General features: G+C 42.8%; 1 protein-coding gene across 1 annotated transcript; it reads left to right on the top strand.

The window, feature by feature from the left end:
* The first annotated feature begins 131,070 nt into the window (after positions 1-131,070).
* ITGA5 (integrin subunit alpha 5) lies at positions 131,071-271,926 on the top strand. The gene is made up of 30 exons (XM_073613636.1): positions 131,071-131,311; positions 191,367-191,497; positions 196,487-196,602; positions 198,195-198,318; positions 198,405-198,475; positions 201,931-201,976; positions 204,741-204,866; positions 205,445-205,489; positions 206,272-206,315; positions 208,257-208,313; positions 210,090-210,142; positions 210,635-210,840; positions 212,669-212,860; positions 213,338-213,383; positions 214,041-214,148; positions 224,816-224,871; positions 225,002-225,156; positions 235,252-235,389; positions 237,106-237,170; positions 242,955-243,105; positions 245,826-245,918; positions 252,553-252,632; positions 254,064-254,144; positions 260,026-260,131; positions 260,282-260,443; positions 260,532-260,621; positions 263,088-263,204; positions 263,981-264,082; positions 265,935-266,057; positions 268,620-271,926. Exons 1-30 carry the CDS (start codon positions 131,139-131,141, stop codon positions 268,701-268,703), a joined length of 3,141 nt encoding a protein of 1,046 aa, XP_073469737.1. The 5' UTR covers positions 131,071-131,138; the 3' UTR covers positions 268,704-271,926.
* Positions 271,927-288,358: the final 16,432 nt, after the last annotated feature.

Raw genomic sequence — 288,358 nt, 5'->3', positions numbered from 1 at the left:
ATGCTCTGCATCCCACCCTCCGATCAGTGCTGTGCTGCCTCCTGATGTCAGCTCTGTGAAGATGACAGCATTACCGATGGCTGAGAGGAAGAACCAGCTCCTAAATTATGCCACTGCGGTGGATCCGGATGGGACAATGGCTTGGTTTGGATCCGGACCATGGCCCGCCTTTTAGTGATGCCTGCTCTAGGCAACCACCTTTGTTGGCTATGACCCTACTAGCAGTGCTAGGTCCTGAGCCATTGCTTTAGGGCTATATTAATAGTCAGCCTTTTATTATACAGAAATTTAGGGGATGGAGTTCGACACCTACCGCAATGAAGCCACAATCCGCAACAGCCCAGGTATCTGCATTTTAATTAGTCAGCAATGGCAGCTTTCATATATTCTTTGTCATTTTAGGTTAACTTTAATTTTATTAATGTTACAAAAAAATAGTGTCTAACTTCACCCCTTGAGGCCAGATACTGGTCAGGATTTGGGAAAGATAAAAATTTGACTTCCTAAACGAAACCTTGATACAATTGCTGCTGTCTGTTAATTAGAGAAATTCTAAGAATGCATGAAGATCACAGCCCTAGAGGACTGGAGCTGACCCCCTGCTATAAAATTACATCTTTGTATTGGATTCAATAGCAAAAGCTAGTCAAAATAATAAAAAGAAAGACAACTTTCATCAGTATTTGTCCTTAAAATTGAGGTAAGCTGGCTAAATTAGTATCCATAGAAATAGCGATGTGGAACAACACAACTGTAGAAGAGGTGTGCTTGTATATTGAGATTTTATAGTAATATTTTAAAAAGTTACAATACTAGAATTTTGTATCACTTTCTGCAATAACATGGCACCAGAAGGGCTCATGCAGCCTTTACAATACCTAGGGTAATTGAATGGAAAGCAACAACCTTTTAGCCCTCAAATGCCTGGGCATTGTATGCATAAACATTAATTCCTGGCTCTGCCCAGCATTCATTTTTATTCTCTTGGTAGAAGAGACTGGCAAAAACAATAGTGTTTAAAGGGGTTGTAAAGTTGTTTTTTTTTTTTTGTTAAAATAACAAACATGTTATACTTACCTTCACTGTGCAGCTCGTTCTGCACAGAGTGGCCCCGAACCTGGTCTTCTGGGGTCCCTCGGCAACTGTTTCAGCTCCTCCCCGCAAGCATTTACCACCTTCATGCGAGCTCCCTCGCACGGTGGTGAGTGCTTGCGGGCGCGCTCCCGTGATACAGCTGGCGGCTATAGCCGCTCGCTGTATCACTCGGCCCCGCCCCCCGGCGCGCCGCGTCATCGGATGTGATTGACAGCAGCGCGAGCCAATGGCTGCGCTGCTTTCAATCCATCCACTGCAGCCAATCAGCGACCAGGCTGAGCTGCAATGAAGCTGACGAGGACGAGGAGCGAAGATTCGAAGCGTCAGGTAAGTAAAACGGGGGGGCTGGGGGCGGCGGTACTGTCAAAAGTTTTTTCACCTTAATGCATAGAATGCATTAAGGTGAAAAAATTTTTACCTTTACAACCCCTTTAAATAAGGTTTTCTAAGGCACGCCATAGATGATGCGATTTTCTTTCCTGCAACCACAGTCAGTGTTGGTGGGGGAATCCCTCCCGTGGAGCAATTGTGAAAATCCGACATTCCGTTGTACCCAAGTCAACTGATGGATCGACTTGAGTACAATCAGCCTGCCCATAGATGGTTGTAATCTCAGCCAGTCCCTGCTGAATCAGCTGAGATTTGAACCATCTATGGACAGATTAAATAGTCTCCTTGTTTTTCTCCAGCTCAGGCAACATTCACTTCACAACTATGGGCATCTTAAAAACCTATCAATATCGATGCTGCCATTATTGATTTGTTTGCCATTACTGTATATATATATATATATATACATACATACATATATATATATATGATTATCAACCATCCTTGCTACTTGGTGACTCACTGAGTTGGGACAAGCATGGGTATGTCAAGTTTTAGAACTTCTGGGTGCATATGCTTGTCCCCAATAAGTCCCCAGTGGGAGTTTCCATTTTTTATCCTTGAAAGGCTCATTTTAGGTCTTAGCTAATCATGGTCACTATATAACAGCTGTTCAAAGTATTTGGCTAGAAATCACTCACCTCAGTTTAACCACTTTAGCCTCAGAAGGTTTAACCCACTTCTCGACCAGGTCATTTTTTTCAATACGGCACTATGTCACTTTAACTGACAATTGTGCGGTCGTGCCACGCTGTACACAAATACAGCCCCTAAACCGAGTGAATGAAATCATGTACAGGTATGTGATTTTGCGCACCCGGGCTGCCCTGCCGCAGTAAATGTACGTGGGGCAGTCCGGAAAGCGGTTAATCACCCACCTAGCACCTACAATGTTTTCTTGGCATCTGACCATAAGCACATTCATATAAGATTAGGGATTCTCAGGTTTTCCAAGATCCCCTCTGAAACACCCAGTGATGTCACCCTTGCTTAGACGAAGTAGCCAAATGTCAGGGTCTAAGGTAAGTTTTTATTCCTTTTACTGGTAATAAATTTTAATTTTCATCAAGTGATTTTGCTTTGGGGGCTGTAAAATAGCAGTCATTGTGTAACCACTTTCCAAATGGTCACTGTCCACTAACCGTGTGTTAACTGTTCTCCTTATTTTCAATGCAAACATCTGGACTGGTGGACATGGAGCACCGCTAAATGTTTTCCAATGGTTGTCAGAACTGTGCCCTCTTTAGATGGGACTTGTGCAGCTAGCAGGCTATTGAGCTACTCTGCCAGTGTGTCCATACCAGCCAGAGAAGTTATTTAGAGATTATCATCAAATCTCAACCACTTTATTTGGGAGGAGACGATAGGCTCTGTCTACCATGAATATATAAATTATCATTCATTATTTCTGCACTGTGATCAAAGACATTTATGTCTCAGCCCCAGTGCATCTGGATGCAGTGTAATATAAAATAATGATTTGTCTGGCTCCACACTCCCCTAAAATGAGGAATAAAGACACGGTTTCTGGATTTGTAATGACATAAATATCTTCTGTTTATGAAGGCATTCACATATCTCATGGCAGAGAGTTTTTCATTTGCTTTAGCCCACCTTCTCATAAAATGACTGATTATACAATTTTAGGCAGCCCCTGGCTAAAAACAAATTTTACATTGTAGCTTTTTAGTCCTTAGATGTGATGACTGCTTAGTTTTCTTTTTTCATTCTAAGAATATTTTCAGGAAGTACAGAAATATCTTTAGATCTTCCTGGAAATGCAGTGTGCTTGCCATTTCCTGTAAACTGAAAACACAAGCATCCTTATCTTTTTTGTTTAAACTAGTAGTCCCATCAATCCACCATGTAATGGAGATGAAAAAAGGCAGATATATTTGATTTGTATCTATTTTAATATTTACTGTTAATCAAAAAAATGTGTTAATTAAGAATGTTTTGTAACTAGTAAGGAGGCTGTCGTAAGCAAAAAACATTAGTTAAGAATTTCACAAAATATGGTACCCTGTGCACTCTATCAAATGTTCACTGGTGTTAATAGTGTCCCAAGAGGGCTTTCATAGAGGAATATGTCATTCTCTGATTTCGGGGAATTCCAGTGCAGGCTCAACACTCAACTCAACACATAGAGAAGCTTCAGATGCCAAAATGCAGAATGTATCTGTAGCCAATGGTCCTATGTACTTGTGAAAGTACTAGTCACTGCACTTTTTTTGTAACAGGACCTCTTTCAATATTTTAATTAAATTACTTAGGGCTCATCACACCACAATACACATAAAAAACACACCAAAATTTCTTGTGCAATAAAGCGCTTTGACATTTTTCCGTTATTGCATTGCATTGAATTTTACTATGTATTGAAATACAATTTTTGTACAGGCCACATCAAACTTTTTTTTTATATGCAGAAACGTAAAAAGATATACAGCCTCTTTTTTTCAATCATTATTTGACAATTAGCAAAACTGTTTGAGTGTCATAGCGTGCTTTCTGTTATATGACAGCTATACTTTAAAGCTCAACTCCAGGTGTAACTTTCTATTAGCTTTAGAATAAGAGGGCCTTAGAAACCACTGTCATCTTTTTTTATGGCTGCCCTTGTTTTTCATTACCCCCTGTCTATTGGACATATGTCTGAGATATGAGAAATGGAGGTGTAAGGGGAAATAGTCAGAAGTACAAATTTAACAGAGGTTCTGATGCTTCCCTGCCTCTCTACCTCTTCTCTATCCAAACCTAAACCAAATCAAAACTTGACATCTTTCCTAAGGAGTGTGTGGTTGAATCTCATAGCAAAATCATTAGGGCCCCCTGCATCTATTATTTCTATCTTAACAGCAATTCCCCTAGTGGTACAGAAAATGATTTATAGGTTCCCAAAAAATATTGTATCCAAGTATAATTATCATGTTTTCTACCTGCATGAATCACAGACGGACAGTTTTCAGTCCCCGTGTGTCTGGGCCCCATAGCAGTTGTAAGCTCTGCTATGGCCATAGTCATGTCACTGCTTTGGAGGCAACTGACATCCTTATCTGACATCTGAAATGCTGTTCATGTACCACTAATTTAAAATCACATTGTAATAGAGATAGAAGTATCCAGGCCTGAATTTCCATCACTGGAGACTGTAGGCGGACAACCTTTGGCATTCAGAGCAACATTCCTCTGCTGGGATCACCACTTTTACAAAGAACATATTCTTTTTTTTACAGCTCCTAACTTGGCTTAGTATATTGTGATGGTGTGTAAATAAGGCTTTGTGAGATTACTTCAGATTTACTGATGATAGGAAAAAATGCGTAGCTAATAACTATACAGGGAAAATTCCCTCATTGTTTCTGCTGGTCTATAGGCATATAATGATTAATCTGGCCTTTGGCCCCTTAAACTTACCCTAGCTACTTCAGAGCAGTAAAGGGCATACTTTTAACCAGGTGGTATAGATGCCCTTTTAAGATACATAGAATAAGATCCAACTTAGGTGTCTGCTGGAAGTGTGGAGGAGTGAAGGTCACTATGAGTAAGATTTGGTGGGATTGTCCACTCATCAATACCTTTTGGACTGTTGTCTTTCATATGTTTTGTCATGCATAATGTCTCAAATCCCTCAAACTGCCTTTTCGATATTCTCACAGGACTCACCTCCTGCTGCAAGAGGGGGCTTCTTTGTTTCTTTCTTTTAGCAGCCTGAGTAGTTATTCTCCACCACTGAAAATGCATTGTCTGCCCATCCATAACAGAGTGGGTTAGAGAGATGTGAAAAGTTAACTACACAACTACATGATAGTTACAAGCTTTATTTTTAGACATGGAGTCCGTGGATTTTGCATAGGGAATCAGCAAATATTAAAACTTTCTAAAAAATAAACGCCTATCCTAACCATTCCATGTCCTAATCCAGGACATATGGTAGCTTTTATTCCCTCAGGGTGACTCCTCTTTCACCCCATATCACCCCACTGCAAGCCCAGCTCACCTGCCTCTCCACGCTCCTCATCCCACTTCCCTCCTATTCTTTTTGATAATCTTCTGTTTCCAATGATTTTTATGAAATAAATTTTACAGACAAAGAGGTTCTCCATAACATAAATACAGTGTCAACAATAGTGGGTGTCAGGTCAGTGTAGTTGGATCATTGTACAACCATACCAGATCAAACTTATCAACCATGATCGTCCCTTTCCTGAGAGCAAGCTGATGATTCCAGAGATGTCTAGAACTCACAGATCATAGAAAACCACTGTATGTCAAACAATATTATTATTAACATTTATAACAAGTTCAGGCTATTATGCTTATATAATTCTGAGAAGCATTGCATAGGAGAAGACAGAAAATAGAGAAAATTCCCCCGCAGGGGGACTCTCGTGTAATGGAACCAAACTTCTTAGCATAAGTCCGTAATATGTGTCTAGTATAGGCTAGGCTTAACATAACATTAGAGCCCACTATCAGTCATGTGGGAACCCAAAGTAGGGCAAAGTGAGAATTGAATGGATGAGTAAAGAAGAGAGAAAGAGAAAAAGGGGGGGGGGGGCAGAAAAAAGAAGAGAAGGGAAAAAGAAGAGATTTACGGTCAATCACCACGTTCCAGACTACTGACCCTTTGCCCCGTCCCACCCCTCATAGATCAGAAAATAAGGCCGTATTAAAATTTTTGGGTATATTCACTCCAGTCACTGTGTAAACCAGGTTAAAAATTCTTATCCAAAACCGTTTGACTTTCGGGCATGTCCACCAGATGTGGACCATGGTGCCCTCCTGGCCACACCCCCTAAAACAGAGAGGCGATGCATCTGGGTAGATTTTAGTTAGCCTCGGAACAAGGTACCATCATGACAATACTTTGTAGTTCGCCTCCACCAGAGAAGTGTTCAAAATTTCCTTGTGCACCATGGTCGACCACTTGAAGAAGGCTTCCTAACGCCCTTATGATCTATAAAATGTGCTATCCTGTATAAACCTTTATAATTCCACCATGCAAACTGTTGCAGATGTTGTCTTGGGGGAAAGTGTGGATTTCCAAATACAGGGGCTACTGGGGTATGAGGCGACTTTAGGGAGTATATTTTGGACACCCTATCCCAGAGACCCAGAGAGTGAGAGAGAGAGGGGCTCAGAATGGCTCTACACTCCCCAGGGGGCAACCACAGTAGAAGGTCCATAGGGAGTGAAGGGCTTGCCTGTGCCTCCAGTTTTACCAAATCAGGCTAATAAATTGTAGAAAAAAATTGATAGAGTTGTACCAACTAGGCCGCTCTATAGTAACGCAAAAAGTGTGGAACCCCCAGTCCACCTTGCCCTTTTGAAACATATAGGGAAGATCGAGCCACTCTGCAACCTCCCTGGCACCAGATAAATTTGAAAATTAATGATTGAAGTTGTCTAAAAAATGGTGTTGGAACTAGTATCGGCAGGGATCTAAAATAGTAAAGAATTCTGGGAAAAGTCATCATTTTAATGGCGCCTATTCTGCCCATCCAAGAAAGCCCATGATTCTGCCAGTTCTTTAAATCTTCTGTCATAGAAGAAAAAGAGGGACATAATTAGCCTTATATAGTGTAGAGACATCCAGGGTGAGTTTTACTCCTAAGTAGGGGAGGGCCTGTTTGTACCACAGAAATGGAAAGGAAGCACGTATATCGGTCAGAGTCGAGGCCGAGAGATTAATGTCCATTGCCTCCGATTTAGATTGATTGACCAGCAGGCCTGATACCTTTCCAAATTTAGATAGAAGTGAAACCAGATTAGGTAGGGTCCTGACAGGGTCCATGATTAATAATAAAAGATCATCAGCAAATAATGCGCATTTATGATCTCTGCCTCCATCCAAGACACCGTGTATATTAGGATTGGTCCTAATGACAACAGCCAATGTCTCCATAGCAACTATAAATAGGAGTGGTGAGAGGGGACAGCCCTGTCTGTTTCCTGTCCTAATTTGCAATAAGTCCGACTTGTGGCCAAAAGCTACAATGTTAGCTGAGGGAGTGGAGTACAGTACATTTAGTAATGAAAGGAATTTGGGCCCAAAATTCCAGTGTTTTAAGATATGGATCAGGAAAGGCCAAGAGAGGGAATCAAAGGCCTAACAAAGGTCCAATGATAACAACATTCCCTGTCTGGGTCCTAAACCATTCCAATTAGAGCAAAGTAAAGATATGATGTCAGCCCTAGGGATCTGATCTGCTGCTTGTCGCCCTGGGACAAAGCCCACTCGGTCCACATGGATGTACTTTGCCACAAATGTGAACTTTTCCAGGCTTAGGTATTAGACAGATGTTATCTCTATTTAGGTCTCCACCCAAATGGGACCCGTCCCTTAGGGCCTTGAAAAATTCTCACAGATGGGGTGCTAATACCTGGGCAAATTTCTTATAATAAGAGGCGGAGATCCCATCCGGACAAGGGTTCTTAGAAGCATGAGCTTGTTTAATTGCAGACATTACCTTTTCTATAGTAATAGCCCCATCCATTATCTCCCTATGGGATGGGAGAAAAAAAGGGATGGGAGAGACAGATATTTTATGAAGTCATCTATAGCTCCTGGTTTTAGGGCCTCCAGCTCTTTATATAAGGAGGTAAAGTAAGAATGGAAAAGATCCAATATCTTTTGTGGGTTTTGTGTGAAGGATCTATCAGGCTGTCTAATCTTAGGGATGGAACTGCAGCGGGTGCCAATTTGCGAGCTAACAATGTTCCCGGTTTATCCGCCTGGGTATAAAATTTTGCCTGTGTCCATCTAAGGTTTTTTTCCACTCTGGTCTTTAAACAAAGATTCAGTTCCAAACTAACCGAGTCAATCTGAGCTCTCGGGCCGAATTCAGGATTGACCTTGTGTTGGGTCAGCAAGTTGGACAGCTTGCGTTCTTTTTGGATGATCAGTGAGTCACAGGTTTTTTCAGCCGTGACGCAATCTGAATGAAATGTCCCCTAATAGTTGCTTTGTGGGCCGTCCAGGTATTTACTACAGAAGTGTCCAAAGGATCATTCTGAGCAAAGTACTCCTTGAGGTTTTGTTCAATATCGAAACATATCGAGGGATTGCTAAGCAAGGAATCATTCAATCTCCAGGGGGGCCAGGCCAGAAAAACATTGTAGTGAATCGCATACTGTCCAAACCGCTGAATGATCTGACCATGTCATGTCTACTATTTTGCTAGTATGAAACAAGGAGACCACTGACGGAACTGTAAAGAAGTGATCTATTCTAGAATAGGTGTCATGGACATGCAAGTAAAAAGTATAGTCTTTCCTGGATGGGTTAAGTTCCCGGCATAGATCAATTAAATTATGGTATTGTAACATTTTAGCCAACTTAGAGCCAATTTTCGAGAAATGCCTCTGGGAGGATGAGGGTCGTCTTGTCTTATCAAGTATGGAGTCTAGGGCAACATTGGAGTCCCCCCCAAACAGGACAGTGCCCTGAAATTCTGGGGTCACCTCATGCAAAAGCTTCCTAAAGAAGGGCAATTGACCTGTGTTTGGGGCGTAGTAAGAAATTAAAGTTACCTGTGTGTTCTCTAGATGACCCACCACCAAAAGGTAGCAACCATCTGGCTCACCCACAAGCTTCTCCAGTGAAAAGGACACCCGCTTAGAGAAGCAAATGGCCACCCCTCCAATCTTTCCGGGTCCATTCGCAAGGTAGAATTGGGGTAGTAATGGTGTAAAAATGTAGGGTTGTAAGTTGGGGAGAAGTGTGTTTCCTGGAGAAAAAGCACATCAGCCTTCAAAGATTTCTAGTATTTGAAGGCCACCCTGCGTTTCACTGGTGAGTTAAGGCCCTGTACGTTTTGGGAAACAAACTTGAAAGGGTGGCCATGATTAGTGGTCGTCATGGTGCACAAGTAAAAAGTAGCTATCAATTACCACTTTCCTGTTGGTTACAGGATACAGTACCTCGAGAGTCGGAACCAGCGGGATGGACACAGTCCAGAACCGTGGGACCACAGCAAAATAGAAATAAAGCAGTTGAGAGTTAGTAAAAAAAGCAGTGAAGAAAAGAAAAAAGAAAAAGCAACCCAAGAGAGAGGCGCCCAATGAGAGTTGGAGGTTAATATACAGTCACGTTATTATCATTTTATTTTAAGCACAGTATCCATTGGGGACAAATCTCCTACTCCTTTCGGAACTGGCACAGAGTCGGGAGGACCCTGTGCCCAGTTTGGTTTCAGTCCCATCACGCAGCAAACAAGGTGAATGGCCACCACTACCAGCCTCCGCCAATATATGTTATATAAAGGATCATTAAGAAGTTCCAACTTAGATCCCGCCCACGGATCAGCATAGGCAAAAAGGGGTGATCACATCACAAAAGGTGGGTGTGTGAAACCGAAAGTACATGTCCATCTCAAGGAGGTCTAGTTTTCAGCTTGGCCTTGCTTCTGGTTGAGCGCCAAATCTGTGAGAGAGGGCTTTGGGGTGATCTGTCTGGAGGAGTATGAGATTGCGAGGGATGCGGTGAGCTCCTAGAATCCACAGAAATTATGCCTAATTTCTTCAACACTACTTCACCCTCTTGGAAAGTGGAAAAAGAATGCTTTCTGCATTGGTAAGTGAAGGCCAGGCGAAAAGGAAAGGCCCAGTGATACTTGATTCCATTTGTTATAAGAGTCTGAAGTAATGGTTTGAGCGTCCTGTGTTTTTGTACAGTAGTGGGGGAAATATCCGCAAAGATTTGGATAGGGTGCTCTCGTAGGTGTAAATCCATGATTTCTCGGGCATTGGACATCACCCGTTCTTTAACTGAATAATAATGCGGTTTGACGATGATGTCTTGGGGCAGACCATCAGCACAGGGTTCAGTCAAGGCCCTGTGAGCTCTATCCAAATCTAATCTATGTGAAGGAAGATCCGGAAGATCCCCTGACTAAGGCTTTATCCATATCAGAGTTTATATGATCAAAAAAAATCCTCTGCTGGTGGTGATGCTGTGTCATGTGTGGAATAATCCACCAGCTCACCTGTCCCAGCCATTGGCGAAGCCTCCTTTGTGCTGATTTTGAGAGGAAAGTTGAAGCCGTGGCAGCTACTGTGTGTGCTTCGGCAGCGCTGGCATCGGCACCATCCTGTCAGCCTGGGAGCTCTGAAGGGCTTTGTTCTGCGGCAGCCATGAGCCAGGTTTCAGCCTATCTACTGCTATAGGTCGGGTCCCAGTGCTGTGGGGAGCTGATTCGGGTCTGTGGTGAGTGCGGGTGGGATCACTATGAGCCAGGGTCAGCGGAGATGTGCCAGCGTGGAGCGGAGCTAAAGAGTCAATCGTCCGCCATCCTCAGCCTCACGCATGCCCCTGTTTTGATAATCTCTTCGTTCCTGTTCTTCGTTCTTGAATATGCTTGTCCATACTATCAGCACATCATACTCTTCATGGACTAGAATGTTTTTCATTTTGGTTAATACATCTCCTTTTCTTAAATACTTCCATGGACTTGATACAAAAATGTGCAATACTTTGGTACCACAATATACATTACAATGTTTTCCTGGTTTTCATGTGAGAAACCTGAAAGTTTTGTTGACTTACGCTCTACTTTACATGTTTTATACTATTATTATTATGAAACAGTAATGCCCCGTACACGCGGTCGGATTTTCCGATGGAAAATGTGTGATAGGACCTTGTTGTTGGAAATTCCGACCGTGTGTAGGGTCCATCACACATTTTCCATCGGATTTTCCAACACACAAAGTTTGAGAGCAGGCTATAAAGTTTTCCGACAACAAAATCCGTTGTCGGAATTTCCGATCGTGTGTACACAAATCCGACGCACAAAGTGCCACGCATGCTCAGAATAAATAAAGAGATGAAAGCTATTGGCTACTGCCCCGTTTAGAGTCCCGACATACGTGTGTTACTTCACCGTGTTCAGAACGATCGGATTTTCCGACAACTTTGTGTGATCATGTGTATGCAAGACAAGTTTGAGCCAACATCCGTCGGAAAAAATCCATGGATTTTGTTGTCGGAATGTCCGATCAATGTCCGACCGTGTGTACGGGGCATAACAGTGTTAAGTCTGACTTTTTTTTTACCTTAATGCATTCTCTGCATTAAGATAAAAAAAAAAAACTACTGTACCAGAGAATCCCCCGAGCCCCCACCCCCCTTATACTAACCTGAGCCCGATCTCGATCCAGCGGCTCTCCCGTCTCTGTCCCTTCTCACTGGGAAGATTGATAGCAGTGGGAGACATTGGTTCCCGCTGCTGTCAATCAAATTCTGTGATGAGGGAGTGGGGGTTAGGCTGAGTGTCCCTGTCTGTAAATAGACGCAGACGGGGGAGTGAGCCCGCACGAGTGCCTCCGTAGAGAGACGCTTTTTAAGGGGGCACTTGTTAAATAGGAGGAGCCAGGAACACCAGTGGGGGACCCAAAAAGTGGAGAATCAGGGCTGCTCTGTTCAAAACCATTGTACAGAGCAGACAAGTATAACATGTTTATTTTTTTAATTAAAAAAAAAAAAGCTTTAGTGTCACTTTAAAATATTAGTCAGGGTAAGAAAAAAAAAAACAAGAACATGTGTAGTACATGATCCTTTCCTATTCTCCACAACTATTTAAGTGACTAATTATTCTGTAGTGCCAAGATCACAATGAGGAGGGAGATTTAGACTGAATGAGATACAGGACATCTTTAGATTTTTGTTGCATGATTAACAGATATTTTCTTTTCACTTAGCGGAGAGATATAGCAACATGGTTCCAATGTTATACTTAACAGACTAAAATGACGCAAATAAATAATGTTTATTGTTACATACACTTCAAATAGAAAACCCTAACTGGGGGACATTTCATTTCTTCTGTTCTCTGTGCATCATAATTACAGTTTTTTTTCCCCGTAAATTAGCACTTCAACTGTTTTTCAACCTTTCTTGTATTTCAGTGTTGTAAACCTGCTCCCACCCTTTTCAACCAACCCCAGTTTACATGACCATGTTCCAGTGTTGGCTGGAATAGGACAGGGCTTTCTCAGTGTGTGCTGGCATGAAGGCTTGTGGTCTCAATCAGCAATGGACTTGACAAGGAGAGCAAATGGGAGACAGTTGTCATACTTTAACAGGACATACCTGAATTAGGATCTTTATGGCAATATCATAAAGGCATTATTTTAATGAAAGTTACATATTTAAAAAGATTGAACACAACATTTGGCATTTTTTTTCCATGTTAGTTATGGCTAGGGTGTGGTTTTAATATCCTTTAGAAGCAAATTAAATAAGACAGTTAGAAGGTTCCAAACTAAAAGGAGGATGAAGTTATATTGCACAATTCTTGTTACAGAGATGCTCAACAGTGATGCTGAGAGTTTGGTTTCCACAACAAGTAATATTTTCATTAGTAGCTATGTGTGTCGGAGATTCATGCTAAGTGACAGGTCTTAGGCTGTCATAAGGCAGCTAAATACAGCCCAGAATGAAGTATATGAGGACTGCTGTACTTCACACATTGCATCATAAGTAAAACAAAATGAACAGTGTGAATCACTTCTCCAGAGGATAAAGCCAGGACACAGAAGTATAGAATAATTTGCCAAGTTACACAGAGTCTGCAATGATTATCAAAATTTTTCCAAATTAGGAACTTAAAGCTGACTGCAGAACAATGGGCAGCGGTGGGCAAAAGCACACAAAGTGCAGGGGTGCACAGAGACTGCTTGTGGCCTAAAGAAGGGCCTAGTTCACATCTGTAATCACACTGCTGGAGCACACTCATCAGGCAACAGGATAATCAACTTTTACAACTGATAAGGCTCTACTTCATCAGTCTCCTTTTATCTTCAATCATTTCAAATGCTGACAAACAAACAAAAAGCCTTATCAGGCTTAGGAACTCTCTTTCACTTGATTTCTTGATTTTAGCAATGAACAAACTTAATATGGCAGTTATAGCAGCAAAAATTGAGATACTTAGATAGCAAAATGAAGAGATGAGGAAATATGCTGTTACTGGAAAATAATGTCTCTGCAGCCACACATCAAGGATTTCCTTCCAGACAAGGGTAAAAAGGTCACTGAAATTGAGAACTAGTTTACCATTTGAAGATTAATGATAATTTTATTCATTGTACGGCAATATAGCTGAATAAGCAGAACCCAACTTTAAGGGCTTGTACACACAATGTGCAGTGACCTGTGTTTTTCTGCAGAGGATAAATGCAGGTCAATGCTAGAGCTCATAGAAAACATTTTCTGTGTGCCCTGTTTACACCACAATGCTGGTGTGGTATGATGTGCCCTGTGGGAAAATGCTGCATTTTTCTGCACTGCACTAGATGGCACTACATGTCACTGCACAGCAGCTGCTGAATGAAGTAGCACTATGTGACAATTCAAATAAAATTAAAAAACAAAAACCACACAAACAAGCAGTGCGATGAACTGAATCATGCATCATGCTGCCCCCTGCTGGAACTGACTCTGGCACAGCGTACCTCAACATATCTCACCACAACTTTTGATGTAAACGGGGTACACAGAAAACAATTAATTTCCATGTGCCCTAGCTTTGGGCCTGCAATTATCTGGGCAGATTAATGCAAGTTATGCTACGTCATCCTTGGCTGGCAAATCAAGATAGTCAAAGATGCCAAACCTAGAAGAAGGCCAGAAAAAAGATGTTGGTGATGGTAAGGGAGGTCAAGGACATTGCATTGCTGGAGTGGAGGTTTGGCTTTTTAAACAATAGTTTATGAATACCCTAAACCATGATTTATTTAGCAGTCCCATGACTGCTATATCTTACTCTTCTGATGTGCACACAAGGGTTTTGGGTGGAGTGTTCAAACACTGCACGTGACATCGCTGATGGCTTCAGAATCAGAACCAGAACCAGCATATACAATACATTACAATACAATAGTTACATAGTTACATAGTTACATAGTAGGTGAGGTTGAAAAAAGACACAAGTCCATCCTATGTGTGTGAGTATATGTCAGTATTATGTCAGTATTACACTGTATATCCCTGTATGTTGCGGTCGTTCAGGTGCTTATCTAATAGTTTTTTTGAAACTATCGATGCTCCCCACTGAGACCACCGCCTGTGGAAGGGAATTCCACATCCTTGCCACTCTTACTGTAAAGAACCCTCTACGTAGTTTAAAGAGGGAGTCCCGCGAAAAAAAAAAATTAAAAGTCAGCAGCTCAAAATACTGCAGCTGCTGACTTTTATAATAAGGACAGTCACCTGTCCCAGGGTCCAGCGATGTCGGCACCCGAGACCGAATCGTCCCTCGGTCCTCGGGTGCTGCCGCCGCCATTCTCTGTAAGGGAAGCAGGAAGTGAAGCGCTGCGGCTTCACTTCCCGGTTCCCTACTGCGCATGAGCGAGTCGCGCTGCGCTTCCTAACTGGTCTCCGCTGTCTCTGGGACCCGTGTGTGTCCCAGCAGACAGCGCGGTGGGGACGGGAAGAGGCATAGACTCCCATGGGAGTCTATGCCAGAAGTGGGTGCAAATACCTGTCTTAGACAGGTATCTGCACCCCCCTCCTCCCTGAAAGGTGCCAAATGTGACACCGGAGGGGGGGAGGGTTCCGAAAAGCGGAGGTTCAATTTTTGTGTCAACTTCCGCTTTAAGGTTAAACCTCTTTTCTTCTAATTTTAATGAGTGGCCACATGTCTTGTAAAATTCCCTTCAGTGAAAAAGTTTTATCCCTATTGTGGGGTCACCAGTTCCTCATAACTAATATCCTCCAGACCCTTTTTTAGCTTAGTTGGCCTTCTTTGTACTCGCTCCGTTTCCAGTACATCCTTCCTGAGGACTGGTGCGCAGAACTGGACAGCATACTCTAGGTGCGGCCGGACCAGAGTCTTGTAGAGCGGGAGAATTATTGTTTTATCTCTGGAGTTGATCCCCTTTTTAATGCATGCCAATATTCTGTTTGCTTTGTTAGCAGCAGCTTGGCATTGCTAGCCATTGCTGAGCCTATCTTCTACTAGGACCCCCAGGTCCTTTTCAATCCTAGGTTCCCCCCCAGTGTATAGATTGCATTCATATTTTTGCCACCCAAATGCATTATTTTAAAATTTTCTACATTAAACCTCATTTGCCATGTAGTTGCCCAAATAAATTGGTTCAGATCTTTTTGCAAGGTTTCCACATCCTGCGGAGAAGTTATTGCCCTGCTTAGCTTAGTATCGTCTGGAAATACAGAGATTGAACTGCTTACTCCATCCTCCAGGTCACTTATGAACAAAATATATAGGATTGGTCCCAGCACAGAACCCTGGGGGACCCCACTACCCACCTCTGACCATTCCAAGTACTCCCCATTTATCACCACCCGCTGAACTCGCCCTTGTAGCCAGTTTTCATTCCATGTACTCACCCTATGGTCAATGCCAACGAACTTTATTTTGTACAGTAAGGCTCGGTTCACACATGGGCGGCACGACTTGCAGGTCGCCTCAGCGAGGCGACCTGCAAACGACTGCCGGGGCGACTTGCGAGACGACTTCTGCATAGAAGTCTATGCAAGTCGCCCCAAGTCGCCCCCAAAGTAATACAGGAACCTTTTTCTAAGTCGGAGCGACTTGCGTCGCTCCGATTAGAACGGTTCCATAGCACAGAACGGGAGGCGACTTGTCAGGCGACTAGGTCGCCTGACAAGTCGCCCCAGTGTGAACCGAGCCTAAACGTTTATGGGGAACTGTGTCAAATGTTTTTGCAAAATCCAGATACACCATGTCTACGGGCCTTCCTTTATCTAGATGGCAACTCCCCTCCTCATAGAAGGTTAATAGATTGGTTTGGCAAGAATGATTCTTCATGAATCAATGCTAATTACTGCTAATGATATCATTGTCATTACTAAAATCTTGTATATAGTCCCTTATCATCCCCTCCAAGAGCTTGCATACTATTGATGTAAGGCTAACTGGTCTGTAATTTCCAGGGATGTGTTTTGGGCACTTTTTAAATATTGGTGCTACATTGGCTTTTCTCCAATCACCTAGTACCATTCCAGTCAGTAGACTGTCAGTAAAAATTAGGAACAATGGTCTGGCTATTACTTGACTGAGTTCCCTAAGTACCCGGTGATTCATTAATATTAATGCAGCACTTACTCCCGAAGGAGCGGCTTAATAATTGTTATATCCGTAATTCACGTTTACCACCTAGCCCATCGCAGCCCATAAAATCCAAACACAGTCCATAATGCTTTTTCTCTTGCTTTATTAATTAACATGAACTGGGATAGGAGAAGGACTTCTTTTGAGATGCTCTTTTGTTACATTATCATCTTTTCACTGTTTCTTATGGAAGAACTAGAATCATTTGCGGATAATAGGAAATCACTTTGTGTGATTTCTTCAATCAGGAAAGATGGAAGTAGATTTGATAGAGAATAATTGATAAAGAGTCACTCTGAATAACTTCTTCATCTGCATGACTTTTCAAGAACAGTCCATATCTCTATATGTGTGCTTGCAGCTTCACCGCTACCTTTTTACCACTACTTCCCATCTACATGGTACTTCCAAGTTGAGCCGAGAAAGAGTCACTCTGAATAACTTCTCCCGCCTGACTGATTGGAATCCCTGGGGCATTGCTGAACCCAAAGTCACAGGCCATCACCGCCTGTCTCACTGACTTGCGTACCAACATCCCTCAGCCTCTGGCAGTACCCTTCCCTTGGGCTTTCACTCACGTGATCAATAGTCCATGTGCCACTCATAAACGATAGATCGCCCAGTTTCCTTCCGCTTTGTTGCTACTTCTCCCGCAATGATTCTTAGTTCCTTTTTCTCCTTTATGGCCCGCTCCCTTCCCCGCAGGGGCAGCCAACGACACCAGCGACTACATGCTGTAAAGTGTCGGGTCTTCCTCTATGGAGACCGGTTCCCCACCCTTCTCGCAAGGGGGGAGCTCCGTTGGCTCCCCGGAGGGGGAAACCTCTCCCCTCAGGGAACCAGGATGGCATCTCCACGCTCTAACTGGAAGACCTCTACTAAGCCATGTGACCCAGCTTTTATATGAGAGTCAAGGGCATTACCAAGCAAATTAATGATTGGCTGAGACTAGCATACAAACTACCTGCCACTCAAATGAGAAATGAACAAAACAGGCCTGCTGTAATAGCACAAGCCTGTCTAAATTTACCTGACATTGTAAACTAACAAAAAGGTCACCTACCTAAAAGTAGGTGCCCGCTACATTAAGTTTCCCAAGTCTAATTTTAATTCTGTCCTCTGTTAACCATGGAGGTGCTTCCTGTGATGTGTCATAAGGATAAACACTGCAATTTTGGTTACTGAAGCCCCCTCGTGAAGACTGAGGAGAAGAATACAATCAATACCTTCGCCATCTCCCCATCCTTTGTAACCAGATGTCCTTCCTCATTCTTTATGGGGCCAATATGGTCTGTCCTCCCTTTTTTACTGTTTACATACTTAAAGAATTTCTTGGGATTATTTTTGCTCTCTTCTACTATGTGTCTTTCGTGTTCTATCTTAGCCGCCCTAATTGCACCCTTACATTTCTTGTTGCATTCTTTATAAAGTCTGAATGCTGATGATGATCCCTTAACCTTGTATTTTTTGAAGGCCTTCTCCTTTGATTTTATATGCATTTTTACATTGGAGTTAAGCCATCCAGGACCTTTGTTCGCTCTTTTAAATTTATTACCCAATGGGATGCATTGGCTAATATATAATAATATATTTAATATGCTCTTAAAGCAACCCTATCTCTCCTTTGTGTTCTTTGTCCCTAAGATTTTATCCCAATTCATGCCTTCTAACAAGGTTGGTAGTTTAGGGAAGATGGCTCTTTCAAAATTCAGTGTCTTTGTATTCCCCTTATGTTTCCTATTTGTGTGATTTATACTGAAGCCAAATGACCTGTCATCGCTGTTTCCTAAATTACCCCGTATTAGGTCTGTACTGTTGGTAATCAGTAGATCCATTAACGCTTTATTTCTGGTTGGTGCACCATCTGAACCATGAAATTGTCCTGCAAGACATTTAGGAACTGGCGAGCCTTAGACTAACGCGTGGTTCCCTCTGCCCAGTCTATGTCTGGATAATTAAAATCCCTCATTATGATAAAACTTCCCATCCTTGCTGTTAATCCAACTTGTGATAGGAGATCCATCTCCCCTTCCTCCCTCAGGTTAGGGGGCCTATAGTATACTTCCAGTAATATTTTTCCCTTAGCTTCATCCCTTTGGAGCTCTACCCATAAGGATTCCACCTCCTCCCTAGCTTCCTTAGTGATATCATCTCTCACATTCACTTGTACATTATTCTTGATATATAGGCATACCCCTCCCCCTTTCTTACCCTTTCTATCCCTGCGATAAAGAGTATAGCCTTGAATGGTTGCCAGCCCATCATGAGAGCTGTTGAACCATGTCTCTGAAATTCCCACAAAATCCAAATCCTCCTTGTACAACAGTATCTCTAGTTCACCCATCTTGTCCACCAGGCTCCTGGCATTGGTGAACATGCCACGTAGTTTAGACTGGTCGCATACTATCCTCTTATTGGGTGTTCCGAGATTGCAACTAGGACTTGTTACTATACTTACCTAGGGTTTATGTGCTTTAGTCAACCTACCACTAATGTCCCAAATACTACCCTCTGGAATATGTTTCGCACTATCTCTACCTCTGGGCCCTCCCCGTCGCATAGTTTAAAAACCCCTCTAACTTTTTAGGCATCTTTACTCCCAGCTGATCTGCACCCTCCTCATTTAGGTGCAGTCCGTCCCTTCTATAGTGCTGGTGATCAACTGGGAAGTAACCCCAGTCCTCCAGGAACCCAAACCCCTTCTTACTACACCAGCTCTTCAGCCACTTGTTTACTTCCCTAATCTCCCTCTGCCTTTCTGGTGTGGCTCGATGTATTGGTAGTATTCCTGAGAATACTACCTTGGAGGTCCTTTTCCTCAATTTAGCTCCAAAGTCCCTAAAATCGTTCTTTAGGACACTCCATCTGCCTCTGACTTTGTCATTGGTGTCAACGTGCACCATGACAGCCGGGTCTTCCCCAGCTCCTCCCCGTAAACTGTCCACCAAATCCGTGATGTGCCGAACCCGAGCGCCCGGTAGACAACATACAGTTCAGCACTTCAGGTCTTTGTTACAGATTGCCCTCTCTTTCCTAAGAATTGAGTCCCCTACCATCAGAATCTGTCTTTCCTTTCCCTTCATTTTCCCCCCACTCACTGAAGGAGTTCTTCCCCCGGCAGCTAGGAGAGTCCCTCAGCTCCAGCAGTGCTGGTCCCTGACTGGTTTCATCAATGTCACTCAATGGAGCATACTTATTGGGATGCTCCAGCCCTGGATCGGCCTCCCTGGCACTTCCCCCCCTACCCTTTCTGACTGTCACCCATCTACTCTTTCCTAGTGCCTGTGCCTCTTTGTCTCCACCCACCTCTCTGCTGGCTCCTGCCGGCACCTGCCGTGTACGTTCCTGGCTCTCCTTTAGTATGGAGGGACTTCTCAGTGCTGACAGTTGCTTCCCCAGATTGAGAAATAATATGCTTACATTTTGTACAGCAGTATTCGCCCTCGATCGGATGATCAAGGAACACATACATGCCGCAAGGTGTACATTACATCATCGCGGGGCGTTGTATTCTGTCTTACAAGAATTTTCGTACTTAAGTGCCATTCAACCTTGAAGACAGAGGGCATACTGTTAATGCAGTGAATCATGGGCCATACCACCAAGTGGCATCACTATGGTGCGCTTCATTCACACTCTATTGATGCAAGGAATGGGAGAAAAGGCACATTATATGAAGGGTCTGAAGACTTCTGAAAAAGTGAAGTTAGGCAATTAATACACACCGGTGGCACTTTAAGGAGAAAGTGAGGGGTTTGAGCTCAGAGTGTGAATAGACATCAAGTATAATCTATTACACGGTACCACACTTATGACACATTTTTCACTTCAGTTCTGAACACTACTGGTTAAACATGTAAACCAAAAAAAATATATAAACTTTATTTAAGTAAACCTGGGGTTTATATTCTTTGGAAATAACTAGGATATGTTAAGGTGGAAGAAAACCTGATTCATGAAATTTGAGCTGAGCACATATATCTGCAGTGTTTTCTTATCTCTCTTCAAAGCACTATGTCCCGTAGCTGTCTCCTGCTCCGTTCTTCTGTTATCAGCCTGGTAACTCCTGACAAATTCTCTGACACATATGATAAAAGCAGCCTGAGTTTTGTGTTGGGGAGGATGCTATAAATAGATTAGCAGAGACCTGAACGATTCAACAAACAGAGCTGAAAGTCTCTACCTATGAGGAGAGGGGGTGTGTGCCTTTCCTCCAATCAGCTGTCTTGGCTGTATGCCCAGGCTTCACTGCAGTGTTAACCAGGAAAAGAAAATCTCCTAACATGATGTCCACTCTCTAAACAGTATATAACGCTGAAGACAGCAGATATACATGTAAAACTTATGTAGGGAGATTTGTTCCATTCCTGTGTATCATCTGAGGCTGTTCACTTCACTGGGTATATGTGAGGGTTTACATCCACTTTAAAGACTGCACATTTTTTAAAGACTGCACAGCTAAACTATAATTGTGAACTGGACAGAAGAAAGAGGCACTTTGGTATATGTAAGAGGAAAACACTGTTTATCTTAGAAAGTTGAGATTGCTAGGAGAAATGGAGAGTCTGTGTTTAGGTATCACTTAACAGATATCGAAAACATTGTTTTGTCTTAGAAGGTTTAGCAGAAATCAATGGTGAAGACACATGTGGAATTAATGAGCAAGTAGCTTTCATTTGACATCCACGTGTTTGTTCCAGATGTTATATAAGTTCTGTAACCATCAACACGTGAAATGTTCTCATAAAACTTTTTTTTCTATTCCTTTATAAAGAAAGCCTGGGAAAATATCTCAGACATGTATGCCATCTCACCACTGGCATTTTATTTTAATAAAAGTGTCAGGCTGTTCTATGTTTAATATGTGTTTCCAACGTGGTTGCTGATTTCCTTTGATGCATACGGCTTACAACAAGGAGGTGCAGTTTTCATTAAGGTCCAAAAACCTTCCTAAGTGGCTGGTAATATGGAGGAAAATGTCACAGGTGATATTTGTTTCTGCATATTAAGCACTAGAGTGGAACTCCAGACACAATAAAATATGGGGAGGGTTAGAATCCTTCTTAGGCTTAAGGCCTCATTCATGCTTGCAAATGGCGCTGTTAGCATCTACATGCAAACGACTCAGTGGGGGTTCCTGGCGATTACCTGTGGGCAGAAGCCACATTGAAAGCAATGGGAGGCTGACAGCTCCTGCAGCTAATCACCAATGGAGCAGTTAGTTAGCAGGTAATCGCTCAAGCAGAGATTACCTGCGAATAATCTTCCCTGGAAGCAGACTGTCTGCATCCAGGGCCAATCATTCACAGGTAATCGCTCAATTAGCGATTAGATGCAAGCAGCTGCAATTAGTTGTGGGAGCTGTCAGCCTCCTATTGCTTTCAATGGGGATTCTGTCTGCAGCTAATTGCCAGGAACCCCCACAGGGTCTCCCACATGCAATCAATAACAGCCCCATTTGCAAGTATGAATGGGGCCTGAAATGTATGAAAAACATTAAATACTGTATATTGTTTAGTATGTTTAGCATCATACTTCAATGTATTCAATTTCCTTGAGCAAATAGTTTTTTGTAAATATTGTTTCTTACCTGAAGATCCTATTTGCAAATTGACCATGCTAAAGCATTCCAAAAAAATTGGTTCAATTTTCTAATAGTTAATAAGGTCAAATTGATGATCAGAAAAAGGAGTAGAATGGAAACTTTTCTCAAACTAACGATACTCTAATGCCGCATACACATTTTTGGAATTTCCGACGACAAATGTTTGATGGGAGCTTGTTGTCGGAAATTCCAACCGTGTGTAGGCTCCATCGGACATTTTCCGTCGGAATTTGCGACAAACAAAATTTGAGATCTGGATCTCAAATTTCCCGACAATAAAATCTGCTGTCGGAAATTCCCGATCGTGTGTACACAATTCCGAAGCACAAAAATCCACGTATGCTCGGAATCAAGCAGAAGAGCCGCACTGGCTATTGAACTTCATTTTTCTCGGCTCGTCATACGTGTTGTACGTCACTACGTTCTTGACATTCGGAATTTCCAACAACATTTGTGTGACAGTGTGTATGCAAGACAAGTTTGAGCCAACATCCATCGGAAATAAATCCTGGATTTTGTTGTCGGAATGTCCGATCATGTGTACGTGGCATAACAGTGAATGTTATTTTCATTCCGTAAATTCCATGCATTGTAAAAACAAATGTTAAAAGCAAATGAAATTTTAAAGTACTTTTGATCGACATTTCCCAAGTCTCTATTGGTATTATCAAGCATAATGATGAGATATTTCATACGAAGGTTCGCATAAAAATCGACCAGTGTATGGCCAGCTTAGGCCACTGCTTTGTCATCCTTGTCCCTGCCCTTTGACTTGGGTACAATCAGCCTGTCCATACATGGCTCGAATCTCAGCCGGTTCCTACTGAACTGGCCGAGATTGTAACAGTCTATGGCCGGCATTAAGCTGGCCATACATTATGCAATTTTCTTTCCTTCAATCACTAGTTTAAAAAAGGAAGGGGCCATACTGGCCCCTTCCCTGCTCCCCATCTTGAAATTATCCTTTGCAACAGCTGGTGGGAGAGGAGAGGAGGGGAAGCCAGCAGCACTGTGGGAGAAAGAAGAGGAGTGGTGGAGGTGGCATATACTGGTACGGATCCCCTATATTTTCCTCCTGTGGCGACTGAATGCCAGCTCGGGGGGGGGGGATAAGAAGCCTGCTTTCAGCTGCAGCAAGAGGAAATTATAGACTGGTTTCAGTAAATGCCACCCCTGCCTCCCTCCTGTCCAGGTTCTGGGGGTCGGCAAGGAAGGGTTGCGGTCTACCCGTCACCTGCCCATGTTTGGCACACCCTATACGCACGCCTATGTTTATGACTTTTTCCTGTAATGGACACCTTCACCACTATATTTTGAACTAGTGAAATAATTAAAGTACAGATAAATGGGAAAACATCCGGCAAAAAATGATAAATAAACAATTTATAAAACACAAAAGTGTATTGTTAGTTCATAATGTTAAATCTTGTCTTTTTTTAAACAACACATCAACAAAGACTCAGGATAATGGATGTCTTGTTCCAAATAAGATTATGTGCATGTGCCCCTGCTACCGTGCCAATAATATACACAAGTGTCAGTTACAATAACCACATATCAGCAGCCACTTTAGCAGCAGCCAGCGCAAAGATCTTGATTAGGAAGTCGGGAATTGGATCCACCTCACTACAGGACGTTTGTGCAATAGAAGCATTGCAGCTGTCTCACTTGTTGAAGTTTCACATGTAAAAGAGTCCTCAAAATATCTCTGAGTGTTTCAGCTGGTCAAGGAGGGAGGGGAGGACACCCGGTCTGTCTGTATTAACAGAGTCAGGGTTACATATTGATGATCACCAAGAAAAATTGTACTCCCTATGCAGCAATCCAATGAAGCCTTAAAGTGTACCTGTAGTCCTGGTATGTGTAGAAAGCAGGAATGTACTGACCTTGGGACTACCAGGAGCTTCCCGGTGGGCCGATGGCGGACCGCTGCCCCCCTCCGGCCATAAACACAGGTACCACAGGTACCACTCAATACAGCATACAGCCCACCAAGCTGCAGCTTGTCATAGGCTTTGACAGACTGCCTGCAGCAGGGGCTGAATGCTGCACCTGTCCCTCGCGAATGCACTAAAATGCTGGAAGGCAGATGGCCCCTTGTGCAAGAAGCCTTAGTAGTTCATCAGACCATAAAGAGGGACAACTGAGGAAGAAAAAGAGACCGGGAGATTTGGTTGCCAAAGAGGGGCAGTCCCTCTTTGCAGTCCAGCAAAAAGGCATAGTGACATTCTCCAAGAGGTGGTTGGGAGCCAGGTCTGAGTTTATTTATTTATTTATTACAGGTACTTTTATAGCACCAAAAAAGATGTATGCAGCACTTTACACAAGGAGTTAATAATCTAAGGTCCCTAACGCACATTTATACATACACATACTAGGGCCAATTTATACAGGGACCAATTAACCTACCAGTTACCAAGTTTATTTTACTTTTATTTATTTTTTTTGTCAAACAGTTTTATTTGGCGGCTTTTGTTTTTTTGTTTTGTTCAGGGGGACAGTCATCAAAATTGACCTCGTGTTTTAATGCCTAGGCAGTAGCTCCCACATTGGAATGAGCAAAGAAGGCACAGCACACAACACTATTGTCACACTGTTGGGGGGGGGGGGTAAATGTATTAACATATTTAAATGCACTAATAAATTGAAGCCAAACTCTATGTCACACTTTATAATCAGTTAAAGATTTTTTTTTTTCATCTGGGTAAAGGTTTTACTCGAATAAATAAAAGCTGATCATTTTAATCATACCTGCCAGTGTTAGGTGGTTTGCCCCATAAATGTAAATTGATATGTTCTGCTGGAGAGTTGGAGAGCTTGTGCTTTTGAAAAACAACAGACTTGCTGGCTGGTTCACCAGATGAAAATAGAATAAAGATAGCTAAAAGGATCAATGGCATCAGTGAGAACTTATCTGAGAGGCAGAAATTGCTCAATTCTCAAGCAAGCCCTAGCAACCTCTGGAGGAACCCTGGTTGAGAAACCCTGATCTAACTTGTCTGGAAAATCTGTGTCTAATTGACATTGCATTATTATTGATGTTGCCTTTCATCTTCCTTAAGGCTGGTAACAGTATCAAAGTTCACTGTCTGGCCCATTTTCCCTCACAGTAGAGCTATGGAAAAACATTTTACAATTCCAAACTGTTCAGTCTTTGATATACAGAATCCGTCACGTTATTCCCACCACAAGGGTTCAGCTTTAAATATTGAGCAAACAAAAGTTAGTCCACTTAAAGGATGTCTGTTTTAGGGTAGTTACACCACTTTAGTTTGTCCAACAAAGTCTGTTTATTTCCGTGCATGAGGTAGGTCCACATAATTCCACAGGGATAATATAGGTGTCCATCCAGCTCTAGACTCTGTCTTTTAATGGCACAAAGAGGACTCAGACACAAATGCTCCCTAGTCTGTTACCACTCAAAGACAAAAGGCGCACTGTTATACAAAGCACCTTTGGTACCCTCCAAGATATAAACCTGGGGTAGACCAGTACAGTTTGGTTGCCAGGAAACCGCCATTCTCTCTGGAAAACCTCCAGAGCATTCAGACCACAGGAATCAAAGGCTAATTTTCTCTGGAGCCATTTACCACACAAATAGCCCCAACTTAGCTTTCAACCATATACTTGGCTTTCTGGGGCTGTTGAGCGCACCACCTAATACAATGTTCAACAGTTGGGATAAGGGCAGTGGGTTTGCAGAAAATCCAGGAGGTTTGAGATATACTGATCCAACTTTTATAGGAACCATAATGCCTTACCTAAACTTTCAACTGTGGTCAGTAGGGTGAGAATGGCCAATAATGGAAGCTTTGGTATGTGTCAGCACCCTCACTTTAAGAGGTTAGGTTACCAGGAGCGAGTGTGTATATATACAGTTTAGGGAGAGCTGATAGTCTGTTGTGCAGGGAGAGCTAAATTAATGTGGATTCCAGTATGGTGGGCTACATATTGTCATGCACTCACCTGAAAAACCTTTTGGGTGCAGCTCCCCCCCTTATACTTACTTAAGCCCCATCTCAATCAAGCGATGTGCAGGAGAGCAACCACTCCCCCGGGTCTCTCTCTCCTCATTGGCTCACGCAGCTGCAGGAGCCATTGACTCCTGCTGATGTTAATCACAGCCAGTGAGCCAATGAGGAGAGAAGGGGTGGGGCTGGCAATGTCCATTCACAGGATCACGGCTCAGGAGTGAGCATGCTTGAGTGCCCCCATAACAAGAGGCTTGTTATTGGAGGAACTTATCATGGGGAGGAGTCAAAACCGCCGGTGGGGGACCCAAAAAGAAGAGGATCGGGGCTGCTCTGTGCAAAACCATTGCACAGAGCAGGTAAGTATAACATGTTGGTTGTTTAAAAAAAAAAAGAAATCACAACCTTTACAACCACTTCAAACTTGTAGTGCAGTGGTTTCCCAAAAAATTCCCTAGCTTCCAGGTCGTTCCTGGCAGTTGGTGAGCACTTTAGGTGTTTGGCAGCAGTACCATCTAATCACGGACACTCCCATGCACTGGAACTCAACAGTAGCCATCCTGCAGAGGCTGCACCAGCAGAAACACACCATTATTAAGCACCTCTGTGATTATGGCAAGAGGACTGGGTCTGAGTAGCTGGGTTTCTTCTCACATTAATCACTCATCGTTCGGAATGTGTACAGCATTTTGGCATCTGGTGAGCACCAGTAAGGTATAGTTTAGAGTCATAGTGTCTCTGATGTTCCTCTTATACCTGGTATGACAAAGCAGGAAGAGGATGACCTGCTACTGTCCCAGGGCCAAAAGAAACATTTGCCCTCTCCCTCTATATCTGTGGGGCAGGGGCAGCGAAATCCCAAGGAGAAATATGAGGGGAATGAGGAGGATTGGGTTCTGGAGCAGTAATAAATAGGGCAGAATTTAAGGGGGACGTTTCACCCCTCCCAAATCACATATGTTGTACATGGGTGGGGTGAGATTGTTAATGACAGTGTTGTCCTCAGTAACACCATGGAGTCCTCTGCTGCATGCAATTTGTGGCACATGGGATCCTTTATGCACTAGGAAGCCAGGAGACTGAAATGACAAGGGTAGCCTTCCGTGTATCTTTTGCCTAAGCACCCCTAAAGGTGGAACAGAGGGTGCAAAGGGACAGGTGGAACACAAGTGCCAGAAGATGTAGCTTTCAGAACCTTGAACTGAAGATGCCAACCAGGAAGATCCAGAAGGACGTACATGCGGGGGCATCTAGTGAGGAGTCAGCAAGATAATCAGCAGAAGTTAAAGAGGAACTCTGGCTTGTGTGAAGGTTTCAATATGGCAGAGCTCAAGGATGATATCAGCAGGTGTGTAGCAGTACAATAAATACTGTAGAAGCAGGTAGCTGCATCAGCACAAAAGGTAAATAGGCACTGGACAATGGTGTAGAGCAGAATCAGAGGCAGAGGTGTAGTCAAAATCAAGCTGAGGTCAACAATAAGAGAGCAATGAAGCACCAAATCAGGAGCTGGATCAAGGTCAGTGATGAAGTCAAGATCAGGAACAGATAGAGCAGTAGTACAGAGCAAAATCCAAATCAGTTCAGGAGGAAGCTGGGTCAGTAACAGGAATCACATGTAGAACACAAGTCACGGAGTAAGGAACACACTGAAGACCATTCAGCACTGACCCTGAGTTAGCACTTCCCCTAAATAGGCTGTTTGGTGCTAATACTGACTGCTGAATCAGCGTGCTCACACATGTGCTTCTGGCTAATGTTCGTGAAGAAGTATGGACATGGGCATGCACTTTTTTTAAGAGCCGGCTGGCTAATAGGAATTCCCTAATAGAAGGACCACTATTAGGAGGACAATTTGAGGTGCTACATAAGAACCTCTTTACCTCTTTCGTGGCAGGATCTCCTCTTTTGACAAATGTGCCTCTGATTCTCAAAAGGAGAAGCAGTGGTATCAGCGGCTGCCTCATAGCTAGGGTTGTCACCTTTTCTTCAAGTCAAACCCAAACACTTTAGTGGCGCACAGCAATTTTTTTTTATAGTAAAAACTATACATATATTTTGCTATAAATAACATTTCTAATTATATGAAGTTAATAACAAGAGTCCCTCTTTATGTCAGAGTCCACAGAGTTCCCCTTTTACTGTGAGGGGAGACTCTGCAGACTTTGATGTAAGGGAGAATTATGGGGACTCTAACATAAGGGATGCTCTGGGAACCCTGATTTAAGGGGGGACACTGAGAACTTTGATGTATGGAGAGGACTCTGATGTAAGAGGGAACACTGTGGCCTCTGGTCTAAAGGGGAACTCTGATGTAAAGGGTGCTCTGAGAACCCTGATTACCTTAGTTTACTCACTCAGAGGCAGGAGAGAGAGGGGGGGAGACTTCAGTCACAGACAGGGATGACCGGTGAGCTCACTCACCCCTTGGCAGTCAGCACCTCTCATCCAGATGTATCCGAGGCTGCTGGACTTCAAATTTCCAACCCCCACTTTCCTTTTCTGAGGGACAGCCCTGGGGACTGGAGTGATTTGCAGACACAGAGGGGTAGGGGCGGGAGGAAGAGTGCAGATCGAGCCCTCTCTTCTCTCTTATTTGTGTGTGTTTGGGGGGGGGGGGGATTGTTAGTGCTGGCTTTGGGCAGCATGAAAGAGAGTGTAACATACACTCTCAGCTTAATCAACTGCAGCCAGCAACCCTGCTGGAAGGCCATAGTCCAGTCTGATTAATGTGTCCGGGTTTCAGGCAGTCTGAAACCCGGACTCATGATTCCAAACCTGAACTGTCCGGGTGAATCCTGGACAGGTGGCAACCCTACTCATAGCTGCATTTCAGAGTTGTTTTTAAACCATAGCAACCAGATCTGGCTGAAGACAGGAATCATAGTCAATGCCTCAACGACATAATTGCATAATATATTGGGTCCATGGCTAATGCATACTCTCTCAGAAGGACTTAATTATTTATTGGGTATCCAGGCTGGACCACTGGTCAGAGCTTGCACAGTATGCTCTGGAGCTTTTGGCATGCTCTGCAACCTGTGTGCTGCCTAAGAGGGACTTCAGTGCAGCAGGAGATTTTCTTTGCATAAATGGCCACCGTGCTGCAGCTCAGTTTCAGGGTCTTGGCAATCTTCTTATAGCCTAAGCCAGTTTTTTTTTTATATCCTCAGAGAGTTCTTTGCCATGAGGTGCCATGTTGAACTTCCAGTGACCAGTTTGAGAGCGTGAGAGTGATAACACCAAATTTAATACACCTGCTCCCATTCACACCTGAGACCTTGTAACGCTAACGAGTCACATGACACCGGGAGGGAAAATGGCTAATTGGGCCCAATTTGGACATTTTCACTTAAGGGTGTACTCACTTTTGCCAGCGGTTTAGACATTAATGGCTGTGTGTTGAGTTATTTTGAGGGGACAGCAAATTTACACTCACTACTTTACACGGTAACAAAGTGTAATTTCTTCAGTGTTGTCACATGAAAAGATATAATAAAATATTTCCAAAAATCTGAGGGGTGTACTCACTTTTGTGAGATACTGTATGTGTGCATTAGGAGGAATGTGTGGAGCTTGCACCCTATCCATAAATCCAGTGTACCTCTGTTACCTCACTCCCAGTAACAGAATGCACTGAGCACCTGTTATTTCAGTTTTTTGTCATTAAGACAAGTTGAAACACATTCTGCCTACCTAAACGAGAAGTACAGTCAGATACTAACTATATTTAAACCTGCTCACACTCCCACTCTAAGCTCTGTTCTAACTACCCTGTAAAGAAAAGACGTTTATACATATCTATTCTGAAGGCACTCAGGTCTAGTCACAAGATCTCCCCAGCAGCTGGCTTGAGTGAAGAGTAGAAATTTTTAACAACGACTGCAGAGCCTGGGTGGTGACGTCATCCATAGGCTTACTATGGGGCATCCACTGTCAGCGATCCCTACACTGAAGCTGGCACTGGGAGCCAATTATGTGACTGGACCGGAGCACCCTCAGAATAGGTAGGTATAGAGATCTTTCCTCTACAGGGTAGTTAGAATAGGGCTTATGGGAGTAGGTTCAAGTATAGTTAGCATTTGACTAGACTGCCACTTTAAGGCCGGGTTCACATATGTGCAGCCACAGTTCCCTTTCCAGCATGGGGTCCGATGTGTCCATGTTCACTGGTTCAGGTACGAATCAGGTCCAAATTTTTGCCTGAATTTGCACCTGAACTGGACCCAAAGATGCACAGGACCCTTTTGGAATGCGGACTGCGCCCACCCTGGACCCGTGTGAACCAGCTCCATTGTGATCCAGGCACACTCGAATGCCATGTGAATTGGATGCGAGGAAACCCACATCCAATTCGCACATATGTGAACCCAGCCTTTAGGCCCGTACACACGATGCAAATTTTCGGAAGGGAATTGTCGTTTGAGGGCCTGTCGTCTAAAATTCTTACCATTAGTATTCTCCTTTCTACATCTTTGCTTGATTTTCATTTTTCGAAAGACAAAAGCTGGATGAGCAGACTAGTCAATTTTTGACGAACGACAGCTCAACGTCCGATTTTAGGATGGTCAGTACAGAAATCGTCACACAAAAGTCGAAAGTGCAAACACGCATGATTGGAATCAAGGAACAACCCGGAAGAGTTTGGTCTTGTAAACTAACGTTCGCAATCTAGAATTAACATTTGTGATGCAGCAATTGATGAAATGTCGAAATACTGCACACATTCTCATCTTCTTTAATGGGATAATAATGAATCTGCTTTGCTGGTGACACTGATGTAGTTATGCCAAACGTATTTTAAAAGGCATTTGTTTTGTAGTGATATAAATATTAATATTATGGTTGTTGTTTGATTTTTTGGGAGAAGTTACCACAACATCATTATCCCTGAGTTTTTAAGATCAAAGGCACAACTATGTTGGTGTCCCTTGTTAATTTTACATTATGTTGTTTTTAATGTAACTGCCTACTCCCAAACTGTCATTTGAAGATCAGGAACCATTTAAAAATCACGAATCAACGCTCACCAAACTTCTACTAACATGAAATTAGCAGAAGGGGCCCAAAGGGTGGCGCTCTAGAAATGAACTTACTCTTTATACTCTCATAGTACGTCACCATGTTCGTGTTCGTCGAACGACAATTTGCGGATAGTTAGTATGTTAGACAAAATCCTGCACATGCTCTTTTGACAAAAATCAGACGACAGTCGGACCGTGTGTACGAGGCTTAAGTCTCTCTGACATTCCAGCGGGGAGATATCCCTCATGTTCTGGAATTCCGCACCATACCAGGGCAGCCATTGTCATGCCATACAGTGCTGTCTTGCTTCACTGGAGGGTTTTCCATACTGTGAAATAAACACAAAACTGGGGTTAAAGCTGAAAGAGAGCAATGGTTCCATTATAGCATTTTGGTGGTGATAGAGCCAAAAACTGATGCAAAACTATCTCAGAGTGGAATTTCTGACAAAGGCACTCAACTGGCATTGAGACAGCATGCAACAAATGCCACAACATTGTGTGTATATCTGAAACAACTATGGTTGAGTATAGCATGCCCTTAAAATAGGTCACTGGATACGTGTGGTAAATTGACAGATAGTCACACCCTCTTAGTACCATTTGTGGATTGCATTAGCCAAATGTGTTAGTTTGTAACCCTTTAATTAACTACATGTCTGCTCTGATCCTGAGTGTTTATTATTCTATGACATCACATGTATGTGAGGTGGGGGAAGGGGCCACACTGCACTGTACTTTCTATTTGTCAGTGTGCACTGAAGCACAGTAGATTAAAATCTGGCATTAATTAAATATGACGAAAGCACAACAATTCTTCCTTTCAGCGTCCTTTTATAATCTTCAGTTCACTGTGTCCTAAACTAGCTATTTTTGAGCTGCACATGGTTTTGGCAATAGAGGAGTGGACACAATCCAGACGTTCCTGTAAGAGTTGGCAATGATCCCAAGGAAGGAGCTCCCTCCCCTAATTTCACGGGAGACCCCTCTCCCTCCTGCCAGTGGTGTCACAGAGCTGGAATTTTATGATGTCACTGCATTACTTTACATCCTAATAATGCAAGGGGCTGTTTTTAGATTGCTTGCTTAATAGAGATTCCATTAACCCACCCGTGCGTGGAGTAACCAGAAAGACAGAACTCGCTGTATTGTTCTATGATGATAACATTTAAGAAACACAATCTTTTTTAGATTATACCTGTCTCTGATATAAAGTGAAAACAGTCATTTTGTATGCTGGACAAATATAAAGCATTTTGAACTAAGTGGAGGAACTATCTGAATTTATATTCAATCAATATCTCTCTTACATCTTCGAATCCACTATTGTAACAGGAAAGGGAGAAGATTATTGGTTGTAAGAGGAGAAACATCTACAGTCAGATGCTTCATACACAAGGCCAATAATCTCTTTAAATTTACTACATATCAGCAATTCCACCAAGAAATTAAGTACTAGGTGCTCTATGCCAAATTAAAGTAGAACTATTAGATTGTAAGCTCTTCTGAGCAGGGCCCTCTTAATCCTATTGTATTGTATTGTATTGTATTGTATTATAACTGTATTATCTGCCTTTTGTATTGTAAAGCGCTGCGTAAATTGTTGGCGCTATATAAATCCTGAATAATAATAATAATAATAATAATAATAATAATAATAATAACTAAAGGCAAAACCTTTTTTTAGTTATGGATAGAGTGGGGATGGATTAGGACGCCTGTCAGTTTTTATTGCTGCCTGTATCCCCAAACACCCCCCCCCCCCCCCCTTAAGGAGCTTCACCCTCTTTGTTTGTCCTGTTTATCATCATCATTTCAAAAGAAATAAGGGTAAACCTGCCAATAGGGACACTAGTTTTGGTGACCTGGGTAGGGTTGCCACCTTTTCTTCAAGTCAAACCCGAACACTTTAGTGGCACACGGCAATTTTTGTTATTGAATAAACTATACATATATTTTGCTATTAAATAACATTTCTAATCATATGAAGTTAATAAAAAGTGTCCCCCTTTATATCAGGGTCCACAGAGTTCCCCTTTTACTTTTGAACTCACAGGGTTCCCTTTCACTGTAGAGGGGGACTCTGCAGACTCCGATGTACAGGAGAACTCTGGGGACTCTAACATAAGGGATGCTCTGGAAACCCTGATTAAAGGGGAACACTGAGAACTCTGATGCACGGAGAAGACTCTGATGTAAGGGGAAACACTGTGGCCTCTGGTGTAAAGGGGAATTCTGATGTAAGGGGTACTCTGAGAACCCTGATTTACCTTAGTGTACTTCAGAGGAAAGAGAGAGAAGGGGGGAGACTTCAGTCACAGGCATGGATGGATGGTGAGCTCATTCACCCCTTGGCAGTCAGCACCTCTCATCCAGATGTATCTGAGGCTGCTGGGCTTCAAATTTCCATCCCCAACTTTCCTTTGGGCAGTATGAAGGAGGGTAACAGACACTCTCAGGTTAGACAATTGCAGCCAGCAACCCTGCTGGGTAGCTATAGTCCATTCTGAATAATGTGTCTGGGTTTCAGGTAGTCAGGAATTCCCTTAATTTGCAGGGATTTCCTATCACTTTCAGTATGGCTATGGGACAGAAATTGAAGGGAAATCTTCGTAATGGGACAGCTTAGCGAAAAGAAAATCTGACCTGAAACCAACCATACAGCCACCCCCCCCAAGGCTTAACAGCATGGATAGAGGAATCCCCACTGCTGGATATTATGTGCAGGGCAACCAACAGCTCAAATTTTGGCACATGGAGCAGGAACTCGGTATGGGAAGGGGGAATTTGCCTCACTTTGGGAAACGTCTTCTGACTTCCTCTTGTATCTCCGGGATCGGAAGTGAAAATGGAAAATTGTATCAAACACCGCAATTTTCTTTTCCTGACGCCAATACATGGCAGCATACAAATGATATAGCTCCGCCCGTATATCCACCCACAGGACCTGTTTATAAAAGTCTGACTGAGAGCTACCTCTCCCATTCTCTATATAAAGCATAAAGATCAGAGAGAGGGTGCGTATGCTTCCATGTATTGGCATCAGGAAAGGAAAATTACGGAAAGTATTTGATACAATTTTCAATTTTCCTGATGCCAACATGGCAGCATACATATAATAAATAATGAGCTTTCGAGAGGGAGGGCTTAATGTTGCAAACTAAAAGCTGGATACACACTATACAATTTTCTGTAGAAAAAGTTGTATAGTGTGTATGGGGTCTTAGACAAGCTGAAATAGACAAGAAGGCATGCTCGTCAGGGCATAATACACTCTTTTCTCCCATATCTTTTTACGTACCCAAAGGTGGCCCTTACCTGATGTGCGGTGGTCTTGGTTATGTGGCGGTAGGCTCATGCTGGAGGAAGAACTGAAAGGTGCAAAGGGGACTGCATGGCAACCGAAAGAAATAAGAGAAGAAAAGAAATGGAAAAAGAGCCATAGAACAAAAACAGAAAACATGCACACATAAATATGCATACATATACACACACACACACACACACACATACACACACACACACACATACCCCCAGTCCCTAATGCCGCATACACACGAGTGGACTTTTCAGCATCAAAGGTCCAACGATCTTTCCGACAGACTTTCAACGGAATAACTACGGACTTTCGAACGACCGGACTTGCCCACACACGAACTGACTTTAGTCCGCTGGTTTGAACGTGATGACGTACGAAAGGGACTAGAATAAGGAAGTTCATAGCCAGTAGCCAATAGCTGCCCTTGCATCATTTTTTGTCCGTCGGACTAGCATACAGATGAACTGATTTTTCAACCGGACTTGAGTCCGTCGGAAAGATTTGAAACATGTTCTAAATCTAAAGTCAGTCTGATTTTTCGACAGCAAAGGTCCGAAGAAGCCCACATACGATCGAATTGTCCGGCGGACCTTTGCTTTTGAAAAGTCCGCTCATGTGCACACGGCATAATAGTATGACTTACCTGGTCTCTGGCTGCTCCTTTAAGATGCTGCCTGTCCCAGATGCCTCAGTCAAAAGGTATCCATTGCTGAGTCTGTGTGCTCTTCAAAAAAGGCGCCTTTGTGTGAAACTCCGCCCCTCCTCCGTCCCTCCTGCAATCTAGTAGGGCAATGTCATTAGAGAGAAGTTTTTTCCCTCATTAAAGATGTCCACTGCAACTTTGCAGCACATCGCGCATGTGCTGGCGTCACCACCGCGCATGCGTGGAAGAGCAGGACCGCTCGAGGCTGACGTGGCCAAACTAAGGGGAGAGGAGAGCCACTCACATGCCTCAGGGAGCTGGAGGGAGGAAGATGGAGGACTGGAGGGCTCACTACTGGCCCTGGGAATCTAATGGACACTAATAAAAGAGAGAGAGAGAAAGAGACAATTAAAAGATACAAGATAAGCTTTTAACATAGATGAAAGCCAAACCTGTGACAGAACTCCATAGACAGATAGACGCCATGCTGTCTCAGCTGCTGGATCCGGACTCCACAGCAGGCATGCCACAAGAGGGATATCGTCTCTGATTAGAGAACACCTCGGCCCTAAAAGACCACCAGAAGGGGCTCCCCACCTTGTTGGTGTGTTTAGCAGCCTAAGATGTGGGACCGCATTTTGGGAGAGGCTGAATCCAAACAGTCTCCGACGTAGTCTGCAGGTAAGAGCTTATCCTGAGTGTAACGGTCTGTAGGTGTTGATCTTTGAAGAGAAAAAGGAGAATGGGGGCGGTAGCTCTCATTCAGCCTTTTATAGAGCTAAACAGGTCCTGTGGGTGGATATAGGGGCGGAGCTATATCATATGTATGCTGCCATGTTGGCATCAGGAAAGGAAAATTACTCCAATGTTACACAAGCAGCAAAAAATAAACTGGCAGGGGTATCTAATACTGGTACTTTATCCAAAACTAAAAAAATAATTTTGGCTATACATACACTTTTGTTATTGTACTGGACCATAGAGTAAAAGAACAGTAACAGTGGGGGATTTACTAAAGATGGAGTGTGAAAAATCTGGCGAAGCGCTGCTTAGAAACCAATCTGCTTCCGGGTTTTAGGCTGGGTTCACGTATATGCGAATTGGGTGCGTTTTTAACTGCATCCACTTCGCATAACATGTGAATGTGACCAGCTTTCAATAGAGCCAGTTCACACATGTACGTTTTTGAAAAGGGTCCTGTGGGTTTTTGGGTCCAGTCCAGGCATGAATTCAGGGAACAATTTGCACTTGAATCGCACAGGACTCCGGACTGCAAACCACAGTCGCATATATCTGAACCCAGCCTTATTGTCAAAACCCAATTGAACAAGCTGAAGTTAGAAGCTGATCGGCTACCATGCACAGCTGCACCAGATTCTGAGTGCTCCAGTTTTAGTAAATCAACCCCACCATGTTCCAGTTAAAGGCATATTTTCCTTTTTTTCTGTCTTACAGACAAAACGTTGATTGTTTTATATCTGTTCTTTCCTTTTCCAGATATTGAACTTGTCCAAGAAGTCCCAAAATTGAATTATGATGCAGAGGAAATGGCATTTCCTATTAGTAAATTACAACTGCAGATCATTAGAAAGCCATGTGCAATTTCACCCTGTGATCCTAGAGCTATTTTGTGAACTATGCAATGGGTCTAATGCCGCGTACACACGGTCGGACTTTCTGGCATACTTAGTCCGGCGGACCAGAGTGTGCCGGACAATCCGCCCGTGTGTAGGCGCCGGCGGACTTTTCCGGCGGACTTTTTCACAAAAGCCCGCCGAACCTAGATTTGAAGAAAGTTTTAAATCTTTCCGCCGGACTCAGTTTCGGGCGGAAAGTCCGCTCGTGTGTGTGCTGGTCCGACGGAAAGCCCGCTCGTGTGTATGCTGGTCCGACGGACCAGATACGACACGAGGGCAGGGTATTGCATCTCGCGCTCGCTGCAATAGGAAAAACACATTTTCCTATTGCGGCGAGCGCGGGGCATACCAGGCCCTTAGGTCTGGTATGGATTATAAAGGGAACCCCCTACGCCGAAAAAACGGCGTGGGGTCCCCCCTAGAATCCATACCAGACCCCGATCCGAGCACGCATCCTGGCCGGTCAGGAAAGGGGGTGGGGACGAGCGAGCGCCCCCCCCCTCCTGAACCGTACCAGGCCGCATGCCCTCAACATGGGGGGTGGGTGCTTTGGGGGAGGGGGGTGCCCTGCGGGGCCCCCCACCCCAAAGCACCTTGTCCCCATGTTGATGAGGACAAGGGCCTCTTCCTGACAACCCTGGCCGTTGGTTGTCGGGGTCTGCGGGCGGGGGCTTATCGGAATCTGGGAGCCCCTTTAATAAGGGGGCCCCCAGATCCCGGCCCCCCACCCTATGTGAATGAGTATGGGGTACATGGTACCCCTACCCATTCACCTAGGGAAAAAGTGTAAGTAATAAAACACACTACACAGGTTTTTAAAATAGTTTATTAAACAGCTCCGGGGGGGGATCTTCCTCCGGCTTCGGGGGTCCCTCCGCTTCATCTTCTCCCGGCGTCCGGTTGGTTCTTCTCCCGGTGTTCCAGTTCTTCGGCCGGCTCCTCTGCTGTCTTCAGGTAGCTCTCTTGCCAGCAGAGGTCTGGACTCCTGGGCTTCTGGGCTTCTCTTCTCCAGATGTTGACACGACGCTCTCTCCGGCTGGACTGCTCTCCGAGGGCTGCGTTGTGACTTATATAGGCGGAGACCCCGCCCCCTTTTGATGTCACAGTCCCTGGGCATGCTGGGACTGTGACGTTTTAGGGGGCGTGGTCAACATCACCCAGTGACCACGCCCCCTAAAACGTCACAGTCCCAGCATGCCCAGGGACTGTGACATCAAAAGGGGGCGGGGTCTCCGCCTATATAAGTCACAACGCAGCCCTCGGAGAGCAGTCCAGCCGGAGAGAGCGTCGTGTCAACATCTGGAGAAGAGAAGAGAAGAGAAGCCCAGAAGCCCAGAAGCCCAGAAGCCCGGACCTCTGCTGGCAAGAGAGCTACCTGAAGACAGCAGAGGAGCCGGCCGAAGAACTGGAACACCGGGAGAAGAACCAACCGGACGCCGGGAGAAGATGAAGCGGAGGGACCCCCGAAGCCGGAGGAAGATCCCCCCCCCGGAGCTGTTTAATAAACTATTTTAAAAATCGGTGTAGTGTGTTTTATTACTTACACTTTTTCCCTAGGTGAATGGGTAGGGGTACCATGTACCCCATACTCATTCACATAGGGTGGGGGGCTGGGATCTGGGGGCCCCCTTATTAAAGGGGCTCCCAGATTCCGATAAGCCCCCGCCCGCAGACCCCGACAACCAACGGCCAGGGTTGTCGGGAAGAGGCCCTTGTCCTCATCAACATGGGGACAAGGTGCTTTGGGGTGGGGGGCCCCGCAGGGCGCCCCCCTCCCCCAAAGCACCCACCCCCCATGTTGAGGGCATGCGGCCTGGTACGGTTCAGGAGGGGGGGGGCGCTCGCTCGTCCCCACCCCCTTTCCTGACCGGCCAGGATGCGTGCTCGGATCGGGGTCTGGTATGGATTTTAGGGGGGACCCCACGCCGTTTTTTCGGCGTAGGGGGTTCCCTTTATAATCCATACCACACTCCAAAGACATGCTGGTAGGTTAATTGGATCCTGTCTAAATTGTCCCTAGTATGTATGAATGTGAGTTAGGGACCTTAGATTGTAAGCTCCTTGAGGGTAGGGACTGATGTGAATGTACAATGTATATGTAAAGCGCTGCGTAAATTGACGGCGCTATATAAGTACCTGAAATAAATAAAATAAAATAAATAAATACCAGACCTAAGGGCCTGGTATGCCCCGCGACGGGGCTCGCAAGGTGTCAATCTCGCCGATAAAAGCGGCAAGATTGACTTCCTTTTCTAGTCCCGTCACACCTGAGTCACGTTCAAAATGAACGGACTTGTCCGTGTGTGGGCAAGTTCGTTCATTCTGAAAGTCCGCCGTAACTCCGGCGAAAGTCCGTCGGAAAGACGGGCGGACTTAGCCCGCCGGAAAGTCCGGTCGTGTGTGGGCAAGTCCGTCCGTTTTAAAGTCCGGCGCACCTGGCGGACAAAGTCCGTCGGAAAGTGTGCCGGACCAAGTAGGATAGAAAGTCCGACCGTGTGTACGCGGCATAAGGCTGGATTCACACCTATGCAGGTTTAGTGCTTTTTGCATTTTGCAGATTTGCACTACAGTCCATTTGACATGGTTTCCTATGGACCACGTTCTGTAGTGCAAATCTGCAAAATGCAAAAAAGCACTAAAACTGCCTAGGTGTGAATCCAGCCTAAGGCTGGATATCCATGTGCTGAAAATTGTCCGGTATCGGTCGGTTCGGCAGGAACAGGCCTGTGTGTGTGCAGCTCCCTGTCTGACAGAAGCCAGTCTAATGACCGGTCTCTGTGGAATGGGCATGCTGGATACAGCATGCTGTATGCTGGCCATACACGCTGAAATCTGATTGGTACATCACAGTTTTGATTTGATTTTCCAGCAAGAATAACAAAGGATTGAATGCATGATTCACTGTTTCCAATCTATGGCTGAATAATGGAGTTGAACAGAGTGAAAAATGTGATCAATTCTCATCAGATTACTTTTCCTGCTCCGATCGAATTCTATTTGTTCGCAATTATTATTTCAATGTATTAAAGTGTATGTTGAGTGTAGCTTGGATAGTGTAGCGAAGGATTAAAACTCCGCTAGTTTATGTGTGTCCCCTTGGGAAGATATTCCTTTCACTTCTGTCTCAGAGACTCAAAAGGAAGTACTGTACTTGGAAATCTCTGCAGAAAGAGGGGAACACCTAAAATGTAGCCTTTTTTTATCAGTTTCTTTTTCAGTGACACTGGTCACTGGACAAGTAAAAAGGTTGAACCTCCCTAATGGGACCACAGGCAGAAGTAAAAACTTGACAGGGCTTTAATTCTTCCCTACCCTGTCAAAAAAAAAAAACTGATTTGGCTAAACACATACGTTATGTATTTCAATCCATAGTGTCATATTAAAGTTCTTTTTTTTTCTTTTTAAAAATAACAACCATGTCATACTTACCTGCTATGTGCAGTGGTTTTGCACAGAGAAGCCCGTATCCTCCAATTCTTGGGTCCCCCACCTGCACTCCTGGTCCCTCCCTCCTACTGAGTGCCCCCAGAGCAATCAGCATGCAATGGGGGCGAGCAGGCTCACTCCCAAGCCACAGCTCTATGTGTCTGCAGATCAGCCTTGCCCCCTCTCTCTCCTCATTGGCTTATTGGCCTATGGCTCTGGCTGCTGTCTCATCCAATGAGGAGGGAGAGTCCTCGGACAGTCGAGGCTCTGGTGCACATCGCTGGATCTAGACGGGGCTCAGGTAAGTATTAGTTGGCTTAGGGGGGCTGCAGCACAGAGAACATTTTTTACCTTCATGCATAGAATGCATGAAGGTAAAAAAACCTTCAGTCTTTACAACCACTTTTAGCTGGGCTGTTGGTTGCGGTAAAACTGCAGCTCAACTGCCTATTTTTACTGCACCCTGTCTGCAAGTGTAGAGCAGGCCATACATGGATTGAAATTAATCCCTCCATTCAGCAGGGATTGGCCAAATTTTAATCCATGTATGGACAGGGAGGTTGTACAGAAGTAACAATTGACTTCTGTACAACCTCCCTGTCAGATTTTCCCTTCTTGATGTATCAGTGTATTCTGATGGTAGGGATGTCTCCTTGCTGTCAGAATACAATAGTTCAGTGGAGAGTATTCCTCCATCCATATGGAATGTATGGATGGAGCAATCGGGTCATTTTTTTGTTTTTTTTTTGTTTAACGCACTGGTTGAATGAAACAACTGATCCATCTATAAGTTGTCTAAAAAGGCCTAAAATTGATCAGTTTTCTGGTTGATTTAAGTAGTTGATGGTAGGTTGCCTTCATTCTTTCACCTTTTATCCTATTAGCAATCAAAAGCTGGTTGAAAGTGGTTGTCTGAAAATTGCTACATATATGGCCAGCATTATACTGCTGGGGAAAGCCATCAAAGCTTTTGTCAATGTGTGGACACGTATCCTAGAAGCTGACCACTTCCTGGGATAGGTGACGACAGCAGTACAACATTCTCAGCAAGTCCAATTACAGGGCCATAGCTCCTTATCAGCACTTTAGCTCTATGATATGTTTTTTGTTGGAAACTTGTGTGGTCTAAGACAAAGGAACAAGATAGTAAACGTCATGTCCCCTTCTCTTCTCACCACTGCCACCACCTCCTCTGTGACCTCTCTGGGCAAATCAGCCATGATGGGGGAGTGAGAAAACTTGCAGAGGATGAGAAGTTAGTCAGCATCTGCCCAGACACATGTGGAAATGTGCAGTCTGAGATTCTTTCCTCACCGAGGGAATACTGAGCTGTTCTCTGTGCTAAATCTAGACGTGACACATTAAATATCAATAAACCGTATTGCTAGAATCAGAACAAAGGAAAAAATTACTCTTGGGTAGTATTAGCTTAAGGATGGGAAACTCAGCCTCAGGAAATAATGCACACCGAGGATTGATTTATACAGCTTGTTTTGTATATGAATTTTATGTGTGCCTCTGTGTTTTTACAGTGTTCTACAATGTCATTTTATTATACGTTTTTACAGTAGAGTATGCATATTTTTTTGGTGTGATTTATTCTATATGGCTTATAACCAAGGTTAGATATATTTCATACACTGCTGCGCTCCAAATGTGCTTAATAAGAACTTATCATATAATTTTTTTTATTTCAGTGAGCCATGTCAGTGTGCCTAAAGTGGTAATAAACCCAAAAACAATTATTTTGTTTATTGCAGCCTATGCCTACGGGTTCTTTGATGTGGTGGCCTTACAAAAAAAAACAAAAAAACTGTTGCTATAAATTAATCAAAAAGGGTTAGCCGGATTACAGTTTTAATTTGTTAGTCAAGTCCATCTAAAACTACTAGTGCATTTGAAGCTAACAATAGATTATGCCATTTTCTTTCCTACAACCAAGGGTTGCAAAAAGAAAATCGCTCAATTCCCCCATCAGCAGTCATGCTAGAAATTCAACATGGTAGTTGTACCCAAGTCGATCGGTGGATCGACTTGGTTGCAATCTGCCTGCCCATAGATGGTTCGGATCTCGGACAATTGAGTAGGGAGATTTGAATCATCTATAGCCAGCTTAACACTATCCTCTCCCCAGATTGACAATGCTGCTGTCCAAAGGTGTCTCAATTGCTTCTCCATCTGGAGTGGGGACACCCTAAGGCCTTGTTTACACTACAGGCAAGGACTGCTGTGCCTCTGAAAAGCAAGTGGATCGATTTTCACAGGGGTTTTACAGGAGATGAGCAGGCAATATGTCGCCTCCTCAATGCTTGTTTTGACCCCCCTAAATACCACAATACTGTTTTCAGGCAGTTGCCTCTTTTTAATACTGTAGGTCATGTTCGACTGGCGGAATTGCCCACAAAAGTCAACAGATGGCTTAATTGGTGCTGTGGCTGCAAAGCAAAGCATTGCGGCTGCTGCATGCGGGCATCTAGCATTTTGCAGGAGGAGCGGTTGAAAACACAGTTTAGCCACGTGTTTTTGCTGACCACCCAACCACAATGGTAAACAAGCCCTTTGATAGGAACCTTGGGGTCCCCTCACATGTTTCTGGAGGTTTCTCGTGCACATGCTCTAGAGGGATAACATTGAACTAAGTAGTGTGCACATCGGCCGCTAGATGGAGATGACCATTGCTACTGTACATTACACCTATGTAGGTTGCACTAAAATTTTTTACAAACTGACAGCTGAAAGAAGAGGAGCTTTTAAGAGACAAGCTGTAATGTGAACCTGATGCCTATGGTTTATGTACTTTAACTTGTTATTGAGTACATTACATGAATAAAGTATCTTCTCTATAGAGTTAATGTAAAGTTTTCATTTCTTTGAGTTGATACATTTTTTCTATCTTTTGTAAACAATTTAAGAAAGCGTCATTGTAATTTTCTTTCAAGAACAAATCAATATTATTTTGACCTGTTGTCACAGGGCAGTTAAACAGAGTAGGGCCCATAGACTGGTGCCTATGCTGCCTATTTATTAAAGAGGAGTTCCACCCAAGGGGGCCGTCAAAAAAAAAAAAAAAATTAAAAGTCAGCAGCTACAAATACTGCAGCTGCTGACTTTTAATTGGACACTCACCTGTCCCAGGGTCCAGCGATGTGGGGGATCGAAGCCCCGCTCGTCCCCCCCCTCCGCTCGTCGGCGCTGGCATTTCAACTGTGGGCGCCGGGCTGTGGCTTCACAGCCTGGCACCCACTGCGCATGCGCGAGCGGCGCCGCACGCCATGATTGGCCGCTCAATCACCTGGGACCTGTAATGGGTCCCAGATGATTGACAGGAGGGAGGGAGCAGAGCGGAGCCCTTTCTGTGCCGAGGGGGAAGTGATGTCACCAGCCCAGGCAAAGGAACAGGCAGACTACGAGGGACCACCTAGCAACAGGCATTTAGAGGTAAGTGAAAAAAAAAAATATCCAAATGTTTTTTTGGTTTTTTTTTTAGAATTTTTCCAGGTATTTTTGTTTTTTGGGTGGAACCCCACTTTAAGTCGTTACTGGCTATAATAGGAAAACATGTGAGTGGGGCACAAGTTCACCTTTAATACAATAAATCTATGTTGAACTTGTGCACATCTGAATGTAGCCTCTTATGTATATAGAAGATCATTCAAGGCCCAACAGTGTCTTAAAGCGTATATGTTTATTTTAAAAGTAAAAATCTGGATCTCTTTATATTTTACTGGAGAGGAGTAAATAGTCTTTACAGTAAATTGTCTGTTTTTTCTGTTTAAACTTGTACTATCCAAAGTGGAGGTGTGTTTGTTCAGTCCTTTAATTACTCTAAAGGAACTGAATGGTATAGATGATGAGACAACAAAGTGAGAAATATTAAGTTAAAAGGACTAATGTCTTTTGATGTATATACATGTAAGGCTCTGATGATATCGCACATTAAAAAGTGTCCAAACCTTTAATTAAAAAGTGGCAATAGATAAAATTTATGTGCCTAGATAGTGTGAGATAGCTAGCGATACAAAGTCTAAAGACCCGTGTACACGATACGAAAATCTGAAGAAAAATTTCGTCCGACGAGCGATCTGCCGATTCTCGGAATGTTAGTATGGTGCTCTTGACAGCTGATTCTGTTTTTCTGTCAGACAAAAGGTGGATGTGCAGATTATATACTTTTTGTCATACGTGAACTCAACATCTGATTTTTGTTTAATTAGTACGGTTTTCGTCTGGAAAAAATCATAAGCGCAAGACTACACATGCTCAGAAACAAAAGAATACATACAAAACTAATCAACACAATACGTCACTTCTGAAGTTGTATTCTGTCATACAAGAATTTTCATATGGTGAGTAACCTCTTCACTTTCGACATGAGACTAGCATTTTCGGTCGTCCGAATATCTGATCGTGTGTAAGAGGCTTAAAGCTGGGCATATACCAGTAGAATTTAGTAAAAAAATGTTCGTTTTAAGATGGTTTTTCTTTTTTTTTTCTAATTAATGAGTTGATATTGATGGTTGTTTTTCAACCGCAGTGACAAGAATACTCCAAGGAGCAGGATAGAAAATGTTTCCTGAGCAGGAGAATTTCTAGGAGTGAATATAGCTTTTGTTCAGTAAAGTCCATTCATTCAAAAATTGAATGTTAAAGATTTTTTGAAGTACTTTCGAGCAACATGTCAAGTCATTAAATGTACTGAGGATTTTCATATATATTTTCAAACCAATGTTCGTACGAAAATCTACTAGTGTAGTAGCTGGTGACAGACTCAACCAGGACAGGGGCTTTTGGAGGTGACTAGGGGTTTGCCGCCTACCCACTGATTATGGCCCATGGAGAGAGCAGATCATCCTCTAATGATGGACAACAACATGATGAAGACTGAGAGCAAAGCTTGGATTAATTCTCTGAATAAGGACAATAAAGCTTCCCTTCTGAAGTTGATGGAAAGGTGTAATATGAATCTTGTACAGGTTAGGAGGGAATGAGGTGGCCCTCCAGTTTAAAAGAGCAGTAATGTTACTTGGGAGTGTAGCACCCTCCTAGCATAGGATGCTAGGTCAATTTAGTTTTTGGCACCTTCTATAATCAAGGGAATAGTTAGTGATTGTTTGTTTCAGTCTGTTCAGGGTGTAGGACTTTACCTCAAGGAATCCAGCCTGAAGAAAGGATGGTCTCCCACACTGGGTGTTGTCGGGAGGAAGTTGGAAGTTCCACCCTGTTGCACCTTTCTAATTGGCGGGTCCAGAGGACGGTAGGTAGTGCTTATCGCGGAACCGTCACTTCCGGTTTTTCACCACTCGGAGAGCACGGCCTGACGGAACGGACAGGTAAGCTAACAATTTAGCTAAGCAGCACCGATCTGGTAGCTGATTGATGGGCTGCATTTGACGGGCACATTGACAGTGAGGCTGCAATTGATGGGCATAGTGAGGCTGATTGATTGGCACAGTTAGGCTGCATTTTTATGGGCACAGTGACGCTGATTGATGGGAACAGTGATGCAGAATAATGGGCACAGTGAGGCTGCATTTTGATGGGCACAGTGACGCTGATTGATGGGCACAGTGAGGCTGCTTTCTGATGGGCACAGTGATGCTGATCGATGGGCACAGTGAGGCTGTTTTCTGATGAGCACAGTGAGGCTGCATTTTGTTGGGCACAGTGATGCTGATTGATGGGCACAGTGACACAGAATGATGGACACAGTGACACTGATTGATGGGCACAGTGAGGCTGCATTTTGATGGGCACAGTGACACTGATTGGTAGGCACAGTGATGCTGATTGATGGGTACAGTGACGCTGATTGATGGGCTGCATTTGACGGGCACAGTGATGCTGATTGATGGGCGCAGTGACGCTGATTGATGGGCTGCATTTGACGGGCACAGTGACAGTGAGGCTGCAATTGATGGGCACAGTGAAGCTGCAATTGATGGACACAGTGAGGTTGCCATGGATGGGCACAGTGACGCTGCATTTGATGGGCACAGTGATGCTGCATTTGACAGGCACAGTGACTATGTAATTGATGGGCACAGTGAGGGTGTAACTGATGGCCACAGTGAGACTGCATATGATGTGCATAATGAGGCTGCAATTGATGTGCACAGTGAGGCTGCAATTGATGGGCACAGTGATGCTGCATTTGATGGGCACAGTGAGGCTGTAACTGATGGGCACAGTGAGACTGCATATGATGTGCAGAATGAGGCTGCAATTGATGGGCACAGTGAGGCTGCAATTTATGGGCACAGTGAGGCTGCATTTGATGGGCACAGTGAGGCTGCAATTGATGGGCACAGTAAGGCTGCAATTGATGGGCACAGTGAAGTTGCAATTGATGAGCACAGTGAGGCTGTAATTGATGGGCACAGCGAGGCTGCATATGATGTGCACAGTGCGGCTGCAATTGATGGGCATAGTGAGGCTGCAATAGATGGGTAAAGTGACGCTGCATTTGACGAGCACAGTGAGTCTGCATTTGATGGGCACAAGAAGGCTGCAAATGATGGGCACAGTGAGGCTGCAATTGATGGGCACAATGGCTGTAATTGATGGGCACAATGGCTGTAATTGATGGGCACAGTGGATGCAATTGATGGGCACAGTGGGTGCAATTGATGGGCACAATGAGGCTACAATTGATGGGCACAGTGAAGCTGCATTTGATGGGCACAGTGAGGCTGCAATTGATTTTTTTTTCAGTATTTTTCAGAATTTTTCCGTTTGTTTGCACCCTCCCCCCAAAAATTTTGAGCACCAGCCGCCGCTGGTGCCAGTAGAAGCTTTGGACAGGGACAGCCCTCATAGGGTCTCAAAATACTGTACATTCCCTTTCCTCAGCAGAATCTTGGCGTGTGAGCTTGAAGAAAGGTGTTCTTCTGTTGAATCATGGTCCCCAGCTGTGAGGTTTTAGCCCGTCAGAAAGTCACCTCATGGTCCCCAGCTAGACTGTTCAATATTCAACAGATTCTCTGTTGTTGAACCAATACAGCTTACAATTAGTTATATGAAAATACCCTGATGGTATGTAAGCCCGCCATGAGACAGCAATATATGTCAATGGCCCTGCTATATACATCTAACCAATGTGTCTGGAATAACTGAACTGTTGTATACATTGATACAGTACAGGAGGTTGACTGATGTTTATATGCTGGCTGGTAATATGTGCTGTAAAAGCTCCAGGCATAGCGTGATGTCAGCTGCTTATATTTCATGTGTATCCCCGACCAGACACTCATTTTAAATCAAAATTATTTCAAACAGCAGTAGGCGCACACTCAGTTGGCAGTTTGGTTTTTGACCCTTCAGCTCCTTTTAAAGGAAACGCTGGAGATAATGAATGATATGACATATAACTGAAAGTGGAAAAACATTTGAACAGTGTTCATTTTAGACAATTCATTCATATGGCAATTAAAATGCACTTTGAGAACTCTTTCATACAGACGTTGAATTTTATCATAGCCTTTAATGTGCATTAATGCACCTATAATGTTAATGAGCATTTCAGATGCGTTGCAAGGGTGTTCAGTTTGAATCAGGTGACACTCCTCAAATGCCCTGTGAGATTTTTTTTTTCTTTAGATGGTAAATTATCACTTTTGATGCTTTGAAGCAGTGCCCTAAAGGAGCTGTAAATGCCATAGATGCGTTTACAGTCTGCTTATGGCGAGCTTGTGGCATGCGTGCATGGAGGAGGTTGCAAAGTGTCAATGCCTGCTGAACTCTGCAGGCAGCTTTATTTTTTGCCTCCCTACAATGCGAGGCAATTCTAATGGTGCAGTATATACACCTTCGTCTGCTCCCTGTTTTAACCATTTTGAGTGGCACCGATAGGCAGACGGCAAGTGGTAAAAATGGCACCCAACCACCTATTTACAGCACCTGTATAAAAGAGTCCTAAGGTCTAGTTTACACTTGCTTTATTCACTAAGGAATGATCCGGCTAAAGGGGAAAAGTTGAGGGGAGGTAAAACCTTAACTGAACTGTGGGGTTTTACTGACCCCAACCGCAAGCATGAACAAGCCTTAAGCCGGCCATACACAGATCGAAGTTCAACCTTTTCAGCAGAGACCGGCAGAATTTTGATCCATGTATGGGTAGGCTGATTATACCCAAGTCAATCCATCAGTCGACTTGGACAAAACCAGCCTCTTGGTTTTTTGACATGTGATTACTGCTGGTGGCTATAGCCACCAGCAGTAATCATGGTTATCTTCCATTCAGGAAGGCTCTTCACACCTCCCCGCCCAGCAGAACACAATATCGCTGCAGGAGGCATTCTCCCATCAACACGGAATGTGTTGATGGAGGAACTGAGCAATTTTCTTTCCTTCCACCCAGGATGGAAGGAAAGAAAATGGATTCATTTATGGGCTGCCTTAAGGCTCATTCACACGCAGTGCCCTTTGAAGATAGACCCACACTTGAATCACTTTTCAGAGGATAATTGACAGGCGATGAGGAGGCAATATGTTACATCCTTACCACCTGATTTAACCCTGTAAATGCCACACTTCTGCACCACAAACACATGCATTGCAGGGTGTTGTGGTTCTGCCCTATAGACTATTATTGGTTGTGCTGGGCAGCAGTAATGCCCCCTAAAAAGGACATGCTGTTTAGTTTTTGCTGCTCCTGCGATGTTGCAATGCACATGTGTACAGCCATGAGGGGCTGGATGTCAGTGCTCAGGCAGGCAGAGGGGGGCATCAAAACCGGGTCTCCACAACCTGGTTTTACTGCCCCCTCCCCCGCCTGCTCCTGTGAATGAGGCTTAAGGCCTCATGCACACTGGACGTATTTACAGCTGCTGTTTTTGGCTTCAGATGTTTTTTTTCTGCTGTCAGTAAACTCCCCAGCATGTTATCCTATGTGCCCATGCACACATAGGCTGTTATCAGCATTTTTTTGGCAGGGGCATTTTCTGGCTGGAAAAAAAACCCAGAACTGGTGGGTTTTAAGAGGAGTTTTACAGCTGTAAAAACGCTCTAACTCTGATAAAAGCTTAAAAAATGCTGAAAAGCACAGCTATTTGGCGTTTATCAGCGTTTTTGAGCCATAAGCTTTTGTGGGAGTATAGTTTTGCTAAAAAAAAAAAAAAAGCTAAAAAGGCAAACGCTAAAAAACACAAAAAAACGCTACTGCAAAAACACTGAAAAACGAATTCTACAGCTACAGCTTTCTACAGCTAACGTTACTGGCTTTTTTATAACATCCAGTGTGCATGAGGCCTTATGGGCATGTTCCCTCAATCACTTATTAGCCCCCCCCCCCCCCCCCCAAGAGAAAGAATGTCCTTTCCTCAGCATTAATAAAGATACCCTTATCTTCGGGGTTTTTGTTTTATGAACCATTACCTTCAGTCTCCAGAAACTATAAGAAAAAATTTAAAATGTGCACATAACTTGACATAATGTAATTTCTTGATGATCTCTATTCAGACTGGTACTCAACACTTAAAGGAGGATGGGGGGGGGGGGGCTTGTAGTCATTTATGGTAGACCACCAGTACAGTGCTAACCTTGTCACCTTTACCAAGTTCCTATCACCCTGCATAGTGACTGTAATTAGAGTACAGGGGGTCCCCGGGTTACAAACAAGATAGGGACTGTAGGTTTGTTCTTAAGTTGAATCTGTTTGTAAGTCGGAACAGGTATATTTTTTAAGTGTAGCTCCAGCCAAAAAAACAATTTTTAAACTTTTTGGATAGCATAGGGAAGGATTAACACCCCTGTAACATTTGTTTTGCTGTTTGTGCCCCTGTTCAGAATATTTCACCTCACTTTCTGTCCCAATGACAATTGGATTTTGAAAATTTTGGGTTGTTGTGGAAACAAGGATTGGTGATAAAGCATCAGTGGAGGTACCTTTTCCCCATAATAGCTTTTACAGAAGTGAATTTCCCTTCCTAGGGGTAGATTTCCTCTCACTTCCTGTTGTCTCCCTCCGTTTGTAAGTAGGAGTCGTTTGTAAGTCGGATGTTTGTAACTAGGGGACCCCCTGTACCTGTGTCAATACTCTTCCAGAACTATTTATTTCTCTAATATTTTCTTCCCCCTGAAAGACATTTTAGACATATTAAAGTTGTCTTCATCCTGTCCAGTTTAAGGAGAATTAATGTATGCCATATAGGATGAATATTACAGTTTAGCGGCCAGTAAGACTGCCCAGCGTCAGTACAAAATGACATTTGTGGAATGGTCATTATTTTTATGACCCCACAAAAAGCACTTTTTCTATTAATTGAGTCAACATGGGTATATAAATGTTAACATGTTCCAATCTATCATGTTTTACTTTATTACTTAAATCTGTTTTAACAGCTGTTATTTTGAGAAAGGTTTATGTGTCTGTCTGGACCAGGAATAGGACAGGCTGCATGGCGATCTCTGCCTTACATATGTCAACACAGGAGCTTAGTATATCCCGTGGGCAAGTAGTAAGACTTATGCTTTTTACATATATGACCTGACTCAGTCAACACAAGCATTTTTTATTCTTAAGATGTAAATGCTAGTGTGAACAGCATCATATTTAGCATTCATATTACACATTTCTCAAATTTAGCAGGCATACATAGGCATTTAATTAGTGCTGGCAGAATTCAGCCCAGAAGTCTATTAGACCTAGCTACTGTATATTCTTAAGCATGCTAAATCCTTGCTAAAGCTACAGCCATAACTTTCTTTAAGTGTGTATAAAAAAGGTTTGGATAGACCAGGAAAAGCTTAAAACTCCTACAGAGGCTTTTATTGCTGGTGGAATTCGTCCTCTTCATTTGTCCGAGTGACCATTGTCACTGGAAATCAAAAATTTTATAGCTGTCACTGTAGTAGGAGGTAAATGTAAACCTTCAATGGGGTCACCTGTTCAGCAGAAAACTGCCTAAGGAATTTCCATTCACTTTTAATTTTCTGTTTCTCTGGGACAGGAGGTGAGAGGACACAAAAATCCCAACAGAGGTTTTAACCATTCTCTACTCTCTACATTCTCTTAAGGGAAGTGCAAGAGTACTTTAAAGTAAACCATTCCTTATTCCTCTATCCCATCCTAAGGTGGCCATACACCTATTAATACAATATTACAATCAAACATTAAATGTGACCAAAATCATCAAATTTAATAAAAACTGCAATCCAAAGATCCCCCATTCAGTTGATTGTAAGCTTTTTATTCCACTTTACTCACTACCATTTTCCTTTTTTACCTCCTTTTACCCATTGACTATTATTATTATACAGGATTTGTATAGCACCGACAGTTTATCCAGCGCTTTACAACTTGAGGGTGCAACTACAATACACTTTAATACAGGAGGAATCAGAGAGCCCTGCTCATTAGAGTTTACAATCTAAGAGGGAGGGTCAAGAGATACAAGAGGTAATAACTGTGGGGGAAGTGCTGACAGTTGTTAGGTGGGGGCCAGATAGGATTCTCTGAAGACATGCATGAGTTTTCAGTGATCATCTGAAAGTGGACAAAGTAGGAGACAGTCGGACAGATTGGGGTAGAGCATTCCAGAGGATGGGAGAGGCTCAGGAGAAGTCCTGGAGGCGAGCATGGGATGAGGTGACAAGGGAGCTAGAGAGCAGGAGTTCTTGGGAGGAGTGAAGAGAACCATTTGGTTGGCATTTTGAGACCAAGTTAGTGATGTAGCTGGGGGGCCAGGTTGTGGATGGCTTTGTATTTGTTATTGTTATTGTTAGTGTTAGTATCTTGAATTTAATTTGTTGAATGAGTGGCAGCCAATGGAGGGATTGGCAGAGGGGGTAGCAGACTCCAAGCGGTTTGTAAGGTGGATGAGCCCGGCAGCAGTGTTCATGATGGACTGATAGCCTATTTAAAGGTAAGCCAATGAGGAGGGAGTTGCAGTAGTTGAGGCGAGAAATGACCAGGGAGTGGATTAGAAGCTTTGTGGTGTCATTGGTTAGGAAGGGGCGTATCTTGGAAATGTCGCGGAGGTTGAGGCGGCAAATTTTGGACAGCGATTGAATGTGGAGCCGAAAGGTTAGTTCAGAGTCTAGGATTATGCCTAGGACCTTGGCATCCAGGCACAGGTTGATAGTTGAGCCGTTGATTTTGACAGAGAAATCAGGGTTAGAGGCACATGGGGGAGGAAATATCATGAGCTCAGTTTTGGATAGGTTGTGATGTGACATCCAGGCTGATATGTCTGTTAGTAAGTTGGTGATGCATGAGGAGACAGATGGAATGAGTTGGGGGGTGGAGAGATAGATTCAGTGACACTGAAGGTGCCTTGGGATAGGTAGGATGAGAACCAGCGAAGACTTCAGTCACAGAGACCAAAGGAGTTGAGTTTTTTAAGGAGGAAGGGGTGGTCCTCTGTGTTAAATGCAGGAGAGAGGTTCATACAGAAGTCGTGCAGAATAGTGTCCATTGGTTTTAGCTGTTTATTAGACCGTTTGTGAGTTTAAGGAGAGCATTTTTCATGGATTGTTGAGGGCGAAATCCAGACTGAAGGGGATCAAGAAGTCAGATGGTCAGATAGTCACTCAGTCGGGAGATTGAAGGAGAAGGGGAGTAAGGAGATGGGGCGTAGGTTGTTAAGATTGGTGGGTCTGGCTCGCAGTCTCCACTCTAATTCATCCCAAAGGTGTTCTATTGGGTTGAGGTCAGGACTCTGTGCAGGCCAGTCCAGTTCCTCCACCCCAAACACGCTCACCCATGTCAGTGTGGACATTGCTTTATCCACTGGTCCAAATCATTTGGTGGAGGGGGGATTATGGTGTTGGGTTGTTTTTCAGGGGGTGGGCTTGACCTATTAATTCCAGTGAAGGGAACTCTTAAGGCATCAGCATACCAAGACATTTTGGACAATTTCATGCTCCCAACTTTGTGGGAACAGTTTGGGGATAGCCCCTTCCTGTTCCAACATGACTGCACACCAGTGCACAAAACAAGGTCCACAAAGACATAGATGAGCGAGTTTGGGTGGAGGAACTTGACTGGCCTGCACAGAGTCCTGACCTCAACCCAATAGAACACATTTGGGATAAATTAGAGTGGAGACTGCAAGCCAGGCCTTCTCGTCCACAGCAGTGCCTGACCTCACAAATGCACCTCTGCGAGAATGGTCAAACATTCCCATAGACACACTCCTAAACCTTGTGGACAGCCTTCCCAGAAGAGTTGAAGCTGTTATAGCTGCAAAGGGTGGGCCAACTCAATATTGAAACCTACGGACTAATGCCCCGTACACACGGTCGGACTTTGTTCGGACATTCCGACAACAAAATCCTAGGATTTTTTCCGACAGATGTTGGCTCAAACTTGTCTTGCATACACACGGTCACAGAAAGTTGTCGGAAAATCCGATCGTTCTGAACGCGGTGACGTAAAACACGTACATCGGGACTATAAACGGGGCAGTGGCCAATAGCTTTCATCTCTTTATTTATTCTGAGCATGCGTGGCACTTTGTCCGTCGGATTTGTGTACACACGATTGGAATTTCCGACAACGGATTTTGTTGTCGGAAAATTTTATCTCCTGCTCTCCAACTTTGTGTGTCGGATAATCCGATGGAAAATGTCCGATGGAGCCCACACACGGTCGGAATTTCCGACAACACGCTCCGATCGGACATTTTCCATCGGAAAATCCGACCGTGTGTACGGGGCATTAGACTGGGATGCCATTAAAGTTCATGTGCTTTTAAAGGCAGACCTCCCAATACTTTTGGTAATATAGTGTATGTTCAAGTACGTCACCTGGGAGACCACACCTATTGTATATATCAGCTGTCATCCGTTGGACTTGTCATATGGTGAAAATGAAGCTGGGACCAGTGTGTCTGCAGATAGCGCTTTTTTTTTTCTTTTGTGATTGACATGGATCTACATTGCTGGAAGTGATTGGTGTTAAATGTACATCATGAGCCTTTTTAAGAAAAAAAAAATATTACAGGACCAGTAAAAACGGTGCTTGTGCTTTTTTTGTTTTTTTGTTTTTTTTTCTTTCTTTTTTTCTTTACAATGAAAAACACATATACATTGTACATTCACATCAGTCCCTACCCTCAAGGAGCTTACAATCTAAGGTCCCTAACTCACATTCATACATACTAGGGACAATTTAGACAGGATCCAATTAACTTATCAGCATGTCTTTGGAGTGTGGGAGGAAACCGGAGTACCCGGAGGAAACCCACACAGGCACAGGGAGAACATGCAAACTCCAGGTAGGTAGTGACGGACCGCTTCGGTCGGAAATCCGACGCACTTTAGATTTGAAACCTGCTTCAAATCTTTATGTCATAACTCCGCCGGACTCAGTTCCTAATGGAAAGCCCGTTCGTCTGTATGCTGGTCCGACGGACCAGATACGACGCAAGGGCAGGGTACTGCATATCGCGCTCACTGCAATAGGAAAAACAAATTTTCCTATTGGGATGAGCGTGAGGGGGAGGCGACGATGCCCCTTAGGTCTGGTATGGATTTTAAGGGTAACCCCCTACGCTGAAAAAACAGCGTGGGGTCCCCCCAAAATCCATACGTCATAAGGGGGCGTGGTCAACATCATCTGGTGACCACGCCCCCTTATGATGTAACAGTCCCAGCATGCCCAGGGACTGTGACACCGCTCACACAGCATTACAGCGGGAGAGAGCGTCGTGTCAACATCGGAAACAGAGAAGAGGGAAGAAGACAATGCAGAAGTCCGGGCCACCACTAGCAAAAGAGCAGCAGAAGATAGCGGAGGAGCCGGCAGAAGAACCGGACACCGGGAGAAGAGGTCGAATACCGGGAGAAGAGGCCGGAGAGCGGGAGAAGAATCGGACACTGGGAGAAGATGCCGGAGAGAGAGGCGAAGTTGGAAGAAGACCCCTTGAAGTCGGAAGAAGACCACCGGAGCTGTCTAATAAATTACTTTAAAAACCTGTCTAGTGTGTTTTTTTTATTGACACTTTTTCCCTAGGTGAATGGGTAGGGGTACGATGTACCCCATACTCATTTGCATAGGGTGGGGGGGCGGGATCTGGAGCCCCCCTTATTAAAGGGGGCTCCCGGATTCCGATAAACCCTCCGCCCACAGAACCTGACAACCAACGGCCAGGGTTGTCGGGAAGAGGCCCTTGTCCTCATCAACATGGGGACAAGGTGCTTTGGGGTGGGGGGGCCGCCGGGCGCCCCCCCACCCCAAAGCACTCACCCCCCCATGTTGAGGGCATACGGCCTGGTACGGTTCATGAGGGGGGGGCCACTCGCTCGTCCCCACCCCCTCTCTGGCCGGGCTGCATGCTCGGATAGGGGTCTGGTATGGATTTTGGGGGACCCCACGCCATTTTTTCGGTGTAGAGGGTTCCCCTTAAAATCCATACCAGACCTAAGGGCCTGGTATGCCTCGCGACGGGGTTCGCAAGGTGTCAATCTCGCCGATAAAAGCGGCGAGATTGACTTCCTTTTCTAGTCCCGTCGTACTCGAGTCACGTTCAAAATGAATGAACCTGTTCATGTGTGGGCAGGTCCGTTCATTCGGAAAGTCCGTCGTAACTCCGTCGGGAAGACAGACGGACATAGTCTGGTCGTGCGTAGGCAAGTCCGTCCGTAGTCGGGTCGTGTGTAGGCAGGTCCGTTCGTAAAAAAAGTCCGGTGGAAGTCTGTCAAAAGTCCGTCGGACCAGTTCAGTCGAAAAGTCCGACCGTGTGAACGTTACACAATAGTTGTCCTGTGGACAGACTCTCCCACCTGAGCTGTGGATTTCTGCAGCTCCTCAGAGTTACCATGGGCCTTTTGGCTGCTTCTCTGATTCTCTGCCATGTCTTGGTAAGTTTGCAGTTGTGCCACACTCTTTCCATTTTCGGCTGATGGATCGAACAGTGCTCTGTGAGATGTTCAAAGCTTGGAATATACCTAACTGTGCTTCAAACTTCTTCACAACTTTATCCCTGACCTGTCTGGTGTGTTCTTTGGCCTTCTTTGGCCTTCATGATGCTGTTTTTTCACTAAGATTCTCTAATAAACCTCTGAGGGCTTCACAGAACAGCTGTATTTATACTGAGATTAAATTACAGACAGGTAGACTCTATTTACTAATTAGGTGACTCCTGAAGGCAATTGGTTCCACTAGATTTTAGTTAGGGGTATCAGAGTAAAGGGGGCTGAATACAAATGCACACCACACTTTTCAGATATTTATTTGTAAAAAATTTGGAAAACCATTTATCATTTATTATTATTATACCCATTTGTGACCTCTGTTAGGAACAAGGAGCCAGAGAGACACACTTAAGCTACTGTCTGCTTCGCCAAAACTTGGACTATGAGCCCATGATGCTTGCACATCCCATGTAGTTTTAAATTTAAGCCTGGTTTTATATGTGGCCTTTGGAAGAACGTGCAGAGAAAACATTTAATTTTTATACTGTTTTCAAATTACAATTCACACTAGAGGGAATTATGTGAAATACTTCATAGATCATCAGCACATTATAAAATGAAAAACTAATGTGTAGCATTACACTGTTGGTGCACTCCCAGCTTCCATGGTGCTCTGAGCAATTGCATATGAATGAGATTTGGGTAACACTCTGTGTAATTTCTTCTAATCCAGAAGATGCATCATCAGAAATTTCCTGGACACTTTCAGAAGCAGTCCCTGTAGCAGTAAATATTCATCCTTCCTATGATGCTGTCATTTTCATTTTGAGGCAGTTTAGTTTTAAAGGTACGCTTTATGTTATTTATAAATAGCAACTGTAACATAAGTCAAAAAAGCATTAAATGCTGTCAAAACAGTACGCCCATCCTGTATAAAGGTGAGACTTACTTGATATCATAAGTAAAAGAAAAAAAAATATTTCCAAATATGGAATGTTATCATTTAGGCATCCTCTACAGGCACTTTGTTTTAGTGGGCATTTATTAGGACATAAACCCTGTTTGAATGTGAAGTTTGCTTTCCCTTTAAGGTCATGGTATCCTTTATTGAACCAGGAGCTAAGAGCACAGGATCAGTGAGGAATGAATTGTTTATGTGTTAAATCACTTCTGTATGTTCCACCCAAGCCTTTGCTTTTTCCTAAGTTTCTGAAGTTGTATTAAAACGATCTGTCAGAAATGTCTGAGCAATCCATTGTCTGTCTGGTGTTACTTTTGAGATACTGGAAGCATTACTACTGTATACATTTGGGTGACAGATCTCAGACACTAGTACTTGCTGCGTCCTTGATCATACATTAGAAAAGAAAGAGACATCAGCACCACCCATCTTGTCTGCATTTTAAACAGCGGCTCCAGTGAACAAATCACTGAATTTATAACGGTGCTGATTCTGTGCCATATTACCAGCTGGTGTATGTATGAATGAATCCTGTCCTTGTGTGACCGGCTGCTACCTCCAAAACACTACCCAGCTGCCATAAGACAATATATATATATATATATATATATATATATATATATATATATATATATTTCTTCTTTTAATTATTTTGTTAATAACATTATAAGAACAATAGCCATTACCCTCACCATAGTACGCCTTAGCTATGTTCAAATCATAGGACCGTACATGCTCTTAATCCGCAGGAGAATGCCACCAGTTAAAAGTAACTAAAACATTTTATTATTATTTTAATACATGATTTGTATAGCGCCAACAGTTTTCACAGCACTTGAAATATAAAGGTTACAATACAGTTAAATACAGAAGGACTTGGGGGGCCCTGCTCATGGAGCTTACAATCTAAAAGGGAAGAGGAGGTGGTATAAAAGGTAATAGCTGTGGAGGAATAGCTGATGGAAGTGATCGACGTTTAGGTGTGCGCAGGGGGTGTGCCTGGGCACACCCTAATCACTCTATGTGGTGCCGATTCCCCCTACTGCCTGGGCCCCCCCGTGTAGTGCCCCCTCTACCGCAGTGCTGCTGGCTTCCCTCCTCTCCTCTTCCCCTGGCTGCTGTGGGGGATGTTTCAGGATGGAGAGTGGGGGAAGGGGCTAATTAATATGTCACTTACCAGCCCCTTCCTTTTCTAAATGAACACAGTGAACACACTCTGAAGCATAGTACATTGTGTTTACTATGCTTCAGTTTGTGAATGAACAGGAAGATGCTCAGCACGGAGCACTTCCCATTCATTCACAGTCCAAGGCAGCTGAGGCTGCAGAGAAAGGCACGTGTGTTTCAGCGTGTTGTGTTTGAGCTTTGGGGTGCACACCCTAATGCAATAGGCTGTGCACACCTATGATCGACGTACAGATTTTAGGTGGAGGCGGGGTAGGCTTCTCTGAAGGCTTCTCTAAGGCAGACAGGGTAGAACTAGACAGATTGGAGTAGAGAGTTCCAGAGGGTGGGAGAGGTTAGGGAGAAGTCCCAGAGACTAGTGTGGGAGGAGATCATGAGGTGGATGTCAGGCAGATGTATACTCAAAGTTACTTTTCTTCTTGTCAAATTCAGCAGCAATGGTTATTAAAAGAGAAAGCACAAGCTTTGATTTTTCTTGCAAGCAGAAGAATATAACAGAACTTTTATGCAAAACACCATATAACCTAAGGCCATACCGCTCACTAAACTCAACTCATTCACTTGAACGGGGTGCTCCCAAACTGTGTGCAATGTACATGGTTATGGGGTACTAGTGTAGGGTTCCAGCAGATTAAACCAGGGAGTGTGGGGATGATATACAGTAGTAATGGAGTATATGGGGCATTAAGTGTCATGTGTACATAAATGTCCATGCAGAATAGTAAAGAGTCCACTTGCAGCGTTCAGGATAACTTCCTGCTTATCTCAATGCAATAGATGCAGCACCTGTGAAGAGACTGAAGTATCTCTAGACGAACAGATAAGAACAGCAGGGCGCAATCTGTGTGTAGTATATTAACATATTTATTGTGGTGAAAAGACAAATGACAGTTAAAATCACAATGAGCCTTATTTTAACTGTCACAATGTGAGTTGCCATTTGTCTTTTCGCTACAATAAAAACGTTAATATACTACACCCAGTGTGAAGGTGATACAAAGACTACTCACGGCCTGTCAAATACTCTCTCAAGAGTGATCCGAATGATAATCACTCTTCAGAAAGCAATGCTAATGTAAATGAGGTCTAAATGTTTACTGCGTTTAAATATGCTAAAGATAAGCTATCAATGAAATGGTAGGGTACAGCGGGGCTACAGCAATATGCAGGAAACACGACTTCTCAATCAGGCTTACCACATACCATGGCGTTACAAGGGAGGAAGGAGATTTCCCCTGTATTGGGTGGAGTTCATTCTTTACTTTGAAACGCAGGTTTCCTTGGAATTACAAATCTGTAAAACCTGGCCTTCTGTCTGGGGATATTCATGAGATGCCCAAACTGATTGCAGCAAAATATATGGGAACAAATATATACACCTCCGGTATATACAACTCCAGTCTTCAACTCCAGCACGTCACTTTCTTGCAGACTATCTCTCCTCAACACCTTCAGCACATGACTTACTTGCACTTCCCGGATCAGCTAGTACTGATTGATAGGCCTGACACTGGCTCAGACAGACCTAAAGCAGATGCCCTTTGCAGGCAGGGACCGCGGGCCCCTTTAGTGTAGCTAAATGGTAGGTAGTCCCAGTGCTAGCTGTCCAAGTGGCTACTGCTCCCAGCACCACCACTTTAGGCACTGCCAGCCCCCCTGGCTGCAGCTGCCCCTTTCCATTGCCCATGCCACCACAATCTTCCTGACTGGCTCTGCACCCATTCCAGACTTCTCATCCCAGTCCTCTCAGGCGTGCCTCCCAGTCCTCCCAACTGTGTGAACACTCACCATCCTTGGCTGCTTCTGTGGAACTCCTGGAGACTTGCCCTGCAGTGTTCTCCTGCTGTCCTCTCTTGCTCCTCCTGTGCCTCCTGGTCAGGAAACCTCTGTGGGTTGTAAGAGGGACCCATCCACACCCAAGCCCAAGCCCAAAGTCACCCCCCTCCCCCCCAGACTGGGGAGCTACCTCCAAGGCCCCGACAGCCTAACACTCCCTCTCCATCTTCCACCCGATCACCAGCTCCTCCCCAGCTGGGCTGGCCCTAGGTATTTAAGAAGGCCGTCCCCCTGCCAATCCAGGTTGGGGATCGGTCAGGGCTTCCCAGAACACCCCAGATAGCTCCACCCCACCTCTCCTCCTTCCTTTCCACTAAACACTAGAACAATCTGGAAAGAAGTGGGAGGTCTTGGTGATGCTGCCTGTGAGTCACCCAGCTCTGCCCTGAGTTACTCCCAACTCAGATCAAAACACACCCAGGCTTGGCTGATAACCAAACCTGGAAATTTACCTACTCTTACCAAAAACGTAGTACTATACTTTTAGCACACTACACTACACTTCATTAAAACTACTAAAATATATATATATATATATATATATATATATATATATATATATATGTACCTACTATTGTAAAATGTGAGATTAGGAATCACCAAGAAGTGACCATATACTGTAAATGCAAGACAACAAGACAACTAATATCATGTTACATATGCATTGTTGTTTGTTTGCCTTTAAAATATTTTGTCTCTTCCTCATTCTGTAGCTAGGAGATGCTCGTCCCGCCTTTTTTTCAGTATATCTTTATTTTCTGTTCTGAGTACATGTAATTAATTGCTGGAACTAGACAAACTATTCTTTTTTTTACCTCTCAAATGTTCATCTGTGAAGATCTGCACAAGTTTTCAATTAAAGTTTTCTACAATCAGCAAAATGTCATTTGGATCGAGTCAATGTCTGCTAATTCTGCTAAGACTGTAAGTTACACCTATCTTGCCAAAACTGGATCAATCATAGAGATCACACTTCAGTGCTTAGATTGCAGAGGCAGAACAACTAATGTTTTTAAGATTAAAGAAATCAGGATGGAATTCTTTAGGTTTTTCTAATGACAGCTTCTCTTGAAAAACTACATGTTTTATACTCCATAAGAAACCTAGCCTTTTATGTTTTTACAATGTCATTCACAAAAGGGCAAATAACGTAGGTGTTGACATTATATACTGTATACTACAGTGTACAGCTGAACAATAAAAATCAGCCATTGCTACAGTCTGGGAATTCTTTAACATGACCTGTATGTCTGGGTTACATTTTTGCATCATTATCCTGAAAATACTAGTCAGTTCCAGAAAGTCAGCTAACCACACTTTTCCTGCCAGTGTTACAATTAATGGTTGTTTTTATAGAAAAGACCCTGATTGTAACATTAGAAAACTGGCTACAGGCACAAAGAAATCATCAGAAAGTATTAGCCATCCAGGTTGGCTGCCAGTGGAAGTATCTTGTGTGTGATGATAGTCTAATGGTTAGGGGCTGATAAATAAAAGAGAGCATTAACTCCTCTTCACCAACTGAAGGATATCACTGGAACTAGCCCACACTGTGCACGAAAGACTGCAGTGTGTTCTCCAAATGAAGGTGCATTCTAACTCCAGGTTTTCTGTTACTTTAAGTAGTTTGTTTGGTCCAAGCTGGCCCAAATGAACTTTAGGCAGGTAATGTGGCAGGCTTTATGCTCCCAGTACTTTATATTGTTCACATTTATTTAAATGAATGGGGCTTTGTTTGCTCGGAAGTCTTAACCGCTAGCCGACCAGCCGCCGCAGTTATACTGCGGCAGGTTGGCATGGCTGCACAAATTGCCGTAGGTGTATGTCACTCCTTTAAGACGATCTAGCAGGCGCCGCCTGTCCTGTTCACTCTCTAGCCTCCACTGAGTCCCTGCTGGAGAGGACCCTGGATGAGTTGCTCCATTCCCCACAGAGGACATGTCTGCCAGCCCAGGCTCCATAGGGGGAATTTCACTGTACTGCTATCCCAGCCCCATTGCCATGACTGCTCTAATGTCCACTTTTTCTAAAATGCTTGCCAGGGGCCTCACCCAAATGGCTACACAAATCACCACAGCAATTTAGGCAGACTTGCAAAACCTGGGAGTAAGGATTGAGGCCATAGAGCAAAAACCAGATCACACTGTGGCAAGGACCAATCAAATCACTACTAGAATACAGGTCCTCCAGGACCAACTGGGCACTGCCCTATCTAAAATCGATGAGCTGGAAAACAGATCCAGGCGCTACAATTTCAGGATAAGGGGACTTCCCGAATCAGTTAAGGATGTCCATTCCTCGGTTTGTGCCTTCATCAAGGAACTGCTTCCAGACATTCTTAGTCACCGCATGGAACTAGACAGAGCCTACAGGGCCCTACGACCCCCCTGTCCCAATGGACTTCCGAGGGATATTGTTGTTAAGCCTCATTTTTACAGAGTGAAGGAGGAGGCCATGAAAATATCTAGGAAGATTGACCAACTAACTATCCAAGGCCAACTCGTGCAAGTCTTCAAGGACCTCTCATCCACCACCATTCAGAACAGACGCACCCTAAAACCACTTCTACAGGCACTTACGCAGAAGTCCATCAAATACTGGTGGTCCTGTCAGGCCAGGTGACAGATGCACACCATTGGGGTCAGTAGTGCACCGCTAAGGTAGTGGACACTATGGCTGACTGCTGCGGATGGAACTCTGGGTGGTTCAGGAAAGCAGGTCCACTGGAGCACCAACACGGATCCCACTGGGAGCTAGAGCATAACATTCCCCAGATGTTCATCAGAGCCTCAAGTGATGAGGATTGACTGTGCTGCAACTGGCTACAGGTCGCGGCCCCCAGGGTCTACCAGCTCATGGTAGGCTACAGGAGGATAGGAAGGAAGCAGCAGACCAAGACGACGAGGGATATTCAGGAGATAAGCCAAATGTCAGGGCAACTAGCAGACAAGGATAGACTGAGAAGACGCCAAAGGTCAGTGTCACAAGCAGGCAGGGATAGTCAAAGAACAAGCCAAGATCGGTAACAGAAACAGACCTAGCAAGCAGGAGACAGGAAACCAAACACATAATATTGCTCGGGCAAGGCAGGCTTGGCAGCACAGTGTTAAATAGTGTATCCTGTAGAGGCTAGGGTGGAGCCACGCTGAGGGAAATTACTTAACCATGCAGGTGTGAGAGTGCAGGCCTAAGGCTGGTGCACAGACTAGAGGAAGCAGACAGAAAGGGCATGAAGGTATTACTGGCGATTCATGACAGGTCCTTCCCTTTCCGCCTAAGCTTCATTATTCAACAGAAAACATATGGGTTCTCCTCATTTCATGATGGCGAATGTCTCATGATCCAGCTGGGCCTGATTTCTACAGCATCTCCCCACATGAGTTCCAGATCATCAAAGAGGTCCTCTCCACCAAGCCCACTCACCTTCGTGTGGCAGAAGCAACAACCAAAGAGATCTAAGGACTCTCGCCCTCCCTGACCCGGGTAACATCAACCCAGGAAGGTTTTTGTCCAGGCTTCCTACCCTTCACGAAAGGGTTTTTCTCCTTTCTGGTGATCCATGTATAACATAGAAAGAACTATGCTTTTTGTTATGTTCAACTAATTTCATTCTTCCCTTGTGCCCCTCTAGCTGTTAAGGGGCTGTTATATTCCCTCAAGGGATATCCTGTTTACTTTTGTTCAACAATGTCATGAGATGTTCACTATTTCTAATGAAGGGCTGGTGCTGGTTGAGTCCCCATAATGAGTTATTTCTTCTGGGTCCCTCCACACTAACCTTCCTTCCACCCTCGGGCTCCCGCTCACTGTCGTTAACCCCCAGAATGGTTTTATGTGAATAAAGATGTTTGGATCTCAGTTTGGTGTGCACCCATCCAGACTTTCCTTTCATTATTGCTTCAGCTGCGACTGGGCGAGCACCCTGCAGTGAGGAGATCATACTTTTGGAGCCGGCTCACCTGTGAGCAGCGTGGACCTCTTGTTTGTGGTAACCCCCCGGTTTTTGGGGGTCCCGCCACCGATTATGGTCCCAGAGATTGTTACATCAATCTAAGACTTTTGAGTGTGTCTCGAGGATATCTGCCCTCTGAGGGCTGTTATTTTATAGCAGGATCAAGGCCGGAGCAGGTTCCTTGCTCTTCCGTCTCCCTCTGCATAAGGCAGAGTTCCCATTTCTGGCGGACATTCCTTTGGATTTGGTGGTAGAGAGGAGGGGGCTGTTTTGGGGGGTTTATGTTGTTTTGATATTTCTCTCTATTGACTTTTTTCTCTCTCCTCTTCCCGTGGTTTCTCTTCTGTCTTCTCTTCTCCCTTTTTTCTCCCCGCAGTCACCATGGGTGCATTGTATGGAGGAAGATTCCGCTTTCCAGCTCCCAGGCTTTCCAGGCAGCTACCTGATTCGACGAATCCGATATAGCTGAAGCAGGCCTTGCTCTCCTGCAACCCTTACCTCTGCTTCTGGTCCTTGTTTCCAACTGATCTAGAGACCTCCCCACTACGAATAGCTTCCCATAATGTTCAAGGGCTGAACTCCCCAGTCAAGTGACGTAAGTTATTCCAACATTATCACTCCCAAAAAAAATAGATGTTCTTCTTCCTTAATAAACACACTTTCCTGTGCGAAATAGTCCTTCATTTATTCACCAGAAATACCCACAATTCTATCTAGCAAATGTGGACAAAACTAGAGGGGACGCTGTATTTTTCTTCAAACTTTTGAACTTCTCCCCAATTCACGTAATTAGGGCCCAAATGAGAGATATATATACCGATGAAAGGTTCTATCGACGGTAAAGTTTACACATTTCTCTCTTACTACGCTCCTAACCGCGGACAGGCAGCATTCTTCTCCTCCCTAGTTCCAATCGTCTTGTCCCACGCAGAAGGCATAGTGGTTCTGTCTGTCTCGAGCGTTCTCCAAAACAAAGCCTATGCATTGCTAGGATTTGTCTTGCTCTTGGCTTGATAGACATATGGAGAGAGCTTAAGCCAAAATCCAAAGACTATACTAATTTCTCGGCTCCTCATCAAACCTTTGCCAGGATAGATCACATTTTTGTCTCTGCCTCAGTCATTCTGCTTTCCTCATCAGAGACATAGTCCTATAGTCCTTCTCATGCTCACACGACCGCCGAGTCTTAATGGCCCATTCCATTGGTGACTGAGTGGCGACTGAGTCCATACTTGATCCGGTTCAATGCACTGTCTTAGAAATGGAACTTAAGGAATATTTTCACAAGAATGACTCCGGAGGAATATCTCCAGAAACCCTGTGGGCAGCCTGCAAAGCTGTGATCAGGGGTAAAATTATTCAGATTTCAGCTAAGCTCAAGAGGGAAAGGAGGTCTGAGATAAAAAAAACTTGAGAAGGAATTCCAAACGATGAGCAAATCACATAAATGACACTCCACAACTACCTCATTGGCCCAACTAGACATGGTGTGTCTCGTTCTGAATCTAGCCCTGACTACGGAGGGTGAAAATAATCTCCAGTGGTCTGACGATTTGGTCCAAGATTGGCTTCCAGACTAACCCCCGGACCTCGTTCTTTCTCCAGTCCCAAAGTCCATACCACTGCAGGAGTGCTATCCCTAAATCCACAAAATATTATGCAATCTTCCCAGAACTTTTACTCAGAACTTTACAAGGCAGACAACTCAGTCCTCCCTAAATGCCCCACTGGTTTCCTCCAGGGTATCCCATTTCCAAAATTGGCCTCTCAACATTGCTCTAGCCTAGAAAAACCAATTTCGGAAATGGAAGTTTGGAGGTGATTCATTTTCTTAAGAGAGGCTCTGCCCTGGGCCCTGATGGATTTTCTGTCTGTTATTATAACTCCTTTGCAACAACCCTTTACTTCGCTCATGGTGGGATGGGGGGCCTCCTCAAGAAGGCTTTCTGCTATCAATTGATCTACAGAAAGCGTTTGATATGGTGGCTTGGCCATACCTCTTTGAAGTCCTGGAGAGATGGGGCTTTGACCCCCACTTCCTAGAAACACTTCAAGCATTTTATTCCTACCCTACTGCGCAGGTGCGCCTCCTAGGACAACTGCTCACACCTCTTTAACATATTGAAAGGCACGCGACAAGGCTGCCCTCTTTCGCCACTAATTTTTGCCATAGCAACCGAGACTTTGGCCAAAGCAATTAGAAACAACCCTGACATCCGGGGAGTGTTTTGTGGCCCCACGGAACATAAGGCCGGTTCACACTAGTGCGATGCCAGACATTGCATGTAATTTGCACCACATTGCTGTGCACATCACATGCGATGTCTGTAAGATGCGACTTCAGCCATACAAAATGTATGGCTGAAATGGCATCGCATTCGCACCAAAATGCTGCAGGATCTTTTTTTGGTCCGCACTAGCATGGGTGTTCAAACCTATGCGATCCGATTCCTGCACCTTTTCACAGTTCGCACTGCGATCTGCAAACCAATCTGGGGGAGACGTTAACTTTACATTGACACCCACAGCGGTTTGCAGATCTTAGTGTGAACCACTGTGCGATTCAGGTGCGATGCAGGAACCTGCACTGGATTCACAAGGTTCTCGCCACACACTAGTGTGAACCGGGCCTTTATGTGCATTGTTCGCAGATGAACTTCTCCTGTTTGTTTCCTCACCCCTTATCTCAGTACCCAACATTTTTAAATTACTTAAGTATTTTGGTGCAGCCTCTGGTCTCCAGGTCAATATGTCTAAGTCCAGAGCCCTGAATATCTCGGTCGAACCCTCCTTGGTTGACCGTTTACTGTCTCATTTCTCTTTCTCATGGAATTTCGATTCCATTCTATATTTGGGTGTACACCTGACACCTAATATAGACTAGTTGTATAAGGATAACTACCTTCCTCTCTACAGAAAGCTTGGAGAAGACCTTGACTCTTGGTCCAGACATGATTTGTCCTAGATAGGTAGGATCCACTCAATTAAAATGACCCTGCTCCCATGTGTTCTCTATTTATTTAGATCACTACTCATTCCGATTAAAAGAGATCACCTGAAAAGCTTTCAGTCCAAAATTATACTCTCCGTTTGGGGGAAAAAAGGCTACCGGTGCCCTAAATCTATGCTTTTCAGATTGCGAACCCAAGGGGGGCTAGCCCTTCCTAATCTTTGGCGGTACTTCCAGGCAGCTCAACTAGCGTAAATTTCCCCGGTCTACTCCCAGGGTTCTAAACCAGATTGGATCCATATAAAACAGCAGGCAGTCCCTCACCACACACTAGATTACCTTGTTTGGTGTTTCCCCAAGCGTAGACTCCCGATCGTTGCACCCACTCTATCGCACCCCCTTGCCTTATGTGACCAGGTACACAAACTCCCTGCTTTGGTTTCTGAACTTAGGCCCTTATCACACCTATTCCACAACCCACAATCCCCCTCCCCCCAGGGTATAAACATTAAAGCCTTTCAATGGTGGCTGAATAAAGGACTATTTTGCATTGGGCACTTCTTCAATTATATGGGACCCTTATCTGTGAGTTACTGCATCAGTAAACTGGAAATGCCCAGTGCAGAAAGATTCAGCTGCACCTTCAGAACAATGTTTAATTAGCCTCCTCTAGACCACTGCACCATTCTAATCCTGTTTGCAGAGGCGGCTCTCTAATTAGGCAAATTAGGCGATGGCCTAAGGCCTCGCCCTCTCAGGGGCCTCGCCGTCGCCTAGTTTGCATAAAGAGCCGCCTCTGCTATCCTCCTGCATCAATCTAGTACAGTCAGCGCAGCGGAGCTTCGTGCCCGCCTTGTTCAGTTTACAAACAGTCCTCTCTGCTCTGTAACACCACGCCCCATCAGATCACTGCCCAGTCTCCACTCCTGTCAATAAAAGTCCATTGGAACAGCCGGCAGAGACACACACAGAGACCGACAACTGCCCCGCCCCTCACCCCCCCACCAGCAAATGCTCTCCGTCCCTTGAGCCGATATCTTGTGCAAGGGCCGGGCACAGCTAGCCTAGCACCTCAGTAGGATCGCGAGTCCACCCTCCTTCCAGGGCGGGGCTTCTGTGGTGGAGGCGGAGTCAATGCCAGTTCACTCGCTGTAGCCTGTCTGTGTGCAGCCTACTGACTGCTGAGCTGAGGATGTGCTGACTGAGCTGTGAGGGGACAGAGCCACTATGTGTGAGGTACATGTGACTGGGGGTGTGTGTGCATGTCACTAGGGGGTTGAACGTGTGATTAGGGGGGTGTGCATGTCACTAGGGGGGGTGTGCATGTCACTAGGGGGTGTGCATGTGATTAGGGGGGTGAACATGTGATTGGGGGGGTGTGCATGTCACTAGGGTGGGGTGTGCATGTCACTAGGGGGGTGAACATGTGATTGGGGGGGTGTGCATGTCACTAGGGGGGTGTGCATGTCACTAGGGGGGTGAACATGTGATTAGGGGGAGTGAACATGTGATTGGGGGGTGTGCATGTCACTAGAGGAAGTGAACATGTGATTGGGGGGTGTGCATGTAAATGGGGGGTGTGTGCATGTGACTGGTGGGGTACATGCGACTGGGGGGGGTGTATGTGACTGGGGGGGTACATGCGACTGGGGAGTGTGTGCATGTGACGGGGGGTACATGCGAGTAGGGAGGTACATGCGACTGGGGGTGTGTGCATGTTACTAGGGGGGGTACATGCGACTGGGGGTGTGTGTGCATGTGACCAGGGGGGGTGTGCATGTGACCAGGGGGGGTGTGCATGTGACTGGGGGGGTGTGAGCATGTGACTGGGGGGGTAAATGCGACTGGGGGTGTGTGTGCATGACTGGGGGGGATGTGTGCATGTGACTGGGGGAGTGTGCATGTCACCGGGGGGTGTGTGAATGTGACTGGGGTGTGTGTGAATGTAACTAGGGGTGTGTGCATGTGACTAGGGGGGTGTGTGCATGCGATGGGGGGTGCGTATGTGACTGGGGGGGGTACATGCGGCTGGTGGTGTGTGCATGTGACTGAGGGTGTGTGCGTATGTAACGGGGGTGTGTGCATGTGCCGGGGGGTGTGTGTGCATGTGCCGGGGGGTGTGTGTGCATGTGCCGGGGGGTGTGTGTGCATGTGACTGGGGATGTGTGTGCATGTGACTAGGGTGGTGTGCATGCGATGGGGGGTGCGTATGTGACTGGGGGGTACATGTGACTGAGGGGGGTGTGTGCATGTGACTAAGGGGGGGTGTGCATGTGACTGAGGGGGGTGTGTGCATGTGACTGAGGGGGGTGTGTGCATGTGACTGAGGGGGGTGTGTGCATGTGACTGGGGGTGTGTGTGCATGTGACTGGGGGTGTGTGTGCATGTGACTGGGGGTGTGTGTGCATGTGACTGGGGGTGTGTGTGCATGGGACTGGGGGTGTGTGTGTATGGGACTAGGGGGGTGTGTGCATGGGACTAGGGGGGAGTGTGCATGTGACTAGGGGGGTGTGTGCATGTGACTAGGGGGGTGTGCATGTGACTGGGGGGGTGTTTGCATGTGACTGGGGGGTGTGTGAATGTGACTGGGTGGTGTGCATGTGACTAGGGGGGTGTGCATGCGATGGAGGGTGCGTATGTGACTGGGGGGGTGTGTGCATGGGACTGGGGGGGGTGTGTGCATGTGACTGGGGGGGGAGGGGGGGGATGTGACTGGGGGGGGTGTGTGCATGTGAATAGAGGGGTGTGCATGTGACTGGGGGGTACATGTGACTGGGGTTTACAGTCAGGTCTGCTCAGTCCTCTGCCAGTGTCCCAGTGTGCCTGCCTGTGATTGACAGCCTGGGTCCCCCTGACCTGACTCCACCCACCCTCATCTTCAGCCACCCAGGGCTCCACTGCGGTGGTCGGGAGGTCCCAGCTCAGTCCAGTGCCGATCCTCAGCCATGGTGGGCAAGGTGCTCTTCATTCTGTGCTGGCACTGCTCATGATCGGCTTCTCTGCGGCTATCTCCCACCAGGAGCTCTTCCACTATGAGGAGTCCGAGGGAACCTACTGCTGCCCAACAGGGATGATGAGACCTCCGAGGTGGTGAAATTTTCGCACAGCCCCTCCTCTTCTATGAGGCCGAGTTCAAGAAGCTCTATGTGAGTACAGCACAGAGAGAGACAGAGCACTGACACCATCACTGAGAGAGACAGAGCACTGACACCATCACTGAGAGAGACAGAGCACTGACACCATCACCGAGAGAGACAGAGCACTGACACCAGCACCGAGAGAGACAGAGCACTGACACCAGCACCGAGAGAGACAGAGCACTGACACCAGCACCGAGAGAGACAGAGCACTGACACCAGCACCGAGAGAGACAGAGCACTGACACCATCACCGAGAGAGACAGAGCACTGACACCATCACCGAGAGAGACAGAGCACTGACACCATCACCGAGAGAGACAGAGCACTGACACCATCACCGAGAGAGACAGAGCACTGACACCATCACCGAGAGAGACAGAGCGCTGACACCATCACCGAGAGAGACAGAGCACTGACACCATCACCGAGAGAGACAGAGCGCTGACACCATCACCGAGAGAGACAGAGCGCTGACACCATCACCGAGAGAGACAGAGCGCTGACACCATCACCGAGAGAGACAGAGCGCTGACACCATCACCGAGAGAGACAGAGCGCTGACACCATCACCGAGAGAGACAGAGCACTGACACCATCACCGAGAGAGACAGAGCACTGACACCATCACCGAGAGAGACAGAGCACTGACACCATCACCGAGAGAGACAGAGCACTGACACCAGCACTGAGAGAGACAGAGCACTGACACCAGCACTGACACCAGCACTGAGAGAGACAGAGCACTGACACCAGCACCGAGAGAGACAGAGCACTGACACCAGCACCGAGAGAGACAGAGCACTGACACCAGCACCGAGAGAGAGAGAGCACTGACACCAGCACCGAGAGAGAGAGAGCACTGACACCAGCACCGAGAGAGACAGAGCACTGACACCAGCACTGAGAGAGACAGAGCACTGACACCAGCACTGAGAGAGACAGAGCACTGACACCATCACCGAGAGAGACAGAGCACTGACACCATCACCGAGAGAGACAGAGCACTGACACCATCACCGAGAGAGACAGAGCACTGACACCATCACCGAGAGAGACAGAGCACTGACACCATCACCGAGAGAGACAGAGCACTGACACCAGCACCGAGAGAGACAGAGCACTGACACCAGCACCGAGAGAGACAGAGCACTGACACCAGCACCGAGAGAGACAGAGCACTGACACCAGCACTGACACCAGCACTGACACCAGCACTGACACCAGCACTGAGAGAGACAGAGCACTGACACCAGCACCGAGAGAGACAGAGCACTGACACCAGCACCGAGAGAGACAGAGCACTGACACCAGCACCGAGAGAGACAGAGCACTGACACCAGCACTGAGAGAGACAGAGCACTGACACCAGCACTGACACCAGCACCGAGAGAGACAGAGCACTGACACCAGCACCGAGAGAGAGAGAGCACTGACACCAGCACCGAGAGAGACAGAGCACTGACACCAGCACCGAGAGAGACAGAGCACTGACACCAGCACCGAGAGAGACAGAGCACTGACACCATCACCGAGAGAGACAGAGCACTGACACCAGCACCGAGAGAGACAGAGCACTGACACCAGCACCGAGAGAGACAGAGCACTGACACCAGCACCGAGACAGAGCACTGACACCAGCATTGAGAGAGACAGAGCACTGACACCAGCACCGAGACAGAGCGCTGACACCAGCATTGAGAGAGACAGAGCGCTGACACCATCACTGAGAGAGACAGAGCACTGACATCATCACTGAGAGAGACAGAGCACTGACACCAGCACTGAGAGAGACAGAGCACTGACACCAGCACTGAGAGAGACAGAGCACTGACACCAGCACTGAGAGAGACAGAGCACTGACACCAGCACTGAGAGAGACAGAGCACTGACACCAGCACTGAGAGAGACAGAGCACTGACACCAGCACTGAGAGAGACAGAGCACTGACACCAGCACTGAGAGAGACAGAGCACTGACACCAGCACCGAGAGAGACAGAGCAGACACCAGCACTGAGATAGAGCACACTGCACTGAGATGGAGTGCCCCGACACCAGTACTGAGAGCATGCCAGCACTGACACCAGTACTCTTAATGCAATTCAATTTTATTGCTTGAATTATTTTTTCCCTTATGGACGTGAGTGGGGCCTCATGTCTAAGTTATGCCTAAGGCCTCACAAAGCCTAGAGCCGCCTCTGCCTGTTTGGATACAATCCACTTTGTTACTATCCATGATTTTTGTTCCATCATTTGATATGAACTGTATAGATCTGTCTCATCAAGGACATCCAAGCATTGCGGCATAGGTGCTATAACATCCAATCAAAGGATTATACTGAATTGCTCCTTTGCAGGGCCATTCGTCCAGTATTACTAAATCCTGTGCATGTACATATGTGCTCATAAGTTTACATACCCTGGCAGAATTTATGATTTCTTGGCCAGAATATGTATAATAACACAAAAACATTTCTTTCACTCATGATTAGTGTTTGGCTGAAGCCATTTATTATCAATCAACTGTGTTTACTCTTTTTAAATCATAATGACAGCAGAAACTACCCAAAAGTTTACATACCCCAGTTCTTAATATCGTGTATTGCCCCCTTTAACATCATTGACAGCTTGAAGTCTTTTGTGGTATTTGTGGATGAGGCTCTTTATCTTATCAGATGTAATGCTGCCTATTCCTCTTGGCAAAAAGCCTCCAGTTCCTGGAAATTCTTGGGCTGTCTTGAATGAACTGCACGTTTGAGATCTCCCCAGAGTGGCTCAATGATATTAAGATCAGAAGACTGACATGGCCACTCCAGAACCTTCACTTTATTCTGCTGTAGCCAATGACAGGTCAACTTGGCCTTGTGTTTTGGATCATTGTCATGTTGAAATGTCTAAGTACGTCCCATGCGCAGCTTCCTGGCTTATGAATGCAAATGTTCCTCCAGTATTTTTTAATAACATACTGCATTCATCTTGCCGTCAATTTTGACCAAATTTCCTGTGTCTTTGTAGCTCACACAACCCCAAAACATCAGCGATCCACCTCCGTGTTTCACAGTAGGAATGGTGTACCTTTCATCATAGACCTTGTTGACTCCTCTCCAAATGTAGTGTTTATGATTGTGGCCAAAAAGCTAAATTTTGGTCTCATCATTCCAAATGACTTTGTGCCAGAAGGTTTGAGGCTTGTCTCTGCTGTTTGCCGTATTATAAGCGGGATACTTTGTGGCATTTGTGTAGTAATGGCTTTCTTCTGGTGACTTGACCATGCAGCCCATCTTTCTTCAAGTGCCTTCTTATTGTGCATCTTGAAACAGCCACACCACTTGTTTTCAGAGAGTCCTGTATTTCACCTGAAGTTATTTGTGGGTTTTTCTTTGCATCCCGAACAATTTTCCTGGCAGTTGTGGCTGAAATTTTAGCTGGTCTACCTGACCTTGGTTTGGTTTCAACAGAACCCTTAATTTTCCACTTCTTGATTAGAGTTTGAACACTGCTGATTGGCATTCTCAATTCCTTGGATATCTTTTTATATCCCTTTCCTGTTTTATACAGTTCAACTACCTTTTCCTGCAGATCCTTTGATAATTCTTTTGCTTTCCCCATGGCTCAGACTGCAGAAACGTCAGTGCAGCACTGGCTGAAAGATGTAAGGGTCTGTCAGGGGTCCAGAAACTCATTGACCTTTTATACATACACTAATTACAAACAAACAGATCACAGGTGAGGATGGTTACCTTTAATAGCTATTCAAACCCCTTTTTGTCAACTTGTGTGCATGTTATCAGGCCAAATCACTAGGGTATGTAAACTTTTAATCAGGGTCATTTGGGTAGTTTCTGCTGTCATTATGATTTAAAAAGAGTAAACACAGTTAACTGATAATAAATGGCTTCAGCCAAACACTAACCATGAGTGAAAGAAAAGTTTTTGTGTTATCATTCATATTCTCTGAAAAATGGCCAAGAAATCATGAATTCTGCCAGGGTATGTAAGCTTATGAGCACAACTGTATATCCCTATCCACTCGCAACACTAGCCAGTGGGCCAGGGTACATTATTTTCACAGACACCCTGGGGTCAGATAAATATATAGTTACACATGTACATGAGGTGGACAATTGGCTTTTTAACAGTATGAGTGTTTATATGATGTGGTACCAATTTTATGGTTACGTTTTCCTTCATTACTTATTTTTTAATAAACATTTTTTCTGATAAATACAGTGAGTTCAATGAAATAATGTTTCCAATTGAGAAGGTTGGAGTTTAAATCAGGTTTTTATCCTCAGTTATTATATTAGTTTGTTCACTACCTTTTTAATCATTTTCAGAAAAATTGATTGAAAGAAAAAAATCTGACAGGAGATCTAACCCTACCTAAGTCTATAATTGGAAAATGATCATTATATGTAATGCTATAGAAGACTTCCTGTGAACATACTACAGAGATGGCCAGAGACTGTGGACATGCTACAGGTGTGGTTGAACACTGCAGAAAAGCTGCAGGACACAGAGGGGGCCTGTAAACATTGGTCATAGCTAAAGATCGCTGCCATTGCAGCCTCCTTAGGAATCAAGCCTTCCACCACTGACAGCTGGGGGTCGAGGGCTGCATTACAAATATTAAAGGGCTGTATGTGGCCCTCTGGATTGGGCACCAAGGAAAGGTTCATATCTTAAAATAAAAGAAAAAATAAATGAACATGAGAGCATTTATAAATAATAAGCACTGTATCTTTTCTGTGTAACTTTAATCTTTCTGGAGCTTTTCATTTATTTTGGTAATATAGTAAGTTACTATGATATGATACAGCTGCTCTTATGCTGTTTTTCTTTGTTCAGCCACCACCATAGACTGTCCTTTACGATGCATTAAAATGACGGAGAGGTTAGAAAATCAATGTGGCAGTATTGGCCTGTTTACTTGTTGATAGTAAATTAATGCTCAAGGTGATGTGGGTTCACATAGAACAGGGAAGACCATTGTGCTATACCCAACAGAAATGCATTTGTTAAAAAGGCTGCTATGCTTACCATAAAATGTTATTTATTTTACATTCCGAACAACGGATCCTCATTTTATGTAGTTCAGCTGACATTCATTGTAAGAGAAGCTGAGCAGGCTATTTATTATAAAAGTCATCAGTAACTGTTTATGTCAACAATATTACTTTAGTTATTTTTTAGTTCAGTGTTGAAATTGCTACATTTATTTTTAATTTTAAGTTGCCTCAAAACTGAATTCCAAACAAACAGAAAAACACTATTTACATCAATTATGTACTCTTTAATGTTAATTAATGTATTTTAAAAACAACTATAATAAATATGAAGCATATACAGTGCATTCATAAAGTATCAGACTCCTTTCACTTTGTTTCCATTTTGTTATGCTGCAGCCTCCTGATACTACAGTTCGATTAATTTTTTTTCTCATTAATCTACACTCAGTATCCCATAATGACAAGGTGAAAATAACCCGCTTGGCTCTTGAAAAAAAAGCACCTGAAGGACTCTTATGGCGATCGGACATTCCGACAATGAAATCCTGTGATTTATTTCCGACTAATGTTGGCTTTAACTTGTCTTGCATACACACGGTCGCACAAATGTTGTCGGAAATTCCGATCGTCAAGAACACGCTGACGTACAACACGTACGACGGCACTATAAAGAGGAAGTTTAATAGCCAGTGCGCCACCCTTTGGGCTCCTTCTGCTAATCTCGTGTTAGTAGAAGTTTGGTGAGAGACAATTCGCGTTTTTCAGCCTCATGCTTTTCAGATCGTTACTGCTTTTCAGTTTGTGCTTGTGGGTTCGTATCTGGTTTTCAGTGCGTGTAGTCAGTTTGCATCTGGTTTTCAGTAAGCATTTTTATATTACATATTTGATTTTCAGTGTGTTCTTGTCTGCTCATTTCTGATTTTCAGCTCGCTCTTCTCAGGCCTTTCTGATTTTCAGTGCATTCTGTTTGTTCTGACCAGCCGATCATTTTGAAGCCATGTTGCGGGTATGTACTCATCGTAGAGTTCCTGCTGTGCAGGGGCTTGGTGTTGGGGTTCTTACTTTGACCCAAGTCCCGTCCATGAACAGGGGGAGGAGGAGTTCATGGACAAAGAATTGGTTGCCCCAAGCGTTACCAATTCTCGCACGTGCATTTGTTGCGGAAGATCCGTGAGAATAATCCTGATTTCAGAAATTTTACTCCGGATGACGGACCCCATTTTTCACCGTTTGTTGGCTTTGCTGTCCCCTTATGTTACAAGGCACCTGCATGCAGCAAGCCATCACTCCCGAACAGAGGCTATTAGCCACATTGCGCTACTTGGCGACAGGGAGAAGTCTACAGGACATCAAGTTCTCGACAGGCATCTCCCCCCAGGCTCTGGGGATCATTATTCCAGAGACCTGTTCTGCCATCATTCAGGTCCTGCAGAAGGACTATATTAAGGTAAGATTTCTCCTTTAACGTCACATTATATGTATTTAATGTTTGCTAATGTATTGTATTTCTTTCATCATTCCATAATTACCATGATTGTAATATCCCGTGAATGTCCCCTTTGTCCTCATGCATGTTGGAAGTTTTGAAAGTTTCTTTTTTGTCCTTCATGCATATTTGCCTTCACTAACCTCCCCAGCATGCCAACCTGGGCCCATACACACCTAGCCTAGTCACTTAACAATGTATTTTGTCAGCTCCATAGTAGTGCTTTACCCTAAACACCCCCTAAAATGTGTACAAATGTTATTTGTGTCCCTAAATTCAGGCAGAGTGCAAGAGGCTTTTTTTGGAACCCTCCCTCCCCCCAACCGCTAAGTCAACCGATACCAATCCTCTATCTGCTGACTTTGCCAAACCCATACACACTATACCTACCTCTTTTGTGGTCAGATTTCTCTATGAATTAACCAAAGCATGTAGTGAAAGGGCCTGCCTGAATACTTTCAAATGGTACTGTTTAAAGTTTTGTTCTCCTGTTATCTTGATGGGTAATTGCAGAATGTAAAAATGTGCTTCAATTTGGACAGTGTGTATTTATATTTTTGTATTATGACACTTATTACCTGTCTAGTGGGCTGCCAATAGTATAAAGTAAGGAGGGGCTGGCCAAAGTAACACACATTATTCATGCATTCATCTTTCAATGAAGTGGAGAGGGTTACATGTCCAAAACATACCCCCCCCCCCTCTAAAATTTTTACAATGGGGCCATCAGAGGGGGTGAGGAATCTTATGAGTGGACCTTAGTTTTTTTTTTTTTTTTTTAAATACTCCTTCAAATAAATGTTATACTGATGTTGGCCAAGAATGTTTGTGTCTAATCTGCTTGCAATGTTATGTGCAAAAGTACTCTTTTTTTTTTTTCTTGTTTCACTCCACAGTTTCCTTCAACGCCACAGGAATGGCAGACTGTGGCTTCCCAATTTGCCCAGCGGTGGGACTTTCCCAACTGCGGAGGGGCAATAGATGGGAAACATGTCCAAATCACCCCACCCGCCAACTCGGGGTTTAATAGTATTGTGATGTTGGTGGAGGTGTCGGTGACATACGAGTTTCTCTATATGGTCGTGGGGAAGAATGTCCAGATGTCGGATGGTGGATTAATCGACCAGACCGAGTTCTACTACACACATACCTTGTTTTTGTTGTTAATGAATGTAATGTATTAATGCTAAAAATAATCATCATTTTCAGCACCATGAATTGATTTTTTGGAGTGACGAAAATGGCCTGATTGTTGCAAATTATAAAGCACTGTGGGTGTTATTTACTAAAGGAAAATCCACTTTGCACTACAAGTGTACTGCAAAAGTGCACTTGAAACTGCACTGAAACTGCACTGAAAGTGCACTTGTAGTGAAAAGTGAATTCTCCTTTAGTAAATAACCCCCCTTGTCACTGTAAACACCAACTTGCTCCAAAAACTGATATTGAGCATTGAAAGAAGAAGCCACACATTGTTGAGTATAAAAATTTTTACTCTGTGCACATTCACGTGTGCGTTTAGAAAAGGGTTTTTGAACAAACCAACATATTTTTATACAAATTTTTTTTTTTAGACAATAGAAATATCCTTTTTTGTGGTAAACAGGCATGTTTTTAAAACCATAAAACAATACACAACTCAGGAACTTACAAAGTTCAACTTTGTTAAATTGAAGGCAATATCAGACATTAGTATGTCCAAACTGTGTTGATATTGCCTTCATCAGATGGGGTGATGTCACCCCTGTGAAAGCCAAATTTTGAAGATGCACACAAATTGAGAGTCAAAATGGGGATTTCCCTCCTGATCCCATGGCTAAGGTCAACATGTGCTAGCTCCCATCATGGGGGATCAATGGACATGTTTCGGGGGTACAACCCCTTCCTCTCAGCTACTTGAGTTGCATGTACATTGATATCCCATGATGGCAGATAGCACATGTTGACACACAGTGTGCATTTTCAAAATTTGGCTTTCAAAATTTTTAGAAAAATTATGAAAAATAAAAACAATTAGTAAAATTTTGGTGTGTTTTATATTCTGCCTAAAATTATGTTTTTGAGTCTTTTTTCCACATCATGTCTTCCTTGATCTTCTGTAAATCCCTATTGCACACCATGATCTCCCCGATGAGTATGTGTGCACTTGCACTTGTGAAATGTGTTTCTTCTTCCACAACATCCACATCACCTAAAATAAAAAAAACACACCATGTATTATAAATATGCAGGCATACATCTCTTACCTGAAGCTGTGGTCTCAGACACTCATCTGTTGTGGTCACTATTTCGCCCACTTCATAAACCTCTCCTTCCTCCACATCCTCTGGTTGTGGTTTTGTGATTTCCCCTTTTTTAGGAGGTTGTGGGTCCCTGGTGTCCTCGGATGTCCCAAGTCTTTTCTCCCCTATGTGAATAAAAAAAAGGTATACTTAGCACACAGACATTTGAGGGCAGAAACAGGAATATGAAACATTGCTTGGAAGTGTCATACAATTGTCTGTTTTGGCAGAGTTCCAAGCTGAATACATGATTTTTTACCTTTCTTAAAGCTGGAATTCTTAACTTTTTTGGTAAAGTATCACACATGTAGAGACCCCTAGTATCTACTGGAGCACCTGTGTGGGACACCCTAAAAAGTTTGTTCTGGTATCCCACACTAGTGCTCCTGCTTCCAGATGTGCAAACAGCTGCTGAGTGTCCTCTCCTTTCACTGAATCAAGTTTGCATTTCATTCTAGTTACAAACCCATCTAGACAACAATGTCATAAACTTATTTGAATACAAATAGGCATGACCAAATGTAGTTAACCTGCATCTGCCAAAAATATTATATTAGTGAGCGAACGAACAATGTTTACTACGAACAATTACTGTGCCCACGAACCGGAAAGTTGCCATTTTAAACTGTACAACAGTAAAGAAAAGCACATGGAGCAGCACTAAAGTAATAATAATAATATTAACACAGGACAGCTACTTACTTTTTAGAAGCAGTTTCCTGATCCTTCTGTACTGATTGTGCTCCCTCAATTTCAGATCTGACCATCGTTTCCTCAATTGATCCTTGGATCGTTGTACCCCAAAATTCCTGTGCAGACTTTTCACAACTTTAGCCATGATCTTGGCCTTTCTCACATTTGGGTTTGGGTAAGGTCCATGCTTTCCATCATAGTCGGCCATCTCCACCATCTCTACAAAGGACATATTTGAGGCCTTAAATCTCCTCCGGGATCGGGACGTTCGTGGCTCCGGCCTTTCGTCGTTGCTGCTGCTGCCCGAATGCACTTGTTCTTTGTCCACCATGTGCTCTCCCACTGTGCCGAAAGAGAAGGGGCAGGGAATATACTAGATAGAAGGTCAGGGGCGGGCGGAGTTTCACGCATGCGCAGTGTATAAAAAGCGTAACACGCGTGCGTCGTACGTACGATCTGTGAGTGGAGGAAGGAGTATCGGAAGCGCCGATCGTTCTAATGAAGGTACAATTTTAACTTGGGGCATCAGTGGCCTATACTGCTTAGAGATTGAGGCCTATATTGGGACAAGATTAGGAGAGTTTAGCCTGATATTAGGGTTTGTCTTGTGTTGTGGATTGCACATAAAATGGATCGATTCAACGATCATGATTTCCGCCCCCAATTCATTGATTTGTACAGAGAGCTGCCCTGTCTGTGGCAGACAAAACACCCCTTTTATACAAATCGACTAAAAAGGAAAGCAGCACTGGATAAATTGCTGGAATTTGTGAAGCCACAGATCCCCACAGCAGACATAACTATTTGAAACGCAAAATTGGTGGCCTAAGGAACACTTATAATAGGGAGCACAAGAAAGTCCAGGGTTCAATGAGATCAGGAGCAGCAGCAGATGACATTTATGTACCCAGGCTGTGGCACTATGAAAGACTGCGATTTCTGTCAGACCAGACTGAAATCAGGCCATCGCTCTCAACCCTTCCTTCCACTCTTCCTTCCACCCCAGCTGAGGCTTCTGACGTCCAACCTGGGCCTTCCACCCAGGAAGAAGATGTGGAGAAGCCCAGCTTGAGTCAGGTATAGCATTGTTCAACATATTTCTCAAAATTGTGTGTGATTGATGAACAATAAACTAAAACTATGTCCCTTTTTCATACACAGGAAAGCCTCAGCGAGGAGGAGGCTGTGGAAAGTGGCAGCCAGGAGGTGGCAGGGGAACGTGGCAGCCAGGAGGTGGCGGGGGTAAGTGACAGCCAGGAGGTGGCCGGGCCCAGTAGCCTGACCGAATCCCAGGTCCCTTCCCTCCACCTTCAAGAAAAAAGGCCCAGGAAGGGGAGGAGCGTAGAGGAGTCAGCACTTGGGTTAATTCGGCAGGGTTCTGTGGCCCTCAGAACCCCCCCAGTCTTCTTGAGGCCTATGCCTGCATGGTTGCCAACAAAAGGCAGGAAATGGAGGTGGGCCAATGTCATCTGCTGCTGTTCCTGATCTCTTGTAGTCCTGGACCAGATTGTGCTCCCTATTAAATGGACTCCTCAGGCTAGCAATTTTGCATGTCAAATAGTTGATGTGTGCCCTGGCGTACAAAGGCTTCGCTAATTTCACCAGTTTATCCAGTGTTGCCTTCCTCTTTATTTTGTTATGACCCCTTAATAAATATATATTTTTTTGCACAAATCATTGGCTATGTGTTTTAATTAAAAAAAGGACAGTTTGTTTGTGAGTAGGCAGGTACATTTCAAAAATACAATGTCAAATTAACAAGGGACACCAACCAACCTCCTTGAGGTTAAAAAATACAAGATGATAATGGTGTTGTGGTAACTTGACACAAAAAACGCCCAAAAATATTATGGAGATCACTAGAAAAAAAAAAAAAAAACAGGAGATCACTAGAAAAATAAATTCTAAACATGATTATGGAGTTCTGATGAAAAAAATAACAAATATTATTCAGGAGATCACGAGAAATAATAAAGAAATCAGTTTGTCAGAACTCTGTGTGAATATCAGCAGCAAAACAACTTCATAATTCTAGCATTATAAAGAAGAAGAGAATGCGCTGCATTGAAAGATTAAAAAATTTACAGCGTGACGATTGTGCTATCTCCATTACGAACGCTAGTTTTACCAGACCAAATGCTTCCGTCTCGTATTGATTCAGAGCATGCGTGGAATTTTGTGCGTCAGAATTGTCTACACACGCTCGGAATTTATGAGAACAGATTTTGTTGTCGGAAAATTTGAGAACCAGCTCTCAAATTTTTGTTGTCGGAAATTCCTTCGGTCAGAGCTGCTGTACTAACCATCCAAAGTTAGTACAATGATCTCCCCCACTGAGCTGTTGTATTCTGACAGGGGGGAGGCCCTCCACTGTGAACACTCTGATTAGTGCTCTCTGCCATTGGAGTCGGTCGCCTACTGGTTTTCCAGCATGCTCTTCCGACAGAGGCCGGCCAAAAGGCCAGCTGCTGACGGACAGGCCGACATACACACGGGCCGAATGTAGGCCAGTTTTTATTGAACCGGCCGATGTCTCCCAACATTCTGCCCGTGTGTGCGGAGCTTAAGATAATCAGGGGAAAGAGGGTCGGGGCCGAGCCGCAGCTCTGTGTGTGACTAGACATGCAGAGCTATAGCTTTAAAACAAAGACTTTTTGCAGTTTTTTTGAGCATTGAGAATTAGTAATCCCACCTCAACTATTGCAATAAATGGATTGCTCATTATATGTGTGCATTGCACATATATATTGTAGAGGTTCGAATATTATGTACCTTATTAATATGCCTTGTTCTGCCTTCTGCATACTTCTGAATTCCACGTGTACCCTTCCCCTCAACTGGCTACTTCCTCATCCTCCGCACTGCTTGTCACACCATTAAGGTGGGCTGGCCTCATGCACACGTGCTGTCTTCGCAGCTCTCCCTTATGATGGTGGTGCTCAGCGAGCCAAAAAGCGAGTTTGGGGCAGGCAGGAAAAAGTGGAGAGCTGGGTGTCAGCAGGCGACAGTGGTGGGAGTAAGCAATGAGAGGAAACTGGGCCTGTGCAGCTACAGGAAAAGAAGTAGAGCAGAGGAGAGACCAAGGGTGAAACTGAAGACAGAGTGAACTGTGTGTGTGTGGTCTCCTACTTATCAGTGCCAAGTTCACATAACTTAAATTTGAATTATTTTGAAAATGTTGGTGTCTTGAAAAGACACTGACTCAAGTATAATGAACCCAAAGGAGGAGGGACAAAGTTTTTCATCTTTGCCTTGGGCCCTGTATGACCTTGTCCTGGGACTGAATAGGTCAGGTCCTTAGAGGTCCTGTGTGTTAGCCAACAAATTGAATTGAAAATATAATATGCAATTCTTGGGGGAAAAAAAGGAAGTGCTCCTGTCCACAGTCGGGCAGATCCTGACTTGCTCACTTTTGCAACAGAGCTTCCTGTGACATTTTATTCTGAATATTTTGGTGGGGTTTTTTTCTAGGTATATGAAGTGAAAGCATTACTTTTCTATTGGGAAAAGGGAACAACTAGATGAAAAGTAGCAGGGACTTCCCTTTATACAAAAAAAGTCCCTCTTCTAACGTGAAGAGGCAGAAGACCTTTCATTGCTTGGAAATGTTCACTACTGTATTGTCACTCAAATGCTACTAGTGACATATACAGTAACATTTATTGCAAACATTGATAATGTAAGGATGGCCATAAACAGCTTAATCCTACCCTGATTTACTGGACTATGCAACATTTAGGTGAGAACTGGGCCATTTAGGTTTCTTTAAGGAGCCATAACAAGGACTTCTTACAACTGTTAAACACAAGTTGAGTGTGGCATATCCCAGAGTTTTCAAAGATGGAAAATGTCTTCTAGCATGTTACTTTAAAGTAACTGTCTTTCCCTTTCTACACTCTTTCGAAAGTGCAGATCATGTTAGAAATCTTTCTTTCTGTTTCAGCAGTGGGTGGGGAGTCTGGGCTTACACTGTGCGAGAGCTGATTGAAAGAAAGGCACCCCCCTCCCCTCCACACAGGGAGAGGAATAAAGAAACCTGCAGAGCTGTAATCTGAATAGACAGGCTCCCTGCTAAGCTCCCTCTCCAACACAAATATTCAGCTGCTGTTATCTCATGTGTCTGAGAGCTTGTCGGAAGTGACTCATGCTAATAACAGAGGAATAAAGCACCAAAGTGAAACAGCACTTAGAGCTTTAGAGAGAGATAGGTAAACACTGCAGATATATGTGTTTAGGTCAAATTTCATGAATGGGGTTTACAACCACTTTAAGGGAATCATCTGCCTATCTATTTACACCTAAAGGCTGCTCATATACCCATAATGATAACTGGATATACATGCACCTTCTGACTGACTGTCATCAGTAGCATGATCATTTGGCAGATATGCAAAAAAAATGGTGGGCAATCTCTGGGATAAATGGTCGGATCTGCTGGTTCTTGTCACTTGTCCTTGGGTACTTTAAAGTGTAACTCCACTTTTGTTGAGAAAGAAAAATCCCCTCCAGGTGATCTATGTACATGGCAAGGTTAATAACAATCGTTGTTGCAGATTTCTACCTTTTTCTGTTCTAAAGAAAAATGTGTTTGTTTCATCATGCCCATACCAAACTGATTCCTAATGGGAGGATCTGAATCCATTATAACCACCTGATTCACTTTCAGTGTTCTGATAAGCAAAGCTGTTTTTTTATATATATATAAATTAATACTTTAATGATTCATTCTTTACATTTTCAGTGTCAGAATCTTATAATTTTAAAGAAACCCTGTAATCCCCAGGTGGGATAACCAGGAGATCAGGTCCTTTGGTAGTGAGGGCAGTTCACCTTTTGTGGCCTCAGGTTTGCATATTCCCTAGTGTAATTGAGTAACTTTCTTCATACAGTTTCCTTTATTTCCAACAAAAACAAAATGTCAGTCATGTGAGTTGAATTTGACAGGTCGGGGGGCTTATTTTGCTTTCATTTTTAAAGTTTGCAAAGAAAGGTATGTAAATCTTGAAATGGATTAATTAAATATGTGGCACCTGGCAGTGAGTCAGGGGCTAGTTTTGTTTTATTTAGTAGATTTAATTTCAATAAAGGCTTTTTGTCGCTAACTTAAACAGTTTTATCCCTTTTCTTTACAGGTATGGTGTGTCAAAGGGAATAATGCTCTGGAACCCTGCTATTAGCAATAACCAAAATTGGATATGCTCCTTTGGTATACTCGGTAACATGATACATATGACCCTGTGTCGGCAATAATGTGAGAAGACATAAAAAGAGGGAGACATAGCCAACTCTTCTAGGCTCTGATTCAAAAAGGTGACCCAAGGTCACATGCCCATGCCATCTCCTCATCTGCAAACATCTTATTGATTTATGACCAAATTTACAATGTTGTTTAATACTCAAAGCAAGATACAGCATGGCACTGTAGGCATCCAATTCCAAGTTTTATACCATTGTCCTAGAGAATTTGTGCAGTAATACTACACAGAAAGTGACTGGAGGAGATTATTGGCACCATGCAAACAAAAAGATGAAAAAAGTACTTTATAAGAAAAAAAATGGCTGTTGTTTATGATACACAGGGGGAGATGCACTAAAACTGAAGCACTCAGAATTTGGTGCAGATGTGCATGGTAGCCAATCAGCTTCTAACTTCCGCTTGTTCAATTATACTTTGACAATAAAATCTGGAAGCTGATTGGTTTCTTTGCAAAGCTGCACCAGATTTTGTAAGTTCGAGTTTTAGTAAATCCCCCACAGTGCTTTAGCAAACTAAATGTCATCCAGTTTTGGTTTACATCTACTTTAAAGATGCCTTGAAAAATGTGATAAAATTTGGACCTAATGATTAGATGACTCAGAATTTTTTTTACCCTTTTAGTTTGTCAGTTACAGTATTTCAAGTTAATGATATAATCATCACAGCAAGTTAAAGCTTCTCCAAACTTGGGAGGATAGCTGTCCTCTCACAGCAAGGCCAGGACAAAGGATGGGCAGGAAACTGCCCTGGGCGCAGTGAAGCAAGGGAAGAAAGAAGGGCAGGGTGCTACACCCATTCTACAGCATGTATTAACAGTTGGGAGGGGGGGGGGCGAAGTTCTGGATCCTTGTACAGACCCACAATCTAATGTCCCTCAGGGCAAGCTCTCTGCAGGGTAATAATATTACATAAGGGCACATTATTATTATACAGGATTTATATAGCGCCGACAGTTTACGCAGCAAGTTTACAACATTAGGGCAGATAGTACAATTACAATACAATTCAATACAGGGGCGAATCAGAGGGCCCTGCTCTTTAGAGCTTACAATCTAGGAGGGAGGGTCAAGTTATACAAAAGGGTAATAGCTGTGGGGGATGAGCTAATGGAGAAAATAGTGCAGTTATTAGATGGAGGCAGGATAGGCTTCTCTGAAGAGGAAAGTTTTCAGGGATCGCCTAAAAGTGGATACATTTGGAGACAGTCTGACAGATTGGGGTAGCGAATTCCAGAGGGTGGGCGAGGCTCGGGAGAAGTCCTGGAGGCGGATATGGGAGGAGGTGATGAGGGAGCTAGAGAGCAGGAGGTCTTGGGAGGAACGAAGAGGGCGATTAGGTTGGTATTTTTAGTCTAGGCTAGTGATGTAGCTGGGGGCAGAGTTGTGGATGGCTTTGTAACTTAGAATTTATGGGTATGCCACATGGTTTACAAAAGGGGTAAACATACATTTGGGTACCATCATCCTAAATATGACTAAGATCAGAAAGTAGGGTAAAAAGAGGGATCAGAGCAAGGACCTCTCCAATAATGTCCTTGGAGAGGTCCTTGCTCTGATCCCTCTTTTTACCCTACTTCCTGGGCTTTGTAACTTAATGTTAGTATTTTGAATTGAATTAGTTGGGCAAGTGGCAGCCAATGGAGGAATTGGCAGAGAGGGGTAGCAGGTACTGTGCGGTTTGTAAGGTGGATGAGTCTGGAAGCAGCATTCATGATGGATTGAAGGGGGGATAGTCTATTTAAAGGTAAGCCAATGAGGAGGGAGTTGCAGTAGTCAAGGCGAGAGATAATAAGGGAGTGAATCGGGAGCTTTGTGGTTTCCTTGGTTAGAAAGGGACGTCGTTTGGAGATGTTGCGGAGGTTGAGGCGGCAAGCTTTAGAAAGTGATTGGATGTGGGGCCGAAAGGAGAGTTCAGAGTCCACACCTAGCATGCTGACATGTGGGGATGGGTGGATGGTTGTGCCATTGCTCTTGACAGAGAAGTCAAGGGAAGAGGCACGTGGGGGAGGAAATATTATAAGCTCGGTTTTGGACAAGTTGAGTTTGAGGAAGTGGTGTGACATCCATACAGATACATCTGTTAGTAAGTTAGTGATGCGTGAGGAGACTGATGGAGTGAGTTGAGGGGTGGAGAGATAGATTTGTGTGTCGTCAGCGTAGAAATGATATTGAAAGCCGTGAGATCAGCTGACCCAGGGAAGAGGTGTAGATTGAAAATAAAAGTGGTCCAAGAACAGAACCTTGGGGGAACCCGACGGAGAAGGGAAGATTAGTGGAGGAAGTAGAATTGTAAGTGACACTGAAGGTGCGTTGGGATAGGTAGGATGAGAGCCACTGAAGAGCACAGTCACGGAGACCAAGGGAGTAAAGTTTTTTTGAGGAGGAGGGGGTGGTCAACCGTATCAAAGGCAGCTGAAAGGTCCAGAAGTAGGAGTACAGAATAGTGTCCGTTGGTTTTTGCAGTTAGTAGGTCATTTGTGAGTTTTGAAAGAGCAGTTTCTGTGGCGTTTTGAGGGCAAAATCCAGATTGAAGGGGATCAAGAAGGTTATTCTTAATGAGGTGGTCACTCAGTTGGTTGTAAACCAGGCATTCAAGGAGTTTAGAGGAAAAGAGGAGCAAGGAGATAGGGTGTAGGTTGTTAAGATTGGTAGGGTCCAAGGACGGCTTTTTAAGTATGGGGGTGACCAGTGCATGTTTTAGAGCATTGGGGATAATACCAGAGGTGAGCAAGAGATTGAAGATGTGGGTTAGAGAGTGTAGGATAGAGTCAGAGGGCGACCGTAGTGTTTGAGAGGGAATAGGGTCCAGGGGGCAGGTGGTTAGGTGGGCGTTAGAAAGGAGTTTGGCAACTTCGTCTGTAGTAGCAGATTTGAATAAGGGGAGTGTCAATTCTACCTGTTGATATGGGGTCTTAACTGGGGGAGATACCTGTAGAGTGGAGATTTAATCCCGGATTGTATCAATCTTGTTTTTGAAGTGATTAGCAATCTTCTGGGCAGTGAGTGAGTCAGTGGGTGGAGGCTGTGGAGGATGAAGTAGAGAGCTGAAGGTAGAGAAAAGTTTACTGGGACTGGATGAGAATTTACAACTGCGAATGTGCAAGACACCAATTACTTGCAAGAACCCCAGTGGGGGTTCCCAGTGATTAGCTGTGGGAGGCAGCCCATTTTAAAAGCAATGGGAGGCTGCCGGCTCCATCAGCTAATTGCAGCTGTTTGCATGTAATCGCTCATGCAGCAATCACTCGTGAGTGAACGCCCCTGGATGGAGGCATTCATTTAACAATGTAACAATATTAACAAAAAATGTATCAATTGGGTTGAAAAAAATGTTTATCATTTTATTTTTGTATAATCTGTTAACACTGTAACGCGCCACAAAAACAGTAATGTGGGCTGACTCCACTGCATTCCCAGTAATACAATGAAATGCAATATAAAAAGATAAAATATATAAAATGACCCAAATACAGGAAATAATATAGTAAAATACAGAAAATGAATACGTTACAAAAATACATTTTATGAATTTATTACTTTTTTTACTTTAAATAAAGTGTAAGTAGAAAACAATATAGAGCTATATACTTCACTCTGACTGGGTAATGATTCCCTGTTTATTGGATTACAGGTTTCCAAATGAGATCTCCCTTACCTGTATACTATTTACACAACAGTGGCATATCCGGCACACTGGACAGCTGGGGTTGACAGGCTCAGTGCCTGCAGCAATTTGGAGTATATTCATTCTCCATCTGCTTTCTATTCAGAAAGGTGAAGAAGGTACATTTGGTTAAATGAATTAGTACTAACTAACATTTTATACATAGGCTATTATTTTTACATGTCATGAGCTTGAAAATGAATCTTTTGCTTATGGGCATGTAATATATATTGCTTGGTAAGGGCATAACTGTAACCATAGTAAACTATCCATCCGCCATGGACCCCAGCAGCAAATAACCCCATTATTGCCTGGTCATATAATGATTTAAAAAACATGCAGCACTAACAATTAAATCATTCATGATATAATGAGCGTGTATACAGTTACAGGTACCACTATTGGGTTTCCATAATAAGCATTACATACAGTATGTTGTAGTGTTGGGTATTGTTTTACTATGTAGAATAACAAAGAATATAACAGCTTGGTACCCATCTAATTCCCAACCAGTCACCCTTCTGACCCAATCACAGACAACACCCCTCATATGGGGTCATTATCAAGTTCCTATACTATGAAAAATATGAGGCAAGTATTGGTTGCCTGCCTTGCTCTCTCTGACTTTAAAACTTTCTTTAATCGCAGAAAAAAATGCAAAGTGATTGTAAAGTCACAGCTCTCAATCAAATTGCTTATTTTGGGTCAGTAACTCAAAAAGTATTGAAAACTATTGTCAGCCAGACAGCAAGCATTTTCAGAAGAAGGTCAGCAATAGCAGCCTGCATATTGACCTTATTACAGATTTTCTTTAAAAGGCTAACCAGCATTCTAGTGTAATCTCCTCCTCATTCATGCTAACACTCTGCACCCTATCTAAATATCACTTGTCCAGTCCTTTCCCAGATAGCAAGCAATTGAGCTGGAAGTTTGAAAATGACTTGATAAGCTATTGCTAGACTTGCCAGGCTTCATAAGTTTGTTGCACAATTACAGCAAGTCCACATTGCATGACTCCAGATCAACTTTCTTTGCAAAAATTCTGCAAGTCTGCTGCACGTCCTGGTTCAGTTATGTTGTGCAATAGTCTTCCAACCACAGGAGTCACTGTGACTTGCAGAGCTTTTGCTGTAGACTCTTACTAGAGACTTGCCATGCAAATTTGCTACAAATTGGAAAAGTGTCAATTAGAACTTGTGCTTCAAGTGCTCTGCAAGTGTACAACTTGCCAGTGAAAACGGATAGCAAGTTAACAAGACTTACAACTCAACACTGCCACAAATCTGTGGCAAGTAATCCTTGCTATCTGGGTTCCACATTGACTTATCAAAATTTCCATTTCAAGATTTCAAATTAACCCATTTTACCTGCCTGGCCAATGCTGAAGTCTTACTCAATGCCCATCACCCATTCCGCAAACAGTCAGCACCCCTTCCCCTATTTGCAGTTGTCATTCCTTTGTACCCCCAATGCCCATCATTCAGGTGCACATGTATACCATCCTTCTCAGGAGAGAAAGATGGAACACTTTCTATAGTGTTCCCAATTCCAGGTGGGTAAAAGTTACCAGTAGGAATGCCAACAGTAATGTCCAAATGATATGGCACCACTATGTAACACACCTAGCATCTCCTTACCATGCAGTCACACAGACCGAGGTATGAAGAGCATGCAAGGATGTGAGAACCTAAGGGAAAATGGCCCCCAAAAAAGACAATAAGGTGGTTGCAGAACTAACACTTTGGCACCAAAGAGCAAGCTTGGGTAAGAGAGTAACCAGGACCAACAATATCCCTGCTATTGAGAATAATAGTGTTACAATTCAACCGTAAAATACAATACGTCCCTGTGGGGATCCACTGTATGGTAATGGTAAAACATAAGTCTAATGATTTGTGATCACTCACAATATGGAGGTAAGAAAGCCAAAGAGCTTTATTGTAATTTTGCTAAGGGCCTCATCTTTGTTGCTTTGTTACAAGTTATGACCAAAATGAATCAAACAATTCTTTAGCTATAGTTCTGTCTACTCTACTATCTAGAAAAAGCAAATCAAAAATGATTACAACAAACTGCAAAGCAGAAAATGTAGTCATTTTGAATTGTAGAGGTTAATTATACAATGGCTCCTTCAATGGATGCAGTGCGGTATCCATTAACCCCTACTGACAGGAATGATCTTTCAACTCACTGAGGTCATATTCTTATCCATCACTTTGCTTGGGTCAACGAAAAGTGCATATTTCTCAGAAGGATAAAACAAGATGTTTGTCATTTGGCAAATGCATTTCATTTTAGTGAGGGTAAAGGTCCATCTGGATAATAGGCCTTAAAGTGAAGTAAGTATGCACACTTACTTTTGAAACTAATTCGATACAGTAACATGAGTCCAAAACATTATGGCATTGTTAAACTAAACTATATGTGGGCCTGTCCCCTTGCAAAATTATGTGCAGTTCTCAGACACAAAACAGTTGATTGTCCACCACAAATTGCTCAGTAATCAATGTCAACTTGAATTTAAAATGTAAGGGCTTGTTCACACCAGCCGCTGCATTGCAACACAGCGGCTGGTGGGTGGTGCTGTCTGGCCAGGCCAGCATAATGTTGATGCGTCAATACTGGTGCATCACACTGTTCACTTTTTTTTCTAAACAAACTTTATTGAAATGTCACACAGTTCTATCAGCCAGCTTGCAGTGACCCACACTTCACTGGAAAAAAGTAGTGCATGCACTACTTTTTTTAGTGCACACCACCCGCACATAACAGCAACACAGTGGTGTGAACTGGCCACACTGGAGACCAGGCATTTTGCCTTGCCTTGCAGTGGAGGTGTGGTGGGACTGCGCTGGAAAAGCCGCCCAATGCAGTCCCACTGCACTTGGTAAATGGATTCTAAAGCGCAGTACACACAGCCGAATATCGGGCGGCATTTGGTCATTGTGTACTGCAGCCGGTCCAATAGAAGCCTAAAAAGGTCTACCGACCGGCTCCTGGTCAGCACTCCCAGCCAATGGCTGAGAACGCTGGCCAGAGTGTTCTGGTGGGGGGGGGGGAGGGGGCGTTCCCCTGTCAGAACACAATAGAACAGCAGAGGAGATAGCTGTACTAACATCAGATTGTTAGTACAGCTGCTCCGACCGGAGCTGTCAGTTTTTTTTTAATAAGCCTGCTTAGGTTAAAACGAAAAAAAAAACTAGAAGTGTGTACTAGGCTTAAAAGTCTTTTCTACATTGATTGGGTCTGCTGTACAGCATTTAGAACACAGGTGATACATTAGCATAAAATGAAGTTTATATAAGCTCATTTCAAAAAGCTTAAACACAAATATATGGGTCTTTATTTTCAGCCAAGTGACTGTAATTTCTAAATCTTGTTTGACTCAGCTGTCACTTTTTTTTTTTAAATAAGGCCCCTTAAGCCATAGACTGTTCGAATCTTGGCTGGTTCTGCAGGGATCGTACGAGATTTGAGCCATGTATGGGCAGGCTGATTGTACTTAAGTTGATTGATTGATCAACCTGAGTAGAATCAGCCTGTAGGATTTTTCATGCAATTGCTATAGCCGCTAGCAATAATCACTATGTGGCCTCCCGGCTCCCTGGGCACCCTCCACTGGGAGAACACAATAGCTCTGCGGGAGGGATTCCCCCATCGACACTGACTGTGTTGTTGGGGAAAAAAGCAAAAATCACAACATCTATGGCTGGCTTTAGGCTACCTTCACACGAGTGATTAGCACAGCCTGCACTTTCCAGTGGCAAGAATTTGTGGATCCCTGTATCTGGAATGGGGTATGTGCGAAGAGCTGTGGTTGCTCAGCCCAAAACAATGACATGCGGATAGCGGCCCTAGCTTTTTGTGACTGTTCACATTGCTAAAACCAGCCATAGATGGTTCGATTCGAACCATGTATGGACAGGCTGAATGAACCCAAGTTGATCAACTTAGGTACAATCAGCTTGTCGGAATTTACATGCGATTATTGCTAGCGTCTATTATAGCTGTTAGCAGGAATCACTGAGTTCTCCCAGGAGACGATCCCCTTCACCAGTGGAATCACAATGGCTCTGCAGGAGGGAATGGATTCCCCCATCAACACTGACTGTATCAATGAGGGAATCGGTTGATTTTCTTTCCTGTAACCCGTGTTTGCAGGAAAGAAAAAGCATCATCATGTATGGCCGGCTTAATGATTACCTGCATTTTGTGGGAATCCAGCCACAATCACCGCAAGTAATCGCTGGCTGTGCAAACGATCACAAATAGTTGTGGTTGCCATCAGATTGTCAATGTTTTGTACGGACTGAGCAGCTATAACTCTTTGCACAGACACGTCATTCCAGAATCAGGAATCAGCAGATTGCTGCCACTAGAAATCACAGGGAGTGCGAATTGTCTGTATGAATGTATCCTTATCCTGGCTTTACAAATAGAGCCACATCATTTCATCTGAAATGTAGTGCTAATAATACAGTATACTGTACCTGATTCTATATCAGTTTCTCCACCTATGGTATATGTATTTCAGGCATGTCTTATTACAATCTTTCGGAATGGATTCTTTTTAGATCAGGGTACAGCTGCTTATTTTAGTAATAAATGAAAGTTACTGACAAATAATAAATAATGTCTATTAATTAGATTTAAAATGTATTCATTATTTTTTGTTTCTAATTGGATATTCTCTAAAAAAAAAAACTTACAGTGAAATTACTGGATCATCAGTTTTAAGAAAATGTGGGGTCCATGGTTTACCCACTTTTTGCCCAGTAATTTTGACTGACGTCTACTGGACCCATACACTTTATGGCCTCATTCAGACAGGCGCAGACACCTTTAGTTTATAAAGAGGGCTTTCTTTGAGTGGCTTCAGCCTCCAGGTGCTGCATGCAGCCCATGTCTACTGGGACGCAGTGGCTGCATGAACAGCCACGCAGGTGAGCGGCCCCAAATACAGACAGTCTGTGTTGTCTTGCATTTAATCCTACAGTAATTAAATGCTACTGCTGCTGCTGTCATATATGCTGTATACTTCCCTTGATGTCTTCTTGTTTGGGATAAGCTTTGAAAACTACTGCTTTATAAAAATATACTGAAAAAAAACAACAAAGAATGTGTGGAAAGCATTTTTTCACAAATAAGGGTACAAGCTATATATATACACATAAAAAATACAATGCTGACTTACTCCATGGGGTACTTGCCATATATAAAGGGGTGCATATACAGTATATCTGTGTATATTACTGTTCTGTATGGTATGCATGTATTTCCACAGACTGTTTGTCACATGTTATCCTTGTGTTCCCTTAAACTTGTATGTAAAATATGTGAATTATGTTTTGTATGAATACAGTATATGCTTTATATGCACAAATTAAACTAAAAACTGTGATTTTACTATGAAATGACAAAAGTTCAAAATCAGTTACATTACAAAGGACAAATTAAAGTAAGAATTTCCAGCATCTGACACTTTAAAAAAAATATCATTTAAAAGATAATTATTATTATTAAAGCTTTGAGAACAAGCCCAGGAGTGGATGAAGTACATGTCCTGAACTTTTTTTTTTTGCCTCCCTGTGAGCATAATTCCATTTGCAGCAGCCCCAGCTTTGCAGTCAGCCAGTTCTAACAAAGGATAGGTGGTGTGGGAGCGCCTTAGGACTGGGGAAGTTCTCAGCTACCATAGTTTTTAAAGAAACCCATTCACTGGCCTGATATCATAAACTAAATTGGTAAATGCCAGAAGAATACCCTGCAGCAAAGAGGTAGCTGTATATAAATACTGCTTTAACCTCTGTAGGTATAGTCTAAAGCAGGGGTCTCCAAACTGCGGCCCAGGGGCCATATGCGGCCCATTGCTTGCTTTTATCCGGCCCTTGGGGCACTAATCCTCCACACTGATACAAGACACAATTTTGCCATCGAACACCAACAATGGAGCACCATTTCTCCCAGTGACACTAATAATAGAGTACTATTCCTCCTTATGATACCAACGATGGGGCACTATTCCTCTAACTTAATACCAAATGTGGTGATGTTTACTCCTACTGATGCCAGAAAAATTTCCACTCCCGCTGGCCACGATCTGGCCCTCCTGAAGTCTGAAGGACAGTAGCCGGCCCTTTGTTTAGAAAGTTGGGAGACCCCTGGTCTAAAGCATGGGTGCTCAATCTGTGGCCCTCCAGCCGTTGCAAACGTACAAGTCCCATGAGGCACTGCAAGGTTGACAGCTACAAGCATGACTTCCAAAGGCAGAGGCATGATGGGACTTGTAGTTCCACAACAGTTGGAGGGCCACCCATGGTCTTAAGTTTACTTAAAGGCCAAACTTTAGGTTGCATTGAGTGTTATAACCCTTGTTACGTTTGTAATGCTATGTGCAACCTTCCTTTGGAAACTTACCTATTCTGTTTGTTTTGGTAACCACTGTCACTGGGAAAAAAAGTGATGGGAAATCTAGAATTCTACAGTGGTCACCACGGCAGGAACAGATGGTGGTAACTCTTCCAATGAAGTCAAAGCAGATAGCAAACAAGAGTAATCCATAGACAGTTCCACTGTCAGGGCATGTAGCAAAAATAATAATCTAATAGACAGTTCTGGGGTCAGGGCATGCAGTGAGCAAGCATATTCCAGTAAACAATCCAAGGTTAAATTCAGGGGGTTATCCAGTGAGTAAACCAGGTACAAGGCAGGGCAACATCAAGAGATCCATTGATAGGTAACACAGCAAGGCAGTACAATAAGGGAGCAAGGAGGCTGATGCTAAAACAAGACCACAGGCCTTGACGCTCCAGGAAGCACACAGCCAACAGAAATCAGAGGAAGAGGTGTATGGCCATAGACATCAGTGCTAGGGATGGCTAGGCAGATGAGAGCCAAACTGCTGCTTAGCAATGAGTATGCATTGAGTGGGTTGCACCCCCCTGGCCAATCAGCATAGAGGGACCAGTGGCTTGACAATGAGGACGTGGACAGGACAGAAAGCGTCGGGGCACCAGTTAATGGAGCAGGAGAAAGTGTCTACCTCACGCTCCTAACACCTGGGACCTGTACTTTTTATGCTATACTGTACAATACTCCTGACTAAAGTGTTCATGATCTCAATACTTTGTAGGAAGGAGTTACCTTATTTCCCTTTCATTTGAGCCCTTCCTTGCAGGAAGTGGCATTATAGGTCTGCCCCTTCTGGCAGATTCCAGATATTTATGGTGAGTTGATTTCAGTAAGAGTAAATTGTGTAAGCATAATGAGTCTTTCATCTTCTGCATTAAGTTTCCTTGGCCGACCACTGTGTCTATGGTTCTCAACATTGCCTGATCTATGGTATCCTCAATGCTGAGAAATATAGGCAGATACTTATCCATCATGCCATACCTACAGGGAGAAGTATGATTGGTCCCAAATTAATTAAGCAAGACAACAACCTCAAACATACAGCTAATGTCATTAAACCCCTCATTTTACAATAGGCCCAATAATCTTCCAATAGGCTGGGCAGGAGGCTGTCATATGACGTCCTCTGAAAGTCAAGCGCCACAGACGCCCCACAGGCTGCGCTCCTGCCCAATCTGTCACCCACTGTGTCCGCCAGATACAGCCAATGACAGATCACTATACCGGCCCACTGCCGATACCATGTTATCGCTGTGGCCAATCAAACCAGATCACATGACAATTGTACACAATGAAAAGCTTTCATTCATGCCTTTCATTGTGTACTATTGTGATGAGCTCTGTGATTGGTCACAGTGATCACATGGTAGAGAAGGGACCAATCACAGCCCATTTACATACTGTCACCAGTCAGTGTTTCCCTGATCATCACCACTTTAGTTATATGATGATGCTGTACTGCACCAGTGACAGTATGTAAAAAAAATGTAAAAATAGTGATACAACTTTTTGTTATAATTTTTTCATTTTCCAAAAAATTGTGAGAAAAAAATTACAACTTCAAAAAACTCACCATGCCTCTTACTAAATACCTTGGACTGTCTACGTTCCAAAAAGGGGTCATTTGGGGGGATATTGTCCTGGCATTTTCAGACCTCAAGAAATGAGACGGTCATCAGTACATCAGGATTGATCAATTTTCAGATAGGTACCATAGTTTGTGGACGCTATAACTTTCCTACAGACTAAATAAATGTAGCAGAATACATTCTGGCCTCAATTTATGAAGAAAGATTATTTATTTGCAAAATGTTATAACAGAAATGTTTTTGTTTTTCCAAATGTTTTGGTCTTTTTTCATTTATTTAACATAAAATAAAAAAATCCAGTGGTGATTAAATGCCACTGCAAGAAGGCGCTATCTGTGTGAATAAAATGATAAACATTTTATATGGGTACAGTGTTGGATGACCGCACAAATGTCAAAGTGTGACAGCGCTGAAAGCTGAAAATTGGCCTGGGCAGGAAGGGGGTAAAAGTGTCCGGTACTAACGTGGTTAAGAACTATCTTTAGCATAACGAAGAAACAAGTCTTGGTTTGGCCCCCACAGAGCCCTGATCTCGACATCAAGTCTGTCTGGAATTACATGAAGATACAGAGGGTTTTGAGGCAGCCTACGTTCACAGAAGATCTGTGGTTAGTTCTCCAAGATGTCTGGAACAACCTACCTGCTGAGTTCCTTCAAAAAAGCACTGTGTGTGTAGAAGAATTGATGTTGATTTGAAGCCTTAAGGTAGTCACACCAAATATTGATTTGATTTGGATTTCTTTTGTGTTCATTTACTTTCCATTTTGTTAAAGGGCAAGTTCACCTTTGTACACTTTTTTTTCTAAATTCCAGCTCCCCTATGCACCAATATAGCATTCATGTACTTTTTTTTTTGGAAATATATCAAAGCTTTCTATTAAATCTACAGTCACTTACTTTTCTTGTCCTGACCATGTTTCCAGACGTTTCCATTAGTAATGTCTTCTTCCTGATCAGACTTTAGGTCATGACTCAGGAAGCAGTTGACCAGCTGACCTCATAAGCACACACTCTGCATCATCCACCCTCCCATTCCCAGGTGCACATTTTTTAAATGAAATGCAATCAATCAGTGATCACCCCTCTCACTAAATACACAATCAGATTGCATAGTGTATGGCCATCTTTATACAAGTACATAGGAGGGAATGGACATAAACACTCAGCTGTCAAGCCCCGTTCACAACTCTGCATAGCGGGAACTTGCATTACCGCATGCGGTATTTTATTTTTTTGCAGTAGTTTTTTTAGTGAGGGGGAGAGGCGTTTTGGAGCATTTTCATTCATCACACATAGGACAGCCCATCCACCTGAATGGGCTGCCCCACACAGCAATTACCCCAAAGAAGCTTCAGAACTTTTTTTTAGAGTGGAGCTTGGTGCTATTTTTGGTGCAGCGCATTTTGGAAATGCAAGGAAGTGCACAGATGTGAATGGAGCCTCGTTGTTCTTGTGTTATCGCACCAATTTTCCCTTTCAGGCCCCATTCACATCTAGCATAGTGGGAGCGCACATTTTGTGTCTCGTTTTTCCTGTGACATGCATAGGACAGCCTGTTGATTTCAATTGGCTGCACTACATGTGGTTAATGGGACATGTTGGCGTTTTGTGGGTTGTGTGTTTTTTACTGTGCGTTTTGCAGCATTTGCCCCTCGTTTTTTTACATGGCAAAATGTGTGTTTGCTTCTGTGTTTGGTTTGCCATTAACAATTAATGGCACTGAAAGAGCAACTAGTAATTTTAGGTGTATAAACATGGCCATACACTATGCAATTTGATTGTATATTGTGTTTCTAGCGAGACAGGTGATCACTGATTGATTGCATTTCATTAAAAAAATGTGCACCTGGGAATGGGTGGGTGGATGATGCAGGGTATGTGCTAAGGAGGTCAGCTGGTCAACTCCTTCCTCTGTCACTACCTAAAGTCTGTTCAGGAAGAAGACATTAGTAATGGAAACGTCTGGAAATGAAAGCATTCGTGATTTATAGAATTTTCTCATACCTGCCTAAAACTTTTGCACAGTACTGTAGCTGTACCAGGTATACAGTGAGTAGGCTCATTACTATTTTTGCTAATGTAATTTACTCATCGATTTTTGTTGTTTAATTCCATTATCTCATACACATAAGCTGGAAATTATAAATCAGGCTGACAATGGAAATGCTTGCACTGGTTGCTAATATGATAAAATGTTAGCTTAGGAAAGTATTTTTTAATATTTTGTATAGGGCTTTTTTTCAGCTGGAACTTGGTGGAACTCAGTTCCGCCACCTCTGGCTCAGGCTCTCTTCTCCCTTCTCACCACTATGACTTGTAAACACAGAAGTCCAACTTCTGTGTTTACAAGTGGTAGCTTGTCTCCCAGTGGCTCCCACAGATTGGATCTCTTGAGCAGATCCCGCCGAGTACGGGACAGGTACAAGGGAGATGCAGGTGACTAGGGGGCAGTGTAGTCTAGTCCAGTCTAATCATGGGTGGGAGGGGTCGCGTTGTAAGCTGCATCCTCTTGTGATCTCCTTTCCCTGGTGTCCATATGCCGATGCCCCCACTGAAGGATTGCAAATGAGAGAGACAGAGCTGCCTACAATGTGCAGGGAGGTACTAGAGCCGACTGAGTGCTTCAGCTTAAAGTGGTTGTAAAGGCAGAAGGTTTTTTACCTTTAATGCATTCTATGCATTAAGATAAAAAGTCTTCTGTGTGCAGCAGCCCCCCTGAGCCCCCTCTCTATCCATGAGTCCCTCGGCCGTCCGGGACTCTCCCTCCTGATTGGCTGAGACACAGCAGTGGCGCCATTGGCTCCCACTGCTGTCAATCAAAGTCAGCTAGCCAATTAGGAGAGAGGGGGCAGGGCCAAATCGCAACTCCATGTCTGAATGGACACACGGAGCTTCAGCTCTGGTCGGGTGAGCAAGTTTGGTATGGAGGAACTTGACTGGCCTGTACGGAGTCCTAACCTCAACCCGATAGAACACCTGATGAATTAGAGTGGAGACTGTGAGCCAGGCCTTGCCATCCAATCAATGCCTGACCTCACAAATGCACTTCTGGAAGAATGGTCAAACATTCCCATAGACACACTCCTAAACCTTGTGGACAGCCTTCCCAGAAAGTTGAAGCTGTTATAGCTGCAAAGGGTGGACCAACTCAATATTGAACTCTACGGCCTAGGACTGGAATGTCATTAAAGTTCATGTGCGAGAAAAGGAAGGCGTCACTTGGTAATATAGTGTATGTTCCCATTCATTACATAAAAGAATCAAGGAATGTCTGAAAATAGGCAATACTGCAATATTGGCTATGGCCTCATCTAAAAATGAAGAAGAATAGTGACTGATTTGTTCAGTCTGCGCACATGCACACTGCCAGTGGTTTAATGACTTCTCATAAAGAAGAAGTGTAATAGGAAGAGAAAGGTATTTATTAGATTTTTCAGACACACTCACAGTGTGATGAGCAAGGAACAGAAGCTCGTGCTGGAAGTGCAGCTGGAGAGATGACAAGAATTTCATGGTACTCGTTTCAAGAACTTCACTTGCCAAGCTTGAGGGGGATATGTGTAAGTAGAGCATAGACTACATGCTGCAGAGAGATTCTACAAGAGAAGATGACCCAGCCTAGCCACACACATTCAGCCTGACTATACAATGTCCATGAAGCAGGCCTTACAATGTCCTTTAACACATTCAATCTGATTGTACAATCCTCTATAGATTTACCAACATCAAGGGTCAGTTATAGATAAATCAGGTCTTTGACAAAGACTTTCTGCAGGCTCTCTGGCATGACCATGCATATGGCAGGGAATGCTCTACTCTAATGCATCTTTTTACCTTTTTTTTTCCCCCAAAAAAAGTTTTTGACAGAAGTTCAGAAGCACAGTATTTTGCATGATATGGAGTGGTCATTCTGGAGCAGTGGTCACCAACCTTTCTCACCTCAAGGATACACTAAACTCACTATTTCAAATCCCGCGGACCACTAACATGAATTTTACATGCCTTATACACACAATGCTCTGGCTCTCTGCCTTCCTCCCCCTGGATCACACTGCTGCCTTATACACATAATTCATAACTCTCTGCCCCCCTTTTCCCCCCCCCACCACTCTGTATCACACTTCTGTCTTATACAGACTCATCATTGGATCTCACCTCCTTATCCAGCCATGTGCTTGAACTCCATGCTCCCTCACACAATCTGTGATCAGCGCTGCCAGTGGAAATCCCCTCCTTCCTCACCTCTCGCTCTCTGCACTACTCTCAGCGCCTCCCTCTAAGTTCACAGGAGCCGGAACTACAGAGGAGGCATCAGGTATCAATGCGTACTGACAGTATTGACCGTCAGTGTGCATTGAGAACAACACTGGAAAAAACATTGGGTGGTATACATCCATCACAATGTTGATTTGCGACAGACCCCTGGGGATCACCAAAATTTTCTCTTGGACTATCAGTGGTCCACGGACCACTGGTTGGTGACCGCTGTTCTGGAGGAAACAATACTGCTGCTGTAAAAGTGCAGCTCTTCATGTGTAGAGGGGCTTGAGGGCAAAGGGAAGCTTCTGGGGCCCTTAAAAAGAATGGGGTCCTGGGCAACTGCCTACTTCCTTCCACCTCCTCAAGTGCCAACCCTGCCAAAAAACTTTGTAGTTCAAACTCTTTAGTATGGAAGACAGTGATTCAGCATACCAGCCAGGTTACTAGTATTTACTACTAGCTTACAGCTCTTCCAAAGCTTTTTATATTTCGAATGGCTGCATAAAAGTAGTAGGTATAATTAAAGCTAACCAGATATTGCAATGGCTAGCAGAACCATCCACGGCTGTGGACAACTAATAACTTTTGTCTGCTACTCCACCTACATTCTCTGATGGTTGTGAGCGTGACGAGGGTTTATTGTTTTTTTTAGGTAGTTTTTGTAATCGATGAGACCAACCAGGTCAGTGGTACACAGGTCTTACTACTTTTAATTGTTTTATAGGTAAGATACAGTCTGTAAGGCCACCCTGTTTTACCATGTATTATTCCTTGTGCCTTATTTACCCCTGTGTGGGTATTGTGCCTGAGACTGTTAGTTTGGTTGTTGTTTATCTTATACGTACCTTAGTACGTTTTGTATTGCACTATAAAAACTAATAAAAAGATTTATAAAAAAAAAGCTAACCAGATAGTGCAATTATTATTTTTAATTTCAAGGTGATGAGACCAAATCTTCCCACCTGTGTGGAACAGCTTGTGTGTTATCAAAGAGCCAAGTCATCTAATACCCAATGTGTCATGACCTAGGAAACCTGCCTGACATCTGCAAGCTCGCTACTCAAAAGAATGCTGGGTTCTGGTGTCTTCCCTCTGCTCTCTATCTCTGGTAACTTGCTCACATTTCATTATACTGTAGATCTATCAGGATCTGCACTAGATCTGCAAGACTGCATTAAAAAAGCTCCAGTGAAGATGTATTTGGCTTATGGTTGTGTGGTGGAATCCGTGACCCACTTTGTATTTTCTTGCGGTGGCAAATTCTGTGCAAAGAGATCTGTAGATCTGTATGGGAGAAAGGTTACAAATAAGCTGTTCCCTCACCTAACCAGGACCCTCATAACTTGCCACCATCACTGCTTCCTAGATCAGCTGGCTGCTTCTCCTTCTTGCTACACACCTGTGCTGCTCAACCATAGGTGGAACTTCACTCCCCCACTCAACCTCTCCAAACCACTGTATGACATCATCTAGTTCTAGTCCATTCAAATGCCTGTATTAAGTCCTTAGTGGGTGGATAGATTGAACTTTAATTTAGAACACTTGAACCCCCCCCCGCCAACCTAATTCCTTTTCTTTATAATCTTTTTTATGGAGCTATCTACTGTCTGGTCACAGAACAGACAGGCCAGGGGTCTTTGTCCTATGATGCTTGGCGGTAGCAACCCAGGTGAGCAGAAGAGGCCAGGAGTGGAGCAACAGAGGCAGAGACTAGTGTAGAGTTGGAGCAGCATTTACACCATCTTGCTGCATTGGTGTCTTGTATCCATCCTCTTGTGCATTCCTGTAGGCAGCTTGTATTTGGTGGACTTAAGCCGGATACACACTATTCGTTTTATTTTTCATTCAACCCCGTGGGTTGAACGAAAAAAAAAACTGTCAGCTCCAGTCAGAGCCACTGTACTAACCATGCGAGGTTAGTTCAGCGATCTCCCCAGCTGCACTGTTGTGTTCCCCCCGCCAGAACTTCTGTTGGATAGACGACATACACATGGGCCGAATGTCGGCCAGGTTTTTTGAACCAGCTGTTGTCTCCCAACATTCGGCCCGTGTGTATGGGGCTTTAGGCTAGCCATACACGATGCAAATTTCTTTCCTTCGCACGATTCCCCCATCAACACAGACAGTGTTGACAGGGGAATTCCTCCTGCTGAGCCATTGTCTGCTCCCGGCGGGGACGGCTTCCCCCGCCTGCCCCCCTCCTTTACACGATTCCCCCATCAAAACAGACAGTGTTGACAGGGGAATCCCTCCTGCCAAGTCATTGTCTGCAACCGGCTGGGGGGGGGGGCGTTTGGGGTGGGCGTGAGAAGCTGTCCCTGCTGGGAGAAGATAGTAATTATTGCTAGTGGCTATAGCAGCCACTAGCGTTAATCGCAAGAAAATCTGGCAGGCTGGTTGTTCCCAAGTTGATCAATAGATCAACTTGGTACCTTCAGCCTTCCCATTAATGGTTCGAATCTCGGCCAGTTCCTGCTGAACCGGCCGAGATTCGAACCGTAATTGGCTGGCCTTACTGGGCCCCCATTCTCCACAGCTCTTCCCCCTGCACAGGCTATGTGCAGCACAGTGATAGAATAATCAACCTATTGCTGGTATTGTCCCCCACAGACTTGACATTGGTCTAGCACAGGACATAGTTCAGATTGACCAATACCCATCTTCCTCTACGATTTAAGAATGATTTTCTAACAATTAGTGGGGTCAAATCAATATTCCTTTTTGTACACAGATGAGTACATTTGAAGGAGCAGGATGGAATATTTGAACAAAACAAATTCATAACAGTGGACGCAGTTTTCGTTTAGGAAAGTCCAATCACTCCACAATTGAGTGTTGAAAGCAAACGTGTTTTGAGGAACTTTTGAACATTTACATTATAACATTATCATATGTACTCATGAGAATATTCATATGAATGTTCATATGAAAGTCTACTGCCCCGTACACACGGTCGGATTTTCTGATGGATAATGTCCGATCGGAGCGTGTTGTCGGAAATTCCGACCGTGTGTGGGCGCCATCGGACATTTTCCATCGGATTTTCCGACACACAAAGTTGGACAGCAGGAGATAAAATTTTCTGACAACAAAATCCGATCGCGTCAAATCCGACCGTGTGTGGCCTGTTCCGACGCACAAAGTGCCACGCATGCTCAGAAGAAATTCCGACACGGGACAGCTCGTTCTGGTAAACTTAGCGTTCGCAATGGATACAGCACTTTCGTCACGCTGCAATGTTCAAAATGGTTTAATACAGCGCACTCTCTTCTTCTTTATAATGTGACAAGAATGAAGTAGTTTTGCTGCTCATATTCACACACACTTCTCACAAACTTTTCTTTGTGTTTTTTTAGTGGGATTCCCTCAATATATTGTTATTAGTTGTCACGTCTGACAGTTTTATATTTTTTATGTTTTTTTTTTTTGGATTTTAAGCCTTTTTTTTTCTTTAATGTTTGGATTTTTTCCAAGGCTGATCTTTGTTCAATGTTATTTTTATTTTTACTCCAGAATATTTTTTGTGTGTGTTTTGTGTGTCAAGTTACCCCAACACCATTGATATCTTTTATTATTTAATCTCCAGGAGATTTTTTGTTGTTGGTGTCCCTTGTTCATTTCACATTGTATATTTGAAATGTACCTGAATCCTCACAAACCAACTGTCATTTTTGAAGTAAAACACATAGGAGAGTATAATTCAAAACAAAAATCCTTTATTAAGGGATCAGAACCAAACAAAGAGGAAGGCAACACTGGATCAACAGCAGAAATTAGTGAAGCCTAGGACCCCCACGGCAGACATCAATTCTTAAACATCAAAATTGGTGGCCTGAGGAGTCCATATGTAAGGGAGTGCAGTCTGGTCCAGAATTCACAGAGACTCGGATAGCAGCAGATGACATCTGTGTCCCCAGGCTGTGGTACCACAAGAGGCTGCATCTGTTGGCCGACCAGACTGGACCCAGGGCAATCACTCTCTGGTCTTCCTTTCACGCTTCCTTCCGGGCTGTGGCTGTGCAGTTGGAGATGTGGCAGGAGGAGGAGTAGGACCTGGAGGAGGAGGAGGACTGGGAGGACCTGGAGGAGGACTGGGAGGACCTGGAGGAGAGGGAGGAGGAGGAGGAGGACCTGCAGGAGGAGGAGGAGGACCATCCCAAAGCTGTGTGTGAGGTGTAATTTGGCCCCTCACACCTTTCTCCAGAGCCTCTGATATGAGGGCCTGACACATGGCTTTTTGGCCCTCCTCCATCCTCTGCATTTTATATGCTATGAATGCAGCAATGTTCTCCTGCCTGGTGTGGGGTGCTCCCAGGACCTCTGTAGCCCTCCAAAAGAATCTGATAGCCGCCTCCTCTAGGGCACTCGTCCTACTGCCACTTTCTGTTTTCAGGTGTGGTGGAGGGACCTTGATATCAGCCAGCCGGCTCGGCCCGGCCACCTCCTGGCTGAGACTTCCCTGTGTATGAAAAAGGGACATGGTTTTAGTTTTTGCATCATCAATCACAATCCTAAATTAGTACTCCCAACTAACATCTAGTTAACATCATTGATTGGACAAGCAGAAATATTTAGAGGAATGCTATACCTGGCTCAATCTGGGCTCCTCCACATATGGCCTGGAAGGCCCAGGTTGGGCGTCAGAAGCCTCAGCCGGGGGGGAAGGAAGCGTGGAAGGAAGACTGGAGAGGGATGGCCTGGGTTCATTCTGGCCTGCCAGAAAGTGCAGCCTGTCGTAGTACAACATCCTGGGGACATAGATGTCATCTGCTGCTCCGGATCTCTGTGAATCCAGGACTTTCTTGCGCTCCCTCAGATATGTGCTCCTCAGGCAACCAATTAATATCTTTAAATAAGTGATGTCTGCCGTGGGGATCACCTGCTTCACAATTTCACACAATTGCTCCAGTGCTGCCTTCCTCTTTGCTTGGTTCTTGAAATGGGGATGGGTAATCTCCCACAGACAGGGCAGCTCACTTAGCATATCAATCAATAGTGACATGAAGTCAGTATTTCTCATTAAGATATCCATGTTCACTGCAAGACACAACACAAGACAAAGCCTAATGTCAGACAAAACTCTCCTATTCTTGTTACAATATAGACCTCAATCTAGAAGCAGTATAGGCACAAGTTTGTCTCTTACCTTAGTTCTTACGATCGGCGCGTCCAATGCTCCTTCCTCCGCTCACAGATCGTACGTAATACGCACGCGTGTTACGCTTTATACACACTGCGCATGCGTGTAACTCCGCCCGCCCCTGACGTTCTTTCTAGTGTATTCCCCGCCCCTTTTCGTTCGGCGCAGTGGGGGAAGAGCATGATGGCGGAGTTACAACAGGTGCGTGATAATTCTAACAACGAGGAGGAGGAGGAGGAAAGCCCGGATCCAGGCACGTCCCGATCCAGAAGGAGACGTTTTAAGGCCACAAATATGTCGTTTGGGGAGATGTTGGAGATGGTAGACATCATGAAGAAGTCCGACTATGACGAAAAATATGGGCCTTACCCCCACCCCAACATCCAAAAGGCCAAAATCATTGGTAAAGTGGTCTGGAGTCTGGAGAGGAATTTCGGGGTACGAAGATCTAAAGATCAGCTCAGGAAGCGGTGGTCGGACCTGAAGTTGAGAGAGCCAGAGCAGTACCGAAAGATCCGGAGAGTGCTGCAAAAAAGTAAGTAGTTGTGCTGTGTTCCTATTCTTTCTGTCTTTATTCCGTTCGTTCTGCTCCATATGCTTTTAGTAATTGTAACGTTTAAAAAGGTCAACTTTAATGTTCATGGGCACATTATTCGTTCGTATCAAACATTTTTCTTTCGGCCTCTAGAACACCATTGTTTAGGCCATATGCATTTTCACACATTTTTTTTGGGCCTACTTGGATGCCAAATTTTTGTTTGTGTAGATGGGTTTGTTACTAGAATGAAATGCCAACTAGATTGTGTGTAAGGAGAGGACACTGAGCAGCTGTTTTCACATCTGGACACTGGAGCACTAGTGTGGGACCCCAGAACACCATTTTTATTAGGGGGCCACACAGGTGCTCCAGTGTATACTATAGGGGGGGCTACATCTGTGAAGCTTGTACAAAACAGGTAAAGTATTGCAGCTTGACAAAGGACAATAAAAAATATACATCTTGGAACTCGGCTAAAATAGACAATTGTACCCCACTTCCAAGCAATATTTCCTATTTCTAGTTCTGCCATCAAATATCTGTGTGCTAATTATACCATTTTTGTTTTACATAGGGGAGAAAAGACTCGGACACCCCTCATCCCAGGAGACCAGAGACCCCCCGCCTCTGGAAGAAGGGGAAATACCAACCCAAGAAGCTGAGCAGGAGGAAGAAGAAGACATGGTGGAGATTGGCACCACAACAGGTGAGTGTCTGCAACCACAGGCTCAGGTAAAAGAGATGGATGTTGGCAGATTTTTGAGACCTGTTTTTTTTGTTCTTTATCTCTTTTTAGGTGATCGTGATCCAGAACGCTTTACATCTGAAAGTGCCCAGATACTGATCGGGGAGATCATGGGGTGTAATCTCCAATTGCAAAACATCCAGCAACAAATCAGTGATGTTATTAAAAAAAATAATAACATCATTGATGTTTTGGGGCGAATTTAAACCCCACAAAATCACCTGTTTTATCTTACTAAAATTTTTACAATGTTTAGAAAAGCCAAATTTGGAGGATGCACACAGTGTGCCAACATGTGCTATCTGCCATCACGGGAGATCAATGGACGCGTTTTGGGGGTGCAACCCCTTACTCAATTATAAAGTAGCGTTGAGGAAGCGCTTGCTCCCCCAAAACACATCCCTTGATCCCCCCTGATGGCAGATAGCACATGTTGACATTCGTAAATTGGTGTGCATCTTCCAAATTTGGCTTTTCCAGGGGTGATTTCCCCCCATCTGAACGCTATATCAAACCCAATTCCTAAATACTCATGTCTGATATAGCCTTCAGGTTTTACCTAATGTGAACTTTGTAAGTTCAAGTTTTTTGGCTTTCTTGTTGGTTTTACACAGGCCTGTTTTATCTGAAATGGATATTTCGATTTTTGATAATGCCCCCCCAAAAATTGTTATACAACAAACATGTTGTTTTGTTTTAAAAACCTTTGGTAAATGCACATGTGATTGTGCAGGTATAAAAAAGTGCCTTACTCAAGAATGTGTGGATTATTGTCTCAACACTACAACACTTTTGGGGTGATGTAATTGCTGTTTTATGCAAAAATGGGGGTTATTTCCTAAGGGCAAATACACTTTGCACTACAAGTGCAGGTTCAGTGCAGTTGCAAGTGCACTTGTAGTGAAATGTGTTTTGGCATATAGGAAGTACCAGCCAACACTATTCTTTATAAGGTTACCCAATCACGACATTTTCTGCACTCAACACATTTCTGTCAGGGTCAGCTAAAACAAACACAAGCAGTAAATGTCCACCAAGAATTTCTTTTGGTTGTTTTTTATTTGAAAAAGGTGTCACAGATTGTCTGGCATATTGATAGCCCCCCTACCCGCAAAGAACTCCAGGTATCGTAACCGGACATCACGGGCACTCAGGGAGGGCAAGCCAGGACGGCCGCTTTCAAGCGCCGTCATTGTTGATGTATTTGGGATTCCGGCCTCAGGCCCAACTGAGCCAGCATAGTTGGCTGAATGTTTTCTTAAAAAATTATGGAGAACACAGCACGCCAGTATTATATGGTTCAGTTTATACTCCGCCATATGGATGGGTGTCAGAAATAATCGTAACCGGCTTGCCAGGATTCCAAATGTGTTCTCCACCACTCTTCGGGCTCTGGCCAGCCGGTAATTAAAAACCCTCTGTTCCGGGGTGAGGGTCCTCATCGGGAATGGCCGCATCAGGTGGTCCCCCAGCGCAAACGCTTCATCAGCAATGAGCACAAATGGGAGACCTTCAACATTGTCCTCTGGAGGTGGCAAGTCCAAGCTGCCATTCTGGAGACGCCTGTAGAACTCCGTCTGGGCGATCACTCCACCATCAGACATCCGGCCATTCTTCCCCACGTCCACATACAAGAACTCGTAATTAGCCGACACCACCGCCAACATCACTATACTATTAAACTCCTTGTAATTATAATAGTACGACCCCGAGTTGGGTGGTGGGACGATGTGGACGTGTTTCCCATCAATTGCCCCTCCGCAGTTAGGAAAGTCCCACCGCTGGGCAAAGTGGGAGGCCACAGTCTGCCATTCCTGTGGCGTGGAAGGAAACTGTTGAGGAAAAAACAATAAACATTACTATTTTTTCACAGAAACATGGCAAGCAGATTAGACACAAACATTATGGGTCAACCTCCAGATAGCATTTATTAAGGGGAATTTTACAACAACAAAGTATAAGGTACACCTATCATATCCCCCCCCCCCCCCCCCTCTCATGGGCCATTTCTAACATTATAGGGGGTGTGTGTAAATCTTGGACAGGTAACCCTCTTCACTTCATTGAGAGATGAATGCCTAAATACAGGGTATTACTTGGAACAGCCCCTCCTTAGTTACACTATTGGAAGCCCACTGGACAGGTAAGAAGTGTCATAATACAAAGATATAAATACACATTGTACACATTTGAGCACATATGGACATTCTGCTATTACCTATCAAGATCATAATAGGATACAAGAACTTTAAACAGTACCATTGGAAAGTATACAGGCAGGCCCTTGCACTACATGCTTTGGGGAATTCATCCATAAATCTGACCAGTAAAGAGATGGGTATAGTGTGTATGGGTTTGGCAAAGTCAGCAGATAGATGATTGAGGATAGATAGAGAATTGGGATCAGCTGACTTAGCAGTTGGGAGAGGGAGGGTTACAAAAAATTTGGGGACACCACAAAAAAAAGCCTCTGGCCCTCTGCCTGAATTTAAATCAAAAATAACATTTCCAAACATTTTAGGGGGTGTTTGGGGTAAAGCACTACTATGGAGCTGATAAAATACATTGTTAAGTGACTACATGAGGTGAATATAGGGCAAGAGACACCATGCTGGGGAGGTTATTGAAGGGCAAATATGTATGAAGGACCTAAATTAATAATTACATAAAAATCCAGCATGCATGAGAACAAAGGGGACATTCACAGCATATTACAATCATGGTAATTAGGGAATGAGGAAAGAAATACAATATATTAGCAAACATTCAATACCATAAAATGTGATATAAAAGGATAAAAATCTTACTTTCATATACTCCTTCTGCAGGACCTGGATGATGGCAGAACAGGTCTCTGGGATAATGATCCCCAGAGCCTGGGGGGAGATGCCTGTCGAGAACTTGAGGTCCTGCAGACTTCTCCCTGTGGCCAAATACCGCAAGGTAGCGACCAACCTCTAGTGATGGCTTGCCTCATGCAGGTATCCTGCCTGCTGATATAGGGGGTCAGCGAAGCCAACAAACGGTGAAACACGGGGTCCGTCATCCTGAGAAAGTTCCTGAAATCATCAGGATTATTCTCACGGATCTCACGGAGCAAAGGCATATGACAGAACTGGTCACGCTGAAGCAACCAATTCTTGGTCCATGAACTCCTCCCCACCCTGTTCATGGACTGGACTTGTGTCAAGGTCAGGACCCCAACACCAAGCCCCTGCACAGCACGAACTCTACGAGGAGTACGCATACGCAACATGGCTAGAAAACGGTCGGCTGCTCAGAACGAAGTAACAGAACGCACTGAAGAACAGCAAGGCCTGTGAAGAGCGACCTGAAAAACAGCAACGAGCGGACAAGATCGCACAGAAAACTCCGATACGAACTGACTGCACGCACTGAAGAGCAGATACAAACCCACAAGCACAAACTGAACGTCAGAAAACGATCTGAAAGCCACGAGTCTGAAAAAGCGCAAATCGTCTCTCACCAAACTTTTACTAACACGAGATTAGCAAAATGAACCCAAAGGGTGCCGCGCTTGGTTCTGAACCGGCCTTTTCTAATCTCGTCGTACGTGGTGTACGTCACCGCGTTCTTGGCGATCGGAAATTCCGACAACTTTGTGCGACCGTGTGTAGGCAAAACAAGTTTGAGCCAACATCCGTCGGAAAAAATCCTAGGATTTTGTTGTCGGAATGTCCGAACAAAGTCCGATCGTGTGTACGGGGCATACCAGTGTATGGCCAGCTTTAGGCTTTAAAATGTGCTTATAATAATGCTATACCATATAGCAGAGTATATCTTTTCCATCAGAAGGAAATAATCCCGTCTTTCATCTTCGAACCATTGATCTTCTTTGATGAGTGTCACTGACAATTAGTGAGAAGGATAAACTACTCACCATTACAATTACTCAGTGAACATAATATTCACTACAAATCAAACAGTTTCTCTTGGGGAGTTGACATAAGTTTTCCCCAAGGGAAAGCTCATTGTTAGGGCCAAGTCACACTTACAGTAGACCTATCATTAGGATAGCACTTCAGACAAATCAATAGGGCACTAGTCAGCTTTACCACACAACAATACATTACCTTTTTTCTTGACATGAATAAAAAGCTGCTAAGCTTCATTCTGTCACTTAAGACGGGTACAGACTGACATACACATGGGTGGAATGTCGGTTGTTTTTTTTTTTTTTAACCGCCCGTTGTCTCCCGACATTCCACCTGTGTGTATGGGGCTTTAAGCAGGCCAAAGACAGTACGAATTTCTTTCCTGCAACCATGGAAAGAAAGAAAGAAATTTGCACGATTCCCCCATTAACACAGGCAGTGTTGACAGGGGAATCCCTCCTGCCGAGCAATTGTCTTCTCCAGGCCAGGGGCAAGCAGGGGAAGCCATCCCTGCTGGGAGAAGACAGTGATTATCACTAGCAGCTATAGCAGCCACTTGTGATAATTGCAAGCTAATACAGCAGGCTGGGTGTACCCAAGTTGATCGATCAATCAACTTGGTACATTCAGCCTGGCCATTAATGGTTCGAATCCCGGCCTAATCCTGCTGCAACAGCCGATTTGAACCGTCTATGGAAGGCCTTTGTCTAAAGCTGGCCATACGCTAGTAGAATTTGATTAAACATTTTTTGTTATAACCAGCGACGTACCCGAGTAGTTATACCAGGATGATGCCTGCAGCTGCGGCGGTTGGCTCTCTTGTAAAGTCAATACTAGTGGCTAACTAGCCACTGGATTGCTTTTACAAGCAGTGGGAGGGGACAACCCCCTCCTGCTGCCACCTTCCGCGGCTTTACTGGAATCTCCCATCCCTCCGGGAGTCCCAGTCGACCAGCTGGCACTTACGCGGACTGATCATAGAGCCGGTCTGGTCTTTGTTGGGCTCTATGGTATAGTAACCTAGAAGAGATATTGAAATTGTCACATCCGGGTTACCCCGATGTAAACGGTGCCGTTTTTAAAAAACAAAAGTATTTGATCTCACCAATTTTGGTGTGATCAAACATTTTTAAGGACAGAGGAGGGATCTGGGGTCTTATAGACCACAAATCTCTCCATAAAGAGTATGTCACATGCCTATTGTTGGCACAAAGGAAGTTTACCTTCCTTGTGAGAGCAATAAAAGTTATCAATTTTTTTTTTTTTTAAGTTTGTGTGCAAAGGTGAACGCATGCATCAGGCCTGCACTCACGCAAACAGCATTGTTCCATAGATGTGAGGTATCACCGCAAACATCAAATCATGGGCAGTAATTCTACCACCAGACCCCCTGTGTAAGCTTAAAGTGGTAACCTGTAAAGGCTTTTAAAGCTTCGCCTATGGATAGTAAAATTAACGTAGTATTTCGCTGTTGCACAGGTGTGCACAATTTCAAAGCATGACATGTTTGGTATCTATTTACTTAACATCATCATCATAACATCATCTTTTATATTTTACTGTATAATGTGCAAATACCATATAACATAAAAAATTGCAAAACCCACCAATTTAATCTATAGGGCCTCTGAAAAAAAATAATATATATATATATATATATATATATATATATATATATATATATATATATATATATATATATATAATGTTTGGGGGTTTTAAGAAATTTTCTAGCAAAATTTACTGATTGTTACATGTAACATGTAAAAAGTGTCTGAAAAGGCCTGGTCTTCAAGTGTAACGTTCATTTGATTTTCTAATTATTGAAAGCAAAGATGTCCCTGGTCTCTTTCCATCAATAACCTTGTGAGTATTTGCCAATATTAGAGACTGAATAAAATATATTATAATCAGACAAACCTTTGCATTGATGTAACAGAGCTTGTCAAAAGAGAAAGTGAAAAGAAACCTCTCCAATTGGGACACTGATCAAACCAACCATTCAAAATTACATTTTTTTTTTTGCTACTCAATTAAAAAAAAAAAAAAAATCCTTTCCTGCAAGAGTTTTCACCAGAGCAAACCCCATACTTCCATTTAGAAAAGGAGAACTTCATGTTAGAAAAATAGAAATGACCTGCTTTGACCTAGGTTAAACCAGGTTTGCCTAACTGAACATTATTTCTGGATGTGTGACTCGAGTGTTATGATTTTCTCTATCAATTGAATTATTTATTTATTATTAACTTGTTTTGCTCAGCTTTGCTCTTTGTGTTTGTTTTAATTTTCTTTTTTTTTTTAAATATTTTTTTGTATCTTTTCCTTGTCAAAAGAAGTTTATTGAGTATACAATGTTATAAAGATACATAAAGTAAGTTTACAAGGATCTATAAAGTAAGCTCATTGTTTTACAGTAGGGTTTATATAGGTAAATATCATGAAATTTCAAATATTAAACATTGGGTTCACGTAAACCTAAATTAAAGATATATATCATTTCCTTAGTTACTTTTGTAGGTATTTAAATGATTTATACCTACTATACATATTGTTTACAAGTAGAGTGTATATAGGTCAAATAAATTCTGATAATGAGCTTTAACCGTAAGGTGGAGAAAAGGAAAGAGAAAGAAGAAAAAGGGTTGAAAGGTAGAGGTATGGTCCACAAGGTTGTCCCGCTCGTCAGTTTATTATTCTTTTTAGTTCTCTTTGAAGCCTTAGAATGGGTGTCTCTATAAGTCATTTAATCTGTTACCATGGCAACAGGACAGAGTCATTGAAGTTTGACAGGAACTGTTGTTTTATCCAAGGATGCCAAAGTTTTTCAAATTTTGGAATTTGATTTTGATCGATGGCTACCATCTTAACATGGGACATTGTATTATTCATTCTGTGAATTGTTTCTGCTAGTACCAATGTAGGAGATTTCCATGCCTTAGCCACTGTTTGTTTTGCAGCCGTTATTAGTTGGATCATAAGTTTGAATTGAGAGAGTGTTAACCATTCCGGTTTTAGATTAAGTAAAGTTAAATATGGATCTGGTTGTATTATTTTTTAAAATATTTTAGATGCAATCATGAAGACTTCCTTCCAGAAGGTTTGGATTACTGGGCACGTCCACCATATGTGTAAATATGTGCCTATTTCTGGGCATCCTCGAAAACAAAGAGCTGAGGTATTAGGTGAATATTTTGCCACTCTAGCGGGTACAAGGTACCAGCGAGTTAGGACTTTATAATTTGTAATTTTATAAGATGTTGAGTGAAGATGACTTAGATGTGAGCCATATGTTAGACCAGTCCGTGTCTTCTAAAGTTCGTCCCAGGTCCTCCTCCCACCTCTGAACGTAAGAGGGTCTATTAAGATTTGCTACTCCATATAATTGATTATAAAGTGATGAAATTGTACCTTTAGCAAATGGATCTTTTGTACAGATTGATTCAAAAATGGATAATTGGGATAATGGTGTATCCCCCTTTAGGAATGGTGTATAGAAATTTTTGATTTGGAGATATCTAAATATCTCAGAGTTTGGTAGATCATATTTTTCTTTAAGCGATGGGAATGAAAGGAATGATTTAGATGCTATGAAGTCATTTAGTGTCTGAATGCCTGATGTTGTCCAAGCTTTAAAAGAATTTGGGTAGATCCATGCCGGATAAAAGGTCGGATTTCTGATAAAAGAAAGGAGAGGATTGTGTGGAGATTGTAACTGATATTTGGTTTTTAGTTTATCCCAGAGAGATAAGAAGTGTTTAGTTATGGGATTATGAATTTTAAAGCGGTCTTTAGGATCAAGCCATAATAAATTTGATATTAATAGAGGGTCATTTTCTAAAGCCTCTATAAATACACATAATGGGATTTCCTGTTTTGCATGGTATTTGGACAGACTGGCCAAATGTGCTGCTCTGTAGTAGTTAGTAAAATTAGGGTATCCCAGGCCTCCTTTATTTTTGGGAAGATGTAGTGTGTGTATAGGTATACGTGGTTTAGAAGAGCCCCATATAAACGAAGTTGCTCTTTTTTGTACTATTCTCAAAAAATAGGAAGGAATTGGAATAGGGAGGACTCTGAATAGATAAAGCAATTTGGGTAGAATTGTCATTTTGATTGCATTAATCTTCCCTATCCAGGATAAAGGAAGTTGCGACCATTGTTTTATTAGATTTGTGATCTGTCTTAATACAGGAGGATAATTGGTTGAGAATAAGTCAGAATGAGATGCTGTTAAATGAATTCCAAGATATGGGATTGATTTTTCTGCCCATGTGAATGGGAGTGCAGCCCTAGCCGGGATCAATTCCATGTTTGTGAGTGAAATATTAAGCACTAGGCATTTCTTAGGATTAATCATAAGGCCGGATAGGGCTGCAAATCCATCAAGAGCTGGTATTAAGTTAGGACCAGAGACCTGTGGTGATGATAGAAAAAGTAATATATCGTCTGCAAATATACATAATTTGTGTGTAATACCTCCTACTTCAATGTCAGTTATAGTTTGGTTTGTTCTGATGTATTGGGCCATGGGTTCGAGTATAAGGGCAAATAATAAGGGAGATAATGGGCAACCCTGTCAGGTACCTCTTTCGATATTAAAGGCTTCAGATTTGTATCCAGCATATTTTATATAGGCTTTGGGTTTATTATATAATGCTTTGATCCATGTTAAAAAGTGGGGTCCAAAACCCCATTTTTGTAATGAATATTGCATATATTGCCAGGATACTGTGTCAAATGCCCTCTTAATATCGAGAGATAGAAAACATAAAGGGATTTTCCGTTTTTTAGCAATATGTGCCAATAACACTGCCCTGCGTATATTATCGCCTGCCTGTCTATTTGGCATAAAGCCTACTTGATCTCTATGTATTAATTTTCCTATAATGCTATTGAGGCGTTTTGCTATTATTTTTGCTAATATTTTAATATCGAGGTTTAACAGAGAGATAGGCCGATAATTCACACAGGAAGTATCATCAGAAAGGGGTTTTGGGATCATACAAACAATTGCCATTAGTGTTTCTTGCCGAAAAGAATGTCCATCTAGAAGTTTGTTAAAAGTTTCAGTGAGAATGGGAGAGAGTATTTCTGAGAATGTTTTATAGTATAAAGCCGAGTAGCCGTCTGGGCCTGGTCTTTTGTTAAGTTTTAGGTCTTTTATGGCGTTAGCAACTTCATCTATAGTTATAGGCTCATCCAAACTGCTTTTTTGATTCTGAGATAACTCAAGTAAGGTTATTTTAGAAAAGAAGGATTCAGCCTCTGTAGGATTAAATTCATTGTTTGTCTTGTATAAAGTTGCGAGATGTGAGTGAAATTTATGGACTATTTTAACTGGATTACAAGTGTAAACATTTTTTGATAATTTCAAACGTATTGGTTTGAAAGATTTGTTAGTTGAATTTAATGCCCGAGCCAAATATGTACCTGGTTTGTTTGTATTCATGTAGAAATTGTGTTTGGAGCGTTTGAGGGATTTATCAACTGACTGATTTTTCCAGATGAGATTTTGTACTCTGAGATGGATTATCTTGAAATGATATGTAGGCTGCATTAAAATTGAGTTCTAGTTTTTTTGCTAGATTTTTGTGTTCCCGTTTAAATAGTGCCATTTGTCTTTGTATTGTACCACGCAAGACAGGCTTATGAGCTTCCCACAGTGTTATTGGGGAGATGTCTGTTGTATTATTAATTGATATGTATTCCTTTAAAGCTTGTTCAATGGCCATCTGATGTAGTGGGTGTTTGAGCATTATGTCTGGTAAGTACCACGTTGGGTCATGCGCTTTTGGTATGGCTGAGGCTATAGTAGTGTATACTGCATTATGGTCAGACCACGGAATCGGAATTATATCTGATGCAATAATTTCTGGTATCATTCCTATTGTTAGAAAAATATGATCTATTCTGGTGAAGGTTTGATGAGGGTGCGAGAAATAAGTGAATTTCTTTTTCATTGGGTTACTTTCTCTCCATGAATCTACCAGATTGTATTTGGAAAGAAGTTGAGAAAAAGGTAATCTAGAGGTTATTTTGGATGGTGTAAAAGGTGATTTATCTAGAAATGGGAGGAGGACCTGGTTCGAATCCCCACACATTATCACTGTTCCTATTTTGTGTGTATTAATCACTTGTAATATATGTGAGAGGAATGGTGTAGGTTGTTTGTTAGGAGCGTAATAGGAAATCACCGTGATTGCAGTATCCATTATATAACCCATGAGTATCAGGTATCTACCTTCTGGGTCTTTAATTTCTGATGATAAGGTGAATGGTGTGGATCGGTGAAATGCAATTAGAGTTCCCCTTTGCTTGGTACAGGCAGAAGCCGTGTAAATTTGTTGATAAAAAGGAGAAATATATTTTGGAGTAGAATCTTTGGTGAAGTGTGTTTCTTGGAGGCATACTATGTGAGCCTTCTTGTTATGGAAAGTACGGAAGGCTTTGGTCCTTTTTTGAGGGACATTTATTCCCTGAACATTCAGGGAAAGTATATTCAGCGGTGCCATGGCAATAGATAAAATAGTTTTGACTTACTTTTTGTTATGCAGAGCTGACTGCACAGATCAACCTGTGTGGACTGAAGAGATGAATAGATAGAAAAGAAACCAGTGAATTCTGGAGTAAAGAGTAAACAAATAACATATGAGATTAGATGATACATTGTATAAATTATTTTTTGCAAGTAATCACAATTTACCCGTGAAAGAGAATAAATATCTCTCTCAGGGGAATAAGTGCCTTCATCACACTCCCACATAATATGGTTGGGAGAATGAGGAGGGCTAATGGGGGTGCACGGATCTTCCGCTTACAGGAGAGAAGTGCTATGTCAAAAGACATCAAAATGATGTTTCATTAATTGGAGTGCAGAATATAGTTTTTGTTGAAATTATTTATTCCAGGGTGGTTGTATATGATTAGTCTTGCCCTAGGCTAAATAATTCAGTTAGAAAGGTACTGTTAATAACTTTGGTATTGATGAAGATAGTTTGAATTATTTTGGGATTTTAACCCTTTTAGAGTAAACAATTACATATTTTATTCATATGTAACTGTTTAGATATGTTAACTCATAAAATTGAAGTTGTATTGCTTCAGATTAGAATAAACAAAAACATAATTCTAGGAACTAGTTAGGTAATAATATATTTGTTTTAAGAAAAGAAAGAAAAAGCTTCCATTACTTCTGGGTTATTGAACATATTTGTCCTAAAAAGTAATAAATCTATTGTTATTACCTGATAATATATAACTGAACAAGAATTTCCTTATTTCACTTATATATTCTAAAGCTATATGAATCAGAAGTAATAAGAAATATAACTGGAATGTAACATGATCCCACACAGTGTGTGACTATCAGAATGCAGTTACATTCAGTTATAAATATAGGTTTTTTATAGAGAACCATCTCTTAGTATAATAAATGAAGAGATATCAGGAATTAGGATGTCAGTCCATTGAATCTTCTTGGTCCATGGATGATGTGGCATAACGGCCTCTTTTGTGAGAATAATGATTCCCATTTTGTTCTGAAATTTTCTGGGTGCTGCCTGAAGGTGAAGATGATGCCATTCTTCTGCGTGTGGGAGTGTTGCTGCTTGTGGGTTCTGTCAGATTTAATTTTAAAAGAGTTTGTTGTAGTTCATCTGCTGATCTGCTTCTGTAAATTGTACCTTGGTAGTTAAATCTGACTGAAAAGGGGAAGCCCCATTGATACATAATGTTGTGGCGTTGCAGTTCCATTAGTTGGGGTTTCATGGATCGTCTTTTAGTAATAGTAAGTTGGGATAGGTCAGCAAAAATTTGATAATTGTGTCCTTGAAAATTAAGTTCCTTTTTTTCTCTTGCAGCAATTAGTATTTGTTCTTTCGTTCTGTAATAATGAAATTTTGTGATTATATCACGTGGGGGTCCATCTTTCTTTTTGGCTGTGAGGGCTCTGTGTACTCTGTCCAGTTCTAAACGTTCAATAGGGATATCTGGCTTTAGTTCTTGTAATAGAGCAGTAATAGTAGATTGCAGGTCTGTCACAGTTTCAGGTATTCCCCTTATGCGCAAGTTTGAACGTCTGGCTCTATTTTCGTAATCTTCGAGCTTAGTTTGAAGTATTAAATTCTCTTTTTTTAATTGTTCCAATTCTGTTATATTTTCTTGGGTTGTAATTTCAATTTCATCCATTTTTATTTCTAAGGCTGCGGTGCGGTTTCCCAGCTCTCTTATTTCTTTGGTTAGGCTTTTTGTTATTTGGTCTGAGGTTTGTTTTAAAGCCTTATGAAGCATCTTTTCAAATTGTAATAATATTACTGGGGATACTGAGGAGGCTTGTGGAGAAGTTTGTGAGAGAATTTGTTCTGTATCTGACTCAAATGGAGAGTCTTGCTGTGACATTTTCTGTCTGTGAGAGCGCCCTGATGCTGTATCTTGTGAGGTGACTGGAGCTGCTTCAGCTGCAATGAGTGCCTGTGAGCTCTTTGTGAGGTGATTTTTATTTCTGCCACGGTTTCCTCCCAGTACCATATTTCCTGCCCAAACTTTCACAGTTTGTTCCCTGGGGCAAAAAGGTTCAAATGGATACCTTTTGAGCCTGCAGGCTCCGCTTTGTCCTTCTCTTCTCTCCTCAGCGGTGTGGAGCTCTAACAATGCATGTCTGCTCCGCTAGGCTCCGCCTCCTGCCCCTTGTTTTAATTTTCTAAACACTTTAAACTTAAAGTGGTTGTATGCTCAACAAAAAAAAAAAAAAACTGTAATGCCGCGTACACACGGTCGGACTTTTTGTCTACAAAAGTCTGACGGACACCGACGGACCAAAGCTGGCTGACAATCCGATCGTGTGTGAGCTTCCCTGGACTTTCAGCAGACTTTTTCAGCCGCAAATCTGACGGACTTTAGATTTAAAACATGCTTCAAATCTTTACGTCGTAACTATGCCGGACCCAGAAATCCGCTCGGCTGTATGCTAGTCCGACGGACGGAAGATTACATAAACCCCCCAAATATTATATATTTTCTGAAAGCAGACACCCTATAGAATAAAATAGTGGTAGCTCCAATTTTTTTTTATACTTCCCGCAAAGGTCTAGGAAACGCAAAATTTCAGTAAAAAAACACACTAAAGTGAATATTGGGGCAAACAAACACAATAAACTACCCACATTTTTGGTGAAATATAAACGATGAGGTTGCACCGAGTATATAGATACCCAACATGTCAAACCTTAAAGTGGAGGTCTGCCAATCCCTGCAAAAATGAAAAGCCAGCAGCTACACATACTGCAGCTGCTGACTTTTACTAATCGGACACTTACCTGTCCTGGAGTCAAGCAATGTCGGCACCGCAGCTGATGTTTCCATCAGCTGTTGTCTGCTGCCGCCGCTATTGCGCATAAGGCAACCCGGCAGTGTAGCCTTGTGGCTTCACGCCACGAACCCTACTGAGCATGCACGGGGCTCCGCTCCTCTTACCTACTGGCCTGGCAGCATGGGAAGGAGGAGGGAGCCGAGCTGCTAATTCGCCACGGTGAGATCTCCCAGAAGTGGGGACAGGATACCTGTCAAAGATTGGCTACTGGCTATCAACTTCCCCCCCGAAAGGTGCCAAATGTGGCACCGGAAGGGGGGAGGAGACAAATTACACTTTTGGGTGGAACTCCACTTTAAATTTGTGTGAGCCCATGAAATGGCAACAAACTTCAGTACCCTATATTTTCTATAGGCGACACTTCAAAAGCCACCTATAGGCCATCAGTTTAGTGTTACAGAGGAGGAACACAATAGCTCCATTGGAGGGATTCCCCCATCAATACTGACTGTATTGATGACTGTATTGATGGGGGAAAATCAAACAATTTTCTTTCCTGTCACCTGTGGCAAAAAGGTTGTTAAAAAGAAACATTTTGAATGAAATTGCACTAGTGTATGGCCAGTTTTACCATGTGGATGGAGAAATCTCCACATCCGGCTATTGTATTCAGGCAGCCGCGGCTCCGAGGTATTGCTTGTAGGGACACCCATGGCTCATATTTCATCCAATTCAGCAGGCTTTACTGCTGGCTCCTGCTGTGTCTGAGGATGTGATGGTGATAAGGAAGGTATCATTTGACTCCTCTTCAAGTCTTCTATCTGGGGAGAGCCTATTTAGCACCTTTTAGCAGATAAGGTTAACTTTAAAAAGATTTGGGTGATCACGTGGTGATGTGGGTGGCTGGCTGGCTCCAAAATGCCTCTACAAGGGCCAATCCTGAGAACATGGTTTCCTGGGAATACCTAGAAAAAACATGAAAAAAACTCCTAGAAAGGGTATTATCATTACTGGAACAAATTAGAGCTTGGAATAATGGAGATTTATATTTCCATATACAATGGGCCACTTGTAAATGTGACTGCTTTTTATACTTGGCTCACCATGAGGCGAAAAAGTGTAACAGAAAAAATAAATGTCATACAGTTTACTCTTTTGAAGCATATACACATATGGAGGTTTTTTTTCCTATCACACCCCCTCCTTATGGATATCTTCCAATAGACATACTATAAGAGCACAGGAATGCCTCCGGCTTAGCAGGGGTTAACACAGTCCCATTGCTGCCCTCCTGTATTGTGTGTAATGGGCTGTGTAGCACATGCTGCTATTTGGATAAACTCGTCAGTGCAGCAGAGTAGGCGACGTGTGCTGTTGATAATACCGATGCACTAAAGTTCAATGCCACTTAACTGCAAGAGTTTTAACCATGTGTTTATTCTCAGGATTAAACAGCAACTTCAGGCAACAAAAGGCCAACCAGTGAACAGCTATTACTATCCAGGAAAATGTGAAGACTGTGCTAGACACTGAAAGTCTATTTAGATATCATAGTAAAAGTCCAATGCCTGATTAAGCAGGGCTTTCACAAGGTCTCTGGGCAGTATTGCATTATTGATACTTTCAGACTGGGGCAGGCAGGCGTCGGCGGTAAAGCGGCGCTATATTTAGCCCTGCTTTACCGTTGTTTTAGCGGCGCTATTCGGCCGCTAGCGGGGTGGGTTTAACCCCTGCTAGCGGACGAAAAAGGGTTAAAACCACCCGCAAAGCGCCGCTGCAGCGGCACTTTGCCAGCGGGTTAACGGCGCTGCCCTATTGCTTTCAATGGGAAGGGGCGCTTTAGGAGTAGTGTATACACCGCTCCTATAGCGCTCCTATAGCGCTGCAAAGATGCAGCTTCCAGGACTTTTTTGACCGCCCTGCAAGCGCACCGCTCCAGTGTGAAAGCACTCGGGCTTTCACACTGGAGACACAGGAGAGGTGCTTTACAGGCGCTGTACAGGCGCTATTTTTAGCGCTGTAGCACCTGTAAAACGCCTCAGTGTGAAAGTAGCCTAAAGTGGATGTAAACTCTCACATATACCCAGTGAAGTGAACAGCCTCAGATTAAATCCTCCTGCATAGTTTATACTTGTTTATCTGCAGTCTTCCCCTCTCTACACCCCTTCAAAAGGGCAGATTGTGTTAAAACTATTTCTTTATCTGTCAGAAGCACAGAGGAGGGGGCGGAGAGGCTGCAGTTACAGTGTGTAAGAGCTGATTGGAGGAAAGGAACACGCCCCCTCCACACAGCAGAAGAAGTGTGTTCTGAATGGACAAGCTGTCTGTTGAGCTCTCCCCACCCCTTCCGCCTTCCCGACACAAATTTATCTCATGTGTCAGGAAAAGTTCTCAGAGATAACAGAGGAATAAAGCACCAGAGTGAAACGACACTTAGAACTTTGGAGAGAGATAAGTAAACACTACAGATATCTGTGCATTGCTCAGATTCCATGACTGAGGTTTACAACCACTTTAATAAAAGTGATTAAGCTGGCCATGCATGGTTTAAAATGGTCCCTGCTGAGCCAAACAAATTTCTGTCAATGTATGGGCAGAGAGGTTGTAACGACGGTGAACCTATACTTTAAACAAGTGTCTTGTTCTGGTGACAACTTTTAATTTTGTATTCTCCCTCACTTTCAATCCTGGGGATGCAGGTCACCAGAGAGGGTGAATATCCCCAGCAGTTACTGTACACATCACAAAAAACTGACAGAGGTTCTAACCCCTCAACACTTTCTCCAAAGCTGAGCAAAGTTTTGGCTTTAGATTAGGGATGCACCGATACCGATACCGATACATTGTGGTGCAATTTGCGTCAGTAGAAAATGAATGGGCGCAAATTACACTGCAATAAATCGCATGCAATTTTAATAGGAACATGGTGCGATTCCTGTCCGAATTGCATGCGATTTCCCCCACTGCTCCTGTGTGTGTGTATGTATAGAAGTGCCATCTAGTGGGCAGTTTAGAACTCACAAAATTCAGCAGAGGGAGCACTGTTCCAGTAAGTGGATAGAGACAGATTGGAAGTTTAAAGCAGCAATCATTTATTGGAAAACTGAAGCTTCTGGGGGTGGGCAGTGAGCCAAATGGATGCCAGATCAATGGACGTCCTCGTTGGTTGACCACACAGTACTGTTTCCATAGTGGAGCACTTCCGCTAGTTCTTGGCATTTTCTCTGACTGGTGGTGACGAGCCCCGATGGCAGCTGTCATCTCTGGGTGCGCCTGCCGTTGCCGGTGTTCTGACATATACTGTCCTCCTATCATATAGTGTCCGTCCGCCTGCGCAGTACGGAGGAGAAGGAGATGCCGAAAATGTCCGAAGTTGATCAGCTGACCATCAGCTGTACACGGCGCTCGGCACTTGTTAGTGATGGCTTTGCAAGAGGACCCCTCGCGGGCTCGCTTCACTCGCCACGCTTCGGGCACGGCCTCGCTGCGCTCGGCAACTATTTATTCTAACTCTATGTCCACTTGGATAGTAGGGAATGATCCTGGACATAGGGTAAGAATAAATGCGCAGGCGCCGTGTACAGCTGATGATCAGCTGTTGAACTTCGGAGACTTTCGGCGTCTCGTTTGTCCTCCGTACTGTGCCCGCGCAGTACAGGGCGGACACTTTTGGATAGGGGACTGTATTCGATAAGACACCGGCTACGGCATCCATTGGGCTCACCACCTGCCCCCAGGAGCTCCAGGGTTAGAAGCTCGGCAGAGTAAACTACGGAACCCGTGAGTCACAGTGCTTCACTGGCACACTACCATCTCCCTGCATGGGCTTGTGATCTATTCACCTAATGTCACCAGTCTGTTCAGTTTTCCTATAAATGATTGCTGCTTTGAACTTCTAATCTGTCTCTACCTACTTACTGGAACAGTGTTCTGCTGAATTTTGTGAGTTCTAAGCTGCCCACTAGGGGGTGCTTCTATAAACACACACACACATGGAACTGGCATGCAACTCTTTGCAGTGCGATTTGCACCAATTTTTTTTGTGTTGATGCAAATCGCACCGCAAAGTATCGGTACTCGGTATCAGGGAGTACTTGACCGAAAGTATCGGTACTGGTACTCACCGATAAAAAAACGGTATCGGTGCAACCTTACTTTAGATATACTTTAAAGTGATACTAAAGGATTTTTTTAAAATAACAAACATGTTATACTTACCTGCTCTGTGTAGTGGTTTTGCACAGAGCAGCCCGGATCCTCCTTTTCTTGGGTCCCCCGTCAGCGCTCCTGGCTCCTCCACCTGCTGAGTGCCCCCAGAGCAAGCGGCTTGCTATGGGGGCACTCGTGCATGTTGCTCCTCAGCCCTATTCTGTTTGTCCATTGACACACAGAGTGTGTCTCAGATCCTCACTGGCTGTGACTGACAACTGTCAATGGCTCCCACTGCTGTGTCTGAGCCAATGAGGAGGAAAAGAGCCAGGAGAGCAGCTGCTCTTGTGCGCATCACTGGATCGAAATTGGGCTCAGGTAAGTATAAAGGGAGCTGGGGAGGGAGGAGCTACACACAGAAGGTTTTTTTACCTTCATGCATTAAGTGCATAAAGTTAAAAAAAAAAAACCTTCAGCCTCTGGAACCACTTTAATTGTAAATGTTTAGATCTAGTATAGTATATGAACTGGACAGCATGAATAAACAATTTTGTCTTTCATCAATTTTGAATTTTTATTTTTTTGTTTACTACTTAAATGAATGTTCCTGGAGGCAGAGCATGCTCTTCAAATGATCTCTGCATGGACATGAACCACAGCTTCCAGGTCATATTCTGGGTGATTGATTCATCATAGACTCCACGATAACTCACTGGCTAGTGAATCAGTTCCGTGACGTCACAGTTATGTCTCATGGAAGGTCATCATCATCATCCCTACCAGATGCAGACAATTTATATATAATCCATTCAGGCGAGTATACAGGCAGCAGCTTCTGTATCCTGCAACAGTGCAGTATAGAAATTAATACATGTAAAAGGGACTAATAATTTTATAGATAACTGTGTATAAAACATGCAATCAAGATCTTAAAAATCAACCAAAGGATTAATCCACATAAACCTTGAATGTTAATATACTACTAATTAAAGAGCTAGTCCACCCAAAACTTTCTTATTTATTTATTTAATGCATGCTGGTTGGATGAATCTCTCTAGAATCACTCGTCTCTATTGATGTGCAGTGGTGACATTTCTTTACTCTCTGGCCCAACCAGTATTTGCCATTGGCCATCACTCCTGCTCCTTCATTCTACATAAATAAAATTTGGAAGAGCAAGCTCCACTAATAATCATTCACTATTAATTAGGAACTGAAGGGCAGTAGTTGTCTGATTTCCTTAAGGCTGGGTTCACACTATTGGGAATTGGATGCGGGGTCCCTTCATCCAATTTGCAATAGCAGGAGATTTTGACTGGCTCTCTATGGAGCCGGTTCACATACCTCCGCTGCGACTCCGGTGTGAATTTGCACAGGAGCCCTGTGTGTCTTTTTTTCCATTTCAGGTCCGAATTCAGCCAAAAATTCAGGATGAAATCAGACCTGAAATGGTGAATGGAGACACACCGGAATCCTGCTGTGAGCCGCATGCGAAGATAGTGTGAACCTAGTCTAAACCAGCCATAGACGGAGCGATTTTCTATCCTGGTTTCGCAGTGAGTGTTGATGGGGGAATCCCTCCCGCTAAGCCATTGTGTTTTCCTGATGGGGGGGGGGCAGGGGGAAGCCATTCCCATCAGGAGAATACAGTGTTTACTACTAGTGACTATAATAGCCGCTAGCAGGAATCAAAATTGTAAAATCCAACAGGCTGGTTGTACCCAAGTTGATCGATCAGCTTGGGTACATTCAGCCTGCCCATACATGGTTCGCATCCCTGATGAACCACCTGAGATTCCAACCATCTTTGACCTGCTTTAATAGCTCACATAGCCCATTAGCATCCCTCTGTGAATTAAATTTGGAGGACAGGTGTATTTTTCAGTTTTGGGTGGACTAATACTGTAATACTTTTGGCCATATCCATGAGTACAAAAAAAACCTTACCCAGATGAAAGTGAAAGGAAATCCCACATTATGGGTGGTCACCAGAACAGGAATAGTGGGGAATTCTTCCAATGGACGGGCTATTTCTGGTGACAACTGGGATTATGGACAGCACTGTGACTAAGTGGTTAGCTCATTCGCCTAGCAGCACTAGGGTTGTCGGTTCAAATCCCAACCATGACATTACCTGCCTGGAGTTTGCATGTTCTCCCTGTGCCTGCATAGGTTTCCTTGGGGCGTTTTGGTTTTGTCCCACACTCCAAAACATACTGGCAGTCTTATTGGATCCTGTCTTAACTGGCCCTAGTATGTTTATGTATGAAAGTAATTAGGGACCTTAGATTGTAAGCCCCTTGGGGGCAGGCCAGGGACTGATGTGAATGTACAATTGTGTAAATTGATGGTGCTATATAAGTACCTGTAATAAACTCCCTAACTTTAGAGGGATTTTCTTTTACTTCCTGTTTTGACTATGGGACAAGAAGTGAAGGGAAATCTCTCCAATGAGACAGCCAATGGAAAAAAAAAACTGACAGGGGTTATAACCCTTCTATGCTCTATTCAAAATGAAATAAAGTTTTGCTTTCTACTTTTGGCTTTAGGAATCATATGAGATTTTAGCGATCGGGTTTATATCTTCTTTAACCTTTGTACTTGTTTAACAGATGATGCTAATTGTTTTCATCATTTGCGGTATAAAAGCATAACATTGCAGTGCAGATTTACTGTGTCTTCACTTTTGTAGTCACTAGATAAGCACCATGAGACCATGGGAGTCAGTAGCAAATTGTTTATCCAGTTTATTTACAGCTGAGATTAGGCGAACGTTATCTGTATCCACTTCCAGAAATCCTCACTATCTGTGACATCTGCACTCCTTTTTATCCTGAGCTAAAGGCCAACATGCTAGTAATCTTGGTCATACATCAATCCAGGCCTGGGTGATAAGTGAATGGGCTGGGCGTCCCTACTTCCATATGGGGGCATTTTACTGACTTCATTCATACTTTCCTTACAAGAACAATGACTCACTATGTGCCTCTACTGAACACTGTCACTGGGTGGTTATGTTCTGAGAACAGTAATATTTTCATAAAGAAGAGATTAGGAGACCAGGGGGCAATTTAGAGCTGCTTACCACCCTCTTAAAAGCGATTTGTGGTGGTTCATTTTTCAGAGGGTGGCTTAGGAGTGGCTGGCGATCATTGAGGAGGGACTACTGCTGCCCTTGTTTTTTTCCCCTTTTTTTTATTAATTGCTAACCAGCAATTTTACATTTGGTTGTGATGCAGCCCTATTGCTCTCAATTGGCAAGTTTGACAGATGGTGCCGCTTGTCAAACTCTGCAGCAAGAGTTAAAAATACTGCAGCACAAAGCCTTGTGTACTGCCCTGTCAAGATGTAATGTTGTTAGGTTTTTGGTGGGTGGTAAAACTTCGGCTCAGCTGCCTGCTTTTACTGTCCCCTGGCTGCCCATGTGAAAGAGCCCAAGTTTTTGCTGTTTCATGGGCACATTCAAATGCACATGTATGTGACAATGATAATATAGAATAGATCTGAAATCTATTTACTTGATAACTCATTATGGTGGGGGCTTCTACTTTCCCTGCTAGATATTCATTTACATTATGGATAAGTCAGCTGGAGTAAGGAAATGCTAAGGTGGACAGGAACCAAACCCATGTTCAGGGCCGTTTTTAAGGCAGAGAAAAAGGGGCAGCTGCCCTGGGCCCTGTCATTGTTGTGGGGCCCAAAACAGCTGTCTCATACTTGCAAACTATCCTGGTTTAATTTCCCTTGTCCCTTGAGGTTTTAGTCCTGTGCTGTGTCCCAATATCTCAGTGTGAAGTGCTGCTACTAATGCTGCTAAGCTCTGCCCTATTGTTGTGTAAAGATGACTCACCTGCAGACCCTGTGTGCACATGTAAATTACCGGCATTCATATGTAAATAGCGGCGGCATTCATATGTAAATAGGGGCGGCCAGCGGTATTGATATGTATATCATGCCCCCCTCAGGTCATATCCACAGTAATCTCTAGCAACCAATCAACAAGCAGAAATCATGTGCTGTAACCTCTAGCAACTAATCAGTGAGCCGTAATGTGTGCTGTAACCTCTAGCAACCAGTCAGTGAGCGGTAATGATACACTGTAACCTCTGGCAACCAGAGGTTACAGTGTACCATTACTGAACCTGGTTCAGTAAACTGATTTTGAGTCTAGCTGCTATTTATTGTATGTCTCAGAGCAGGTGGAGAGCAAAACTGCATGGGGGGCATGAAAAGTTTTGCCCAGGGTCCAATCAATATTAAAGATGGCCCTGCCCATGTTTGTAGTGGGGAGATGTCACTCATAGGAGTTCCTAAGCTCCCATTCACTATATGTACTGTGTTGTGTGTATATATGAGTTTTCACACTTCGTGTATAGGGCAGTCCATTCATTACAATAAGGGAAATACAATACCCTCCAAGGAGTAACAGAGGACTATTATTGGCACCACTGACAAAGTGAACTCCAATTTTTGTCTCTGATGCCAATAATAGTCCCCTGCTACTCCTTGGGAGGGTGTTGCATTTCTCTATAGATATTGGGATGAAGGCACTCCCACCATACTCCACCATGGTTCTAGATTTCATTTCAATAAGCTGCCCTTCAGCTGCTCTGCACAAATGTGGCAAAGAACAAGTATCAGCACAGCAACAAAAGCAACACAGCTATATTAAAGTGTGAGTAAACTCCCATGTATGATTTTTACCTATAGGTAAGACTATAATAAGGCTTACCTATAGGTACTGTAAATGTCAAATGTGCACCGTTTAGGAGACATTTACTTTACATGCAGTCGGTGATGTCACCAGCGCGTGCACTCTTAGACCTGATTCACACCTATGCATATTTAGTGCTTTTTGCATTTTGCAGATTTGCACTACAGAATGTGTTCCATAGGAAACCATGTTAAATGGACTGTAGTGCAAATCTGCAAAATGCAAAAAGCACTAAAAATGCATAGGTGTGAATCAGGCCTTGAAGGAGTAATGTCATCGCTGGCTTGGCCAATCAGATAGCCAAAGCCTGTGATCCCATAAAAACGACTGGGTGAAGACTCTCTGTCTGGACAGTGCTGATTGGCCATGTGCTTATCACATGCACCCTCCAAAAAGCCCTCCTTCTCTAGCAATACACACCAAACTGAGCATGTGCAGCGTGCCCCCAAGGCCCTGTTCTATCAGCAGATGGATTGGGGACAGTAAAAGAAGGGGAGGATCAGAGAAGACGGGATCAAACAGCCTGTTTACACAATGCAGAGGATTAACCCCTTAGGTTCCACAGTGAGTATAACAAACATGCTTTACTGCATAAACAGACTGATTTTACTGTTGCTGGTTTAGTAACACTTTAAACCTAAAACCAAAAATACAATATATTGCAGCTTACCAATCATTGGGTGTAGTGGCTGCATTTTCTTTTCTTTACTTTTTCTCCTCTGTTTTCCCCTGGTGATCTGTCCAGTAACACACCTCCTGTATTAGAGGGCTCCACTCTGGATGAAGGAGCACAGGGGGCAACTTTGGGCAGCCGCATTGTCAGTCTTGGAGGGGAGTGTTAGATGGACTAACAGATTTAAATACACTAATTCATTGAAACCAAACTGTAGGTTAGGCTCCATTCACACTTGTAGGACTCCAAAGTTATGCCAACTGTGGAGTACAACTTTGGATGGGTGGGACTTGGATATGACTTTGGCTTTGACCAGTGATAATGGACAACTGTTGCACAACTTTTGCATTGCATAAAATTCAGGTCCGACTTTTCGGCAACTTTTGAGGGTTAACATTGAAGTCTATGGCCCTCAAGTTGCATTGAAAGTCAGACCAAAGTAGTGCATGAACTACTTTGAAGTTGCTGCAATTTTAAGTTGCGCATATATGAATGGTTATCATTGGACAACATGGGGAACGAGCCTAACACTTTATAATCAGTTACAACAAACTGTTTTTTTCCTTTTTGGGGAAAACAGTTTTACGTGAATAAATAAAAGCTGGTCATTGTCAATACTCATGTCAGTGCTAAATGATTTGTCTCATCCATGTAAACTCATATATAGAAGAGAGCTTGTTCTTTTGAAAAACAGACTTACTGGCTGGATCACCAGATGAAAATAGAAGAAAAGAAAAGGAATGCAGTCATCACATCTGATTGGTAATCTGCAGTATATGACATGCTTGGGTTGGGGTATAATGGGGTGGATGACAGTGAATGAGCCCAATTCCTGTACAGCCCAGTCCTCATAATCTGTGATCTGACCTATCAGAGTCTTTGTGTGATGAGGAGCCCAGTACAGATCTGTTCATCCCAGGACCCCCCAATCTTCCCATACACTGTGCTGTATACCTTCCCCTCCAGTCACACCTATCATTCAATTATCGGCTCTCAGAACAAAGCCGTCCCAAGTAATGACATTACAGCGGAGTCTATGGGATAAACACCGAGGAGGACTCTAATGAAATCCACATCCAGCACAAAGAGGCGTGTCCATAGGGGGAAGGGGGCGGGGCCACCCGCTGCATCTCGGTTGGGCGGGGCTTCTTCTTCATTGGAGTAGTTGCTTTTTTTTCTTTTTTTTTTTTTGGAGCTTCAAAGTAAGTGAGAGAGCGGAGAGTTCCCGGTGTTCTCACATGTTCCTCCCAGCCATGCCGTGCCCGCTCCATACCCGGTGTGTCCTCCTAGCCGCCCTCCTCCCTCTCCTCCATGGATTTAACCTGGCGGTGGATGAGCCCGCTACCTACTCCGGACCCCGGGGCAGCTTGTTCGGCTTCTCCGTGGACTTCTACCTCCCGGACCCGCAGAGGTAAGTGCCGTGTAATGGAGGAGGGTGATCCTCGCCGCTCCTTGTCCCCGGGACCGGTGTGTGGATGGGGGAGAGCCCCGGCTCCCGCCATCATCTGTTCCGTTATATCCGCTCCCCCTTCTTCTCCTTCCACATCTCCCCCCCCCGGACCCCAAACCTTAGCATTCTACTATAGAAACCCCCCTCCAATACATTCACACTAGGGAACATCTCCCCCCCCCCCCAAACCTTATTATTTTACTATAGAACCCCCCCCCCCCCAATACATTCACACTAGGGAACATCTCCCCCCCCCAAACCTTATTATTTTACTATAGAACCCCCCCCAATACATTCACACTAGGGAACATCTCCCCCCCCCAAACCTTATTATTTTACTATAGACCCCCCCCCCTCCCAATACATTCACACTAGGGAACATCTCCCCCCCCCCCCCAAACCTTATTATTTTACTATAGACCCCCCCCAATACATTCACACTAGGGAACATCTCCCCCCCCCCCAAACCTTATTATTTTACTATAGACCCCCCCCAATACATTCACACTAGGGAACATCTCCCCCCCCCAAAACCTTATTATTTTACTATAGACCCCCCCCCCCAATACATTCACACTAGGGAACATCTCCCCTCCCCCCCCCAAACCTTATTATTTTACTATAGACCCCCCCCCAATACATTCACACTAGGGAACATCTCCCCCCCCAAACCTTATTATTTTACTATAGACCCCCCCCAATACATTCACACTAGGGAACATCTCCCCCCCCCCCCCCAAACCTTATTATTTTACTATAGAACCCCCCCCCCCAATACATTCACACTAGGGAACATCTCCCCCCCCCCCCAAACCTTATTATTTTACTATAGAACCCCCCCCAATACATTCACACTAGGGAACATCTCCCCCCCCCCCCCCCAACCTTATTATTTTACTATAGAACCCCCCCCCCAATACATTCACACTAGGGAACATCTCCCCCCCCCCAAACCTTATTATTTTACTATAGAACCCCCCCCCAATACATTCACACTAGGGAACATCTCCCCCCCCCCCAAACCTTATTATTTTACTATAGAACCCCCCCCCCCAATACATTCACACTAGGGAACATCTCCCCCCCCCCAAACCTTATTATTTTACTATAGAACCCCCCCCAATACATTCACACTAGGGAACATCTCCCCCCCCCCCCCAAACCTTATTATTTTACTATAGAACCCCCCCCCCAATACATTCACACTAGGGAACATCTCCCCCCCCCCCCCCCCAAACCTTATTATTTTACTATAGAACCCCCCCCAATACATTCACACTAGGGAACATCTCCCCCCCCCCAAACCTTATTATTTTACTATAGAACCCCCCCCCAATACATTCACACTAGGGAACATCTCCCCCCCCCAAACCTTATTATTTTACTATAGAACCCCCCCCCCAATACATTCACACTAGGGAACATCTCCCCCCCCCCCCCCAAACCTTATTATTTTACTATAGAACCCCCCCCCAATACATTCACACTAGGGAATATCTCCCCCCCCCCCCCACCCCAAACCTTATTATTTTACTATAGAACCCCCCCCCAATACATTCACACCGGGGAACATCTGCACCCCAAACCTTATTATTTTACTATAGAGCCCCCCAATACATTCACACTAGGGAACATCTCCCCCCCACCCCAAATCTTACTACAGAACCCCCCTATACAGAGCCACCCCTAATACATTCACACTGGGGAACATCTCCCCCTGCACCCTAAAATCTTACTATAGACCGCCATACAGAGCCCCCCAATACATTCACACTGGGGAAAATCTCCCTCCGCACCCCAAATCTTACTATAGAGCCCCCCAATAAAGTGACCCCCCCAATACATTCACACTGCGGAACATCTCACCCCCCCCCCGCACCCCAAACCTTATAGAGCCCCCCCATACAGAGCCCCCCATACATTCACACTGGGGAATATCTCCCCCGCACCCAAAATCTTACTATAGACCTCCCCCCCCCATACAGAGCCCCCAATACATTCACACTGGTGTATGTCTCCCCCCCCCAATACATTCACACTGGTGTATGGTCCCCCCCCAATACATTCACACTGGTGTATGTCCCCCCCCCCCAATACATTCACACTGGTGTATGTCTCCCCCCCCAATACATTCACACTGGTGTATGTCTCCCCCCCCCCAATACATTCACACTGGTGTATGTCTCCCCCCCCCAATACATTCACACTGGTGTATGTCTCCCCCCCCCAATACATTCACACTGGTGTATGTCTCCCCCCCCCCAATACATTCACACTGGTGTATGTCTCCCCCCCCCCCCAATACATTCACACTGGTGTATGTCTCCCCCCCCCCCCAATACATTCACACTGGTGTATGTCTTCCCCCCCCAATACATTCACACTGGTGTATGTCTCCCCCCCCCCAATACATTCACACTGGTGTATGTCTCCCCCCCCCCCCCCAATACATTCACACTGGTGTATGTCTCCCCCCCCCCCCCAATACATTCACACTGGTGTATGTCTCCCCCCCCCCCCCCAATACATTCACACTGGTGTATGTCTCCCCCCCCCCAATACATTCACACTGGTGTATGTCTCCCCCCCCCCCAATACATTCACACTGGTGTATGTCTCCCCCCCCCCCCCAATACATTCACACTGGTGTATGTCTCCCCCCCCCCCCAATACATTCACACTGGTGTATGTCTCCCCCCCCCCCCCAATACATTCACACTGGTGTATGTCTCCCCCCCCCCCAATACATTCACACTGGTGTATGTCTCCCCCCCCCCCCCCCAATACATTCACACTGGTGTATGTCTCCCCCCCCCCCCCAATACATTCACACTGGTGTATGTCTCCCCCCCCCCCAATACATTCACACTGGTGTATGTCTCCCCCCCCCCCCAATACATTCACACTGGTGTATGTCTCCCCCCCCCCCCCAATACATTCACACTGGTGTATGTCTCCCCCCCCCCCCCCAATACATTCACACTGGTGTATGTCTCCCCCCCCCCCCAATACATTCACACTGGTGTATGTCTCCCCCCCCCCCCAATACATTCACACTGGTGTATGTCTCCCCCCCCCCCCCAATACATTCACACTGGTGTATGTCTCCCCCCCCCCCCAATACATTCACACTGGTGTATGTCTCCCCCCCCCCCCAATACATTCACACTGGTGTATGTCTCCCCCCCCCCCCCAATACATTCACACTGGTGTATGTCTCCCCCCCCCCCCCCCCCAATACATTCACACTGGTGTATGTCTCCCCCCCCCCCCCAATACATTCACACTGGTGTATGTCTCCCCCCCCCCCCCAATACATTCACACTGGTGTATGTCTCCCCCCCCCCCCCCCCAATACATTCACACTGGTGTATGTCTCCCCCCCCCCCCCAATACATTCACACTGGTGTATGTCTCCCCCCCCCCCCCAATACATTCACACTGGTGTATGTCTCCCCCCCCCCCCCAATACATTCACACTGGTGTATGTCTCCCCCCCCCCCCCCCAATACATTCACACTGGTGTATGTCTCCCCCCCCCCCCCCCAATACATTCACACTGGTGTATGTCTCCCCCCCCCCCCCCCAATACATTCACACTGGTGTATGTCTCCCCCCCCCCCCCCAATACATTCACACTGGTGTATGTCTCCCCCCCCCCCAATACATTCACACTGGTGTATGTCTCCCCCCCCCCCCCCCCCAATACATTCACACTGGTGTATGTCTCCCCCCCCCCAATACATTCACACTGGTGTATGTCTCCCCCCCCCCCCCAATACATTCACACTGGTGTATGTCTCCCCCCCCCCCCCAATACATTCACACTGGTGTATGTCCCCCCCGACTTTACAGCTTGGCAGGCATTGCTTTTGTCGGGTGAATGGGATCCCTCTCCAATCTGGATAAGATTACCTGCTCATGACCCAACTCTGCCTTCTCTACAACTACAACCTTCATTACCTTGTCTGACTCCACACACTCTATTGTTGTTACATTGTTGTCTCAGCACAGCTCTCTGTTTACCAACAACTCCGGGAATGGGATACTTTTTTTTGCACTATTGTTACATTTCTCTTCTAAAGTCCTTAAAGACCCAAGTACAAAAAATGTATACTATTGCAGCCTCCAGGTCCCCCCCCCCCCCTCCCCCCCCTCCCCCCCTCCCCCCCTCCCCTTACACAAGAGGTGGATGGGGGAATCCTCCCTGCTGTGCTATTGTATGCTGACAGAGGGGACTCCTCTGCTGTCAGAATACACAAATCAGCCCTGCAACTGATTGGCTGCAGATGCTGATTTAATGAAAGTTTTCCAAAATCCCATTGGAGAGGAGTCGATCATTATATCAACTTTTTTTCTCTAACTGAATTGGCCTTAGATGCATAGATCAGCATTCAGCTGGTTCCCGCTGAACTGGCTGAAGTTTGATCCATTGATGGCCTAATTTAGGGTCCCCATACATGTTATGATCCTCATACACTCACTTTAGATTTATCACAATCATGGAAAAAGGACCTACCTAATATAACAAATCAGTATCCAGACAGGTTGGCCTCTGTACTACATAGTTGTTGGTAAGTCTAAAGAAGATTATACAGTCAGACTGTGTGTGGTTGCTGCATTGGTTTCTTTTTTTCGTCTTATTCCCCTGGTGATTTAGTTAGTAAGTCTGTTACTTTTCAACTTACTTTAACAGACCAAACTGTCCAGCAAAAGTGACAGAGGGATAGGACAAACTATTTAACACATACATGGGTGCTTACAATGATCAGCTTTTAGTTTCTGTAAAACGTTTATCCCAAATGGAAAAACTGTTGCTGTGATAGCTGGCTTTCAGCTTTAAATTGTTAGACTAGCAGATTTAGATGGATTTGATTAACACTACCCCTCCAAGACTGATAATGCTGCCATCAAAAGGTGTGTCTGTTGCCGCTCCATCTAGTCAGAGAGGAAGAGTGTTACTGGCCAGATTATCAGGTGAAAAAAAAAAAGGAGAGAAAACTAATGCAGCCACTACATCTAAAACTAGTAAAATGCAATATATTACATTTTTATTTGTGGGTATACTGCTTTAAATTTTCAATTTTTAAGGGACCTACCCCCTTCTTCTAATGTCTTTTAGCCCTTGTTCACATTGAACTCAGCTTACCTTTCCTTGGATGTGGTGACTGCATTAGTTTTTCTTTTTTTTCCCCATACATTTTTTTCCTTTTTGTTTTAACCTGGTAATCCTGCCACTAACCATTCCTGTCATAGGGTGACATCAGTACTGAACAGTATTGTCACCAAAGTTCAGTGTTAGAACTATATAACATATCCCTTTTTACTCCATAATGTGGGGGTGCTTTGTAGTTGATGGAGATGGCAGGGAACAATGCTAGCTGATCTGTCCAGAGACACAGTACAGAAGATTATCAGCTCACAAGACGCCTGGCTGGGTGAACAGTTTTTATTATGCAGTTGTCAATACAGATATATTAAAATGCTTTCAATGGTATATTTAACATACTAGAAAATAGAGCAAATGAGATGATATACAGGATTTATATACATATTTAATAAGAATTCTTGGGATAAGTCATTTGTGTGGCAGTTGACAAAGTCTTTGGGATATCTGGACAGGAAGTAAGGTGTGTACAGGAATTTATGGTTTCCCATAGTAATACTACAGTGTGTGTGTAAAGGTATTGATATCTGAAGGATAGTATGATGGGTTACTTTATATAAAGCTAGAAATCCTTCTTTTCGACCCTTCTTCTTTTCGACCCTTCTTCTTTTCGACCCTTCTTCTTTTCGACCCTTCTTCTTTTCGACCCTTCTTCTTTTCGACCCTTCTTCTTTTCGACCCTTCTTCTTTTCGACCCTTCTTCTTTTCGACCCTTCTTCTTTTCGACCCTTCTTCTTTTCGACCCTTCTTCTTTTCGACCCTTCTTCTTTTCGACCCTTCTTCTTTTCGACCCTTCTTCTTTTCGACCCTTCTTCTTTTCGACCCTTCTTCTTTTCGACCCTTCTTCTTTTCGACCCTTCTTCTTTTCGACCCTTCTTCTTTTCGACCCTTCTTCTTTTCGACCCTTCTTCGATTTTATTGCTCTGTCCGTTTTGGGAAATCCCTCTTACACAGTTACTGAAATTAGTGGCCCTGATAGAAGACATACCATCACCCCTGTTCTGGTGACAGCTGTAAAATGTTGTGTTTCTCAGCATTTTTCTGTCTGATGGGACAGTATAAATCTTCCCAGAGGGGACCCAAGGAGAGGCTTTAAATATTCAGTAGTAATAAAGTCAGCTGTGTTGAAAAAATATTTTCTTTGTATTTATATAAAATGTTTACTTTCAATAGAATCCTGAAAGGTTTCTATGGTTATCCATATTGTTTTCTTTAAAATGAATTTGTAGCTTGTGTTTAGTACTTCTATGATATATCTGGCATTCTGTACTGTGTGTGTATTTTCCATTTGGATAGGAATAGAGCCAGCGATGACATGTCACCGTCATGCAGTGTAAGGGTTAATTAGCGGTATTGTCCTGACTTCCTCCCCGTCTGTTTTCAATGTAGACAGATCACTCTCCTCTCCAGCAGGACCTGGCGGTGACCAGGCTGGTGTGCTGTGCCCTCAATCAGCTGGAGCAGGGTCCCCCTTTGTGTAAGATCAGGACCTCAGGGCTTGGAGTACATTTCTTTACAGCTCAGAGCTCACATGAGGAAAGTGAGTAATAATGTTTAACAGGACACAGTTTCCTGAAACCGGACACGCCAACAGCTAGGATTGTGTCCAGCCTCTGAATGGCACCCTGAGGAATCCACAGGCAGAACTCTTCACTAGGATATACAGAATATCCACTCTTTACAGTGTGCCTAGAGTAATGGCAGCCTTTGTTTAGTCACATTGTCCTGTGCATTATACATTTTACACATTTAGTGTGTTACTTTTTTTTTTTTGTTTGTTTTAAATGGCCATATAACTGATGTCAATCCACCCAAAACCTTTAAAGTACTGAAACCTCAGTTAAAAAATACAACCCTCTTGGCCTATTATTCACTGGTCAGTTAATGATTACATGCAGCAGTGCCACTAAACAGTCACCTTTTTATTAATTTTACTGGCACAGCCTGGAGCAAATTTAATGTCTGGGAGCATGCACTCTGATTGTAAATGAGTCTCCTGAGGACTACATGTACCATCATTCCTAGTGCATGCACACCCATCGTGACATTGGTTCGATCCCTTTTGGTCTGCCTGTGCGCATGCAGTGCAGACTGTGGCTGCAAGTATTCTATGAGTGGGCACATAAGGGTGCCTCCAATGGGGCTCAGTAGGACCTTACAAGTCAAGGGCCCACCTTACCGTGGAAACTGGGGTCAGCGATTTTAGGCATTGGGTGATAAAAGTGGAGAGAATAGCAGAAACTTTAGAAGAAGCAGAACACAATGTAAGTCTTACTATCCGCATCTTAAATAGGGATTAATAGCACTTTAAAGTGAACCTACGGTCGATAATGGAAGCAATTTTCTAATATAACGGCATACAAATGTGGAAAAATGTAATATGGAGTTCAGGAACCAGACTGTCCAATCCGGTAGGATTTATTTGGGGAGCCAACTCCATTGAGAACAACTAGATTGGCTTCTTGGCTCTTGGGATATTTCCAGTACTGTTTTATGATGTTACTATAAAAGACCTTCAATCCCAACCTTTTGTCTAATTAAGGGACTTGGCACTGGTCACATAGAGGTTGATTTACTAAGGCTGCAGAGTGCAAAATTTGGTTAAGCTCTGCATAGAAACCAATCAGCTTCCAGGTTTAACCCCGGTTCACACTGCTGCAACTTTGAATCTGACATGCTGGCATAACTTCATCTCGGCTTGTGTATAACTTCTTTAACAGAAGTCAATACAAGTTGTATTGAAGTCAGACCAAAAGTAGTGCATGATCCTTTTTCTAAGTCTGAGTGACTCAAGTCGCTCCTATTGGAACCATTGCCGCTAATGGGGAAAGACTTGTCATGGGACTTTGAACTCTGAAGTTTTATGACAAGTCAAGGCAGTGTGAACCAGGGCTTATTGTCAAGCTTAATAGAACAAGCTGAAGTTAGAAGCTGATTGGCTACCATGCACAGCTGTACCAGCTTTTGCACTCTCCAGTTTTAGTAAATCATCCCCATGGTTTCTACTAAGGATCTTGGCGAAAATGGTAAGGAGAATGTCGACAGAAGTGAGCAGTCATCACTACTTCTTGAAAAGTCTCCTGATCTGTCTTCAAAGATCCTTGCACATGACTGGGCCTTGGAAATGGTTGCGTATTTTATTGTGGGTAGATGCAGTCTTGATGAAACCCGTTGGGTTCATTTGTCCCTCCTGGGACTCTGGTTGCCAGATCTCGTCACCTTAGTTGCCAGGTCTGCTCAGCTGCTGCTATGACAGGGGGTTCTGGATCCATTTGTTGAATTCTTTTATTGATTTTACTTTTCACAACATTCAGCAGGAGAATTGAAACCCTAGAGAGATTTCAACTTTGGTCAGAGTAGCTCACTGCAGGGGTCTGTAAGAGATCTAAGAAGGCCATGGGGAATCCCATCCCCCTCTATTCTTCACCCATAACTGTACTTCTTTTGGATGGGCTGACTCTTTACTCTTAACGTGGCCTTGAACCTGAAACTACTCTGCTTTATTTTAATGCTGAATGCTTGGATGTCAGTGATACAATTATTTATCTTATACGCCTCATCACTTTGAAGGTTCAAAAAGTCACTGACTTGGACCAAGCATTGAGGTTCATGTATAAACTTGCATTCAGATAACTTATTTGTAAGAGGACACTTCATTTTATCAGCCTCTTTTAACCTGCGCATGGAAATAAATCTGCCTGGATTGGTGAAGATTTCATGAGGTATCAATAGGTAATACCATCTGTCAGAATCAGGCAAAATAGTGATTGTATGATTTTTGGAAAATTTTGTCTAATCAGTATTGCTTTCCCCTGATATGGCAGCGTCCTTTTCACATAGCCTCAGTGCAAATTATTTCCCCAGCTATCATGGTAGCCTGTATTTATGTTGACAAAAGTTTAGTATTTTGCAGATTAACCAGCTTTAGATAAGGTGGTTGTATAAGCGTTTTCTATTTTTACCTAGTGATCCTGCCAATAACATCTCCTGCCCTAGGGTGACAGTGCTCACTTAATATACTTCTATCTCTTTTTATATTGTATCATGTGGGTTGTTCTGTAGTCCACAGAAGTCAACTTAGAAGGGCTGATAACTGCTTTAGTTTCAGTGCAATGCAGGCGGAGTTCCAAGGAAGTTAGGTCACTGGAGATGGGGTGTACTGGAGAGAATGGGGACTTGTGCAAGTTTTGGAGAGACAGGACCATTTGTCATTTTAGTACAATTGTCCTATAATTAATCATCCCCCACCTGAGAATACTTACCATTCTTCCTGCTCCAATTCTTTTCTTGTACACACTACAGCTCCATTCATTTCAATGTATGGTCTGTACTCGTGGAGGTCTCCAGTCATCCTATAGAGTATGGATCCCCCATAGAGAATGGATTGGGCCCCCGACGTGCATGTGAAATAAAGACCTGACAGACGGTTTCACTGCAAAAACTGTAGCGCTGTCCAGGGCCACAGCGTGAATATCTTTGGAACTGAGGAAGGTAAGACTCTTGCAGGCTGAACACAGGGGGATTAATTAAATAACTTCAATAAAATGTGTCTCCATGTTCCCCTATATAGTTTCAGTTGGCAACATCAGACTCTGCCCCATGACATCCTGGTAACATTTCAGGGCTAAGCCAACTAGAGTGAGTCATTATTTTTAGTAAAGTGACTGAGTACCTTTTAATGGTAGAGTGACTCAATGTATATGTCTAAAAAGGGGTAATGACTTTTCTTGCACTTTATACTTCTCTAATCTATTGCAGTCTTTTTCATGTTGGCTTGTCTGTCTTTTTGTTACAATTTATGGCCTCACTGTGCATTGAAGTGTTTGAGCACCTGTTGAAGATCTACCTCACTATGCAGGATCAACATGTTAAGATTGGCAGCTGTGTCATTTTCATTGCTTTAAGACAAAGCAAAGCATATGTTATCTACCCAAGCTTTTAAACCCCCTTACCTGAGCCGCCCCCAACAACCCCCCCCCCCAGAAAAAGACAGAACTTTGTAAGCTACGGGTCACTAAAGTTGGGGCTTACACAGTGTGCCAAGAATTGCCATACAGTAGCAAAAACCTATCCTACCCAATCGCTTGGCTGCCAGCTTGTACCTGACCTGGTTACCTTAAAGCCTATAGTTTATACATTTTGCCTATAAAGAGAAAAGTAGCATGCTCATTTAGCTTCTGTACTTCCAACTGCACATCCACCATTTCCTACTGTTCTGATAGCATGTAAATGGACTTCTGAGAGTTGAAGAGATGACGCATGTGCAAAGTTGCAGCTTTGAGTGCACGCAGGGCTGAGAACTCTCCCTCCTATGTAACAGAGCTTGATACCTGAGTGGTCAACCACTAAGCACCATTGCTATCCTATAGGAAGGAGTTGCATGCTTTCTCCATACTTGGACGTACAAAGTATTTCTAGCAGAACAGATTGTTGGGGAGGGAATGAGTAAGTGCAGCTGGTAATTGCCTGTGTGTTTTTAAAGGTGACCTGCCTCTATATGTATTGCTTTGCAGTAGAAATAAAAATAGCCATACCCAGTTCTGTGATCGAATTCCCCATATTGTCAGTTTGCAAATGATTCCAACTGTTTGGATATATGTAATGAAAAGATTTTCAAGATCTTTATTGATTTTAATTTTGATATTCATATATTTTATCAGTACATTATGTTAAAAGTCTTGCGGCCTCCATAGCCTGTAATCTATGGTGCCGCCTTATCTCGGTCATTTTTTTTTTTTTTTTTGCCCCAAGCTGGTGTCATAAGGTTATCTGTTACCTGTACACAGCACTGCACAAAGGTCCTGAAAACACTCAGAATGTGCAACTTTTGGACTCTTTGTAAAGGTTCTTTTAGCTACATATGCCTTCCTACTTGTAAAACCCCCTTTTGAGAATGACCATTTATGAAACAGAAAAATGGTAAAATATTGCACGTAAAGAAAATTAGCCAAGACAAAAATGGCTAGAAACCATACAGAATATTAGGCTACTTGGCACTTTTTTGTTTTCAAATAGAATCCGATGCAACCCTCTCCTTTTTTTAATAATGTAAAAACAATACTGAGAGAGAAATAAAAGGGCTACCAGTGCTGACCTTCTGAATATGCCACTTGTCTGGTTGTCTTTGGTTTCAATATTCTTTGAGTCATTTGGAAGGATAATGTCAGAACATCTTATTCTATATGCAGTTGATAACTCATAAGATGCAAAAAATACTGATTCAACAAGACAGCCGGCAACTCACTATGTATTCTAAAAAAAAAAAAAAAAAAAAAAAAAAGTCAGCAATGACCTCTCATTTTTTTTCTTGGTAAAAGTTTTGAGTATAGTGGACCTCCTGATGTTTTATTGCTGTCTGGACCCTGTAGGAATGACTTTAACTGTCTTCTGTCCTGTCCTGGTGACCACACAGGAGATAAGAGGAATCATCTAAACAATGAACAACATAATAACTGGCAGAGGTTTTAACCCTACTCCACTGGCTGTAGAAAGTGCTGGCATTGACTTTCAGTGAAGAGTTGGAGCTCGTTTTATGCACAGTCACTTGTTAATTAAAAACAGCATCTACGTTTTCTCTTGAAGGAGTAGAAAACTCCCACATATTCAAAATGCTGTTTTACGCAAGTGACTTGAATAAAGAAATCTGCTGTTTTGACTGAGCTCCATTGTGCTTCATTTGGAATCAGTCATGGAAATATTAATCATCCTTAAAGGGTTAGTTCACCAAAAACTTGATACTTTGATTTTCGGGAGACACTGAGGAGTTGCAGCACTTGGGAGTTTCTCTGGAGATATTGTTGATGCCATCTCTGCACATCCGATGTAGTCAACTTATGGTGATGTCACTATTCCTGTTGGCTTTTTAATTTGTTCTATTATATTGATTGCAACACATGGTGCTGAAGCATGAAAGGTGTGTGTGTGTGTGTGTGTGTGTGTGTGTGTGTGTGTGTGTGTGCGCATCAGAAACTCAAGGGGACAGGACTGGGAAGGAGACAGGGCCGGACTTACCATTGGGCTTGACTGGGCTCAAGCCCATGGGCCCTGGCCAATAGGGGGCCCCGTGGGCCCCGCCCGTTTCGAAAGCTGCTGAGAGCGGCCGAAAGCCTCCAAGATACACAGGACATCCGGCTCCGTATCTCGGCGGCGCCATTTTTAAACTGAAAGGCTGCAATGACAAGCAGGGCCGGACTTACCATTGGGCTTGACTGGGCTCAAGCCCATGGGCCCTGGCCAATAGGGGGCCCCGCCCGTTTCGAAAGCCACCAAGATACACAGGACATACGGCTCTGTATCTCAGCGGCGCTATTTTTAAACTGAAAGGCTGCCATGACAAGACAGCAATGTCACTAGAGCAAGGCTACACTGACAAGTCTGCAATGACACTGACAAGGCTGCATTGATGGGCATTTAAATGTAAGTTTGTTTTTTGTTTTTTTTTGTTTTGTTTTTTTCCTTAAATATACGCCGATAAATACGGTAATTATCGTTTTATCCATTTTCATTGCTTTTATTAATCGTGGACCCACGATGAATACCAGCACAGTATCCCCCACTTATACGCTTATATATTATCTACTTTTGTGAGTAGCCATTTGGCTGTTTTATCTTGTCCAATTAAACAGAAGTTATTTAATACTGCACTGAGTCTGGCGCACCTTTTGTCCTTTTTCTATTTCTGTTTTATAGAGCTGTGCATATGTATAGAAGGTAGGGCCCAAAAGTGACTCAAGCCCAGGGGTCCCCACCACCCTAAGTCCTGCCCTGGAAGGAGATCTCACTGAGTAACCAAGACATTTAGAAACCAGAAGCTAACTCCGCTCACCAGACTTCACTGATAACTAAAAAAAAATCGCATTTGAGAGCAGAATGAATGCTTGCCTGTGGTGGTCTGTCAGTGGTCAAATCAGCATGGTGTCATCCCAATAGCTGCTTCCTTTATGGCAAAAAAGGTCTGTAATGTTTCAACCAACAAGTGAGCAACGCCATAAGAGCAAGTGCTCAGTTTTGCGATTAAGGTCGTTTTGTACCACTGATTTTAATTTGTAATGATTTGACCCCCTTTACTAGATAGACACTACTGCACTGATCTCCACTATTTAGTCCGCCACTGGCAGCAATCAAAATGTTTTACTTCTTTTTTTTTTTTTTTTTTTTTTTTTCTCTTTTTGGATAGAGTAAGGGAGGGTTATAACCCTTGTTTTGTTTTTTGCCTTCTATGCTCCATTGGGCAGATTAAAGTGGTTGTGAAGCCTCAAGATTTTTCACCTTAATGAATTCTATGGGTGAAAAACCTTCTGTGCTGCAGCTCCCCCCAGACTCGCCCTTTTTCTTACCTGAGCCCGATCCGATCCAGCAATGTGCATGAGCACTGTGACTCCAGCCGCTGTCTCGCTCTTCATTGGACAGATTGATGGCAGCAGGAGCCATTGGCTCCTGCTGCTGTCAATCAAATCCAGTGACATGGGGAGTGGGGGGGCGGTACCAAGTCCCGCTGTCTGTGTCAATGGACGCAGCAGTGGGACTCAGGAGTGAGCCCGCACGGGTGCCCCCCAGGGAAAGTGGCTTTCTGTGGGGGGGCACCTGATGAAGAGGAGCCTGGACCACCGGCGGGGTACCCCAGAAGAGGATCCGGGCTGCTCTGTGCAAAACGATTGCACAGAGCAGGCAAGTATAGCCATGTTTGCTTTTATTTATTTATTTTTTTTTTTAAAGCGAGGGTTTACAACCACTTTAACCTTCACTTTCTGTCCCATAGCCAAAACGTAAGCGGTAATCCCTGCTAATTAAGGGACTTGGGGACCCCCCAGGCCACCAGAAGTAGTGTCCCCATTGGAAGATTTCTCCTCGATTTACTTTTCTGGGGACAACCCAAAATTTGGAGTTTTCTTTTACTTTCAATGCTAATGATAAACAGGACAAATTGAGAGGGTGAATCTCCCTAGCAATAAAAAACTGACAGATGTTCTAATACCTTTCCAATCCAAAACTAAAGAAGTAGTTTTGCCTTTAGTTATGCTTTCAGGAGCCTGTACAGATATGAAATAATGGTATGCAAAATGCCATGTACAATTTTGATAAATTACTGAACATTCTTGCAAAACGTGAATAGGGGATTATAGTAAATGTTATATTTCTGTCCTATAGGTAATAATTTACTAAAGGGGTCATGTCTGTTTTGATGCATGCTGTTTTCTGTTCTTTAATCCTAGGATTCCTTGGCTGCTTTGAGTTTTTAAGGCTCTGTAGAGAGGATGAGTAATGACGCACACAGGGGCAGCACTGATCCTTCAGGTCGTTTGTCTTGTGGGCTGTGTTCTTTCTTGTAGCAGACATCCTGAAGACCAGCACCTTTTTTTCCCAGTAGGCACTGTGCGTGGTCTGACTGGCTGGCAGCAGTTTTGACAGGGGCTGTAAAATTTTGCAGATATGACACTGGTTGTGATACCAAGTCTTTAGGAATTTAGGCTTTTATCAGCACAGCATGATTGATCTCCTTATAGAGCCTGGAAATTTCAGCTAAACAAAGCAATGCCTGGAATCCCCAGGGGAGCATTGTATTATTACTACCAATTATCAGGTTACAAAGCTTCAATTAGATTTAGGTCAGCTTTTACAGTGCAGAAGGGACTAATCATGAAAACTAGCAATGTAAAGAGAAATTGTGTCCTGTAATCCAGCATATGCTGTGTGATGCAACTGTTCTGAGAGTCATCACTGTAATGTAGTAGTGTCGGGGCTAAGGAGCCACAAAGTCTTGCAAAATCTTCCACTGAGCACTTGATTTCAAGGTTGTGAGTGATCATTTTTTGGGGGGCAAAATAAAAAAAGTAATGCTCAGAGTAGTTCTTGTACATTTTTGGGGGTTAGCCCCCTTGAAATACACAAGTGGAAAGGGCATAATGTTTTTGAGAGTACAATCCAGCTTGGTCAGTAGCCCATTGTTGGGAAGTATTGTGCCATGATCATCAATATAAAGCTTCTCTACTGGAACCATTATATTGCACTTCTCAGACTCTAGTTTTGCCAATTAAGGTAAGCACATATAATGAAATTCATATCAGTGTAATTTTATTTTGCTGAAACCTATATTCAATGAGTCTTTGCAATGACGTTAGTTTTATTAAATACTAATTTCTTTTTTTTATTTGCCTAAACCATGGTCCTTCCTGGCAGAATCATCAAGCATTCTTTTAGGACTGACACTATATTACCAAAAGTATTGGGATGCTTGCCTTTACACGTACATGAACTTCAATGGCGTCTTAGTCCGTAGGGTTCAATATTGAGTTGGCCCACCCTTTGCATCTATAACCGGTTCAACTCTTCTGGGAAGGCTGAAAACAAGGTTTGTGTATCTATGAAAATGTTTGACTATTCTTCCAGAAGCGCATTTGTGAGGTCAGGCACTGATGTGGATAAGAAGGCCTGGCTCGCAGTCTCTGCTCAAAGGTGTTCTATCGGGTTGAGGCAGGCCAGTCAAGTTCCTCCACCTCAAACTCGCTCATCCATGTCTTCATGGACCTTGCTTTGTGCACTGGTCCAAATAATTTGGAGGGGGGATTATGGTGTGGGGTTGTTTTTCAAAGGTTGGACTTTGCCCCTTAGTTCCAGTCAAGAGAACTCTTAAGGCATCAGCATACCAAGACATTTTGGACAATTTCATGCTCCCAACTTTGTGGGAACAGTTTGGGGATGGCCCCTTTCTGTTCCAACATGACTGCACACCAGTGCACAAACAAGGTCCATAAAGACATGGATGAACGAGTTTGGGATGGAGGAACTTAACTGGCGTGACCTCAACCCGATAGAACACCACCTGGGATGAATTGGAGCAGAGACTGCGAGCCAGGCCTTCTCATCCAACATTTGTGCCTGACCTCACAAATGCGCTTCTGGAAGAATGGTCAAACATTCTCAGACACACTCCTAAACCTTGTGGACAGCCTTCCCAGAAGCGTTAAAGCTGTTATAGCTGCAAAGGGTGGGCCAACTCAATATTGAACCCTACAGACTAAAGCCTCGTACATACGATCAGATTGTTGGCCAACAAAGCGTCAGACTTTTGTCCAAAGGGCGTGTGCCAGGAACCTGTCTTGCATACAGACGGTACACAACTGTCGGCCAACAAACGCGGATGTAGTGACGTACTATGTGGAATTTCAGCTCCTGAGCGCTACCCTTTGGGCACCTACTGCTAATGTTGTGTTTGGTGAGCATTGATTCTGAGCATGCGTGTTTATGCTTTGGACTTTTGTGAGACGGACTTGTGTACACACAATATGAAAATCTGACAATAGACCGTTGTCCTCCGAAAATTTACTAGCCTGCCATCCAACATTTGTTGGCGGAAAGTTGGACAACAATTGTCTGATGGAGCGTACTAATGGTTGGATTTTAGGCCAACAGTCTGTCATAACACAATTCCCTGCCGAAAATCCTATCTTGTGTACGAGGCTTAAGACTGAGATGCTGTTAGTTTCCTATCCCCCATCCCCAATGCATTGTTAGTTGGAATCAATAGACATGTCTCAAAATGCAACATTTTTGTGCGTTTTAACACCTGTTCCAGTGCACTTTGTTCTAAACTGTAATGTGTCATAACACACTCCACGACATGTGTCAAGATGCACTCTAAAGCATGCATTTTTGATGCATTTCCAATAATGTTTCATGGAAATCTATCAAGCAAAATGCAATGGTATGCATTCAGTCTTATGGAAGGCTGCTTAATTTGAAAGATTGAAAAACACTTTTTGAAATTACATCAACATCTTAAAGCTTATATAAGATTTTACTGATTGGGTTTAGATTTGACTTTAAGCCAAACCAGAAAACAAAATTACAGTACACTGGATGAAATTGGACCATGCTAAAATATGTGTTTTGAGAGACTAGAGATGGAAACCTCTCCACTATTGTTTTTATGGTCCCTAATTAAAAAAAGTATATATATATATATATATATATATATATATATATATATATATATATATATATATATATATATATATATATATGTATTTCGGGTTTTTTAACTCCTGTAGTAAGGCTTTAAAAAAAAATAAAAATCTAATCAATAGTCTTTACAATATGTCATGTAGATGCATAGACAGAATATTCTTCTTTTTCTTTGATTGGAAGGGTAAGTCCTTATTCCTTTATGTGGGTGTCTAGTTGGGACAGCCTGTAATACTAGGACACTCTGTAGCATTTTCCTGTGGGAATTTTATTTTTAAGTTCCTTAAATATTTGTGAAAGAACAATGTCAGAATAAGCTGCAAACCATTTCTTCCCAAAGCAATTCTAATTCCTCTTCTTAAATGTTAGTAATTATTCCCTAAATTATATAGAGTTTTGCCAAAAGAAAATGTGTTTACTCCCCACAGTTAAAGAATTAACCTCTTAATGTAACTACTAGGATAATGCAAGGGGGAAATAGAGAATTTGGCGTGAAAATAAGTCCACCAGAAGTCAAATAAAAGCAGTAAAGTGCCTGTGTTAATGAACACTGTGGGGGGGAAGACTAGCCAAGAGAATTTGTTAAAATGACATGCGGTAATAATAAAGCATTTTGGCATACCTGAAAAGGGTACTCTAAGGTGAACCCATTTTTTCTCATGCTGGTGGCTCCACCAGAATCATGTATATGCCTTTCCTTTGCTCCACCATTGCTCTGCTCTGTTGCAGAAAAGGAGGTACCTTTTGGGAATGGGTATTTTGTGACTTGCTTTTTTTTTTTCTGGTCATTGGCCAGCCATGTTGCATTGGAGTGGGCAGGAGCCCTCAGCACCATGTAAGATCCCAGCTGTGACTGAATTTAAATAGGGATTCCTCTCCACAATTCTTTATAGGCTGCTGATCTTTAACTTGGGAAGACCTGGTTATACCTTGATCTAGATTTTCCCACATATCTTTGCGGAGCCAGCATTCAGGGAGCACACTGTAGTTTTGAAGTCTTGGTCATGGTGACATCCAAAATACTACCAAAACAGTGGATCAAAGAACTGATGCAACGATTATACATCATTCCTTTAGTGACTCCAACATAATGACATAAGTGGCTGTATCAGAGTTCACGCTTCACAATTGAATTGACTGTTTTAGGTAGACAGATTGTACCATGTATAGTTTTCAGACTCACAAACCAGAAGAAAAATGGAAAACGATCCTCCCAGTAGTGAAACTGATTTTATTACTGAAACATGAATCGTGGCTTTTCTATCTACTGTTTTGAAAAGTTGTTTTTTTTTTTCTTGACTTCCAAGTTTGCGTAGAAGTAAAGTCTGTTGCCTTGAGATGGTTTTTCGTGTCAAGGTTTAAATAATCTATACAAAGAATGCTGGGAGCTGTAGTTGCACAACAGCCGAAGCCATTGGATGCCAGTATCTGCTGCACTTTAATATTCTAATGAACTGGTACAATGTGTGAACAACCTGTTTAGCATAAAGCTCAGTATTGTTCAGTACTTTATAGAGTGTTAGACTTAGAACAAGCTGGCAGTGTTAGTGTTTTTCATATCAGAAGAATTGCTTTGCATGTGATCACTGTCATATGTAATCTGTTTTACAGAAGATATCGGCTAAGAAGTTGCATTGCCCACAGTACTTTACTTGTAATTTCCTCTCCCTCACACACAGACTTGTTTTTCAGGGGTGTTACTTTGTAGGGTTCTAAATTTCGGCTCTTGTCGGCATAACCTTGTTCTGGAATTGAGGCACACACTCTAAAGCAGGTATTCAAGCAAGATCTCACATGTGGTCATCCAAAACCACTTTGTGTTCTGCAGTTATAAAGCAGACATCTTGGGGGGGGGGGGGTTGAGATAAGAACCGGCAGAGTTATGTCGCTTTAAAATTGAACTCCAGCAAATGTTTTTGGTTAGGGTAGTTAAAGCATACCTCCTGAAATTTAAAGTTGCCATTTTTTTCTTTCTTGCTTCCCCCAGCTGCTGCGTTTCCTTTAAAAAAAATTTGTGTTCTATCCTTCAGAATCTAATAAGGACATCCATACTGAATGCCAACTGTTGGATCAGTTTACTAGTATTTGTTGCAACAGGTATTTTCTGGTCAATTGTAATCTAATTCTTCTTCCCTTCTTCCCCTTTTTATTTATTTATTTTCTATTCTTAACACATGAGAATTTTGGCCTTTTGCAGGACTGGAACCACTTTGATTAACCAGGTCATTAGTCACACATTTCTGTCCATGAAATGCATAATGTGTTTAGCCGAGGCCAGGTTACAAGTCATGTCTGGGATTAAGCCGTGGGAACTTTCTATGATTGCTTTGTCAGTTGGTGGGGGACTTTAATCAACAAAGTTGACATCAACATGATGTGGCCCTTATGCTACTAATGAACCTTGTTCTGAACCATGGCATGGATAGTCTAGACTAATGTCTGCCAAACAAGACAGGGTTGCCAAATACTTTGAGTGAATTTAATATTTTCTTATAAGACATAGTATCTCCAGCTACAATTATTAGTGGAGTGGTTTATTCGGGGAATTGGGTTACATTACAATTGGCTATAATCTTAATATGTGAGGATAACTTGGCAGCTGCTTTGTGGTGTTTTGCCATCATCTGAATCTATGTGAAGGTACCCATAACATTAGAGGATCCTAACTTTTGGTTTTTGTGCATAAGCCTGGGCAATAGACCCAGGGGAGGAAAGTCTGTTTCTGGTTTACTGGCTGTCAGCTATTTGTTCCTTCAAGCCAGAGTTGCTGTCTGGATAACAATTGCTTGTTATATGTTGCAAACCTTTTTTATTTTTTTTTTATTTTTTTTCTTTCTCTCTTTTGTGATTGTGTTGTATTTCTTCAGCTTTTGTAAGAATTGTTTTTCTTTTTTCATTTTAAAGTGTATGTACCCACTGCTGTGATCTTAAAAATTGGATTGTCTATAGCATGTCCACAGGTGTGGGGTTTTTTCCCTTTTTTTTTTTTTTTTTTTTTTTTTTTTTTTTTTAACGCTTCCCTCCTGCTTCTGTAGCAAAATGACCATTGAGTCAGCCTTGGGGATACCGGTATATTAGAAGCCCTTTTTGCTGTAACTAATCAAACCCAGAAAGTGTTGGCCTTCTGCAAGAACTTCCACACATAAGAAAATACACATCCTCTCCTAATGTGCTTGTTACTGCTCACAGCAACATTTCTTCTTTGTGAATAAGCAGCTATTCCTACTCTTGCAGTCCTTTTTTCAGCTCTGTCCAGACTTCTATAAAAGCCACTAGGCCCAGTATGCTTAACAAGTTTATGCAATACAAATGGCTCCCATAAACAGCAGAATGGATAAAGCTGATGTGTTATCGATTGGTAGAAAAACATAGGTTTGTATGTGCTGCCAATGTTGGCCTGATTCAGTTATTTATGGTTGATCAAGGGACATTTGTATGTTGGCATTTCCACAGCCCTGGCTGAGCCTTCTTGGGGCAAAGCTGGTAAGCTGTGAGGAATTTTCGTGTGTGGTTTTTTTTTTTTTTTTTTCTGTTTCTATTTTATTTAGTGCTCCATTACAAGCAATGTGTAAATTTGTTCCTGCATATGATCCTGCGTGGAGGGCTCCCCTTTGAATAGTGGCTCATTGCTCCTAGATGCTTTTGTACCCAACAACATCAAGCTTTATAATGTAGAGTGCAATGTTCCATAGTGATCTGTTTCTATATTTTTATGATGCCCACTGAAACATGATATCCCTTTAATTTATTTTAAAACGTTGACAGAACTTTGAAAATGTTTGTTGCATTCAGCTGCATTTTCTTAGGATGTACAGGACACAGCTGAGTCTTGCCCAAAGTATGCAGTGATGTCCTGTGTGCACCACCACCACTGCTGCATAATGGGGGGCCTGAGCAGGATCTAGAGTGCTGAGTCCAGATGTGCCATCTATTGCTAGAGAGACTGAGCCCTTTAGGAAATGACCATATGACCATCTAGTAGCCTAATTGCTGCCTGCCGGCTTGACTAAAACTTTTCTCATAAGCAGCAGCAGTACACTAGGGCCCCAACGTTAGCTGGCTGACGAGTTAGGACTAAATGCTGCCCCATTACAGCTACTACACAGAGACCTTTAACTGTTGCTAAGAGGTACCTGTTACGGGACATTGGCCCATATCCTAGCTTTCCTCTTAGAATGCACTCTGGACTAGTCATAGTAGTAGCATTCACATTGCAGTTAATGCTCATTTGCACTGTTGCTGACTTTACTGATTCATTAGTTGATTCCAGTCTTCTGGTACAGAACTGTTCTAAGTTACTTTGGAATAGACAGTATAATCACTATACCAATACTATTCCATTGAGTTCACACTTAAGGCCCTATAAGTGCATGAAGTAACTTTACTCAACCAGGTGGGCCAAAGGGGCTGAAATTGTTCTTGAAGTCAAAACGGAGAACCCAAATATTCAAGCAGCTCCTTCAGTGGGTCGCACTACACATGAAAACAGAGAATTTTGGTGCTGTGTTAACCACTTGCCGACCGCCGATGTACGTCCAAACTTTGTTGGCGTATATCGTTGTTATGGTAGCAGCTAGCTGCCATAACCCTGGTATCCCCGTTTTTCGTGCGGCGGTCGGCTTTCAGATAAAAGTGGTCCCTGCGGCGGATTCGCCGCAAGATCACTTTTACTGGTGGCGGGAGAGGGGGGCCCCCCTCCCGCCGCAATCCGGTGCCCACCGCCGCTTAGCGGAGCCATCGGTAGCGATCGCGTCCGTCTCCCTTCTGTGCCTGGAGACGAGTGAGCTAAGATGGCGCCCACTCGTCTCCATGACACTGCTGGGCGGAAGCGACGTCAAAACATCACTTCCGCCCACGCCTCTTAAAGGCACATTTTTTTTCAATGTCATTTTTTTAAATGACTTTTTTTATTGCATTTTAGTGTAAATATGAGATCTGAGGTCTTTTTGACCCCAGATCTCATATTTAAGAGGTCCTGTCATGCTTTTTTCTATTACAAGGGATGTTTACATTCCTTGTAATAGGAATAAAAGTTACACAATTTAAAAAAAAATTTTTTTTAAACAGTGTAAAAATAAATAAAATCATGTAAAATAAATAATAAAAATAAAAAATTGCGCTCTACATTTTATCCTAGCGGTATTTTACTATGAGATTTCCTTGTTTCCCCATCTATGGAGTGTGGCGTACTTTTTCTGTTGTAGAGCAACACCCCTGGAGGAGCCCTGGAGCAACCATCCTACATAACCCAGATCAATAGATCACATCCTTTTTGACCCCAGACTGAAATGCTGAGGGTCCTTTTGTTTCTGGGGAGTGGGGTCACTGAAGGGGGAGTCTGGCACCTTACGCTTTGCAAGTTTGGAGCACCGTTGCACTTTATCCTATAAGTTCACCAAGCACTTTATAGATTTTTTTTTTTTTTTTTTATAGTTTTGTGTATATTATATAATTCTTGTTGTATATTGATCTGTATGGCACAAGCATATTGATTTTATATGGCACTAGTTACTTTGACACTGAATTGTTTAGATTAATATATTCTGCCAGCGCTGTTTCATATATTTTTTTTTTTCTATCACTTATTAATGTGGTTGTAAACCCTAGGACAAAAAAAACCTGCAAGACAAAGGCATACTAGCTCATTATGAATTACTTACCTGAGCTCGAAACTCCTGCAGCCTCCCTCGTACACCACTCTGGCGGCTGACATCGCTCCCGGAGTTACTTCTGGGTATTGCGGGCTCCAGCCGGTAACAGCACACTCACTGTGGCAACGGCACGTACGTGCCATTGCTTCAGTTTGCTTGAGTACGCATGTGACGATGACGTCGGCACATGCAAATACAGGGGTGTTGGAGATATCCAAGGTAGCTACAGGTAAGCCTTATTATAGGCTTACCTATAGCAAAAAGTGTGTTGTAAGGGTTTACAACCACTTTAAGGTTATAGCATCTTTTGCGCTGCTGCAGTTTTTTCACATGTTTATTTTATTCCTTAGTACCTTAGCGCGAGTTTTGAATAGCTTTATATGTTAATAAGAGGATTCCAACATTTTTTTTTTTTTTTTTTTTTAAATTTTGAGGAATGTCGCAGATCCTCCTTCTTCTTTTTTTTTTTTTTTTTTTTTTTTTTTTTTTTTTTAGCACATTTTATGTAAACTGCAGTGTGCATATGGCACCTTTTTTGATATGCACAGCCTTCTGAAAATAATTTTGCACTTTTAAAATTTTCAGGATGTGCGAAGGCATATCTAATGTGGGCATAGCCTAACTGATTGTATCAGGGACCTGTGTATGTATCCTCGGTAGAAGTACTGTATATTCTGTATATAATATATATTTGGAATAATTAATGGAATAATGTTTGTCTCTGGAACTTTAACATGTGCTTCCTATATATCTGGGCCTGGCTGACACTTCTGATGGTAATCTGTGCCAAAGACTCATCACTTGTAACAAAATGTGTTCTGGAAATGTATCTACTGCATGAACTAGCAATATGTACTCCATCTGCTGTTCCTCTGGAATTCTCTATCAGCTGATAAATCAAGTGACATTTTGTTTGTTTTATGTTCTTTGCAATTTGCACAGAGTTTAGGTGCACACTAACCCACACTTCCACTTCTGACTACACTAACTTGATCAAAGTCTATGGCTAACCACACACATAGATTTCTCTAATTCAGCTCAATGGGGAAAAAAAATGGATTCTGTTTAGAGTGGATGAAGTTACTGGATGAGATGGGATGCAGTCACTGTCAACCAATAATTTTCAGCCCGTTCAATCAATTTTTAAATTGACTGGGTGAGCCAGGTGATGCCTACTAACTTCAGGCCACTGCAGTTGATAAAGCCTTATTACTCTTTACCCAAGTTTTTCCAAACCTATTGATAATTTATTCCATTTTAAATTTTTATTTATTTTTTATGGTAAGAATTTTTTGTTTTTAGGATTAGGATCCTACTATTGCAAAATTTGGTGTAGCATGGTAGCCAATCGGCTTCTAACTTCAGTGTGCGTGTATACACTCACTGGCCACTTTATTAGGTACACCTATTCAATTGCTTAGTAACACAAACTGCGAGAGAGAGAGAGAATAAATATATTTGTCTTAGCTGATCGGGGGGGGGGGGGGGGGTGCAGATACCTGTCTACAGGTATTGCACGCGCTTCCTGGAATAGACTCCCGCGGGAGTCACACCCCTTCCCGCACCCCCGCCCCCCCCCCCCGCACTGTCTCCTGGGAAACACACAGGTCCCAGGAGATAGCGGGGGCCACTCAGGACACGCAGCGCGACTCGTGCATGCGCAGTAGGGAACCGGGAAGTGAAGCCGCAACGCTTCACTTCCTGATTCCCTCACAGAGAATGGCGGCGGCAGCAGTCGAGAGCCGAGCGACTGATCGGGTTCGGCTGCCGACATCACTGGACTCCAGGACAGGTAAGTGTCCATTTATTAAAAGTCAGCAGCTGCAGTATTTGTAGCTGCTGGCTTTTAATTATTATTTTTTTTTTTTTTTTTTTTTTTTTTTTTTAGGTGGACTCCATCTTTAAAATTCCGTGACTTATTGTTATCAGCGCATCACATACAATGGCTTGCATATTCACACTACTGTCACAATATGATTACCATCTACAACAGCTTACACTACAGAATGTTTATCTCAACTTGTTGGCAACATATATTTTAAGAGAAAAACATGTTGTTCACTTGTTCTGTAGTGCTGACAGAAGAATACAGAATATAATAAATTTATTAACACATCAAACATAGATATATTAGTGATACAGCACTGATCATAAATTTCCCTACACAGTATGCAGAATACCATCTCTGAACACACAGCACATCGAACTTTAAAGCAGATGGGCTACAGCAGCAGAAGACCACACCAGGTGCCACTCCTGTCAGCTAAGAACAGGAAACTGAGGCTAGCATTCGTACAGGTTCACCGAAATTGGACAATAAAAGAAAAAGTTGCCTGGTCTGAGTCTCGATTTCAGCTGTGAAATTCAGATGGTAGGGTCAGAATTTGTCAAAAACAGCAGGAAAGCATGGATCCATCCTGCCTTGTATCAACGGTTCAGGCTGGTGGTGTAATGGTGTGGGGGGGATATTTTCTTTGCACACTTTAGGCCCCTTGGTATCAATTGAACATCGTTTTTAAATGCCATGGCCTACCTGAGTACTGTTCTTCATTTTATGACTACAGTGTACCCATCTTTTGATGTCTACTTCCAGCAGGATAATGCACCATGTCACAAAGCTCAAATCATCTCACCACTGGTTTCTTCAACATGACAATGAGGTCACTGTACTCCAATGGCCTCCGAAGTCACCAGATCTCAATCCAATAGAGTACCTTTGGGATGTGGTGGAACAAGACATTTGTATCATATATGTGCAGCTGACAAATCTGCAGCAACTGCATGAATATGGACCAAAATCTCTGGGGAATGTTTTCAACACCTTTTTAAATCTATACCATGAAGAATTAAGGCAGTTCGGAAGGCAAAAGCATGTCCAACATGGTACTAGCAAGGTGTACCTAATAAAGTGGCCAGTGAGTATATATTATAGGCAGGAAAAAGAGGTGATCTGTTTATTGTTAAACACCTTGGGATTATAGTAGACCTATGTTAGGCTTTTTCTTTAGCTATTTTGGTTCCCAGTTTGGGGTGGTTGTTGCTCACATGTGTCTGGTGCCCACTGTCACTATACAGGAAGTGAGGGGAATTTCCCCAACATGGACATCTGCCAGATGGTTAGCCCCCTTCCATTCTACAAAGACAGTGTTCTTATTGTTCATTGACCATACGTGAAGGAAACTTTCCCCAACTGGGATTCGGGCTATACTATAGATCTTGCAGAGGTTCTAATTGGCCTAAACGTTCCTTATTTGGATGATGCTCCCCTTGAATACATTGACCTCACTCATGATACTGAAAAAAAAAAAAATAAATAATGTATGACATTCATTCATTTTTTTTATGATATACTCTATAACATCATGTTCACTGAGGGCTTCTACTTTTTTTTTTTTTTTTTTTTTCCCTGCAATTTTTATATAGTATTTAACCTTGAATCTGGGTTTATCTCCAAATAAAATGGCACGAGCTGATATTTATTGCCCTGAGTATTTTGCCACATGACCAGTACAATGTACGACTGGCAGCTGTTAGATGATAATAGCCTAACTTTCCTATCATTACAAAACGCACATCCCCTTGAGGGATTGTTTTAAGTCTAACTGTCCAGGATGTGCATGAAGGGTTCATGCAAATTAATTGACGAAATGTAATGCTTTCTGTGTTAATGTTACCTGATCTGTTCTGCTTTGTATATGTTAAAATGTCTTGTTCTATTAACAGATCTTGTGTAGACACTTGGACAAGTGTAACTCCATTTGTTTCCAGTTTGCCCTCTTGGTAGAAATTATTCTTGTACATGCTTGCGTGGTTTTGCCTCATTTGGCAGCTAATAAGCCATGTGGCTTGCATATTGGCTGCAGATGTAGTAAGCACCCACACTGCATACACCCTGAATAAATGAAGGCTCCATGTGAATTGCCAAGATATTTGCACTCTTCATTTTTGGGAGGTCCACTGTGGTGGATGTGTTTATCCTGATTTTAGCAGATTGATAGAAGCCTACGTTTTAGAGTCCAGTGATATTGTTTTCTGGCTACATCAAAGGACTGAAGATACAAGCTTTTAAAATTGGGTTCAAGTAGTATATGCAGAAATTTTTCAAATATGGAGAAAAAAGAGTAAGGGAGGGTTATAACCCCTGTTGGTTTTGCCATCTGTGCCCCATTGGGGTGATTTACCTTAATTTACAGTTCCATGGGCAAAAGTGAGAGGAAATCCCTGCAAAGTAAAGGAATTCATTGGAGATCCTCAGGCCACCAGAACTAGTGTCCCCAGTGGACGATTTCTCATTATTATTATTATTATTATTATTATTATTATTATATTTTTTTTTTTTTGGGGACCAACCCAAAATTTTAGAATTTTTCTTTTTTTACTTTCACTTTATTTGTATTAAAAAAAAAAATAAAAACTTTTTATTGAAAATTTTTCAAGTTTGTACAAAACATGCACAAAAGAAAAAAAAAAGTTAAATTTACTTTGTAAATATTTTGTTATCTTTTTTTTTTTTTTTTGTGACAACACAGGAGAAATGACACTTTTGCTACAATGTAAGGTAGTTACATAGTAGGTGAGGTTCAAAAGACTCAAGTCCAACCTATGTGTGTGATTATAAGTCAGTATTACCTTCTATATCCCTGTATGTTTTGGTCGTTCAGGTGCTTATCTAAAAGTTTTTATGAAACTATCGATGCCCCCGGCTGAGACCACCGCCTGTGGAAGGAAATTCTACATCCTGGCTGCTCTTATAGTAAAGAACCCTCTACCTACTTTATGACGCCACTGGCTACAATTATTTTCCAGCACTGCCTTGACCCTCTTGGGCATGGAGTTCACCAGAGCTTCACAGGTTGCCACTGGAGTCCTCTTCCACTCCTCCATGACAACATCATGGAGCTGAAGGATATTGGAGACCTTGAGCTTCTCCACCTATATACAGAGCAGGCAATTATAGGTATGTTGTGGGTTTTTTTTTTTTTTTTTTTTAATTAACTGGGTTAACTAGAAAACTGACAAGGGGGACCTTGTCTGTCTTTGAGTGCTTTCACTGTCCAGTTAGCAAGCTGTGGGTGGTGACACATCTGTTCTTTAACAGTGTGTGTTGTCGTCGTCGTCGTTCTGGCTGTTCCATGTGGCAGGGCTGTCTTTTGACTGGATTTACAGAAATCATGCACCCACATAAGTTTTTGCTTGATTGGAGTTCAGCTTAAATGGAATTTATCAGAACTTTAAATGCATGAGCCATATGTTACTGCAGTGGTTAATATTTTTCAATGCAAACTTTCTGTATAGGAGACCCATAATCTATTCAGTCACTGCCAAGTATCCTGACAGCTATCTCAACTGCTGTACAAGTATGAATACATTTCCATGTATAGTTTAGGATGCCATGGCAAGCGGTTTTCAGTTTATCAGATAGATACTTTAAGACTCATCTCAGAAGATTCTGTTATTCCAACAATAGCTAAATGCAATTTTTTTTCTTTTACAGATTCTATAAATTAAACCCATTACGCACTGTACAGTATGTGATGGGTGCATAGAGCTTCTCCAAGACTTTGAGGAGCTGATTACCTTGTAGCTGTGGAATCTTAGTTATCCTTTCATGTCATGTTCTAAGATGCCAAGAAAAATCCACAACTGCAAGTAATTACTAATAGCATCTTGCTCACGCTGTTGGTGGCATGCAGGAAACCATTATACGCTTGGTTTTTGCTAATGTACCAGTGATGAGCTAGAAACCTAGTAACTGAGTGGAATGGAATACATTTTGTATGAAGAATAAAAACTTCAATGTTCTAATGTGTGTGTGTGTGTGTGTGTGTGTGTGTGTGTGTGTGTGTGTGTGTTTTGTTTTTTGTTTGTTTTTTGAGATGAGGTATATAGGAAGATCTCAAAAGCAAGACAGCCAGTGCACCTGTAATTCTGATGTTCCAGACTCCTTTTAGAGTTTGCTGGAGTATAAAAATTTGTCTGACTTGTGTATATTATAAATATTTTTTATTTTTTTTTAATACCTGCACCAGTGATAAAATCCTAGCAAGACAGCTGGAAATATTAAAGGGGGGGGCTCCGGCCGGGAAAAAAAAAAATTAAGTCAGCAGCTACAAACACTGTAGCTGCTGACTTTAAGCACACTTGCCTGTCCTGGGTGCCCTCGTTGTCGGCCGCCCGAGGCCGACCCGTCCCTCGGCTCTTGGGTCCCGGCACCACCATGCTAACGAAGGGAAACAGGCAGTGGAGCCTTACAGCTTCACTGCCCGTTTCCTACTGCGCATGCGCGAGTTGCAATGTGTTGTGGGACACACACAGTTCCCATAACACACCGCGCCCCATTCCCCAGAAGACAACGCGGGGAGGAGAAGACTGAGGATCACCGCGGCGTAGGGAGAGGCAGATTAGGAAGACTGCCTAGCAACAGCCATTTCAGGTGAGTCAAAAAACATTTTTTTTTTTTTAGGAATTTTTTTTTATGCAATTTTTTTTTAAGGATGGACCTCCACTTTACCCACCCTTTTTCGTCTGTAATTTTTAGCCAATTTGCAATAATTGAAGTTACTTTTTTTTATTCCACAGAGGATAAACTGATGAAAGTTGATAGCAAAAAAAAAAAAAAAATGGGGGTGTGTGTGTCTGTCTCTCTCTGTCTCTCTCTGTGTCTCTCTCTGTCTCTCTCTGTCTCTCTGTGTCTCTCTGTGTCTCTCTGTGTCTCTCTGTGTCTCTCTGTGTCTCTCTGTGTCTCTCTCTGTGTCTCTCTGTGTCTCTCTCTGTGTCTCTCTCTGTGTCTCTCTCTGTGTCTCTCTCTGTGTCTCTCTCTGTGTCTCTCTCTGTGTCTCTCTCTGTGTCTCTCTCTGTGTCTCTCTCTGTGTCTCTCTCTGTGTCTCTCTCTGTGTCTCTCTCTGTGTCTCTCTCTGTGTCTCTCTCTGTGTCTCTCTCTGTGTCTCTCTCTGTGTCTCTCTCTGTGTCTCTCTCTGTGTCTCTCTCTGTGTCTCTCTCTGTGTCTCTCTCTGTGTCTCTCTCTGTGTCTCTCTCTGTCTCTTCTAGTGTGTTTTGCTTTGGAAGAATAATCTCCTCTAACGTTGGGTGGCCTACGTGTGTGGATGACGCTGCTTTTATATAGAAATATTCGTTTTAGTTTTTAAACTTTTAGAATGGGGTGCCTCCAGATTTATGGAGTTTTAAAGGGTGCGTTGACTGAAAAACAGTTGAAACACTCCTCCAGGTAAGCTAGAAATGAAGTCTCTTTTTGAAGCATTTGTTAGCCCACCAGCCAACACTGATGATTGTATCTTGATTTATTCAAAGAAGCTTTGATATGAGGATCTGATTGTTTTTTGTTTGTTTTGTTTTTTCTTTGCTTTGTTTTGTTTTTTTGCAGTTGGTTTTAATCAAGCGAGGAGGCGTAAAGGTCCCTAGCTGGCTTACAGCAAAGGCATGTAAAATTAATTGCACAACTACCTGGTTAGAGAGGAAAGGGGGCTTTGATTTCAGTCCTGGGGATCTAATTTCTTGAGGTGCTGTCAATCAGTGAGGAGGAGTCTCTGCAGCTCAAGGGAGAATTAATATGCAGCTAACTATTGTTGTATCTGGTAGCTGAACAGATTAAACTGTGTTATGACTATCTTATGTCTCTAAAAGGGATTCACTGTCATCATTCAAATTGGTCTTGCACTTCAGGCAATTCGCTATAGTAGAATGTGGCCATACTTTTCTAAGCAGTTGTGACTGCATGTCTTTAACTTTTCCCAATAAATTGGTTCTAGTCACATGGAGTAATGATGGCCATAGAAATCCATTACGTTTGAAGGGATTTAGTATCAATTTTACCTGCAGTGATGTATATAAAATCATGGACTATATCTCCCAGTTTTCACGAAACAAAGTTTCTCCAATGGGGACCTTTTCATGTTTACATACAGAGGGTTTGTAGGGAAATTGGTATTTTTAGGAGTCTCTCCCTTTTTGGAGTTACCATTAACCTGGTTGTATATTTTACATGACTTTTTACATGCTTGTTCTTCTATGTGTGATGTAAGAAATTAAGACTTGTAGATTGGCCATTGGAATAAAGATCTATATGCTGTTGCTTTTTGCGTTTAAAGCTGTTAAGGGTAAGGTATCATAATCGGACACAAGGCATTTGTTAGTGGGTTATCCAGGGTGGATTTGATTTAAATCGAGTTGATTTTAACTCGCTAGTATAAAGGTTTGATTTAAATAAACTTTATTTAAATCATAATTTTTAAAGGGCAAGTGTCATCTCTGACCCGCTGTTGACTCACCGACAGTGATATTCACTTTAATGGGACGGCTGGTGATGCGGCAGTTAAACAAGGTGAGGGACGTGGCAGCAGGTGAGTGGATGCCCACCAACAGGCGCTGCCATGATGGATCTGAAATGACAGGTGCTCTTTAAATGTAAGGACACAATCCTGCTGGTAGTTAGAATCTTTAATATTTTCAAAGAAAATTAAGGTTTCCGATTTAGAGTGATAAGCTGTCGGGTTTGTAAAACAGCGATATCAGAACTAATTCAATCATACAGTTTGAAGTGTACATAGATTTGCAAAACAATGGGTTAAAGGAATATTCCTGAACTTTGTTTTATCTCATGGTTACTGTGACATTGTGTGAGTGCATGTTATCTCAGTTTGCAGAGCTTGGATTCATTGAGTTTACCAAAAAATGTAAATATTGTAGAATATAAAGCCTCTTGCTGCATAACCAAGCTCCATTTCATGCTGAATAAAATAAATTTATTAATGTATCTTAAATAGAAATCTATCTTTAGATAGATTTTTACTCCAAAAGCATTTTATTTAAAAAAAATTGATAAAAACCTAATTATTTATTTTTTTAAATCATTGATTTATATCCACCCTGGGGTTCCCAAAAATACAATCCCAAAATGGGACACCATGCCTGGATATGTAATAAGCAAGTATAATTGCCCCCATGTGCACTGTAATTAGAAATGATGCAGTTGGTTGGCCTTCAGCCCACTTACTATTATTGTGTGCTGACTTATTGTTTTGATGACTTAATCTCCACCTTGATAAAGTAAACCCCTTAAAGAATGTTGTTGTATTCTTTTAGTACTATATTTGTGAACTGAAAGATATTATATTTTTTTTTTTTAAAGAAAAATGTAATACAATTGCTGTAGATCCTTTTTACTTTTGGGCTTCTACATTGGTTTGTTGTAGATATTCCCAGTTTACCAGTGAGTTTCTTCCAGGTAGGCTGGTGTTCTTGGCCTGGTAGTTTTGAGGGTGCATCGATATGGCATTTTTGGGAACCATCCAGTCAAGCCTGAATATATGGCATTTAAACCCGGTCCTATATATGTGCCAATAACCTTGCCTGTGGGTTAAGGCTTGCCATGTTCATGCACTGCCCTGTTATATTCAGTTGTCACAGAAGTATGTGACAAGAGAATAGCCCAAGAAAAAGTGTGAAATGCCCAATGAGTTTAACAGCAGTGGATAATATAAGACCAGACTAAAGGGGTTGTAAACCCTTACATATAACCAGGAAATCGACTGGCCTCAGCACCCACACACGTTGTACCTGACTATCTGCAGTCTTCTTCTCTATAGCCGTTCAAAGTCCAGCATTTATAGAGCTCATTAGACATGTGCACACTGAAATATTTCATTTCGGAATTTCGTTTTCGGCCGAAAAATAAATGTATTTAGTTACTTCCGAAATTCGTTTTTATTTATTTCGTTTTTCGTTAAAAATTACATTCGTCCGAAAATCCAAATTAAGGTCGAATCTGTCATTGAAGGCTTATGGTGTCTGTCGAATCTTCAAAGAAGATTCGACGGAGCAGCTAAACTGTATGACACCGTATAGTTTACCTGCTCCGTTGAATCTTCTTAGAACTTTCAACAGACACCATAAGCCAAACTACGTGTGTACTTAGTTCTAGCTATTTTACTGCTCCTCCTCTTTGGTTACAATCAGCCAATAACATTCATCCATCATCATCCATCATCATCCTTGGATTAATAGAGTTAAGGTTAGGCACATTCGACCACAGGTTTGATGGACACAGATTGTTGTCATCATCGTGTCGAATCTCCTATCTGTATCGAACTGTTGTAGCAACGAAAATAAAGCATTTGTTTATGTCGGATCTTTCGTTTTTTGGATTCTGCACTTTTGTTATCGTTTGTTAAAACGATAACGAAAATACCTGAAATTCGGACGAAATGCATTTGAACGAAAACGAATGCACATGTCTAGAGCTCATCTGAGCGGTCAGAAAAAAGGGGGCAGAGAGCTAAAATTACTCTGTAGAGCTCAGCGAGGAGAGAGCTGATTGGAGGGAAGGGACACGCAGTGATAAGTCCTTCCTCTGTCACCTTTTTTATCTTGGTGTCAGTAAAACTTGTCAGAAGTGACTCATGCTTATAGCGGAGGAACAAAGCCGCAGTGAGAAATGACACTTAGGGGGTTATCCACTAAAGCTGGAGAGTGCAATAATTACAGCTGGAGTGCTCCAGCTTTAGTAAATCCCCCCCCCCCCCCCCCATGCGCTCTTAATTTAGACAAGTACACACTATAGAGGGGATATGCTTTCTTCATATTTTATGTATGAGGTTTACAACCACTTTAAAGCAGAGTTCCACCCACTTTTATAACTTGGTCTTAAAGGAAAAGCCACTCCTCCACCACTCATTTTTGGATAACAATTTTTTTTTTCTTTTTCATCCATTCAAATGAAATATATAGTGTAATTCTGTCCCAGCCTTGCCACGGCCCAGGGCGTCATATCCTCCTGCTCCCCCTCTACCTTTTGGGACCTGTGTGTGTCCTAGAAGACGACGGGACCATTCAGAAAGTGACTCGCACATGCGCAGTAGGAAACAGGCAGCGAAGGCTCCACTACCCACTACCGGTTTCCCTTAGATTGGTGGCGCCTTCACCAGATCTGATGGATGGATTGGCCTCAGGGGGCTGACATCGTGGGCTCCCTGGACAGGCGAGTGTCCTTAATTAAAGTCAGCAGCTACACTGTTTGTTACCAATCATCTTATTTTATCCAGTTTGTTATGAAATTTTCCTGTGTAAATTTCACTCACCCTTAAGTGAATGATTGTAAAGTGTTTTTATTTTATTTTTTAACAAACAGGTTATGCTTGTCTGCTCTGTGCAGTAGTATTGAATCCTCCTCTTCTGGGTTCCCCCGCTGGCTCTGTAGGTTCTCCTCTTCCCCCGCTTGCTTTAATCACGTGCTTCGAAAAATAAACCCACATTGAAATCAATGCATCCGGCGCCCTGCATGGAGATCAGGGGCTGGGTGCCTGGATTGGGGGGGCGGCCCACTGGTCCCGCGCCTGCTCTCTCCTCACTGGATTTGACCAACAGCAGCAGGTGAAATAAAATGGGGCTGCTGGAGTGGACAGTGCAGGGTCAAGGGTGATGTCAGGTAATTGTTTAGGGAGGGGGAGGCACAGACAGTGGAAGCTCTTCTTCCCTTTTTTTCCCTTTGCATTTAAAAAAAAAAAAGAGTCTTTGTAAGGTAAAAAACTTCTCCCTTTAGAACCACTTTGATTCCATCTCAGCAGGTGATCCGTAGACTGATCCCCTACTGAACTGGATCGGAACAGAAATGAATGTCACACGTGATATCATCTGTGTCCATTCCGTTTTTTTCCTTCTTGTGCTTGAGGGAAAATGGACCTATGTAACCTCTATTGAGGGTTGGGTATAAACAGAAGCGCGTATATCCGCCCACATTTGTTAATGTCTGCAAAAGCAGACCTGGATGCCTATTTGAGTTGTGTCCAAAGATGCTGAACAGTCCTGGATGATGTAACCTGACGCACATCCACTTACATCTAGCCACCCATAGGACTTCATTGTAGACCAGTTTTGATCTAATCATACGTCAAAAACGGACTAATGGAACACTCCTATGAAAGCTGCATAGTTCTCCAATCAGCTTCTGGATGGTAATGGATCTAATACTACTGCTTCCACAAATTATAACCCAAAGGTTAAAGATGTAAACTGATCAGCAATTCTCCCTGCAATTCATGCAATTTCCATGCTTAGTGTACTACGGATTTCCTCAGTGTGTGGCTGGTAAAAGTAAGATTCCTAGCAGCTAGAGGCACTTGTGCAAATAGTTAAGTTCTTGGCAGGATGTAAACAAGCTGATGGCACAAGTTATTCAGAAATACCAAAGTATGGGTGAGCCTGCAAGGAAAGTATGAAAGGGGTACACCCAGACACACATGGAGGATGAGAATTTATTGTGCCTGCAGATTCCATGTGTGCGGCTGTCAGTAGTTTAGTGTAGGACTGGTGTTCAGATGCTATGTGTATTGAATCCTATGCATTTCTTATAGACCACTCTGGCCTGACATCAACCGTTGTAATGTTCCACAGCATTCTAAACACAAATGCCTGCAAATCATTATTTTATTCTTTCTACTTTAAATGTATTTTAAAGGTACTCATCCTAATGTATTTTATATGCATTTACTATATGTTGCGTGCCTTTTTTAGGGCCCATTTACACCTAGCTGTTAACTGCAACGCACATTGACACGCTAATATGACACACATGCATTGCAATGGACACCCCAACAAACAGTAATGCACATCTGTGCATTGTGATGCAACCTGTTGGGAAAAGTGCTACATATTTCTGTTTTTCTGTTCTGGTATGCTAGAAGTCCATTGATTTGCATGGGCTTCCTTAACAGAATGCGTGTTGACACAATACACGCGAGTGGCAAATTACGAATAGGTTCTTGTTCTGTCTGTTGACTGATAATTGGAGTAGCTTCTTATTTTTAATTTTTTTTTTAATTTTATAAACGTTTTTATCTGTTAAAGAGCAGCTACACGCAAAATGGATTCCCCAGTTTTGGAGCCACAGTCTTTACTGCTGCCCCACTGTCTTTAGGGCCAGTTCACACCTGAATAACACAGAAATGAGGTTCACGTTTGCGGTTTGATTTTCAGCACATTCATTTAAATGGGCTATATTCGCACTGGAGTGTACCAAAAATAGTGCACTACTTTTCAAAAACGCACTGCATGGTACTGCGGCACCATGTGTTCCGCTGCAGGCAAACGCACTGGATTTGCAATCTGTGTTAGGACTATATTGACACCCGCAGCAGATCCCACACCTAGTGAGTTTGGATGTGGTGTGGGAAATGCACACGGAATGTGGGTTTCCCGCTCCGCGTTCCAGTCTGAACAAGCATCTAAAATGGATTAGAAACCAAAGTTATGATATTTTTGTCATTCACAACTAGGTTTTCTACATTCGAATTGGCCATTTTATAAACATGTCCCCACACTTCCCTGACAACCTATGTGAGTTTAAAAAAAAAAAAAAAAAAAGCGGAGTCTCGCTTCAGCAATTGGAGACGCTCCTTCCAACACTAGTACTGGACAGCTGTAAGTCCTAGTGATAGATTTGAATTGTGTCCCACGCTCAAGGATCTATTTATTTATATATATATATATATATATATATATATATATATATATATATATATATATATATATATATATATACATATATATATATACATATATTACTATATTTTTTTTTTTTTTTATGAAGGTGTTTTTAAAAACTTGTAACCTCTTAGACATTTGTAAAAGTTTTAAGGAATATACAGTATAGTCTTGTTGGCTTCTCCCAATGTGAGTCTGTGAATCTAAAAACTCGCTGTGCGCTCTTATATGATCATTTTGTCCCAAACCGGCATTGAACAGTGATGAAAGGTTGCTAATTTACTGTGCCTCTGGCTAATTTTTAAATCTCTATTTAATTCAATAACAAAATATGGAAACGCAAATCAGAATGATTATGTTGCGGTAAATAACTTAAATAGGCACTCACTGAAACTACTCTTAATAAGTAACGTTGATGTTGTTCTGCTTTTACAGTTCTAATTTGGAAAAGCGAATACTTTAAAGTGACCCTGTCCCTAATGCAATGAAGACTAGCCTATCAAAGAAGATAAATGCTTACCTTTCTGGTGGGCAAGGTTCTAAAACCTTTGTTCTATTGTAAAAATCTACAGAGTAAGGCTGGCCATACATGGTTCATATCTCGGCCAGTTCAACAGTAACCGCCTGAGATTGGAGCCATTAATGGGCAGGCTGAATGTACCAAGTTGATCGATCAACTTGGGTACAACCAGCCTGACAGATTTTCTTGAGATTTATGCTATAGCTGCTAGCGATAATCACTGTCTTCTCCCGGTGGGGGGTGGCTTTCCCCTCCGGGAGCAGACAGCAAAAATTGTATCAAAAAAAATAAATTTACGTTTCTGTTCCCTTTTTTGCCATTATGTCATTTGGTTTATTCCACATAAAATTACTACTTTAATAAATGAAGTTTGTCCAGTCAGTTGGAAAGGTAAACAGTTATTGGATAGACACTGTAAAACAGGAAATATAAATGTTTGTGCACCTCTATAATCAGTAGGGACATAACTAGGAAAATGTCCCCCTACTGAGATATCGGTGGTACATTTTTTTTTTTTTTTTTTTTCCACTGTCACATCAAACTCTTTAACATTTTTAAAAAATAAATATTTTTCTTTCACACGAATGAAAGGCTTATTCTCTTGCATTGGTTGATGTGTAAACAAGGAATACATTAAGGTAAAAAATGTTTAGGCTTTACAACCACTTTAATGTCACCTTTTCAATCTGCAGCACTGTGATTTTCTGTAAAATTCAATGCAATATGGCAGCCTCGATCTTCTGTACGTACTTATTGGTGTACATAACTTCCCCAGTAATGTAACTTCCTGCTTGTGTGGTTTTGGCTCTTCTCCTTCCCTTTTTTTTTTTTTTTTTTTAACAGAAATCTGCACCAAGTCAGATTTTAGGAACCCACTGCAACAAAAAATCCCAAAGAAATAATCACGTCTAAAGGGATGTTGGCCCTGCAACTTTACTCAGTAGAAACCTGCAAGTGCATCAGAGGATTAATAAGGAAATAGTTACTCCCATTCAGATTCACTCTGCACACAAACTTTTTCATCAGAGCAGAGACCGGTAGAAATCTGAAACAAAATCATTTTTCAGAGCTAGGGGATTGTGTGTTGTTTTTTTTATTTATTTTTTTGTCCCAACAAAAGTGGAGATGCTCTTGTATGGAATACTGGTATTTCTGCTTACAGAGCATGCATGGAATACGAACAACTCTGCAAGTTTTCTTCTGTATGCTTTTGGGTTTACTTCACTGCTGCGTTTTGCCTGATTTAAGCAAACGTGTAATGTTGTGATTAACAGGAGAAAAATGAAATCTATACCCTTAATTTAACATATTACACATATTAAATATTAAACTTATTGTAAAATTTGATTTCCATAAATTCTGGAGATGACTTCTGACTTCAGGGCTCCCGTCCGAAAACCTTCCCCCTTCTACAATGCAAATTTACACTACCCCACACGGAACTATTCACTTATTTCCGTGTCAAGCACGGATATGAGTGGATATGCGTCTTCCTCTATACACAATACCCCCAAAAGCATGGGAACTCTTCACTGGATCATCCCCCAAGACTAAAGGGATATCACTATTTTACAACATACTACACCAAAAAAACTAAGATTCACAAAGACATCCCCCCACATACACTGGGAAAAAGATCTGGGCCAAACACACTGAACATCAATGGCAACATGCACTACAATCCATATACAAATCAACTAAATGCTCAGCCTTGTGAGAAGTCACCCAAAAAGTGTCCCTTTTTAGATGGTACCTAACCCCTTCAAAACTCACACTGTTTAGTGCAAATACACGTGACCTGACAAATGCTGAAGATGCAATTTAGCTAAGGGTGACATGTTGCACATTTAAAAAAAATTTTTTTTTTTTTTTTTTTGGAAGTGCAGAAATCTCTGAAACTACTGGGAAACTATTTTCCAAGTACTATCGGACATTGCCACTAAACATGTCTTCCCCCCCCCCCCCTGCGCCTGACCTAGCCATCTTGGATCTTAATATAGTCTCTATACCGCAGCCCATCCAACATGTTTCAACACATATCCATCTAGCTGCAAGACTAAGTATAACTAGATTGTGCAAAACAGAAAAAGTCCCTTCTATCGAACACACACTTGATTTGGTAAACCTACACTACAGTTATGAACTAGCAATGGCCTCCAGCGGAGGCAGTCTAGTTAAAAAGAAGAAAGCGTGGTTACTGTGGGAACAGTGGTCTGGAGCTGTGAAATTCTTATAAAGTAGAAAAAGTTATGTTTTGTTCGTGATATAGCAATGAGTTAGGTTTAAAAATCCTGATAAATATTCAATATATATGGTATGCCAGAAGCACCTGATTTAGCTCTCCCCCAAGTAACAAAAGAGGTCCCATTAGGAGTTCTTGGGGGAGCAGGTACCACAATTACATAGTGACCAGATCTCTCTTTATGACCCAAGTCTTTATAAGAAAGTTTGTTTGATTTCCACTCAAGATGATTTATTATGTCTTAATATGTACTCACCAACATGTAACTCGATGTACAATGTATACATTGTCTGCCACTGATTTACCACAAAAACAATAAACTATTGAAGTACACAAATTCTGTAGATTTAACTGGTTGGCCTGAGGCTAAAGTACAGCTCTACTGTAAATAAAAGTAAATAAAATTTGGCATACAACTCCATGCATTGCAAAGCACCTAGGGGTATCTTTTGGTTCGTCACAGTGGCCCTCAGGTGCACCCCTTGAGCCCCTTAATATGTAGGCACCCAATGGTGGAGCATAAACCTGTCCCACAATTTATATACAGTATTACAATGCTATGGGTGATGCCTGAGAGGCCACATGGTCTGGAGAGTCCCAGAGATTCCCAGTTGAATCAGAGCATAATGGGCCCATTCAGTTTTTGCCACTCTTAGCAAGCTGGAGCTGTCCAGACCCATGCTGGATCTATGGGTGGCTGGATGAAAACAGACTTGCAGGTGTTTTGGATCAGACTACCTCTGATCCTTCATGTTTTGGGTCCAGAAAAATGAAAAAGAATGCATACTTTTTTCAATTTCTTTTTCCTGAACTGGGACTCGTGTTAAGTGAAGGTAAATGAACATATGTCCATTTACATCTGCCCGTCCAGACGCTTACTTGGAGCTTTACATGGCTAGGCAGACCTGATTGTACCGCCCATGTGAAAGGGGCCTAAGTGAGAGATGATGCACTATGACGTAATAAAGATAAAAGGGAAAATGGGTGTGATGTCCATGGCAACAGTCAGATTTCAGCTGTCATATTTCAGTGCAGGTTGGATATTAAAAAGCAAATATTTGCTTTCAATAGAAAACTTTCTCCGTGTACCCTTTTGCTCTAGTTTTATACATGTAAGGCCTTATGACCATTTAATTTTTTTTTTTCTTCCAGCAGTGCAGAAGTTAAAGCACAAGCACGTCCTGTGCATGTTTTTCTCAAAGGCATACACTGCACGCTTCCTGCACAATAATGACAGGATGTAAACTAGAGGAACGATCTCAGGCAGTTTTATACCTGGGTTAGAATGTATGATGCCTTCAACTTTCACTGCGAGCATCCAGTCCCAGGCAGCAAATATCTCCATGGTTTTCTTATTCTTGTATCTATTGGTCACTTGCCAGTGGGAAAAAAATGTAAATTTAAAATCCATACAGAAAACTATTTTTTGTATAGGTGTTTCCTATTCCAAGGGTGTTCTAATTCAAACAGAATACAGAAGCCATCTATCACAGTCTAGTGCTAATATGCGAGTAAATGTGTCCTTCTATTGATAGCTGATGAAGACTAATCACAGTTGCTTCCCAACTTGTTTTGTTGAGGCCTGTTGGTTACTTGGTTTTTGAGATTTGTTCAGGCCTGCTTTAATCTCTCTAACCCTGTGTACACTTCAGATCTGGCAGTAATCACAGTAGATGGGAACGCTGTACGTTTCGTCAGCTACGGTCAACATTTTTAATGTAGCTGCCTTGTAAGTCCAGGGTGTGTGGTGGAATAACCCAAAGAATAATTTCTATCCCTATACTGATATGACTTTTGTTGAGACGCGATTGCTCCTATGGTATAAAACGTGACTATACAGTATGTAAAGTGCTGTGTAAATTGTTGGCACTGTATTAATAAACAATGCAATTAAAATAGAACCACAAAAAAATGGTCTACAGTTATGGTACCAAAACTGGCCAGGGGGTGCCACCTGTGAACCCCCTAGACCAGTGATGGCGAACCTTGGCACCCCAGATGTTTTGGAACTACATTTCCCATGATGCTCAACTACATGGCAGATTGCATGAGCATCATGGGAAATATAGTTCCAAAACATCTGGGGTGCCAAGATTCGCCATCACTGCCCTAGAGCAACCTTTCTCAACTAGGCCTCCTCCAAAGGTTGCTAGGAGTTCTTGGATAATGAGAAATTTCTATCTTTGATATGTAACCATTGACACAATGATCTTTTTAGTTATCTGTAAGGGAAGCCTTTCACTCATCACCAAAGTAAGAAGCATTCTTCTCACTGACCCCCACCATGTACCATGAGCTGTTAATAATATAGTAATTGGCAAGGGTTCCCTGAGACCTGAGTTATTTTATGTGTTCCTCCATGTTCTAAAAGGGCTGATAAGCTGCCCCAGAGTGATCATATGTATAATCCTACCTGCCTGGAATTCTGATATTGAATGCAGTGCCACTTTGTTGCATAAGCATGGTTTGTGTTCTTCCCAAAATCATTCTAGAAGGCAGATGACCACTGGCATTCTAACCTGTAGTCTTAGCATTTACTGCCATTGCAGTTTGTGTTGTCTGGGATGTTATTTAGCTATGTTTTTATTTATTATTTTTTTTGTTTAGCCTCATCTTTTTATTAGCTATAGAAAAAATAAGCAATTTTGGTTAGTGAGAAATGTTAAACTCTTGGATTTATTGGACTGTCCCACTGGAGAAATTGGCTTTCCCTTCAAGTTTCAGAGCCACCACAGGAAGAGTATGGGGGTCTTTTTCTAATAAGTAGATGGAGTTCCCTTCCTTTTTAACATTTGCCAGTGGAAGTGTCCCCATTGGAAGGTTTGCTTTCTATACCTGTTGCAGAGATGAGTGTGACATTTTTGCATTTCTCACCTTTCAGTCAAAAAAAAAGTATTTAAGGGGCAGAACCATGTTTGTTTCATATCTATCCATGCAGATCACATTCAAATGTCAATATGTTAGTGTCCGGAAACCAAGACACTGCCACCCTTCGTATTGCTACACACATTCCTAGATCACTATGATGGTGCGATTGTGTAAGTTTTTCTATAGAAAACGAAATTTGCATAAACTGTAAAACAAATTGTACCACTTGATGTTCGGATTTGGCATTTTATGAAGCGGTTACCCCCTGCTTTCACTTTCACAAGTAGTCATCCTTGTCTTGCACCCAGCAAAATGACTAAAACAAGGGAAGTGAAAGCTAAACAAAGTGAGTTTGTTGGGTTAGCATTGTGTTTTGACTGCCTGCTGTAGGTCTGTGTGGTTTCCCACACCTGTTGCGATTTCTAGTATTTGTAAAGCTTCAAGGACGAGGGTGTTTATATTTTACCTCCTGTCTGTTTGCAGCAGAACTTGGTCTTGAGTGTTGTAATAAATGACTACCAGTACTTGTTACACCAGAGGATTCCAGTGTATTCAATTAAGTTTTTGCAGTTTTTAAAATTAACGTAAATGGCTTCAACTTGGTGGTCTCGTATTTGCCATTACTGTGAGGCTCAACAATTACATTTTCATACATGCATACCGTTCTACCAGAAGAGATGTTAATCCCCTGTTGCTGGTCCGTGTTTAGAACATCTGTTCTCCCTTGGCGTGCTGATAGTCTAATATTAGAGACCAGAGCTGAGTCCGTTTGGAGAGGGTTAAAGGTCAAGAAGACAGCTGGGGCCTTGAACTGAATGGGTTAAGATGTGTAGATCTTAGCAGAAGACCAATTGTCTTCCTCTTAAAGTCATTTGAAAGTATTCAGATACCAATAGTTTTAGCAGTGATGCCTCAAATGTTTGGGCACATAATCACTGTTCGTTTATGGTATATTTGTTAATTCTACCATTATTAGCTGTAACATAACTTTCTAGGAGACAGACGTATCAAGATGACTTATCCAAGGTCACTAGGGGCACGCTCAGGAATTTGATCAAAGGTATCCTGAGTGTCTCATGATTTGTTGTGGGTTCTGGTACTTTGTTGACATTTTCAACATAACTTGGCCTTTTTAATAATAAAATTAAAGCCTAGTTGCATCACATATGCTGGTGTGGTCAGATGTTTGGTGTCCACTTTTGTAATCTACAAAAGGCTAAACATGGTCAGATATGACACTTTGGTACGTTTTTTTGGTGTTTGCTCAGTTGGTATTAAATGAGCTTTGTCCACACATTGAAAGTCCTTATAAAGGTCCATTCACACCAGCTGCTGTGTTACAATGCAGTGACTGATGTGCGGTGCAGGCAATGCTAATGCGTCAATCTCTGCACATTTACACTGTTCACTTTTTTTTTTTTTTTTTTCTTTTAAGTACTTTATTGAAATGTCACACAGTGACATAAAAGTCTGAGATTTATTTTGTATTCTACTGTAGAGTATTGCACAGGGCTAACTGGCACTATTTCAAGAGCTTTGAAGAATATTGCAAAAATGGGCTCTGGGGGCCTGTGTCTTCTATACATATGTACATAATATATTTTCTGTACCTTTCTGCTGATCAGAATGTCCCCTCCATCCAGTGACTGGTCCCCTGCCTCATGCAGGTTAAAGGTGGGCTAGCGAATGCGCACAGTCCCCCTCCCCTTCCCTCCCTCCCCCCTCTTCAAGCAGCCAATGAGTGTAGAGTGCAGTGTGCGTGACTGATCTGTGCTATAACTACAAGTGACGTTATTCCCCTATGTGGTACTCAGAATAGACCGTGGCAGGATAATCTTGTCCAGAACTGCTTTCCTATTAAAAAAACTGACCATGTCAATAATGAGAGCGCAGCCATCCCAGCGTGGTCAGTTTTCTGGCTATGTTGGGAACTCGGCCTGCTCTCCTCCAATGAGACGTGTGCTGACACACGTCCACGGCCATTCACTGGGAAGATCAGTGTGCTGCAGCTTCTCCTCCCCCAGTTCTCTAAGATCCTTATGCAGCAGAGAACAAAAGGGTATGTGATCACTTGTGCATTGTATTGTAATTGTGGGTGTATTTGTTATATGTATACACAAATCTTTTGCCTTTCATTTCTATTTTAAACAAATTTAGTTTACAAGGTGAGGGTTTACATAACCTTTAAAGGAGAAGTACAGCCAAAGTTCGTTTGGCTGTACTTCTCCTATGGATCACAGGAGTGCAGTTTGTTCTGTACTCCTGTTACCCGTTTTCAGCAGACAACGTGCTTAGGCCCGCTGTTGGCTGACGTCTAAGCTGGTCCATGCTTGGCCAAGTTCGTGACCATATGGTTGGGATCCACCCAAATGCCTGGACCGACACCAGGCTCAGACTCTCAGCAATCCACTGTGACCCTGAGCTGGCCGCACCCACCCACTCCACAGCCCAGCAGAGCAGAGAGTCGGTGACTGAAAGTCACCAGCACTCCGCTCGGAATCCTGAGATCTGAGCGATTGGCAGTGTTAGATAACTCGGTTCTCAGTGTTGGAGCTGGTGGGGGAACAGATGCTGCATCCACCCAGGTAAGTATGATTTGGGGGGGGGATTGCATACTTATAAACCTGTTGCACAGTCTAGTAGGGCTGAAACAACTAATCGATTAATCGACAACTAATCGATTATGAAATTAATCGATTACTATTTTTCTAATAGTGTATACAGTATATCTCCTCTAATAGTGAATATACAGTATATCTCTTCTGTCTATTATTCTCAGAGTGGATTCAATATTTTGCTCCCTAACCATATAGTTGGTTGTTTATATTTACCACTGCATAGAGATATTTAAGAATGAATTGCCTTTTTTTTTTAAACTTTACATATTAACTAAATTATACACCACACTTTTTTTTTTAAGGTGATTAATCGAAACAATAATCGGCCAACTAATCGATTATGAAAATAATCGTTAGTTGCAGCCCTACAGTCTAGTGTATTGATTTGCAGAATTTACAAGATTTACTTATTGTATAATTGTGTAAACGACTAGGATACAATATGCAAACCCAAAAGAAAGCTCAGATGTTTGAAGGATTTTGCAGAAGCTTGCTCAGCACCAATGAGGTTTTTCCTTTAGACTAAACCTTGAGGACTCTAGCCTATGAGGAAAACCACTTGTTTTTGAGACCCAAATTTTACATAATTGTGGATAACCTCTGTTAGAAAATTTGTGTTTCAACTTATGTCCTGAGTAATGCATCTCACAGAATAGAAAGTTTTCTTGCGCTGAAAGGTTGTCTCTTTATTAAATCGTACATATCCTTTGTGGTCTTAAAGCCGTAGTAAAGTCTCTATCAGAAACTAAAATATTTTAATGCATATTACTAAAGATCACAGCAGTCCTTTTGTGTTTTCAAGGTCCCTGTCTGTCTGAGTTCAAACACTGCTAAGATTGCATCACAGTTTACTAAAGTTTGTAATTTGTGAAAGATAAACACAGCTGTGTGTGTCCCTTCCTATAACGTTGTTGTGCCGGTTCAGTCCCTTCCCATGACGTTGTTGTGCCGGTTCAGTCCCTTCCCATGACGTTGTTGTGCCGGTTCAGTCCCTTCCCATGACGTTGTTGTGCCGGTTCAGTCCCTTCCCATGACGTTGTTGTGCCGGTTCAGTCCCTTCCCATGACGTTGTTGTGCCGGTTCAGTCCCTTCCCATGACGTTGTTGTGCCGGTTCAGTCCCTTCCCATGACGTTGTTGTGCCGGTTCAGTCCCTTCCCATGACGTTGTTGTGCCGGTTCAGTCCCTTCCCATGACGTTGTTGTGCCGGTTCAGTCCCTTCCCATGACGTTGTTGTGCCGGTTCAGTCCCTTCCCATGACGTTGTTGTGCCGGTTCAGTCCCTTCCCATGACGTTGTTGTGCCGGTTCAGTCCCTTCCCATGACGTTGTTGTGCCGGTTCAGTCCCTTCCCATGACGTTGTTGTGCCGGTTCAGTCCCTTCCCATGACGTTGTTGTGCCGGTTCAGTCCCTTCCCATGACGTTGTTGTGCCGGTTCAGTCCCTTCCCATGACGTTGTTGTGCCGGTTCAGTCCCTTCCCATGACGTTGTTGTGCCGGTTCAGTCCCTTCCCATGACGTTGTTGTGCCGGTTCAGTCCCTTCCCATGACGTTGTTGTGCCGGTTCAGTCCCTTCCCATGACGTTGTTGTGCCGGTTCAGTCCCTTCCCATGACGTTGTTGTGCCGGTTCAGTCCCTTCCCATGACGTTGTTGTGCCGGTTCAGTCCCTTCCCATGACGTTGTTGTGCCGGTTCAGTCCCTTCCCATGACGTTGTTGTGCCGGTTCAGTCCCTTCCCATGACGTTGTTGTGCCGGTTCAGTCCCTTCCCATGACGTTGTTGTGCCGGTTCAGTCCCTTCCCATGACGTTGTTGTGCCGGTTCAGTCCCTTCCCATGACGTTGTTGTGCCGGTTCAGTCCCTTCCCATGACGTTGTTGTGCCGGTTCAGTCCCTTCCCATGACGTTGTTGTGCCGGTTCAGTCCCTTCCCATGACGTTGTTGTGCCGGTTCAGTCCCTTCCCATGACGTTGTTGTGCCGGTTCAGTCCCTTCCCATGACGTTGTTGTGCCGGTTCAGTCCCTTCCCATGACGTTGTTGTGCCGGTTCAGTCCCTTCCCATGACGTTGTTGTGCCGGTTCAGTCCCTTCCCATGACGTTGTTGTGCCGGTTCAGTCCCTTCCCATGACGTTGTTGTGCCGGTTCAGTCCCTTCCCATGACGTTGTTGTGCCGGTTCAGTCCCTTCCCATGACGTTGTTGTGCCGGTTCAGTCCCTTCCCATGACGTTGTTGTGCCGGTTCAGTCCCTTCCCATGACGTTGTTGTGCCGGTTCAGTCCCTTCCCATGACGTTGTTGTGCCGGTTCAGTCCCTTCCCATGACGTTGTTGTGCCGGTTCAGTCCCTTCCCATGACGTTGTTGTGCCGGTTCAGTCCCTTCCCATGACGTTGCTGTGCCGGTTCAGTCCCTTCCCATGACGTTGCTGTGCCGGTTCAGTCCCTTCCCATGACGTTGCTGTGCCGGTTCAGTCCCTTCCCATGACGTTGCTGTGCCGGTTCAGTCCCTTCCCATGACGTTGCTGTGCCGGTTCAGTCCCTTCCCATGACGTTGCTGTGCCGGTTCAGTCCCTTCCCATGACGTTGCTGTGCCGGTTCAGTCCCTTCCCATGACGTTGCTGTGCCGGTTCAGTCCCTTCCCATGACGTTGTTGTGCCGGTTCAGTCCCTTCCCATGACGTTGTTGTGCCGGTTCAGTCCCTTCCCATGACGTTGTTGTGCCGGTTCAGTCCCTTCCCATGACGTTGTTGTGCCGGTTCAGTCCCTTCCCATGACGTTGTTGTGCCGGTTCAGTCCCTTCCCATGACGTTGTTGTAAATATTGTGGCGCTAAATGAGAAAAACACAGACCGATACAGTTTTGTAGATTATTCTAGTTTCAGCTCTATGGTAATGTTTCCCCTGTCTAAAAATACTTGTTATAGAGCTGTTTTGTATGGCAGCTGATCACTGCTTTTTGTAAAAACCTTCATTATCTGCAGACAGATCTGCAATATGGAAAATCGTTTTAAGTTCAATCTTTGGGTCTTGTTACTGTTTTTTTAAAGTTTTTAAGTGTGGGCAAAAAAAAAAAAAACATTAATTGGGACATTAGCTAGGTGCCACTAAGGTACTTCAATGTGCGCCTCACTGATAGCTGGTTCTGCTTTCTTGACAAATATTGCTGACATTCAGCCTCTGATGGTGATGTCACGCTGAAATTGTCAGGGAAACTGTCAGTAAGGGCTGGATTGCAGGAAACACAGGGGGTTGCTTGTTTGTAACTCCACTCCAAAAATCCAAAAATTAGTGGGAAAAAGGAAAGCAATTTTTTTTTTTTTTTAAGCGTTTAATTTCATGTGAGAGATGGGTGTGTCACTTTGCGTCTTTTATAATTGCAAAGCCTAGATTTGTGGTCCTGCTTGTCTGCTCTTTACTGTACTGTGTTCACAAGAGCATTAATGCCTAGAGACTGCGTTATTGGGACATCGTTCTCCTGTTTAAAGGGATGGTGCCCTTAAAAAGAGGTGATGGTGAACAGCCATCAATGGTACACACGCACCAAATGTCGGGCGACCATTGGCCAGTTCAGTAGAAATCAGCCGACATTTGGCCCGTGTATATGGCAGCCGGTCCGACAAAAGCCGGCCGATCCACTGGCTTCTGTTAAAGGGTCTTGACTGAAAAAGGTCTGCCACTGGCTCCTGGTTAGTGCTCTCAGCCAATGGCTGAGAGCGCTGATCAGAGTGTTCTGGTTGGGTGGGAGGGGGCGAGATACAATAGCAAAGCAGGGGAAATTACTATACGAACTTTGGGTTGAACGAAAAAAACTAGTAGTATGTATGAGGCTTAACGCTGCATACAAGGATCAAGCTTTCGCTGCATCATTAACCATCCACATCTGTAGTGATTTTTTTTTTTGTTTTTTTCTACATGGGTGGGGGGGGTCAGAAATAACTGGGCAGTCCTGGGTTTAAATGCTAAGCCCACCTTTTAAATAAATAAATGCACATACATTCATTTTCTGGGGGGAAAACTTTTTTTTTTTCTTTTTTTCAAATTTAGACTGCAAAGGATTGCAACTATGATCAGGAATGCAATACCAGGCTCCTGGCTCTTCCTCTACCTCTGTTTCCTTACTGAAGTACACACTTTGTTAGCAAACTGGGGAAAGTATCAATTGACTATGAGTGCGGTGGTCACCACTGAAAACAAAGTACATCTGCCGCTGTGGAAAAAGTCTTGTAGTTCATTCATTCACAGATCTTTGTGAATAAATGACACTGCTGTTGGCTGTAGCATGGTGCAAAGAAGGTGTTAGCCTTTAAACGCTTGTGCGTACATGGCCTTACAGTGACCGATGAAATGACCAGCTTTTAGGCATCAAGGATCGCTGGCAGTTGGTACCTTTTCAAGGTGGGCCTGAAGCCTCCTTGTGATTCCACAATATAATGTTTTGCCTTGTATGGGGAGTATGGCACAGCTGTGGTGGTCTTCCACAGAGGAAATCAAGTCCTGACATTTATTAGTAACCACAGTTACAATTTGTTGGGCATTCCATGGTCTGATTTTTTTTTTTTGATCAGCAAGTAGTAGAAAGTCTTTTGATAATAACCCTTTTAATGTGGAATGCAGGACTAGCTTTGAGGGAAAATGCACAAAGTTACTTCTAACTAAATAAAAGGCATATTTGCAACATAAAATGATCAAGAGACCTTTTATTACATCTGCAATATCTTTTTCACAATTTTTGTTATTTGGTAAATTTTTGCTGCTGTTTTTTCTAAGAGGATGGCTGTTTCCTGTAAAGAAAATGTGTCATGAATAATAAAACGTGTCACATCCATGAATTCCTTCCACACCTTGTACTGGGGCTCATGTTGCCTGCAGTGACTGTGTGACCGCATCACCTCCCACCCACTCCTCACACCCAGCAAACCAGCTGTGTGCATGTGACCCCAGCTGCCTGTTATGCTTGGAATTGATTTCAGCGTGTGTGTGTTTAGGGGCCATTGTCACGGCAACAAGGAAACAGCTGGATGAAAGGGGCATATTGTGCATATAGCATAGGGTGTGGAAGGAGATTGGAGGGGGGGGAGAGAAACTAGGCAGTTTCTACTCTTAAGAGGAGTATAGCTGGCAAGGTTATATAAAAAAAAAAAATTTGCGTGGCACTGCCCACCACTATCCTTAAAATGCATTTTTATTCCTTCCTTTATTTTTCTGGACTTGAGATGGAAGTAAAGCCTCATACACACTACTTTTTTTTTTTCTTCAACAAACTGACAGCTCAGGTCGGAGACACTGTGCTAACAATCTGATGTTAGTACAGCTATTTCCCCTGCTGTGCTATTGTGTTCTGACAGGGGGACGGCCCCCCGCCAGAACACTCTGGTCAGCGCTTTCAGCCATTGGCTAGAGCGCTGATTAGGAGCCGGTCAGACAGACCTTTTTTGGTCATGAATCTTCTAGAGAATCTGGCTGAATGGCCAGTATCTGGTGTAGCTAATCGGCTTCTAACTTCAGCGTGTTCAATTAAAGCCGGCCATAGACGGAACAATCTCTGTGGTTGCAAAAAAAAAAAAAGAGAATGCTCCATCTATGGCCGGCTTTACTTGAACGCGCTGAAGTTAGAAGCCGATTAGCTACCATGTACAGGTACACCAGATTTTGCACCCCTCAGTTTTAGGAAATCGACGCCGCTGTGTTGTAATGTCATAAATGGTTATAAAATTGTGAGCTTGCGTACCTCTGAGCTTTACCTTATAGAAATGGTCAAATACTGTTCGAAGCACAGTCAACTTGACCTATGATAAAGAGATAAAAGTAGCGCTAACACACTCAAAAAATGTGTAAATAAACAATTGATGATGATCAGCAGAATTAGAAATTTATTTATTTATTTTTTTTTTGCTTGATTCACCTATCAACAAAGTTGGTGTTGATGGGGGGGAAATCTCTCCTGCTGAACCACTGTTCTTCCGGTGGGGATGCCAGGAGAACATGGTGATTACTGCTAGAGACTATAATAACCACTGACAATCGCATGTAAGATCCGATGGGCTGGTTGTACCAAAGTCGATCGATCAACTTTGGTACATTCAGCCTTGCCCATACATGGTTCGAATCTCAGCTGGTCCCTGCTTTGTTAAAACCTGGAAGCTGATTGGTTTTATGCACAGCTGCACCAGATTTTGCACTCTCCGGTTTTAGTAAATCAACCCTTGGGTGTACAGGATTACATAAGAAACAGTTCCCACTATGTCCTAGGAACATTTTTGTTTTCCCAAGTGGTCGGACCTGAAGGGAATGAGGAATATTCAGTCATAAAATGCAATTCTGCTCTGTACAAATATATTTTGTTGGTACAATTCTCCTCCCACCGATGTTGAAGTTTTGGAAAGTTTTTTTATAATGGGATGCTGGGGTCTGCCTTGGGTATATGCTTAGTACGTTTCTTTAATTTCTTTTCTGAGATTTACTATATTTGACTGGCCATACAACAATATTTTTCACTTATGGGAAGTAGACACCCAAATTTACGTAAATTTCATTTTTTTTTTTCTATGTCTGCGAGCTTTGAAGTTATAATTTCACTTTGCATTCCAGAACTCCCCTTTGTGTGTCTCTACGGTCATGTAACAGCTGTAGGAAGCTCTGGCGAGATCTCGGTAGTTTGGCTCACTGCTTGTTTTTTGTGGCTAGTTACACTAGGGGATGATACGTGTTCAATCTGGCAGAAATGCAGCATTTTGCAGGGATGAATGCCGAGCAATGGCAATGAGGAAAGTCAGAAGCTATTCCTTTATTTATACCAGAGACCTCCCTCTTTTAATGACAGAGCCTTCAGATTCCAATCTGCTGTTTTCACTCAGTTGTGTGTCCCCAGGTGACCCATGAGTGAGAACGTGGCATGTTCATTACTGTTGCACACAAAGAATAAACCATTTTTCTCTGGAGTCTGGTCGGTGACCTAGAGAGCAGTTTACCTAAATAGATTTCTTATTTGTTTAACTTTTTTGTACCCTTTTCAGTCAATTTTGGTTCCACTGGCTTTTAGTGCTAAAAGGATTGGCAAATTTTGTAGTAGGTAATTTAAGTAATGTTTTCATTTATGATCACAGATTCCAAACCACTGGTATGTTTTTTATCAATTTGTGTTTAATACTTTCGTCTCTTGGTATAGTATTTGGCAATCACTAAATTTGTACGTAGAAATGGGGAAAAAATAAAATAATGTTCTCCAAATGTAATATTGAACATTAATAAACTGTACTCTTCCTTATGCGTGCGAAAGTATGTTTACTTGATGTCCAGTAAATTAGCATTTCATTCCCGTAGATTTCCAGACTTGGTGTCCCTTTGGTCAAATCATTGTTGGTGACTGTCAAAGTAGTGCATGCTGGACCAAAGTCTGTATAAATTTCAGTCCTTCCTATTTCTCATTAGTATTTTTTTCTTCTGTAAGACTCCATTCACACTTGTATGACGGACTCCAAAGTTGCGCCGACTTTGGAGTGCAACTTTGGATGGATGCAACTTGGATACGACTTTGGCTTTGACCAATGATGATGGCAACTGTTGTATAACCGTTGCATTGTATAACATTCAGGTATGCCTTTCATGCAACTTTTGAGGTTTAATATTGAAGCCTATGGTTGCGTGAAAGTCTGACTAAAGTAGCTGCAACTTTAAGATGCACATATATGAATGGTTATCATTGGAAAACATGGGGAAGGGCTTGTCATGCAACTTTGTGTCCAAAGTTGCATGACAAGTTGCACAAGCGTGAATGGAGTCGTAATCCATAGCTAGAAGCTATGAAGTTAAAGCAATACTTTTTTACTAACTAGAAGAATGTTGGACTGTGTACTCCTGGCACTCTTGTGTGGTGGCACCACCAGCAGTATGAACATTGTCTTTTTAAGTTAATAGGGAGGGAAAAAGTTGAGCGGTATTGGCAGACACTTTTGGTGGAAGTAACTGTCAGGAATGACTTTCTGAATTGTCCTGGCTATTTGTTTACATCAGAGTTTCTCAACTAGGGTTCCTCCAGAGGTTGCTAGGGGTTCCTTGGGCAACAAGCAATTTCTGCCTCTTCGGTAAGTTCCCACTGACACCATTAATCTTTTTAGCTATCTGTAATGGGATAATAATTCCCAATGACCGCAAGTGTGAGGAGCATTCTTCCCACTGAATATAACACCAATGTATTGTGAGTTGTAGCTGTAGCAATTTTTAGCAGGGGTTCCCTGAGCCTGGAAAGTTTGTGATGACTGGTAGGGAACCCTGAAAAGGTGTATATGTATGTATGTGTGTAATATATATATATATATATATATATATATATATATATATATATATATATATATATATATTATATTTGTTTTTTTTGGGTGCTTCCTTCCTATATAAACTTAGATCCTTATGTTTGTATTCAAAACACTCAAGAATGATGACACTGACATTTGAGCCATAACTTACTCCTAACTTCAAGAAATCCATTTTTTTTTTCCCAAAAAAGTCTGATTCTGGTGACTTGCTAAAGTAATAAGTGGAAAACCATGCTTTGCTCAAAGCTGAACTATAGAATAAACAAATCTTGTCTGAATACACCTGTCATGCATGTGTATACTTCCTTGAATCTTGAAGTGCTTTGGGTATTTCTTCCAGATCTGTGCAGTAATCAAGTGTAAAACATTGCCTCTGTGCGGGAGCTTCATGAAACACAGACCAGTCATTGCTGCTCTCGTCTTTTGCAGCATGCCTGGTCGTGTCTCCGCCCCCTGCTGTAGTGGGCGGGGCCTGCTGGGGCTCTGTTTTGTGCACAGGTTATGTACAGCACAGTGGTGATGTCGCCACTACAATTGCAGGGTAATTTTTGGGTTTGCAAAGGCATTTGGTACAGAATGTGGATTTACTGTATATCCTTTGTGACTATTGGGAAATATATTTAAATGCAAGTTCTTGTGCCTAGAGTTCAGCTTGAAGATGGAGCCACTGCATGAGATCACATGCTCATTCAGTGCAGACCTGAGTGCTGCTGACAGGCTTCTCTTGCTGCTTGGCGTATTTTGGCAGAGTTCTCTACTTTGGAGCAGCTCCCAGCCAAAGATGTTTTAGTTGCTAAGACTTTAACTCCACTACTGCTAGAACAACCTGTGGGACAACGCTTTGTTTTTTTTTGTCCTGCGCCTTTGGCTATAAGTTTTTTTAACTTTAATCCTTAGCAGAACAATGCAGCTAACTTCATTTTATAGTACATTGTAATTGAAATTTCGTGTTCCTTTTGAACGCTTTTTGCTTTTTTGAATGTTTTAGCCAACTTGATTAACACTGTGTTAACTGAGTGCTGCACACTTTTTTTTTTTTTTTTTTCTTTTTTTTTTCTCTGGGCTGTAAAAACACATATGAAACTGAGTGATGCTTCTCTGACTTTTAGCATTATACAGCTATATTTAATGGAATGACCATAGACTGGTGCTTAGCTTTGCTTCTTGATTTTAACAAAAAAAGGTAAACTTTTTTTTTTTTTTTTTTTTACTTACCTTTTTTGACCCACCCCTTTCACTTGACCTAACCCCTCTTCAGCTGCATACTTGCCTAAATTATGTCCAGCCGAGACCCACCACAATGTTTTCCTCTGCCTGGCTAGGCCTTCTTTTTCCTTGCCATGTGCATATGCAGTGAAACCCCATAGCTTTTTATGGAGCTGTTTCCTGAGCATCTCTTTCATTGGGAGATGGCATTATAAACGTTTGTCTCTCACAGGGTGTGACAACTCGTGAACCAGTGCTGCAGTGTCTGCTCATACCCATTGGCCACCTCTTCTTGATATCACCACTCATGGAGCCTGAGAGGAACCCCCCCCTTGAGAAGCCAATGGGGAAAAAAGATCATCCTCTGCAGTGAAGAAAATCAAAGACTTGGGACCTGGCATATCATGTGACCAAGTAAATGGTGCATTTAGTGGGGAAGGGGGATGGTTGATTTATGTCCACCATAGCGTAATTTGCAAGTGGAAGAATGAAATAATTAGGATCTGTATGTTTTTTTTTTCTAAATATGTGAGTGCTGGACAGGGCTGTGTCAGAAACCCAAAATAGCCCTGCTTTACTTTTAACCAAAGAAATGTTACCTTCCTGTGATTTAGTCAGTCATGAAGATGCAGAAGTGAAGATAATCAGTCTCTGGCAAGTTTTCTACCAAATCTCACTGATCGCACAGGGGCTCTGTATAATGCAGATAAATAAAATAATGTGCAGATTCCCCCACCACCCCATCTCACCATTGGCATCCCTCCCTCATATGCATATATAGATTTTATTAAAGCTGGTATTGGCATTGCAAAAAACTAAACATGCCCTGTCCCTCATCACCCAAGTAAAAGTCCTGGGGCCTGGTGTTGGACCTCTTGGGCAATAAGCCCTAAATTGTGTGTAGGTAGAGTGTGTCCCCCAAATATAGAAGTACACTATTTCTCTAGCGTGTTAACTAGGTGAAGGTAATTTTTTTTTTTTTTTTTTTTTTTTTTTTTTTTTTATAAGGCAGGTTGGGAATAGATGCCATATACTGTAATTCTCGCATGCATTTCCCTACATGTCGAACAATTTGTGCATAATGACTTGGTACCAGCTGTACTTTAGTTTCCAGAGCTTGAGCGTTTTCTCATCAAGATTTAGTGCTCCAAATGGGGGTCTACATTTCAGGTTCCAGGGGAAAATTGAGGTCTGCCACCCATTTATGCACATAGTGGTGTCTTGGGGGCATTTTTATTCCAAGTGTCAGGGTCACCCTACTAGGAGTTCAGATGATAGAATTAAAAAAATGCTTCACCCGCAGGTACATAAATTAAATCTGTGGCAAGGTTTGTAGGTTTCAGGCTCTTCTGAGGTAGCTATATAGGTAACATGGCGACAGGCAGCCTCCCAAATATTGTAACTGCAAGTAATTTTATGGTGTTCTATCTTAACAGGTGCACTTAACAGTTTCTGTATATAAAAATGCCATCCCACCACACTCTTGCAATATTGGCACCTTGAGCCATGACCTGTGCGTCCTTTCCGCAGTTGCAGGTCAGGTTCAGTACTGCTTCCCTAGCTTATGTGTAGTTTATTTGGACTCCTCTTTTTGGAATTTTCCCAGATCATTATGTTATGCTGACAGATATTTGTTGATCTGCCATTATGCATTGTTCTTCTTTGGCCATTCCCAGTCAGTGTTTTTTTAATAATGAGGTATTGCTATGGTTATACCCATTGTGCTTGTTTCCTTCCAAATACTTTAAGCATTCCACTACACAGTGATTTCATCTGGAGTCACATCTAGAATTCCTTGCATCGTTATGTGTTATTTCATTGGGGTTCCTTGTGCGCACCCCCCCCCCCCCCTCCTTTCCGGAGACCAGGGTTACAAGTCAGGAACTCGCCATAGGATAATGCAGCCATTTCCGGCCTTTCAGCTGAGATGTCTATTTTGGAGAGAAGTAGAACAATGCATTTCTGAACATTAACCCTTCAGAACCTGGTTTGTTAACTTATATTGTTTTGCTAACCACATTTCTATCCAGTAGAGAGAGGATGTTCTTGATGGTAGCTGGTTGCTATGCTGATGCAGTTGCTCAAGCATGCCCCCAGGCTGGAGGAAAAGGAAGCTTGTCTGTTTCCCGCAGGGAGGAGGCAGTCTAGGCTATCTCACCAAATTAGGCGATTGATATATGTCCTGATTTAAAGCTTTTGTGCTGATAAATTGTTTCTTGGCAGAATGACGTACTCATGACGGAAACTGCTACTCTTCCTTTCTTCCTTTTCTTTAGCGGGCTAATAAATATCCACACGACGCTAGCTTTTGTGGCATTAGTTACTGGCAGAGACTTGTAAAACATTTCTGAGTACGGTTATGTGCCACATAGCTAGCAAAAACTTTTTGAAGGTCTATTCTATTGCTTCAATTAAATTTGTGCTGGGAAAATATGGTTGTCATTCTAAACCATCATACAGATCCAAAGGCTTCAACCTGGAAAAATATCGCAGATCAGGTGTGCTTGACTTCACCTGCTGCATGCTTGATCTGAGTTTATAATTTATAACTTTTATAACCTATTGAAGCCAGACATTTAGCATTTTCTGAAGGCAGCCAACACTGACAGCCTATATAATTTTATCTTAGTCTTTGATTCTTTTAAAGCCCATTTTCCAGGCACATATTAACCCTAGGGATGCACCGAATGGAAATGTTGGTACCGAAAATGCAGGATGCACTTAGCCGAATACTGAAAATCAGTTTTTAAAAAATTATTTATATTTTTATATAGAATTGTATTCAACTTTTTAATATCAATTTAAATTAATATGAATTTATTGTTGGCCATTATTGGCACCTTTTAGTGCAAGAAAAGTTTAAGAAAAATGCAGTCTCTGACCATCTCTTGTATCATGTCTGCAATAGCTTACTTAAACACACTGCTAATAGTAATAGCAAAATGTCCATTCGGTTCACCTCTAGCAGACATGATACAGGAGATCAGTGCAGCCTCACCAGTGCCTGGATCAGAGCAATGATCTCCTACAGTGTCACAGAGCTGGATTTCAATTTCCCGGCCACGGTAACAATGTCATACCTCCTGTGATACGTCACACTGATTCAATGTCCCGGCATTGGATGAGTGCTGTCTGTCACAGAAGGCGGGACATTGTTACTGCGGCCGTCTGGACATTTCAGCTCCGTGAAACAGGGAGATCGCCACTCTGCGTGAGGAGGAGAGGATGACAGATGACACCCCCATAATATGCGGCACCCAGGGCATACCCCGCCCACTTTTCTGTGCCATTATCGGCACCCTTTCTTCTTTCAGCCGCATGCCGAAAACAGTTTGTGGCCGAAATATTGGTGCACCACTAATTAACCCACCTCCCACCCCCTGTAACCCATCCTGCAGATTTTTTTTTTTCCCTTACCTTGTGAGAGTATATATTCTCCAGAGTCTACCATCCTGCTTTAAATATGCACAACACCCCAAACTCGGAGACATAGTACACACATGGACTTTTTTGCATCTTTAAAATCGATCCCCATGTTAAGCATTTAAAATTTTGCTTTACCGATAATACCACATTGTACAGTGCTTGGCACACCTAACGCAAGGAGCAAATAATTCTGCCATTTGCAAGCTTGCTTGGTTAGCCATTATGTATAGTTTGCTGTGGTGATTACAATAAAAGCCATTTCATCAAGCGAACTTGTTGAATCTTCCAGTATTGCTTGGAGTCTCTTTGTGCGCATTATGAGCTCGGAGAGAGCAAAAGTCACTGATCAGACCGCACCTAATCATTGTGCTTTCATGAAGTTAACACAAGGCTCTGTTCATAGTGACAAGTTTAGTGCCTGGGGCGTTCTACTGCAGAATTGGAGGATTATTCATACAGAGCATCAGTTTTAGAAAATGTCTCCATTCTGCTCTCAGTAGTTCATTGCAAGTCCTGTTATGCTAAATTATGGCAACTGTGAAGTAAATTAAAGCTGAACTCCAGCCTTCCCTTCAGTGTTGTACAGGCTCCTCTTCTGTACTGATTGCTTGCTTTGATTTTGCTGCAGCATTAGAAGCTGCGGCAAGTCAGAGTGCTTGCCTCAATTTCCTGGCTGGAGAATGTTCAGCATCATCTAGCCCTATCCTCCCCAGGCTGTGACTGTCCCTGGTCAATCATTGGCTTTCAGTTATGGGGGCTCAGCATCACATGTGGGCATTTTTATCTAGGGTTGTCTAGATGCAGGCACAGTCTGCCTAGGAAGGCCCACTTCTCTCAACTGACATCAATCCGTCAAGATATATTTTGATTTGCCGTGTGCTGCCTCAGCCTAGAGTTGCCACCTCATCCCTTTAAACCCGAACACATCTGAATTACACAGGTTCTGAGGCTAGTTTAATGCAGATAAGACACCAAGTGAGTTTAATTACCACCTTAATCAGCCACAGAACCTGTGTAATTAATATGTGTTCGGGTTTAAAGGGATGAGGTGGCAACCCTACCTCAGCCTATTACTTGGTATGTGTATTTATTTGGTTTGGGTTTTACTGTTTTGATCAGGACTGCTCTCATGAAATGGCCAGCACCAGGAGTGTATGCTTGACCAATACAAGTTGATGAACACAAACTGAGAATAATGGGGACGTAAGAGTAAATCAGACAGTTCCTTTTTTATCATATCTGTAAAACAATCCACACGGTAGTAAGACTTTTATTATAGCTCCATTATCCACCTACAAGTTGAATTACTGTAAGCAATCCATACTTCTTTGCATTGCTCGTATTTATTTGCCAATATACATAAACTCTTGATATAGGTATTTAAGTAGTTGTAAATTTCACGTTAAACATAGCATTTGTCACCTGTGTTTAATTGCTAGAATCCAAGGCAGAAAGTTGGATATGTGCTCTAATACATCTGATGCCATGGAATGAGGCGGTGTAACTTGAATATTATTCCTTGTTAACAGGTCACCACTTTGCAGCTGCTCACATTGTTGAGCAATGAAGTGCACCTGTGGCTGCCTCAATTTTCACAGCATTTAATAATGGCTCCTGTGAGATACAGGTTAATGCTGGTTACAGGAGAGGGGAGGGAGCTTCCAGCATGAGCACCTGTCCAGGCATCAAAGAAGCTTTCTTAAGTGCTAAACCAAGCATGACAAAAGGGTAATCAACTGAGCATAAGAGATTTTCATTAACATTCAGGAAAAGTTCCCTTTTACCTGTATAGGCTATTCTTATCATGAAGTATGGCAGAAGTGGTAGAAGGTGTATTGCATGCTTCACACACAGCTCTGATTGATTGTATATTGCATTATAATATGTAAAGATTGCTATTGACATACATTTTGGAAATTAAACTGTAATATTCTGTCATTCAAGCATTTAATTATATGCATCCATATGTGGACACTGGGGCCTACGAGAGAAGGGGAGAAGGCGGGCCCACCATTTTTTTTATAGCCCAGAGCATGGCAAAAATTGGACATGGCTACAAAGCACTACATATTGGGCATGATTTAGAAGGAATGGTTAAATAGAGTAAAAACCTATTTATGGTACACACTGCCCTTGAACCCAAGAAATAATCTGATTTATGGACAGACACAACCATAAACACATCTGTAAAGGGGTCCCTTACTACCAAAAGCATAAACCTGTCTGAGGACAAAATTGGTACCATACTGACCCAACCAGAAACCTGAAGGCATCAGTCGCTTCATAGTCAAAAAAGAGACTGAACTGTAAAAGTAGCATGTATTTTTACCTTACCGGTGGCCTGGATCTTCAAACCTCAATGATTTGCTGCAGGTATGCCATACTTCCAAATGTGTTTTATACTTGCTCTTCCCATCACACACCACCTTATCTGAAAAGTGTTTTAACTATAATATTGTATATGTATTTGTATATTAAATGCATACATATATTTTTCATTTTACTTGAATGTGGTTTTATCTTGCTTTCCTATAGATTACTAACAACTGCTTCTTTTTTTACAGTGTTAGTGTTCTGATTGGGGCTCCCAAAGCAAACACAAGTCAGCCGGATGTGTCAGAAGGAGGAGCAGTGTATTATTGTCCCTGGCAGAGAAATGACAATGATTGCACTCCAATCCCATTTGATACAAAAGGTAGGTGCACCTGAATGTTCCTAAATCGCACTGTAACTTGTGTTTAAGATTGGCAGTAGAAGGAGCTTATTTGGCATGTGCTGCTTAAAAATAAAGTTTAGCATTATGCATAAGGATACTTTTTATGAGACTTGCAGCAGACTTCATGGCGAGGAGCATACATTGTGAACTTACAGCTAATATGGAATCTTTTCGATCAGCATGTTCTGCCAGCACATGAAATGGGTACTTACTAGCAGTTCTAAATAGGCATAAAGTAAAATATTTTTAAAAGTTCACCCAAACTAATGCTTGTTTTGTGTAGATGTTTATGTGTACAAATGACTCCTATCTTGCTAAAATCTGCAGCAAATTACCCCACAAAGTTGGCTTAGCGCCCTACCATCATAAGACATAAACTAGGGGTGGGTGGGGATCTGGCTTCACATGCTATGTTATAATGAAAAGCTGTTCCAGAAATTGAAAAAAAACATGCTCTAGAATACAAAGGTACACATTGGACTTCAGTCTGACATTCTCCTCGGTGGTGCTAGGTAATATGTAGCATTTCCAGTGACGAGGAGCAAAAGCATGGACCAGCATTGTGACCCATTGAACCTTTTAGCATGTCCTGTATTCAACCATGAATATATAGTTTATTTGGGCACTGCAATTTTTTCAAGAGTTCTGACTTTTTTTTGTTAAGTAATCTTTATGGAAAATGTATTGACCTTATACAATGGAATTTTATATATGGTTATGCCCTCTCCCAGTAGAGTACCATGGTACAAGTACAACTGTTCTGGAAGAGCATAAAGTCTGACTTCTTCTTTTAAGCATAATTTTATACTGAACCTTAAAACTGCCAAATTACATAATAGACCTGTGTTTTTTTGTTTTTTTGTTGTTTTTTGTTTTTTGTAACTAAAATTTGAAGTGGCCTTACTAATGCATTATGTTTTGGAAAGTTGAACGCTGACATTTTCTGATAGGTAGGGTATACTTTCGGTGACAAATGCATGTCCGTGAGGTGTGCTGCTGTTCCTTCAGGAGGCAAGATGGGTCCTTGCTGAAACACTCCTGGCTATGCAAAGTGGTAGAGGTACCTGGAACACAAGCTTGGATGGGCAGAATTGTAAATGGCTTTACTAGCAAAACTTTTCATATACATGCATTTTAACTGTAATTCCCCGCGTTCAGAAACTTTTAACAGTCTTCTGTTTGCAAAAAAACAAATGCTTTTAGATGCCCTAAGGTGGTTTTAGCCCGTCTCTACATCAAGAGAATTAATCTCCCCTCAGTTGTTGTGTTTGAAGGTACACCTGTAGGACAACTTGTCATATCTTTGGCATGAGCACAGTAAATTATGGATGAAATCATTGTGACAGCTACTACACTCCTCTCCTGGGGCCCTGCATTGCTCAGTTATAATTTACATTGTTTACACTTTTTGTCATAATTCTCTGAAATTGTATCTTTTGCATTTACAACCCTTCAAGGCTATGCTCATCTGTTCACAGTTAATATATGGACATCTGGGAATAATGGGCAGTAGTCTTCTGTTCATGGACAACAAATATCTGCAGTATGTAATTGGTGTACTGCACATACAGACCTGCCATGGCCATAAAATGTATATCTAGGAATTAATTCAAAAACAACAAAAATTGGGACATGATGCACACTGCTGTCCTCTGTCATTTTTGCATGCTTCTGTAGGCTGCAAGTTTAGTGACAATTAGTGCTCTAACCGGCTGATTACACATTACATCTGTGGACACTGCAGGTATCAGACTTTAACAGCTGCATGTGTGGAACAACCCAACTTGACTGTCTCAATAAAGGGAATTACCTTGCTACCAATGTCATTGGGGGGACATAATTGCATAACTTTGGAACCAGAATTACCTCCATATATTCTCTTGAATGGTACTATAGCGTTAATCCAGCCCATACAGCTTGAGCTTCCAAGGGAATCAACGCATTTGAGCATGTTGCCGGAATTAATATGATTGTGAACCCCAATATGGCGGCAGAATTGTTGTAGCACAGCCCGATGTGTTGAGAAACTTGGTGTCTGGACGTTTCTTTGATAATTATGTGTTTTCAGTTTGTCTGTGTAGCATAGGTAGTTGTGCACCTTAATTGTTGTATATGTGTGTTCTATGAGGCTGGGGGTTTTCTGAATTTCCCTCCTCTCTCCTCAATGAAGGACTTCTTTGATACATAAAGTGTTTTATGATTAACCCAGCCACTATAGACTCCTTGTCACAGAAGTAGCTACTGTTACCCTTGGCCTCTGATGCAAGGGCTTTTGTTTTAGTACTAGGAATTAATAATGCCTTCAGAGGCGTATCTAGTGAAAATTGTGCCTATGGCAAGCACTGAAACTGCACCCCTGTGAAAACATTTGAAACCTATTTTTCAGATAACCAAACTTAACATGACCACCAGGCTACTAGCACTTTCAAAAGGTGGTCAACATTGGCAGGCTAGGTATTTGAATCTGAACGTAAATCCACTTGATTTAAATCAAATTCACCCTGTTTAGTGACGCCTCAGTTTTCTGTGTGTCTCCTTTTTATTAGTGTTCTCTCTGTCTCCTTCATCAATGCCCTTTCAGTTCCATGTGTGTCACCTTTTATTAACGTCCCGTCAGTTCCTTGTGTCACCTTCATTACTATTCCCTCAGCTGTTCCCATGTGTTGCCTTCATATCCCCTCACTTGTCAGCTTCTTTATTGCCCCCAACGTGTCACCTTCTCCTTCAATAATGTCCCTCACTTGTGTCACCACCTTCAATACTGTCCCCCATTTGGGTCACCACCTTCATATCCTCCACTTGTCAGCTTCATGTATTACTGTGACAGTAATACATGAAGCTGACAAGTGGGTGACAGTAATACATGAGGCTGAAAAGTGGGGGTCAGGGGGACAGTAATACTGTCCCTCCACCCCCCCCCACTTCTCAGCTTCATTTTTTACTGTCCCCCACTTGCCGGCCTCGTGTATTGCTGTCCTCCACTTGTCAGCCTTGTGTATTGCTGTCCCCAGGGCTTTTTTTCAGGGGGAACTTGGTGGAACTCGGTTCCACCACCTCTGGCTCAGACCCTTTGGTGCCTGCTCACCACAATCACTTGTAAACACAGAAGTCTTCTTTCTTTGTTTACAAGTGACAGCTCTGCACTTTGTATGTAATGCAATCCTGGTACTTAATGCCCCTTTAAGACCCTTCTGTTTTTGTGAAATTTGACTGAACACACCCACTATTTGATGTGATTTGGAGATTGTGTGTAGGGTGTGTGAGGGTCAGCTGACATCAGAGCCGGTTCAGGGTGGGGCAAGATCGCGACAATGAAGTCAGGATCCGCCCATATGCCTGGACCGACACCTGGCTCAGCCTGTCAGCGAGCTGCTGAGAGCCTGAGTTGGCCACCCCACCCCTCCACAGCCGTGCTCCAGTGAGCGTGGGGTGAGGGGGCAGAGCAGACAGCGGTGACTGACAGTCACCAGCTCTCTGGTCAAGGAGCTCTGAGAACCAAGCAATTAATGGTGTTTGAGTTCTCAGTCTTGCAGCCGGAAGGGGACAGATGCAGCATCGGACCGATGCTGCTTCCACCTAGGTAAGTATGATTCTGAAAAAAAAAGAAATAAAAAACCCATACTCTTTTAATAGACATGGGGAGCAGTCAGGTCACTCGTCGTCGGTGCTTGACTATGCCTGTCCTTTCTACCCAGCTCCTCTATTTCTAGAAGCTGCACTACAGCATTAAGATTGAAATGTGGTCTATGAATCACATCCACCTATCCTTCATTCATAGATCATGTTTTCATTCATAGAAGCTGAAGTATGGGTTTGCTGAATGGAGGAGCTAGGTGGAAAGGGTGGGCATAGTTGGCGCTCTCAGCCCTGCCACACTGGAAGATTACAGCAGTGGGGATGGTTTTAAGTGCTTATATTAACCACAGTGCTCCCCCATTAGATATGCGCTCTCCTCATGTGTGACCTCACACTTCAGTTCGGCCAAAAACTATTAGTTACCTTGGACTAGTTGAACTTGCTTTCTTTTAGTGTCGTCAGTTTTTTTTTTTCTCCACCATTGCGGTATATGTAAAAAGAAAGGAGCTCCAAATAGTGCTTATATCCTGTTGATGGCAGGAATGTAGGGTCGTTGTCACTTCCATCAGTTCCTATGAACTGCGTTCCTCCCATCAACAGGATATAAGCACTATTTGGAGCTCTTTTCTTTGTACATATACCGAGGAATGGTGGAGAAAAAACTGACAGGACTCGGAGGAAAGCAAGTTTTAACTAGTCCAAGGTGACTAAAAGGCTGTTTTTGACCAAACTTAAGTATGAGGTGAAAGCGTATCTAATGGGGAAGCACTGTGGTGAATTAATATAAGCACTTTTGAGGGCTTGCGAAGATTAAGCAAGTCTTATCCTTATAGTAAATTTCACTTGACTGCACTGAAGCACTGGATCCACTACATTTGGACTGTCTTTGAGAAATTACATCGTTTTCCCACTGATCATTGATTTTGTGATTTACACGTTAAGAGATGTGAAAATTTGGTTTATGATTTGTTTAATATTTCATGGCTATATTAGCACCAAAATTCATTTAGATTTTGCACCAAAATTCCTGTATGTTGCATCTTTTGGTGCACTTTCAGACAATGCGGCAAAAGAAAAAGACCTAAAAGAAGTTTATGGAACCATGGTTGAAATTGCGGATATACGCATGTCAAACCTTAGCATAAAAGTTACCAGGCCTCAGAAGCTACAGCAAGTCAGAATCCACCATCTCCTGGCTGGAGGACCTCCAGCATTATCCACCTCTCCTGTCAAAAGCTGAACCGTTTTTCCCTGCTAACTATAAGCACACATTTCTGGTATAAATTAGGGTGATTTTATTAGTGGGGCAATACAGTAAGCAGCATAATGCATCAAGTCTTGGTGTTGACCCAACAAAACCGTTTTTTCACATTTGCATCTGAAATTTTTCAGGTGACCGCTTGTATGATTTCCAGACCAAAGATCTGAATTCAACTTTGGAACAGGTGGAATATAAATCTGGCCAATGGTTTGGCGCAACTGTTCGATCGCATGGCAACTCTATACTGGTATGTTTCATATTACACTTTAAAGCTGGACTCCAGGCACAATTTTGATTTGATTGAAAGTGTAAATCTACTTTTTGTGCACCAAATGCCTTTGCAAACCTAGTTATGGCATTGTAAAATTCACCTTTATTCTCATTGTGTTGCACACAGTTTTTGCAATGCAGGAAACTACAGGATGGGGCAGATACAAGACTAGTCACCCTGCACAAGGAGAGGGAGAGAGCAGCAGTGTTTATTGCAGGATGCTCAGGCAGTGTTACACACTGGATTACTTGCACAGATGTAGAAAAAATACACAAAGCACACTCCTGTACGTGCCGTTGCTTCAGTTTGCTTAACTGTGCATGTGCCGATGACGTCGGCACATGCAAATACAGGGATATCTCCCAAACCGTGCAGATTTAGGAGATATCCAGTGTAGCTACAGGTAAGCCTAATTATAGGCTTGCCTGTGGTATAAAGTGGTTGAAAAGGGTTTACAACCACTTTAATGCATCCTCTATGCATTAAGGTGAAAAAACACCTGGCAGTGAACAGAACCCCCGTTTTTACTTACCTGAACCCTCAAACTTGTCCCATGGGGACGCACCGTCTCTCTGCCCAGGGTTCTCGACTCTTGATTGGATAGATTGATAGCAGTGCAGCCATTGTCTCCCGCTGCTGCCAATCAAATCCGATGATGGGGGTGGGGAGTGAGGCCAGGTCATGCATGGCCGCAAGGTAACACCCCCCCCCCCCCCCTCGGAAGCGCTTCTCCCAGGGGGTTATCAGATGTGGGGAGGAGCCGAGAGAGCCACCGAGGGACCTCAGAAGACCAGGTTCGGGGCCACTCTGTGCAAAACGAGCTGCACAGTGGAGGTAAGCATGACATGTATTTTTTTTTTTTTTAAACCCAACCTTTAGAATCACTTTAAGCCTGCCACAGACAGTTCGAATCTCGGCAAGTTCAGCAGGGACTGGCCAAGATTCAAACCATCTATGGGCAGGCTGATTGTACCCAAGTCGATCCATCAACCGATTTGGGTACAACCAGCATGTCGGATTTTTATGATTATTGCTAGCAGCTGTAGCTACTGGCAGTAATCGATGTGTTCTCCTAGGAGGAGAACACATGGTTGCAGGAAAGAATCTCATTATCTTTGGGCCTGCCTTAAACTGCACAGACAGTTGGCTGTCTAATAACTACTGATAACATTAGGAATTATCCTTTTGTATTGTAATATGTTGCCTTCAGCTGCATGCAGACTGTGCTTTTACTTTACTTTTTTCCTTAGCTGTTAAACTCTACTTTCTGATCCAAACAGTCATTTGAATTCTGTCTTTTATTAAAAAGTATATCTAAAAGTTAAAGTGTGTGTGTGTGTGTGTGTGTGGGGGGGGGGGGGGGGGGGTTGTTTGGGGGAGGTGGATTGCTGAAGCAGAGGTTGCAAATAAACATATAAACTGTTTCATAGACTTTACTAACAGGCAGCATGATTTGCCTCTAAATGTATTGCTGCATGGCCTGCTAAATGTCCTTTTGTACTTTTTAATCTGTTTATGTATTTGTGGTTTTCCTTCTTGCAGTTATATTGTCTAGTTTTATTCTTTAGGCTTGTGCCCCAAGGTATAGCTGGAGAACAATAAAAGATGAAATACGTCGTGACATGGTGGGCACCTGCTACTTGTCATCAGACAACTTTACCAATATTGTGGAATACTCGCCTTGCCGCACAGGTACACAATTTTTCTATTGGATATCAGAAATGTCAGAATTTGTCTTTGGACTTCATTAATTATGTTTTTAATTTTTATCAACACAGATGCAGCTAGTGATGATACTGAAACCCGTCAGGGGTTCTGCCAAGGTGGCTTCTCTGCTGAGTTTACAAAGGTAGCCTAATCAGTGTATAATGGTGGCGATAATGTTCCAGGTCTGTGTGGTGGTGGAGGTAATGTTCTGGTCTGGGTGTTGTGGTGGAGGTAATGTTCTGGTCTGGGTGTTGTGGTGGAGGTAATGTTCTGGTCTGGGTGTGGTGGTGGAGGTAATGTTCTGGTCTGGGTGTGATGGTGCTGCTTCATGTTACTATAGACACTTGTCCTTCCTAACAGAACAGCAGTTTGTAGCACTGAAAAAATACTGATATTTATGCTTTTTATAGTACAATGTCTGTATAGTATCCCAAAACACCATGTGTCTAGGTTTGCAAAATGTATATTTAAAGTGACAGTCAAAGTAAAATTGATTTCAGCTGTAAGAGACATGTGACGTATGGATCTCCTGGGAATCTCCTGATCCATGCCATAATTCTTGGCTCTGTTCACACCTTCCCTGGATTGTTACTTTCAATTGCTCCACTTGTGGTGCGTTCTCTAGAATATAAAATATAGGCTCCAGTATGATCTGTAGATCTAGAAACTTGGTCAACCTATCATTGGTAAAGGGGCTGCCACTTTGACTACTACTTAAAATGCCTAGCTGTTATGCTGACCCACTGGCTCCTGTATGGAGTCACTGACCTGAAACAAATATGTAGATTGAAGTGTTGAAGAAAAGTTGAAGGTCCTCGTGTTCATGTTCTAGATCAGTGATTATTTTGAAGCAAGGACAACAGCCAGGCAACTAACCTTGTCAAAAGACTAGTGCTGAAGTTGAACCCTACGCATTGATTCCCTAACTAGTTCTCTTTAACTTTAATTACTGCTTTTTTTTACTAAAGCTAGTGCCTACTTCTAGCTCTCAAAAGAATTCACAAGAATATAACTACATTTTTTTACATTACATGAAAGCTCCAGATTGCTTGGTGTGACTAACGACACTGCAGCCTACTTTCTGTCAGGACTTACAGTGCATCCGGAAAGTATTCACAGCGCTTCACTTTTTCCACTTTTTGTTATGTTGCAGCCTTATTTCAAAATGTATTAAATTCATTATTGTCCTCAAAATTCTACAAACCATACCCCATAATGACAATGTGAAAGAAGTTTTTTTTTTTTTTTAAGTCTTTTTGCAAATTTATTAAAAAATCACATGTATAGAAGTATACACAGCATTGGCCATGACACTCAAAATTAAGCTCAGGTGCATCCAGTTTCCACTGATCATCCTTGAGTTGTTTCTACAACTTGACTGGAGTCCATCTGTGGTAAATTCAGTTGATTGGACATGATTTAGAAAGACACACACCTGTCTATATAAGGTCCCCCATTTAACAGTGCATGTCCAAGCCATGAAGTCCAAGGAATTATCTGTAGACCTCAGACAAGATTGTATCGAGGCACAGATCTGGGGAAGGGTACAGAAACATTTCTGCAGCATTGAAGGTCCCAATGAGCACAGTGGCCTCCATCATCCATAAATGGAAGAAGTTTGTTTTTTTTTTCTCTGTGGGGAGAACCTTCCAGAAGAATAATCATCTCTGCAGCACTCCACCAATTGGGCCTGTATGGTAGTAGAGTGACCAGATGGAAGCCACTCCTCAGTAAAAGGCACATGACAGCCTGCCAGGAGTTTGCCAAAAGGCACCTGAAGGACTCTCAGACCATGAAAAATAAAATTCTTTGGTCCAATCATACAAAGATTGAACTCTTTGGCCTGAATGGAGAAAACCAGACACCATTCATCACTTGGCCAATACCATCCCTACAGTGAAGCATGGTGGTGGCAACATTATGCTGTGGAGATGTTTTTCAGCAACGGGAACTGGGAGACTAGTCAGAATCGATGGCAAGATGAATGCAGCAATGTACGGAAACATCCTTGATGAAAACCTGCTCCAGAGCGCTCTGGACCTCAGACTGGGGTGAAGGTTCGTCTTCCAACAGGACAACGACCCTAAGCACACAGCCAAGATAACAAAGGAGTGGCTAGGGGACAACCCTGTATGTCCATGAGTGGCCCGGCCAGAGCCCAGACTTGAACCTGATTTGAACATCTCTGGAGAGAGATGAAAATGGCTGTGCAATCTGATGGAGCTTGAGAGGTCCTTCAAAGAAGAATGGGAGAAAATGCCCAAAAATGGGTGTGCCAAGCTTGTAGCATCATACTCAAAAAGACTTGAGGCTGTAATTGGTGCCAAAGGTGCTTCAACATCGTATTAAGCAAAGCCTGTGAATAATTATCTACATGTGATTATATATATATATATATATATATATTCGACTATAAGTCGAATTTTTCAGCCCTTTTTGGGCTGAAAGTGTCCCCTTTGACTTATACTCGAGTCACCGCCGTCTGTCTGCATGATCAGCGTGTCATGCAGGCAGACGGCGGCTGGCGTGTGATGATAGTGTTCGGAGGCTATTCCAGCTTTCAAAAGCCGCGCCTCCTGCTCGTCTGTGATGGGCTGAACAGCTGTCAGTGTACAGCCTATCACGGACATTCTCTCATCCTCGTCCGTGGTATGAGAATGTCCGTGATAGGCTGTCAGCCTATCACAGACGAGGAGGAGGCGCGGCTTTTGAACTGTGGAATGGCCGCCGAACACAATCATCACACGCCGGCCGTCGTCTGAGGATGGAGATCGCCACAGGTAGGCTGCACATGCACACAGGACACACATGTACAGGACACACGCACAGGGTACAGGGAGGCATGCAGCTGCAGATGGGCATTGTTGACCCTCTGCATTTCTCACCCTCGTCTTATACTCGGGTCAATAAGTTTTTCCCAGTTTTTTGTGGTAAATTAGGGGCCTTGACTTGTACTCGGAACGACTTGTACTCGAGTATATACGGTATATATATTTTGATTCTAATTTTTTAATTTTTTTTTTTTCATTCATTTTGGAAAAGGCTGTAACAAAGTTGAAAAAGTGAAGCGATGTGCATTCTTTCCGGATGCATTGTAAATTGGATCAAGAGGCATTTGTAGATGAGGGTGATGGATCTCTGCCACTGAGCATGAAGGCAACCCTGTCTGCAGTGACAATTTTGTATATTTAAAAAAAAAAGTGTTTTTACTAGAAGGGGGTGGGGAGAGCTCTGTCAGGTATAGGTGAACTTATCCTTTTGAAGAGCAGAGATCTCTCCTTTGAAGTTTCTGAGAGACGTAAACTGGTAAGAAATTTATCTTGCCACAATTTAACTGAAATGTCAATTTTGGTGTCCCTATATGTATATTGTCAATAATTGTGCTGTTACAAAATCGTGTTCAGCTTTGTAGCTTAGTGGTTTGCATTGCTGGCATTCTGGGTTCCATTCCAGCAAGAATACATTCTACATGGAGCTTGTATGTTCAACCCAAACTTACTGAAACAATTATTGCATTTTGGTTAATATGCTTTTGTGCAAAAACTAATGTAACCCCCCCCCAGCTTACTTTCTCATTCTATTTAATTTACTTTTCAGAGTGGAAGAATATTATTGGGTGGACCCGGCAGTTATTTTTGGCAAGGTACATTTGTCCTGTGGTTGTTTGACAGAATATCTTTGTTCGTTGTATCGAATTTCAGTGTTTTATTACCTTTTTTATTAAGATGCAACCTAGTTTTTATAAAAGTCCCTTTTTAACAAGTAGTGTATATATATTTTGTACCTTGTAACGGCTTGACAATTCCAAACAAACCTATTAAGTCTAGTAAATAACCAGAAATGCTTTGTTATTAATTTTGATATATAAAATATTTGATCAAATAAGCAGTGAAAGTACATCTGTCCTGAAAAAAATAATGGAGGCAGTCCTTGATCTCCTGTGGAAATGCTGGTTTCCTGGTTTGTTCACATGTTTCAGAGTTGCAATTCATGAAAAAGTATATAGACTTTGGACTTTCATGGGCTAGCACAAAGGGATTTTAATAAAATAACGAGACTTAGAAACAGTTTATAATTTTCACAATATTTATTTATCTTGGTATTTAAATAAATGGCCACGGTTTTATCCAAGGGGTAACCTGATGACTTGACTTTAAATGAAATATGAGCCAACCTGGCTAAAAATTTGTTAAATAAAATTACACGGTGTCCATCCAGACAATGCTGGATGCCTACTTCCCTACTGAACATCACCATGACTTCTCAGAAATAGGGAGGGTGGGTGGGAGGTCTGGTCCGACAGTAGGGCTGGGGAAAAAAATCGATTTAAATCTTGAATCGAGTTGAGAGGTCAAATCGATCCAAAATTTAAGCAAATTGTTTTTTGTTTTGTTTTTTTTTCACCGCGCCGGTCCTGAGGAGCTGCGGGCAGGAGTTTTTGTGAGGCCGCAGCTTCGGCCTAGTCCGTGGACTAGGCCAAAGCCGCAGCCTCGCCTAAAAACTCCTTCCCACAGCTCCTCAGGACCGGCGCAGTGTCAAAAAACAAAAAAAAACAAAAAAAAACTCGAATCGTGAATTTTAAGAAAATCTCAGATTTTTTAAAAAAAATCTCCCAGCCCTATCCGACAGCTAGTGACTGACTGCCCTCAGCTCCTATTCTCTGCTCCCTCCGCGCTGGCTTTACACCCGCCCATTCTGTCGAATCCACTGCTTGATGCCGCCGACCAATCCCATGGCTGTTGCTGTCCAGGGATACCGCTGCAACCAAGAACAACCTGTGATTACAGAAAGCAGGGAGAAGAGATCTGCAGACCCCCTTTGAGCTATCCCATGGTGGCCCCTCATATTGCTGTGACCTTTCATTTGCTGTCTGCTTGTTACAGCTCAGTGATTAAACCATAATGGTGACTGAGACTACTTGACCAGGGAAAACAAAAAATGGGGGATGAGTGCTGGCTTGCTGTGCTGGGGAAAGAACCCAGTATGGAGGGGTTAAAAGAAGCTTTTTATTTATTTTTTAGTTTGAAATTGATCACCTGTCTACTCTGTATTCCCACTTGACTTTCCGTAAATATATTTCTAAGGAGATCACTGCCAGACATAGTCAGGCAACTAGCTTTTTCCAAAGGAAGTTAGTACTGATATAATTATCTAAAAATAGAATTCATTGGTAACAGTTATGACAGGATTGTTAGACCATAAGATACCTTTTTGTGGACAACCTTTGATCATACAGATGCAGGTTTAGGTTGAAATCTGTTTAATGTAGGATTTGGTTTGGGTTTTACCCGTTTCTCCTTCAATAAACCACAGGAATAGCTGCTTACCTTTTTCATATGCATTTCTGATTTGGATGCCAATTTATGAAGAAAATACAGTGACTTGAAAAAGTATTCATACCCCTTGAAATTTTCCACATTTTGTCATGTTACAACCAAAACCGTAAATGTATTTTATTGGGATTTTATGTGATAAACCAACACAAATTGGCACATAATTGTGAAGTGAATGGAAAATGATAAATGGTTTTCAGAAACTTTTACAAATATGTGAAAAGTGTGGCGTGCATTTGTATTCAGCCCCCCTGAGATAATACTTTGTAGAACCACCTTTCACTGCAATTACAGCTGCAAGTCTTTTTGGGTATGTCTCTACCGGCTTTGCACATCTAGAGTGAAATTTTTTTGCCCAGTCTTGTTTGCAAAATAGCTCAAGCTCTGTCAGATTGGATGGAGAATGTCTGTCTGTGAACAGCAATTTTCAAGTCTTGCCCCAACTGGATTTAGGTCTGGACTTTGGGCCATTCTAACACATGAATATGCTTTGATCTAAACCATTCCATTGTAGTTCTGGCTGTACATTTAGGGTCGTTTCCCTGCTGGAAGGTGATCCTCTGCCCCAGTATCAAGTCTTTTGCAGACTCCAACATGACAAAATGTGGAAAATCTCAAGGGGTATGAATACTTTTTCAAGGCACTGTAGATGGTATCCCAAAAAGCGTGTTTTTGGTATGAGGACTTGCCAGCCTTTTCCAGGCACACTAGTCTCTACTTGCTGTTCTCAACACAAACAGTAAAAGTGCAAGCCATTTGACCTGAAGCATGGTGAACACAGCCAAAGTTAAAGGCTGACAGGTGTGTAGCTGGGATCTGGAGGTTCAGGAATTCATTTTGACCCCTGAGTCTGTTTTTAAAACAAAATCTAAACTAACTTTACTTTTGTCTTGGTTGTACCCAAAGTCCTATCCTTAAACTGTCACTGACTGAAAGTCGGCTGGTTCAGCAGAACCAGGCAAATTTTGATCAGTACTGTATGTGGCCATCCCCGCTCGACAGAAGTCGATCATTTTGTCATCTTTTGAGTAGATGCAGGTTTGCTAATCGTTTTTTCTCCATATTTTATTTTAGGTCAGGTGATAACGGCAACACAGGATGATATTAGGAAATATTATTACCCAGAATACTTTATCTTGGAAATTAAAGGGCAGATGCACACGCGCCAGGCACATGGCTCTTATGATGACAGTTACTTAGGTGAGGCATGTATTTTATTACTACTTGTGATATATTTGAGCATTTCAAATGGTGAGAGAAATAACTCCCATTTGTTTCTAAGGTTGTAAGCCTTTGTTCTATACAGTGAATAGTAAAGCACACTTCATGTTCTTAAGAGTTCCAAGTGTTGGCTCAAGCTATTGTCTGTGGGTTGCTCAATTACAATTCAATTGACTTGGCCCTTTTGGTTCTGTAATTTTGCTCTCTGGGAGGGTTTTATGTGAATAAATGGCACTTGAAGCGTGCTCTGTCTGACAGCCTATAGAAATAGCTGTAGTTTGCCATGAAACATCTAGTCAGCTCTGTTGAAGCTGCACAAAAGCAAGCAGGCAGCAGGGTCACCGCTTAGAGTGCTTGATTTCCCACTTCATGCTCTACATGCTTACAAATCCTCAAATAAGCAGCCAAAACTACTTGCATTATAAGCATCTGCTTTATCTACAAGCATGCATTGCAATATGCGTCAGACATTGTATACATAGTCCTCTGTCTTTTTTTTTTATCTCATTCCCTATTTATTGTTACTTTATGTTGTGTTTTTTGTTTTTTTTTCTCAGGATATTCTGTTGCAGTTGGTGAGTTCAGTGGAGATGACATCGAGGGTGAGTAACCATTTTTGTTCAGTTATCTTATCTGTAGTACTTCTTTTTTTTTTTTTTTTTTTAAATCTGCTTTCAGATGCACAATTTTGCAAATGCATCCTACACTACAAGGTATTTATCATTGTGGCAGGCTTACATAAATGTCAAATGTAACCCTACTGTGCTCTGAAAATGCCTCATCCCAAGATACAAGTTTGCCACATTGCATGTTCTTTCTTGTATATATTCTTTGTGAAAACTGTCAATGAAGAGTGTAAAAATCAAGATTACATCATCTTGGTGAACCGTATAAAAGCAGTTTAGACAATTAAAGGAAATGCAATGAAGGCATCTTGTAGGCATATTTTAGTGATAGAGCCAAATACTGTGCAAGAAATGTTACTCACATACCAAGAAATGAGATAATAAATTCAGTTTATATTGGATAGGATATTGAACTTATAAAAATTCAAACTGAGGATTCAATGAAATTACCCAAGAATATTTGTTTGAAAAGGATAGTTTTTCTTACGGCACAGATTAGTTATCTAGCAGCCAGTATTTGGATATTGTTGTTATAGCTGTCTATAAAATCCCAGCTTGTAATGGAAAAGTAGTTGTGTACATTGTTTTGAGAAGAATACTGGATTCATTTCGTTTTTCCAGCTGTTGAAGGTATGCCCAGATGCATTGTTCAATAGGTGGTAAAGATCTTTGATCTCGCTTACACACACACACACCATCTATGAAACTCCTTGTATTGTAGGTACAAGTTTGTAACATGCATTTTTTTCCCATTGCAGATTTTGTGGCTGGCGTCCCAAAAGGAAACATGACTTTTGGATATGTAAGAATGACTTTGAATATTTAAATCACATTTTCCTTGCAGTTGAATGGAGAGGCTAGAAAAAAAAACGCAAGACTGACAGTCAAGCAGGGGGCCATATAGCTCCATGTACTTTTCTCGGTGATACTGTATCTTATTTTAACAATCATTAAGCAGAGGCAACTAGATTCTCCTGACCCACTGACCACTTTAGAGGCTTAATTAAGCACATAGATTTTATTTTTTCTTTAGACTGCAGGCTGGAGGAAAAAAAAATCTAGCAGGGACCTCCCATATATGCTAAACCGCACAGGTGGACTTTATTCTCTCACTGCCTGCTTATTTCTCACAGCCGGCACCTGCTGCTTTGGCTTGCAGTCATTGTTCAGCTGACCATTTTCCACCTAGTTCCTTCAGCCTTCAAATCAAAGTTTGTCCAGCCAGTTGGCGTCAGGAGGGCCACCCACAGATCGAATTTTGGCCGATTATAAAAAGGAATTGGCCAAAATTTGATTAGTGTATGGCCAGCTTTACAAATCTTTATAATTGATACAATAACAAAACATTGCAGAGGAAACATGTAGAAGTGAGATTCAAACCAAAAATGTTTGGGGTAAATAGTACTTTTTTTTTTTTTTTTTTTTTTTTTTTTTTTTTCAAAAGAATTGATTGAAGGATTTACAGTACAGATATATGGTAAGAGCCATAGGAGGAGCTCTGTGTCCCCAGAAATAGACATTTTGACATTTAGACAGTGTTTACAAAAGGATAACTATTAACCAGATATTCACCGGTGAAACACTTTTAAAAATACTTAAGTAGATAATTATGTGTAGTGTACATAGCACTGCAAAATAGTGGAGACAAATGAATATGTAAAAGTACAAGACCTACAGCAGTAAATCAAGCAGAAAAAAATATATTGTTCATGGTCATTTTTTTTTCTGCTTGATTTACTGCAGTACAATTTTTAAAATTTAAAAGCTAAGAAATGAAAATCCACAACACTTTCTAACTGCCCACATAGTCATTATGATTTTTCAAAGATTCCAGGTAAATGTTGATAAATACATCACTAGCTATTCAGAGATTTTTGATGAAAGATCATGCGCTGGAATGCTTTAGCTTTAATTGGGATACTGTTGTTTAAAAGGCTACCTTTAGAGATGGGAATATCTAAGAATGAACCTTGGAAGGACCAGTAATTTTCTATGGTGATATGTTTTTAGTAGGCCTCTTCCTCAGCTTAAGGCTTACATTCAACTGTATGGGACTGGCTTTTTAAAATTGCTTTTTAAATTCTTTCTATGATAGATGGGTATACTGTGAGGACAAATAAAGTCTCTTTTGAGTCATAGGATTACATTAACTAACTAGTGTTCTCTAGTGACCCAGAGTTTGCGGATAGTGGACAGTAAGTATACCCCATAATTCTCTTAAGTGTCTGTAAAGGCTCAAGGTCTTTTACCTTTTTTTAACTTCTCAGCCCCATCTCAATCCAGCAATGTGCACGAGAGCCTTGGCTCTCCTGGGTCTCTCCCTCATTGACTGAGACAGCATTGGTAGCCATTGGCTCACGCTACTGTCAATCGCAGCCAGTGAGTGAGCGGGGATGGGGTCGAGCTTCACTGTTTGTTTGTGTGAATATACACACAGAGCAGTGGCTTGGGAGCAAGACTGCTCGGATTCTCTCATAGCAAGCTGCTTGCTATGGGGGCACTAGGTAGGAGGGAGGGGCCTGGAGCCCTGGCAGGGGGGTGCGAGAAGAGGAGGATCAGAACTGCTCTGTGCAAAACCACTGCACAGAGCAGGTGTGTATAAGATATTATTTTAAAAAAAGAACCTTTTAATGTCACCTTAAGCTTGCCTAGAACAATGAATCAAAACAAATTGCACCAGAATTATGATACACACAATGACTATGCAGAGCTATGTTCACTAACAAACCCTTTTATTTTAAAGGTAACTATTCTGAATGGCACTAATCTGAAACCATTATATAACTTCTCAGGAGAGCAAGTAAGTATGTGACTTCTATGTGAATGATTTCTATTTGATTCCCCCCCCCCCCCTTCTGTTCCATGTTAAAATCAAATACTTTGTTAGAACAAGACCATATATGGGGATGGTAAAGTTGTATTAATGAAAATGTAGGCAGTCATGCCTCCTAACATTTTAAGTGTTCCAGACCTACCTTCTTAGTTCTGGATAAAACAGGGAGGGCTTTATTTAATTCTGATCAGATGCTATGCCAGCAACAATGGTCACTTGCTTGGAAATGCCCCCTACATGGGAAATCCAGACAGCAGTAAAGCCTGCCAGAACTCTTAAGCTTTCTGCAGACTTTACATTTTTTTTTTAAAGAAAATTACCCCAACCTAGTCTAAGGCTGAATTGACCCCCAAGACTTAAGACCCAATGACTTTCCCTAACCTTAACAGGCAAAAATGCTTTTCCTTTGGACAGAGTGGAGAGGGATTAGGACACCTGTTGGATTTTTTTTTTTTAGTGTCTGTACCTCTTTAGAAAGATTTACCCTCTCTCTAAATCATTTGTACCCCTATCACAGAAAGTGAAAGAAATACCCTCATTTTGGGTTGTTATAGAAACCGTAATTGAGAGGAAATCTTCCAGCGCCATCGCAATATTCCCTACGCACACATTCATGGGAATGGTAGTAATGACAGGCTGGAAACCTCCAACAATCTGCATGGAAAAATGTTATCAGTACACCAAGGATTCCTTTAGAAGGATCCAAAGCTTTATTACAAGGTCACACGATACACATGCGGCAATGTTTTTGAGCCACACAGGGCCCCTTCGTCAGGCAAGTTGTTTAACAAAGAGGCCCTGCGTGGCTCTGAAACATTGCTGTATGTGTACCGTGTGACCTTGTAAATAAAGCTTTGGATCCTTCTAAAGGAATCCTTGGTGTGCTGACAATCTTCCAGTGGGCACACTAGTTGGTCCTGGTAACAGACAGGAATTCCTTCACTTTGGAGGGATTTCCTCAATTCTATTGTGTCTAAAGTAAAGGAATATCTCCCAAATGGGACACGGATGGCACAAAACCTGACAGGGGTTTTAACTTTTCTTTACTCTATCCAAAGTGAAAAAAGGTTTTGCTAGTTCTGCTTTAAACACCCCAAAACCTTACCCAACACTGAAACTTTACCCAGTCCTTGCCCTTCTACAACATCCCCATTCCATTTTCAAAGCTGAGATCCTGAGGTTTTGAGCTAGAAAAGGATTTAGCACAGAGAAACCACTTAAGCTATATTTGTGCCTGCAAAGGTAAGTTCACACAGATAATAATATATATGAGTTTTATTGATGGAGTAAATATAGAACCTGCTGCTTTCTAATATTTTCTTCAAAAAGTATAGAAGAGCCTTTTTCCATTCCTAGGTCTAAGTATGTTTCTCCTCCTTTTCAGGCCTTTCTTAATTTTCTAGAATTAGGATGCAGGCATATGACAAAACAAATAACAATTTTCCTATCTATATAATGACAAAATGATTCATCTAATCATCATGCTGAATAAAATTACAATTTAATAGCAAATATTGTATAAATGCATGCACAGCCCACCATTATCACAGGGTCACTGAAGCTTCAGTGACCTCCTATATCCATGTGGTGTTAATTACACCTGCCTTAATGATTGTAAATTGTATGACTGTATATTTGTGTGTAAGTATGGGATTATAGATGAATATGAACAAATGGGTAGACAGGAAACATAGTCATTAAATATTAACGTTTTATTGTATGCGTCTCTTTTTAAATCCTTAGATGGCTTCATACTTTGGTTATGCTGTGGGAGCCACTGACCTCAACAATGATGGGTAAGCCATTACAAACTATTTATATCTTGCACTGATTAGTACTTTAAACTGGACCATCTACCTAATCTGATGCAGCTGTTTCAGGATTACAGGAAAATCTGTTATGAGTTTATATGTAGGCTGCATTGCTAACCTCTGCTTTTGAGATTGCAAACTGCCTGGCTGTCATGTGGATTGGTTTGACGTTATCCTGTCTGAGCCACTGATCTGGAACAAGTATGGAGATTGGGAGCTCTGTGCTTGATCTGGGTCTGTGGCAAGACACAAGCAGTAGTTTTCAGAAGTAGGCCAGCACTAGTGTCCCCCATAAATTCATCAAAATGCAGATATTTCTTTCAGGGCTATACCGCCACCCACTGGGTATAAAGAAATTATGCACAATTTAGGTTTTCTTAAGAAAAAATGTGAAACGCCTGAATATCTATTATTATTGGAGATGTAATTGTGGCAGTACATTGTCATGCATTTATTATTTTTTTTTATGTGCTGCAGATTGGATGACCTGATTATAGGTGCTCCTCTGTTCATGGAGAGAACCCATGATGGCAGAATTCAGGAGGTGGGACGTGTCTATATCTACCTACAAGATTACAATATGTCCAGTACTCCATCCATGGTCCTAACTGGACAGCATGAGTATGGCCGCTTCGGTAGTTCCATTGCTGTTTTGGGAGATTTGGATCAAGATGGATTTAATGGTAACTGGATAAAGATATGTGTTTTTGTTTTTGTTTTTTTTTTTGTTTGTTTTTTAAATGTGTTGTCTTCCTTGCCCTCAACGTGTTTCGCTTGTGCCTATTTTTGTACCCTCTTTCTCCAATCCTTTTTGGTTCTGTCTTATTTTTTTTTTTTTTTTTAAATCTTAATTTAGATCATTATGCAAATGTAACGCACTCGGGCATACTCGGTTCCAATCGGGCAACATAAATGTCAGTACAATACCACATGTATATAACTCTTGTACATACGTTTGAGCTTCCAGAAATCCATGTAATCTGAATGAGTAAACTGGTATATACAGTAAAGATGTACATAACGTCCTGACATTGGAAATATACACTCGCCGGCCACTTTTAGGTGTACCTGTTCAATTGCTTGGTAACAGAAAATGCTGATCAGCCAATCACATGGCAGCAACTCAATCGATTTAGGGATCTAGACGCGGTGAAGACGACTTGTGGAAGTTCAAACCGAGCATCAGACTGGGGAAGAAAGGAGATTTTAGGGACTTTGAACGTGACATGGTTGGTGTCAGATAGGCTGGTCGGAGTATTTCAAAAACTGAAGATTTATTGGGATTTTCATGCTCTACCATCTCTAGGGTATACAGAGAATGGTCCAAAAAAGAGAAAATATCCAGTGAGCAGCAGTTGTGTGGAGAAAAATGCTTTGTTGCTGTCAGCCGAATGAGCAGACTGGTTTGAGATGATAGAAATGCAACAGTAACTCAAATAACCACTTGTTACAACTAAATGTATGCAGAATACTATCTCTGAAAGCAAAACACAACAGAGTCTTGAAGCAGATGGGCTACAGCAGCAAAACACACTGGGTGCCACTCCTGTCAGCTAAAAACAAGAAACTGAGGCTACAGTTCGCACAGGCCCATCAAAATTGGATAATAGAAGATTGGTCTGATGTGCCCCGATTTCAACTGCGACATTCAGATGACGGGATCAGAATTTGTCATGAACATGAAAGCATGGATCCATCCGCCTTGTGTCAATGGCTCAGGCGGGTGGTGTTGGTGTAATGGTGTGGGGGATATTTTTCTTTGGGCCCCTTAGTACCGATTAAACGACCTGGCCTTCCTGAGTATTGTTGCGGACCATTCTATCTCTTTATGACTACAGTGTACCCATCTTCTGATGGCTCCTTCTAGCAGGATAAAGCATCATGTCGCAAAGCTCAAATTATCTCAAATTGGTTTCTTGAACATGATAATGAGGTCACTGTATTCCAATGGCCTCCACAGTCATCAGATCTCAATCCAATAGAGCACATTTGGGATGTGGTGGAACAGAAGATTCCCATCATGGATGTGCAGCCGACAAATCTGCAGAAACTGCGTGGTGATGTCATGTCAATATGGACCAAAATCTGAGGAATGTTTCCAACACCTTGTTGAATCTATGCCACGGAGAATTAAGGGAGTTCTGACTTCTGAAGGGGGTCCAACCCGGTACTAGCAAGGTGTACCTAATAAAGTGGCCAGTGAGTGTATATAACCAGTCAGAAATATCTCTTAGCTTTGTGTTTTACCCTTCCATCATTATAAGGTGTCCAGTTTGCCAGAATAACAAATTATGTAGTACTGAGAATTCACTGTTCATGAATATCGGCCCTGGGACAAATCTGAAGTGTGCTGTACAATAAGCAGTGCTAATTCTGCTAACATTTAGTATAGTGAGTGCTGTCCTTATTTCAGTGTCATGTGAGCATCCAGTCTTAAGTTGAGAAGTGCTCAATATTTTACAACTTGGTTTTCAGAACCAGGAATAACAGAATATTCCTTTTCCTTTTCAGATATCGCCATCAGTGCCCCGTTTGATGGTGAGGACAGCAGGGGTGCAGTGTTTATCTTCAATGGTAATGCTGCTGGCTTGAACCCTAAACCTTCCCAGGTTCTAAAAGGCATGTGGGGAAGTTCTGTGGAGCCTGCATTCTTTGGTTTTTCAACTAGAGGGGGAAAAGACCTTGATGGCAATGGCTATCCAGGTATGTAAACCTATACAAAACTGGCTAAGCGTGTTTTTTTTTTTTTTTCTCTTCAGAATATTAATGGTATTGCTCACAAGTGGGGAACTATATATATATATATATATATATATATATATATATATATATATATATATATATATATATATATATACATTTATTTATTGTATATGTATGTATATATTATAATTCAAGGGCACCTGACATTCACATGCATAGTATGGGTCTCTGATTTTTCCAAGTACAAAAGTAAGAATTGTAGCCCTGGAACTTGTACTTTGAAAAGCAAGTCTGCATTGACAATGCTCATATTATTCAGGAGTTCCTTTAATAGCGTATTGGTAACTAAAGTTATTCATAGAGAAAGCAAACACCTATTTTTACTATAGTTTATTTTCTTGCTTAGGTTCTGTCCATTTATCTGGTTCTTTATGTAAAATATTTTTTATTTGTTTGTTTTTGTCTTTTTATTTCTAGACCTTATTGTGGGTGCATTTGGCATTGATAAAGCTTTAGTATACCGGTAAGTATGCTTTAGTTTTATAGCAGTTTGAATAAGTCCTTTACTCTTTAAAAATATTCACATCGCTCTAGGTATTATCGGTTATTCCTCAGTTCTCTCGTTCAAATAGTGGTGCATTTGTATATAATTAAAGCAAAACATTAGGTTCTTCCTTTTAAGTTACAAACTTTTACAAAAATGTGATCTAATTTAAATGGATTCAAAGAAACCCTGTCACCAGCCCATACATTTCCACAATTTTTCTATAAGAATATATGGACATTTTTAGCTTATGCGGGCTATTAACCTGTAAAAACCTCCCTTGTGGAGACATCAAATGCCCCGAGACTGCTGCTGAGTGCTGTCATTTTTGGATGTGATGTCAGCTAAACTGCACCCCCCCAAGGGAGGGCTTTGCAACAAGTTACATGTTCTACCCTAAATACAGGTGTAACGTGTTGCTAAAGGTAGAGTTGGCCTTTAAAGCTGTCTAAAAAATGCTTCCTGTAATTGGAAATGTATCCTGTATATGATTTTATTTAATGGCTATTGAGCTCTCTTTATGTCTACGTATATTTCCCAGTCTGCATTCGCCAGTAGCCACTAATGGTTCAGGGAAATGCTTGATTCTAATAATATTGCGTTAATCACATTTGCTGCTAATATTTATCTCTGCAGTGGGCGTCCAATTGTTCATGCCAGCGCCTCTCTATCCATCTCTTCAACTATGATAAACCCAGAGGAGAAGACCTGCATGATTGAGAATACAAATGTCACAGTATCATGGTGAGTCCAAAACGTATTTTCTAATGTCGGCATTGATACAGCAGTTTAATAAACACTCTGGAGCTATTCAGATCTATGCGTTGCTGAAGGGCCAGTTTTTAACATGTTACCGCAGCCCACAGAAATGCACGATGCACTATGTGCTGCATTGATACTACTTTTTTGAATGGCACCAGTACGATGCATAGATATCTGCGATCCAGTTTGTTGTGGTGCACTGTAGTGAAGAAATGCTGCTCATATGTTACAACAAGCCTAGGATATCTGGACAACCCTTTGAAAATGAATGGGATCCTTACAACAACATATGTGTAAGTTGACATCGCATTTATGTAGTATTAATTCTGCCTGTTGGTTGTAGGTTTATTTTTTTTTTTTATTTTCTTTTGTTGAAAATTTTGATTTTGCTTTTATCACTATTTTAAATGAGTGATGTATGTAGGCATGCCAATCACAAGACCCCTTAAGTGCCTGTGATACTGTCATTGCATTCTTCAGAATGTTTTGTGGCATTCTTAAAGAGGAACTGCTGTCTGCTCACATAATTTGTAATAAAAACATCTTTGCCATTCTGAAGCTTCCCTCCAACCACTTTGCATATTATCTTATATATACTGTGATTCTGTACTTGCTAAATATGCTGCAGAAATCTCCCTCGAAGTAGTCTGCCTGCATCCATTTTAACTGTGGGCATCTGAAGCTGCTGCCTGTTCACTTCCTGGATTTACACAGACTGAGGCACACCTCCAAGCTCTGCAGCCCTCATTGGCCCTCTTATGACTCATCCCACTCCCTTCCTTGCAAACTCTCACGAGAGAGAGCTGTGCATGACGTCATAAGCCTAGGCTAATCAGACAAGAAAGAGGAAGTGTATAAGGTATTTACTGGCAAAAAAAAAGTTTTACTGTCCAAAGTTAAAACAACAAGGGCAGAAGATTTAATAGATGGGAAAGATGAAAAAAAATTACTGAAGGTCCGCTTTAAGTGTTCCAGCATACCTGAATTGAGACCGATCTGTAGGACGCAGATACTGACCCTGAGTATGCACGCAGAACAGGAAAGTCAGAACTTCTAATCTGCAGAACTGTTCTGCATCAGTGACTCACCAATCATGGTGACCGGCAATAAACCAGTATATGTTCTAGTACAGGAACAATTTCCCAGATTCTAGGGCTAAGTTGGATGTCCACCATGCCATAAAGATTCTCACCTGGCCAGCAGTAGTAGGTGATCCAGAGACAGGATCTGCTTAGCCCACATCATGAAAATGTTGAGCTGCAAAGGTCTTGAGTGGAAGTAAACAAAGGGGACTGCCTTGAAGATGACCACGAGGACCAGAATTCTCTGCAGAAGTAAGTTGTGGGATGCCTGGTTGACCAGAAAGTCCAACAGTTTGACCTTCAAAAATTTCAAATTATTTTCCTAGGGATGAAACTTTTTTTGTCTGGACTGTGTCTAAAATCTGCTCCCAAATACTCCAACTGCAGGGCAGGCTTCTCGAAGTTGTTCACCCATTACCCAAAGTTTAAAGGAACTGGATTGTCCTTTCAAAACAGGACAGTGGCTGAGGAATCTTTTTAATTCCAGAAGCAGAACCAGTACCTTGAAGATAATTTTTATTTTTTTTAAATGTATTTTATTTAGAAAATTCTCCATAAGGGAGGTGGTCCAAAAATGACATTAGCATGGGCACTAGCAAACTGGAATCCCACGTAGTAGGTCCAAGATATGGAATGCACAGGCAAGTCAAAATTCCCATTTTTCAGGAGTGGTCAGCTATGGCAGCCTTTTATGCTTTCATATTACAGGCTTCTGTACACAAAAGAGGTACTTATCTGTTTATAATGGTGTGGATTGGCTTGGGGGGCCTGTAATCTTTGTGCGAAACTTTATACCGCCATTCAGTGTTTCAGCTACTCCACCTTTTAAAGTGATTGTAAAGGCTCGTTTTTTTTTTTGTTTTTTTTTCCCCTATAAAAAGAACAAATATGGTATACCTGCCTGCTCTGTTGCAGTGGTTACCAAGCAGCCTGGATCCCCCTCTTCTCGGGTCCCTCTTCTGTGATCATGTCCCCTCCTTCCTGTTCAGTGCCCCCACAGCAAGCAGATTGCTATGGGGGCACCCGAGCTGAGTCACTGCTCCCTGTGTCCATTCAGACATGGAGCCACGACCCAGCCTCGCCCCCTCTCTTCCCTGATTGGCTAGCCGACTTTGACAGCAGCGGGTGCCAATGGTACCACTGCAGTGTCTGACAATCGGGAAGAAGAATCTCAGATGGCTGAGACTCTCGTGGACATTGCTGGATAGATAGGTACCTCGGGTAGGTATGAGGGGGCTGCTACACACAAGGTTTATATAGAATGCATCAAGATAAAAAAAAAACCTTCTGTCTTTACAATCCCTTTACCTGTGCCTTGGCATTTTACATTGTGTCATGTCTGCCTGTAATTATAGATGGTAAGTTTGTTCATATACTATGATTCTAGGCCTTCTCCCCTTCCAATGTATCTCCCATGTATTACTTATTGTCAGGTAGCTGATAACATTAAAGGAAGGTACTTTGTAGTAAGTAGTATAGCGATGGATGGTTGCATGTTAGAAGGTTCCTTCTTAGTTTTGTTAGGAAGGAGACATAGGTGGCTGCATGCTGGAAGGTTCTATCTTGGTCATGATAGAAGGAATAGGTAGTTGCATGTTAGGAGATTCTTTCTTGGTCACCGTAGAGAGAAGTAAAAGTTTGAATACTAGAAAGCTCTTCTGGGTGGTGTTATGAGTGAAGGACAACTGTTGGATGAAATCCTGCAGGAGACTAGCTTTAAAATGATTACAAATCAAGGTTTATTTTCCTAAAAAAAAAAAAAAAAAAAAATGCTGGGGACTGCATGGTTCCTTTTCACACACTAGTCTTTTTAGTGTTATCTGTGTTTTTGATAATTGTGAAACGTTTTTTACTAACAACTGAGTATTGTTATAGGAGTTAGGCTTTGAATTGGTATTTGTTGCTGCAGTGATTATACTGCTTTCCACCTGATGGTCGGATGGTATTGTATCTATCAGAACAAAAGTGCTGCTTACTGAGATCATTTGATTGTCTGATAATCTATATTTTTAGAACACAGTAGTAGGCTGTTGCTAGGGAGCACTGTAAAGCCTGGCAGAATGCCTCATGCTTCAATAAATACGCAATTGTGAATGACTCTAGAAACCAGCTGCTTAAACTCTCTGCAGTTGATGTCATTTTGTAGTGGATGTTTCTGTTCTTGATCTAGAATTTTATTTAGGCTTCATTTAGAGGGCTTAACCCATAGCACAAAGTTAAGTGCAAACTTCTAAACAAAACCTCTAGTTGGTATAAGGCCAGAAGCTGGAAAGGCCTGATGACCTTTGCTGGAGGATCTTGGAGGATGCCCTAGACAGCCAGCCAGATTTTAGTTTATTTTATTATACAGCCTAAAAAAACATATTAGAAATTGTCTGGTGTGCAGAAAAACCACTTGAACCACACAAGTTTCCATAGATCACCCCCAATGTGTTCGGAGACAGCAATAGTTTTAAGCAGCTGTCACTTTTTAAATGGGTAAGGAGAGGGTTAATGCTAAGAAAATAATTTCTAACAGTTTGATCTGAGTTTCTGACGCTGTAAAGGATTCTAGTATATAAATAAGCTCGTAATACTTGCTCTGTGCAGTGATTTTTGCACAGAGCAGCCCCAATCCTCACAAACCTGTCCTGCGCTCTTGGCCCTCTCTTCTGCCAAGTTCCCCCAAAGCAAGCAGCTTGCAATGGGGGCACCAAAGCACGCATGTGCACGAGCCCCAGCTCTGTGTGTCCATTTACACACCGAGCTGCTACTCGGCACCGCCCCCTCTCTCTCCTCATGGGCTCACTGGCTGTGATTGTTTTCTCAGCCAATGAGGTGGGAGAGTCCCCAGATAGCCAAGGCTCTCATGCACATCACTGGAGGAGGATCAGGCAAGTATAAGAGGGGGGATAGGGAGCTGCTGCACAGAGGTTTTTTATCTTCATGCATACAATGCAATGAAGGCAATCCCAGTTTCCAATCCAGAGACCAAAGGTATACTTACTTTTTTTCCACAGAACACCACACCCTATGACTGCACAGTGCAAGAAAAAACTGCAAACCGATGAGCTACTAATACTTTGCTTTCTCCTTCTATACACATACTACTTGCGCTGCAGCACACTGCAGATCTGCTGGGAGTTTAGCTTTAGACTCAAACCAGCCTAAAACAAAAACATTTGGATACTTGTGGATCTTAACCACTTCCCGGTGGGAGGATGTCCTCTAGGTTCAGTGGTTATACCGGGATGATGCATGCACCTATAGGTATCATCCTGGCATGCACAGGCGTGCGCAGCCTATTGCATTAGGGTGTGCACCCCAAAGCTCAAACAGGCAAAAGTATTGGGACACCTACCTTTACACACGCAGGAACTTTAATGGCATCCCAGTCTTAGTCTGTAGGGTTCAATGTTGAGTTGGCCCACCCTTTGCAGCTTCAACACTTCTGGGAAGGTTGTCCACAAGGTTTAGGAGTGTCTATGGGAATGTTTGACCATTCTTCCAGAAGCGCATTTGTGAGGTCAGGCACTGATGTTGGATGAGAAGGCCTGGATCACCGTCTCCGCTCTAATTCATCCCAAAGGTTTTCTATCAGGTTGAGGTCAGGACTCTGTGCAGGACAGTCAAGTTCCTCCACCCCAAACTCACTCATCCATGTCTTTATGGACCTTGCTTTGTGCACTGGTCCAAATCATTTGGTGGAGGGGGAATTATGGTGTGGGGGGTTGTTTTTCAGGGGTTGGGCTTGGCCCCTTAGTTCCAGTGAAGGGAACTCTTATGCCCCGTACACACGGTCGGATTTTCCGACGGAAAATGTGTGATAGGACCTTGTTGTCGGAAATTCCGACCGTGTGTAGGCTCCATCACACATTTTCTATCGGATTTTCCGACACACAAAGTTTGAGAGCAGGCTATAAAATTTTCCGACAACAAAATCCGTTGTCGGAAATTCCGATCATGTGTACACAAATCCGACGCACACAGTGCCACACATGCTCAGAATAAATAAAGAGATGAAAGCTATTGGCTACTGCCCCGTTTATAGTCCCGACGTACGTGTTTTACGTTACCGCGTTCAGAATGATTGGATTTTCTGACAGCTTTGTGTGACCGTGTGTATGCAAGACAAGTTTGAGCCAACATCCATCGCAAAAAATCCTAGGATTTTGTTGTTGGAATGTCCGAACAAAGTCCGACCGTGTGTACGGGGCATTAAGGTGTCAGTATACCAAGACATTCTGGACAATTTCATGCTAACAACTTTGTGGGAACAGTTTGGGGACGGCCCCTTCCTGTTCCATCATGACTACGCACCAGTGCACAAAGCAAGGTCCATAAAGACATGGGTGGTGGAAAATGACCTTCAAAGTGCAAAAATTCACATTATAATAGTAACTAAACCAACTAAAAGGTTGTTTCACTTGAGATTAATCTGTATGGTAAATATCTATAGGAGAGGTTTCCACCATCCCTGCTAAACTTATTTTTATACAATGTCTTATTTTCAGCTTGATGTGTATTATGTGAAGTTGCATATCACAGAGATCGGTATTGTGATAATATTGAAGTTTATTGAGATTTCCATACATTACAGGATTAAATTGTTGTTAAGTTATTGATCAGTAAATTAGCGCTGCACTTTTTTTTTTGTGTGGTGTGGGAACACATAACAGTGCTTAGTGGCAGGCCTTTCAATTACACTTTTTTTTATTTTACCTCCAGTAGTTTATTGTAAATAGTGATGTGGTGATTACCTGTTATACTAAAATCGGGATGTGGCATTAATAAACAACAGATTTCAGTTGTGCCCCACCAGGCCGACACCCCCCGGGACAATGTGCCTGGCGGGTGAGTTCATCACCCCGATCCCTGCACTCAGTGCACTGATGGGCACTGATTAACAGCACTGATTAGCAGCACTGATTGGCACTGACAGGTGGCACTCATTTGTACTGGTGTGGAACTGACTGGCACTGACAGGTGGCACTGATTGGAAGCACTGATTGGCACTGACAGGCAGCATTGGCACTGACAGGCAGCACTGGCACTGATTGGCACTGACAGGTAACACTGATTGGAAGTACTGATTGGCACTGCCAGATGGCACTGATTGGAAACACTGGCACGGAGAGGTGGCACTGATTGGCACTAATAATGATTGGCAATGACAGGTGGCACTGATTGGAAGCACCAATTGCCACTGACGGGTGGCACTGGCATTGATTGGCACTGACAGGTGGCAATGATTGGAAGCACTGATAGGTGGCACTCATTGGCACTGACAGGTGACACTGATTGGAAGCACTTGGCACTTATTAGCACTAACAGGTTGCACTGACTGAAAGCACTAATTGGCACTGACAGGGGGCACTGGCACTGATTGGCACTGACAGGTGGCACTGATTGGAAGCACTGATTGGGACTCATTGGCACTGACAGGTGGCACTGATTGGAAGCACTAATTGGCACTGACAGGCGGCGCTGGCACTGATTGGCACTGACAGGTGGCACTGATTGGAAGCACTGATAGGTGGCACTGATTGGAAGCACTAATTGACACTGACAAACTGACAGGCAGCACTGGCACTGACAGGGGGCACTGATTGGCACAGACAGGTGGCATTAGTTAGAAGCACTGACAGAGGAGAGGGGGGGTTTCCAGGGGCGTACCTAGAGCATTTGGCACCCAGGACAGATCCTATATCTGGCACCAACACCCCACGTTAAAATGTAAAAACACCCCACTGTGCCCCCTGCATACCTCTGCATCCTTCAATAACTCTTTGTCACTACTGCGTACCCCCTCTCCACAACTGCACCAATGGACCCCTTTACATTACACAGGACCCTGTATCACTGCACCCCTTTACATTACACAGCCCCCTTCAGCACAGACCCCCCCCCCCTCAGCACAGACCCCCCCTTCAGCACAGATGGACCCCCCCCAGCACAGATTCCCCCCTTTCAGCACAGATGGACCCTCCCCTTCAGCACAGACAGATCCCCCCCATTCAGCACAGACAGATCCCCCCCATTCAGCACAGACAGATCCCCCCCCATTCAGCACAGACAGATCCCCCCCCCCATTCAGCACAGACAGATCCCCCCCCATTCAGCACAGACAGATCCCCCCCCATTCAGCACAGACAGATCCCCCCCATTCAGCACAGACAGATCCCCCCCCATTCAGCACAGACAGATCCCCCCCCATTCAGCACAGACAGATCCCCCCCCATTCAGCACAGACAGATCCCCCCCATTCAGCACAGACAGATCCCCCCCATTCAGCACAGACAGATCCCCCCCATTCAGCACAGACAGATCCCCCCCATTCAGCACAGACAGATCCCCCCCCATTCAGCACAGACAGATCCCCCCCCATTCAGCACAGACAGATCCCCCCCCATTCAGCACAGACAGATCCCCCCCCATTCAGCACAGACAGATCCCCCCCCATTCAGCACAGACAGATCCCCCCCCATTCAGCACAGACAGATCCCCCCCCATTCAGCACAGACAGATCCCCCCCCATTCAGCACAGACAGATCCCCCCCCATTCAGCACAGACAGATCCCCCCCCATTCAGCACAGACAGATCCCCCCCCATTCAGCACAGACAGATCCCCCCCCATTCAGCACAGACAGATCCCCCCCATTCAGCACAGACAGATCCCCCCCATTCAGCACAGACAGATCCCCCCCATTCAGCACAGACAGATCCCCCCATTCAGCACAGACAGATCCCCCCCCATTCAGCACAGACAGATCCCCCCCCATTCAGCACAGACAGATCCCCCCCCATTCAGCACAGACAGATCCCCCCCCATTCAGCACAGACAGATCCCCCCCCATTCAGCACAGACAGATCCCCCCCCATTCAGCACAGACAGATCCCCCCCCATTCAGCACAGACAGATCCCCCCCCATTCAGCACAGACAGATCCCCCCCCATTCAGCACAGACAGATCCCCCCCCATTCAGCACAGACAGATCCCCCCCCATTCAGCACAGACAGATCCCCCCCCATTCAGCACAGACAGATCCCCCCCATTCAGCACAGACAGATCCCCCCCATTCAGCACAGACAGATCCCCCCCATTCAGCACAGACAGATCCCCCCCATTCAGCACAGACAGATCCCCCCCATTCAGCACAGACAGATCCCCCCCATTCAGCACAGACAGATCCCCCCCATTCAGCACAGACAGATCCCCCCCCATTCAGCACAGACAGATCCCCCCCATTCAGCACAGACAGATCCCCCCCATTCAGCACAGACAGATCCCCCCCATTCAGCACAGACAGATCCCCCCATTCAGCACAGACAGATCCCCTCATCCCATTCAGTACCTCAGATCAGCGTGGCACAGGCACAGCAGGTCCCCTCCCCCTGTGTACACATAAACATTGGAGGGGGAGGCGGCTTCACTCTGCTCGCTGTGCCTGTGTAATATCCTGACAGGACCGAGCAGCTATTGAACATCAGCCAATAATTGAGCAGCTTGAGAAAGGGGCAGGGCTACATACACGTAGCAGACCCATCCTATTGGCTGGTGTTCAGATACCTGCTTGGTCCCGCCCACCCCGACATCATACATGAAATCTGACAGCTCCTCTCTCTCTCTGCATGCAGTTACCATACAGGACAGTGTCACACTGAGCGGATCTTTCAAGCCCCAATATCGGCACAATGTTATACTGACTCACAGGCAGTGCAGGGTACACATTGCACATCGGATACAGATGGCATGGGGCTAAACACTGCTTGGGGGATTAGGGTGTGCCCAGGCACACCCCGTGGGCACGCCTATGCTGGCATGTATGTTTTCAGCCGGAGATTCTCTTTCAGGCAGAAGTCATCCAAATGGCCACCCCCCTCCCGCCACTGCCTCTCCTCCTGTACGATTGCAGTGCCTGGGAGCAATGCGGCAATGGCTGTCCTGAGCAGAGAGAGAAACTGATGTCACTCCTCTTTGTGAAACTGGGAGCGATGAGTTATGTCATCATTTCCGGTTCTGCCTCTGTTTACCTGGCCACCAGGTTTTCTCCTGCACGCATATGTAAATGGTGATCGAACCACACATGTGAGGTATTGTCGCGAACGTTGGTGCAAGAGCAATAATTCTAGCACCAGACCTTCTGTGCAGTTCTAAACTGGTAACCTGTAAAGATGTTTAAAGCGTCACCCATGTATCTATTTATTCGGCAGAACCTCATCTTTCATGTTATAAAAAAAAATCGGGCTAACATTGGTGTGTTTTTTTTTTTTTTGTTTTTTTTTCTTTTTTTTTATTTACCCCCAAAAAATTGCGTTTGAAAAACTGCTGTGCAAATACCATGTGACATGTATGTACAGTGGGGACGGAAAGTATTCAGACCCCCTTAAATTTTTCACGCTTTGTTATATTGCAGCCATTTGCTAAAATCATTTAAGTTCATTTTTTTTTTTCCCTCATTAATGTACACACAGCACCCCGTATTGACATAAAAACACAGAATTGTTGACATTTTTGCAGATTTATTAAAAAGAAAAACTGAAATATCACATGGTCCTAAGTATTCAGACCCTTTGCTCAGTATTTAGTAGAAGCACCCTTTTGATCTAATACAGCCATGAGTCTTTTTGGGAAAGATGCAACAAGTTTTTCACACCTGGATTTGGGGATCCTCTACCATTCCTCCTTGCAGATCCTCTCCAGTTCTGTCAGGTTGGATGGTAAATGTTGGTGGACAGACATTTTTAGGTCTCTCCAGAGATGCTCAATTGAGTTTAAGTCAGGGCTCTGGCTGGGCCATTCAAGAACAGTCACGGAGGGCAGTATGGTCTACTTGGGCAATTCCTCAATGCAAAATAAGAATTTCCTTTTCTTGTATACTAATGCGATACAAACAAGGCAGGGTAGATCCAAGCAGACAGCTTTTGCCTTAGAAAGGAAATAGTCACCTGAGGGGTAGAAACTGTATAATGCAGGGATCAAGGGGTGAGTGGCTGCAACGTTGCAAAAGCTCCTGAGGAAGCCATGAGTGTGGCGAAACATGTAGTCTAAAAACTTTTGTACAACGACCGTATGAATTCTTTCAGGTTGGTTTTAATATAGAATATTTTAAATGATGTATATTAAATAAAATTTATAAATGTGATTTTGTTCTCAATTTGATTAATTTTCACCTTAAAACTCCTATTTCTACTTCTTCCTCTGAAATGTTGACTGAACACTTTCCTCTCCTCCGAGTTTTTTGTCTTTTTTTTTTTTTTTTTGTTTTTTGTTTTGCTTTAACATGTTTTAGTGTCAATGCTTTTGGACCATGCTTTTATGTTGAACTAGATGGACACTGTTTGTGTGTTTTTTTGTTTTTTTTTGTTTTTTTGTTGTTTAATCTGGATAACTATGTAATTGCGAATGCAACCACCTTGTGACTTTTTGTTGCCTATACCCATTTTATCTGTGTATAAAGAGATGTAAAAGCAGTTGTTCATTTTGCTTTTTAGTGACTGTACTAAAATTCTTCAGAGTCTGAAACTATTTGATTCCTTCATTTTAAGCTTCTCACATCTGGATTCTTTTATGTCTTCCTTTTCAGTGTAAACCTCAGTTTCTGCCTGAATGCTTCAGGAAAACACGTGCCTAATACAATCGGTGAGTATGTGCACCTTTCTTACATTCAGCCTTTTTTTTTTTTTTTTTTTTTTAACCTTTCCTTCTCTGTCTGAATATATGTGTTGTATGATCTAATTATTGGGATCATGAGCTGTGTATGTCTTTTTAGGGATTAATGTAGAGCTGCAGCTGGACTCTATGAAGCAGAGAGGGGCTGTAAGGAGAGCATTGTTTCTAAAATCCGGCCTTCCCCACCTTACTCAGAATATACTCTTGCGCAATGGGGGCCAAGAGCAATGTAGTGAGATGAAGATCTACCTTAAGGTAATTAATCTGACTGTGCTTAAAGAATAGCTTCTTAGCTGTTGCTTCCATTTATTGAAAATGTCACCACAATACATTTGAACTAAAACAACCTATGGAATAAATGTATAACATTTTAAAATGTGGCTACATCTCCTTGGGAGTCTGAATTGGGCAAAAAATAACTGATGGATGACCCAGTGGAAAATTTCCTCCATGTGCCAGTCAGGATAATCCAGTGGTGGGGGCAGATAATGCATATCTACCACTGAATATTTACCACTTATTCTTGGTGAACCTAAAACAGGATATGTACAAACACTGACTCATTATGGGTGTCTGGTTTGAGATATGCTAGTTTGCATACTAGCATCATGTAAATTTCAGGAACCCAGATACTGGTTATATTTTTGTATATAAACCGCTCATGCATTATTCAAAAGGAAAAAAAAAAGATTATCAAAACAATTTTTTAGACTCATTTATTTCTAAATGGATATTTACTGTTTTCATTGTGTGCCTACAGTGTTATGTAATATCTGTGCTTTAAGTTTTTAGTGATAGTGGTTTAGTAAATGGTGCAGTATGTTGCTTGGTTTTTGTCAGGGCTAAATAGCTGTGGTCACCTGTATTTTAATTGTCTGTACTGTTTGCATGTGGTGAGAAAAACATAATGAATGGTGCTTTGCATACTTCATCTGAACCTGCTTTCCAGGTAAAGTGCCTTGAAAAAGTATTCATACCACTTGAAATTTTCCACATTTTTCTCAGGTTACAACCAAAAATGTAAATGTATTTTATTGAGATTTTATGTGATAGACCAGTGTTTCGCAAACTGTGTGCCGCAAGAGAATTTCAGGTGTGCTGTGGGATCATTCATGTTGTTCGCCGGGCCTGGTGGTGGCTGCACCGACGCCACACTGTGAGGCTCCGGCAGTATAGTGCTGTCACTCACTGAGCAAGTGTGCAGGCCAGACACTGTCATTTGTGCTACCTGGCCTGTTCACTAATTGGATTGGTTGATGTTCGCCACCAGCATACTCTGCCAATCTGGATTGCGAATACAATTAGGCTGCAGCCTGGCTGCCAGCAGTCTGACAAGACAGGCACCGTGCCAGGCGCTTTCAACCAATGAGGTGCTGAGCATGGCACGGCTCAACGTGACGTCTTTCCCTCCTTCAGTCCCACCCACAACAGAGCAGAGGAACCTGCAGTCCCTGGCTGTCCCACATGGTGTGACGCTGAGAAGGTCAGACAAGAGACTAGAGATGGGGAAGGACAGACCAGTGTGTGATTGTATCAGCAGCAGTCTTCTATAATCCCCAATAATATATCGGCAAGAAAATATAATATATACAAAAGCAGCAATCTCGTGTGATCCCCAGTATTGTAGATCAGTGATATATAATATTGGGGATCACTTATAAGACTGCTGCTTTTGTATATATTATATTTACTGCTATCCACAAAAATTGGTAATCTTTTCAGGCGTGCTGTGAAAATTTTTAGATCCTTTTTTGGACCGCCGCAAGACAAAGTTTGAGAAACACTGATAGACCACCACAAAGTGGCGCATAATTGTGAAGTGGAAGGAAAATGATAAATTATTTTTACTTTTTTTTTTTTTTTTTTTTTTACAAATATGTGAAAAGTGTGGCATGCGTTTGTATTTCGCCCCTCTGAGTCAAAACTTTGTAGAACCACCTTTCGCTGAAATTACAGCTGCAAGTCTTTTTGGGTATGTCTCTACCAGCTTTGCAGATCTAAAGTGAATTTTTTGCCCATCTTTTTTTTTTTTTTTTTTTTTTTTTTGAAAAATGGCTCAAGCTCTGTCAGATTGGTTGGAGAGCATCTGTGAACAGCAATTTTCGAGTCTTGCCACAGCTTCTCATTTCGATTCAGGTCTGGACTTTGACTGGGCCATTCTAACACATGAATATGCTTTGATCTAATCCATTCCATTGTAGCTCTGGTTGTATGTTTAGGGTCGTTGTACTGCTGGAAGGTGAACCTTCACCCCAGTCTCATGTCTTTTGCAGACTCTAACAGGTTTTCTTCTAAGATTGTCCTGTATTTGGCTCATCCATCTTCCCATCAACTCTGACCAGCTTCTCTGTCCCTGCTAAAGAACAGCAGCCCCACAACCTGATGCTGCCACTGACATGTTTCACGGTGGGGATGGTGTGTTCAGGGTGATGTGCAGTTAGTTTTCCGCCACGCTTAGTGTTTTGCTTTTAGGCCAAAAAGTAAATTTCTTTATCGTACATCACAGGACACAGAGCCATAGTATTAAGTATATGGGTATATAGGCACCTTCAGATGATGGACTCTGGCACACCAAAGACAGGAATTCACTCCCAATACAACCCCACCTCCTACCAGGAGTACCTCCAGTTTTTTTTGCTAGTGTCTAAGGTGTTGGTCACGAGTGCAGATGTGCTCTGATGAGCTCCGCTGGAGGGATCCCTATTGGATTAAACAGCCTCCACTGACTGGATCCATCCAAAGTGCCACTGAGGCCAAGGTGGATGATACCCGGGCTTTGTATAAGAACGAGGTTTTGCCTGTAATGCCTCTCCTTGGAGTGCTGGACCCCAGACCCAGTGCTATGGTAATGTGAGCATTACCATAAGTTTTTCCTGGTGGGGTGCTATACGGTTCCAAGGGAGTGGTACCCTGATAAAAAGGGACCCGGTCCTTTGAAGGTTTGCTAAACACAGCCCGCCGTTATGGGTGAAGATTGGATCTGTCTGATATCAGCAGAAATCCTGCGGCGAAGGTAAGGGAAGAAGCCTAGGAACTGTAAAAAGTCCACCTATGGTTTTTCTTCCTTGGGTAAAATGTTGTCATGCCTTAAAGTCTCCACTAGAGGGAGTAAATTCCCATACCTTAGTAAGTTGTCTCTCAGTTCAGCTCAGTGTCACAGCTGATAGCATGTGTGTGGGCTCGGCCAGCAGCATTTCTCAGGGGGGATTCCTCATTAGGGGAAAAGATTTACCAAATATTGCACTTCTCACCCCTGGGAGGACTAAGGGGCTGGGAGGTTTAACAGTAGTTGGTACTCCCCCCTACAGCCCCCCTCCCGTGGGGGGTGCGGCGGCTTCCCCTTGCTCTAATTCCCCCACACAGGTCATGTAAGACCATAAGGCCAGCCTCTCCTCCCTCCCCACCTGCTGGGTCTGCCATTGGCAGTCCCGAATGTCGCCCGCGTGCGGGAGCTCTTTGAATTTTAAACAGGAGAGAGGGCGGGCAATGGAGGGGGCATGGCCTAGGCACGACGCCGTGTGCGGGATGTGGCATCTACGAGGACACAGGACGCAAGCGCAGGGGAAGCCCAGCCCACAAAGCAGACTCTCCTCAGCTAACAGCTGGAGAGTACAGCTGTTAATCACACAGGAGCGGTGGGGGGCATGTAAGGCGCTGCATGCAGGCATTCCCAAATTTAGGAAAACACATTTTTCTCAGCACCAGGCAGAACTTTTATTAGCGGCATTCTATTGCTAGACTATAGTTCAGCAAGTAGTGTATTTTCTTAGTGCCTCTGCTTTTGTGCTTAGGACTATGCCTCCCAAAAAGTTCAGTGCAAACACCTCAAAAAAGGTTTCTAAAACATCACCCCCAGGCGCTGAGGACTTTAATAATGTCTCCACACTGTCCTCTTCTCCTGAAATACCAGAATTGGCTAACCAGGGTGAGTCATTGGAACCTGTGGGTGTTGCAGCTGCTTCTAACATCTCAGTCCCTGTATACGTGACTGAAGATGCGTTTTCCTCTGCCCTGTTAGGGCTAGAGGAAAGACTCTCAGCTTTAATTGCATCCAAAGGGATAGGAAGCGTGGTAGATCCCCCAACTCAGACACTTTATCAAGGGAACAGTGGGTAGAGGATGAGGTTTTACCCTCAGGGGTTCAGGAGGAAAGGCAATCCAATGACTCTTCGGAGGAAACAACGGTGGATGAACCCTTTTCAGCCTCGCAATCTGAGAAATTGCTGGTACAATCTCTTACGGAAATGGTTCGTTCTGCTTTCAAGCTGCCCCTAATGAAGTCAGCTGAAAGTTCAGTTTCTTCTTTGGGATCCTTAAAACCTCTGCAGACTTTGCATGCTTTTCCCGTCCATGCATTACTAGAACCGCTTATTTATGCTGAATGGGAACATCTGGATAAGTATTTTCTCCCTCCAAAGAGATTCGCAGTACTCTATCCTATGGAGGAGAAATTCACCAAAAGATGGAATGTACCGGCAGTTGACGCTGCTTTATCCAGTGTGAATAAAAGTCTAACTTGTCCAGTAGACAAGCTCAAGTGCTTAAGGATCCAACAGATAAAAGGTTGGAATTCCTGTTAAAATCCTTTTTTTCTTTGGCAGGTGCAGTTACTCAGCCTGCAGTCGCTGCAATAGGCATTTGTCAATCCCTAAAGGACCAGTTTAGACAGGCCCTTAAGGAGGTTCCTGTAAAACAAGCCTGGGATTTGGCCGAACTGCCACGAGCATTATGTTTGGCTATAGACGCCATTAAAGATTCTATTCTCCAGGCATCTCGCCTTACGCTTGTCCTGTGGTTGAAAAATTGGTCAGCCGAAGCACCATGCAAAAGGCTCCTGACTGGTATTCCTTTTCATGGGGATCGGCTATTTGGGGATGATTTGGACAAATACATCCAAAAGATTTCAAGTGGGAAGAGTACTCTCTTGTCAGTCAAAAGAAGGAATAAATGCCCTTCATTTAAGCGAGCTATTTCTCCTGTGCCAGGGGCATCTGCCTCTAGGCAGTCACGGTGGCTTCCGTGGTCAGGGTCAGGCCCAGGCACAAAAGAAGTCCTGGGGGCGGAAACCTGCAAAATAGAATTCTAAAGCCTCATTATGAAGGGGCGCCGGGGGGGGGGGGGGGGTGTGACTTCTGTAGTTCTCAGAAGTCTGGTAGGAGGAAATTCAGGACAGATGGGTCATCTCCGCGATAGCTCTAGGGTACAAACTGGGGTTTCAGGAGTTTCCACCGCCTCGTTTTGAGGTCAAACTTTCCCAAAGATCCAGGGAAAAGGCAATCTCTGTTTCTGGCATTAGATCAATTACTGGCTCAGGGGGTGTTCATACAGATCCCCACAGAAGAGCAAGGTTTGGGGTTCTATTCAAACCTCTTCATGGTACCAAAACCAAAAGGAGATGTCAGACCCATTCTAGAGCTGAAAGATCTAAATCAATTCCTGAATGTCCGCTCTTTTCACATGTAGTTGATTAGGTCGGTGGTTTCTATCCTACAAGGAGAACTCCTGGCGTCTATCGACATCAGGGATGCATACCTGCATGTTCCTATATTCCCGCTCGCCCAAAGGTTTCTGCAGGTTTGAGGTAGAGCAGCATCATTTTCAGTTTGTAGCCTTGCCCTTCGGGCTGGCTACAGCAGCCCAGGTATTTACAAAGGTTCTGGCTCCTCCTCTAGCAAGTCTAAGGGCGCAGGGCATAACAGTCCTGGCATACCTGAACGATAGATATATACAAATTAAGGCTGTCTGCCATGGGAAGTCAACAGTTCAAGTTCAGCTGCTTTATAAAGTATATTTCATGACGTTGGAGAGATTTCACCAAAACTGTTGGTTCTTTGTATGTAGTAAGAACGGTAGAGGGATGTTGTAGGTTTTCAGTTAAGAGATTTTTTTTTTTTTTATGGCAATCTTATTTTTATTATAAGTTAACCGCCACGTATGAGGATAGCTCTAGATGTGGAATGGTTTCCATTCCTACGGAAGTGTGGAGGATACTGGTAGATGTAAAGTGTTTGGGTTTTTTTAATATTTTAATATCTATTGCTAATGGACCAGTCAGTGGCCCGTTTGGAGCAAAGCTTGCGCATTACAACCAAATACCTTAAAAATCTAGGTTGGATTCTCAACTTAGAGAAGTCTTCCTTAAAACCACTAAAAAGGCTGGAGTACTTGGGTCTGATCATAGACACAGCCCAGAAAAAGGTGTTCTTGCCTCAGGCAAAGATCAATGTCATAAGAGAGCTGGTGCAGATGGTCAGGTCGAAAAGAGATCTCTCCATTCGCCTTTGCATGAGGTTGTTAGGTTAAGATGGTGGCTTCATTCAAAGCAGTTCCCTATGCCCAGTTCCATTCGAGACTGTTGTAAAACAGTATCCTGTCTGCTTGGAACAAAACGGTTCAAGCTCTAGATTTGCCAATGTAGCTGTCCCCAAGGGTGTCCCAGAGCCTCAGTTGGTGGTTGGTAACCCGGAATCTGCTGAACGGAAGATTCTTCAGACCAGTTATCTGGAAGGTGGTAACGACAGATGCCAGCCTTTCAGGTTGGGAAGCGGTACTAGAAAAGATGCCTGTCCAGGACAGTGGTCAAGAACCAAAAGTACTTTGCCCATCAACATCCTAGAGATTTGGGGCAGCGTGTCTGGCCCTGAAGGCCAGGACATTCAGGTTACGGGGTTGTCCTGTCAGGATCCAATCCGACAATGCCACAGCTGTGGCTTATATCAATCACCAAGGGGGCACCAAGAGTCTCGCAGCACAGAGGGAGGTGAACCATATTCTAACTTAGGCAGAAAAGAATGTTCCGTGCCTATCGGCAGTTTTCATTATGGGAGTAGAGAATTGGCAGGAAGACTACTTGAGCCGCTAGCAGTTGCTCCCGGGGGAATGGTCCCTTCACCCCGACATTTTTCTGACTGCCAAAGATGGGAGACTCCGGATGTAGATCTTCTGGTGTCCAGGTTCAACATGAAGTTAGTCAACTTTGTGTCCAGGACAAGGGATCCACTCGCATGCCGAACAGATGCGTTGGTGACCCCGTGGGATCAGTTCTTACTGATTTATGCATTCCCCCTATTCAATTGCTGCCATTACTTTTTTGCAGGATCAAACTGGAAAGAAAGCCGGTAATTCTTGTAGCCCCAGCATGGCACAGAAGGTCATGGTATGCAGAAATGGTAAAGATCGCGGTGGAGGATCCATCGTCCCTTCCACTACGTCCGGACCTACTCTCACAGGGGCTGATATTCCATCCTACCTTATAAAACTCTAAATTTAATGGCTTGGCTATTGAAACCCACATTCTGAAGACACGTGGGCTGTCCGGGTCAGGTATCTCTCCCTTGATTAATGCAAGGAAGCCAGCTTCCAGAATCATATATTAGAGTCTTGAGGGCTTATGTTTCCTGGTGTGAATCCAAAGGTTGGCACCCTCGGAAGTATAGCATAGGCAGAATTCTTGCCTTTCTGCAATTAGGGCCAAGTCTCGGCTTTATCAGTCTTATTTCAAAGACTGCTTGCTTCGCATTCTTTGGTCTGGGCCTTTATGCAAGGTGTGATGCGGCTTAATTCACCAGTTAGATCACCTTTGAACCCTTGGGACTTGAACTTAGTTTTGTCAGTGTTGCAAAAACAGCCCTTTGAACTGATACAGCATACTCCTAGTCCTTCTGACAAGGAAGTTGGTGTTCTTGGTTGCTATATCCTCAGCAAGGAGGGTTTGGGAATTGGCTGCTCTTTCTTGTAAAAAGCCATATTTGATTATTCACGGGGACAGGGTCGTATTGTGTCCTCCAAGTTTTCTGCCTAAAGTGGTTTCAGGCTTTCATCTGAACCAAGATATTGTCCTACCATCATTTTTTCCATGTTCTAGGGAAGAGAAGTCACTACATTGTCTTGATGTGAGAGCGGTCAAGGTCCATTTAGAGACGACTGCTCAGATCTGGAAGACTGATGTCTTGTTTGTGCTGCCAGAAGGTCCTAGGAAAGGACAGGCAGCGTCGAAATCCAATATTTCTAAGTGGATTCAGCAAGTTATAATTCAGGCTTATGGTTTAAAAGGGTAAGGTTCTACCTTTTCAAGTCAAAGCGCACTCTACCAGAGCAGTTAGTGCTTCTTGGGCAGTGCATCACCATGCCTCCATGGCTCAGATCTGTAAGGCGGCAACTTGGTCTTCAGTACATACATTCACCAAGTTTTATCAGGTGGATGTAAAAAGGCATGAGGATATCGCCTTTGGGCGCAGTGTGCTGCAGGCAGCAGTATAGGTCCTCAAGTCTGGGGGCGCCCTGCAGGTTATGTCTCCCTCCCCTCAAATAGCATTGCTATGGGACGTTCCATATAGTTAATACTATGGCCCTGTGTCCCGCGATGTATGATAAAGAAAATAGGATTTTTATAACAGCTACCTGTAAAATCCTTTTCTTGGAGTACATCACCAGACACAGAGGTCCCTCCCCTCTTTTGGGATTTGTGTATATTGCTTTGCTACAAAAACTGAGGTACTCCTGGTAGGAGGAGAGGTTATATAGGGAGGGAACTTCTTGGGTGTGCCAGTGTCCATCACCTGAAGGTGCCTATATACCCATATAGTTAATACTATGGCTCTGTGTCCCGTGATGTACTCCAAAAAAAGGATTTTACAGGTAAGCGGTTATAAAAATCCTATTTTTTTTTGGTCTCATCTGGCCGCAGCACCTTCTTCCACATGTTTGCTGTGTCCCCCACATCACTTCTTGCAAACTGCAAGCAGGACCTCTTATGGCTTTGTTTAAACGATGCCTTTCTTCTTGCCACTATTCCATAAAGGCCAGATTTGTGAAGTGCAGGACTATAATAGTTGTCCTGTGGACAGATTCTCCTACCTGAGCTGGGGATCTCTGCAGCTCCTCCAGTGTTACCATGGTCCTTCCTTTTTTTTTTTTTTTTTTTTTTTCCTTTTTTTTTTTTTGACTGCTTCCCTATTTAATGCTCTCCTTGCCCGGCCTATCAGTTTAGGTGGACAGCCATGTCTTGGTAGCTTTGCAGTTGTGCCATACTCTTTCCATTTTTTGGTGATGGATTAAACCATGCTCTGTGAGATGTTCAAAGCTTGGGATATTTTTTTATAACCTAACCCTGCTTTAAACTTCTCAACAACTTTATCCCTGACCTGTCTTGTCTGTTCCTCCTATTGCTGTTCACTAAGGTTCTCTAACAAACCTCCTGAGGACTTCACAGGACAGCTGTATTTATACTGAGATTACACACAAGTGGACTCTATTTACTAATTAGGTGACTTCTGAAGGCAATTGGTTCCACTCGATTTTAGTTGGGGGGTATCAGAGTAAAGGGGGCTGAATACAAATGCTTGCCACACTTTCACATATTTGTAAAAAAATTTGAAAACCATTTATCATTTTCCTTCCACTTCACAATTATGTGTCACTTTGTGCTGGTCTGTCACATAAAATCCCAATAAAACACATTTATGATTTTGGTTGTAACATAACAAATTGTGGAAAACTTTCAACTTTCTCCTTTTTATTAGTAGCCTCAACAATTTTTCAAGACATTACATTTATGGATTCAGCTTTTTCCACTTTCCACAAGTTATCTTTTGGGCTCTTCCCATCTGGGTGCGGTCATGAAGGAGGAAGTGCAAACCAATATTTGGCCCAATACTTCTTTCTTTCTTTCTTTCTTTCTTTCTTTCTTTCTTTCTTTCTTTCTTTCTTTCTTTCTTTCTTTCTTTCTTTCTTTCTTTCTTTCTTTCTTTCTTTCTTTCTTTCTTCTCTTTTTAACAATTTTTTTTTCTGGATCTCCATAACAGTACTTTCAATAAGTGATGGTCTATTTTATTGTGTAAAGGAATTCTTAAAATGAGCTGCCCACATACTCCTTGCTTATGACTACCTGTTTAAAAATTGCATATACTATACCCTTGGTTGATGATTCGAATGACGACTCCTCTCCAGTACCTAGCCTCTAAAATCGGACCCATAAATCTTTGTAGTTTGTTTTCCCTAATGGATCCATGGAACTGAACTTGGTCAGCACTTCCTGAACTTCCAACATCATCTTCTCCTTTTTTTTTTTTTTTTTACGAGTCTTAAATTATATAAGTTAGGAATGCTGAAGAAAAGCAAATCCAAGATCTGTTAAATTGGCCACAGTCCAGGCAGTTATGCTTTTAACCAGCTACATTTCTGATCTGTCAGCATGTGTACAGCTGTTCTGCACTACGTGTTTGTTATGTTAAGGACACAAGGTGGGTGGAAGGAGCCAAGATCTGTAGAGTTCAAGTATGGATTGTTCTGATCTTCTGTTGCAGTATTCCTAAATGTAATTAGAGTTCATTTTTATTTGTTTCTTTTCAGGAGGAGTCAGCTTTTCGGGACAAGCTCTCTCAAATTTTTGTCTCTCTGAACTTCTCCCTGGATTCACAGGCACCTCCTGATGCTCATGGGTTATTGCCAATCTTCAATTACAAGACTAAGAACCATATTGAACAGAAGGTTAGCTGCCCATAGACAATCTACCTATTGATTTATGGTGAACCTCTATGAATGGCTTTAGCTTAGATCTTAGAGCTCATGTGACTTTTTATAACTGCAGTCCCTTAGAAATCTACCTTGATTTTTTTTTTTTTTGTTTTTGTTTTTTTGTTCTTCCTTGGTCAAATAGGTGACTGTTTCGAGCAAGCCTGTTATGAGACAAATATGGGTTTTGAGTCTTAAAGGTAGCCTGGTTGTTAGGCTGACCCTCTGCTTACTTGGAGTCGCTAGAATCCTAGCTGTTCTGCTCTCCTTTTTTGCCTACTATGAGTCACTAGTATCCCAATTGTTGTTCCTCTACCTAGCTTGGGACCTAGCTGCCTACTATGGGTCACTCTGCCTATTTTTTGTCACTGTCTGTAAATTTATGCTGATCATAGAAGTCATAAGTGCATATTTGCATATTTGTTCTGGGTCAGAGATTCCAAGTATAGGAGCAAGTTTGACAGCCAGGCAGCTGCCATTTTCAGAAAGAGCAGTTGACAGTCAGCCTCCATAAAACTCCCTTGACTGGGTTTCTTTAAGGGAAAACTTGTGCTTTTAACCCTATTTCTATTCTGCAATATTACTGTAGGAGTGTTGTCATGAACAGTGCCTTCACCTCGTAAGATACCTTAAAGTGGATGTAAACCTGATTTTTTTTTTTTTTTTTTTATCATACTATAGAGTATAAGATTTCCTATCATTTCAGCCCAGTCTTGCCGCACAGAGTTAATCCATCTCTGAGCAATCCTCTTTTATTGTTCAGTGAGAAAAATCTTGACAAACAGAGAAACTTTGTCAAATCCTCCCCCTTGCTGTGAGTGACAGGTGATTTACATATCTCGTGCACTAGCCTAAGACATGCATTATTTTTTAGTTCCCTCCCCCACTCCTTTCTTCAGCAGCTCTGCGAGGATTGGCTGTTCCACACCTTAGCATGATTTGGCATGCTGAAGTCATGTGGTTACTTTCCTGTCTTTTCACTGGATGTTAGAGATCATAGCAGAAGTTAACACAGAGAAACCAGTATATTGGTGTGGTGTACATATACTCACTTTCCCTCAAGTTTGTGGGGATACATTTAGTAACATTTACTCCACTCATTGATGCTGTAGGTTAAGAAAACTTTAAACTATGTGACTTCCTTTGTATATTATTGACTCCCCAGAGGGGTCACTCACATCCTTCTCTTGCTCCTGAAAGAGTTGTAGTGTTACCAGATTTTATCTGCACTATCTTTTGTTGGTGAAATCTGTCACACTAGCTTGCTCTTGTGTTTATATAATGAGGTGCCTGCAGGCTTCCTTTCTATTGATAATACAATCTTGGTTGTGAGATGTCACATGGTGCTATATAGTGAATCAGAATCCATGGTCTACAATTTAAAAGAAATATGCAGCAAAAGTATTAATATTCTGTAATCAGTCAGTTTTAACTACACACAAAAATGCTTTGGTTTTATAAATGTTGGTTGTGTACTTTTGGAGTGAATCATCAAATACCAAAGAGCCCAGCATTAGAAGTGTAGTCTCTTACTAAGCTTCACTGAAACATTTTACTGGAAAGTGTATATACAGTTTACAGAGCCATAGAGTAGTGTAACACATTGTAGGATATAGTTAGTAAACACAGCTTTGTCAGTGTAGTTTACATAGCAATGGAACAATTGAACTCCATATCTCTTTTCTCTTTTAGGTTCAGATTCAGCTAGATTGCGATAATAACATCTGTGTACCAGACTTGAAGCTTAATGTCTCCAGGTAAGTCTGAGCAGCTGGAAGAAGTATTTGAATGTTGGTAGGGGGCTTAAAGTGATTGTAAGGGTTTGTTTTTGTTTTTTTTGTTTTTTTTAATAACAAACATATCATACTTACCTCCACTGTGCAGCTCGTTTTGTGCAGAGTGGCCCTGAACCTGCCCTTCTGGGGTCCCCCGGCGCCTCTCGCGGCTCCTCCCCACATCAGATAACCCCCTGGGAGAAGTACTCTCACGGGGGGATTACTTTGCAGGCGCACTCCCGAGTCCAGCATTTGGCGTCCATAGAGGCCATTAGCAGGACTCGGCCCCACCCCCTGACGCCTGCGTCATTGGATTTGATTGACAGCAGCGGTAGCCAATGGCTGCGCTGCATCAATCCAATCAAAAGCTGAGAACCCCCGGACAGAGAGACAGCGCGTCCCCGTGAGTCAAGTTCCAGGGCTCAGGTAAGTAAAACGGGGGGGTCAGTGGCTGTGGTGCTCAAAATTTTTGGGGGCGCAAACAAACTAAAAAATTCTGAAAAAAAAAAAAAAAAATCAATTGCAGCCTCACTTTGCCCATCAAATGCTGGCACTGTGCCCATCAAATGCTGCCACTGTGCCCCCCGCTGTCTGCCCGGCACTTACCTTGTCTCAGGTGGGCAGCGGGTGACGGCGGTGTCCGGTGTCATCCATTTCTTCCCCTACCCCGATGTCTTCTCCCGGCCGCTCCTCCTCTCGTCCTCTGCTATGATTGGATGCCTGATAGGCGTCCAATCACAGCGCCTGTCATTTCAGCCAATCAGGTGACAGGTAACACAGACCTGGCAACCTGATTGACTGAGAGGCGGTTCAATGTTGGCAAAGCGAATTCGCTTTGCTAATATACAGCTAAATGAGAAGTGAACGAACAGCGTTGCGCTCGCTTCTCACATTTTTGGGCGCCTATTAGAGCCTATGGCTCTAATCAGGTGCTTCCAAAAAACACACTCACGGTGTAATTCAGATGCCCGACGCCTGAAAATGGTCTGGGTACCTGAATACTGGGTGTCAGCAGCGACCATAGATAGATTCATGCATTGCATGAATCTATGGTGATTAGAGAGTGACAGGAGAGGGGGGGTGGCGCTCCTGTGCCCTTTATGGATGCACTGCCACTGATGGGGGGATGGGGGGGGGGCGGTCACTGCCAGGTGTTTTTTCACCTTAATGCATAGAATGCATTAAGGTGAAAAAACATGTGGGTTTACAACCCCTTTTAAAGTGTTACTAAACCCAGGACCTTGAATTCACTATATCTGGTCTCCCACGGTACACAGGTAAAATTATTTTAGTAAATATAAACTGCTAAATACCTTTTCTTATCAGCAGTATATAGCAGATAGTGTCTGCTTAAAGCTTGTAGGAAGAGATTTCATTCAATTCCGACTGTCCTATGAGGCAGAAAAACCACTGTCCCTCTGTTTGGACTTTGCTGATTGGCCCTCTGCTGATCGCATGCACCCTTTCCAAGAAAAAAAAAATACACTCTAAAGCAATACACACCAAACTGAGCATGTGCAGAGTGTCCCCAAGGCTCTGTTCTATCAGGAGATGGATTGGGGACAGTGGAGGATCAGAGAAGACGGGATCAAACGGCCCATAATACAAATGTTTCTAGGCAATACATTTTATGTCAAGTCCAGAAAAAGAAACTGAATGCTGGCTGAGTGAGTCTTTGAAAGGCTTTCTATTGGCTATAATGGAAAGACTCTATTGCCTATATTTCTCCATTGCAGAGTCTCGCCCTTATTCCTTGTATTACATATAAGGTACAAGAATATCCCCCTTGTAATGACAGCAGTAGATGGATGATTCTGGCAGTATAGCAATGGTGGCTGCTCATTAGGGGTGCATGAGCACTCCCCCCACCGAATTAATGTGTCCGGCCCATAATCTAAATCATGCAGGGTGCTGGATGCATGGATTTCAATGTGTGTTTTTTGGCTCTAATTGGCTTCCAAAAAAGGTGGTATCAGGGAGCAGAGCACTGGGACACAGGAGACAGAGGGGGGAGGCCACAGCTGTGACCTGCATGGGGTAAGTGGGGGGGGGGGGGGCTTGTGGGCCAGAGAGTGAGCGAGCCGGGGGTGGGGGTTGTGGGTATGGTGTGCGGTGGTGGGCTCAAGCGACATTGGAGGGGGGGGTAGTGTGGGGTGGTTGGCTGGAGTGAGGGGGAGGGTGTCTGTGGTCAGGTCTGTCTGTGCCCCCCCCCCCCCCCAAAAAATGATGGAGCACCAGCCGCCACTGCAGTATAGGTGCAGAGATTTTTCACTTAAAACTGAAATCTAGACAAATATCTAATAATTGCAGCTCTAGAATTAATACTTATGTAGCTTGGTAATTTGGTCTTTGTTCTACGCTTCAACTCAAAGAACAGCTTCAGCCCCTCTGTGACACACCTGGTTGAATGAAAGTTACTGCAAGCACTTAAAATTAAAACCAGTATTGATACCTTTTAACTTGGTTGTATATTGGCACCAAGAAATAGACACAAGATCGTTTAGTGGCAAATTTATTTGTAGGGGTTTGAGCATAGAGCAGGTAGGTACAGACACATGCTAGACCATATAATCGGTATGCCAAAGTAATCTAGAATGGAGTTCTCTACCGCTAGATTGGATTCCACTCATAAATCAGCCATAAACAGTGTATGTAAGTATTAACTACAATGTGAATAATACTATATGCTCTAGGAGAATACAGTGTTTCCTGAGGGGTACCTCTTAGCAAAACTAGTAGATAAAGGTCTCTGTTTAGCAGGTGTAAAGGAGCAGTCTTTGGTCCTAACTCCTCAGCCGGCTAGCATTGGGGCCCCGATGTGCACTCTCTGGCCTCCCTCATGGTCAGAGGAAGCTATTCAATCTGCAGCCTGAGAAACGCAGCTCTTTTCTTCATCTATTGCTCTCTTGCTGTGGGCATTGTAGTCTAATGGTCCATAAGAGTTCATAGCATGGCTCCCCTCCCAAACTTCTATTCCAACATTCCATTGTGGCCAGCATTGATGTCTCTTGAATTCTTTAGACTTGTCTGCTCCCCTACTGGCTGGAAGGCAAGCAATGCTACTAGCCTAGCGTGAATCTTTTATTGAGAGCAGTTGCAGAACATCGTCTCTTAATGTCATTCTTAGCCAAATGCCTGGCTACACTTAAATGTATTTTGTAAATGTAAGTACCTGAATTTTACCTGCTTACCTGTCTCTTGCAAACCCTATATTGCAGAGCTGGCATATGAGAGGAAGAAGCAGCACACACTGCCATTAAGCAGAGAGATAAACTGGGCTGCTTCTACTTTCACTGTCTAGTTAAAAGTTGGGGCTGGTTAAGAACAACCTTGGCTCAGGCAGGGGGTTGTATCAGAGTAAGGATTTCTGGTGGCAAAAAAAGTACTTCAGCGGAATTCTCTGTATTGAAGCTCAAAATTGGAGCAGAGGCTGGTTTTATTTCGTATGGTAGAGGGCTATTCATTTTTGTGTTGTATTTGGCTGGAGTTCTGCTTTAAATGTTTCTAAAAGCCATGCTCTTCTACCAAAACTAATAGTATTAATTCTGTTAGATTGTGCTGTAGTTTTCACTATGTGGTCTTTACACTGAAAATTAAATACAAAGTTTTCTCAAATATCACTTAGGGGATAAAAGGTTTTCCTAAAGCCTTTCTCTACCCAACCTGAACATGTTACCTAACCCCTTACATAATGCATTGCCATTCCCACAACAAGGAACCCTAACTTTACTTAACTCTACTTGATGCTTAAAGTGGAACTAAGTCCTTCTGAATTAACATGAACTATTTTTAAGCTTCATGCTGCTAGCATTATTTTTGACATTTGTTCAGCTGCTTCTTGGTTTCTGCCCTAGGCCAAAATAATGGGCATTTTCTTTCTTTCATCTGGAGGAGGGGTTTTCTCAGCTAAGCACACCCTTCAGCCTGCATGCCTAAGCTAAGGGCAAATAGAATTCAAGAAATACATTTTTTGCCCTTATTCAACATGGCCGTGGATAGAAATGCTAGTTGGGTGTTTTTTCAAAATGATTTTTTTCAACAAAAGAAAGCATGGAGACATGAATGGGTGAGTTTGTTTTGAATAATAAAAATGAATTAAGTAGCGTGTCTTGTTAGATACAGTTAAGTCCTTTTACCCTGACCCCAACATTACCACTAACATGAAATGTAGTTCTTACAGTATAACTAAAGGCAAAACTTGTGTTTTTAGTTTTGGATGGAGTGAAGAGGGATTAAAACGCTTGTTGGGTTTTTATTGATGTCTGTGCCCCTATTAGGGAGTTTCATTGTTTGCCTGACCATTATCATTGAAAGTAAAAGAAAATATCAAGTTTTGAGTTGTCCCCAGAAAAGTAACAGAGGGGAAATCAACCAATGGGGACACTAGTTCTGGTGACATTGGGTCCCCAAGGAATTCCCTTAGTTTGCAGAGATATCCTCTCACTTTGTTTGGCTATTGGATAGGAAGTGAAGGGAAATCTCCGCAATGGGATCCAGATGGCGAAAAAAGAATAATTTGACAGGGGCTATAACCCTCCCATGCTCTATCCAAAATGGGGGGGGGGGGTGCCTATAGTTCTACCTTAAAATGATCTTGTGCTTTCACCATGCAGGGCAACAGATGCTTTTAATGCTGCCTGCTGCACATATTTGCCTTTTTTGCTCCCCCTATTCCCTTCGGCTATGGAAAATGATGACGCTCATCCATTGGGAGCCTAAGTGACAAGATGCCAAGCACCAGTGCAACAACCAGTGAAAGTGTCGCCTGATCCTATATCTGAAAGAATGGAGTATTTTCGTTTTCTCTCAGTGGGGGAGCAAAAAAGACAAATGCAACCTGCTGCAAGGTTCAGCATAAATGTAAACCCACCAGTTTCTACCGCTTGGGCAAAGAACAGCTTTGTTTTAATTACCTTGTACCCCTAATGCTCAAACCCTAAATTCTTGAACGCACCCTTAACATTGAGACCCTTTTCACACTGAGGCAGTTTTCAGGCATTTTAGCGCTAGAAATAGTGCCTGTAATACGCCTGAAAGCTGCCTCCCATTCATTACAATGTGTGCTTTCACACCCGGGCGGTGCGATTGCGAGATGTTCGCAAAAGTCCTGCAAGCAGAATCTTTGGGGCAGTTTGTCTGTACACAGCGCTCCCAAAATGGCCCCCCCCCCCCCCCCATTGCAATGAATGGGCAGCACTTCCGAAGCGCCGCAACGCTGGAGATTTTTAACCCCTTGTTTGGGGTTAAAAGCGCCCTGCTACCGGCTGAAAAGCACCGCTAAAACGAGTGGTGCTTTAGCACTGCCGCGGCCCCAGTGTGAAAGGGGTCCAACTGCTAAGCACGCTTCTCGCTACCGATTATTTTAGGTTTGTATTATTCAGAAAGGATAAAATAAGGATAAAAAAAATTCCTCAACACTAACTCTTCAACATATTCTCCTTGCTCTGTGCCAGGAGCTCACTTTCAAAAAATTGCTATGCCTGTGCAGAAAAATCTCAATGCCATCCTTCAGCGCTGAAGCCTGTTGATTTTGTCTGTGAGGTGACTGCCCCTTTAAACAATAACAGGAAGTGCAAGTCATAATGAATTTCTTGTTTCATTAAGCTGGTTTCAATCATATGTTCTTATGAGTCACATTTCTGGGTTTGTTACTTGAAGTATCTTCCTGTAAACAGGAGAAATGTTTCCTTTTTTGTGTGATTGTTTCAAATACAGTAATACTGTAAAGATGCCGTATGATTCCAGTTAATGGTGTTTGCTTTGCAGTGATCGCAAATCAGTATTTCTGGGTGATGAGAACTTCCTGACATTACTGTTTAATGCAATAAATGATGGAGAAGGGGGAGCATATGAGGCTGAGCTCTATGTCGTCATACCTGCAGAAGCAGAGTACAGCGGTATTTTGCGGAACAATGAAGTAAGTGTCAGAGCTTTGGCAAGCATTTCTGCTATAATTCTGTGTGTTTTTGATACATCTGTACCATGTTCCATCCATATTACCTTTTTGAATTAAGATTCTTTTCACTACAATGTCTTAACTTTCATAAAGTTAAAATTTTAAATGATTTTCCCCCTCCCCTTAAAGCAGTGGTTCTCAACTCCTGTCCTCAGGACCCACTAACAGGCCAGGTTTGCAAGAAATACATCACAGGTGATCTCATTTGCTGCTCAGTGATTGCAGTATTCTAGTCTGCATCTCCCCAAGGTAATACTTAAAATCTGGCCTGTTGGTGGGTCCTGAGGACAGGAGTTGGGAACCACTGCCTTAAATCCTCCCACCACCTTTGGGAGATGGTATGTTATTAGGAATATGTTATCTGAAAGTATAGTTAGCGTTTGGGCTCCCTTCAGACCATGTGTTGAGGTAATTTACCACAGCAGTAACACAAGGCACAGTGCAGTTCATTGCAGTAACATTCACTTGGTATGGCACCCCAAATGCAAAAGTACAGTAGGTGCCAACTGAGTAAGGCAGACCATACACATTTTGAATCTTGTCTGGTTTAGCAACCGGCCGAGATTCGTACCATTAATGGGAAGGCTGAATGTACCAAGTTGATCGATCAGCCTGAGTACAACCAGCCTGCCAGACTATTTTGCGATTATCACTAGCAGCTGCTATAGCTGCTACTGATAATTAGTCTTCTCCTGGCAGGGACAGCTTCCGCCAGGAGCACACAATGGCTCGGCAGGAGGGATTCCCCGGTCAATACGGTCTGTGTTGATGGGGGAATCATGCAGTTTTTTTTCTTGCAACCAGTGATTGCAGAAAGGAAGTATATGGCCTGCCTTACACTGCAGCACACCACAATGCAGGCAGCTTGCATTAAAGGCACTGCATTAAAAAAAAAGTCTGTTTTCTGCTACATTGGCAGCCCATTCTTCTAATTAAATGGTTGCCTTGATGTAACACTTGTTTATGTAGAGCTAAAGGCAAAACTTTTTTTCTTCGTTTTAGATGACAGGGTTTCTAACACATCGTTACGATTTTTTTTTTTTTTAGCCATCCATAGCCCATTGGTAGATTTATTTTAGGCTTCTTGTACCATAACCAAAACAGGAAGTGGGACGATATCCCTCCAAAGTGAGGAAAAACTTTTATTATATTCACCAGGGGCTCCAGAGCTTCCCCTTTTGGAATATTTTCCCTCTTTTTTCTGCTTAGGTAAAAACCCAGCATATAGGATTTTATTTTGCTTTCATTCTCTAACTGTAAACGGGACAAATGGAGAAGGTGAATATCCTTTATGGGGACATGGACAGCAATAAAAACCTAGTAGGTGTTCTAATCCACTCCATCCAAATCCTAAAAGCAAAAACTAAAAATGCCTATAGTTATACTTCAACTTGTATACAGTACCATGATGGTTTGGCATAGTGCAAAGGGGGCCTTGTTTTGTAAAGAATTTACAAACATAGTGGGGCAAAAAAAGGGGACTTGAACAGCACCAAGTAAGCAACATTTAAGATGACCAAGGATTTTATTAGAAACCCATTAAAAATGCACGAAGACCTATCAAAACCACCATGAAATACAGAAGCATACAAAATGCAAAAGAACACTGGCACGTTTCAATTCTGCACACCAATCTTCCTCAGGAAAATATCATAGTGGTGAAGTCTATAATGCAAGTGTCAAACAACAACATTAAAAAAATAAATAAACAATTCTCAATGACTATCTGTGTAAAATGGACCAAATACGTGTTTTTTTTTGTTTTTTTGGGGGTTTTTTTTGCTCCGCTTTATCTCAAATAATTCCTGTTTGGGGTGTGGCACCACTTATAGCCACTTTGGGCCTTATATACATTTAAAACATATAGTGGGGTTCCTGGAATTTGACTGCAAAATTGGAAATACACTTTGAGAGAGCTTTCCATATGTTTTAAGAAAACTTAATAAACTTCAGCTGCTATATTTATATGTTTAAAATCTTAACTATATTTTAAACCAGTTCAAAGTTTAATAATTTAGACTTTCTGTTCTGGAAGCTGATTGCTGATATCTGCAAACATCCCTGCAGATTACAGATCAGCAGTACTATCCCTAAACACCAGTGCTACTCTGAGCGTAGAGTAAAATCTTTGGGATAAGCTAAAAAAAAGTGCCAATACCTGGTGCATTTCCAGTGGGATCGGGAGGGTAATAACATGGTGTCATTACTACTCGTGTGATAGTTTAGCCATTTAAATGTAGACCAGTGTTATCCATACAGCCATACCTAGCAGTAAGCATTCCCAGGTATGTGTTGCAATTGTGACATGGCCTTCTAATTTCTAGCCCCTCAGCTCACATCACCTCCCTACCCCCAGGCTTATGTTGACAACTCCTCACTGGGGCAGCATTCACCATTCTCTGTGCAACCTCCCCCCTCACCACCACTCCTGCTGCATACCCTCACCCTCTGTCATTAAGGTGCCTGCACTCCCCATTTTACCACTATGCTAAAAAACGCACCCCCCCAGCTCTCAATACTGCCGTTGAACCCCATCCTTCTACTGCTCCACACTTGCCTGCCTCTGTGCTCGCTGCCACTGTACCACTGCACATAGCTATAATCTCCCTCACTGCAGTGGCGCAACCTTGTATTTTTTTTTTTGTGTTCTTTATGTTAATGAGTTTGTTTCTTTTCTACAGAACCTCTCTTCTTGGTCTTGTCGTTATGAAGTTCAGAATGAGACCCGCTTAGTCATTTGTGACCTTGGAAACCCCATGAAATCTATGACCAGTGTAAGTTTATCTATTTAGTATTTATGGCTACCGAATTTTATATTTACGACTTTCAACCAGCAGATGGTGTTGGGAATATTTCATAAAGCAAAACACTTGTTCCAGAAGCCTGTGTCTTTGCCTGTCAAGCTGCATACTGATTTTCAGGCAGTAAAGATGAGTAAACTTTGCCCCAGCACTAGTACAATGTCCAGAAGTCTGACAGCTTACATCAGCGGGTTTGACGGAATGTGATCTGCTTTTTGACAGGACCTTTCATTTTGCTGATTGCTGCCCCCATATCACACTACTTAAGCATTTTCAAAATTTGGGAGCAGTGTACATTTTTCAAATTGCATTTAAAAAAGTGAGTTGACCATTTTTGCGATGACTCTAATTTAATATGTTGTCAAACAAAAACTGTATGAGTATGACCTGTATGTTTCCTTTGAGTATTGTTCTCTATGGAGTCCTTTAGATGATGACTGCATGTATTCTTAAAGCGTATGCAATCAAAATCAGAACTCTCACCACATGCACATTATAATAGAACAATTTCCCATCTCTCATTCTATCTCTTTATTCATGTACTTAAAGTTCAAAGTTCTTGCGCAGATAAACCCAAATTATAAAGCCTCTGGCTTTATAAACAGAAAATTGCTGTGCTAAAATGACAAAGGAGTAAAGTCCCAAAAATGTTAGTCCAATTAGAAGTGTTATAGTCCTATCATGAAATTAGTAGATCACTCCAAGGAGCAGACATGTCCAGTTCGATTCGTTCTGAATTAGTTGTGTAAATCTGTCTAAATATGTTTTGTTCCTCCCGGAACTTCGCCAGGACATGATGATTTACACAGGTGTGGACTCCCCCTTCCCCTAATGTACCATATCCTTAGCCACCTAAGAGGAACCCAAGGAGATTACCCAGTATGAGACCTTGTGGTAGCAGATGAACTGTGATCATTGGGTTTGCTGGTCTTGCTACTACCTGTGTGGAGCAAATGGATTAATGGCCAAATGGACTGATCCTATCCACTATTCGCTGCACAGGTGAATCGGCTCACTGCTCATTGTAGAGCCTACCATGGGAATAACGTATTTGCAGGACTCATACAGGATTACCATCTGTCTTGTATCGTTTGCCTGACCCACGGTATAGCCGATTACATCTACCCAGTGGTTTTGTTGATGCGAATCTTTGGAGGACTGCCATCATTACAACTATATCCAGTTGTCATTTGAGGAAGCAGGACTGTGAGTACTTTCATATACATTACCGATCATATCGGCAATTAGTACGGGGTACCCAGTGTGTCAGAACCTATTAAATATACTGGCCAGATCTGATGCACCTTTCTGTGCTTCCTAGTGACACACTGGCTTTCTCCATCTTGCCGGTATACAGTTGTGCTCATAAGTTTACATACCCTGGCAGGATTTGAATTCTTGGCCAGTTTTCAAAGAATATGAATGATAACACAAAAAAACATTTTTCACTCATGGTTTGTGTTTGGCTGAAGCCATTTATTATCAGTCAACGGTGTTTACTCTTTTTAAATATTAATGGCACCAGAAACTACCCAAATGACCATGATCAAAAGTTTACATACCCTGGTGATTTTGGCCTGATAACATGCACACAAGTTGCCACAAAGGGGTTTGAATGGCTATTAAAGGTAACCATCCTCACATGTGATCTGTTTGCTTGTAATTAGTGTGTATAAAAGGTCAATGAGTTTCTGGACTCCTGACAGACCCTTGCATCTTTCATCTAGTGCTGCACTGACATTTCTGGATTCTGAGTCATGGGGAAAGCAAAAGAATTGTCAAAGGATCTGTGGGAAAAGGTAGTTGAAGTGTATAAAACAGGAACAGGGATATAAAAAGATACCCAAGGAATTGAGAATGCCAATCAGCAGTGTTCAAACGCTAATCAAGAAGTGGAAAATTAGGGGTTCTCTAGAAACCAAACCACTGTCAGGCAGAGCAACTCAAATTTGAGCCACAACTGCCAGGAAAATTGTTCGGGATGCAAAGAAAAACCCACAAATAACTTCAGGTGAAATACAGGACTCTCTGAAAACATGTGGTGTGGCTGTTTCAAGATGCACAATAAGGAGGCACTTGAAGAAAGATGGGCTGCATGGTCGAGTCACCAGAAGAAAGCCATTACTACGCAAATGCCACAAAGTACCCTGCCTACAATATGCCAAACAGCACAGAGACAATGCTCAAACCTTCTGGCACAAAGTCATTTGGAGTGATGAGACCAAAATTGAGCTTTTTGGCCACAACCATAAACGCTACATTTAGAGAGGAGTCGACAAGGCCTGTGATAATATGTACACCATTCCTACTGTGAAACACGGAGGTGGATCGCTGATGCTTTGGGGATGTGTGAGCTACAAAGCGACAGGAAATTTGGTCACAATTGTTGACAAGATGAATGCAGTATGTTATCAAAATATACTGGAGGAAAATTTGCATTCATCAGCCAGGAAGCTGTGCATGGGACGTACTTGGACATTCCAACATGACAATGATCCAAAACACAAGGCCAAATCGACCTGTCATTGGCTACAGCAGCATAAAGAGAAGGTTCTGGAGTGGCCATCTCCTGACCTCATTATCATTGAGCCACGCTGGAAAGATCCCAAACGTACAGTTCATGCAAGACCGCCCGAGATTTTACAGGAACTGAAGGCTTTTTGCCAAGAGCAATGGGCAGCTTTACCATCTGAAGATAAAACGCCTCATCCACAAACACCACAAAAGACTTCAAGCTGTCATTGGTGTTAAAGGGGGCAATACACGATATTAAGAACAGGGGTATGTAAACTTTTGATCAGGGTCGCTTGGGTAGTTTCTGTTCCCATTATGATTTAAAAAAGAGTAAACAGTTGATAGTGTTTGGCTGAAGCTATTTATTAACCATGAGTGAAAAATGTTTGTGTCATTCATATTCTCTGAAAAATGGCCAAGAAATCATAAATTCTGCCAGGGTATGTAAACTTTCGAGCCCAACTGTAGTCTCTGCTTAATCAAGCCCTGGGTGATCCTGTGTGGCATATTTAGTGGTGTATCACCAGTGAATGAGGGATTTCCTTCACCAACCAGCAAACTACTCATGTTTTGATCCCTTGTTATCACCTTATCAGGATTACTGGAACTTCCTTTCACCCACCTAGGTGGGACTGGATCTGGTTCATATTTAGGGATCACCTATATAGAGGTGGCCATTACCCAGTGGGATTGGCATTTCTGAGGATTTTGCTGATCTGGTTTAGGCTACTGCATTTGCCCATTGTGGCTATAAAGTGCAGAGCCTTCCATCCAGGCATCTGGGAATTGTGGTTTGGAGATCCCAGGGTAGGGCTTGGGTTCGGGAGCAGTCATCAGGGTTACTATCTAGGGGGGTCTCCACACAGTTTTCTGGCTCCAGCTTCGGAATAAGGGGGAGGAGGTTCAAAGCCGTCCCATATATGTGCAGGGGAGGGAGGGGATGGGAGTGGGATTATTTCTGTATATGCGTTTTGGTGAGTGGGAAGGTTTATATTTCTCATGGAGGTGAGTATTTTTGAAAGCTGTTATTGTGGTGGTAAACTTTTTTCTATAGATCTTGAGGAGAGAACAAGTGGGTGTGCATAACCCTTTATTTTTATGACCGTTTGCCTTTTGTATACACACCCTACCATTTATTCATGGAGGTACCCTCATGTATGTTATTTTTGAGGCTCCCAGTCAGATTTTTGTTTGTTTTTTTTCTTTTATTTTCAGCTGTGGAAATATACACAGCGCAGTCACATTTTCATCCTTGCTGCAGTGGTCTGCACACAGCTGTGTAGTGACATTGCCTCTTCTTTTTATTGCACAACACTTTCACAAGCTTGAGGAGTGGTGTCATGGCCAGTCTTGCCTTTCTTCATTGCACAACGCTATTACAGGCCTGAAAATTATGAAAGACTAGTGACTGAACCACTGAGCACCACGGAATTCCACCCACTGCTGCTCTATAGAGAAGGCTCTTGGTCATGTGATTGCTGAAAGCCTACAAAAGACTTTGGGGCAGTAATTGCGTAACAGCATAGCCATAATATGCATTTATATGTACAGCCAATGTGTGCTGAGTGGTTGTGTATATATACTTAGGCACCACCTCTGTTGTATGAAAGTTATATATACCAGGAGTCACATCTGTTTATATAATCCATTTTATCACAGGTCTTTGTCTCCTTTAAAAAAAAAATATAAGAAACAAACATGCTCATAACAGCCAAAGGCTTGTGCTTTTTGTTAGCCAACCAGTTTGGTTCTGTGTATTTTACCTGGAGTTTGTAGATCACAAAAGGAAGGGGGGAGGACTTTGGAGATCATCCTTACCCATATCCCTGTGATTAGAGTTGGACGAACGGTTCAGGCAGAGCAAAAGTTTGGCCCGAACATTGCCTGTTTGTCTGTTTGGCAAACACCCAAATTTGCAGGGTATTCATGGGTGTTCGTCCCGCGCTGCACAGTGCATTCTGAGCCCTGGTTGGGCAAAGCTTTGCCCAATCAGGGCGCAGTGAATAGCAGGTTAAGGAACGGGCCGAGAAGCTGGCCACGGCGTCCATAACTGATGAGTCATCAGCTGTCAATGGGCTTCCCCACTGACAGCTGAATAAAGTTTAAAACAAATTCTGGCAATCAAAAAGAGAAAAAAAAAATGGAGGAAAAGAGGAACCCCACGCTAATTAAAAAAAACAACAACAAAAAACAGAGCCCCCCCCCCCCCCCCAATCCATACCAGACCCTTAGCTGAGCATGCAGCCTGGCAGGCAAGGACAGGGGTGGGGGTAGACGAGTGAGCACCCCAACCCCTCCCCCCCAAGCATCTTGTCCCTATGTTGATGGAGATAAGGACCTCCTCCCCGCAACTCTGGGCTGTGCTTGTGGGGTCTGCGGTCAGGGGGCTTATAATCTGGAGGCCCCCTTTAAGAAGGGAGCCCCCAGATCCCAGCCCACCCTATGTGAATGAGTATGGGGTACGTAGCCACCCACCCATTCAGCAAAAAAGTGTCATGTAATACAGTTTTTGACAATTCCTTTTTATTAAAAAATAAAAAAAGTACCCCCGCTGTAAATCTATCAATCACGCCGGAACCTGAAAAAAAAATTGCTCCGCCGTCAGACCAGTGCATGCTGGGTTGGTGACTTCACAAGGGGGTGGGGCCACCAGGTGACGTCGCCAGGTGGCTCCACCCTTACCTATATATTTATATCGGGGGGCACTTTTTGATTAAAAAATATTTTTTTTTTACATTTTTCTATTGCAAGAAATGGCATTGTATTGTAAAAAAAAAAAAAAAACCCATGCATATTTTATGGCCCATTACTTGCATATAAGCCTTTTAAAATGGGGGGTTTTGATTTTTCAAGTTCGGCTCCCATAGACGTCAGAGGTTTGCTGTTCAGGTTAGAACTTTTTCTCTATTTTTTTTTTCTTTATCGGGAGTTCTGGTGTGGACCAAACAGGGGTGTTCGGCCTATCTCTACCTGTGACCACTGACAGAGACAAAGTAAGGGGTTATCCAAAATTGTACAGTTGTCACAAAATTGAAATAGAAGTAATAGCTTTCAGTGGAGATAAAGCAACAACTACCATTTTGGCCTGGTTCACACTGCCGTAAATTTCCGCTCGACTTTGAAGCAGACATCCGAGCATGACTTTGGCATGACTTGCATTGACGTCTTTAACACAAGTCAATGCAAGTCATTCCGAAGTCCCACCAAAAGTAGTACAGAAACCTTTTTCCAAGTCGGAGCGGTCCAAGTCACTCCTTATTAGAATGGTTCCATTGCACTTAATGGGGTGTGAGTTGTCATGTGACATGTGCTCTCAAAGTCAGAGCGCATGTCGCACCAGTGTGAACCGGGCCTGCATGTGAGATTTCCCTAACTTTCCATCATGTTTTCGTTTGAGATTTGTGAAGGGAACACTCTGTTGGGGACAAAACTTTAAGGCCCCTTTCACACTGGGGCGGTGGGGGCGTCGGCGGTACAACAGCGCTATTTTTAGTGCTGCTGTACCGTCGTCCTTGGAGCGGTATTCGGCCGCTAGCGGTGTGGTTTTAACCCCCGCTGGCGGCCGAAAAAGGGTTAAAATCCCTCGTACAGCGTGGCTATAGCAGCGGTATAGCCGCGCTGTCCCATTGATTTCAATGGGCAGGAGCGGTGAATACACACACCGCTCCTTCACCGCTCCAAAAAAGTGGTTTGCAGGACTTTTTTCACCGTCCTGCCTGCGCACCGCTTCAGTGTGAAAGCCCTCGGGCTTTCACACTGAACAAACAGCGGAGGCTGTTTAGGGGCGTTTTGCAGGCGGTATTTTTAGCGCAATACCGCCTGCAAACCGCCCCAGTGTGAAAGGGGTCTAAAGTTTTGGCTGGAGTTCTAGTTTAAAATATGAATGTTTACATTTTCATCAGTTTTTCGTTTCCGCTTGGCACATTACCTAATGAAAACTAGTGGTGAATATGCAACAGTTCTATAGATTAATATTTTTTTGTTGCAATACCTGGATGTATCAATGTGCTTTTATTATTGCATTTAAAATTGTTTAGCAAGCCTCCTATATATGTTTGTACCACATGTAATTTTCTCCTTTCTTCATCTTTAGTTGTTGGGTGGACTGAGGTTCACTGTACCTCATTTGCGGGACACAAGTCGGAAGGTGCACTTTGAGAGTCAGATTCGCAGGTACTTGGCATCAGCTTTTAACAGTGTGCATGTTGCTTTGAATTCTTTCTCAGAAATGGTATTATAGCTCAGAAGAAACATCTACTGTACTAGGGAAACATTGGGATGGCATGATTATTGTTGGTTGTCAGATGATTGCATGTGGTGTTCAATACTTTTTTAATCCACCACAGTGGTTTGACAAGGGAACTGTAATTGTCATAAAGCTGCATATTCAGCAAAGAAATAGTTGGCATTTCTGTGATATGTGGCTGGTTGTGCCTTCCCATTTTAGTCTAGAGATTCATTGCTCTTGTCTGCAAGTAGTTTTCATCTCCATGAAATGACCGTTATGTTCTATCTCCATGTGTAGCATTTTCCATTAAAGGTGTGTTTACACAGTTGCATATATACTTTTTGGAAACCTTTTGTAAATTTGCAACTAAGCTGGACACCAAAGGAATGGAAATCCATATTAAAATACGCCTCTGCAAAAGCAGAAAATCCATTTGAGTAAATGCCAATCTTTGATGGAAGTCCTGTAGTTAAATAACCAGTTCACTGTGGTTTTAAATCATGGTTCCATTGTTTAACACTGACTGTGTCTCCACACTCCCATCACTTTTTGTGGGGGGGAAAAAAAGCATCAAGGCACACTAGCACTTTTAGTTTCTGATTTTGCAATTTGTATTTATTGTACCAGTTAGTAAGTTCAGAGAAAACTATTCTATCCAAAAAAAATAAAATTATTTTGGAAGATGTCATGAATGAGATTACCATCTTTTTGGGAAACCATACCAGCCTTATGATCTTTATCCTGTTAATTATATTGTCAATTTGTTCAATTTTTACCAGCTGGATACGTAAAATACCAGCCAAGTTGCAACCATACATGGTGGACTTTTTCTACGTTGGGTGTCACACAGTGATCACTCGGATATTGCCAGCAACATTCAAATCATGCATGCAACAGGTACCAAAATTACTGCCCACGGTGGGTCACAGTGCTGGCTGAAATAATCAGGATCCCAAAGTTGTAGCAATTTTTCTATATTATTGTAAGAGTTTAGTGTATTTTATATTAATAATGCTGGCCATATATTATACATTTTTTTTTTTTTTTTTATATTTCCTTCAGATTTACCATCGACTATATAGTGCAATGGCCTGCCTGATTGCATACAAATTAAAATTGTTTTAGGTTTGACCTCATATTATTTTTGATTTTGGTAACTCTAAAGAAAATTGTATAATGTATGGCCAGCCTAAATCTTTGAAGGTGTGCTGCTTGTACAATGTTAGTGAAACAATTGCTATACCTATGACTTTTTTGCTTTTATGGTTTTACCAGTGGCCCTTATGTAGGAAACAAAATCTAACGTAGATGTGTTCTGGGTATATTAGATGCTTTATGTAGTCTGTAACTTGTTTGTACCATTATTTGCTTTACAGCAAAAATGTCAATAACTCCCAAAGTGAACTTGTGCAGCTAGCAATCAGTGTTGAAGCCCATACGTCTGTGACATTTTTGGGGTAAGTTTTTATATAAAAGGTAACTCAAGTTCAGTAATTCCGACACAATTGAGGGAACAGTTCTTTTGTAGAGAAGCTTTGTTCGCTGTGTAGTTTGAAAACATGGCATGAGCTGGAATTTCTTTCCAACTATGCAAAAGTGACAAAATCACTGCTCTGTAATGTGCTATATTTATATGTGGTTACCTAAAGGAAACTAGAATGTGTTATACCTAGGAGCCGCTTGTTACATTGTAAAAAGCTATGGATGACCAAGCGACTCACCACCCAACTTCCTTAATTGCAATGAAATCAGCTGGGAATTGACAAGTCAATTCCCAGCTATCTGTTACAGGCTTTGTGAGAGAGAACTGATCTGTAAGTTGCAAATATAAGGAAAGAATAGATATCTGTACCATCCCCTATTCAAGCTGTCTACACACCAGTATTCAAATACATACTGTATACACCAGTAATCAAATGTGAACAAAGATGGTCTTTTTTTTTCAAATGAGTAGAGCGGACTAGAAATACTGTCCTGCACAGAAATGCACACTTCTCTTGTTACGGAGACCTGTGCTGAGGAAAATATGGAGGCTATATACATTTCAAGTGGTAAATGTTTATCTGGCTTCAAAACTTTTAGTAACCAACTGAAGAAAAAAAGCATGCAGATTATAAGTCAGAGTGAGGTCAAATGTATTGCTCTACATTCTTGTTCCCGATCATTGACTCACAAAGTGCTAAAGCCATTGAAACAGCATAAAAGTTGGGCAATTTCAGATGGAGGGGGGTTATGAATGACAGTCTCCATAGTCTCAGTATAGGTTTTCTTTAAGTAGGTTTTTATGATTGGTGTAGGTGAGCTTTTGGGTAAAGTAAAAACAAACTGATGGGGTTGGGGAAAAATCTGACCATCTGGGTTATTTGTTACATAGTGGTGCTTAAAAAGGCATGCAAATTTCACTTGAAAATATCCCCTTATGTCCGTACACACGATCGGACATTCCGACAACAAAATCCTTCTGATTTTTTCCGACGGCTTTTGGGCCAAACTTGTCTTGCATACACACAGTCACACAAAGTTGTCGGAAAATCGGATCGTTCTGAACGCGGTGACGTAAAACACGTACGTCAGGTCTATAAACTGGCCAGTAGCCATTAGCTTTCGTCTCTTAATTTATTCTGAGCATGCGTGGCACTTTGTGCGTTGGATTTGTATACACACGATTGGAATTTAAACAATCTGATTTTGTTGTCGGAAAATTTTATATCCTGCTCTCAAACTTTGTGCGTCGGAAATTCCGATGGAAAAAGTCCGATGGAGCCCACACACGATCAGAATTTCTGATAACACAATCCGATCGCACTTTTTCCATCGGAAAATCCGACCGTGTGTACAGGGCATTATAGTGATTTGTCTGGGGTGCCATATGCGATAATTGTCTAGTTCACATTAAATTTACTTTACAGTAAACCTGTCACAAATTTTGGGAATTTAAGCTTATAATGTAAAAGTGCAAAGATGTTGGCAGCTGAAGTTGGCAAATCTTGACATTTTCCCATATATATGAGGAGTTTGGCCTGGTCTTTACTCACCTCCAGAGTCTCTTTATTGATTGGCAGGCACATTAACCTATTGAAGCCAGAAGGTACATTGAGGCACATTAAGGTTCAGAAGATAGGAGGGCATATAACTGTAGCTGCCACCTTCTCTGGATCTGATCGCCCCAACATGCACATTTTGCTGAAGATACCCCCTGTTGATCTGTTTTACATCTCAGCTCTGTTGGATATGGGTTACCAATGCCTGTTAATAGGAAATACCTTGTATTATACTCTATTATTACTTACTATCTCTTATGTGCTGCCAAGTTGACATATATGTATCTATTACGTTTATGCCGTGTGTATGTGCCGATATATTTACTGTGAGGTGTATATTCAATGACAATAACCGTTCTTGGAAGTGTGCCCATGCTAGAAAATATGCAATGCCTGCAGGTATGGAATGGAGCTGTGTCAATATTTGGAGCAGATAATTATTGCTGTCACACCTGTGAATCATCCTGTCAGACACTTGGAATTCGTTATCTGTCAGCCAGTGAATGATGACTACATTTAGATCACAGGAGTAGTAAATGACTAGCCCATATACTCTTCCATGGTTTATTCTCTGAGATCAATCCTAAAGATTTTATACTCCACATTGATGGTCACATTTTAGGCAGGCCATAGATGGTGCAAATTTCTTTCCTGCAACCATGAGTTGCATGATTAACTCCTCAACACAGGCAGTGCTGACCGGGAAATTCCTCCTGCCGAGCAATTGTCTTCTCCCGGCAGGGCGGGTTGAGAGAGCCAGCCCTGCTGGCAGAAGACCGCGATTATCTCTAGTGGCTATAGCATCCACTAATGATGATCGCAAGACAATCCAACAGGCTGGTTGTACCCAAGTTGATTGATCAACTTTGTACATTCAGCCTGCCCATTAACCGTTCAAATCTCAGCTGGTTCCTGCTGATCCAGCAGAGATTCGAACTGTGTATGGCCGCCGTGCTTAAAGTTGTGAGGTTTTATGGATTACCCATTTCCTTCGGTCATTACAATTGAATGTGTAAACAGAAATTTCTGTTTGAATAATACCCAAGTCATTTGTACCGTGAAGGAAATCTGAGTACTTCCCTACTAAGGTGATCTAAATTGGACCTTCTGCAGAAAATTTTGAATGTGTATCGGTCAGAATTTTGAACAAGACTGGCAAATGCTAAGAGCTCTGCTAATTGTATGGGTTGCACTTCACCAAGCTGACATTCAGATAAAGCCCATGTGTAGTGAATGGACCGTTCAACTGTCTGTGTAGAAAAAGGAACAATATTACAGCATCTTGCCCTAAGCTGCTCTTTATTGTGTGTGGAAGTTGATTCCTACAAGTCTTTCGCAGTTGGCAGTCTTCACTTTGAGTTCTAGTTCACACAGATCTGCAAAAATGGCCAGTTTAACTTTGTTTCTCAAACACTCATCGTAAGCCACTGGAGTGCCTCTTGTATTCATAGCTTTAACGGCAATTGTTCTTTTGCTTCCATTGTGATCTGTTCTTCTGTGAATGGTGTTAGAAGCTCACATTAACTGCTTCATCACTCACTTGTCATGTAATTTATCTTTTGTATCCCTACTTAAGGTTTTAAATGCTTTTCCTTTCCCCCTGGCAATTCAGATTCAAATTACATTTGTTTTGTGTAAAGCCCAAATTAGGTTAAGTTCTGGCCCAGGGCAGATCAGCCACTTTTAATCCACAGGACAGAACAGCACATCCTGTGCAGTATTTGCTTGGATTCAGCAAGTGATAACATTGCCCAGCAAGCACAAATATAACTTGAGTATAGCAAGGATACTGATGTTGGCTGTAAGGATAAAACAAATAATTGCTAAATTGGCCTTTTCAGCCTAAGCTGGCCATAGACGGTTAGTTTTTTTTAATTTGTATTTTTTTAACTTTTTTTCGTTCTGCCGCTCCCACTTATCTTTAGCCAAGTGTGTAGAGAGCTGAAAGGGGTTAGGACTTCTAACAAATTTTAAATGCTGCTTTTCTCCCTGATTTACCATTATGCTTGACAGCCATCAAATGACAAGAAATGGAGAGAGTCTACCTCCATTTCCTATTCTATCTGGTACCAATCAAATTGCAGGAATCAAGGATACATTTCCAAAAGAAGGATACAAACAACACGGAGTAGTAAAAAAATTAAGAAAACCTAAACAATTTATATGGCATTAGGCTTGAAACACTACAAATGTACAGTTTATCATTCTAGAAAATACTTCTGATACGTTATTTTCGTTTTACCCCATTATCCTTGCAAAAAATTGTTTATAGCACATTATCTGGCAAACTCGTGTTTGTTCTCATGCAGAAGGTGTCAGAAATTATTAAAAAAAAAAAAATTGCAGCTGATTTTCATTATGTGAAAGTGAAAACTACAGAGATATCAGTCCTGTATATAGTAGTGGTGGGTGTCAGTACTCTCACACAGTAAAGAGATCTGACCTATATCCCATTCTAAGCAAAGTGCAACTGGCTCTTGATGGCTACCTTTCAGGGTTGCTAGATTAAGTACAAAACTGCTTTTAAAATTTACAATAATTTTTCCCAAAATTTATCACAACCGTGGTATAATATTAGTAAAAAATTCCAAGTAAAATGTATATAATGTGAGGCGCTGGCAAGATTGTAGATGGTGTAAATGAGTTACCTAGGTTTCTACACATGAAGGGCTTCCTTCATGTGTAGGTATGAATTATGTGAAGAAACCAGCTTTTTTGTTTTGTTTTTTCTCAGAATTATACGTTCTGTTTTTGGTTGGGGATAAGCAACTATTACTAGGTTAATATCTATCTTTGTAGCCAGACCTTGCTAAAAGGTACATACAAACCTACTTTGATTATTTTGGGTGTCTGTCTCGTGCCTAGTTTACTTTTGCTAGTGCCAGGTAAGCCTATCCCTTGGGTATCTTCCAATAGCATATGTTTTGCTTTTCTATGAAGGTGACCTTGCACTTTCCCCCATAGTTAGTTTTCCTACACATAGAGTTGTTCAGAGAAGTACCTCTTGTTAAGCGATCCCAGGAAACCCTCTGTAGCGGTCATGTAATGTGTGCCAAGATACAGAGGAGCTTTCCTTTGCATTGACTTTATAGGATTAGGCCGGCAATGCACAGTGAATTTCAGTCCTGCAACTATGGGTTGCAAGAAAGGAAATTCGCTCGATTCCCAATCAACACAGTGTGTTGATGCGGGAATCCCCCCAGCGAGAAATTATCTTCTCCTGGCAGGGGAAGCCATCCCCGCTGGGAGAAGACAGTGATTATTGCTAGCAGCCGCTAGCAATAATTGCAGGTAAAACCTGGCATGCTGGTTGTACCAAAGTTGATTGATCAACCTGGTACATTCAGCCGGCCCAAACATGGTTCAAATCTTGTCCAGTTCCTGCTAAACTAGTCGAGATTCAAAACTGTGTATGGCCTGCCTTAGTCACTCACTTCACCACCAGCAAGGCTTGTATTAGCAGTCTCACTGACCAAATGCTGCAATCACTAGAATCCATGACCAAGTACGGGTGTATTTAATTTTCAATTAATGTTTCCATTTTGATGCTAAGTAACATTTAGTGCAGACAGCTCTGTGACTAGCCACTCTCCTTTTTAAAGTTGGAACTGTTAAGATGCAAATCGCAGCCACATGTTTTTGCTGCACTGGAAGTGCTTTCTTTTTACAGAGTAATTCCATTTTTGTCGAGGAAAAAAATCCCCCTCCCAGTGTACATTGAAGGAATTTTAACAAACTTTGTAGCAGATTCCTACTTTTTGTTACTTTGAAGAAAAGGGCATTTTACCAGACTGATGGCAGACCTCTGAACTGGAGGGGCCAGTTATAATCACCTGATGCACTCAGTGTTCTAATGAGAAATACTGCAGAGTCTGCATCCCTTTTTAGAAGTATTTAATCCTTTGAGTAACACATAGTAACTGAAACTCATATTTACAGAAGATGGCTAAAATCTGATATCTTAGTGTAGACTTTAGGGAAAATCCATCAATGATACAAGCAGGAAATTACATTTCTGGGGGCTTTCTGTACACAAACGGTGTACAAAACACTTCTAGGTTGCTATATTGCATCAAATTTTACAGAAAGGTTACAGCACTGCAGATTGAAAAGGAGAGGTCATTTTTAAGACATTAAATTACATCATGGCTTGTATAGCAGTTGTAAGGCTTTATTTTTATTTGCTACATTCCACAAATGTGAAGTTACCTTTTTTGAAGACATCTAGATGTGGACAATATGTTGGATACAGACCCTGTGCCCATCAAGAACTAAATATACTGAACTTTCATTTCAGGGTTTCAAAGCCAGACAGTGTCATCTTCCCACTTGCGAACCGGAAACAAAATAAAAATCCCACCCAAGTGGAAGATGTAGGCCCAGAGGTCAATCATGTGTACGAGGTAAGAATAGGGTTTGACTTGCATTAGCTACCACAAGGGAAGTGACATATGGCGTGACATTTGACATGTTTCCACACATCTAAACCGCATACAAAGGTATCATCTAATGTGTGTGTGTTTTTTTTTTTTGTTTTTTTTTGCTCTTTTTAGTTAGCCAACATAGGACCAAGCTCTATTAGCCATGGTACCCTAACTCTGATCTGCCCAAGAGTTCACAATAAAGATCAACTTGTGATGTATGTCATGAACTACTCTGTGCAAGGATTGGGGAACTGTACAGCTAAACCACCTGTTAACCCATTTCAGCTGCAGGTGAGAAAAATTAGGAATTGGTGGTTTTATTAAATTACATTGCTGCTTTCTTGAAGTATTCTTCATGCTTGACATGTTCTCTTTGCAGTATGCAACAGTGCAAGGTTCTGCAAAGCCTGGACATCATGTAGAGCGAAGAGACGCCTCCAAAATCCCTGCTGGTGGATCACATATACTGGTGAGTCTTGTTCATTTAATACTGGTTTAAATTAGTGAAAACTGGATGTACATCTGTGGTTATCTTTTTAGATGGTGATCTTAAAGCGGAGTTCGCCTTTTTTTTTTTTTTTTTTTTTTTAAGTCGGCAGGTACAAATACTGCAGCTGCTGACTTTTAAAATATGGACACTTACCTGTCCAGGGCACCCGCGATGTCGGCACCCGACGCCGATCTGTCCCTCGGCTCTCGGGTGCTGCTGCTGCCACCATCTTCGGTAAGGGAATCGGGGAGTGAAGCCTTCACTTCCTGGTTCCCTACTGCGCATGCACGACTCGTGCTGCACGTTTCCACTGTGTCTCCTAGAAGATAGCGGGGGGGAGTGGCGTAGATACCCGCAGGTGGTGCGGGTATCTATGCCTGGAAGTGGAAGCTAAATACCTGTATTAGAAAGGTATCTACTCCCCCCCCTCCCCCTGAAAGGTGCCAAATGTGACACCGGAACTGTGCCACTGTTCCACTGTGTGGAAATCCGCTTTAAAGCAACTGTCGCTAGAATATATAATCCTTCTTTTCTTCAATAGCTAAAGGGTTTGAAGAATCTTCAGCATCTTGGAAACCTTTTGGGCATGAGGATGCTGTAGATTTTACACCAACCACAGAAGTAAAAAAAAAAAATAAAATAAAAAGCAAATCTGTGTTTTTTTTTGTTTTTTTTTTTTTTTGTTTTTTAGAAACCACACAAAATACCCCAATGCACACCACTGGATAATAATAAACAGATAATAAAATAAACAATAGAAGGATTTATGAGCTGGACATTTGGCTTGTATGGCTGTGCTTGACTGGGGGTCACAACTTTGTGAAAGGTACCCATCCTATAGCATGCTGTGAAGCTTGCTTCATCAGGCGAAGTCTGCAAAGTCCTTACTGCATCCCAGAATTTGCTAATTTTAATGTGAATCATTTTATTGAATCACCCCACCAAGAATGATGACTTTTTTTAATAGCTTGTTGGATGTTATGTGGTTAAAATTCAGTTGCACATAGTTTTCACTGGATAGGAAACAAATACAAAATATGCATATGGAAAGGGTTTTTTTTTATTTTTATTTCCAGACATCCAGCAGGCTTTAGGTCTATTTTCACTTGTTTTATCTTTCCAACCTTAGCTCAGTGCCCCTAGTTGAGGCTCACATAAAACAATTTACTCCTCTTCTCCCCTGCTGCTCTGTTTAGATGGGGTTGCACACTTTCAGTTACAGAAGAGCTGCTTGAAGTGGTTTTAACCCCGAAAGCTAACTTTTATAATACTACAGCTTACCAATTCTTAGATGTGATGGTTATTAGTTTTTCTTTACTTCACAAGTCTGTTTTTCAACAGAACAAGCTTTCCTGCAATTGTAGCAGTTAGAGGATTGAGAAAAACCATTTAACACTATCGGGGGTGCTTACAATTGGCTTTTATTAATATAAAATCTCTATCCAAAAAAAAAAAAAAAAAAACTGTTGCTGTAACTGCTTAAAAAGCGTTGGCTGGAGTTTGGCTTCAATTTATTAATGTATTTAAATCTGCCAGTACATCGAGCTCTCCTCTACACCCCCAAATTAACAATGCTGTTGGCCAAAGAGGTCTAGGTTGCCCCTTCATCCAGAATGGAGGCATTCAGAAGGTGTGTACTGGATTACAGGTGAAAACTGAGGGGAAAAGCCTAAAGAAAACTAATGCAGCCACTGCATCTAATAAATTAAATTTTTTTATAATAAATTAAATACATTTATGAATTACATTTTTGGGTTTTATAACGCTTTAAGGTAGAGCCCTGTATAAAATAATCATAAAGCCCTGTAACACCTGTGTCTTGGCTACACACTCTTATTAATCGTGTGTGTGTGTGTATGTATGTATGTATGTGTATATATATATATATATATATATATATATATATATATATATATATATATATATATATATATATATATATATATATTATATATTCTCTCAAACGTAAATCCATTCCGGCTTTCCTAATATACTGTTGGTGAAAACAGTTAAACAGATGCATACCATTAAAATAATAATTTGCCTTTTACATGATATGCATTACATAAATGTGAAAATGAATGTATGTTAACCACGAGCATTCTGTGATTTTACACTCTTGAAAAGGAACCAGTTTCCATGCAAGACACATGAGCTTAGATTCAGATAGCAGCTATTCCCTGACTCAGGGGCTGCACGCTAGTTTCAGGCAGTGAAGTTAACTGTTTAGTGAGTCACTGCCCTGAGACTGTAGCATAGATCAAGAATTGATTGTTTGCATAAAAGCCTAAAAACACCATATACAAGTGGGAATACTTTCATAGACTACACTTTATACTTTTTTTTTTTTTTTTTTTTTTTTTTTAAATTGGAGTTTCATATTTTGTGCTGGTAGTTTTCATTGCTGTTTGTTTACTTTTTTGAAATTTATTACTTGCTTTGTAGAAATGTCATCATCATGAAGATTGCTTTAACCTTAGCTGTGATGTGTTGCCACTAGAGAAACAGCAACGGGCTATTCTTAAAGTCCATTTCCGAGTATGGGCTGATACCTTTATGCAGGTAACTTGTTTTGCTTTTTAGTTTGCTTTCTGTTTATTTGGTTTATGCTTTAATGAAAGACATTCACTGCTGTTCAATACAGGTCATTTTAGAAATGTAAGTTTTAAACAGGTTGGGACTGTGGGATGCAGACAATTGTATGACTCTTACGCCATCTGGTGGTCAACCTTCTACATACAGGCTTAAAAAGTTGCTACAACACAGCTCTTTGTAGCACATCAGTAACTTGTTTATGATCCATCTTACCGGAAATTTGTTGTACATGTTGCATTTTTAATGCCGGCGCATGAACCTTTCAGGTTTGTTAATTTGAGTGTAACTAGTTAAAGGGGCAGATGGGTATCTATATCCAGGATACGGAGTATGTTATATACTGTTCTATATTAGGACTATATACCTGCAATGAGTTCATCTGAAAAGTTTGACCTGGATTGGTCTGTGTTAAATCGTGACTGATCTGTCAGTAATCTGCTGCCTTTTTTTTTTTTTTTTTTTTTTTTTTTTTTTTGTGTGTAATGATTAAAACATTTAAAAACAATAAATGTATTGGGCACAAAGCCTGGAGTAACAATTGCCAGAGAATGGTTTCAGGAAGCGTGCATGAACTAAAAAGAAAAAAAGAGGTTTATGTTAACAAATTAGATTGCAGGAATAGGTGAATTACTGGTTGTAATTGTCATTCGATATTTTAGGCTGTTGTAGTTCAGGGTTTGCTTGGTGGTGATATTTTGTGAAAGTTACATTGTGATTAATTTATGTAAATTGTTATTTTGCAGAAAGAGAACCAGGGTTTTGTTCTACAGTGTGAAGCAAAATATCGAATTGAACGACTTCCATACAAAATCCAACCTGCAACTTATCCCCAGGGGACACATCAGGTACGATGATCATTAAGTTGTCTTTTTTTGCGTGTCTTTATATCATCCATGTAAGGTCAGATTCATACTGTTGTCATTTTAAAGCTTGTTTTACTGCATGGCAGGTTTTAAAGGGCCTGCACCTTTTGTGGGCGAGGTCTTCTCACCCTGCACATTGTACGTGCTCATGAATGCCCGGGACCTGGTGAGGCTGCAGTCACGTGAAGATCAACATTAAGGCGGAACCCTGACTTAGAAGTGAGCTGTACACCTTGTGCAGCTGTGTAACACACAGATTCCTTCTGTGGAACACTGTCCCATATCGCTGCCCACCTTACCTTTTGAAAGTAGCATTTAGAGGAGGACACAGCTGAGCTTGTGTCCCACTTTACCAGCCTGGCTTTTTCTCTGCCACCTCACTCCCGGTGGCAGAATGGGGTCCCACCGTGCACTTAACTCCTTGAGCTCTCTCGTACCTGCGGCAAAGTACACGGGGTCTCCTTCCTGCAGGTTTAGTACCGTTTGCTTTTGGGGAACTGACCGCTAGGGATGGAGCCAAAATACTCACCCCCTTGCTACCGGAGGACCTGCCACCCATGCCTGGTACTACTACTCGCTCTCTGGCTGCTATTACATTCCTGCCAGTTCATGGCTACCTGTAGCCAACTCCTCTGAGTTAACTCTTCGTGGTGGCCTTCTTTTCCTTCCTCTTCACCCCTATATGTCCTGCTTACAGGCCCTGTTTTTTTAGGTATGCCATATACCTCCATGCACCCCTTTGAATAACTTCAAACCAGGCATGAAACAATTGAGAAGACTTTACTGAACATACTGGCAATATAGTCAAGCAGTATAATGCACATTCAGCAATTTTGCTTCCTAACTAAAGATGCAATTGTGTCCAAATAACTCCTATTTCTTCCCTATAACTCCAGTCCTTTTGTGGCGATTCAATGCTAGTGCTGTCTGTCTCCTATTGTGCCCACACTGACCAGTGACACTGACCTACAGCGCTGCATTGAATCCCAAAGTTTTACGGCTGCCAGGACTCGGAGTGATATCTGGCTTCCCCTAGCACAGTCTTCTATTTTCTCTTCTCCTGTAGCACTCAATTCTTCTGCTTTTTCCCTTGTTTCTGGCTCTTTTCCCCCCAGCAGAATGCATGCATGCTGGGGGCTGTAGCCTGCTGCCTCTGAACAACACTGGGGCCGCCAATCTTGTGGGACTACATGTCCCATGATGCTTCCTGGCCCCCAGTGTCTTCGGATTGGCCCTCTGCTGTGGCCAATGGGTTGGTAAACTGAGCGGGCTGGAAGCCGGGCAGATTAGAGCCGCTCTCTGCTGACAGGATATAAGGGAGGGGGGGAGAGCGGGAGAGATGCAATGACAGCTCGCCTCTCCTCTGTGACCATACCGCTGCAGAGTTCTCTGACGAAAGGAGAAGTAGAAAATATCCCGCTGCCACCGCTTTACCAATGGAAGGGGGGGGGAGCCTTGACAGCACCCACTACAACTGCTGGCTGGTGTCACCTGGGCGCGGTCTGCTTCGCCCCCACCCCCTCATAGAAACGCCACTGGAGGGACGGACTCCGTGTCAGTAAGTCAGATGTCATTGTCAGAGGAGCAGACTCAGAAAATAGTCAGCGGCAGACCCTGCAAGCAAGGACCGCACACTTTGCCAACTCTGGGGGGGGGGGGTACGGGGGCACTTGACCCCCCCCCCACCCCCTTGGGACGCCCATGGTGTTCACCAGCTGCATCAAGCAAATATTGTAGGCCTTCTTGTTTTCTAACATTATTATAATTTCAAAGCAATGACACTGCCCTGTGTTCAAATAATTTATCTGTAATTCAATTTTTGGTCTTTATTTAGGTCAACACAACCATCCATTGGCTGAAGCCTGAGAGTAGTTATGGGGTTCCACTGTGGATAATAATACTGGCTATTTTAATTGGTCTGTTACTGCTTGCATTACTCATCTATGTTCTCTATAAGGTGAGTTGTTGGGATAACTATGCCTTCTCTCTACAAATTGCTTTATGCATTGCATATGTTTTATAATGTTTTCTTGCTGTAACCCATGACAAAAATCTTTTGCTTTAAATCTGTCTTTAAGTGAAACTCTGCTCTTTCCTGTCTAGCTTAGTATTGTGCAGAGATGGGGATTTCTCTGTTGCCCCAAAATGATTCATTGTGCAAAACCCACCCGTTTGTCACATGTGGAGTTCTCCTTTGCTGTTGCATTATCTTGCTCCATCATAAAGGGAAGCTGTTTTTTTTTTGTTTTTTTTTTGTTTTTTTTTTTGTTTGTTTTTTTTTTTTTTTGCTATACAAGAAATTGAATACTGGTGAAAGGATTTACATAGCACTAAGAGTTCAGCAGAAGCTGCCTGTTTTCAGGTTTCCTCTGTGGAGAAGGGGTTGGACAGTGGTGGCTGGTGCTCAATTTTTTTTTTTTGGGGTGGGGCAGCAAACAAACCTGGCCCCTCTGCGCCCTGAGACCACCCTTTTTGATGCCAATTAGAGCCTCAGGCTCTAATCATGTGCGTCAAAAAAAAAAAAAAGACCCCATTGAAATCCATGCGTCCGGTGCCCTGCATCATAGAGATTGGGGGGGGGGGGGGCACCCCTATTTGAGCGGCCGCCACTGGAGCTTGACAACTCACTGCTCGAAATCATTCACTCACATGTGTAATGTTCAGCATGACTTATTGAGCTCTGAAAGCAAGCTTTTTTAGGAGGCAGTACACATAAACTAGAAATGCAAAAATGACCATAAGGGTGTACTCACACTAGGCACAAATGCCTTGTACAGTGCCTGTGCTCACATTATGCCATCCCCAAGCATGCTTCCTACATTCGAACTGTGAAGGGCTCTACTACCCTTGCATTACTGTACCCTTACTACCTGAGTGGGCACAAATTGATGTAATCTACTCCAGCTGAGTTCCATTCTTGGGCACAGTTACCGATCGCAGAGATGAATACCATCCAAGAGACCTGTGAGTGATCACACTAGTCAAACTGGACTTTGGGGGTCAAACCTGCTTGGGCATGTTACGTAAACCCTAATGTGAGTACACCCTTAAGTCCTGCCTTTAATCACTTCAGCGCTGGAAGATTTTACCCCCTTCATGACCAGGCATTTTTTTTTTTGCTATTTTAGCACTGCACCATTTTAACTAGTAACTGTGTGGTCATGCAACGCTGTACCCGAAAAAAATTTATATCTTTTTTTTTTTTTACACAAAGCTTTCTTTTATGGTATTTGATCACTACTGGGTTAATTTTTGTGTGTGAAATTAATGAAAAAAGACCAAAAATGTTGAAAAAAAATTACTCTGTGCTATAAAACATATTCAATAAAAAAAAAAATCTAATTTCTTCATACATTTTGGCCAAAATGTATTCTGCTACATGTCTTTGGTTAAAAAAAAAAAAATCTCTAAGTGTATATTGATTGGTTTGTGTGAAAGTTATAGCGTCTACAAACTATAGCATATATAGTATGTATTGAAATTTTTATTTGTTTTTCCTATACTAATGGCAGTAGTCAGCAACTTATAATGAGACTGCGATAGTGCAGCAGGCAATCTCACACTGATGCTGGGGGGGGTCGGGGGGGACACTGACTAACTGCCACTGACATCCACAATGACAAGAATACAGTGATAAGTGCTAATGTGCACTGTACTAATGACACTGGCTGGGAAGGAGTTAACATCTGGGGTGATCAGGGGGTTAAATATGTGCCTAACCATGTTTACTGTGCCGGTTTTTACTCTCTGCTTTGCAGGGAGAAAAAAAAAAGGCACATGGCTACTGTCTGTAGAGAGCCCTGTGTTTACCTACACAGACAATTTTGCTCAATCAGCGGATTTTGGCCATAAATCCTTCCTTAGCCGGGACCCGCTGATCGGCTTGTGCTGCAGCGAATGATAGCCCCTGTGAGGGCGGTGGGTGCAAGCCCCCTACCCAGAAATACCAAATCACATGCATGTACGTGATTTGGCGCAGCAGGGAAACCCTGCCACAGTATAAGTGCGGTGGGCGGCCCTGGAGCGGTTAATCTGTTGTGTGGCATTAGCCTTTTAAAAAATGGCAACAATAACCATAGCGATGTAAATTTGAAAGGGGATGATACTTATTATGAATTTAAGTACCCAAATAGGTTTAGGAATGATTTGTTTTATCTTTATACAGTCTAGACTCTAGAGTGAACACTGTTTTTAGTAAATCAGCCCAAAGTCCCATATATTCATGAGTCTTTTCATCTAGTCAGCTGACAGTACAGGCTCTGCTAGCTGTGCTGCCTGCCACTGGTCTATGCCGATTTGAATGTTATATATTCTATTTAGTCATATCTGCCATATGAAGAGAAGGAATCATTCGCAAATAAATGTTTGGCTTTTTTAGTATAGCATAGGAAGCTGATATAACTGTCCACAGGGAGAACTGCCTTGTTAGGCAGTTATTACAGGATGAGCGTTTTATTTCATTTTTTTTTTTTTTTTTTTACTAACTAAAATATATATTTCTTTTTCTTTCTGCATTTAGCTTGGCTTCTTTAAGCGCTCTTTGCCATATGGAACTGCTATGGAAAAAGCTGAACTCAAGCCTCAGGCTGCATCCGAGGCCTAGACAGATCTACAGCCTTATCCCTTGCACTGCCAAAGAATCTTTGAAAGGGAAGGTGAAAGAACAGTTGCAGCTCATCTTTTGCAGTTGACACTACAATGCCTGGGAGGAAGAGGGAAAAAAATGGCACATTCTCAAAAATTTCCTCTGAGTGCTATTAAAGAACCTTGTTACCTTGAGGACATTCTGACTGAATTGCTGAGGCTTCTACTGAAGGCGAACTAGTTGAGGTCAATAAGTGACCTTATTTTGAAGGAAATATAAAATCATTACTTTCTCTTCAGACCGTCCAAAGCAAGAATGTAGGTGAAATTGTGCAGGTCTATCCTGAACTAAACCACTTATTTGGTGCTGGCTTTCACCTTTTTTGGTTCACTTAGAAATTTTCCTCCAAAGAAGCAGCATTCAGGACTTTCCAAACTCCTTGGCCTTCCTCACTGTAATGCCTCACCTTCTCTTTGCTCCAAATGACTGGGACTCTGAGAAAAAGAATAACCAGTGACTGTATATTTGTTGACCGAAAAGGTTGGACCTGCTTCCAAATTCTGGGGGGACTTGTTTTTTATTGAAAGCGTTTTAATCTAAATTGTATTTCTCAAAGGAAAATTGTTAACTTATTGAGCTTCAGGCACATAATGTTTGTGCAATTTTATGCAAATTATATAGGGATAGAGAAGATTTTAATTGTAGTACCTGAGTTTGCTGTGCCCCAAGAGCTGACAATCTGGTTAAAGCTGAAGCTTGGTGATTTAAACAGACATCTAAGAGTGTAACCGTAATGATAAAATCTTTTTAATTGGATGGCACATTGATAAAGGTGCAATTGCCAAATCAATGCTAATTTTACTATATATTTGGTCAAACAACTGTTTTTCCTTTATCGTAATGTAATATTGCAGCCTATTAACACATGCGGTTCTCTACTGGGGGTCTAAGTAAATGTGCTTTGAAGCCTGTGTTTGCAGAGCTGTGTTACCAAAGCATAGCTTCAATCAGATTTTATGGAGCTAAATCTTTCAGGGACAATTTGGCATGGCACCGCCTGTTGAATACAGACCAGTTTGGCTGACACCAAGATTTGGGGACTGAAGACTCAGGGGGTGTGTGCTACAAAATGAAGCTCTACTAGAGGGCTTGAGAGTTGGTTGCAGGGGCGAGAGACCTGTGACTTTTTTTTTCTAATGTACTATGTACCAAGCACCAAAGAAAAGCTAGAATCCAAGGATTTCACACCAAAGTCACAAGTGCCTTAAACTGTGTTGTAGCTATGGGGCCATTTATGTACCTGACTAAGCACTGATCTTGTTCCTATTTGCAAAACCTCCAAAGATGACCACTGCATTGCTCAGAAACAGTCAGTACATCCTGGTGCTTTTTTGTGTTGCTTGGTTCCTTACCGTAAAGTGTTATAAACACATGAACACGAGGGCTTTGCTGATATTTAAAATGTGTTGCAAGTGCAATAATGTGTTGTAGCTATTTTATTAAATATTTTTTTTTTACTATGTAATTTGTATGAAGTGGGATATGGGGTTGGCTATTATAAGATTTTTGTTTTTTTGTTTCTTTTTTTTCTTTTTTTGTGTTTTTAATTTTAAACCTCTGAACCACTTTTGTGGCAGAATTTGCACATTACCTATGATAACCATTTTTTGGCTTTTCTATCAATTTTGAAGCACTGGAGGATCTGGATTGCCCTTGGGCAGCTGGCAAGATCATATGCATTATGAAGAATAGTAACAAGTAGCTAAATACCTGAAGTGTGCTCTTCAGCTTGACTCTGAGCCCAGAACAAAGTAGCCTAATTATATCCCCTTCACGTATTTGGTTTACAACTGGGAAAATAGGCTTACCTCTTCCCCAGAGTTGCCCATTAAGGGGTATGGCTTGCTACATGCTAATATTACCAGAACAGAAGTAGAATGATGCCATTGCATAAAAAGGGTTTGGTGTGTGTCTTAACAAACCATATTTCTTTATTTTCGGGTTATATTTGTATTTGGGTCATATTCATGTATCCAAGTACTGTGGAAAAATCTGTGCAAGGTATATTGTACTAGGCAGAAGGGGTCATGTTGGAGGAGCTTCAGTTTTCTGACAGCTTTGGAAATAGTCTTGCCAGCTCATCTGTTGAACATAAGACAAATCTGAATTCTGCGGTCTCTTCAATTGATTCGAGGCCATCACTCTGATTCAGGTTGCTAAAAGTAATAGCTAGTCACATTGAATTTGACTTGTTCGTGGTCATGTTGAAGGTGTTTCACCACTCATCCAAGTTGCTACCCCAGCCTTTATAGTTGAATAGGCAACTTGGTCATCTTAATCTAATGGTAATCACCATGGAGTGTGTGAACATTCCAATATGTCTAATACAATGTTCCATGGTGATTGGATTAAGGTGACAGGAGTTGTCTATGTGACTGTGAATGCTGAGGTATGTGCTGGACACTCATTAGAACTGAGTAAGCTACTTGGATAAGTGGTGAAAGGTCTACAACATTGTAGCACCAGTCCAGTTATATGTGACTAACTAGTATGAGTCCAGCCATTACATGGATAAGTAAGAACTTTCACAGACCTGCCACTACAGACTCTGCCACTACAGACTCTGCACAAATCAGATGTGTGCTTGATTTAACAGATGAGTCCACAGAATCCTTTGCAGAGTCTATGCAATGTCCTGTGTGGAGGGTGCCTAGGAGGCCTCATGCTACCTCTCCTCATATTTGCAGCATAATGCCTGGTGGCTAAAGGTCTTCCTGATGGTTGTCCACACCCCCCCCCCCCAATACATAAGTTTTGCTTCTCTCCATATATAGCCAACCCTATGTGGGGCTCATAATGTAGGAGTGTCCTATCTGGTTGTACATTTATCAACTATGCAAGAACAATTCCATTTGTGCTCTTACAATCAGTATTCCTGTGTCTTTACTTCCCCCCCCTTTTTTTTTCTCCCATATTGGGTGTTTTTTTATTTTTTGTGTTTTTTTTTTTTTTTTCCCCCCTTCTTTTTTTTTTTTTTTTTTTTTTTTTCTTCTGCTTTTGTCCTGAGGATGATTTCGGTCAGCTCCTTTTCTGCTGGATCAGACTGGTATGAGCTGAGCTATTAGAAACGGAGGTGACTAGACACCCAAAAGGATTTAGTATGTATTGTCTTTGTGTGTTATGAGGGGGGTTGGCTGCCTTTCTCAGGGGTATCATACTGTAATAAAACTTTTAAAATAAACTGTTGTGTGTGCCTTATTTTCTTGTTTCCGTAGGCAGAACAGCAAGCTCAGTTAATGGATTCCTTACCATGCCTCAACATAGACTGCAGACTTGACCCTATATATCTATGCTTTGACAGCCCCCTTGCTTTTCCAGCTGTCACTGATACAGCCCAGCGACAATCCTTTCTATTTTAAAACCTGCCTATTCACTATTTTTTCTTTTCTTTGCTTTCCTACTAGGCTTCCCATCCAAACACTCCATTTTTAGACCTGTTTCTCAGAGCTTTGTGATCTTCTGAAATGAGAAAAAGTAAGCTGCTCCTCCATTGCCTGTGTTGCTGAAGGGGCAGACTGTGCATTGTGGAAGGAATTGTGTGGGGCACGGATTGTGATGGCTGCAGGAAGTATGGAGGCAATTTGTTCATTTTGTGAAGTGCTTCTTTGAAAAAAGAGAGAGCGATGATGGCTCCGTAGAGAAGATCAGACTGGCACATTAATTCAGACTGGATGGCTTGCTGTTAAATCATTAGGCTTTTGCTTCACACAGATGATCCGCTTTGACAATGCGTTTTTATGCACCTTTTCATGCTGTGCAATGATATACATGGTAGTTGCATTTACAATTATGAGAAGGCATGGCATACCCATAGCTTTTTAAACCGTGTGCTAACTCAGGTCTGCTTGACACTCCAGAGCTTAGTAACTTGGGTAAAGCTTCACTTTGCAAAGAATACCCAATTGCATGCAAGTAACATTAAACAGCATTTCTGCTTGCATGATTGGATGATGGAAGTCAGCAGAGCTTCCCCCCTTATACTAAGCTCTGAAGCAACTGCACTTGCAAGACGCACAGTCTAATTGCCTTTAGTAAATCAACGCCAATGATTTTCACTATTAACCCCCCCCCAAGTGTTTTTGAAGAGAACTAGTCATAACCGAACCTTTTAGTAAGAATTTAAAGGTTTAAAGGCTGAACTCCATACAAATACATGGGTGAAATGCAAAGCATTCTGTTCATTCAGTTCTGAGATTTACACAGCTCTGCCCCCCATCACTGAAATAATTATGTATGCTGTCATTGCAGGCCCCTTTCTGAAAATGCTAATTGTCTGTATATGTTTTGTTTTTTGTTGTCTGTTTTTACCTACCGGTGTTCTTTTGGTGAGATTTTCCTTCACTGCTGACAGTTGTCACTGGAACAGGTGTCCCCATATCCCCTCACCACCTATTCTGGTGAAAACTGTGAAATTTGGGATCTCGTCACTTTCTGTCCTGGTGGTTCCCATGAGTACATAGGGCTTGGTTTACTAAAGGATATTGTGCTGTTCACTTTGCAAGGGATTACTTTAAAAAGCTCTGCTAACTTTTTCATCCAAACTTCTGCAAGCAAATGCTTCACAAACAAATGCTTTTTTTCAATTTTTTTCTTTCAAAGTGATTTTTTTGATATATTCACTAGGCAAGGGAAATTAACCTGAAAAGTGAAAGGTTAATTTGTCTTTAGTAAATCAAAGCCCTAGAGCAGGGGTGTCAAACTGGCAGCCCTCCAGCTGTTGCAGAACTACAAGTCCCATCATGCCTCTGCCTGTGGGAGTCATGCTTTTAATTGTCAGCCTTGCAATGCCTCATGGGATTTGTAGTTCCGCAACAGCTGGAGGGGCCGTCAGTTTGACACCTGTGCCCTAGAGAGTGAATCTCCCCTATGGGGACAATTTAGAACAATTTAAAAACTGACAGAGGTTCTAACCTTTCTACACTGTGTAAATAGAGTTGTTTTGGCCAGAAGTGCATTTTAATTTACCAGACTACTTTCTCAGATTAAAAATGTAATATAGTGCTGTCATTTTTGGGCTCTGAAATGTATACAAGTGTAGTTGTGATACATTTTTTCTGTATAGTTTAGTTCCTTTAAAGTAGCGCTATAGGCATTTTTTTTTTTTTTTTCATTTTGGATAGAGCGAGGAAGGGTTATAACCAACCCCTGTCAGATGTTTTTTTTTGGTCATCTGTGTCCCATAGCTAAAACAGCAAGTGAGAAGAAATCCCTGCAAATGAAGGGAATCCTTGGAGAACCCCCAGGTCACCTGAACTAGTGTCCTCATTGGAAGATTGCCCCTCTATTACTTTTCTGGGAACAACCCAAAATTTGGGATTCTCTTAATGATAACGGTAAATAGGACAAATGGAGAGGGTGAATCTCCTTAATTGGGGCACAGACAGCAATAAAAATTGACCAGCGTTGTAATCTCTCTGCACTTTATCTTAAACTAAACAAAAGTTTTGTCTTTTAGTTATACTTTCTACTAAAAGAGAACAAAACACGATAACAAGCATTTTCAGCATGCAATCACATGATCTCCAACATATAGTATTTTCAAAGATTGTAACCTGCTTTACCACTTGATCTCCGGAAGATTTACCCCACTTCATGACTAGGCCATTTTTTTGTGACACAGCACTGCGTTGCTTTAACTGACAGTTGCACGGTCCTGTGACACTGCACCCAAATACATTTTTTTCCCACAATTAGAGCTTTCTTTTGGTGATATTTGATCACCACTGCAGCTTTTATTTTTTGTGCTATAAGCAAAAAAACTGAATTAAAAAAAAAAAAAATATATATATATATATATATATATATATATATATATATATATATATATATATATATATATATATATATATATATATTAATTATAATTTTTTACTTTCGGCTATAAAGCATATCCAATAATAACAATAAAAAAAAAAATTAAAATCAAATTTCTTCAGAAATTTACTCCAATATGTTTACTGCTACATTTTTGGTAATAAATAAAACAAATCCTAATAAGCGTATAGTATATAGATTGATTCACGCAAACATTATAGCATCTACAAACTAGTATATATTCATGGGTTTATAAATTTTTTTTTTTTTGTATTAGTAATTACGACAATCAATGACTTATAGCGGGACTGCAATATTGCGGTGGACAATCGAACAATAACTGACACTTTGCGGAAACCAGTGACAGTGCTAAAAAAAAAATTCACTGTACTAATGACACTGGCAGGGAAAGGGGTTAACTGTTTTTGTGTACTGTTAGGTGTTTTTAAAAGGGGAAGAAATTAATTTTAATCCCTGCTTTGCAGGAACACAGGCAGATCTCCATTTTGTTTGTTTTATTGGTGTGTGCCGGGGGTCATTCGCTGCCCACAATTCGGCTTCTGCTGTGATAAGTGCCACACACTCGTGCCCCCTGCTGGCGGAAGTGCAGAATATTAGAGAGATATATAGATAGATAGATAGATATAGATAGATATATATATATATATATATATATATATATATACATATACACACTCAGTCCTGAATCCGTTAAGCTCATGTACAGTACGTGAGGAGGAAAGAATTTGAAAAGAAAAGCATTCTCCTTTTTTGTATGAGCTAAAAGATGCATCCAAAATAACAGCAAAGAGCTGTGCAGCTAGTGCGGCTGCTGTGCACTAAAGGGTCTAATTATTTTTAATGGGAAATAGGGTTGCCACCTTTTCGTCAAGCTAAACCTGAACACTTAAGCAGCGCTCCCCTATTTTTATTTGTAGTACATTAAATTCATTACCTCTGTACAAAGCAATGCACAGCAATTTTGTTATGTAGTATACACTACAGGAGAGGAGTGCGGAGGGTATGGTGTGGGGCAGTATGTACAGGAGAGGAGCGCGGAGGGCATGATGGGGGCAGTATGTACAGGAGAGGAGCGCGGAGGGCATGATGGGGGCAGTATGTACAGGAGAGGAGCGCGGAGGGTATGGTGTGGGGCAGTATGTACAGGAGAGGAGAGCGGAGGGTATGGTCTGGGGCAGTATGTACAGGAGAGGAGCGCGGAGGGTATGGTGTGGGGCAGTATGTACAGGAGAGGAGCGCGGAGGGTATGGTGTGGGGCAGTATGTACAGGAGAGGAGTGCGGAGGGTATGATGGGGGCAGTATGTACAGGAGAGGAGTGCGGAGGGTATGATGGGGGCACTATGTACAGGAAAGGAGCGCGGAGGGCATGATGGGGGCACTATGTACAGGAGAGGAGCGCGGAGGGCATGATGGGGGCAGTATGTACAGGAGAGGAGCGCGGAGGGCATGATGGGGGCAGCATGTACAGGAGAGGAGCGCGGAGGGCAAGATGGGGGGCAGTATGTACAGGAGAGGAGCGCGGAGGGCATGATGGGGGGCAGTATGTACAGGAGAGGAGCGCGGAGGGCATGATGGGGGCAGTATGTACAGGAGAGGAGCGCGGAGGGTATGGTGTGGGGCAGTATGTACAGGAGAGGAGCGCGGAGGGTATGATGGGGGCAGTATGTACAGGAGAGGAGCGCGGAGGGTATGATGGGGGCAGTATGTACAGGAGAGGAGCGCGGAGGGCATGATGGGGGCAGTATGTACAGGAGAGGAGGGCATGATGGGGGTAGTATGTACAGGAGAGGAGCGCGGAGGGCATGATGGGGGCAGTATGTACAGGAGTGGAGCGCGGAGGGCATGATGGGGGGAGTATGTACAGGAGAGGAGGGCATGATGGGGGGGAGTATGTACAGGAGAGGAGCGCGGAGGGCATGATGGGGGTAGTATGTACAGGAGAGGAGCGCGGAGGGCATGATGGGGGTAGTATGTACAGGAGAGGAGTGCAGAGGGTATGGTGTGGGGCAGAATGGGGAGGGATTTCTTGCAGTGTCTGTGGGGTGACCATGGAATGATGTCCCTCAGCTGGGGGTGGGGGTAGGAAGCAGCTCTAAGTGATGTCTGTCAGCCGTATGTATGAAGAGGTCTGGGTGTGATGTAAGTTGGGGGCTGAGAAGTGGTCAGATAGTGTTGTCTATAATCAAAAAGAGCTCTTGTGCTCATCTACTAATATATACAGCAGTACTATTCAATGAAAACAATGTTATAAACTGTAAGTACATATCTATATAATCCAGCACTCTGTATGTATAGACTATGTGAAGGTAATTTATGACCATTCATGTAATTCCGTGTTATCCAAGCTCTGTACAATCAGAAGTGTAGACTCATCACATATACACAGGGTTACAGGAATGGTCATAGGTTACTTTCACACTAGTCTGAGTGGTTGGGGGAAGTTTGTATAGATAGACATGTGCTGCTTAGGAGGTATCTGTCAGTTGTGATGGGCAGCACACATTTATGTGGTTAGGCTGACTGCACTATGGGAGGGTCCATGCCTATTTTTAGTGCAGTTTATGGCTGCATTAACGTGTGCTAAGTTATATTCCATATTAAAAGTTATTGAATAGAGTTTGGGAGTACACACTTGTCACCACAGAGTGGGGATGTTCTGCATGCAAACCACACGGGCCTCTTACAAATGTTTTCTGCACCTCTGGTATGACTTTGTGGCATAAAATCAGTATTTGGTAAAGGGAAGAGACCCAGGAGGCATATTATAGCTCTATGCAACGTTTACTGAAGATTTCCATTCAGAACCAAGACTATGGCTAGAAGTGTGCCATTTATCATAAAGTACAGCTACTGAGCAGAAGCAAGGAACAATTAGTACAGCACATCATGACACATTGCCCTGTGCTTTGGCTACAAACGGTATTTTGCAGAGAACTTTAGGGCAGTGTGAACTCTTCTTTGGATGTTACTCAGAGAATATCTGCTAGTCCTGAATATTTCACACTGTTATTCCAGAAGCAGGTCTTAAAATGTAATCAAGCAACTGACAGGCAGACTGAATAGCTGATGCTGTGTAGTGTCCAAATCCTTCCCTGGAGCGTGCATGCATCTTTGCATCCTGGTGCATCTTTTAGGCCTGGTTCACACCTATGCATTTTTTTGTGCATCTTCAGTTTTGCAGAAACTACAGTCCATTTAACATGGTTTCCTATGGATGTAGTTCACATCTGTGCATTTTATGGAAAGGGCCAGGGACTTGGTTTTGATTCCATAGACGTCAATGGATCAAAAACATGTATTGAAAAATGCACCTGCAATATGCAACCTGCATCGGTGTGAACCAGGCCTTAAAAGGTGCCCAGGGATGTGCTCTTTTTCACTTTTGCAATCAGCAGGAAGTTGTTGCATTATCCCTGCTGTTATGAAGAGCCAGGAATACTAAAAAAAAAAAACAAGCTACAGGTAAGAAAATATTTCAATACTACTTTGTGATTATTGCACTTTAATAATAATGTGACTTTAGCACTATTAAAATAAAGTGCACTTAAAGCCGAGCTCCACCCAAAAGGGGAAGCTCCACTTGTTCGCACCCTCCCCACTGTCACATTTGGCACTTTTTTTGGGGGGGGGGGGGGGGGAGGGGGGAGTGGGTACCTGGTTTTGACACGTACCCACTTCCGGGTAAAATTGCCACATATCAATCTGTGACATTTCCGTACGTGCCATTGCTTCGGTTTGCTTCATTGCACATGTGGCGGTGGCACATGCAAATACAGGGGATATCTCCTAAACCTTATTATAGGCTTACCTGTGGCAAAAAGTGTTGTAAGGGTTTACAACCACTTTAAAAGTCAGCAGCTACAGTGCAGTATTTGTAGCTGCTAACTCTTAATTTTTTTTTTTTAAACAGACTGGAAACTCCTCTTTAACCTTTTTGTCCTTTGGCTAACTGATCCTACACTCCACCTCCACAGATGTGGCGCTCAGATCTGTGTAAGCATACAAGTCCCCTTTTCTCCTGGCCATGCAGGTGCATTACAGCCCCATAGATGTCTGAGACTGTAATGCACCAGGGTGGCCAGGAGAGTAAGATGTGCAGTGCTAGATGTAAAAAAAAAAAAAAAAAAAAGTTTGCTGCAGTCAGACCTCAGTAAGTATACTTTTGTGCAGGGAGGGATCTTAGGGGGCATTACTGTTGTGCTGTGCTTGGGGCATGATTTGACTTTAATGTGGTCCTCCTAACACACACCAACCACACTGGTTTGCAGGCGCACGTCTGCTCAACCTCAAGGTCAAAGGCTTATAAAGGGTGCAAGAGCTGTTCCTTTTAAAATAAACAGTGTATGCCCGCACACTGGTCCTCCTTTAAACTCACAACAATGGCCATATACTGTATACACTGCTACAGGGGCAGTGTTTTATGCAGCCAGAATTTTCTGTAATTAATTTACTGCCTCTCTAAGTAGTTGCATATACTGGTAATCTGTTACAGGAGGCCTGTTATTCTCATATTTCGCCCTCATTCACATCGGTGCGAATTGACATGTCAAATCACAGCCTATTGCTGGCACATGCACTGTCCCAATGGGTGCGATGCTGACTTAGTGGTGCTGCACCGGTTTCCAAAAGTAGTTTAGTTTCTGCACTACTTTTGGCGACTTCGGGGGTGATTTCAATTGACATCTGTGCATGAACTTGCACTAAAATGTGGATTTGAGTTTAGCTGAACTTGCACTATTTCAATCCCGCCTTCAGTGTGAACAAGGGCTTAGTGCACTTGGAGTTTCATCTTTGGTCAGACACTTTAACCACTTCAATACTGAGCATTTTCACCCTCTTCCTGCCCAGGCCAATTTTTGGCTTTCAGAGCTGTCACACTTTGTATGACAATTGAGAGGTCATGCAACATTATACCCAAATTAAAATGTTGTTTTTTTTGAGACAGAGCTTTTTTTTGGTGGTTATGTAATTGCTAAATAAATGAAAAAAGACTGAACATTTGGAATACAAAGCAGGTGAGGAAAGGACTGCTGATGACTGGCAAGTCTGTTTACATGTGATCTGCTGCGATTGGCCCTTTACTGTGATCTGTGATTGGCTGTGTTCGAAAAGACAAAGCATGCTGTATGTGTGTCACAAGGGGTATGGTTCTGGAAGGATGCCCTCCCAGAACTGGGCGACCGAGCTGTAGCCATCTTTTACCTATAGCATGGTTGTTAAAAGAGACAATCCACGTGAGCTTGTATTTTTCCTACAAGAATTGAGATACTGCAGAGGGTACAGCAGTGAAAAATTGACCAGTAGCCAGATCCATTTTAATTAGGGATAACAGGCTTAACCAGTACATGCCTAACCTTTATTTCTACTAGGGAGATTGGGGGGGGGGGGGGGGGTGAACTTAAGAGATATAATTTGAGATGGTTGAAGTGCACACTGTTATTACACTTTTTATTTTTCTTTCAAATGAAGCAGTGTGCTATTGAGAAAAGGCAACTCTAGGAAAAGATGGTCACTAACATGACAATGTTGTACTTTGAGCACCCACACTTTAAAAAAAGGCCCTAGCAATATAAAATAGAATTCAAGAAAACATCCAGAATTAAGGCAAACCCCAAAGTGCTGCCCCTGAAACAAACACCCACTTTTTATGCCTGTAGCAGAATACAAAGCATTCGTATAGTAGGAAGGCTGAGTGGACTATGAGGACACTCATTAGCCCCGGTGGCAGGTGGGACTTCTGGCAGTGGAGAGTAGAACACCTGCCCACTGTCACAGTGGTGGATCGGGGGTGTTGTATAATAGTAACATGTTACACCTTAAATATGGTAAACTTAGCTTTTAGGGCGGGGAGGTAAAAAAAAAAAATGCACCTCCAAACACAAGTGTTAAAAAGGTCAGTAAAGGCCTGTCCCCTCCTCTCCTTCTGGCTGCTGCTGCAGGCACACAGGGATGTTTCAGGATGGGTAGAGGTGGAAGGCCCTTTTGTTTATGTCATTTCTGAATGAAAACGAGAGTGTGAAAGAGTGATCTGTACTGGTACCATCCGTATTTTAATACATTTTAAAATTTTTGTTTGCACCTGCCTACTCACTCTTATCAATAAAATGTAGTCTGTTTTCTCCACAGCAGGTACTGTTGTTGGAGAGGAAGTCAGGAGGAACGAGGTTCCTCTCTGTTTTCCTGGGTCACTGGAGGAGCTATTCTATTGGATGCTGCCGCCCCATGTGACTCAAGCAGTCATCTTGGGTCAGGCAGAGCCTATTTAAGGCCCTCGCTTCTGGGCTTGGTGCACTTTTTGCAAATTGACAGGTTAGGGACAGTGCTAGCATTATGGAAAGGTTCCTAACAAGGAGGGAAAGAGTAGGGACTGTGCTTCTCTTTACATCTTCTCGATTGGGTGCTGGACTGCCAGGCTACATTCTGCCCCTCTCAGCAGATGTTGTCATTACTTAGTTTCCCTTACACCTGCCTGCGAGAGTTATTGTTTCTGCACCACGCTGCAACCCACCTACAAGTGTGTGCATATATATATAGTCTCACAAAAGTGAGTACACCCTTCACATTTTTGTAGTGAGTGCACAGCTTGTAAATTTGCTGTCCCCTCAAAATAACTCAACACACAGCCATTAATGTCTAAACCGCTGGCAACAAAGTCAGTACACCCCTAAGCCACCGTGCTGCAGCTCAGTTTCAAGGTCCTGGCAATCTTCTTATAGCCTAGGCCATCTTTATGTAAAGCAACAATTCTTTTTTTTTTCTTTTTTTTTTTCAGCTCCTCAGAGAGTTCTTTGCCATGAGGTGCCATGTTGAACTTCCAGTGACCAGTATAAAAGAGTGAGAGCAATAACGCCAAATTTAACACACCTGCTCCCCCTTCACACCTGAGACCTTGTAACATTAACGAGTCACATGACACCAGGGAGGGAAAATGGCTAATTGGACCCCAATTTGGACATTTTCACTAAGACTCCTTTCACGCTGAGGCGTTTTTCAGGTGCATTTTGGGCTAAAAATAGCGCCTGAAAAACGGCTTCCTTGAAGTCTCAGTGTGAAAGCCCGAGGGCTTTCACACTGAGGCGATGCACTGGCAGGACGTTTAAACTCCTGCAAGCAGCATCTTTGGAGCGGTGAAGGAGCTCCTAAACCACTCCTAAACTGCCCCTACCCATTGAAATTAATGGGCAGCGCCTCCGACCCGCTTTGCGAGTCGTTTTAACCCTTTTTCAGCTAGCGGCCAAAAACCTCTGCAAAAATGACTATAAAGCGCAGCTAAAAATAACGGCTCTTTACCGCCGACACCCCAGTGTGAAAGTAGCCTTAGGGGTGTACTGAATTTTGTTTCCAGCGGTTTAGACATTAATGGCTGTATGTTGAGTTATTTTGAGGGGGCAGCAAATTTACACTGTTATACAAGCTGTACACTCACTACTTTACATTGTAGCAAAGTGTCATTTCTTCAGTGTTGTCACATTAAAAGATATAATAAAATATTTACAAAAATGTGAGGGGTGTACTCAGTTTTGTGAGAAACTGTATATACACACACAAACACGTGCTTGTGTGTTTGAGCTTTAGGGTGCACGCACCTATGGTGTGGAAGATGGATTCTCTGACTAGCGTGGATTGACCACCTCTGGCTGATCTACACATATCTGTGACGGTTACACTTAAGAATGTAATCCCAACCATCTCCTTACATTCTCCAACCTGTAAGTTCATTTAATGTGTGCTTGATAAGGAAGCACTTATTGGAAAGCTAATTAGCATACTTTCATTGGGGCACAAGGCCATCACATCTGATGAGATCTGAGCCTTTCCCACTAAACTCCAGATTGAGATAATAAAGCCATCGTTAGCTCAGTAGGGAATTTGCACACTGCTATTTTCAATCTAAACAAGAGGCTAAACCTGAGGCAGCCCTAAGGATGTTAAAGCTGAACTTCAGCCTTTCCTTCAGCCTTACACAGTTGTACAGGCTCCTCTCCTATACTGAAATCTCTTCAACCAGCCATATATGGATTGAAATTTGGGTGGTTCAGCAGGGACTGGACACATTTTGATCCATGTATGGCTAACTGGTTGTACACAAGTCGACTTCTGATCTACAATTAATATTGATAAAATAATATAACACTTTTAAAGGTATCAGATATAGAAGGAATTTATATCCTTTATTATGATGCTGAGATAACACATCTTACTATGGCATATTTTTATACTCTGCATGTTTTGGATTTCTTGTTTTACCCCTTCCCCTCCTGCCCGTATAATGTTAAACCCTCCGCCTTACCCTGTTCCCCACCATTGGGCATGTATTACATATGATAGACTACTAAAATGCAATGATATAAAGTAACCAAAGCATTTTTTCCACTTCATGTAACTTTTCTGAAAAAAAAAAAAAAAAAAAATGAATGTGATGAAGAAAGAAGTCAGGACTTCTGAATGCAAATTTATTCCAAGTCAGTGCCTTACTTAAAGGGGTTGTAAAGGTAAAATTATTTTTTTTTAAAAATAACAAACATGTTATACTTACCTTCACTGTGCAGCTCGTTCTGCACAGAGTGGCCCCGAACCTGGTCTTCTGGGGTCCCTCGGCGGCTGTTTCAGCTCCTCCCCGCAAGCATTCACCACCTTAATGCGAGCTCCCTCGCATGGTGGTGAGTGCTTGCGGGCGCGCTCCCGTGATACAGCCGGCGGCTATAGCCGCTCGCTGTATCACTCGGCCCCGCCCCCCCGGCGCGCTTTCTCATCGGATGTGATTGACAGCAGCGCGAGCCAATGGCTGCGCTGCTTTCAATCCATCCACTGCAGCCAATCAGCGACCAGGAGATGACGAGAACGAGCAGCGAAGATTCGAGGCGTCAGGTAAGTAAAACGTGGGGGGCTGGGGGCGGCGGTATTGTCAAAAGTTTTTTCACCTTAATGCATAGAATGCATTAAGGTGAAAAAATTTTTACCTTTACAACGCCTTTAAGGTAGATTTTGACATGCGCTCTCTTTCCACTGAAGCCTGATCTGTGTTTGGATCACACTTTGGAGGCTATAGATAGGTGGTGAAGGAGCAATGCAATTCCTCCTCACCGCCAGTTTTAACCCCATTCTTGCCGGTGTTCTGCCGAAAAAGTTCCACTCGGCGGATAAGGACCCCCTCTACTGCGCAGGCGGATCCGGCGGAAATAGCCGAAGGGGAATAGGTCCAAATCAGCTGTAGACGGCGCCTGTAAGAGGGCCCCTCGCCACGCTTCGGGCACGGCCTCGCTTCGCTCGGCTCTTTTAGATTCCCCCTCTAGGTCCACTTGGATGGTAGGGAAGGAACCTGGACCCAGAGCGCAGGCGCCGTGTACAGCTGATTGTGGAGTTTGAGCTTCGGCTATCTCCGGCGGCTGTTACTAGTTGGTACTGCGCAGGCGCTGCGGCTGCGCAGTACAGGGGGGAACTTATCCGCCGAAGGAACTTATTCGGCATGACACCGGCTAATGTGCCGCAACCCTGTGCATTTGACACAGTTGTGGGCCATTTGCAGTAGTTCCCCATTTGCTTGAAGGTGTAGGAATCAGTGGGCGGTAAGCCCATGACATGTTGGGTAAACCTTGTAAACACCCCAGTCCACTGCCTATTGCAGCTTAAGGGCAGCGGTTGGTGGGTGACAAAAACATGGTTCAACTACACATTTTTGCCCTACCCCCAACCACACATCTACACTTAGCCCCTTAAAGAATACAAAACTGTAAGGGTACTTGCACGTGGTACTGATTTTTGAACATTAGTATTCCTGGCCGAAAACTCTGGCATTTATTTTGCACATATTTGTGCGCATGCACATAAAATAAATTCTAGCTTCCAGAATGCAATTTTTGTTGTTGTATTGAGTACATACAAAAATCTGTGTTGTCAGTATTTTATTTATTTTTTACTGATTTGTACTCAGTGCAAGTGTACGAGATGTGACAATTTAATTCCCAGAATGACCATGGCGTGCCACTTGAGCGTGTTCTGATATGTCCTAACTTGCACTTGCTGGGATCCCAGACCAGTCGACTCTGTCTTTACCGAGTAGTAGAATAAATAACGGGTGTGCATTGCACTGTTGGAGGGGGAAATGAGTAACCGGAATATGGAGCGGCGGATTAACATAAAATTTTGCGTGAAAATTGGCAAAAATGCAAGTGAAACTTTAGCTCTGTTACTACAGGCTTATGGTGAACATTACATGAAGAAATCAGGTGTTTTTAAATGTCATAGGTGGTTTAAGGAGGGCGGGAAGATGTCCATGATTATGCAAGAACTAGGCAGCCAAAAATACAATGAATGGATGGATGTAAATGTGGACAGTGCAGTCCATTGTACACTCATTCTGGTGTGTTTGTTTTTAATCACAAGTGGATAGTTCACTACGAGTTCATAGAACATGGTATAACTGTCAACAAACATTGTTATTTGGAAATTCTGAAAAGGTTATGGGAATCTGTTTGGAGAAAAAGACTGGAACTCTGGCCTGACAATTGGATTCTCCACCACGACAATGCTCCTGCACAAACATTTTTGGTACAGTCCATTCCAGGAATTAAATTGTCACACCTTGTAGGCGTCTGGGTATACAAGCACATTGAAAACAATGGTCTTGAGGAATACTGTTCGAATGAAGGGACCTTATCACAGGTTCTCTCTAAGACCTACAATCTATTCATCACTCCTATCAAACAACCACATCTACCTTGTATGAGGAGTTGGGAAACTTAACTAACCCTTACATTTATGCCAGTTCAAGAACAAAACATTATTCGATTTTCTCTAAAATTGTCTATCTGTACGAAGTTTCAGGAAATCATTTTAAAAATTTTCACGAGGTGGTACTATACTCCTCATATGCTACATAAGTTTTACCCCAATACCACCGATCACTGTTGGAGATGCCAGGAGGGAAGGGGAAAACTGCTCCACATCTTCTGGTCCTGCCCCAAGCTTGAATACTTCTGGGAAGAACTCCGAAAAATTATCCAAAAATTCACTGATTATGAGATTCCTGATGATCCAGCCTATTTTCTTATTGCATGTTGCGACCATCCCAGCGAAAATGTATAAAAAAATTGGATGTACATTGTCTATTTAATGCCGCCAAGTCCTGTATTCCCCTTAAGTGGAAAAACTCATAGCCACCGACTATCAGTTATTGGCTTCACAAAGTGGAAGAAATAAATAAGATGGAAGACCTGATACTTACAATGCAGCACAAACATGAAAAGTACTCCAAGACTTGGAGGCTATGGAATATGTTTGCCCCCTCTGAAGAGGGGACAGCTCTTTTTGGATCAATTTATCGGACAGACAATTTTTCTAAACAGGAAGTGCTTTATTGGTCAGATCCAGTGGCATCACTGGGGGGAGGGGCAGGGAGTGTGGCCCGCAGGCAGTGGCACCGCTAATGCCGCACGGTCCTTGGGCAGCGACACTGCTAACGCCGCATGGTCCTCACCCCCTATCCTGATCTCTCTAGCGCTGTATTTTGGCCTAGACTGACAAGGCCCAGGCCTAGGCCAACATTTTGCGGGGGGCCGCAAAAAAGCCGCCCCCCCGCATGAAAAAAAGCCTCCTCCTGAGGCCCGGCTCCACCTCCCGCACTAACATTTCCCAGTGGCCGGCGGCTTGCTGAAGAGCCAGTATTATGGGGCTTACTTGGCGGAGGGGGATCTTTACTGCTGGAGGGGGGGTCTGTATTTAGAAAGGGGGGGCTATACTGAGGGAGGGGGGTTTGTACTGAAGGGGGACTATAGTTGGTGGAGGGGGGAGCGACACCAATTTTTTCTGCACCGCGTGACACCAACCGTAGTGACGCCACTGGTCAGGTCACCAGGTCAAAATGAGGGAAAAAGCCCCCTCAAAAAAAAAAAAAAACCTAATACAGCCACCACACTTATGGATTGATAAGCTGTGATATGTTTATGGCTTTTATTTTTTGTTTCATAATCTATGCTGTTACTATAAGATCCCAGTAAAGAGCTAAGATCTGTAACCTCTGATGTGCTGGCAATTTCTGCTATGTAGGCAAGAAAACCCTGACAAAAGCTTTAACCTTTCCCCACTCTATCCAAAACAAAAAAAAGTTTTGACTTTAGGCCCCTTTCACATGGGCGTTCCGTTTTTCCCTTTTTACATCAACCTAATAAGGCAGAGGTCTCCAAACTTTCTAAACAAAGGGCCTGTTTTTTAGACTTTAAGTGGGCCAGAGTGTGGCCAGTGGGAGTAGAAAATGTCTTGGTATCAGTGGGGGTAAACAATGCCCCATCTTTAGTATTAGGGGGAGAATAGTGCCCCATCATTGTTGTCAGTGTGAGGAATAATGCCCCATCATTTGTGTCAGTGGAAGGAATAGTGCCCCATCATTGGTGTCAGTGGGAAGAATAGTGCCCCCATCATTGGTGTCAGTGGGAGGAATTGTGTCCCATCATTGGTGTAAGTGGGAGGGATAGTGTCCCATCATTGGTGTCAGTGGGAGGAATAATGTCCCATCATTGGTGTCTGTGGGGGGAATAGTGTCCCATCATTGGTGTCTGTGGGAGGAATAGTGCCCCATCATTGGTGTCTGTGGGAGGAATAGTGCCCTGAGGGCCAGATAAAGGCAAGCAAAGGACCACATCTGGTCCCCAGGCCGCAGTTTGGAGACCCCTGCATTAAGGGATGAAAAACAGACATCAATGCATCTCTATGGAAAAACAGATGTAAACAGATGATCATCCATTTACATCCGCATCCGTCAGCATTTATTTTTTGAAATGGTTCAAAGCCCTGCTGAAATACTGATACAGAACTGATGTAAACTGAATCCTTTTTTCTTTGAAAAAACGTAACTGAACTGATGAAACAAACAGGAACGCCCATGTGAAAGGACCCTTATATAGCCCCTGGTCTGCTGCTACTCTGTTCCACTGCACTGTCTGGCAGCCAGGACCGGGCTATTATAACTGTTATGCCGCGTACACACGATCAGACTTTACGGCAGACTTTGCTCTGCGGACTTTTCGCCGGACTTTGTCGGCTCCTTGCGCCGGACTTAAAGCGGGAAGGACTTGGACACACACGATCACTGCAAAAGTCCGCTGGTTTGGAACGCGGTGACGTACAGCACGTACGACGGGACTATAAAAAGGAAGTTCAAGCCCCACTTCGGCACCCTTTGGGCTCCTTCTGCTAATCTCGTGTTTATCTCGTGTTAGTAGAAGTTTGGTTAGAGACGATTCGCGCTTTTCACACTTCAGCTTATTTCGATCGTTTTCTGCGGTTCAGTTTGTGCTTGTGAGGTTTGTATCTGCTTTTCAGTGCGTGTTGGTCAGTTCGTAACCTGCCTAGCAGGCCGTTCTGGTCCGCTCGTTCCTGATTTTCAGGTCGTTTCTTCATAGGCCTTGCTGTACTTCAGTGCGTTTGTTATAAGTTTGTTTGACCAGCCGACCGTTTTGAAGCCATGTCGCGTGGACGTACTCGTTCTCGAGTTCGTGCTGCGTGGGGACTTGGTGTTGGGGTTAATACTTTGACCCGAGTCCAGTCCATGAACAGGGCGAGGAGGAGTTCTTGGATGAAGAATTGGTTGCGCCAGCATGACCAATTCTCGCATATGCCTTTGCTCCGAATAAATCCTGAGGATTTCAGGAATTATCTCCGGATGATGGACCCCGTTTTTGAGCGTCTGCTGGCTATGCTGACCCCCTATATCAGCAGGCAGGATACCTGCATGAGGCAAGCCATCAGTGCAGAGCAGAGGCTAGTTGCCATGTTATGTTAC

This window comes from Aquarana catesbeiana, linkage group LG02, assembly GCF_042186555.1.
Source record: "Aquarana catesbeiana isolate 2022-GZ linkage group LG02, ASM4218655v1, whole genome shotgun sequence".
In the NCBI taxonomy this organism is placed as follows: Eukaryota; Metazoa; Chordata; class Amphibia; order Anura; family Ranidae; genus Aquarana; species Aquarana catesbeiana.
This window is presented reverse-complemented; position numbering and strand designations above follow the sequence as displayed.

Bases quoted from the DNA above. Each gene is read 5' to 3' on its own strand.
- ITGA5 (XM_073613636.1), top strand. From the start codon at position 131,139: ATGTTCCTCCCAGCCATGCCGTGCCCGCTCCATACCCGGTGTGTCCTC. The intron at 206,316-208,256 runs GTAAGAATGACT...TTTATTTTAAAG, and splicing joins GAAACATGACTTTTGGATAT to GTAACTATTCTGAATGGCAC. The intron at 245,919-252,552 runs GTAAGTTTATCT...CTTCATCTTTAG, and splicing joins CCATGAAATCTATGACCAGT to TTGTTGGGTGGACTGAGGTT.